Here is a 275372-nt window from a genome sequence, read left to right on the forward strand (position 1 = left end):
TGTTCCCATTAGGCTGTGTGTTTGTGCACATTACCAGCCTCTGCCCATCCTACTTATGAGTGGGCTCTGCTGGGCCCTGTTGACCACCTACTTTTGGCCTCCATGAGATCTGCTCTCAGCTCCTGCTTATGAGTGAGAACATGCGCCGTTTCCTTGCTTGACTCGTTTGCTTAACGTAATGTCCTCCAACTCCATCCATGCTGCCGCGGATGACAGGGCTCTCCGCTGTGTGGTGGAGTATTGCTCCTGTGTGTGTTCGGGCCACGTTCCCTTCATCCCCTGTTGACGGGCACTCAGGTGATTCCAGACCTTGGCTACTGTGGATGGAAGCTGAGAGCAGTCACTGGCTTTATACTCGGGGGACGTGAGCCACTTTGATGTTCTCAAGCAGCCTATCCCCAAAGCCCTCCGTAGAATGCCGCATTCGTTTGTACTCATGGCTTCTTCCACTAGGATGAACAGCTGGGAAGGGGCTTTGAGTGAATGCTAGGGTTTCTGTCTTTAATTGGTACCCAGCTACACTGGCCAAGTAGGGGTCCCAGTGACCCTGGACACTACGTCACATAAGGTCCAAAGATGCAGTTAGGTTCTTTTTTTAACGCGCGGTGGCTCACGCCTGTAATCCCAGCACTTTGGGAGGCCGAGGCGGGCGGATCACAAGGTCAGGAGATCGAGACCACGGTGAAACCCTGTCTCTACTAAAAATACAAAAAATTAGCCGGGCGCGGTTGTGGGCGCCTGTAGTCCCTGCTACTCGGGAGGCTGAGGCAGTAGAATGGCGTGAACCCGGGAGGCGGAGCTTGCAGTGAGCCGAGATCGCGCCACTGCACTCCAGCCTGAGCTGGGCGACAGAGCGAGACTCCGTCTCAAAAAAAAAAAAAAAAATGCTTTTGACCTGGGTAAGCTATGGCATCATCAGTTAGAGTTTTTCATATTGGAAAGGTGTATATTTTATTTTCTAAGAAGGAAAGAAATCCTGTTAAATACTCTAACCACAGATTAAATCATGTCAAGGAAAGAGGTACTATTTTGGGGGAAAATGACCCCTTCATGTCAAAGATCAAGGAGATGACTTACATTGTTTAATTGAGTTAATTATGAAATCTTAAGTGGTTTTAAGAAGATGAGCTGTGGATCCTACAAGACATGAGACTGATACTGATTTAATGTTAGTCAGCCCTGACAGAATGTGGCTAATATTTAAAGCTTGCTCCAGTATTGCTTGATAGATTGTAAGTTAATGTAAAGATCTGTTTGACGCTTTTATTTTACAAAATATTATTGAGAAAAAGTTTGACAGCCAAGGAACGGCCTTCAACCAATTTCTTCCTAATTTCTATCACCAGAAAATTTTGTCCTGTTAATTCCAGAATTTACTTTTGGAAAGTTCCCGTAAGGAGAGCAGAGGTATTGGTGGTTGAATGGTGACTTGAATTTAGGTGAAGATCGTTAAATATTTCATAGTCATGTTTGTCTTGGTGGTTTTAGCAATTTTATATTAAACTTAGAACTGTGAGTCAAACCAAATCTGTTCTTTTGCTTTTGTGATACTCCTTTGTATGACTATACTGGTAAAGAATGATAAAATGTGTATTGGGTATTTTTTCTGTGTAGATATTAGGATTTTTAGGGGAACAAATTAATCATTCTTCTAATATACACTGTGCTGTGTGTTGGGTCCTTTGTATATTAGTTGAATCACTCTAATGAGGACCACTTGAAAGTCTGTTTCTATAGCAGATGTTTTATATGTTGACTTGTGTTATGCAAAATCCTTCATCCTCTAAGAAGACTAAGCAATGGGTTGGAGGAGAGATTTAATCACCCATTAGGTCTATTCCGAATGCCCAGAATTGAATGCAAGTACTAATTATGTTTTTGAAGTGGTGTGTGTGTGTATGGGTGTGTGTGGTGGACTCCTTTTTAGGTCATGGGAGGGAGGTAAAGCGAAGATGAGATTTGCTGATGAACATTTGTGCATATGCTAGTGGAGAAGTCATATGACTTGACTGCACCTGCGTACTCTGATTTTGGTTTCGTTAGTGTCCGTAGCCACAAGCCTCAACTGCCTCTGGGACCCACCCTGAGGGGCTGTGGTGAGGGTTATTACAGAGTCGTGCGTCTTAGTGAAGGGCACAAACGGCCTTGTGGGCCTACTTTGGCTTTGTTTGAACGTCTAGATTGTTAAACTAAGTTTAACATTTTGAGGATTATAAATTGTGATTCTTGTCTAAGAAGAGGTTTCTGTTGTCTCTGAAGACAGGAGCCCCAATACAGATGGTCCCTGGCTCCCAATTGTTACATATCTGATTTTTTTTTTCAACCTTGTGATGGTGTGAACTAGTCACACTCAGTGCATTGTTTGGCCCAAGATGGGCTGCCTCTGGATGAACCCGTTGTAAGTTGAAACTATGATGTCAAATGCACTTTCTATTTAGGATATTTTCAGCTTACGCTGGGTTTATTGGAACAGTTTCATCCCATGGTAAGTCAGGGAGCATATGTGCTCATAAAAGTGGAGACGATCTCATAGATACCGTGAGATATAATGTCTCTGATGTTATAGAGATACGATGAAAACAATCAAGTGGGACTTGGAAGCCTTGGAGGGACTCACATGGGCGGCTCCTGGAATGCAATCTTGAGCGCCACTGGCTTCTGGATGTGACATCTGTACCTTCTGCTTAGCCCAGTGTGTTATCGGCTGCTCTCGAGGGCAGAGAGGTCCAGCGTTCCTGTGTTTAGGTATTTGAGCTGCCTTAAGAGGCTAGGTCAATTCTCACTGGTGTCTTCAGGGCTTTAGGCCTTCTGAACAAGCAGGAGGAAGCACGACTTTGTAGAGCTTTGGAAATCTCAATGGACTTCAGGGCCATCCCCTTTGGCAGGAGAGAGCCCCACTGGAGGCGAGCAGGGTGCCGTGCGGGCCTCTGCTGGGCCCAGGCATGTACGGACGTTGTGAGGGCCACAGGACACAGATCGGTCTTGGTTCACAACTGGTGTCGATGGCCACGCAGCATTTCTGCCAGGTACATGAGTGCGGGGACTTGGGTTTTGGGGTGTGCGTCCTGGTTGCCTAGTTGCTTGGAAGACCCCCATTCAGACCCCAGCCTGAGTCACCGTGACAGGCCTCCTGCTTCACACGCCACACGGAAGCCGTGGCGTCGGTCACTGACGTCCACCAGCTGTCAGATGTGCGTGTGTATCTTCCTTGGTCTCGGGATGTGTCTTGTTTTGAGGTTATAGTAAACGTTCTTTACAAGGGGTTTTGGATTTTTTATGTTGTTTGCAAGGAGGCAGCAGGGAGTGCTTGAGCAATGAGATCCCCTTTCCAACCAATACAATTTCAGATCCCAGCAGGTAATTAAGGCAGCGGAGCTGTGGGATCACCTTTCCAACCAATGAGAATTCAGATCCCAGGAGGTAATGACGGCAGCGGGGCGGGTGGCAGAACCCTGAACTGTGGCTGTTTCTGGTGTCTTGCCCCGCGGACAGAGCGTGCTGGGGCCTCTGTGGGGTGAGTGGAGCGCATGAGCTGGGTGCTGCTGGGCCCTGGCTGGCTCCCCAGCCCGGGGTTTATGCAGGACTCGTTAGACAACTTGGAACCCAGAAAGCAGCACGAGGAGAACGGGATTGTGCCTTTCTGGATCCTTGGTGCTTCCCAGTCTCAGACACTGAGTAGGCTCTGAGGGGTCTCGCCGGGAAGACTTGCACAGTCGGCCCCCAGGATGGAGTGGGGCTGCAGCGGGTCTTGCAGGAGCTGGAAGTGGGGGTGAGTGTCTCGCAAGCGGGACCTTCAAGTGGGCCCAGCAGGATGCATCTGTGGAAATGGTGCCACCTAACGCAGGGCTGCGGCCAGCAGGACCTGAAAGGCTACAGCGGGCTGTGTTTCTGCTCTCTCTCTCGAGTCTCTGCACGGTTTTCCTTGGTTTTTGTCTGTTTGGAGGACGCTTCCCCCTTTCTTGCGCTTACCTAGCCTTCTGAGCTTCTTTGTTGAGTATGACAAAGCCCTGAGAAGGCATTTTTATCGCATAATTGTGTTATCCTGGTGGCTGGATAAATGACCTGCAAATGTGGGTGACTCAGTAGCTCTGAGGGTGTTCAATATCCAAGACAGAGGTGGGAAGGAAATGTTCAGGCAGGCATCAGAGGATCTGTTCTCTGCTTTACACTGGGGCCCTGGTTTGCTGACAGTCTTCACACTCGATCCAAAATGGGGGATAATGAAGTCTCACGGATTCGGCTTCAGCTGAGAGTTGCCTCCAGCACAGTCTTGTGTGAGTAACAGTTTCTGTGTTTGGTGCGAAGGGCGGGCGTCAGTCAGTTGATCTTATTTGTGGTGGTGCTTATGGTGGGTTTTCCGTAAGGAATGTAGACTTTATTAGCTTTGGCAAGGGAATCCTGAGTGATAAACTGGAAGAATGTCTCAGGAAATTCTGGAACCTGCAGTGAATCTGGAATCTGTATGAAATTGAGATTTGGATTCTCACGATTTCCTAATGCTACCCCGAAACCCAGTAGTTGAGACAGTCGTAGAGCTTCAGTTGTGCTGCCCCGGTTCCCCATTTTCAAAGGAACACGTTGCTTTCCTCTAGAATGTTCTGAGCTCTGAGTGCTGCCGGCAGAGTGACCAGCTCTCTGCATCAGAGGGGAAGCCAGGGCTGCGTTCACGGCGTCGCGGCAGCCGGGAGCTGACCCTGGACCTCAGGCACGTGTGATGCTGACCATTTTCTGTAAACTCCAAGGGTGTAGTGGTCTCCTTGGCCGCTTACAGTCTTCTGAAGCTTTTGATGTGTCTGCACTTTGTAGATTTTTCAGAAGTAGACAGCCTTTTCCCACACCCTTGGGCTGAGTTTCCTCAGAGGCTGGTGTGTGGGAAGCACCACACCCACATTCTGACAGGGAAGACTCTGGTGCCCAACTGAGGTCAGAGTGGAAATTTGTTCTTCCTTCCCTCCAGTCTGGTCCAGCTGCTCCCTGCTTGGCCAGAAGAAAATCATGCTTATTCAAGTCGTAGGCAAACCCCCGAAGTCAAACATTTGTCTTTTTTCTTTAATATGCCCATTTAGTTTATATGGAATGATAGCTAGAGAAATGCCTTTTAGGGGAAAATTAATTTCCTTAATTACAGAGAACTTTTTGGATAAAAATCAGGAGGCTATTTTGTCATAAGATCTAGTTAAATACTACAGTGGAAAGCTCCTTATATTTGATCTTACACTTGGGCCCTGTGTGCGTGTCCGCATGCTCGTGCTCATGACGCCAGGCGCAGATGTGAACTACAGGCACAGTACATACTTTCTGGTTGCTTCTTTGAACGTCTTATTGCTTGACCTCTCCGACTCAAATGTTGAGTTATGTTGATTCTGTTCAGAATGTTTATCCCTCTGTCTAGGGTCGAGTCGTCTTTCAGGGAGGAACCGTCTTCCTCATCTCTGTCTCCTACAGTATTGTATATTTAATAGTCAAATATTTATAGGTTACAAGGGTGACTGATCTGTTCATTAGGAGGAAAACAATGCCAATTTTCACATCATTAGAATGGACTTGTTAAATGATTGTTAGTATAATGAAGTTTCCATGGCAAAAGAGGCTTTGCAGATGTGAGTGTAACGGACAGTGAGATGGGGGAGGACCCTGGGTTGTCCAGGTGGGTCCAGTGTCTTCACATGTGCCTTTTGAGAAGGCAGTACGAGGGTCTGCCTCAGAGGAGGAGACCTGAGGACGAGATAGAGGCCAGAGGGCTGTGGGGGTGAGGGCGAGTGTGGGGCAGGGGCAGGGTCCGGAGGGGTGCAGGGCTGAGGCCGGGGCAGTGGTAGGAGGGGTGTGGGGCTGTGAGCCAAGCTGCATGGTGGCTTCTATGAATTGGGAGACTCCAGGCAGGAATACAAGCTACTGACCCCTTGACTTCAGGCCTGGGACTCCTGACTTCCAGGGCTGAGAGGAGGTTTGCATTTGTGGTAGTTTGTTGCAGCAGCAATAGGAAGCTAATGCATTGTATCTGTTCTTCACCTCCAAACCTTTGAAAAGTAACCCTGTTGTATTGGCCTTTTGTGTGCCCTAAATTCTAATGAGATGGTTTGTAGGAAATAATGGACACAAACGATGGCAGAACACAAAGTTGGACAGAAGCAGCGTCTTCTGTGGTTCTGTAGTTTGGGTCTGGGAAGTTAGATTTCGGTCAGAGTGTGTGGTCTTGTTCAGCGTATACCTGGAGTACTTGTTCAGAGCTCCTGGGGGAGTGGTCTTTAACACTGTTAGGATTAAAACTCCAAGCACATCAGGGCCAGAGTTCCTGAGTCAGTGTTAGGCGACCTTTGAATAAGAGTTGGCATGTAGAGTCTGCCCACTTTACTAGTATGAAGCAGCAAAATCTTTTTTTTTTTTATTTTTTGAGATGGAGTCTCGTTCTGTCACCTAGACTGGAGTACAGTGGCGAGGCCTCGGCTCACTGCAACCTCCGCCGCCTGTGCTCAAGTGAGTCTCCTGCTTCAGCCTCCAAATTGCATGATTTATTTTCCTGTTTTATATACTTAGTATGTGAAAACTCTGCAAACTTTATTAATACAAATGACATGCCAGAACTTAGGAGAATCTGGCATTTTCCCATGCAAATTAGTAGTGATGTGGAATTCCTGGGCTGATTTGGTTTTATAAGACATGGGGCAGATTCTTTGCCTTATTTCTGTGGAACTAACAATTGTTAACCACCCAGCACTCTTACCTCCCCCAACAGCTCAGGTGAGGGGGTGTTACCCCCACTGTCGTGATGAGAGGCAGGAGACTGAGGCTTAGATGAGCAGGTGACACATTACTGTCCAGCCCCACCCACCCTGTAGTTTCCTGCCATGGCTCAGCTGTCTTCCTGCAAGAAAGGACAGACACCCTGGTGCTGGGTAGAATTCCTTGTGAACCCCTTTCCATCCTCCAGGGAGTTCTTGCTTTACAGTGGTGGCTCATGGGGAGTCCTCTGGCCCACTGAGAAAGTGACTCATGTTGTGACATTACTGTCTCTGTCCGGCTGCTGTCGATTGGGTGATTTGTAAAGAGACATTTATTGCTCACAGCTCTGGAAGCTGGAAAGTCCAAGGTCAAGGCAGTCCAAGGTCAAGGCACCTGCACATCTGGTGCCCCAGGGCCTGTGGCTCACAGACGGCAGCATCTCAACAGGTGTTGCGTGGCAGCGGTCGTCTCGTCAGAACTCACGTGGTGGAGGAGCAGGAGGGCTCCTCTAGGCCTCCCAACAAGGACACCAACCCCAGTCCTGAGAGCAGGACTTCCCAAAGGCCCCACCTCTTAATGTATCCCGTCGGAGATGGTTTCAGCATGAGGTTTTGGGGACATTCAGGCCAGAGCCATTGCTCTGCTGTGGTGTTAGGGCTGCATGGCATCATTACTGCAGCAGAGCCACAGCTTCTTATCTGCATTTGCTGCAGGAGGAAGACGCAGGTGCCTGTGCAAGTTGGGGTTCGGTGCAAGAAGTGGAGACTCTGGGAATCTTTGCAGGAGGAACTTAAGGGCTTTGAGAACTGACACCTTAGGACTGTAGTTTTCTTCAGACTGTAAAAACCTTGGTGTGTGACAATACTGAACATTGCCTGAGCCCTGTGATCCTGTAAAACAGTGATTGTTAAGACATTCCCCCTCCCCACAACTGCGCCCCCACTTTTACTGCAAGAAGCCCCTTCCCATGTGGCTTAGGCTGACTGGCGGATGACCATTTACCGAGGACAAGACCAGATACAGGCCTTCAAACCCCACTTCTCAGCCTTATAAGTGATTAGCTAAACTGCCTGTTCCCACTGATCAATCACTTCCCACCTTGAAATGGTTCTTCGTGGTGCAGTTGCGACTAGGGGGGTGGACTTGTCTTTGACTGTCGCCTTCCACGGAGGACAGTTAGGGTGGGCAGGAAAGAATTCTCTGCTACAGGTCTGCATTCCTGGCTGTTTCCAGAAGTGGGATTTCTGGTGCCCTGGAGTGTGGGAATGGATTTCTAGTGTCCCAGCTTCAGGTGGAGTTGAAATTGAGTGAGGCAACCCACCACACCCATCTGGAGCCAGGAACTAGAGCCATTTTTAAAGTGGCAGTTTCTCCATAAGATTACCCAAAAAATGCGCTCAGCACGTTTCTTTCTTTCTCATATGCATTTGGCCATCTAAAATGGGAATGGTGGTTTTTTGAAGCATGGATGTAGTTTTAAATATTGAGTATTGTAAACCTTAATGTAGCTTCTTAAAATGTTTGCCTGATTATCTGGAGATTTACTAAACCTTTGGAGTGGTAATAATGAGTTGATCTATATGACTTTGCTTTCTATGATGCAATGAAAGTACTCTAATTAAAACCTCTGCAGTTGGGTCAGCAGGCGATTGGCCAAAACAAATTCTGCTTTTTGGGTTTCTTTAACCAAGCAAGGGAGTAGAGTGTAGGCTGAAGTGGCAAATTCATTTCAGAGCACGCCAGAGCCCTCAATGATTCAGCAGCCTTCTCAGGTGAACATGTAACGTGCCGTGAGTCTTGGCAAGCCTGGCTACTGAAGTGTGCACGTGACACCACAGAGCCACACCTAGGAAGATGTGGTTTCTGTAACAAGCTTTGGAAAATCAAAGTTCAACTAAATTATCCAACTTTGTTACAGAAAAAGCTTAGACCAGATGGCCAAAGACCTGATTGTTTCATGGTTGAGACATGGTTATAAAATCGCCCTTACTTGGTGCCAATCAGTGTTGGTCCACAGTGATACTCCTCCAACCTCACTGAATAGTTTGGAGACTGATATGAGACTATGAAAATCTCCTTAAGGTGAAAAGGGCTCTGGGGCACCCGGGAATATCCGCACACCCGTGGCCATTCCCCTATAAGGTGGAGAGGACGGCTGGGTCACGCGGGAGCATCAGCACACCCGTGGCCATCCTCTTTAAGACGGAAAGGGCTGCTGGGGTGCCCCGCAATATCTGCACACCGGCGGCCATTGTGGCTGTCCCCCTTTCTGCTCAGTCACCTCTGTGTTCCCGCATTCAGGCTTTGGGACACTCATGAACAGCTCATCCCCTGGGCTGGTGAGGAAGGAGTGGGAGGTTGTTCTGAGGCTCTGTCACTGTCTGCCCTGTCATGAGCTGGGCAAGGCAGTGGCAGTGACCCTGGAGGAGTCTGGTCAGTGAGGGCTCCGGCAGGAAGTGCTGAGGCTTGAGGTGGCTCTGCCAGTCGTAACCAAATGTCTTCCCTCTTATTTCCATGATTCCTTCTAGTTCTGCACCTTGCACTGCAGAGTCTCTGTGTGTCTATAAATACACATGAGTTACGATACAGGTGTCTCTTTCCCCTCTGTCTGCGGCTGGGCCCAGGGAGTGAAGTGCAAGACCCCCTTACTGCTGGATGCCCACCAGCACGAGGCACTGCCTGCCCTGCTGACGAATGCCTACAGCGAGTCCTGGAAGCCGCCTCCTGAGCACCTGGCCTGTTGACGGTGTATACGGGAGACAACGGAGCTCCCCTTGCCCCACCCTGAGCAGAGACTGGGGAGGCGGCGGCAGCACTGCCCCCATGGTGCATCCTTGGTGCATGCAGGAAAGTCTGTTCATGCTTAAAACACAGCCCATCCTCTCAAAAGCAGGATGACAACCACATTTACTTCTGGAATCTTAAAAAAGGGCCCGTCTCTTTGAGAGAAGAACATGGCATGTATGTGTGTACCTCCTTTTTTTTTTTTTTTTTTTGAGACAGTTTCCCTCTGTCACCCAGGCTGGAGTGCGGTGGTGAGATCTCAGCTCACTGCAAGCTCTGCCTCCCGGGTTCATGCAATTCTCCAGCCTCAGCCTCCCAAGTAGCTGGAACTACAGGCACCCGCCACCACGCCTGGCTAATTGTTTGTATTTTTAATAGAGAGGGGGTTTCACCGTGTTAGCCAGGATGGTCTCGGTTTCCTGACCTCGTGATCTGCCCACCTCGGCCTCCCAAAGTGCTGGGATTATAGGTGTGAGCCACCACGCCGGGCCGTATGTGTGTACCTCTTTACAAGTCTTGCCTGACCTTCGCATTTAAAAATTAGTGAAAAACTTAAGGATGTAACTGACAAGAACTTTATAGGTTTCTCCAAGTAAAAATTTGGAAAAGTGAAGTGAACCCATAATGTGTTTTATTTCTATGAGTCCCACACTTGGATTTTTAAATGTGGGCAAAACATCTGTATGTTCTTCAGCCTGATTTCCGTGGAATCGTGAATGAAACGTGCTGAAGTTGCCGTGCGGATTTTGTTATGTGGCGGTGACAAGTGGGGCTGGTCATTAAACAACTGGAGGAACCCTGTCCTTTCTGTGCTCCTGTTGGACACTAGGCACGTGCTTGGGTGTTTTCTGTGTGTGTGGACAAGATGACGACAGAATTTCCAGATTCACACGGTGGTATCTTCTCCCTTTTCTGTTAAAACGTGTCTTCTGCTGCTTCTACATAGACCAAGTGTTTCTTTCTCTCGCCTGTCTACATAAACGCTGTTTAACAAAAACCGTATTGTAGACTTGTGAAGCTGAATTCCACATGATCAAGCAGATAGAGATGACTGAGTATACTGTTTTGTGGAAGGAAGGTTTAAAATGATTTTTAGCTTTTTCCCTGAAATAGGGAATACTTTTAACTTTTTCCCTGAGATAGGGAATAATGAAATGGGAAAATAATTAAATTTTCCCATGTAATTGTTAGATTATATTTAATTATTAGATTATTCATGTATTGCAAGGGAAAAAGGAACTAGATCACCCCATGTACCCAAATGAAAATTTAAAGGGTATGAGCGAGTTCATTTGAACTCCTTTAATTTGTTTTTGTTTGTTTGTTTTTGACAGTCTCACTCTGTTTCTCAGGCTGGGTGCAGTAGTGCAATGACAGCTCACTGCAACCCCAACTTTCTAGGCTCAAGTGATTCTCCTGCCTCAGCCTCCCCAACTGCTGGGATTTACAGGCGTTAACCACCACACACAGCTTATCACCTCTTGGAGACTAGCTTTGAGTTTGGGCATTCACTGAACTATATTTTAGTTAATTCTCAAAGTTTGTCACTGTTTATCTTTAATTTGGTAAAAATCTACATGTATTGTAAAATGCGTTACATTTCCTTAGCATTCACGGATTCCCTGTTAGTGGGGCAGAGACACAGAAGGGCAGAAGGCGTTCGGACATCATCAGGGTTGCAGTTGAGTCCTTGCCCCGAACACACTGGAGCTCTGGGCTCTGTGGTCCCACGGGGGTCCTCTGTCCACTGAGGGGGACGGGTTACCTGGAAGGTCCCTCCAGCCTCTGCAATTTTGCCCTTTTCAGGTTAACATCTCATCATTGTCCTGGACAGCACTGCCTTTCGTTCACTGATCCACGAGTGAACAGCTGGTCAGTGGCCAGTGCTGCTTCCTTCAGCTGGGAGGTGGTGATGTGATAACACTTCCGTGGAAATTGGTTCTTGGTGTATTAAGGGTTCAGTTGTATGTTTATTTTTAATCTGCACCTCTGAATTGGTCTTTTGATTGCAAAGAGATTGCTTACTGGATTTGTTTCTGAATATTTGGTGGATAACAGGAGAACCTTGCTTATCTGTGTGTTCATTTAGTGTGTTTTTGCCAGGCATTTATATGATAGTGTTAGCCCTCAGCCCACTTTCTGTGTGTGGTGGAGTCATTGAAATCATTTATGTGAAGTCTCTCCTCTTTTAAGGCCAGAGGACGTGGGGTGGTGTCTCCCTAAACTAGGGGGAAATGGCATTGTTCTGCCCTCCTCCCTGGGAATGCTGGTGTTTCCAGGTCTCTGAACTTGGCTCCCACACTGGGAGAGTAGCTGTGGCTTCTGGAGCCCGTTTTGTGCGGGACTGACTCCTTCACTTGCTTTATTCCCCACTGCCTTTGCTGCTTTATGACGCAGGGATGAGGGAGTTGGGCCCGGGGGCCTTGCCTGTGCCTGAAGGGCCCGATGCAGAAAACTCCTCATGGGAAGGATGTTCCTTGAGGGCAGCTTTTGGAGTCTTTTCCTACTTTTAACTGAGAAGCAGCTATTCACATGGTTCTATTCTGCTGGTGTGTTTCAAAATAACTGGTGTAGAGTTGTGAAGATGTCCGAGACACCCATGATCCACTCCGGGCCAGTGCAGGACATTGAGCTCAGAATCCTTCAGACCATTCAGATGCCAAAGATTCTTGCTTGGTTATTCTCAAACTTATGAGAATCTAAAACGCGAGCCACGGTATGGATTTTCTCTTGAGCCCCCATGACTTTGCCTTGTATTTTGGGCATGAATGACTTCATCAAGGGGAAAGAATTTGAGGAAGGAGCCTCTGAGGCTAGAAGGGGGGTGGGAAGGGGCGGGGGGAAGAGGAGGGAAAAGGAGCTATAGAGGGAGGAGCCAGGCTGGGGCTGGGGCGTCTCCCCATGATGCTCCCCCACCCCTGGCGCGAGGCCCCAGAGACTGACTGATTTTCCCACAGGAAATGTGTATGATTGCATGTCTGTTTTGTGGGCTGGCCATTTGGATTGAGGGAATGTCTGTGTTGTGATTCCTTATTGATTCGAAGGTTGGAAAGGTTTGTGCTCAATACAGGGGTCTCTTGGTGCGATGGGAAAATGTGATCGCAGCCGCATTCGGGGTGGGGAGAGCCCTCGAGGCCCTCAGTGGTGGCCGGCGTCAGCCTTCGCTTCCCTGGGTGAGCTGCCCTCAGGGTGGGAAGGGAGGTCCTCGGTGGTGGCCGCTGTTGGCCTTCGCCTCCCTGGGTGAGGGCTGCTCCATCCCCGGCTCTCCGACTCCTTGCCTGGCACCTTCCTCGTTGGAGGCCGTGATCCATCAACTTTGTCCACGCGTGTCCTGCAGACTAATGCTGACTGGAGGTTCAGGAGTGGTCAGAAGAGGCCAGAGGAGGCCCTCGTGATGCGAAGCTAAACGTTTAATGATGGCGCTGTTGAGTGCATGAGCCGCGTCAGCCCAAGAGTCTGGGTAAGAGGGAACCCCGCGGGGTGGAGGGAAGACTGGACAGATGGGTGCTTTCCTCGGCCCCTGGGAGCCCGGCCAGGTCCACGCTCAGACCTCCTGGTTTCTCCCATATTTCCATCAATAGCAAGGGAAGGACTCGGGGCAGAAGTAGTTCAAGGGCCTCTAAAGACTTATGTAATTGTTAATAGGCCTACTTTTATGCTTTCTTATGTATTAAGAGCAAATCATGATACAAACTCATTTCTGTTTGAAGAAATCTTTACTGCTCTCATTTTTGTGGCAAGCAACATTGATTCTTTGCTTAGTGAGCGTTAGTGCCCTCCTGCCCAGTGCTGCTGCCTGGCGTGTCCTCGCACACACCTCTGTCCATTGGTCTCCATTCACCTTTCCGCCTAGAATTGTAGGAGGGGCGCTGGGATCTTAGGGCTAGAAAAAAATTCTGAAGACCACTTTTAGGGGCGGCTTTTAGTCAGGGCTTCCAGAGAGACAGCCAGCCGGGTGTGCGTGTGTCTCCAGGGCGAGGCTTGCTGCAGGGGCTACAGAGTCCAAGAAGCCCCAGGACCCACAGGCTGCAAGCTAGAGTCCTGGGAGGGTGTGGCTTGAAGACTTGAGAAGCGGAGGGTGCAGATCCCACCGGGGTCTGAGGAGCTGAGACCCAGAAGCACGGGCTGCAGAAGACGGATGTCACTGGCCCATCAGCCAGACAGGTGGAGTGAACCCAGTTTTCCCCGCCTTGCTGTTTTACTCGGGCCCTGGGGGGATAGGGTGGTGCCCCCCACACCGGCGAGGATGGGTCTCCACTCAGTCCAGAGGCAAACATGCATCTCACACAGAAATAATGCAGAACCAGCCATCTGGGCACCCCGGGCACGCTCAGGTTGATGCACAAAACCAACGCCGCGCGTGGCCCTGACATCTGCGTGTTCGCATCACTCCACACACATTGCTCAGTCATCGCCTCGGTGAGTTTGTAAGCTCGTTGTGTGGTTCTGGGGCTTTTTGTCCTTGGTGATGACAGGCTCCCCACTGCCCCAGCTCAAGTATGGAAGGTGATGGCACCAACGGCTCCTTGTTTCTCAGACACTTGAGTGGGTGCTCTGTGCAGCCAGTTTCACCTGCAGCAGCATCTGTTCCCTATGCCGATTCCATTCGGAGTATGTGCCTCCCTTCTGTTGAGGGTGCAGCCTTCTTTCAGGGAAGAACTGTGTCCTGTTCGCCTATATCGCCTGTGGTGTATCTCATGGCTGAATAAGTAGCTATAGGATACCTCGGTGGCTGAATGATAGGTTCATTGGAAGGAAAACTTTATATTTTTTTTTCTTTTTGGGATGGAGTTTCACACTCAACGCCCAGGCTGACGTGCAATGGCATGATCTTGGCTCATTGCAAACTCTCCCTCCCGGGTTCAAGTGATTCTCCTCCCTCAGCCTCCCAAGTAACTGGGGCTACAGGCTTCCGCCACCATGCCTGGCTAATTTTCGTATTTTCGTTAGAGAAGGGGTTTCACCATGTTGGCCAGGCTGGTCTTAAACTCTTGACCTCAGGTGATGCACCCACCTCGGCCACCCAAAGTGCTGGGATTACGGCCATGAGCCCCTGCACCCAGGAACTTAATACCGTTTTTTTTTTTTTTCCTTTAAATCGTAATGGGCTTGTTAAATGCTTACGTGTTGTTTTTTTTTAAATTTATTATTATTATACTTTAAGTTCTAGGGTACATGTGCATAACGTGCAGGTTTGTTACATATGTATACTTGTGCCTTGTTGGTGTGCTGCACCCATCAACTCGTCAGCACCCATCAACTCGTCATTTACATCAGGTATAACTCCCAATGCAATCCCTCCCCCCTCCCCCCTCCCCATGATAGGCCCCGGTGTGTGATGTTCCCCTTCCCGAGTCCAAGTGATCTCATTGTTCAGTTCCCACCTATGAGTGAGAACATGCGGTGTTTGGTTTTCTCTTCTTGTGATAGTTTGCTAAGAAGGATGGTTTCCAGCTGCATCCATGTCCCCACAAAGGACACAAACTCATCCTTTTTGATGGCTGCATAGTATTCCATGGTGTATATGTACCACATTTTCTTAATCCAGTCTGTCACTGATGGACATTTGGGTTGATTCCAAGTCTTTGCTATTGTGAATAGTGCCGCAATAAACATACGTGTGCATGTGTCTTTATAGCAGCATGATTTATAATCCTTTGGGTATATACCCAGTAATGGGATGGCTGGGTCATATGGTACATCTAGTTCTAGATCCTTGAGGAATCGCCATACTGTTTTCCATAATGGTTGAACTAGTTTACAATCCCACCAACAGTGTAAAAGTGTTCCTATTTCTCCACATCCTCTCCAGCACCTGTTGTTTCCTGACTTTTTAATGATCGCCATTCTAACTGGTGTGAGATGGTATCTCATTGTGGTTTTGATTTGCATTTCTCTGATGGCCAGTGATGATGAGCATTTTTTCATGTGTCTGTTGGCTGTATGAATGTCTTCTTTTGAGAAATGTCTGTTCATATCCTTTGCCCACTTTTTGATGGGGTTGTTTGTTTTTTTCTTGTAAATTTGTTTGAGTTCTTTGTAGGTTCTGGATATTAGCCCTTTGTCAGATGAGTAGATTGCAAAAATTTTCTCCCACTCTGTAGGTTGCCTGTTCACTCTGATGGTAGTTTCTTTTGCTGTGCAGAAGCTCTTTAGTTTAATGAGATCCCATTTGTCAATTTTGGCTTTTGCTGCTGTTGCTTTTGGTGTTTTAGACATGAAATCTTTGCCCATGCCTATGTCCTGAATGGTACTACCTAGGTTTTCCTCTAGGATTTTTATGGTATTAGGTCTAACATTTAAGTCTCTAATCCATCTTGAATTAATTTTCGTATGAAAAAACTGCTTTAAAGTTCATATGGAACCAAAAAAGAGCCCGCATCTCCAAGACAATCCTAAGTCAAAAGAACAAAGCTGGAGGCATCACGCTACCTGACTTCAAACTCTACTACAAGGCTACAGTAACCAAAACACCAGGGTACTGGTACCAAAACAGAGATATAGACCAATGGAACAGAACAGAGTCCTCAGAAATAATACCACACATCTACAGCCATCTGATCTTTGACAAACCTGAGAGAAACAAGAAATGGGGAAAGGATTCCCTATTTAATAAATGGTGCTGGGAAAATTGGCTAGCCATAAGTAGAAAGCTGAAACTGGATCCTTTCCTTACTCCTTATACGAAAATTAAATGCTTACGTTAATATTTATTTTTAAAAATGTTATCTGTGACCTTTCAGCTTTTCATAGCACTTCTCATGTGAATATTTTAAAAAGGCCCTTTAGTCGTGGGGGAGAAGGAGGTTATCCCTTTCAGCAGAGGGAGATGGAAGAACAGGCCCTGGTGGGTCTGAGCACAGGCAGTCACCCCAGCCTTGGTGCTGGCTTAGGTCTGTTCTCCGTTCACCGTAGCCGCATCCACTCTCATTGTCAGCTTAAAAATAAGCTTTTTCCTCTTTCTAATCGGAACAGTTAGTTTGTTAACCATCACATTAAGGTATCGAGAATGATGGCTTTCAGGCCTCAGATATGACACAAGTAATAAATGCAGTTGACCCTGAACAACATGGGTTTTGAGCTTCGAAGGATCACTTATGTTAATTTTTTTTCCAACCAAACCCTTATTGAAAAAACCTGGCTTTGTGGAGGGCCGACGTTTCCTACATGTGGTTCCATAGGGTGGCCGTGGGGTCCTGTGGATACGTAGATTTGGGTAAACTCGGGGCATGTTCTGGAATCCATGTCCCTGTGTATACAGAGGGACAATTGCAGCTTTTTAGAAGTTTGTGTCCTGCCTTGTCCTAAAAAGGTTCCAAGGTGGATGCAAAATTATTTCATTCCTTTTGTTTTCTTGGTGGGATATTGATGTTTATTCTTCAGTGTCTAATATCCTGAGTGAACAGAGTTACCGCTTCAGGAACAAAGCCAGTCTGGAAACACATATTGAGATATCCACCTTTTCTTCATGGTTTCACAAAAGGCCATGATCATATTTTATTCAGTTGAACTGTAGGAAACTGCCAATATTTGCTGTTTTTGGCCTACAAAATGGCAAGTTCGTACGATATTAAAAACAAAGGCTTCCTGGATGGGGAAAATAGGAATCGGTAAGAACCTGAAGTTCTCTGTCATGGCCTCTGAGTCACAGGTAAATAAACCTGCGTGAGGGGGAGTTGACTGTACAGTATTTTCCTTCTGTTTTGATACTGTCAGAAAAAGGTCAGTTCCAATGTGTTGGGTCCCTTTGCCTCAGCTTTGCTGCAGAAGGGACTTGCCATTATACCTCTTGTTCCCAGTGCCCAGGAGGCTGATGCCACATAGAAGACCTGCAGGTCGGTGGATGTGAAACAGGCATCGGACATGCTGTGCACCTTGGGACGCATCTGAGAAGTGTGTGCTTGCAGCAGATCTGAGGTGAGGGCGTATTCCATCTCCTCTCCCTTCTCTGGCTTTACAGGCCTTTGAAGTCGGTCCTGGAAAGTGAAATTAGTTAATGCTGATTTAAGCTCCAGGTCAAAGCCGGGGGGCCAAAGAGACCCGCCCTTCACTAGTGGTGTGAAGCATTGGGCCCTCCCATCAGGAGGCAGCAGGGACTCGAGAAAGCCCCACATGCCCTCCAGTTCCCTTATGTTGAAATTTTTTGTACTCGGCCATGGCGGGTCATTTTGGGAGGTGAGTAGGGGATTCACATGGGGGTGTGCAGTATTCTTAGGTGTCAGGTGCGAGAGTTGAATTTGTAGAAGCTGTGCAGATAGGAAAGGGCCTGGCAGGGAGTGCTGTTTACACGGAGCCGATTTAACGCGAGGTCTGTGCTCTGCCTGGGTCCGTGTCTGACTGCTGTCTCCCAGTCTGCAACAGGACGTTGACGTGACTTGGCGCCATCGTCCCACTCTGTGTAGATGTCTGAGGATCTGTGCGCAGCTGCTCTGTGAGAATGCGTTGTGATAATGAACTGAGAAACAGTGAACAAACCCTGAATTGGTTAGCACTGGTTCCACGGCCACTTCTGCCGTGGTTGGAGTCATTCATAATAAAGTGTGCTGGACTCCTTTGCAGAGCTCTGAATTTCAGAGGCCCTTCAACTTGGCAGCTAACCAGCTGCTTCCTTCAGAAGACATTTGAGTCCCCTTTACCTGCCAGGGTGACCCTGGGAGTTTGAAGATGAGTGAGACAAGCCCTCCGTGTCTTGTGGATTTTACTGTCCAGAGGGGAGACAGATGTGGATGGTGAAGGAGGCCCTATCAGAGGTCATCGCATGTCAGTTTTATTTCTTCAGCACTTGCTGTGTTCAGGCGGTGCCCCGGGCCATGTGCAGAGCATCTGGGGACCCTGCCCATGGCATCCCAGGCACAGCTAGCATCTGCGCCATCTTCATACTTGGCCTGAGTTTTGAGGAAGTTACCGAGGACGGCTTCTGCCTTTGCTGGAGAGAGTTGGAAGTCAGGGCAGCCCTCCACAAGGAGATGATCGCCAGCTGATTCCTCAAGAAAGAGAGGTGGTCCCCACATGGGTAGAGCAGGGCAGCATGTACAGACCTGGATGTGGGTCTGGGGCATGTGCATCTGAGTGGGTTCTGCTGGGAGACAGCAGGGGTGAGGTGTGAAGGCAGTTGGAATTTACAGGATAAATTATCACTAAGGCGATGCCTGGAAAACATAAAATTGGGACTCTCTGGGGTAAACGTGGACTTAGGGTGACCCTGGGCGTGGGTGTTTTCAGGCTCTGAAGGCAGAGATTTAGGAAATTGGGGCAGAGCTAAGCCCCAGACGAGGATGAAGACCACCCTTGGGATGTTGAATGAGACAGGGGTGGAAACCCAGTGAATGTCCTGGGGGGTCAGTCCAGCAGGCAGGCAGCAGAGGAGACTGGTGTCCTCAAAGGCCCCTTGGGCCTGCCTCTCAAAGTGCTGGGATGACAGGCATGAGCCACTGCTCCCTGCTGATACTTTTAAAATTTCTAAGCTACTCTCTCTCATACCCACTCCCGTATTTTTTTTTTTTTAGACCAGGTTTATGGGTATATTTTTTCCAAGGGAATCAAAAAGTTACCTGTTTGAAGTACAAATAACACCGTGTTTAAAAACCGAAAATGCCACTTTGCATAGAAGTTTCCAAATACCCAGTTGGTTTGAGCCTTGCATTGCAGTGTCACTACCTGCTCTTAAATTTCTACCCGATGTATAGATAGCGAGACAGGGACGGCTCGTACATCTTCAGGTTTCAGTTCTACTACCTTGGGCTATATTTTCATTTATTTTGGCACAACTGTGGGTGTGGCAAGCAATGCCAGGGTATTTATTTTGAAGCGTGTCCAATAACAGTTGGGAAGATTTTCACATTTTTAGAATTTTCATAGTAATAGTTATAATTTACAAAGAATTTAAAATTGTGTAGTCATTATTTTGCTTTTTTCTAGATGTGCCCCGAAACAGGGTTGCTAACTATCATTCTACATCACAGGATTAATAACAGTACCCTTTTGGAGCAGATGCCTGTAATCAAGGAATTCGGCCTAGTCAGTTCACTTTAAGCGTGTTTAAAAGGTTGTCTTTATCCTAGTTGGCACCTGTGGCTATAGTTTGTTTTCACTGCTGAAGAATATTCCACGATGGAAGCCGTAATTCATCTGTTTTTCATATCGGTGGACATTTGGATTATTTTGGGAGGGTGTGTATGTCTATTCAGCCTTCATTTTTTTCAGGATTTTTTGTAGAAGATAATGTAACAGTGTAACATCCTCTGCTAGGGAACCAACACGAACCCTGATTACAGCCACACTGACTCTCACACAGACTCTCAGGCCTTGTTACCAACACACAGAACCATTTTCTTAAGTTGAAACACAGTAGCAGAACCTGAAGCCATGTGAACGGTTCCTCCGATCTTACACTTGGAATTCACTTTTTATTACTATGTCTGCTAATTAGGAAGCATATCAATTATACAGAAATCTGAGAATGTAAAATTATACGTTTATAACAGAAAAAACCTTATTTAATAGCCCAGAACACATGGCTATGTTTTTCCCTCATGCCCCGTCACTGTTTTCTTTGCTTGAAATGGGAAATGACACTTGAATGCGGTTTTCTAGCGACTGTTAGCCTGGCATAGTTCTTCAGAGACAGAGGATGTAAAGCACATGGAGAATTTCTGTTTGTGGATTGTGATTTCCCGGTCGCCTCATTCAGGCTGCCGCCGCCTTCCCCTCTGGCCGCCTGCATCGTGGGACGTCTGAGAAAGGTCCCTGTTTCATCCTCTGGAAATTCTGAAGAGGAAGGAGAGGAGGGTGTGCAGGGTGTGGTGCATTTGTGTTGGTCTTCCAGCTTTTATTTGGAGTCTCCGCTACCTTGGTTCCTGCCTTTATGTCCCTAGCTCGTGGCTTCATCCTTGTGTCTAACTCACAGGCAGACAGATGGAAAGGGAAGTTGTATTCAGCCAACAGCTTGATCTTATTCTCAAGGCTTAAATCGACTGGGTATTTGGAGACTTCTGTGCAAATGGGCATTTTTGGTTTTTAAACACCGTGTCTTATTTGTACTTGAAATGGGGTAACTGGTTCTCTTGGAAAAAATATAGGCATAAAGCTGGTTCTTAAAAAAAAAAAAAAAAAAAAAAAGGGAGTGGGTGTGAGAGAGTGGCTTAGAAATTACACCAGTAATGGTCGGGAGTGGTGGCTTATGCCTGTAATTCCAGCACTTTGAGAGAAGGAGGCAGGTGGATCCCCTGAGGTTAGGAGTTCGAGACCAGACTGGTGAACATGGTGAAACCCCGTCTGTACTGAAAAGATGAAAATTAGCCGGGCATGGTGGCAGGCACCTGTAATCCCAGCTACTTGGGAGGCTGAGGCAGGAGAATCACTTGTACCCGGGAGGCAGAGGTTGCAGGGAGCCAAGATCGCACCACTGCACTCCACCCTGGGCGACAGAGCAGAAACTCCATCTCAAAATAGAAAAAAACCAAAAAACTAAACAAAACAAAAACCCGGTAATGAAAACCTGATTGCATCATCTGTGATGGAGATGGCGGATTATTTCATTTTTAGTGACAGGATGAATTGGATATGTTTGCAGTATTGATTTGACAAGGGAAATGGTGAGAACCAAATGTGCCGCCCAGCTTGGGCCTCGTCGTTGGCAGAAGACCATGGCGGGCAACAGACTGGAGATTCGGAGACCGAGGGGAGAATTCTCACGCCTTGACACTGGTGCAGTGTGTGCTTCTGGACTCCTGCTGGAGGGAGCTGCCCCTTTGCCTTGCAGGCTTTGGTGCAGTGGAGACCTTAGGACCTGCCCCTCCTGGCACACCTGTGGGTGTGGCGAGCAGTGCCAGGGCTGAGGCACAGGTGCTGAGCCCGGAACGTGGGACGGGAGAGGCTGCACACGCCGGCAGGCGTCTGCTCCAGCAGCCGGGGGTTTCCGCAAGGGGGCGGGGCGTTGGTTTTCCTCCTTGAATTTGGGTGGAGAGGGTGTCCTGGGGTGCTGTGTCTGCACTTGTGTTGCTCTGAGGTCAAGTTGTGGCCCCGAGTCCCTGTCCCTCTGCAAAGAGAGGGTTTGCCCATTTTCAGGTCAGATTTCCCTTGGGTCCGGGTCTCTAGGAGTGGGGCGCATTCCAAGGGGGCATGAGCTTTTTCAGTTTGTGTCAGGACATTTTAGGCAGAAGGAAAAGCTTGCTAAGATAATCTTACAGAAATGTTTGGTGCAGTGCCATTAACTCGTGGAATAAATGTGTAACTTTGCGTGGTGGCCCTCTGGAAAGAGATGCACTTTGAGTGCACCCTGGTCTGCTCGCTACAAGAATCGGCCGTGTCACCCCGCTTTCCGTGGGTCTGCAGGTGTGCGTGGTCCATTGCCCTGCACTGTGGCCATGGAAGGGAAGATGATCTGGAATGCTGGCGACAGTTATCGGTGCGTGTTGGTGTGTGCTGCTTTCTACAGGGGAGAACATTTCTGTTTAATAAACATCTCATCTCGATGATGACTGCAAGATATTTGAGTCTCATTCAGTAGTGTTTCTGGGTTCCTTCTGTTTTTATCTGCTTTCTAGCACTAGGCAAGTGAAGACATGGAAAGTAAAAACCCATGGAACTTGTAGAGACATGGTGTTGTGTAGGAGCAGACTGTAGCCTCTGGCTCTGTTTAAAGATTGTAGTAAACCTCTTACCTGGCACGGTCAGGGTGTAAATTATCTTGTTTAATCGAAATGTGTATGAGTCAAAGCTGGCGCCTGCATTGTTGATGAAATACCAGATTTTAAGGGAACATGTCAATGTGCTGTAAGATACCAACAAAGTTCCTCACTGAGGTTCGGCGCGGGTTCGGAGCAGCTGGGCCTTAGGTCACCAGGGTCGTCTCTGGGAGCAGATGCTCAGTGTGGGCATTAGTCACTTAGCCTTTCCAGAGCCGAGGAGCAGCTCTCTGTGGTGGTTTTTGAAACCTGTATTTTGAGTCAGTTTGTCCCACTTGACTCGAAGTTGCCGCGCGATTTCAGACCTTTGCCTCCACCATGCGCTCGTTTTCTTGTCCCCTGATAACTGCCTCGGTTGCCCCGGCCTGACATTTGAGCCTCGTCGTTTATGGACACAGGTTCCGTGGTGGGGCAAAGGCCGCGACTCCGGCTTGCACAGTTCTGTGCCTCTCACCATGGCTTATCACATCACTCCCGGGATCTCCCGTTTAGAGGAAGAGTGTCCCTTTCCTGCAGGCCCTGTGTGGTGTGGAAACCACCCCTACCTACCTTTCTCCTGTTTGAACTGTACCGTGAAGCTATTTCTGTTCTAGTCAACCGTCAGAATTTAAGGAACAGTGATTTATGTAACTTATCACACGCTTCTGAGCAATTCTTTATGAATTTCATTCTGTTGTGAAATTATTGCAGTTTTCATGGCTATGCTGGTCTCACGTTGTGGCCCTTGAAATGAATTCCCTTCCCCATTGTTTGTTAAGGTTGTGCCTGGGAGCTGTTGAGGCCTCACCTCTGCTCAGGGCAGTGGCTTTGCTCTCCTGACAACAGGAAGAATCTTATTTAGAGCACTTCTAATGTAGTTTTTGCTTCCAGACAGAGTTACTTTTTTTCACAGAGACAGCCACTAAAGTCATAAATTATGCTCAGGATGCACACACACGGGTCAGCTGACAGAGTGGAGTCAAGAACAGATCCAAAGACGCAAAAGCAGTTCAGTGGAATTTGAGTCTTTTCAACAAATGGTGCTGGAATTATGGGACAGCCGTATGCAAAAGAGTGAAAACAGGGAGTAATTTCTGTATGAAAATTAAGGTGGGTCATAGCCCTGAATGTAAAATACCAAACTACAAAACCTGCAGAAGAAAGGGAAATTGTGGAGACCTAGGGTGAGAGCTCTTAGCCATACCATGATCCATAATCAAGGAAGAAAACAAGTAGGTAAGACTCATCAAAATTAAACTTCTAATATAAAAGACACCCCTAGGGAATTGAAGAGACACATTTTCGATAGATGGGGAGAAGATGTCCACGAACCATGCAGCCGGCAAAGGACTCGTATCCAGAATGCACAGGACTCCCACGGCTCATGACAGAGAACAAACCACCTGACTTAAAAGCGGAAGAGACCTGAACAGATGCTTCGCTGAGAAGGACGGGAGGATGGCCCGAAAGCATCTGAAATGACCTTCAGCATGACTGGTTGCACCGAGATGTGCACCGAAGCCGCAGTGAATTTGTTCACACCCCTGCTGGAGCGCCTGACTAAGGTCTTCCGACAGCCCCAGGTGCTGGTGAGGACCGGCAGTCGGGACTCCTGTGCGATGCTGGGGTTCAGCACGGTGCAGACAGCTTGGCGGTTTCTTACAAAACTGAACTCACACAAACGTGGGGCCCGGTGACCCCAATCCTGGGTATTTACCCTAGAGAAACTGAATCTGATGTTTAAGAAAAACTGTGCCCAGATGTTAATAGCGCTGTCTATAGTTGTCCAAAACAAGTTACAATGTGCCACAGCCATATGTGGAATAATAAATACCCAGCAGCCCCGAGGCCTGGCTGTTGATCACAGGACACCCTGGGTGCACCTCCAAGCACGATGCCCAGGAAATTGTGATTTTGCGAGTGTTTTGCCACAACGCTCGCAAAAGATAGACCGGAGTCATGGGAGGACACGGAGAGGGTGGTTGCTGAGAATGGGAGGGTATGCTTATGAGGCCCCGTGAGTGGGTTTGGGGCTGTTGGACTGTTCTGCTTGTGTGATGATGATTATGGGAATATTTGTGCCGAAATTCACAGAACTGAACACTGTCCACTTTACAGTAATTTTTAAAAAGTGGTAATATGCTCATTTTCGGTACTGTTTTTAATGGAAGATGGAGTTTGCAGATGATTTGTCAGGGCAAGCCTGTCTCAAGAGTTTGTAGACAATTCGTTAGGGGCCTGTCTCAGGGCCCTTGGGTTGGGTTGGGTTGGGTTGGGTTGGGTTGGGTTGGGTTGGGTTGAGTTGGAAAAGCCTTCTCTGTTGTGGGCAGTAGTACGAGGCGTGGAAAGGATATTGCCAAGGAAACATGTAGAATCCTTTGAGGAAACGTGTATTTCTAACTTGCTATAAGATAGAATTGGAAATTGTAATGGTTTTGTTTTCTAGAGTCTTGGTAGAATAGGGAAGACAGTGTAATAAAAGCTAATTTTGAAATGAAGAATTTTAAAGATTTTCAACAGCAATTGCTCTAGGAAGTCACCCTGGAAATGTTTTTAAAGATGTTCAATAGCAATAGCTCTAGGAAGAGTCACCCTGGAGTTGCTTCTTGAGCATTGGTTTCCTGGCTGTATCTTCCGACTTTCATTTTTAAGTTTTGCTGTGAGTTGGGGATGTGTGGGAATAGCCATCCCAGCCCTGCAGGGGGGTGCATGTGCCCCGAGGCCTGAGGCACTGTTTCAACCTAGCTTGCAACATGGGGACTCTTGTCAGTGGCTGGAGTAAGAGTACCAGCCTGGCAGGCTGGGGGGAGCCCCAGGGTGGTCTGGGCACTGTCCTCCCTGCCTGCAGGATGGCAGCTGGAGGAGCTCGAAGGCTGCCTGCCTCGTGGCTGTCAGCGCAGCAGCCCCTCCTGGCCCTGGAGCAATCTTTGGGTCCATGAGTCTCTGCACCGGGACTTGCCTCCTGGGACCTCCGCCACAGTCCTGAGGGCCCTGGTGCCACTTTCCCGGTGGGACCCAAGCCTCAGGCAGCTGCGACCCCAGATTCGGTTGCTTTCCCTGCCGTCTCATTGCAGCACGAGTGCTCATCTCACTCAATGTAGAACCTCAGGTTCCTTCAAGATCCCCAGAGATGGAATCTCCCAATTTAACAAGATAGTTGGTGACAAGATTTGAGCGGCACTGATTTAACTCAGCTTCCAGAGTTTAAGTTCCCAAGACACAGTCCTGCTCCTTCCCTGGCCTCATCCTGTGTGGCTGGTGTGGATGCGGGGTTTCCGGAGGGTGGGGCTGTGGCAGGTCAGCAGCCAGGGGGATGGCTCATTATTGATCGCTCAATGCCTTGAGGATAACTAGGATTAATGACCTTTATAGGGCTGTAGGTTTGGAGTATATATATATATATGTGTGTGTGTATATATATACATATTTAAACGAGGTGGACACGGTTATCACTGCATTTTTCTGACATGAAACTTGGAGAGCAGAGGGTTTAGGAAACTCCTGAAGCCACACTGTCAGCGGGACTCGGGCGGTCTGGCCTTAGACCCTGCACTGTTTGCCCCTCACCACGCTGTCAGCAGACCCGGGTGGTCTGGCCTTAGAACTCACGCTGGTCGCCCCTCCCTGCCACGTTGTGGGGATTTTCCTGCTTCTGGGCAGCATTTGATAGCTTGTGAAACAAGACCAAGACTTACTATGAGTGGATTTGCCATTATCTGAGATCCAGAACGTTTCCTGGACCTGGCGTTGCCGATGTCATGTAAGGGAAGGTAAAAACATTTTCATTGTGGTCACTGGGGCTCCGGAAATGGTATTTTTCCCAGTGAAAGTTTACTCATAAAAGTCTTTTAACTCAATACTATGTGAACAGGAAGAAATGTGTTGGGCTCTAGTTAAATGTCTCAGAGCCACAGAAGTAAATGAGGGCACCTTCCGAGCACAGCCTCCCGGAAGAGGCCAAGGACCTCTGGAGGGTTTGTCTGGAGGGTTTGCCATGAAGCAGGACTTGGGCAGGGCTGGTCTGCCTAGGGAGGCGTCTGCCATGATGTAGGTTAGTTGAAGTAGTTGACGGGTGGTGGCTTGAGGTCGGTGGTCCCCGAGGAAGCCCCTACCAAGGCCGGTTTCCGTGGGATGGAAAACTGCCGTTCAGTGGCTGTAATCTTGGCTTCACGGGTCTGACATACAATCCTGCCCTCGGATACTTGGATCCCAGCCAGGTCAGATGGCCCTGAAAGGACATTCGGACTGTGATGGCTGCACCCATTCTCAGCATCTGTAGGGTCTCCTATGTATGTGTGTGTTTCCATTTTCTTTCAGCACAATTTCTCCCAGTGAAGTCGTGAGAAATAGAAGGAAAGGTGGAATGAAGATGTGATTGAGGAAAGTGTGGTGTGGTCTTCGACCTTATTTTGCCTTGGTTGGTGCTCAAGAACTCCACCTGACCTCAGAGCTGAGCGTTTCTGCCAGGAAGTCCTGCCTTTTATCCTACCTCGAGGCCTGTTGAGACACTCCAAGAAGCTTCGTTAACAAATTGCCTTTTCCTTTTACAGCAGTTGGATATATTTGCAGCAAAACAAAGGAATAACCCCCCAATATGGTGATGAAATGCATTTAAGTATAGATAGCATTCAGTCTTGAAGGGCCTGGGATTTTAATCATCTTTGGGTCATGTAACAAGTGGTGTTGGTGATTAAAATCTCCTGACAGCTTTGTTCTGCCACGTTCCTCAGTTTTGAATGATGATCTTCCTGGTGTTGTACCTTGGGAGGGGCGTTTGTGTCAGTAGAGAGCAGAGTGGTGGTTCCCAGAGGCTGCGAAAGGACAGAGGTGAGGCCCCTGAAGGACACTGGTCTTCCTGGTTTAGGGGTTTGGGGCTCAGCCACCTTCCTGTGTCCGTGTAAATTATACCCAGGATCATTTTCACTCGCGCCACTTTAGTTGAGTATTGGAGCTTCAGGATATGTGTGCCCACGTCACCTGGGCCGTGATCCTGGAGTTGGGTGAGACTGATTCCCGGGTTTATAGAATTACTCTGGGATTATTGAAAACAGAAGCACTTGAGGCATTCATAATGCTATTTCCTGAACGTAATTTATGTTCAGTTCTTCAGAAACATTTATCTGAGGAAGCATCTATAATTTTTGTTTTCTGCCACTCAGTGCTAGAAAGAATTGTGCAACACTCAAGTGAGTGGCGTTATTCCTCTCCCTCCACCATGCAAGCAAGATTAAAGGTACCTCTGGCTCCCCTCAATCTTCTCATCTGCAGGGTGCCTGGCATGGCAGTGTGCTGCCTTCCGTCTTCTTTTTGGGGAGAATTAGTTGTGTTTGTGTGTACTGCTCAGCTCAGCCTCGTGCAGTTGTGTGGCTGAGGAGCTTGGATGCTAGGTGACCCTCCCAGGCCTGCCTCCCACCTCCCTAGGCCTTGTTCTAAACTGACAGATAAACAGTGTGTTTTGGAAGAGGACAGCAGCAGGGCAGGAGAGAGTTTGTTCAGACTTTCTCCTTGCACTGACGTTTGAGCCTTCATCCAGCCTGGGCACTTTTACAGAGCTGCGTTTGTGTGTTGCAAACCATTCCCTCCCAGTAACCGTGCTTTCAGAGGTTTGGAAATGTGACTTAACTCATCTTCAATTTAAAGCATACTATTAAATTTTAGTGTTGAAACTGATGTATTTTATGGCCTTTATTTGATTTCTCTTGATTTTTTTTCCCATATGAGACAGGGCATCTGAAGGGACACAGCCTGGTGTTGGCCGCCTTTCCTAAGGATGGAAGTGAATTCTGAAAGCCCTTTATGTAGGCAGCGAAGGCCTCTTTTATTTTGGCCTAGTCAGGTATAAAATTCTTTTTCTCTTTGGTTTTTTTGAGACAGGCAAAAAAACCTTTTTGTTGCCCAGGCAGTGGTGTGAGCACAGCTTACTACAGCCTCAACCTCCCAGGCTCAAGTGATCTTCCTGCCTCAGTCTCCTGAGTAGCCAGGACCCACAGGCACATGTTCCATGTGTCCCCATGCCTGACTTAGTTTTGTATTTTTTGTAGAGATGGAGTTTTGCAATGTTGCCCAGGCTGGACTTGAACTCCTGGACTTAAGCAGTCCAGCTGTCTCAGCCACCCAAAGTACTGAGATCACAGGCATGAGCCACCGTGCCTGGCCAAGTGTGTTTCTAATTTCAAAATTAAGAGGACACCCATCCAGTTAATTACATCTCTATTGGAACATGCTGCTTATAGTGCATTAGGAAAAATCATCCAGAACTTGGAAAAGGAGCTGGACAGACACAGCCCTTCGAGGTTGTCCGATGAACCCCTGGGGTCTTTAACTATCTGGAGGGATGTACCATGTCAGACTCACTGTTGACCGGCTGAAGCCTAGGTTTCATGAGGTTATGTGTCAGCTTGTAGTACTTTCTCTGGCAGAGATGCGAGTGACTTCTGCTCAGTGAGAGGCTCATCTCAGGGACTTCATGGCCTGAGGGACGGCAGCCTGTTTGAGCTGATCGAGCAATCTCGCACTACCCTTATTTTCTGAAACGCCTATGAGTGACTTCTCACACGGTCTTTGAAGCGGCTTCATGCCCGCGCTCCTTGGTAATGATCGAATGCTTTTTTTGACCCCTCATCCCTTTCTTTGGGGTGTTCCAGTCTCAGTTCTCATGATGTGTTCTGCTTCTGCAGGAATTTCTGAAGCTGCTGAGTGTAGAAAGCACTGAGGAGGCTGTGCTCCCACCCCTGTGAGCCTTCCAGGCGTCATCCTCTCCCCTTGGTGAGGCAGCGTCCATGACACACCGAGGAGGCTGTGCTCCTGTCCCCCGTGAGCTTTCCAGGCATCCTTGTCTCCCCTCCAGGAGGACAGGAGGAACCTTTCAAACCCTTCTTAAACTTGTTTTCATGTCTTTGTTTTAACAGTTTTCTTTGCATCATCTCCCTTATCCAGAAGTGAGGGTGAACGCTGAGTTATTCACGGGAGTCAAGAAACCACACGCAGCCCAAAGTGACGTTTGTTTCCCTGAAATGATTTGTGTGTGTTCACCTTAAAATGCAACTCAGTAAAACAGGTGTGTTTTGAGGAATGACTTTAAATTACCTAGGTAAAAATGTGACAGTTAAATTTCATCATCTGTGTGGGTGTCCACAACCCCCTTCTGTGATTGCATGTGAGTTTGTGACTTGTGGTTATTTTTGAAGAAAGAAAATCTGTTGCTGAGGACTTCAGATGGTGTGCTGGGATTGTGTAGGGTGGACATCGGGGGCTTCAGTGTGTGGCTTCCTTGAAGAGGTTCAAATTAAGGCTGAGAGTCCCTACTCCAAAATGCTCCAAAACCTGAAACATTCTGAGCTTCCTCATGACACTCGAAGGAAATGCTCTTTAGAGCACTTTGGATTTCAGGCTGGGGATGGTCAACTGGAAAGTGAAATATTGCAAGACCCTTCTGGCCCCAGGAGCTTGGATAAGGACATGGAGGGGGCCTGTGCCGGGTGTCCCTGGAGTGTGAGGCAGCCTGGGCTCTCTGAACTGGTTTTTTGTAGGAGCCACAGAAGGGAAAAGAGGGTCAAAGTGGCCACGCCTGGCTCCTGAGAAGGCTGGACCAGAAGGAGGTGGATGCGGAGGACAGCAGTTGAGTCCCCAGCGTCCGGGACTCCTGTCCCTGGTGGAGTTGAGAGCCTCCTCTAGTTGTGGCCTCTCCACTGTCAGCAGCCACTGAGGCCTGAAGGGAGAGGGGGCTGAGGAGAGGAGGGAAGGATAGGCCAGCTTCTGGAGAGGGCCAGCATCGGCCTGTGCTAGCCTCGTTTGTTACTCCTGCGTCCAGTGTGCACGGCCGTGCCTCGTGGTGTAGCGGTTCCCGGGATGCACAGCGCTCTTGTCTGCAGTAACGTCTTTGTCTCCGACCCTTGGAGGCAAGTTACCTTTATCCCCAGTGAAAAGAGGTAGAAAATCTTACAGAAATGCATTTGCTCTAATGTCTGTTTTCCGATAAGGCATGGTCGCTTAGGCTAAATCTTTGGGAGGTCAAGACAGGAGGATCACTTGAGGCCAAGGGGTTGAAGACCAGCCTGGACATCATAGCAAGACCCCATCTGTATAACAGAAGTTAGCTGAGTGTGGTGGTGCGTGCCTGTGGTCCCTGGTACTCTGGAGGCTGAGGTGGGAAGATCACTTAAGGCTACAGTGAGCTGCTATTGCTCCACTGTACTCCAATCTTGGCGACAGAGCCAAGACCCTGTCTCAGAAAGAAAAGTTAAAAAAAATCCAGAAATGTCATTTTCTTTTAAAATCATCCCAAAAGAAAAATCGTTTTTTTCTAAGAATGTAAAGGGTAACTGATACGATTCTTTCCTTGCATTGTTTCTCCTTTTCGAATATCTACAGTAGTCCGTCCACATCGTCTCTCATCTCATTACAAAGCAGCAGGTGTCTTTGAGGTTAGTGGTGTTTCTCTGTGTCGCACCTTGGAGAACAGCCAGCATGAAACCTCTTACCACGATCGTGCACATCGTTTGTAGTCCCAATTAAAATCCTCTCCAGAGACGCCTGTGCTGCTTATTATAGCAGAACTTTGGTTGTGCTGAAATGTGCATTCAGCTAATGGTTTTAAGTTCATATCTGAGATGATGCTGTATAATTCCTGAAGCGTATGGGATCAGTAATGATTGAAGATAATTCTGGCTGATGTCATTTGGAGGATATTTTTCACTTCAAGTTAAAACTTCCTTCGCGATAGTCATTGTGGGATTCATTTAACTATGTGCTTTATTTCATAGCTCAAATTTTCATTAGTCATTTCATACCATAGGATTTTGAAAGCAGATTTGGCAAAACCTTTCTAACAAAATGTTTGCTTATGATGTCCCAAGGAACAGCACTCAGAATTGCTGGTAACTGTGGTACATTTTAAGGCTGATGATAGAAGTCACTTGAATGGTAAGGGCTGCTTTGTGAGGCAGATGGGGTTTGAATCCCGACCCTCCTGATATGCAAGCCCTGACCGTGGCCTTCTCTCCTCTCCCCTGGGAGATGGGAAGGTGCCAGCATCCACCTCACAGGCCGTCCTGAGAACCTGGGACTAAGGGCTTGTGTTCCTCTTGCAGGTGGCACAGACGTGGGGGCTTGACGATACACACACTGCAGGCTGCCAGTGTCAGGGTAATCCAGTTTTAGTCATAAAGGTGGGATTTGCTTTGCTCCCCTGCAGACCAGGTGCGGTGCTGCTGTTGTAGCAGGTGTGTGGATCCTCTTGGGTGGTCCTCAGGTGAACAAGGAGTCACCGATTCGGATTCCCAGTGTTAGATGTGAGGGGACCATGGACCTCATGTGTTCAGAGGGGAGGAGTAAAAAGCTTCCCTTGTATTTCCAGAACTGTCTATCCCAGGAATGCCAAACCACTGGCTTTCACCTGACGCTGTCGTAGGTGACACTGTCTGGAAATGAGGACTCATGTTCCGCATACTTGAGCCAGTACCCGTCTCCCTCCAGGGCCGTGGCCCAGCCCTCCTCATTTCGCTGGGTTGCCAGCCTGGGGATCTGTGAGCCCAGTGACGTCTCCGGTCTCGGCCCCCGCTCCCCGTGGGGACAGGAGGTGGCTTCAGGAGGCTGGTGATGAGTGCCTGAATGAAGCCGACTTGTGACTGCAGTTCTGTCTAAGGGCCTCCCCGGGTGTTAGATGTCAGTAAATGACACCTGTGTGTGGATCTCATGTGATGAGAGAAACAGTGGGGGAAACCAAAGCTTGTGGAGTCTACAGGTTCTGAACTTGGAGGTGTGTGCACCTGTGTACTTGGTGAGGGGTGTGACGTCCGGAATGAGTGTGCACGTGTGTCACGTTTGTGCATGTGTGGTTGAGTGTATTTAGCAGGTGTGGGTGGAGTGAGCATGTTCATGTGTGTCGTATGTATTTGAGGGTGTGTGTGGAGTGTGTACACGAATCATATTTGGTGAGTGTATTTGAGGGTGTGTATGGAGTACATACATGCGTTTGCGTGTATACTATTGGGTGAAGCGGTGGCATGTGTGGAGTAAGCATGCACACGTGTATGCTGTGTGTGGGGTTTCTAAGTGGTCCTCCCCTGAGCCTGCTCCTGGGCCCTGCTGTCCTGGCAGCTTTACAGTTTGGTGCGTCTTTGATTCTGGAAGATTCTGGAACCAAATTCTGAAGCTGTGATCACAAACTTGCAGCCCTGGAGGACGCTGGCCTGTGGAGCCGGCACGAGGGTCTCTGTGCTGGCCTCTCCCTGGGCTCTGTCCACAGAAGAGCATGTCCGATGATTGAGCTGTGCGGGTCTGTGGCTCCCCAGCCTCGAGTCAGCCCTCGGTTCTGTCCCACCTCTGTTTTTCTTGCTGAGGGGCTCCGGGAAGTGGTGCCTGGGATGGCGTTTTCACCCTGGGGTTGCTTCGCCAGCTGCCCAGGTGCTGGCTGCCTGAGCCCTGCTGCCGTCCTGGGTGGACGGGGCTGTCGCGGGGACATCCCTGAGCACCCGCGGGAAGGCAGGTTTAGGAAGTGCCAGAGGTGAGTGGCTTCCTCTCACACTTGATTTTCTGGAAAGTTCTGGGTCTCCTATTTTTTCCTAAGGGAAGTTAGAAACTGAGTTTCTCTTGAGGGGAACGTCTTTGCAGCGTCTGTTGTTTGAATGTTCTCCAGGTGTGGAATACTCGGGGCCATATGTGTTTGGGAGCATCCGTGTCCTGAGCGAATTCAGTAGGGAATGGAGAGAGGCCTCCTGTCAGCTTGGCCTCTGTTTCCAGCTTGTTGAGGGTTGACGGCTGCTGGTATCCCAGGGAGAGTTAAACACTGGGCGGTGTGGGATGGGAATGTTTGCTCTGACAAGGACAGTGGGAAAGCATCTAAACAAACGTCGCTGTTCTCCGGGCTCCTCGGGGTCGAGCTTGTTTTGTGGTGTTGAGGGAAAGCTACCCTTGTTCCTGTTCCTCACCATTTGAAAGGTGTCCAGGACACGTTTCTCTGGAGAGGTGATGTGCGTGAGTGGGGGTCAGGTCGCAGGCTCCGAGGTTATTTGGGACCTGTCAACTGATTTCCTGAACACGCAAGTGCTTGGTAAAGATGTTCCTGATTAGCTAAAACATTTCAAGAGGACGTGATAGCTGGTGGTTGTTTAAAGACTATCACAATTTTCCTGTTACTTTTTAAATGCCTGTTGAATAAGGGAGGATTCACGTATTTTTCTTTTCCTGTCTGCATACTTGATATTGTGTTTTTTGTTTTTCATGTGGGTGTGCAGTTAACAGGATTTAGAAGCAGTCTCAGCCCTGGGGAGACTTCATGGCCGCCTCAGTCAGTGCTGAAGGGAGGCAGGGATTTGGGGGCTACCTCCTCCACAGGAAGGACACCAAGGGCCAGAGGTCAGCAATCTCAGTGAGGTCACAAAGACGGGCACACCCAGCACCCTGGCCCATGTGCCTCTCCTTCACCTTTGTCTCTGCTCAAAGCTGCTCTCCTGGGTCATCACTGGTGATCTCTAGGTGCGTGCTTGCTTCTTGCAGAAGTGGTGTCTGGCTGTGGTCAGTGTGGGCCCTCAGGACTTCCCTGTTTTTGGCTCACATCAATATTGGGCAGTGGTGTATGTTTGCTTTGGAGTGGTAGATCCGGTGGATTTTGGCTTTGCCAACTCATTTAATACCTGTTCTCCTAGGTGCTGGGACCCTCTCCTAAGCCGCCTGTTCTCCTAGGTGCTGGAGCCCTATCATAAGCCGCATGTTCTCCTAGGTGTTGTGACCCTATCATTAGCTGTGTGTTCTGCTAGGCGCTGGGACCCTATCGTAAACTGCTTGTGAGAGATCTCGGAGGTGCTCCTTATGAGGATCCGCTGCCTGACCTGAGGTGGAACAGTTGCAATTCAAAACCACCCCCCAGAAAAACTGTCTTCCATGAAACCCATCCCTGGTGCCAAAAAGGCTGGGGGACAGCTGGCCTAACGCGGGCTAAGATGTCAGTAGATTTTTGGACTCGGGCCTCAGTTGAAGAGGATTAGATTTTGAAAGGTGGGGTTTGAAGGCTTCTAAAGGGCAGGTTTTCATCTCCAGTGGGGCCTGGCCAGAACTGGGTAGAACTGACCCAGAAGCTGACAACTAGTCAGGCTGGCTCACTGCCTGTGTCCTGTGTGTGCAGCCTTGCTGTTCATTCAATTGTCTGGTGGTGGTGTGGATTCCATCCACAGCCTCAGAGTAGTGGAACCCATTACTTCAAGGCTGACCTTATTTAACTTTATCAAAAAGACATGAAAATCATTTAGTATAAATCTTCCAGATACCTGTATCCTTTCTTTTCCCAGAGGCTTTTAAGTATTGCAACTTAAAAATCTTCAAAAATATCTTTTTTTTTTTTTTTTTTTTTTTTTGAGACGGAGTCTCGCTCTGTCGCCCAGGCTGGAGTGCAGTGGCGCGATCTCGGCTCACTGCAAGCTCCGCCTCCCGGGTTCCCGCCATTCTCCTGCCTCAGCCTCCCGAGTAGCTGGGACTACAGGCGCCCACAACCGCGCCCGGCTAATTTTTTGTATTTTTAGTAGAGACGGGGTTTCACCGTGGTCTCGATCTCCTGACCTTGTGATCCGCCCGCCTCGGCCTCCCAAAGTGCAGGGATTACAGGCGTGAGCCACCGCGCCCGGCCCAAAAATATCTTTAAGGGAAAACCTCTAAATATATTTTTGATGAGCACCCTTGAGAGCTTTAATATGTGAAGTAAATTCCCTTGACTTTTGTATTCCTAGAAACTCGTTCATGTTTGCAGATGACTTTGTATTTTGTCAACAGTGGCCACCGGTTGGTGACCATCACACCTGCCGTGTATCATTTAGAAAGTTGGATGTGGATGTATTCACTTTTCAGACACACAAACACATGGGCTGTTTGTTTTTGGTTTTGATTTTTTTGGTTTTTTTTCTCCCCCCAGCTGAATTCAAGAAAGGGAAACAAGCAGACAGTGTAAGTACCAGAAAGCGTCTAAGTGGCTGGGTGGGGGGATCCTCCTATGGTGTTGGATTGTGTTCTGCCAGATATCGCTCCTCGAAAAGCTGACCCTGAAACGGCTGGCATTGTCCTCACCCTGGGACATTCGTCTGTCTCACCAGAAAATGAAGAATCTGCCAGAGTACTGTGAGTCAAATTCAGTCAGAAATCGATTAAATAAGAGGCTTTGTCTCAAAGGCCAAAATATGAGGACACATTTTTAATTTTTAAGGAGTGCTTCATTGTGAGTCAGTTCTGACGTGTACTGCATTAGGAAACCTCTGAACTTCCACGGTCAGGCCCAGAACTCTGAGGGAAAAGTGGTTGTGCCCTTCCCACTGTTTTTGTCACTAGCTGTATTGATTTCCTTAAAACCCTTTTTATATGAGTTCTATTATAGTTTGAAAAAAATTCACTTAGGTAGAACTGGAAGCGTTTGCGCCGTGTTAATACTCATGACCCGTTCTGGGTCTCGGTATATGTGTACTGTATAAATGTACATGTGTGTATGTGGTGTACACATACTACGTGTATTTCCACTGTGCATGTATTTACAATGTATAGGTATGTACACTACATTTGTGTCCTACACACGTGCATGCTGTAGGCATGCATGTACATGTGTATATGTGTGTATGGGGATTATATGCACACTAGTTGGACACCTATCTGTTCTACATGTGTACATACATGCATGTATTTAATGCCACATACATACCTGTGTACGTGCACCATGTGGGTATGTGCACATTATTTCTGCAGATGTATATATACATATGTGCACACAAGCATGCATGTACACTATGCACACTGAATAAACTTCTGGATATGTACACAATAATACGTATACATGCTGCATATGTATGTACACTATTGCATATGTGTATACGTTTTATATGTTAGTGTACTGATGTACATTGTATACATGTGCATATGTGTACACTGCGCATGTGTATGCATGCTGTAGTGCACTTACGTACATTGGATAAGAATGTTATATGCATGTGTATACATATAGCAAATAGCATACCTGTGTACATACGGATGTGCTTGTGTATGCCATATGCATGTACATACAGGTTATAGTATACCTGTGTACACTGTATGCATATAGACGTGTGTACATGCTCTGCATGTACATACATGTTAGCATACCTATGTACATTTGCTATATGGATGTGTGTATGCTCTATGCTTGTACACACGTAGTGAACTTGTTTGTACACTATATATATTTGGATGTGTGTACACTCTATGCATGTACCCTACATGGATCTGGATGTGTGTGCACTCTGTACGCACGTAGTGCACTTATGTACACTCTACGTATTCGGATGTGTGTACACTCTATGCAGGTACACGTGTTACAGTGTGCCATATATGTACACTATGTGGATGTAAATGTGTGTGTGCTCTGTGGCACCAGGAATAGGGCTCCCGCAGGGATCCAAGAACGCACCATCTCGCTGGCACCGGAGCGTGTAGGATGAAAACAGTTGTTTGTTACAACCTAGTTGAAATTTGGCAGGTTACTCTACCCTTTGCAACGATTTAGGAACAGTCACTTCATTGATGTGTGTGTTCCTGAAATCATAAACAGCTCTGTGAGGTGTGTCTCATCCCCAGACGAGAGAGGGAACCGAAACAACAATGACTCGGTCACTTAAGTGAGGTAGAACTAACAGAGCAGCTGTCTAGCTTTCTGTATTATAACTTTGTCAGCAGCTCAATGAGAAATCGGCACTCATCAGGAAATGTGTCCACTTTCTACTGTTCTTTATTCGTGGCGTATTAACTGCCTCGTGTTATTCCTCACGATGTAGCAAAATCCCTCCTAGAGTTGTGAATATAAACAGTCCATGACAAATGTAGTATCTTCTTTGTAACATTGAAAACGATATGTAAGTTCATCTTCAGATATTGTTTGGAAGGATGAGAAGGAAGATGTTTAGGAGGGAAAATAAGGACTTTGTGCAAAATATTTCCAAATTTGGAATTTGAGAATACTAAATCTCACATCTAAGATCATAGGTAGTTTTTTTTTGGGGGGGGGGGGTTAAAATTAGTACTTGGTGTTCCATGCCTTTGGGAATTTCAGTCCTGATGGAGGATTGCAAGAATAATCTGATTTTTCAGAATAGAAGGACAGTCTGTCTCAAAGGTAAATTCCAGGTTCTACCATAGAGAAATAGAAATTGCTGTCAACTTTCTGTAAGGTTCTTCAGTTCTTTCCTCTTCTGTGGTTAAAAAACCATCTCTGGGTTTAGTCTCAGCCAAGTTCCTCTTATGAGGTTGCCTAACTTTTCACACAGCTGTTCAGAGTCTTCATCATTCGTAGTTAACTTGTTAAAAGCAAAACCTTGTACTAGTTAGATCTGGGCACCTTGAAGGCAGGGGTTTGTTTTATATTTTTAATAAGCAGCAGGGTGATGGCAGGGCTAGGGCCCTTCATCCCATCATGCGTTCCTCTGAGCTTTCAGAGCTCTCACTGCATGCTGAGTGGTGTTGGCTGTTTAGGGTTTAAATAGGAAGACGAGGCTCTGCGACTTGGGACGCTCTTACCACCTTCATAGAGAGCTTGGTGACACTTTAGCATGACAGTTTGTGCCCCTGCTGTGTATACTTTGTTATGGCCTCACAGAAAGGGTATTGATTTAAACGTGACTAATTTCTTCATGTTTACTTTTGCCTTTATTCCTAGTTACAGTCCTGATAATTTTTCTTCCTTTAAAATCTTGCTAATGGCTAGTGAATTAGTGATAAACTATATTTACGTGTTCTCTAAATCTAGCGATTTAATTGGAGGTCATTCTTCTTGTACCATGTGTCAGTGCTATGTCAGGATGGCTCAGTTTTACATTGTCAAAGGATTAACTAGAACAGGATGCAGCCTTACTGGAAATTGCTCGTTTGTGAAATACAGGCACTTTATTTTTTGTTATACTCGAGGTGTGTTCAAATGTAAACATTTTGAGCCGTGTTAGAAGGATATACAAGATTGTAATGAAGAAAGCAGCAACTTGATCAAGTACTAGCTAATGAATTTTATGTTTTAAGTATATGGACTGTGGACCTTGGCAATCAGTTCTCATCTTGACCTTTTATTGTTTTATTAGAATCTTGCTCTGTCACCCAGGCTGGAAGGGTGGAGCCCAGGAGTACGATCTCCATTCACTGCAACCTCTACATCACAGGTTCAAGCGATTCTTATGCCTCAGCCTCCCTAGTAGCTGGGGTTACAGGGTGTGTGCCACCATGTCTGGATAAATTATTGTTAGTAGAGATGGGATTTTGCCATGTTGGCCAGGCTGGTCTGCAACTCCTGACCTCAAGTGATCCACCCACCTCAGCTTCCCAAAGTGCTGGGATTACAGGTCTGAGCCACCATCGCTGGCCTGACCTTCTGTTCTAATATTGGTTATTCAGTCTCGATGATAGCACCTGGTTGTATTAACTTGGGGTAGAAAGCACAATTGCAATGAATCTGGTTGTGTATATACGTGCTGACTTAGCGTTCATGGCAGCACTGTGAGGTGGGCATTGTTCCTGAAGGAAGGCCGATGGGCAAGTCGGGGCTTAGATACGGGACTTGTGGGCAATCACTGCTGTCCCATGGCTGAGATCAGGCCTGTCTGTCGCCTGTACCCTGAACTCTGAACACACAAACGAGCAACTGTCAAGAGTCGGTGCTCGAGTGTGATGTGGCCTGTGGTGTTTGCCTCGCAGCTCTGCTTTGGCTCGGGGTAACAGGGCAACAGCTCCCTCCCTCGTTCGGCTGCCTGGGAGTCCCAGGAGAACCCACTGATACCGTTTATAAATGCCGGACATCGAGCGTTCTCCTTGGTACCAGCACATCTGGAATTGGACAGCTCGGTTAGATTCTCGGCCAGCAAACCTGTACAAGAGTGTGTGAACTCTGCGTTTGCTTCGCCCGGACAAAGGTGAATTCGTGGTCACTACTGGATGGCAACAGGTGTGGCCTCAGGAGCAGCACGGAGACAGGCACCCGGGTGCAGGAAGAACATCTGCAAGAGGGGGTGGGGAAGGTGACAGACGCACGTGCGAGTTTAGCTGTTACCGTGGGTGGGGGGTGGTTGGGTAAGACCAGATTTTCTCATTGTTGCCCCTTTCTGAAAAGGACCCTGAATTGACTTCTCTGTGGCTCCTCGCGCCTCCTTGTCAGGTTGGAGGAGACTGCTCTCCTGGCTCAGGCCCTGCTTGCGGCATCACGGAAGCTGCTGTTGCTTGCCCTGCCCTCCCTGTGACGTCCTCTGTGCTGTTGTCCGGGAACAGTTCTGCCGAGCAAGCTTGGACTCTGCTCCCTTCTGCTCTTGGATTTCGTGTCTGGAAGGCTTGTGTTCTTTCCTGATTTTTGATGATGCTGAGCTATGTTTTTGCAAGGATCATGCGTGCTTATAGCAGGGAGAATCCCCTTTGCAATTTTAACATCTTGACGCTTTCAAGCAGAGCTTGCTATCGAAGTTGACAGCCTCCTGTGTTTTTGTTTTGGCAGAAACTGAATTTCAGTCCTAGGACAGCTTCAGCACACTTGATCCTAGCTCTTCTCTCTCACTGCTCCCCTCGTGTGTGGCAGAAATCATATGCCCTGAAGTTTACCAGTCCCTTCATTTGAAAATCAGTTAGTGTATGTGATCCTCATGAGAATTTTACTTTTTATAAAAGCAATCACAAAGACTGGGTTTTGCGAAACCAGCGTTTTATGTGTATATTAATTGCACTCACAATAAGCTTTGTCTTCTAAATATTTCATGTTTCAGATTAGCCCTGGAATCATGCCCTGGAGTAGTTTTGCTTTTCCGCTTTTATTTTTCGCTAAGGTAAAGTTGAGAACATTGTGATATTAGATGTAGTGAGTCCTTTTAGTTTCTTCTATGTCTGTTTTCCTTTAAGCCAGATCCAGCAGACTGATACCAGTTTGTGAGCACCTGGCATCTCCCAGGCCTTTCCTGGGTCTTCCCTCCGCTGTCTTGTGGACAGAACAGTCATTGGTGGAAGATGAACTTGAGAATCTGTGTGTGGAATTAAGTAAATGTCATAGCTCTCTTCTGTGACAAACTGAATGACATTAAGCCCAGTAAATTGTAACAGCAGACTTTGCACATACAAAGCATTGAACACCAGGAAGGTAACCAGGCTGCGATGTTTCTGGTCCTGCACAAGACCTCCGGTATCACAGCGCATTTAACATACTGGCAGCATTGAGTGTTTGAAAATGTTGTGTACGTACCATGTCCGTGATTTTCGAGGGCCTGGATAAACACCTCTGTGGTTATCGCAATCTTTATCAATGGGAGCTTAAGGTTAGTACTGGGGCAGACTGTGTTTTAAAGAATTAAGGTGTCTCGAGTATGTTTCAGTTTTCCCATGAAGAAGAAACATGTCAGCTGTTCTTTCCTGGACTGTGGCTATCACAGTGCCCCACCACGGTCGGTCACATGTTTACTTCCCCTCCATTTAACCGGGCTGGGCTTGGGCCAGAGTACTTCGGTTGTCAAATGTCATATGAGGCTGAGGAACTGTCTTCTGCTTCATCATTAGCTTATGGAAACACTGTTTTCCAAAGCATACTCTCCTTTATCATTTGTGTTTATATAAAATAATGGAATGGTTATTTTAACTGTGCAGTTTCCTATGTTTGGTTATTTAATTGCAGAAAGATAATGGTTTTATTTTGCTAAAATCTGTGCTAGGAATTGTGCAAAATCTTTGTGAAATGCCCAGTTTACTAGCTTAAGTTATAGATCTTTGTATAGAAAAGAAAAAGCCTATTGCTACAAGGAGCATTGTCTTTATCGATGCAAAAAGCTTTAAACTTATTGGCCGTGTAGTAGGTAAAAATGTATCAGAATGTGACGAACATTGAGAAAAGCATTGAAGTTTTAAAATCTGCTCTGCAGTTTTCTTCAACTCCCTTGCAAGATACTTAATTTGAATAAAAGACAGAATAAAGTGTTCCCACTGAGGAAAGTGGCAGGAGGACTGTTTAGAATGTGTTCTGAATCTGAGCAGTCCTGCCACACTCGTCTGTGATGTGGTGGTGTCCATGGTATCACTTTTACAGAACTTTAAGAATGCCTCTGTGAATAAAATACATTTTATTCTTAGTATTTCTGTTTTGAGTTTTGAGGTGTGTAAAACATGTTAATGGTTTCTTTCCCTTACAGAATTTGCTTGTTCTTTTTTTTTTTTTTTTTTTTTAAATGCCTACAAGACTCTGAAGCACATTAATCGCTTAAAAAGGAAAGAAAAAAAAAAGGGCCAGGCGTGATGGCTCACGCCTGTAATCCCAGCGCTTTGGGAGGCCGAGGCGGGCGGATTGCTTGAGGCTCGGAACTCGAGACCCAGGGAACCAGCCTGGGCAACCTGGTGAAATCCCATCTCTACGGAAAACACACAAATTAGCTGGGCATGATGGCTGCACACCTGTAGTCCCGGCTACTCCAGAGGCTGAAGAGAATCGCTTGAGCCTGGGAGGTGGACCTTGCAGTGAGTGGAGATCACGCCCCTGCTGTCAAGCCTTGACAGAGTTGGGACCCTGTCTGAAAAACAGCAACGTTCATAACGTATGGGTGAGCTGCCCGGCTGCTCTGTCTAGAGTAGAATAAATCTAATTATGTTTTTGCCTTTTATTAGCATTGAAATTTTCTTAATTATCCCTTTGTTTTCAGTACATTGTAGCAATATATTGCTGCTTAGAGTCTGGAACAAGTAGGCTTCTCTGGATCAGGTTCTTACTGGATGGCTAAAACTTAGAATGATTTTTCCCTTCCTTGGATGTGACTTATAGAACTTTGCCTTTTGAGGTGATGTGTTGCATTTGATAGCGGACACAGGAATGCCCGAAGAATTCACTTACAGGGCTAAAATATACGTGCTTTGTAGTGTTTCCCTCCTAGAATGAAAACGGTACCTCTCATTTGTGGGTCGATGATGCTATTTGCTGAAAACTTTTAAAATTTTATTTATTTTATTTTATTTTTTTCAGACGGAGTCTTGCTCTGTCGCCGAGGCTGGAGTGCAGTGGTGTGATCTTAGCTCTCTGCAAACTCCGCCTCCTGGCTTCACGCCATTCTCCTGCCTCAGCCTCCCGAGTACGTGGGACTACAGGTGCCCGCCAGCACGCCTGGCTAATTTTTTGTATTTTTGGTAGAGACGGGGGTTTCATCGTGTTAGCCAGGATGGTCTCGATCGCCTGACCTTGTGATCTGCCTGCCTCCTTCTTCCAAAGTTCTGGGATTACAAGCATAAACCGCCGCCCCCGGCCAAATACATGTTTGTTTACTGCCTCAGTCCTCCGTTGGGTAGCCCTGTTCTTCGTCGGATATTCAGGGAGCGGGGGCATCTTGAGTCTTGAAAGGTGTGCTCTGCGAGATGGGAATCTTCCGGCTGCTTATTTAGGGAATCCTGCCGGCTGTCATTTACTGGAGAGCGCAGTTTCCTGGCTGCCCTGGTCTTTGAGGGGAGGGAGACTGAGGGGTCATTTTCCCACCTGGACCAATGTGTTTATTAAACCTGGTTTGTGTATCATTTGGATCTTTTTATGAAGGAAAAGCTACATCTGTGACTTTCAGATGAGTGGAAGTCATGTTAAAAAATATATATATATATAAATATATATATATATATATATATAGGCTACTATGGAGAAGTTTTGTCCTTGTGACCTGTGAATACAGTCACAGGAGAGCAGAATGTTCATGGTGTGGGTGCTTACAGTGTACATGCAGAGTCACATTCTTCACTAGTATTACGTTAAAAAGTGACAAATAAGAGAGAAATATTTTGCTCATTACAACGTCGGTAAGAAGCTGGCAGCACTCTTGTTTTTGGAGGGGTGTGAAGGGAATATTGAGAAAGTGTCATCAACATTAGACTCGCCCACTCTGCAAATCCTGTGCCAGCTGGAGTGAGGACCCCGTGATGGAAAGATGCACCCCTCTTCCCGGAAGGAGTTGAATCTTTGTAGCGCTCAGGACGCATGGTTCATCTCTATATAAAGGCAGAGTGTGAAACGCCGTGGAGGCTGAGAGAAGCGATGTGGTTAGCAAGTATGAGTGAGACGTTTGGGGCTTGTTAGCACCTGGCGTGTGTGCAGCAAGCTTTGCTATCTGCACATGTGTGATCCTTAGAACACTGGCGTCTGGAGCCATGGGGGCTGTCGAGGGCCCCAGCTCCTGGCGGGCTGAGGAGTTCCCTGTTACCACCAGGATAACCGTGATTTTTGAAGGCTGTCACTCAATCCCAAGTCCTGGAAGGGGGCTCCTTTCAGAGAGGAAAACACCCCTAGAGCCTCAGGCAGAATTCAGTGATTTTTCTTATAATGTTGCTTAGATTTCGCAAACATGAAACCAAGAACATATTTCAGAATGCTTATGGTTCTTTTGTAACCATGGAAACAAAGTAAGTTGCAGTCGATGGACAGTTTGCGGAAGCTGAACTGCCTACATCGTGAGCACGGCGCTCTCCCTACCGCCCTGGGCCTTGCTCCGGTTTGCTGGGGAGGCTTTGCAGGGCCTCTTGGCTGGGATACCTCTCTCATGTCCCATGTTGCTACCCCTGGTCACAGCCATACTGCTGGGCACCTGCGCCGTGAGGTCACTGAGTGGACACGGAGCCGCGGGGCAGCAGTTGGTCAGGAGGTGGCATCCACATGGTCCGAAACAGGTTTCTGTTCATTAAGAATGATCATTGCAATAAAAACAGAGTGAAAGAAAACTCTACTGACCTGAGAATGCGTCCGCTGAGTTGCATAGGGAAGTGCAGTGAGGAAGGTGAGGGCTGAAAGGAAATGAGGGAGGGAGAGGAAAGGAGAGAAGGGAAGCGAAAGGGGGAGGGCGGATGGGAGTGAAGAGGGAGATGGAGGAGGAAGAAGAGAGAGGGCGGTGGGCAGGAGCCTGGGAAATGTGTCCCAGAGCCGGTTCCTGACCGTCGTGGGTGCGTCAGAGCTGATCTTCCAGGAGAGGTGGCCTGGGAGGGCTGACCCTTAGGAAGTGAGGGCCAGGGGGAGCTGATTTTTTGGCCCTCAGCGGGGCTGTTGTTGACCTGAGATACAGTCGATAGTTTTCCTGAAGAGATCGTCTGCACAGCCACCGTTTGCTGCCAGGTTGGAGACAGAAGTGCTCCTCCCCATGGATTCTTTCTAGTTTGTGGATTTTTCCCAGTTTACCTGAGCAGCCTGTCAGTGGAAATGTCGGGGATTACTAACATGTCTCCATTCTACAGAGCAGTCGACCAGCTTCCGATCCTGTAGTTGTTGGGGGCACCATTCCGGTCCTGTCAGTGCCGGCCCAGCGTGGAAGCCGCAGCCCGAGGTGCTGGGAAACCTGCGGGGCTCTCACTGCCAGGGTTCTGATGGGAATCGAGCGCTGGAAGAAAGATGTCCTTAGGGCAGAGCCTGGCGAGGAGGGGGTGCTGCTGTTGCAGCAGTACATGGAATTTCAAATGACAAATGAAACAAGCTTTTAATTATGACCAGAGCCCTATGCTCTGCGTTTCTTCAAATGGAAATGTTGTGCTGAAATAAAATTGCTGTTAATCGGTTGCCTCATGCAAGACGCAAGACGGAGGGCTGGGAGCAAAGTAGAACGTGGACTTATCTACAAAGCTTCCTCCTCCCAGACTATCATCAGTTGGATGGTGCTACACAGGAATATGTGAGAATTCGTGGGAGAAAGGTGATGGGTGCAGACCTGTGTGACCGGCAGGTGTGGGGGAGGTTTGAGAGAAGCTTTTGGCTGAAGTGTGATGTCAGATGCAGGAGCTGAAGTGTGATGTCTGTCTGGATGGAAGAGCACACACGCCTCTGGGCTGCGGGAAACAGATAAAGGAGGAGGTGGACAGACGTGAGTCGTGTCTTAGGAATGGTAGCAATTCAGGCAGACCCAGGATCAGGCTCCCACGGGGGAGGAGTGGATATCAGGACCCAGGGAGCGTGGGGCGGGGGTCATGCCCAGGCCTCTGCGGGTCTTGCTCTTGTGTCAGCAGGGCCCTGTGCTTGCCCTCCTTAAAACTTTCCTGATCCATAAAACGGGCACGACAAAATCCACCTTGTGACACTGAAGCTTAAATGAGATGATGTACATGGTGTCTTCCTTCCCTTCCTGACACATCCTAGACTCACAGCTATGGTAGCAGCGACAGACTGGATGGAATGCTGGAGCCCCTTTGCGCCTGGTGAAGCCACATGGATTTGTGCAGTGCTGGCGACTGTCTTTGAAAGCCTTTGGTCATGGCAGTGGCAGCCTGGAGTGGCTCCTGGCATACTTGAGTCTGTGGAGTGCAAGGTTGACTGGAGCTCCGGGGCCATTGATACTATCCAGGGGTGAGCTGATGAGGCCCTAAAACATGGGGGGAAGGCCGAGAGGACTTGGCTGCCAGAAGCATTGTAGATTTCTGGCTTCGAGAACTTGCTGACTTATGGACATAGGAAGGTAAACCCAGATGGCTCCAAAATTGTAAGTCCAGAAGAAAGGTGGGAGGGTACAATTGCTGACTAGGTCATGGTTGCCCTGTCCCTTTGTTTCTGGCCATCGTTTCTCCTCCCTCCCCCTGCCTTTGTGGGCTGGAGGGCCTGAGCCTGCACAGCGGTCTATTTCATGATGACAATGGCCGATTATTACCCTGCAGTAAGAAGTCTCTCCATTTTATTTGGCAGCAGTAGTTAAATAAATTTAAGGAGTGATGGTGTAGTAGTATTTGTTTTGTTTGTGCTTTTTTTTTTTTTTTTTTTTTTTTTTTTTTTAGTGTCATTTAACTGAATGTTATTTCCAATTTCACTGATTGAGAGGCCAAAACATGCTTTGATTTGTTATTTTGTGTTTGAGCTAGTTTATTGCCTCACAGGAATGCCAAGTATTCTGTTGTCACACATCATTAAGTATCTCAAATTGTGTTACTATAATACTTAGCTGAATTACCTCCCTTATTTTGGCTTTTAAAAATCTAAAATCTGTGTGAAACACAGGATGGTGCATCTCCATTGAGGATTGTTGAGAAGTGTGACTTTTCCTGGCATGCTTGAGAATCAGTGACATTATTTTATAGAAACACTTTGTAACTGACAGCAAAGCTAGAAGCTCCTGTAAAGGGCAGAGTAGGCAACGTGTGATGCTTTGAGGGCCACAGAAGTCTCTGCATATATTTCTTTTGTGAAAACTTCAACGTGTAAAAATCCCTGGCCAAGGCTCGGTCGGGGATCATGGTTTGCAGACCCTTAACAGCAGTTTAGCTGAAAGCTGGTCTCCCATGCGGTGAGCAGGAGCCCACCTCATTGCTTCAGCCAGGAAGATGCTGCCCTCATGCTGGAATTTACTTCAAACAAACTTGAAAGCTCTGGCACCGCTGCTCATTTCCATACTGTTGCAGGCTATCTAAAATACGGAGGATGCCTTGGCGTTTTGATTTTGTTACTCCTCTTGAACGGCTCTGAGATGGCTCATCGCGAGTTAGACATTTGCAGAAATGATCAAGCAGAGCTGCAGTCATCTTGCAGATCAAGTGAAGTTTTTTCTGAAAACTCGTTACAGGCTTAAATTTCTGATCCCGTTCCATCCACTGATCTTGTATGATTGGTTTCTTTTTGTACCCATTTGGGTCTATGAAGCGTCTCCCCACCGTGGTAGAAATTTAGCTCTGATATTGTGCGTGAGTCGGTATCCTCACTCCTCATCTGCGAGGAGAAAGTGCTGCAGGTCCTGTGTGGTTTCCATCCCCTCCCTGCACGCGGATGGATTGGGAGGTATTTGTGGTGTGTGAACTTGCTACCCCCAGAGCCTTCTGCTTCATTCCCTGGACCGCTTTCCTCCCACCTCCCTCCTGACTCACTCCCCTGGACCACACTTCTCCCTCCTGGTTCACTCCTTGGGCCGAACTCCACCCTCCTCCGTCCTGGTTCACTGCCCTGGGCCCCCACGCCTCCCTCCTGGTTCACTCCCCTGAGCCCCCACGCCTCCCTCATAGTTCACTCCCCTGGGCCCCCACTCCTCCCTACTCTCCTGGGCCACATTCCTCCCTCCTGGTTCACTCCCCTGGGTCCCCAATCCTCCCTCTTGGGGGCTTGGTAGTCTCTGATGTGCTTGTGCCAGCACGATAAGGCTGAGTGGCAGCTCCAGGGCTGCGGCTGCTCACGCAGCTGTGGCATGAGTGCAGAGAACTGCGGGGATGCAGCTGCCCTTGCTGTGAGGCTTCGAGTGTCATAGTCGATATGGGAAACTGGGTGGGATGTGGATGTCCCAGGAAGGGACAGGAGCCTCCCCTCAGCCTCTGTCAAACAGTTCTCAGCCAGGCGTGGTGGCTCACGCCTGTAATCCCAGCACTTTGGGAGGCCGGAGCGGGCAGATGACCTGAGGTCAGGAGTTGGAGACCAGCTTGGCCAATGTGGTAATTTTTGACGCATTAAGGATTAAGGAAAATGACTCTCACTAGTTTGCCTTGCTTTTTAATTGATAATTGGTATACCCCAGTAGTCTGAACTTGTTAAGCAACCATTCTTACCGAAAGACTAATCTTTAAAAGTCTCTTCCTCTTGACACGTCTTTGGCTGCTGTAATCAAATGCAATGTAATCAGCACTGGTTAATGGCTTTCCTTGCTTGGCTAACAAATGCTCCTCAAAAACTTTGATTTCTTGTTATTTTCATTTATAATTATGTTTTAAGCCTTCAAATTTTTCTAGCTTTCCTGCGAGTTGGGAATAACTGTGATGGGTGCTTAGTTTGGGATGTTGACGTACACTCTATGCCCAGCTACTATGCCATTGTGTGAACACTGATTTCTCACTTTCTCATGAAGACTGATTTCACCTAGTTTGGTAAATTCTATTAATTTTAAGGAAGGGGGTGGAATGCAACTGCTGTTAGGAGGCTTTTCTAAGGATCGAGGAAATGTTGCCATGATTATTACCATTACAGAAGGCACATAAAAATACGTGCTGCCTTCAGTCATGATGAATCTGTAAATCCGCATCTGTGACTGCAGAAAACGGCAGCCCCAAATCTTAAAATCGTGTGGATGCACCAAGCCCATCTGCAGGGCACTGTGGAGCAGCCTGCATTAACCGAAGTTGGCCCACAAGCCCTGAGGGATGGTGTCTGAGTTATGATAAGGCTCTGACTTGGGATTAAACAGGCCTCCAAATAGTGTGATATTCTAAACAAAGACATGATACTGCCCAGGGAGCCCAGTGGGCACCTGTAGGCAGTGTAGGTGAGAAAAGGTTCCAAAGAAGATTCCTGCAGCTCAGCTAGGAGGATTCTGTAAGGCAGTAGACACATCAATGTTCACATAGGAGTGTTGAGCTATATTCATTCCTTTTAAGCAGCCAGGCTTGTGTGTGTTTTTAGGGGCACTCACATGGCGCGCTTTCCACCCTCACTGCCGGTTGTGCCTGTTTGATGTTGCGGACTTCTGTGTTAAGTGTGTCCACTCTCCAAATGTATCTCTGTCTCTAGAATATTTTAGAGTAGACCATTTATTGTTTAAACGCTTGTTTTTAGTGAGGAAGAAATCTTTAAAATGGGCCATACAGACCCTGCTATAAATGTTGAACAATGGCACGTGTAATGTTTAACACGTAGTGTTTAAAGTAGAAGACAGTTTAATTTAGAAATCCTGTTGCAATGCCAACTTAAATTACGACCATCTGTACACATATGGAAAAGAATGAGAGTGAAGGTACAGAATTGGAATTTTGTCTATTTTGTAGAGATTCTGTAATGTATCAGGTACAAGTCTCACTTCATGATTTAAATGCATGAAGCTGAAATTAGAAAACTTGACAAAAACATGCCTTTGAATAGTGAGCCTTTATCCTCCTTGAAATAGTGATTCATTCACTAAAACGTCCACCTGCAACTTTGTCAAATACATTTGTTGCATTAGTCCTCAAGTGAGCTCAGTTTTCCAGACAGACAGATTATTACTGTTTAAAGTTTGTCCTGATGATGTTGGTGAACAGGGAAAATCCTTTGACGTGGATCCTCTGTGTGTGTTACACATCAGACGCGGCCTGCCCAACCCTCTGCCTGTAACTGGGAACCTTGACTGTCAGGATCATTGTAGAGAACCTTGAGGAAAGCAAAACAAGCCTCTGGAGTAGCAAAAGATGTAGCTGATTTCATGCAATAAAACTTACACATTTTTCTTTAAAATGCTTCCTTCGGAACGTCAGCTTGCTGACTATCTTAGAATCGCTGTAGTCCGCTGACAGCAGTCGTGGGAACAGGTGCATGGCCTGGCTGATGCAGGAGGGTCTCAGAGCGGAGCCACACTCCTGACACTGAAGGAGGGGCTGGAGCCATCACGCTCGTGACTCGTGCAGATGGCCTTGGCTGACCTCCAGAAGAGAAAACGTCAGTATCCAAGGAGGAAAAAGTCTATTAATTTCATGAGTGTTTGCCTTCGCAATGGCTAATACCCTGAGTTTGTGGCACCTGCTGTCTCTGGAATGAGGAGTCTTCCCTTCCTGGCAGACAAGCTCTAGATGGGAACAGGAGCTGTGGTTGCTGGATTGAAGAGGTTTCCTTCTTGGGGAGGTGGTCTTCGAGCCTGACATGAAGGAAGTTGTGACTGGCGGGAAAGGGCCTTGGAGACAGTGTATTTACCAGGAGGGTTGGTGACTGAGAACCATCCTGTTCCGAGTGTTGCCATTCTGGTTCTAGAGTAAACTTGGGGAGAAACAACAGCCAAAAGCCCCGAGGAATATTCTGTGATGTTGATGACATTTGGTAGATTTGTTGCTGAGACTCTGAAATGAGAAGCCCTGGAGGTGCAGGTCTATCAGGCCATGCGACGTGAGACAGCTGCTGCTTCAGGGGTTCGAGTCCCCGTGCCAGAGGCTCAGTCCTGCAGAGACTTCTGCACAGTGGGCAACTGATGCCTCCGGTTGATTGTGAGTCCCCCAGATGAATACCCATGAAAGGTACCGTGTCAGCAAAGAGTCAAACTCTGTGAAGCATTCGGAGATTTATTCTGAGCCAAATGAGTTACCATGGCCCTTGATACTGCCCTCAGGAGATCCTAAGAACGTATTCCCAAGGTGGTCAGAGCCCAGCCTGGTTTTATAGCTTTTAGGGAGGCATAAGACAATCAATCAAATAAATGTAAGATGTACATGGGTTTGGTCTGGAAAGGTGGGACAACTGGAAGCAGGGGTGTCCAGGTCATAGGTAGATTCGAAAATTTCCTGATTGACAGTTGGTTAAGAGAGTTGTCAGATAAGGGGTTGTGGAGACCAAGGCTTTGTCATGTGGAGGAAATCCTCCAGGTAGCTTTGGAGAGAATAGATTGTAAATGTTTCCCATCAGACTAAGCGTCTAAGTTCTGTCTAATTCCAGAAGGGAGGTAGGGTGATGAGGCAAGTCCGACGCCCCAGCGATCATGGCCTGGACTAGTTTTTCAGATTAGCTTTGGAATGCCCTTGTCAAAAGCAGGGGCTGTTCAGATGGGCAAAGCGGCTTCGAATTCTAATGTTTTTAAAACCAGAAAGTGATTGTGTTTTTTTCTGTGGATGACAGCCAGTGTGGTAATTATTTTATTAGCAGATTAATTTGGAAGTCAATGTGTTTTCAAGTATGTTAATTATTAAATCATCAACAAACAGAGAAGGGCTTACTTTGAAACCAGCCTGAGACTCAAGAGGCTCATCAAAGAAAACGATGGACTTGGGAGAACTGATTCACGTGTTTACTGTGCCAAGTTTCAGACATTACGAGAAGTCTGTGCTGATACATTGTGACTTGAGAACTTAAATCTTGATGGACTCTTAAGAGTGAGGCTTTTTTTTTTCTTTTCTTTTTAAATGGTCAGTGTTTCTGTCTCCTGTGTTTTGTCTTCCAGCCGCTGAGCACTTTAGCTTTGTGTTAACGTGGCCTTGTTCTCCGAACCACCTGCTTTGTGGCTCCTCTGTCCTGCCCACCTTGATCGCGTCTTCCCTGCCCCGTGGGTTTTATCCCGAGGACTGTTCTCCGCTGTTGGGAGGGGAGGGTCAGTGGACACTGGCTTTACCGACTCATTTTCTGTGTAGCTCCCAGTTTCTCAAATTCTTAATTGTCTTGGATTCCCTGTGAAACTGGGAGTCAGGCCTTGGGCGCAGTGCTGGGTGGCCTTGGGCACAGTACTGGGGCAGGAGGGAGAGATAAGAACAGGAAGGATGGGTTTGTCAGGGGAAGGAACCCCTTGCCAAATTCCTGTGTCTGTTTTAGGTTAAAGATGAATGGCCGGATGGTGGATGTCTCACCTGCTGTGGCTGGACCTCGCTGTGTTGAACCCTGAGCAGGGGCCCCAGCAGCTGCCTCCTGCCAGGCCGGGGCCACAGGGCTGGGCTTCTGCCTCTGGGAGGGCTCGTGCCAAGGTGCAAGGGTCTGCACCGCTCGTGTGTGACCTGAGGGGCATGTGGGAAGCTTTTCTGTGCTCCTCACCTGGGAGAAGTTGAGCTCATCTGGGCTAGAGCCTCTGGGGAGGTAGGAAGGCAGAGGCCTGGAATTCCTGCTTTCCCCAGACAGCAAGAAAGCTCAGCGTTGCACCTGCTCTGAGATGCCCTCAGCAGCCATATATAGTTGATTTTAACATGACGGAAGGTGCCAATTAACCCGGCTCTGTGGAGAGCTTTGAGGAGTCCAGGCCCTGGGCCCCGGGCTTTTTAATATGTTCCTTCCTGAACAAAAAACAACAAAAGATCCCTGTGGCTGATGTCGACTGCGTGGGGTAGGACATGCCGAGCTTGCGTGGGGCTTGCCCCTGAGTTTTCCTGGTGCTCCTCCCAGCTCCCACGGACACCAGCCTCTCCAGGCCGAGGCTTGTCCTGTTTAGACCCTCGTTGGTGGGGTCTGTGGTCCTGGATCGAGGGCCCAAGCACTTCTTTCATGATTATAAATGATTCACCAGAGACGCACGGCTGCCCCCAAACATCTCACGAGCATAAGACACAGCCAGTGTCGCCGCCGCAAGCTCATAATTCTAGTGGAAAGAGGAAATTTTACTTTTAATGTGCTCGTGTGACTCAGATGCAAATATTTAATTCCCGTTCAACTTTCAAGACCTTGAGAACCTCTGAGATTCCTTGAAAGCTGTTCCTTTGCCCCACGACTAACTCTCCTGTGGAAGGAGGCTGGGGTGGTCCGCGGCGTCTGGGGTCCTGCTGCGTTCTCCAGGATTCCTTAGGTTTCATCATTAGTCCCAGCTCTTCAGCAGGTGGAGCTGATTGACTCTGACATTTCCATTATATTGTTCTTGTGTTGCCTCAGTTAACTTAGAATAATCAGTATTTACCAGAAATAATTGATGGCGAGATGGGAATTATTGGTGATTCCCTGACATAGGCAGCCTGTATAGATAAGCGTGTTACACGGTGTCTGATTTCTGAGATGTTGGTCCAAACCTTCTCAGCAACACACTTTGAAGGGTAGATTCCTGTGCAGGAGAAGCTGCTTTTCCCCGAGACGCGGTGGCGGCCCCTGCACTGGCATGGCAGGGTGGGCGTGTGACTGGGCAGGGCTGGACCTGCTCCTGTCCGCCCCTGTGCTGGGCGCGTACCTCCGCACCACATGTGTGTCGAGGGTGCCTGCCTTTGTTCCCCCAGGTCGAACTCATAGAATTGTATACCTTCCTGACACATTCCTGCATAGAGATGATTAGATCTGGGGGCTGAATCTCAATCTCACATGCATGTAGGTAAATTATTCACGTAAATGACTTGGGTCCTCCACGTTCAGGGTCAGGAGGCGCGGGGTGGGTTTGGAGACAACTGCCTGGCCTCAGGAAGTTTCTCTCAGAGCCTGTTTCTTTCTCTAGCAAAGTAAATGATGCCTTCCTCACGGGGCTTGACACACGCTCAGTACTCAGATGCTGTCTGGTCTTTATTATAGTTAGTATTTGGGGAACAGCATGGCTGGTAATAAAATGCGTTATCTTTACAATTTATAGAATGTCACACAAGGCAAGCGTGAAACCGGGACTCTACCCTAATCTGAAGGTGCTGGTGCTTAGTCTTCTGAAGCATTTTATTGTAATTCTGGCGTGTGTCAGCCAAGTCATATGATGGCACCGCATGCGTGATGCCAGCTCAGTTACCTTGGAACGGGGGGAGCCTGAGGCTGCCAGGGAGCAACCCTCCTACCTCCAGCCTTCGGCGGTTTCTCTCTCTCCTTCCCTCTGTCCCTCCCTATCCCCCACTCCTCCTTTCCGCTTCTGCTCCCCTCCCTACCCCCCTCACTTACTCTACAACAGAGGTCCAGACTTTGACAAATCCCAGCTGGGCCTATTTATCACTGGGCTGGGAAACCAGAGGGAAAGGGGCCCAGTTACTACAAAAATAGAGAATTGAAATAGAATGTGAACTACTTTTGCGTATTTTTTATTTTAATCTGAATATGAAAGGCAAGTATCAGCATAAAAAGGGTGCTAACTGCGCCACACAGCTCCAAGTCTGCCTTGTCGGGGCTCCGTGGGTTCCCACGCCCTGGCCTTCTCTATGAGTGTCTGGACACGCCGTGGCTGCGAAAGGAGCATTCAGTTATGGTCCTTTGAATGTTGCAGAGTCATGTTTAATAAAAAATCTTCACGTTTACCCACAGCCAAGTCTTGATTTAATAACAGGTACTGCAGGTCTCTGGGTGGGCCTGAGCCTCTGTTTTAGAAGCAGCCGCACCATCCGAGGGGCAGGTCCGTGTGGGCTGGCAGGCGGCCTGGTCCTTGGAGCACAGGGTGGACCTGACCCAGTCCTGGCAGTGGGGGGCCTTGCAGTTCTAGAATGTAGTGATGCAACCTGTGGCATAAATAAAAAGCCTCATGTGCCCCCATGAGAAGCTGGGGCTTCCCCTCAGTACTGTGGTGTGCTGTGTTTGTGATCGTGCAGATGTAAAAGGGTGAGGGAGATGTCTAAAAACTAGGCTCCCAAAGACAGCCCTTCATGTCTGGTGCTTTCATGTGTGTATGTACACCTGTTTGACGAGTGTACACCTTCACGCGTGCACCTGTTTCACGCATGTACACCTGTTTGTGCATGTGCCTGTTTCACACTTGTGCCTGTTTCGCGTGTGTGTGTGCCTGGGCATTCCCCTTGTATTGCGTCATACGTTGTATTTTACAGATTGTTTTTTTTCAGTTTGTATCGTGAGCTTGTAACGACGTCGTGAAGAAAAGAGGGGATCCTGGCAGCCTTTGGCTCTGAGAAACGTGATGTCAAGGGGACCAATGAGACAGCCCGGGTGAGGCCGGCAGAGGCCATCGTGGCCTGGGAGTCCGTGCACATCCACTGTCTGTCGCTGTGTGACAAGTGACCACAAAACCAGGGGCTTAAGGCAAAGTACACGTACGACTGTACAGCTTCTTCAGGTTGCAAATTCAGGGCAGCCTTGCTGAGCGGCTCTGGCCCAGTCCCCCGGGTCACCGTGAAGATGCTGTCCAGGGCTACAGCCATCTGTAGGCTCAGCTGGGCTGGAGGTTCTGCTCCAGGATGCCGTGCTGACGTGTCTGCGGGCAGAGGCCTGGTCCTCCACACCTGGTCCCTCCCTGGGGCTGCCAAGTGCATTCCTGCCCAGGGCCGCTCCTTTCCCCAGAGACGTAGCAGTGCTGGTCTTATGCCCAGCGTCAAGGTGGCCGGGTCAGGAGCAAAGACTTGTTTCCCCTACTCGGCGGCTACTCCTGCAGGGCTGGGAGACAGTGGAGGTCGCGCAGGAAGGTGTTCGCTGAAGACTGTGCTCTGTGACTTGACGGGTGTTCCTCCCAGGAGGGTGAAATGGAGACTGGACGCTGGGAGCGGCATCCTGCGTGACCCCACGTGTAGTGGGCTCACAGCAGAGCTAAGTCCTTCCTTTACAGATACTTTTCAGAGTTTGCCCGTCTTTAGATTCTCTGATTAACATGTCTGAGGAGGGTCCCAGGAGTCTGCCACCTGCCAGGCCAAGGAGGTTCCCTACATGTAACTGGTACCCTGACACCCTGAGAAATGTGACTCGAGAGGATCACCTGAGTTTCCTAAATGAGTCACCTGCCTTCTCTTCCCTTTGCTTTTATGCCTCCCCCAGGGTGGGTCAGTCCTGTCAGCCGCAGCGATACCTGCATGCTGGGGTTCCAAGGAGATTGGGGGTGTGTCGGGTCCCCCAGGGAGATTCGGTGACTGAGGATGCTGTCATAGCAGCCAACATGTCCCTATCGTTTTCACTTTTAATGAAGTTCAGTTACTAGGTTTTCTGAGGCACAATGATGTCCTTGTGAAAAATTGGTGATCAGGGAAGCAAGCAAGTGTGGGAAAATGATCCTGCCCTTAAATCTAAAAAATGATGAAACAGCAAAGAGCCCTGAAGAGCCCATGAACCTCCTCATGGGGCAGTGAGGAGACACCTCAGTAATGGCTTAAAAAAAAATGAGATCATACTGAAGAAAAAGTACACTAAATTTTGGGTCTCCTATGGGTAAAGAGATTGTGGTTTACATTTTGGAGGCATGCATTTATATACTTATTTTTCTTTGCTGGATTTAGAATTAGTTGAAATAATTGTGTTTTTTAAATTTAAAAAAATGGGGTATACGAAGTCTAATCTCTTTGTGACATTTCTGTACTGTGAGACTCCACATACAAAAGTGAAGCCCAGACTGTCTGTCTCTAATGAACCAGAGAGAGGTGGTCATCTCCTGCAGGCCGGTCTGGTCTCCAGGCATCTGGCCATCCTCCCAATCTTGGGCACACCTGCATCACTGGTGCTTCCTGCCAGACTGTGACTCTGCCCAGGTTTCAGGAGCACCCGGAACAGTTTTCCTAGGGGCTCCTGCTTTGTCCTGGCTCCTGGAAGCACAGGCTTTTGATGAAGGACTCTCCCCACTGCTAGGTAAATTGGTGATTGCCCCACAGTCTGTGTTTCTTGCATGGGGCGCAGAGAGTCTGGGCGTGGTGTCGTGGCCCTGGAGCCAGCTCTAGGACTGCCCGGCGGCCTTGCCTCCGCCCCTCATCTGGGAACAGGGCGGTGGGGAGGAGAAGGGAAGCAGGGTCTTGCCCCTTCTGCGTCTCGAGAACACGGGAACACATCGTCCCATTGCCTCGCACCATTCACAGCCCAGGCTTGTGTGAAGTATTATTTTATAACCTCCCCTGACAATGATGTATTTTATATAAGCAGCACATAAAGTGGTAATTTAATACCCTATCGAGGAGGATTAAACAATAAGGAGCAGATATCACTGTAGAAAAGTTACTTTATCCGGGAAACATTTATCTACTGCAGGTGGATGCGAATCATGGCTTCCTCCTCGGTGGCTCCTGACGAGCCTATGAGATTCTGTCCTGTTCGCCACTGTTAGTTATAAGCTACACCTTTCCTTCTATGACGTTAGTTACAAGCTCTACCTTTCCTTCTATGATGTTTATTTCTTGCCTGTTCACCACTGTTACAGTTATAAGCTATACTTTTCCTTCTGCGATGTGTATTTCTTGCCTATTCACCACTGTTAGTTACAAGCTATACCTTTTCTTCTGTGCTGTATATTTCTTGAAGGCATGGACTGAATCCTAATTCCACAGTATTTGATGAACACGCTCAAGAGATACTTGTTTGAATGAATGGATTAATGGAAAATAGAAGTGGCGACTTCACTTTTAATTCATTATGTCAAACTTTGTTTACATGGAAAATTTTATGGTCCTTTGGATAAACAGGGCCTCTGTGCAGGGTTGTTAGAGATTGTGAGAGTGCCTCAAATGGCTCTGTGGCTCTAGGCCCACAAAGGTCTTCAGGGACTTGGTGGCGGCACCTGTGTTGAAAACTGAGTTCTGCAAATCCTTTCCAGTGACCTGCCAGCACACACAATCCTACTTCCCAATTGATTTCTGCACAGAGGCTTCTCCTGAATGCCCCAGGTGAACGTGGGTTTAGCCAGCACTGCTGGGCTTCCACAGCAAGCCAGGGTGTTGCAGGGATGAGAGAGAAGAGGGGTAGGACCAGGATCTTCCTGGGACCCAGTCCCCGTGTGGGGACGCTGCCTGGCCTGGCTCTTCTGGGGGAGGTCAGGGAAATGATGGCATGGAGGGACTGTTGGCATGAGCTGCTTGCTCAAACATAGATCCCAGTTCTGTGTGAGAGGCAAAATAGAAATTTATGTGGATATCATCAGTAACATAGCAAATATGGGCTTCTTCCCTAGGGTGGCTGACCCTCTTGCTCATCTGCTGAGCAAAGGCCAGGCCCGGCCTTCTGGGCCTCCACAGTGAGCTTTTCCCAAGCTCTGTCCACTCCGTGGAGATGGCCGCAGCCAGGGCAGACAATGGGGTGTTTGCCACTTTTTGTTTTCTTTTTCGAGACGGAGTCTTGCTCTGTTGCCCAGGCTGGAGTACAGTGGTGTGATCTCGGCTCAGTGCAAGCTCCGCCTCCCAGGTCACGCCATTCTCCTGCCTCACCCTCTCGAGTAGCTGGGACCACAGGTGTCTGCCACCACACCAGGCTAGGCTTTTGCGTTTTTAGTAGAGACGAGGCTTCACCGTTTTAGCCAGGATAGTCTCGATCTCCTGACCTCGTGATCCACCCGCCTCGGCCTGCCAAAGTGCTGGGATTACAGGCATGAGCCACCACACCCGGCCAGGTATTTGTCGGTTTTTGAAAGCTTCATTTAAAGAATGAAATAGACCGAACAGAATTACTTCCTTTTGAATGTTTAATACTTAATCTACCAGAACACTTAAATACAGTTAATGTATTCAAATAATAAGAAAGAACTTTCCCTCCGTTTCCAAAGCAAAAGTATAAACAATCTTTTACTTGGCAGGGATTTCACTATGTTTCTTAAAAGCCAGCAAGCACTTTTCCTGAAATAGACCCGTCTCTTCCTCTGCATAGATCCTATGAACATTTTAGCTACATTTCTGCTATATCTTGATGTGTGATAGATTATAGAAAATTCCTTGCTACTGGAACTTCACGATGCTTTCCTTTTAAACATCAAATAGAAAGTATGGATAGTAAATCTCAGATTAGTTGCCATTCTTGGTCTTGGTAGAGCTGCCACCAAAAGCCTCTGTCAATTACAACAGAGTGTGTCTCCCCAGCAACTAGGTTTAGATTGCAGACCAAGCCACGATCACCCAGGATTCAGTGCAACGTCTTCCAAAGCTGTAGCCACTGCTCCTGGAAAAGATTTGAGAAGCCCTCCCTTTGATGCCTGTGCATGGCTGTTCTCAGATCACAGCAGCTGCAGCAGCATCTCGGAGGATGCCGGCAGGGGTGTCCTGGGTACTGACTCCACGGCAGGGGCCTGCAGTATCTGAATGAAATGGCCGTGACACTGTGCACCCTAGAGGAGTCCACAGTCACGTTTCAAAGGTGCAGTGGCCCGAGGTGAACCCCAGAGCACTGAGGAGCCTGGAGTTGACCTGTCACAACTCCATTGAGAGAACTGACTGAATTCCGTACCTATGTGGGCAAAAGATGGCTATTTGCGCTTGGCTCCTCCCCAGGACAGGGCAAGGGAGGTTGTCTGTACAGCTAGTGGGAGCTTGACTCTGTTCACACTCGGGGCTGAGTCACTCTTCTTTCTGTGAGCCCAGGGAAGATAGACATGCCTAGCTTTCATGGAAGAGAGACCTGATGAGTCGAAGCTGAGCTTCAAGATGGTCGGTGTTGTGGTGTGCGTGGCGGGTTCGGAGTCGGTGTGTGCTGAGTGGGGACCCGGCTGCTGCTGTCGCTATTGGGCTCAGCAGACGCTGCGGGGGACGTGGCTCCTGTGGTACTTGGTTTTCTCCTCACAGAGGTGGGTTTCCCTGCGGTGAAGGTGTTGGAGCTGTGACAGGCAGCCTGGCAGGAGGAAAGGTGTCGTGGGGTTGTGCCCCGAGGCCCCCTTCCTCTTGAGGAGCAGGAAGTGGGTTTGGGACCCAGCTTCCCGCTGCGCTCCCTTGCTAGGTTCTTGGCCTCGGGGGCCAGGAGAAGCTGAGTGCAGGGCTGAAACCTGGACCCCTTCCACAGCCTCCGCGGCACTTGTGGTGGTATGCGGGACATGGCCCTTGGAACTCCAAGCCCTACCCTGGCATGCCCGCCCGTTGGGGCGTCTCGGGCACCTGCTGTGTGCTAGGCTCCCTGGTGGGGTGGGCGGTAGCAAGGGCTGTGGGGTAGAGGGGACACGGTACGCAGATGATGATGAGAAGCATCAGGGAGGCAGTCAAAGCACAGCTGAGACTTGCAAGGAGGGGACTGGCTGTGGGTGTTAGGGCTCAGGGAGCTGCCTCTACTCAGAGCCACAGTGGCCAGTGAGGGCAGAGCAGGGGACCGAGGCCCAGGGAAGTCGTGTGTATGGTTCGCATCAGGTGTGCGGGTCTGCCGGGCTGTGCGGCCCTTCTCAGTCCTGGCTGGGCCTGGGGTCCCAGAGGGAACGGAGGGTCTTTGCATCTCCCTCCTCTTGCTTCCCTGCTGCTTCCTGGTCAAGGGATGCTTCTTTATTGCAACTCTGGCAGTTATTCTGCATATTAAGAGGAGTTTCACAAAATCATAGGGGGAGAGGCGGACTAGGGATTCATTTTTTTTTCTCCCCCTGATTTTATACGGAGGCTTCTACTATCCCTTACTGTGGAGGCAGAGTGCAGATGCTCTACAGTTCTCTGTCCAGGAATAGAAGAGCTGCTGGGAAGCCACAGAGCTGATCATTGCAATAGCTCTGACATTTTAAAGTGGGAAAATGCTGATGTCTATAATAATCAGAGTAAAACTTCAGTAGCTTCAACATAAAGATGTCGAGATGATCTTAGAGCCATTTCGTCCCTAGATCCTTCTGCAGTGTGGAGTGTGACATCTCTACCAGCCGCTGGTCAGTGGCCGCCTGGGGGTAACTGAATGCTTGAAGTGTAAATGAGAACTTCTAATTTTATTTAATTTTAGTCAAATTTAAATAGCTCTATGGGCCGGGCACCGTGGCTCATGCGTGTGTTCCCAGCAGTTTGGGAGGTCGAGGAGGGTGGATCATGTGAAGTCAGGTGTTCAAGACCAGCCTGACCAACAAGGTGAAATCCCATCTGTACTTAAATATATAAAAAATTAGTTGGGCGTGGTGACAGGCGCCTGTAATCCCAGCTACTCGGGAGGCCGAGGCAGCTGAATCACTTGAACTCGAGAGGCAGAGGTTACAGCAAGCCGAGATCGAGCCACTGCACTCCAGCCTGGGTGACAGAGGGAGACTGTGTCTTAAGAAAAAAAAAAGATTTTAAAAAACCCTACATGCCCCTAGTTGCTTCTATAGGAGACGGCATGGTTCCAGAAGGTAGACTTTGTGTTGAGGACTCTGCAGCGTCAGGCTGGAGACAGTCTCCCTTCCTAGCAGCGTGGGCCGCTGGGCTGCTCTTCTACCAGAAGGGATGGTGGCGTCTCTGGGAGGTATTTGTAGACTCAGATCTGTGTGGATTAGTGACTTGTGTTACTCACAGATACTTAATTTTATGGGTAAATGAATACCTGGACTGGCTGCAACTTCAGGGCGAGATTCGGGAGTAGGGAGTGAAAAGTGACGACGGAACCCTGGGCTTGTCCTGCCATCCCCAGGAACCGGTCGGGGCGCCTTCTCGTCTGAAGTCCCAGCACGTGGTCAGGGTACCCCTCCCCTCTGAACCCCCCCGGAAGTGATCGGGGCACCAATCCCCTCTGAAGCCCCAGTACCTGGTCGGGGCACCCCTCCCTTCTGAATCCCCCAGCACATGGTCGGGGAGCCCCTCCCTTCTGAATCCCCCAGTACCTGGTCGGGGCGCCCCTCCCTTCTAAAGCCCCCAGACCTTGCTGGACTGCGGTGCTGCTTCTCCAAATTCTGCCCTTGGCTGTTTTCTAGGAATCACCTGTACCCGAACAGGCTGCGTGTGTCACTTCTTGTCGGATCTGGGGTGACGGTGAAGCTCATTTATCTTGTCTTCCTCCTCACGTGCCATATCTCACCTGTTGTCTGTCTGAGTTTGTGTGAGTGCGTGTTGTGCGTTCTCAGGCTGTGCTTGGTGCTTAGGTGACAAGAACGTCTTAGAGCAAGGGACTGCCTGCTCCAAAGGACGCTGTGAATGAATCGAGACACGGTTTACTTGTGGGGTTTAAATTTCCTTGGTGTTGGAGGCAATTAGGGGGAAACAAGGTCTAAAAAATCCCCTGGGGATGAGGAAGGCAATAATGAAAGAAATTACTCTATACACACTTAGCAGTTGGTTTAATTTGTAGGTGAATTTTGCATTTTGGGAACTACTAAAGCTATTGTTTGTAGGGATTCCTTGATGAGCTTCTTGTTTTCTGTCAAGTAGAAAGTAAAGTGGATCCGTTTTGCCTTTAATTCTGACTGACTAGAATCTACTTCCTTTTTCCCCCCATTCACGTTAGGGTGGGGATTGGACTAGAAGAGCTGTAGGATCTCTTTATTTCTGATCTTAAATGAATTTTTTCTTTAATTAGTTTTTTTGTTTGTTTTGTTTTGTTTTGTTTTGTTTTTGGTGAGCTATTACTTTTTCCTTCAATGCACTGTTCTTTGGTTTGGAAAACGGGCTCTATTTGTACCGTGCTTTAAATGTACACAATGGTTCTAAATTGCTACTTTTCGTTAAAGTTAGATACAACATCTTAATTGAAATGTCATCCATAATTGAGGCACAGTCTGAGGCCTGGAGACCCCTCTTGTCACTTCCTTCCAGCCGTGTCTCCTTCTCTGGCCACGTTGCCCCTGGCCACATCTCCTCCCCCCACCACGCCGTGTCATCCCCCCACCACGTCACCTCTGGTCACATCAACTCCCTCCCGGCCACATCACCTCTGGCCTCACTGCCTGCCTCCCTCTCTCCCTGGTAGCCTCTGTGACTCCTGCTGTCTACCCTCCCGTGGGTCTGTTCAAGGCTCCTTCCCCGTTTTCCACTCCTGAGTGGGTCTCAGGGCCTGGATGTTTCACAGGATGCAAGTTTCTTCCCTTCCAGCCGCGGGTCTCTGAGCGACAAGTCCAGAGAGGGCACTAAGCTCTCCTTACCCACCTCGAGGTCCCGAGCCCTGACCGCCGACCACCAGGGCTTTTCTGCAGGGTGTGGGGCAGACTCATGCGTGAATTGGACTAAAAAGATGCTTCCAGGAATCCTTGTTTTAAGTGCACTGGAGCAGAGATGGGGAGAGGGGACCACTGGGTTTGCTCAGAATTTGGCCCTGCTCACAGCCAATGAGGCAACATAAGCACCTCTTAAACGAAGCATTCCACACACTGATTTTACACATGACGGTTGTGATGGCTGGAAAAGGCTTCACACAACGAGTGAGTTTGAGCTGCATTTGAAGGAAGAACAGGTCCCTGTAGGTGGAGATGAAAGATAAGGGTGACCCAAGCCATCAGCAGCAGCGGGGGTGGGGTGGCGCCGACTCCCCATGGATGGTGGGCATGGCTGAAATGCAGGAGAGGGCAGGGGTGCGAGGGAACAGCAGGGCGGCAGTAAAATTCCCCGGAAGAGAGGGGACGTGACTGAGATATTATCACATGTATACAACTGAGAGATGATCTGAGGATGATTTCTGGGAGCCTATGGGAAGAGCACGTGGTCATCATCAGTTCTCGGGATCTCTTTTTATGAAGTGAAAACAGTCATGCCTCTGCCTATCTTGTGAGCTGTTAAGATCAAATCGGATAATCTTCAGCGAGCCTTGTAAATGCTAAAGGTTATGACAGACTGTTCCAGTCCCCTTGTCTCTATCCTCCTTTCCTCCTCGGTAACGTGAACCCTGCTGGGTACCTCACTATCTGCCTGGCTTCCTCCTCCATAACGTGAGCCTTGAGTACTTGCTGGGTATCTCGCTGTCCACCTTCCTTCCTCAGTAACGTGAGCCCTGAGTATTTGCTGGGTACCTCGCTGCCTGCCGTACAGCTGGCTGTAGAATTGTCAAACGCACTTGGCTGGCACATAAACAAAAGTGCTCGCCAGGCCTTGGGAGGGCTTTCTGACATGTGGGTGCCTTCTGTTCCCTGTTAGGCTGGAGCTGCAGGAGCCCTCCTAGACCAGACAGAGGACCAAGGCTGTGGCCTCGGGGTGGGGACTGGGGGAGCTCCCTGGGTTTATTGTGTGGGTGAGAGCAAACTTCAGTACCGCTGTGGCATTGGGATTCAGGGTTCCTTCTGGAATGTTCTGAGTGAGAAACAGGAAGTGTGCACAGGTGCGTCTTCTGCGGATTTTATGGTTATCTCTTGGGAGAGCACTGGTGCCTCTGAGCTATGAACCTGCAGAACCACTTCTTCCACTAACGGCCGCCTTTATATAAAGAATGACTTACAAAAGATGCCACTTCAGATGGAGGTATTTGCAGGTGTGGCCTGAAAAATGAACAAAATGACTTTCATCTCAAGGAAAGTACCTTACCTTATTCCCAATGATAGACATTTGAGCTTTCCAGAGAATATTAAAATACAAAAATCTTGTGTCTACCACTTTCTCATGTGATTAATGATGATATTGTTGCGGTTTTTGTTTTGTTTTGTTTTGTTTTTTTACCTATAACGAAATGTGGAAGCTGCTCATAACTCTGAATCAGTGTTATCTAACCAATGTGTGATTACAAAATCGTGTGCTGGTAAAAACCATTCAAGTGCAAGATGGACCAGTCGACTTAGAAGGAATTGGGACAGAAAGGTCCAACGACCAGAGCACAGACTGTGTTGCCGATAGTCTGTACGGAAGTGCCACTTGTTATATTTGGCAGCAGAGAATACCTAAAGTGATCTGAAAACACAGTGAAAATACTGCTTCCTAATTGTATATCAGCACGGGGTCGGACTTTCTTCATAAACTTCAGTCACGGTTCTGCAGCCCACTGAACGCAGATGCAGGCATGAAAATCCTGCTGTCTGAGGTGTAGAGATGTTAGGTGTTTTCACAGCAGCACAAACTGTTGCCACGCTGCTGCTTATTTTGGAAAATGGTTTCTTCTTTAAGACTGTGTTAAGATGTAATGACTTTATCCTTGTAAAAGAAACTAAATTGTTACTTTTTTTTTTTTTTTTTTTTTTTTTTTTTTTTTGAGATGGAGTCTTGCTCTGCCACCCGGGCTGGAGTGCAGTGGTGTGACCTCAGCTCACTTCAACCTCTGCCTCCTGAGTTCAAGCGATTCTCCTGCTTCAGCCTCCCTAGTAGCTGGTACTACAGGTGTTCGGCACCATGCCAGGCTAATTTTTGTATTTTAGTAGAGACGGGGTTTTACCATGTTGGCCAGGCCGGTCTCGAACTCCTGACCTCAAGTGATCCACCTGCCTCTGCCTCCCAAAGTGCTGGGATTACAGGCATGAGCAGCCACCACTCCCGGCCTGATGAGAAAGCTTTTTTGTGCTCTTTAATAAAGTGCATAAGGGTTCCTGAGACCAAAAAGTTTGAAAACCACTGGCTTAAACCGACAAAATTGTTCACGATTCTTCAGTGTATCTTCTAATCTGTTGATGGAGAAAGGACGGTAAGGGTTGCTTTACTTTTTGCCTTTCACAACTCAATGGTGCCGGGACAACTGGGGTATCCACATGGAAAAGGATGGGCTGGACCCTTCCTCACCGTACAAGAAAAGCTCAACATGGATCCAACGTAAGGAGCTGACTGTGAGACCCATTCTGTCAGTCTGCTGGGTACCATAACGGACACCACAGACCGTGCGACTTAGACAATAGCATCTTGTTTCCTTTTTCCTGGAGACTGGAAGCCTGGGATCAAGGTGCGGGCAGGGTTGGATTCTCTGGGGCCTCACCCCATGCTGTGTAGATGGCGTCTTCTCTGTGTCTTCACAGGTTTCTCTTATGTGCATGGAGCACTAAGGACTGTGTCTAAATTATCTTAAAAGAACACCAGTAATACTGGATCAGGGCCTACTCTTAAGATCTTATGGGACCTAAATTGCCAAGCTAAGGCCCTGTATCTAAATACAGTGACATTTTAAGTTTCTGGGGTTGTGACTTTAACATGGGAATCTTGGCGGGGGGTGGGGGATGGGACAGTTCAGCCCATGACACCTTTAGGGGAGAATCCTCGAGAAACTGTTAGCTTGGATTAGGCAATGTTTCCTTGGCTGAGACGTCTAAAGCTATAACAAGCAACTGAAGGGGAAAAGATGGTATCAAAATTAAAAATGTTCATTTCAGAGGATACTATTAAAGTGAAAAGACAACCCACAGAACAGGATACATTATCAGGATAAGGACCTGATATCAAGAATATATTTTAAAACTCTTAATAAAAATCCAATTTAAAAATGGACAAAGGATTTGAATAGACATTCTCCAAAGAAAGACATGTAAATGCCTTAAAAAGCACAGGAGATGTTTAGCTGAATTCGTCATCTTAGAAATGGAAATCAAAACCACTGTGAGATACCACTTCACAACCACTGGGATGGGTAAAATCCCAGTATTGGACAGTGACTTGGTGGTGAATTTGGGAAAACTGAAATCTTGATATATTGCTAGTGGGAAGGGAAGTAAAATGGTACAGTTGATTTAGAAAAGTCTGGCAGTTCCTCAGAAAAGTTAAGCATGAAATCACCATACGACCCAGGAATTTCACTCCTAGGCATATGCCCAAGAAAATTGAAAACATTTTTACAAAAAAAAAATCTTATGCAAGAATCTTCATAGCAGCATTATTTGTAGTAGTAGAAACAGTCCAGGTGTCTGTCAAGAGGTCACTCACTGTGAGATTCCACTCACCTTGGACGTGAAAGATGTCAGCACCGAAGGTCATGCCAAAGGTCATGCACTGTACGATTCTCCTCACAGCAGATGTCCAGAATGGGCAAATCCAGAAAAACGGAAGTCGGCTGGCGATTGCCAGGTGCTGGCGCAAGGAAGGAGCAGGTGCTGACTCTTAATGGGTTCAAAGTTTCTTTGGCCCGTGGTGAAAAAGTCCCAGAATTACATACTAGTGGTTGATGTGCAGCTTTGAGAATGTGCTTAAAAAGACTGAATTGTATCCTTTAATATTGGGGCTTTTATGGTTTTTAAATTCCCTTCAATTTAAAAAGGAACTCAAGAACTTCTTTGGTGTTGATATTTAGATGGTGAAAGAGACAGTATCCAAAACAAGTTACTATGTAACTCATGTCGCCAGAGTTAAACTTCATTTTCTGAGGATCTTAAAGGAAGTGTGTGAGCCTAGGAGACACAACGATCCTACACTAGATGTTACACCCCATCTTACTGATTTCTATCTCACATAACCATATTCAGGGAAAACCGACATGTAAACGTGAGCTGAATGCTATGCAGAGGCACACTCCTCTTACCCGGATGATCTTTAGCGGCACAGTAAGAGATGAGGTCATAGCAACGTTAGTTTAGTTAAATTTCTATGGCAACAGAAATTTGGCACATCTGATGAGTTAGATCTCTCTGCACAGCTCCTAATGGGGTTGCCCATTTCTGTCTGGTGTCTGTGTATATTCTCGCTGTGGAAATAAGTGATAGCACCTGCACAAACACTTGCCCGGAAACGTGCACGAAGCTGGTGAAGGCAGAGGACAGGCGAGAGGGAAGCATGGCTCAGCCCTGGCAAAGAAGACCGTTATTCCGATCGCAGAAGATTCAGGAACACAATCGTTGGGAAGACTGGTGATGTCCGTGGATCTCACCGCTGTTGTGTTGTATCTGTGCAGCCAGTTATCGGAGCTGTCAGAACCGCACGTGTTGGTATTGGTGTCATCACTCAACGCTTCTGACTTTTCCTGGTGCTGAGGATGACTGCATGTGGCGGAAGCAAAGTACTGACCTAACACAGATCATCAGATCCCAGTTCTTTTTTTTTGAAGGGGGGCAGGATTAGAACCACCCCCCCACACTCCCCAATCCTATAAGAACTGGGATCTGATAATCTGTGCTGTCGAGAGAGGCAGGGTTAGAACGCCCCACTCCCCAATCCCATTGTTGAAAATAATAGTTGGCTTGGGAGGGTTTTTACTCCTAAGGTTGAAGCTGTGCATTTCTGGAGCCTGGGCTGTCAGTCATGGTGGCTGGGGAATGCTGGGGCTGTGGTCGTCCGGCCGCTGGCAGCCATGCTGGTGGGTCCTGCCTCTTTGACATCGTTCATTTCTGAAGCTTGCTTTCCCCGGTGTTGGAAGTAGCAGCACTGGAGGAATGGCCGCCTTCCTACAGCGAAGCTCTGCCAGGAGAGGAGAAGACACGGAGCGTCTGTTCAAGGACGTGACGTTCTGGGCACCGCACCATGCGTTCTGCTTCTCAGCGGTGCCTCTTGGTTGATGTTACCATCACCTGGCATTTCCCAGGAGGTAACTCGCAGATGTCACACTGATGGAAAGCCGCAGCAGCGCAGTTCGAGTCCAGGGCCAGCTGGAGCACATCAGCAAGGTCAGGCTGGACACATGTGCTTGCTGACAGGAAAATGACAGGAAATATGTCATTTCAGGGAAATGACAGGAAATGTGCTTGCTGGCAGGAAAATGACAGGAAGACGACAGGAAAGAGGCCCATGAGGACAGGAACCAGTGGATTCAAGGCAGGGAACCGAAGGAGTGAGTCATCACAGGGTGGGAGGCTCAGGAGCCAGCAGGCAAGTAGGATGTGGCCTCAGGGTGCTGCTGGGTTGGTGAGGGGCCTTCTGTGACTTTTCCAAGAGTGCAGTCAATTATAGGGGTGGGTGCTGGCTCCCGCAGATAAGAGCCAAGCGTCTTGCAGGAGACCAACGTGTGCACTGGGAGTTCCTAGTTGCGTGTCCCAGCATGCGGCCCAGAGGCCCCTGACAAGGCTCAGTGCACCAGGGACACAGTGGACTTTTGGTTCCTGACCCAACGAGGAAGTGAGGGAGTGAGTGAGGGCCGAGACACAGATGCAAGGATGCACAGGATGGGGTGCAGTCAGGTGGAGAGTCATGCTGTGGGGTCCGGGAGAGATGGGTTCGAGAATAAATGGGACCGGGTTGCAGTCAGGTGGAGAGTCATGCTGCTGGGGTCTGGGAAATGTGTTGTGTTTGCTTCTATGTGAACAGCGGGACCTGAGCATGTCTGTGCTTTGACATTTAATCTGTACACTATCCTTGGCAGGGTGTGTATCTCTGTGGCAGAGGACACCGCGGCCACAGTGGATGTCAGTGGCGGTGGCTGGACTCACGGTCCGTGAATGTTACATGATCGAACGTGTTTGGTACATTCTCAGCTCCTGCCCAGGTGCCTCCCGAGTATCCGGTGCTGTGGCTCCCCACACCCTTCCCATCTGTGTGTAGCATGACCACCATCTTCCTACCATGTGTTTGTGCTACCACAGCTGCCATGTCTAACGGGCACTTTGCTTTCCAGCTACTTTCCCATAACCAAACCCTTGAACGACTTTGCCTGCGTTTCAGAGATGATTAGGGTATTAGTCTTTCAAGATTGCTCTGAGGATTTCCAAAAGCAAATGCAACTTACAGGGTGCAAGATATTGGAAATGACAGTAATTATAGATGAGTTTTCTCAGTGTGTTGATTGCGGTAAAATTACATAGCACTCTATTTTTAAGTGTATGGTTTGGAGGCATTAAGTGTGTTCACACTGTGGTGCCACGATCACCGCCATCCATCTCCAGAACTTCCTGGTCTCCCCACGCTTGAAACTCGGTCTACCCAACACCAGCTCTCCTTCCGCCCCAGCTCTGGGAAGCACTACAGGTTGCTTACAAAACAGGCTTTTTCAGTAAGAGAAGGGGCAAGGAAAAGAGCTCTAAAGACTGTCTTGAGATTTGAGGAAGTGTTTTAGGTTTTGCTGTCTGGTTCCCGGTGTAAAGGAACTATTGCGGATGTGGGAAGGTGAAGGTCTGTGATCTCAGGAAGTGCTGGGCTGGGCAGCTTTTCCACTGTGACGGGGGAACTTGCCCTCAAACCCGCCTGAGATAATCGCGTGAGGATGGTGCTGCATTGTGACAGCTCTGAACTTGATCTCCTTGAACGTTGCCAAGTACATAAGCTTTGGCGGTTACCGTCTAATGTCTGCGGGAGACCTAGAATTCGTACATTGTTGACTTTAGAACACTCTCATTTTTATAACACTCTACCTGTTCTCAACAATAGGAAATATGCTGTGTCCTTTTTTTTAATGCCTTAATATTCTGTCTTGTGGTGGCAGTAGTTGCAGCGGACGCTACTTCTGGTTCATGGTCATCGCCAAACACAAGCTTCTGGAAACCGTGTGAAAAATGAAGGGGAAAGTGCTTTTCTGCAAAGGGCTTTTTTGAACATCCTGTTTTTTTCTGGAATATCTGTTGTGGTGTAAAACGTTTTCATATCTAGGGGTTTGTAACGTGTTTTATACTGGTTAGCTTTGAAACCCCATGTTTTTGCATGTCATGGGGCTGCTTTATCCTATTCTATGATATAGCTGGTTTGCAACACTATTGGTTATTTCACTTTAAAAACCAAAGCAGCTTACAGATTGAGTGTGATTCCTGTAAGAATTTAATTGTAAAATTGATTTGTGTTCAATAAGCTTACTGGAATGGCTAGATCCGTGGACAAAAAGATAAGAACATGTCAAGTCTCTGGGCCAGGAAAGACTTCCAAATAATACAAGTGATACACGGTAATTTCTTAACAAACAATTAGATTTAGTATATAACTGGTTAAAACCTCTATATTTTCTATTATAGCCATTCCACAGTGCCCATGGGGGTGGGCTGCAGGACTGCCTATGGAATCCAAGGTCTGTGGGCACTCAAGTCCCTGCAATAAAATGGCATCGTGTTTGCATATGACAGATGCACATCCTCCTGCAGACAGTCATGTCAGGGTTGCTCGTAACAGCTATACCATGCACGGTCAGCAGTGACGGGTGTGGGATCACACTGAATCTCATGTGTTTTGCTGTCTGTGTCACTGTGTCCCGTGTAAACGGGAATCATTTGTAGCTTAAGGTAAAATAGGTAACAGGAAACACTACAGAATGGGCACGAAGGCGCGCCCCTCATTACCCCGTGTTACAGCCAAGCATCTGCCTCCTGGGGAAGAATCTGTTCTGTGGGGAGACTAGATGTTGATGATTTCCGGATGTGTGAAGGGAAACTCCCTCCGAGAAGCGTGGCTTTGGCCGGAGCACATCAGACGAGAGTTAGCGTGGCATGGAGTTTCCACAGTGCCCCTCAGGCCTGCTGCTGCTCTCCTCTCCCCACCCCTGGCCCTGACTCTTACCAAGGGAGGCAAGTTCAGCTCCAGCTGAGCCCCGCACAGGGCTGTGGGTCTCTAGGGCTGGTGCCCACCTTCGCCTGAACAGGCTGTGTCAGAGGAGGGTCTGGCTGTACTTGAGCTGTGAGAGATGCTCTCAGAGATCCAGCATCCTGAAAACCCAGGTGCTGAAGGTTCCTCCTCTTCCACCATCCTGCGGGGAAGGGGGTCTTATCCTGCTTCCCCTCAACCCGAGCTGACTTCTTGTCTGTTCTGTATACCTAGGTTTTCAGAGCAGTTATTGTTAATCATCTAGCAGACAAACAACCATAAGGTGACAGCCTGGGAGGGTAGACGGCGCTGGAAGGTAGTTTCCTGAATAACAGCGTTCAGTTTCCTGTTTTGCCATCATTTGACCCAAGGCCCCAAGATAATTGAAATACCGTCAGCCAAACACCGATTTTTTACCTGAGGTTTTTATTTTTTCTTTTTAAGTTATGGGTGCAAACTTATAACCAGGGACCTGACAAAAGAGAAGGATTTATTTGCAAAGTGAATGTCGGGGATGGTTGGCATTGGCCAACTCTGACTAGCAGGGACCCAGGCTGCTTCCGTTCTGCCGCCCGACTCCTGACCCTCCAGCTCCTGCCCCTGTTCCCACCAGCAGGAAGAGGAGCGGGGAAGGTGCCTTTTCCCCTTTAAGGGGATGAGGTGAGAGTTGCACCTGCCAGTTTGCTAGTCCCTGGGGTGATTCTCCAGCATGGGTGGGAGTTGGGTTTGGAGGCCTGAGCCCCGTGAAGCTGGGGTTGCTGTTCCCTGAGCAGCAGGAAACTGGACTCTGGGAAGTGGGGTCAGAGGGTAGCATCCGCAGGAGGGGCCTCTCGTCCCGTTTGACATCTTCACTGCAAAAGGGGGTGTGGGCTTCATGGTCCATTGACAAATAGAACGTTATTTTTGTGTTGTTTTTTAAGCACATCGAATCCTAATTCCTTTGGCCTTTACTAAAGTGGCATTTTGTAATTCCACATGATTTCATTGATATACTCGCAGGAGAGAATGCTTCCTGTAAACCAGAAGGATCTCTGAGACGGTTCTCGGCCCATAGAGAGTTCATTTTCCCAAGGTTAAAGACACAGCCTCAGGCGGGGTTGAGGACACACTGCAACAGCCTCAGGAAGTCCTGGACATGTGTCCAAGGTGTTTGGGACACAACTTGGTCTTACACATTTTAGGGAGACGTGAGACATCAATATATATGAGATGTACGTTGGTTCGGTCCAGGAAGGGAGGCTCGGCTCCAAGCGGGGATGGGTTTCCAGGTCACAGGTAGATCAGACAAATGTGTTTCTGGTGTACCTTTCTAGAGGAAGCAGCCAGATCCGCATTTATCTCCGTGTGCAGATGGGGACTTTGAATTCTCTCCTCTGTCCATGAGGAATTTCCTTGTGGATCGGTTGTGAGGGAGGTACGTGGCTTTTTTTCCTCCTCCCCCCAGTAGCTGTCTCTCTTCGGAAGAGCATGGGAGGCAGGTTTGCTCTAAGCTCTTCCTCACCTTGACGTCCCTTTATCGTAGTGATTTTGGGGTCCTGAGATGTAGTTTCAACTTCATGTTTCTGAACACACTGGCACTGGAAACAGTATTGTAGGAGGCATCTAACTTACTTAGAAGAAGAATCTATTTGGAAGGACTTGAGCACATTCCTCCTTGAGAGAACCAAGCCTTTGTTTAGTTTGCTTTGCCCCGAGGCTGTTACGCTGCCCCAGGCTGTGCGGCCTTAGAAAGCTGTGCCCCTCTGAGCTACTGCCTGTGGAATCTGGTGACTTTGAAGTTAATCCAGCAGCTACATGTTTTGGAAAGCAGATTGCCTCTTAAAGTGTTGGTGATTATGATTCTAGCACTAGAATTTCAGTGTGTATTTTCCACCTTCTTACTTTGTCTCCTCATACACTGAGATGCTGCTGCATTTGCCCTTAGGCTTCACGGAGGGAGGGTCAGTTCTGACCCTTTCTTAGATATTGACCTTGAACGGACAGAATCGAGATTCAGAAAAACTCTCGAGCTGTGAGAGTGTGCTGATATCTATGTAAGTGGGGTTCATGTGTCAAACTCAGGTTTAAGAAAAACCAATTCTAGGCTGGGCATAGTGACTCACACCTGTCATCCCAGCACCTTGGGAGACTGAGGTGGGCAGTTCACTTTTGAGCCCAGGAATTCGAGACCAGCCTGGGGAACATAGCAAGACCCTGACTCTACAAAAAATTAAATAGGAGTGGTGATGTACACCTGTGGGCCCAGCTACTCGGAAGCTGAGGCTGGAGGTTCACCCAAGCCTGGCAGGTTGAGGCTGCAGTGAACCATGATAGCACCACTGTACTTATGGTGCACTGTGCCTGAGTGACAGAAGAACAACCACCCCCCACACACACAAAGTATCAATTCATGCAGTGGCCAGTTCTGCTGGGACCACCTGTTAAGGCTACTCTGGGCCTCACGGTGTGAGAAGGGTCTGTCCAGCGGTGAGAAGGCGTGGCTTGAAGGCCTAAAAGCCAGTTGCTGTGGTTCAGCATGACTGCGGGTGTGGAGTTGGGGGAACGGCTCTCCATGGCATGAGTGGGTAAACGGATGGGCTTCCAGAACGAGCCCCTGTGACTTTGCCTGGTTTGCATCCGTCCAATACAAATCCACAGGCTCTTACTCTAGCAGCTTCTGCCGGGGCTGATGGACTGGCCTGGGGACAGAGGGTGCCCTCAGAGCCTCAGGGTGCTGTCTGGTTTAGGAAGAGCACTTAGTCACCTAGATCTAGGATTTATGGCACTACAAGGGGACTCGTCACACTCGGAGCAGCATCCATCTGCATTCTAGACTTGGTTCTAGGTGAAGTATTTTGGAGCCTGTTGGTACCCTGTGTTCTGTTTATGTGTAAAACAAGTTAGAGTTATAACTAGTTAAAACCTATTTTTAAAATTTTGCCACAGAATATGGCAATTGTGGTGGAGCCTGGCCAGAGACCCCCACACTTGGACGCTGCCGAGTGCTGGGGCTGCAGGCGTTGACTGCATCTGCTGTCCCTCCCGGCGTGTCTGTGTTCTTGACACGGGCGCCCATCGAGGCTCGGCCTGTGAGAATCGTGCCACCGTTTGTCTCCGTGTTCCTCTGAGGTTCCGCAGACTTCACGGTCCCATGGCAGAGCGTACGGTATCTGTTTGCATCCTGATTTCCCCAAACCCCAGGACAGGCCAAGAGTTCGTTACACACAACTGCAGAGGGCCCCGTGGTGTGGATTTGCGGTGACACAGCCTTTCCCCAGCTCGGCCTTCGTCTCCAGAGTTGGCTTTAGGGCGATAGAAGCTTCCTTCAGACTGGGGGGCCCTGAAGCTTTGGTGCTAGGAATTCGGTGACCAGCACGGATGATACCCCATTTCTCTGCATTTGTAGCAATAGTTGTTAACATGACCACGAGATGTACAGAGGAAGGAAAAAGGGGGTTTTATTTTCAGAGTAACACTCTGTGCTTTGGGAAATGTGGTCTTGGGGGAGCTGTAAGCACACGCCCCTCAGGAGGAGAGGAGGCCGCGGCGTTACACGTTCCGGGGTTTGTTGGCTGTGTGTGTTCATCGGGCTCAAGGAATGTCTGAACGTTTACAGGGAAAGTGGGGTTTGTTCATCCGGTTCGTGCAATGTCTGAACACTTACAGGGAAAGTCTAGCACACATGCAGTGAGTTAACCTGTAACATCCATGTTCGCCTTGGGGCGAGCGTAACATTTGAAATGAGGTGGACTGGGCGTGTCATATACAAAGGTGAGCTGTTGGGTGCAGATGTTTATGCGCAGCCTCAGTCACAGACAGGACTGGCTCAAGGTCTGCAGCTTGTGGCGGGAAAGGACACTCACGAGGTCATTCTGTCCAGTTGGGGCTGCCGGCAGGGTCCCGGGGGGGGTTGTCTGGTCAGCCAGCGTCTGGAGTCCACCCAGGTCCCGTGGACAGCGTTCCTCTAAACCAGGCTTCTGATTGTGGAGGAGACTTCATGCTGGTTAACACACTTTACAGGAGTACTGCCGTGGGGCTTTGGGGTTGACCTTCCCTATGATGCCAGTTACATTTCTCTCCAGATCTCATCATAGCCACAGAGATTGTACCTCCTCTGACAGCTGGGGGTGCCATGTTGATATAGTAATTTATTGTATTAAACTTTTTATTACTATTTTAATAACCTTTTTTTTTTTCTTTTTAAAGAGATAGGGTATTGCTGTGTTACTCAAGCCAGTCTTGAACTCCTGGCCTCAAGCAATCCTCCCACCTCGGCCTCCCAAAGTGCTGGGCTTATAGACGTGAGCCAGTGCGCCCAGCCTACAGCCATGTTTTTAAAACTCAGCTGTTTAAAAATCCTACTCCTTTCACCCCCTCAAGCAGGCTGGTTGGCCTTGTGCAAACTGGGGTGTCACGATCTTAGCCTCCCCCTTTTATTTTTCTCTTTGGCCTCAAGTTCTGATGAGAACAGCAGTTACAAAATGGGCATTAGGTGATTCTTCCGTTACTAAAGCCAGAATTCTCACCAGTTGGAGATGTTTGTTCCCAGGATCCCAGAAAGCTGTTTTGAATCAAGCCCGTAGTAAATAAGTAAGGAACTAAACTCTTGGTCCTCTACTTAGTACCAGGGGAATGGGTTAGTTGCTGATGCCCTTTGATCTGTGCTCACGTGCTGCATCTCATCACGGGAAGCAGAGTTGCCCTGTGGAATAAAGCCCGGCTCATGGTGGCAGGTCGAGACGCTCGGGGCTGTCAGTCCCTTATACAGCGGCAGACTTGGAGACTCAGCATCGCGTGCAGAGCCCGGGCAACCGGAGTGCATCCACTTTAGAGACCACACGGACGGTCGGTAAGGTGGACGTCCGGGCATATGGCCTTGATAGGCCCACTGCGAGATGAATTAGGAATTCGTTAGCAAAGAAATCAAACTCGCCTATGGGTCCCAGCTGCTTGGAAGGCTGAGGCGGGAGGATTGCTTGAGCCAGAAAGTCAAGGCCGCGATGAGCCATGATTGTAATACTGTACTCCGGCCTGGGTGACATAGCGAGACTCCAAGTCAAAAAAAAAAAAAAACACAAAAAAACCCCTCAAACCTTACTCTTCATAGCAGGAGGGAGAATTTGTCAAAGTAACTGCAACAAAATCTTAGATGATATAATTTCAGTGGCTAAGTGAGCTGTCCATCCCACGTGGCTGGCTCACAACGCAACAGAGCCAGGTGCTGCTGCAACTGCCCCCCTCCCCACCCGATTGCTTGTGGACATTTTCTGTTTCCCCATATCTCCCTTTTGGATACATAGCTCGCTACTTTATAGCTAAGCATCAGTAAAACAGGTTGTCTATTTTGAAAAGTAACTATTATGTCTTTTAAGGACAGAAAATGAAGCAGGTGACAATAGCATGGCGATCTGGTGAATAGATTTAGAGGAATATTTAATACTTGGCACCACTCTGAACCCTTCTTCTCTCATGCTAAGTTACAGCTACCGCCTTCTAGGACAAAACACTTTGAGCTCTGTGAGTAGGAATTAAACATGTTCTAAATCAGAAGTTTTAGTTAAGCAGTATTTTACGTGAATGCCCAGATCCTAAGTGTTTACTGTACTGGGGTGTGGTGTTGAAGAAGGAACGAGGGCTTGGGGCTGTGTTTATGGTGCAGCGTCCGGGTTCCCATATGTGAGATGAGGGCCATGAGACACGGCCTGGAAGGTTCAGACTGTGGGATTGAATGGATCTACCCACTCCTGGAAAGCCTCAAGTCTAACTTGACTTGGGCTGGTTTTAGGGAGATGCTGGCAGCGCTGCCCTCACAGGTTACCGGGAGGGGCTCTGGCACCGTCCCCGTCAGGTGTCTCATGATCAGTCCAGCTTGCTCTTCTCAGAAGCTGCTGGTCGTGTTCTCGTTCCTGTTGTTTGTTGCGTGTTATTTAGGGTTCTGTTCATGTGGGGACCTAGGAATTTTTCACAGTGAGAGGAGAGCCGCTGAGCCGCCTTCCTGCCTGGACGCCAGCCCCACGGAGGACCGTAACTGCTTGAGGTTGGCTTCTGCCCCCGGCCTCACCTGTGGAGGCATTGATGCAGTGGTACTTTCTAAGCTCCTGGGGCACACAGTGCTGTTGTGTGGATCCACAGGCCACTGTGGCGTCCAAGCACGTGCTCCCGGAGGAGAGGACTCTGCGGGCACTGATAGTGGGAGCTGGCTGAGAGTCCAGCAAGTGAGACTCCCTGTGACGTGCACAGCTGCCATCTGCACAGCCCCTCCTGACGCCAAGATGGTCGTGCGATAAATGTACAAAGCGCGTCTCCAGCAAAAAGCCGCCAAGTGTCCACATCCAGGATATCCACCACGGTGGCCTTTTGGTGTTAATCCGATGAATGTGAGCGGCAGGTGGTCTGCATTGAGTGTGACTGTGCCACTGCAGTTTTGTTCTCATGTCTTGATGAGCATGAACGGTTCCTGACGAGGGTAGGTAAGGATGCTGTGACCTGAGACTCTGCAGTATTGTAGCTTGAGGAACCAAGGAGTTCTTCTCTCTTGCAAAGCCGTCAGGGAGGATGTTCCAGGCTGGTGACTGCTCCATGAGGTATTCAGAGATCCAGGTTTCTTCCCGACCCCTGCTCTGCATTCCCAGGGACATGGCTGTCCTTGCTGTGGTTGGGACTGGGTGATTGCCATGCTGGCAGGGGAGGCTTAAGGTGAGAGTGGCCGTGATTTACCTAAGTTACATAATGGCAGGGAGCCTGGGAGTAAAGTGTAGCCGTAGCCTGGAGGATGGATGATGGATGTTGGTGAACGACTGGCTGCACTCACCGCACCTGTCCCAGGAATGGGGAAGGATGGCTGAGTATGCCATTCAATGGTACCTGGTTCTTTCAGATTTGACTTCCTTATGGATTTTCTGCTGTAAAGAGGAGAGAGCCTGTGGTTCTAGGCCAAGCATCTCACTCATCTCATAACATCTTGTATCCCTCAGCCAACATTTATGTCAAGTTTTAGAAGTCCTATCAAACTGGCAAGCATTTCTCAATTTGGTTTAACCATTGGATTTTATATCTGTGTCTGCATGTCTATTTTACATCTATGTGGTTATTTGACACTCTGTAGTACCTTTGTAATAGGTTCTCTTTGGTGGAAGTTACTTTCAACAAACCCTTGCTGCTACTTGAATTTTCAAGGTTGCAAGTAGAAAGGAGAGAATAAAAACCACATCTTCTCTAATTTTAAAATTTGTTGTTTCTCAAATCACACCAGAAGTACAGATATTACAAATTACAAAAGCAACCAGAATCAAGGTTAAGAGATTTCTGGGCGATTCTGGCTAATCAGCAGTATTTGCTGAGGTGTGTGCAGCAGACCAACATGCCAAAAAGCCCGGGACGGGGGAGAGATGGGAGGCCAGGCTGTGACTTCGGAGGTGCTGTTGCCTCAGGGAGAGGAGCTAGATGTAGAGAGGATAAATGGACACAGGTGTGACCACCGCCATCCTTGCCGTGGCACGGAGGTCTTTGTACAGGGACCTTTGTGAGCTGAGTTAAAAATTGAAACAGAGAGTGCAATGCATTCTTAGTTTTTAAAATAAAATGCTAATAGAGAACATTTTGTTTGTAAGAATGTAAAATGTTACATCTTTGTTAAAGAATAATAATTTGCTTCTGAGATCTTTGTGACTGAGATTTGAAATCTTAAGTATGGTTTTTTCTTCCATGTTTTATACATATGCACGTATACACATACATGTAAGGTATATAAAAGGAAAATAAGCATATCTGTATTCACATTTATATACACTTCCATAATGTGTATACTTCTAGTCACACATAAGTCTAAGAGACTATGACTTGACTTGATAACCATGAGAGGGTAATTAAATAATTTATCTGCTCTTAGCCTTGCTTTTGTATGTGAGCAGGGACCCTGCGAAACGCGCCTCCCGCGTTCCAGGCCTCACACAGCCCGTGCCAGGTTTTGGAAGCAGGAGTTTGTCTGCAGCCACTTCGGGAAACATGTGGTTGCCAGGATTGCCTAGAGCTCCAGGCTGTCTCCAGTCCCAGCCTCCCTGGGGTAGAAGCTGCCCTACCAGGGGCCTGGACATGGACGTTAGGGCCTGGAGCCAGGGAGCGCTCCTGAAGCGGGGGGCTCCCCTCACGGTTGGGCATGAGAACCGAGGATAGGAGGCGGAACCAGCCTCGGGCCAGTGCACGGCCTCCCTGAAGTGCTTGCGGGAAGCCCCAGCTGTACTTTGCTGACCCCATAGACAGCACCACACTCTGTGAGATCCCCCTGGCCCACCCCTCAGGTTCCTAAAATGATGAAGGTTTCCTGAGCTCTGAATTTTTAGGTCTAGGCTAAAAAGTCCTGGGACAGGCTCACAGGGTTCTTTATGTAGAAATGATGAGTGTGCTGGTGACTCAGAGCAGGCACTGTACCCTCACTCCAGGGTCCTTTGTGCCAGGTGGAAACGAGCGTGTGGGTCACCCAGAGTCCCTGCATCCTCACTCCAGTCACTGCTCTTTGGTTTCTTAATTAAAAGCCTAAAAGCCTTGATAATGAAAATGCATTCTCCCCAGAGAGTCGAGTTTCCGGTTATGGAGGCTCACCTGTAAATGCCGTGCCAGGTCAAATATGCTGAGATCTGGGCCAGGTCCTGCTTCCTGCTCACGGCCAAAGCAGGTACTTCATTTGGGAGGTGACCCAGGGGGATATCTAAGAGGCCTGCCGGTCCCCGAGGGATGAATCCGCTGGCATTCACATTCTGCTCCGGCCTCCATCAGCTCCTTCCTACCTGCAAACTGCCAGCTTTGACGTTGCCATCATTGGAGATATGTTAGGGACTTGGTATGGGTTGATGCCCATAGGACCAGCAGATGGTGGAAAGGTGGGAACCAGGGCTGGGAGGGTGGTGACCACGGCCAAACTGAGAACCGTGGTGGGCTGGGAGGTCCATCTTCTGTCTGAAGTGTTTTTTAAAATAAAAAACATTGTCTCAGGAGCATGAGAGGGCAGGCCACAGACGGGGAGAACGCATCTGTAAAAGACTCATCTGAGAAAGGCTGTTATCCAAACCGTGCAAGGAACTCTCAAAACTCAACAAGAAAATGAACAACCTGATTAAAAATGGACCAAAGACCTGGACAGATACCCTAACAAAGAAGATACACAGATGGCAAATCTACACGTGGAAAGATGGCCCGCGTCTTATGTCATAGGGCGAGGCGTCACTGTGCACCCATCGGCCTGGCCAAAACCTGAACTCCGACACCACCACGTGCTGGTGGGTGTGTGGGCATCAGGACCCTCACTCATCGCTGGAGGAAGTGGGGCAGCTCCTGTGGGAGGCAGCATGGCGGTTTTCCGTGGAACTAAGCTCTCTGACCACAGAAGCAATCACAGTCCTGGCCGTTTACTCGGAGGAGCTGAAAGTTTACTTCCATGCGGAAATGTGCACACAGACATTGACAGCAGCTTTATAATTGCCAAAACTAGAAAGCAACCAAGATGCCCTTCAGCAGGTGAATGGACAAACTGTGGTATGTCAGATACTGGGATATTATTCAGCACTAAAAAGAACTGGACCCCTAAGCCATGAAAATACACAGAAGGATCATAAACGCATGTTGCTAAGTGAGACTCCAATCTGGAAAGGCTGCCTGCTGTCTGAGTCCAACCACAGCACAGTCTGGAAAAGGCAAAGCTGTGGAAACAGTAAAACAATCAGCGGCTGTCAGGGATTGGGGAGGGGAGAGATGAATGGGAGGAGCATAGGGGGTGTGTAGGGTGGGGCAGCAACTCCAGGTGGGGCTTTCATGGGGGATCCATGCCGTTCCACGTCTGTGAAACCCACAGAGTGAGCAGCAGCAGGCCGAGTCCTCGTGTGAGCTGTGGACTGTGGGTGGTGGTGCCGTGTTGATGCGGGTCTGTCGGTCGTAGAGACATGCTGGTCTGGTGAGGGCAGGAGAATGATGGAGGCTGTGCCTGTGCTGGGAAAGGATATGTGAGGACTCTCTGTACTTTCCTCTTGATTTTGCTATGAACCGAAAACTGCTTTTAAAAACGTCATTGAAAAGGCAAACAAAAAAGTGCTGGCCAGACAACATCAGTGTGAGGGTGTGGCCTGTGTTCTACGTTCAGAATTTCCCTTTTAGAATACACGTATCTAAATTTTTCAAAGTTAAACCTTTGCATTAAGTAACTCACTACCAAGTTACAGTATCAGCTTGAGCACTGCCAGGATGGCCAGGATCCTGTATCCTGACAGGCTTCTCCCCTTACAGGTGCAGTTGACGTCCATGGCCACATCCCAGTAAGCGGCAGGGCTGGAATCAGGAGTCAGGCTTTGCGGGACAGAGAGGAAGTGAGATCTTGTAAGCACGTGGCTGAGGGCGGGCAGGGAGGAGCCCGTGGCGCAGGGAGCCGGCAGGGATGACTTTTTGACCAGTTTTCCTTATCGCTGAGGCCTTCTTAGACTTGGGGAGTTGGGAGTCCCCACTCTCGGGTGCCTCAGAAACCAAAGGCTGCTTGTAATGCTCAAGTTCCAGATGCCTCAGGGGGAGGTACCTGGGTTGTTGGGTACAGTTCCGTTATTTGCTGCTCGGTGGGATTTGCCCGCAACATTTCTGATTGTTTTTAAGAGCTGATGTTTGAGCTGCTTAAAATCACATATGGATGTCGATTTATCTATAAAAGTTAAGAATGGAATTTGAGTGCAAAGAGTTGTGAAAATGCTCAAGGTTATGTACTAATGTATACATTACATTTGTGGAAATATTTGAAAGTGCAGGATTTACATTAAACACTTCTCTTGATTTTTGTAATATCTACCTGTCATTTTCCCATTTGATTAATAGATGTCAGAGGGCTTAAATTTTGAGTGCCTGAATTCACTGAAATTAAAACTTCTTACATCAAATGTAATTAAACTGAATGTAGCAACAGTGCGTGCTTTTATAAGTACTGATTAAAAAATATATAAAAACACATATCCATGAACATGCAGATGGGGGCAACATATTAAACCATGGAAGTAGAATTAGTATTGTTTTCTGAGAAGACAAATTTTTAAAAAGCTAAGGGGTCTTATAACTTTCTAGTTTCCAACTTATTTGCCCTAAAGTGGAAGATTGACAGCAGCAGAAGAGGAGATCCTGGGCCAGTGCAGGCTCTGGGAGCAGCGGGGTGAGTGCTGGAAGGAGCTGGCTGGAGGCAGAGCCAGGGAGGTGCTCAGACAGGCCAGGACGGCCTCAGGGCACGCGGCTCAGTGAGTGAGAAAAGGTTCACATTTCTTGGAGAGCCCTTGACTCTGCCCACGGAAAACCCAAACTCCTTCCAACGGGGATGTGCATCTCATGTAAAAGTTGTTACTCCCAGAAAGAAAGCCAGTGGATGTAGAAATTTTATGTATGCAGAAATAATTTCAAATTTGTTTCTAACCTTATCCTTTTCTTCCCCCATCTTAATGTGTGGTGACTTTCTGCAGGTGACGCACACATCTTAGGAGAGCGCTGTATTTCAGTTGCTGTTGGCTCTGATGTGACTTTGTGGTGTCCGATGTTCTTGTTCTGAGGTTCTGCCCAGAACGTGGCTCCTCCCTGCTGAGCGTTGCTTGTTGAAGGCCCGTGTGGAAACTTTCCCTGTAAGCTCGTTGACCGCAGCAGTCTTGGTTAAGAAACCTTTGGACCTCCTGAGACTTCACACAGCCTTCTAACCTTTCTAGTGTGTCCTTTTCATTTTACTGTTCCCCATTAACCCAGATGTTTTCTAGAATGTAAGTAATTGCTGAATGCACGGTGGGGGGTGCCCTCCGTTGGCTCTGGGGAGAAGCATCGCTGTTTCTCCGGGTGGAGCTTCCCGCCCACCATGGTGTGCTCCAAGACGCAGCAGGGTTCTTTGGCAGAAATAATCGTCGAAGGCCTGCGTCTCCGTGGCAGGGTGGCTGTGGGTATGGGACCTCGCGGCCATACCGGCCCCTCCCCATCAATGGCACCACGGAGAGGAGCAGGGGGAGGCCTGGGATCTGTCTCCAGAGTCACAGATGTGCTTCCGAGACTGCGTCGTCCGTTTGTAACTAGACATGCAGAGAAAGTGTTGGAGATCAGCAGGAGACGGTGTCTGTCCCTAATGAGCTCAGGCGTGCCCTTGAGAGGGTCAGGTTTCTGTGCGGCTGATCTGGACTCAGCCTGGCTGTGGCAGTGCAGGTGACTGCTGGGCTTTGGCAAGGCTGCACCCACTATCCATCTGAAATGTCCCCCTTCCCTGGCTCGCGGTGCCAACTGGGCCCCCAGGCCTGATTTCCCGCCAGGACGGAGGCCCTGTGTATGTGTCGGGGATGGGGGAGGTGGGGGTCCTACTTTATTGCCGTATCCAATGGCACGCGGGGTCAGCACTCAGGAAACATGTGCTGTGTGGGTCAGCGATTGAGTTCAGAAACCTGGAAAATTCAGCAGTGTAGGCTTTGGGCATGACCCGTCCAGCCTTGGGGCTCTTTCTTTCTCTGAATTTCCTTCCATGGCATCCTCCTCATCCCAGGGGCCCCTGTTCCCATATGGCTGTTGGCAACTTCACAGGTTCCTCTGCCTCCCCTCCCGGGCCCTGGTGTGGCTGGGGCAGCTAGTAGCTGTGCAGACCCCACAGCCGGTAGATCGTTGGTGCCAACGCCTTGGGCCTGGTTTACTTGAGTCAAGGACGGCAGTACATGGCTGAGCCCACCCCGAATGCCTGGATCGGAAGGCCTTGGGTTGCAGAGGGGTGGGGGTTGGATATTGAAGGACAACCTGCAAAGCAGAAGGGGAAATGGCTGTGCTGATGGGCAGCTAGAGGAGTCTGTGCAGAGCCTGGGACCCAGTGCAGACACAGAGCTGACATGGGCAATGCAGTGACACGGCCACCGTGGAAGTGGGCAAAGTTACAGGCTTCAGACCGATATGGAGGGGCTGGTCTAAAACGATCCTCATTTTCCTTTAATCCTAACAATTGCTGGCTTACAGGGTGGGGGAGTGAGATCTGTGGTGGTCGCGAGGAGAGACAGGGATTTTAATTAAACCCCTCTTTCTGGGAGAGGGGAGTAGCCGTTTCTGTAGGGCGGTGAGCATCGTCATCTCAGGCAGCTCAGGCTGCTGTAACGAAACACCATTGACTGAGCGGCTTATGAACAACAGGAATTTGTTTCTCACAGTTCTAGCGGCTGGAAGGCAGGATCAGGGTGCCGCACGAGTGAATTCTGGTGTGGGCTCTTTCCTGGTTGGCTCACACCTCTCTGGCCCTGACACAATGGGAGGGTGAGGGATTTGCTGGGCCCCTTTCTGAGGCACAAATCCCATTCAAGGGTCTCCAGCCTCGGGAACTCATTACCTCCCAAAGGCCTCCTGACAGCATCACATTGAGGCTGAGGATTTCAACCTGTGTTTTGAGGGGCAGGCAGGCAGTTTGTAACCGTCACCCTCTTTGTGTATTTCTGACTCAACATTGAGTCTGCCTTTGGCTCTCCAGTGGACAGAGCCTGTGTGGACACTGAGCAAGGTCAGAGCTGCAAGCATGTACACATCGGGGGCAAGGGAGCTGCCAGGGGTGTGAGAACGGGGTTTCAGCATCAATCGGAGCTGCTTTCCTGGCAAATGTACTCATAAGCTATCCTGGCAACATTTGCTTTTCACGAAGAGTCGATGAGGCAGTGGGGGCAGCAGGCGGTGTTGCCAGAAGCTTGGAACTGATGAGCAGCAGAGAAGGGGCAGAGGCCACGACCTTGGGGTAGTCAGCAGTGCCAGGTGTCTGCCCTCCAGGCCTCACGTCTGTGACTGTGTAGAGACCGAGCCGACCGGGGCTTGCCGGCCAGTGTGGCTCTCATACAGGTGATTATCGCGTTGTGCTTTCTATGTAATGTTCCCTCAACCCCATGCCCACCCCACCAATTTCTGTGCCTAGCAGAAATGATGCTGCGTTTCCTTGATGAAGCCTTGAGTTTCCTGTGGAGATGTAGGAATAGCACGATTTGGCTCACGTCAAAATACTTTGCAGTGAAGCTGCACGGAAGAGGTTTCTAGGCTTCCATTTGACGTTTTCAACAATGCCTGAGTGTTACAGGACCGTCTTGCTTGTTAAAAAGCACCAGATGAAAAAGGCTACTGGTTAATAAAGGAGACTTTTTACATTAGCACAGAGAGGGTGGCTTGAGATAAATTCAGCGTAACGTAGGTGTGTTGGTAAGCCATCAAAAGGACCATCTCTCTGCTGGTGACACATGTTTTCCGGTATTGGTTTTGTTCTGTAAAAGGATGACTGGCATTCGGCAGAGTCATTCCAGAATTCACCTGGAAGGCGTCCACATGGTGCCTTGTTTTCTCCTGACATTCTGGGCACCACGAGGGATTATTCCTGTCTTCAGCACTAGCAGGAGACTTTTCCTGAACACCTGCTCCTCTTTGGCGTTGTGGGTGTGAAGGGGTCAGAGTGAGCCTGTCTTCATGGAGTTTTCAGACACCATGGGGATAGTGTGGCTCGAGTGTCGGGCTCGGGTGGGAGGGAGACTTTCCCCAGAAAACAGCTGCCGTTTCCAGGACGGCCCTCGAGCCCTCCTCCCTCTGTTCCTCTGCGTCATGTCTGAATTAAGGCTGTTCTATCGTAGCGGGGGTGTCATGTTAACTGGAAGTGTGCTTTTTTACTGGGCAGTAAGTAAATTAATGGTACATTTGCCAAGGACAGCGAGGTTTGATTTGATGAATCCAGTGGGGGAAAGGAGAAGGGGCTTGGCTGTGTGGGGATGTATGTGATGGGAGCAGAATGGAGTAGCCATGCAGGCTGTTGGGATGGAGGGGCCACGCCCACTTTTCCATGGGATCCGTCGCTGTTTGTGCCACTAGACCTGAACCTCTGTCTCTACTTCTAACACCCATATAGTGAGGAAGCCCCTGATGCGCCTGAGTTGTTACTTCCCATGGCCATCGCTGAGAAATGCCCCAGACGCCTCTCCAGGCTGGTGACGGCCCTGGGGCTGGACACTGGCTTTGTCCTGAGTTGTTTCTTCTTGTGGCCATCGCTGGGAAGTGCCCCGGACACCTCTCCTGGCTGGTGACGGCCCCAGGCCTGGACACTGGGTTCGTCCTGAGCTCTGCGAGGGGCTTTGGCTCCACGTGCAGCAGGCATCTGTGCATCCCTTTGGATGTGAGATGTTGGCGCTCGGCTTGGAGGCCAGCGCAATCTGGGTGTGGTCAGGATCCAGTTCATCCTTTGGAGAGAGAGCACCTGCCCAGGGACCCCTCTGAGGTACATAGTCATGCAGTGCCCTCACAGGATGCCCGGTCCCCCGAGAACTTCCCGCCATTCCCCTGGACCCTCAGGTATGGGAGTCAAGTGTGGTGTGTGTGTCACAGGCGGGGGTACTGAGGACACCACGTGCCTGCTCGTGCGAAGACCTGAAGTGCTGCTTGAGCTCGTTCCCAAGGGGCCGTTGGCATCTGGGGGCCTGTGGGTGTCTTTCCACTGGCAGGAAATAATGGGTGGCCCATGTTACCTTTTGTGTCTTTTTTTTTCTTTGCCGAAAAGCCCTAATGCCAACGTCGCTGTCCTGCTATTGGAACCGCCCACCTCAGGCTCACTGGCCCTCCTGTTTCTGGGCTGCTGCAGTGTTGTGTTGGGGTAACTGTATTAACTTCGTTTGAATTTTCTTCCTGTTCTTTTGGAATAAGTGTTGATAGTTTGTGCTGCTTGTTCACCCCAGAGGCGAGGATGTCCTTTAGGCCTGGAGGAGCACAGCCCCTAGAGGGAGGTGCCGGGCCTCTACCTCTCATGTCATCAGCAGCCCTCTCCACACGTCTCCTCTTCACTCCTCATGCCCACGGCTGGGGTCACGGGCCGCTCGCTCTGCTGTTTGAGATCCTCGGAAAAGATGTTTGCCCTGAAGAGAGATTGGGGGTGTGTGGCTGATTTTAAATAGGAGGAAATGATTGTAACAGAATGAGCAATGCCTAGCACTTAGTCTCAGGCTTGAGAAATTGTGTTTTAGAAGCAAGGTATCCCCAACTCCGGTTTCCTTCAAATTAAATCTTTTAAAGAGTCCACAAATATAAATAGTTAAAGCCTAAAACTATGCAACAGAGGGCCTAGAGCCCAAGCCACTGCCACCTCTGACTCCAAGACACCTCAAAAACTTGGCCCTCCTCCTCAGAGAACCCCCCTTCTGCTCCTCCTTCCACACTGCTCCCTCCACACTCCTCCCTCCACACCCCTCCCTCCACACTCCTCTTCCGCCCCCTCCCCTTCTTCCTTCCCTTTCCCTTCTTCCTTCCTTCCTCTCCCCTTCTTCCTTCCTTCCTCCCCTTCTTCCTTCCTTCCTCTCCCCTTCTTCCTTCCTTCCTCCCCTTCTTCCTTCCTTCCTCCCTTTCCCCCTCCCTCCTCTACCTCCTCCCTCCTCCCTCCTCTTCCTCCTCTTCCCCCTCTTCCCCCTCTTCCCCCTCTTCCCCCTCCCTGTCCTTGGGCAACCTCCATGGAACTCTGGTTCAAAGTCACTGGTCTGTGGGGCCGCCCATTTGATAGACGACCACGCTGGGGATCAGACACAAGTGACTGACTCAGACCAGCTCGCATGTCGTCTCCTGCCTCCCGTAACACCGGGTTGTCCCTAATGGAAGAGAATCAATGATGCTGCTTCACTGATCTCCAGGGAAAACAGGTTGATAACAGGTTATAAACATGGGAATGTTTTGGAAAAAGCGTCGTCCACTTGTCAGCTCCATCTCTCCTGCCCGGAAGATGTAGGGGAAACCTGCCTTCAGCCCACCCTCATCCCATAACAGGACAGAGGACAAAGGGGCAGAGACCCAGGTCCTGTCGGTGCCCTCAGGAAACCCCCCATTTCCTCCTCATGGTGGAAGTGGAAACCATCCCACTGGACTAGATTTTCCCGGGAAGCCCCTTCACCCCGAAAGCAAGGAATCTGGTTTGAGCACACACCATTCTCGGTGCCATGACTTTCTGCTGCTGAACCCTGCATACGTGGCCCATTGATCTTGCTAGTCCAGTGTTACTGGGTCCTGGGAGTTTCTGTGGGCTGATGGCAGGTGTTTACCATTGTGTTCAGAGGGGAGAACAGAACTTTATTTGTCGAAATCAGATGATAACCATTGCCATGTGATTCCTTGGGTTGGTTTGGGTGGGGGGTGCTCAATGCTTTTCCTGAGGGCTAAGTTCTAGTTTGAGACCGTCTCTCTTTGTCGCCCAAGCTGGAGTGCAGTGGTGCGATCTTGGCTCACTGCAACCTCTGCCTCCTGGTTTCAAGCAGTTCTCCCTGCCTCAGCCTCCCAAGTAGCTGGGATTATAGGTGTGTGCCACCACGCTTGGCTAATTACAAAAATATTTAATATAGGCTGGGTTTTGCCATATTGGTCAGGCTGGTCTCGAACTCCTTGCCTCAAATGATCGGCCCACCTTGCCCTCCTAAAATACTGGGATTACAGGCTTCAGCCACTGTGCCCGGCCTGATCCTGACATCTTTTAAAGCTGCCTTCATGTACCAAAAGCCAGTCTATGTTTGAAAATCAGTCTTGAAGAGCCTAGGAGGAGAGGGATAAGCTTCAACTAGGTGAATAACTATGCATATGTTAAAAATATGGGCCAAAATCCTACCCCAAATGTTAACTCTTCTGCTTTGCGTATTATATCCATTTATAGTTATTTCAGCACTAAGATTTTTAAAGACTCTTTTGATAATTATGGAGAAATTACTATTAAAACTCAGCTGCATTTGTAACACTTCAAAGAACTAATTGGATGACATCATTTTTCCCAGAGGCATTTTGGATTGTTATATAATTAATGTTTATCTCTTTGCCAGAAATCTTTTTTTTTTTCTTTTCCAGAACAGATACCTGAAAAGAAAATTTCCTTTGCATTAAGTGTTATTTCACTGTGTGACAATCAATTTTTGAACGTGAGAACAAGATCATCATGTATTTTTGGGATAAATCTTGCTTAATAGTGATAATGCTAAGTGTTAAAATTATGCAACAATTTGTTTCTTTGAAAATTACTATTTGCCTGCTCACCAGGTGGGAGCCGATGAGAACGTGGATGTAAAAATTAAATTGTATTTAGCTTGTATAAAAGAAGTTTTAAAAAAAAAAAAGCTTTTTTTTTTTGTTTTGTTTTGTGCTACTACTGAAGTTGCTTCGTTGTGGAAATGAGGTTATTGCAGGCACCTAGAATTTTATCTCCTTGTACAATGGGAAGAAATTCTCCAACAAGCACAGGAATCTGACTTTCTGATATTGAGACTCCTAGGCATCAAGCCCCGTGGAAAGGTTGGTGATTTACGTGAGGGTTGGCGTTGATGTGGGCACCCTCCAAGCCGGACGCAGGGAGCAGGGAAGGGCAGAACAGGCCCCTCAGGAGCCATGAGAAAATCAAGTGTTGGCAGCAGTGGTGAGGGTTGATGTCAGGGGCCAGGAGGAGGTGGTGAAGGGAGTATGTGCCTCAAGGCAGCCCTGGAACCCGTGGTCCCTGCAGTGAGGTCTGATCTGCAGGGGACGTGGACGGCCACGTGGCAAGGCCCACGGACAGCCTGGACTTGGCTGCCTCAGAACTCTGGTGGACGTTGCAAACGGCCCCACAGGGTTGCAGTGCACATTCCTCGGACAGAGAGAAGACGCTTGGAACTGTTCTCGGCACAAAGCCAGCGCCCTGTGAACAGTGGCCACTGCTGTCGTGACTGAGTGCCGTGCAACTGGAGGCATTTGCTCTGCTCAGTTCACTTAATTGGGCCAGGAATGGGGTTGCCCTGCCTTCAACAAGCTTGACGCATTGAACGAGGACTCAGCAAAGTACTCTGTAAATATGCTCTCCTGGCTAGAGTGAGCAAAGCCCAGGGAGAGAGTGGTTCCTCAGTATTAGACAGGTGTTTGGCGGGGCCAGCTGTGTGGCTGCCAGAGCGAATGTGACCAGGAAGCCTCTGTTCCCCCGGAGGTGGCCAGCGTAACTGTTACACATGCCGTAGGTAGAAAGTGGGCACTGCTGGGAAACGCTCATGCTGCTGTTTCCTGATTGGAAATTCAAGGTTTCTGAGCATCCTACATCGAATTTGTACATTGCTGAGACTGTACACCTTTCAACACTTGTTTTTTCCTGCTTTTCGGATCTATACAACCTGATATTTGGCCGTGGCTTCCAGAACAGGCTGGATGCAGAGTGAAGTCCTCTCCTCACTGTCAATCTTTGCAGATGTCTTTCTTGAGAGTCTCAATTAGGTTTTTACTTAACTAGACTTTTTAAATTGCCATGCACATAACTCTGCCAGTTACAATCGTGAGCTAACATGGGATTTTGGTTTTACTTTGATGAATGTTTAACATTTGCATGCTGGATGTAGGGGTGGAGGTCATTTATCTGCTTTTCATTTCCTTCTTGGTTATACTTAGTGACTTTCAGGTACGGTGTGGAAAGCCTGGTACAGGGTGAATTGCAGGCTGCAGTGTGGTGCGGTGGACGAGAGGCGTGGGCTGCAGTGTGCACAGTGGATGAGAGTGAAGCTATTTCCATCCTGGAGGGAAACACACAGGAAACAATTTAAAAAACTGATCATCTAGCTTGAATGAGGTCCAACAAATTCAGTTTGCAAAGTTTAACTTCCAAGTTAACTTAGTAACTTTTCCCCTAAGTCATTAATTTAGTAGCTTATGTTTATTGCCTAAAGCATAATAGTCATAAATTCTAAAATGAAGGACTAAACACGTAATAATTTAGGCATACAGCACCTGAAGGGAAAACTGCCAGTATGCTAAAATATTGGATACAGATGCTCAAAAAATATAATGTAGCATTCTTACAATGCATGTGCTTTTAGCATGTAACTTGGTGAGTAGTTTTGAGCTATATTTGTAGGAATGTGTATCTTGAATACTTTAGGACACCACTGGAGATGTGTGCTTGAGAGGTATAAATACTGAATGTTCTTCTCCCTTCCTTTAAATGAAAAACATTAGCTCCCTTGATTTTTATTTTTATTTTTTGAAGTGGACTCTCACTCTTGTTGCCCAGGCTGGAGTGCAGTGACGCAGTCTCGGCCCACTGCAACTTCCGCCTCCAGGGTTGAAGTGATTCTCCTGCCTCAGCCTCCCCAGTAGTTGGGATTACAGGTACCCACCACCATGCCCCGCTAATTTTTGTATTTTTATTAGAGATGGGGTTTTGCCATAGTGTCCAGGCTGGTCTCGAACTCCTGACCTCAGGTGATCTGCCCACCTCGACCTCCCAAATTGCTGGGATTACAGGCGTGAGCCACTGCGCCTGGCCAGCTCCCTTCTATAATGATTTATACAGTAGTTTTTGCTTTTCGTTTTTTCGAGACGGTGTCTCACTCTGTCGCCCAAGCTGGAGTGCAGTGATGCAAATCTGGGCTGACTGCAGCCTTCACCTCCTGGGCTCAGGTGATCGTCCCACCTCAGCTTCCTGAGTTGCTGTGACTAGACACACGTCACCACGCCCAGCTTTATTATTATTATTATTGGTATTTTTAGTAGAGACAGGGTTTTGCCATGTTTTCCAGGCTGGTCTCGAGCTCCTGGGCTCAAGCAATCTCCTGGCCTCAACCTCCGAAACTGCTGGGATTACAGGCGTGAGCACCACATTTGGCCCATTTTTTTTTTTCTTCCAGGATTAGGAGTCGACTTTCAGAAAATCCTTCAACCTTGCAAGCTTAATTTTCCATAAAAGTATTCCTCTAGGATAAAAACAAGACACAAAGAAGTACGTGTGGACTGCAGTTAAAAATTTTCAACACAACTTAGCTTAGGAAAGTTGACATTTACAAAGAGCAGGAGGCCCGTTCAGTGCCTTCTAGGCACTGGGAATGGCGGTCTGTGGGCGACCCTAACATGTGCGGCGTCCTGAGACGTGATCGTGGTGTTCACGCTTTTACCGAGGGCTTCCCGGGAGTACCAGAGGCTGTTCTTCTGCGGTCGGCCAGCCAGGCAGCAGCTGCTGGAGAAGGAACAAATAGCAAAAGACAGATGTACACGGTGTTATTGTGGCAGAGAGGTTAAAACCAGGGTCACTTTGTTCTTACAGTTTTAAAAAGCTAATAATGAAGTCCTTAAATATGTTTAGGATTTCAAAGTAGTTGTGGGTGTGTCTGTGTCTCTAGCTCCCGTTCGGGTGCTTCCTGCGAAGAGAGCTCAGAGACGCCACCTTTCCTTGATGAGGTGACAGGGCCTGGAGAGGTGTGAACCCCGTGGTGGGGGGATGACTGACCTGGGGTGAGTCTGGGTCAGTGTGGGGATCCAACCCCACTCCACATTCCTGTAGGGAATCCATAGTTCTAAGTCTTTATGATAGGGGTAAAAATAACCTGGAAGAGGTGTTATTTTTTAAGAAGTAAGTGCCATGCTCTTTTTTCCTCATACTTTTCCGTGTTTAAGCAGCATTGAAGGATAAGGCACTAGTAGCATGTTGTTTTGAAAACAATGTTGTTGGTTATTTTACGTTGAATATGGTACTAAGGTTGCCTGGTAACAGAAGTTTTCCTTAAACAACATAGAACTCTGTTGAATCTGTTGCCCCATTGGCTGAGCCGTCTGAAATCAGTGCAGTAGCAGCTGAAGAGGCCTCTTCCCCTTGGAGGAAGCCGCTGGATTGGCAGGAGGCACCGCGCTTGACTGAGGGAGTGAGGCGCCTTTGCAGGGACCCCACGTGGCCCCTGCAGCTCTCTCCTGCCCCCTGCTGGTTGGCCAAGCAGCCTTGCGACAGTGTGCTCAGTGTGAATGTTCACTGGGGCAGGCCAAGGCTTTTGTTCCAGAAACACTGACTTCAGAAATGGCCGGCTGTGTGTGTTGAGCATGGCAAGAAAGACTTACGTGTGTCTTAAACCTCTTGAACAAAGCAAGTTGATGTTTCAAATGCATCTCGAAGGCTAATGACTTTGCTATGGTCAATATTCAGGAGAAAAGAGGGTTTGATGAAACAGAAAGACAGGAGTGGCAAGGGACGTGCTTGTGCCCCGTATGACTAAGCGATGTCCTGGCCGTTCCACACCACAGCCTCTGAGCAGCCAGCCTGCAGATACTGGGTCAATTTAGATATCCCTGATCTCTGCAGAGGTTTGATCGGGTAGCCCAAGAGCAGATAAACACAAACGCTGACTGGAAACCCTGGCACACGGAGACACTGGAAACAGCAAGCTGCTATTAACATCATAGTAAGAGACAGTCGCCTGCTCTCAGGGGTGTCAGTTTCTTTTGCTTCTAGACGTTCATCTGCGTTACAATACAGTTTTGCTCAGTTTATCCCCATTACTCCACTGTCTTCGCTGTTAAAGTCTCAGCCAGCACTTAGCTCTGACACTGCAGGAGTTTCACTGTGCGGCTGACCAGGCCTACCTGGCTTGGCTGTAAAGCAGGTGAGATTTTCCGGAAGGCAGTAACGAGAACCCGAGGCAGGAAAGAGCATTGCTGGTCTACATAGGGCAGTGCACGTTCAGGCTAAACAGGTGTAGGAGAGAAGAAAATCACCTACAATTAGTCACTTAAAATGCCACACACCCAACCCTTGAGACCCTAGCACATAGAGCAGTAGTGGTCTTGGAGATGGCAGGTGTGCTGAAGTCTGATTTTCTCACTTAGCTTTTCCAGCAGCGTTTTCCTCATCTCTAAGCTGGGGCTAACAACTGCCACGCGTAGATTTGTGCATGGAACCGTGCGTGTAAAGTGGGGTAGCCCCCAGGACCTAGGAAGGACTCGTGGTCAGTGTCGGTGGTCATGCGTGCTGTACGGGTCCCCCAGGAAGATGATTGCTACAGATAACTCCCTCCGTTCAATGTCACTGAATGTAAAAGGTGGGACATTGGCTTCTGATGTGTCTGGTTTGCTGTAGGCCACGCTGCACCCCGTGGTTCCTGAGCCCTGAGCTGAAGTACATCCTGCTGCATCGCCTGTGTCACTTTTGCTGTGTCACTTAGAGCTCCTGCCCTGGGAAACTTCCTCGCGCCTGACGAGCACCACAGTTTGCAGCAAGACCTGTCCAAAGCGTGGACTGCGAGAGCCCCGCTGTGGTCCTCTCCTCTCCATGTTGGGAGCGACTTTGTGGGGTTTGTCGGCCCTTCTCTCAGGTGTCCTGTGTCTCATGGATCAGCCGACGAGCCCCGTCTGGAGGAGCACTCTGCAAAACGCTGCCGGCCACCCAGATCTCCTAGCGCAGAGTGAGGCCACATCTGCAGACTTGACCGCACAGAGTCCCGAGGCATTCGGCAAGAAGGGGAGTGGGATGTGTGTGAGATCCCACTGCGGAAGCCGGTTCTGCTCCGTACTCTGCGTGCGGGGTGCCTGATGTTCAGACCTGCTGTGTCTATCGGGGGCCATGGCGGGGTGGTGGGAGTGGGGGCAGGGAGCAGCGTGGATGGATCCAGGAAAGGACTTAGTTGAATCCCAGCTGCCCACATACCTGTTGCTGGTCTTGGACAAGGTCCCTAGTTTCTCTGGGCTTTCGGTTTGATTGTAAGACTAGGACGCCGCCCTAGTCTGAAGATGTCGGTGTGTGCGGGAATGCCTGGCGCAGTCACCATGGGTTTTCCTTCAGCCTCCTCCGTGCCCCTCCCTGGGTCAATCAGTATCCATGCGTGCCACAAGTAAATTACAGTCCCTCCGATAACCAGTTGACCCGAGTTTTATGGTCGAGCATGGTGAGTGTCCTTGCCAGGAAATGCCACTAGATGTCTTGGGCCTGCTCCTCTACCTCCACAGCAATCCCCGGAACAGGCTGGTTCAGGACGTGGGAGGTGGGAGTCGGTGTTGTACCTAGGACAGGCTGAAGTCCAAGGCTCATTTGCTCTGTGAGGGGTGATCAGGATGACACATCAAGTGGAGCCCCATGGCTGACCCTGGAGGTGGACGGTTGGGTCGGATTGGCTGCCCTCCAGCACGTGTTTCGAGTGATGCCTTCCCTGGGTTACGCAGCCCTGATCTGTAGGGCACAACTTCCCAGCTCCAGCCAATCTGGTCTTGCCGTCTCCTTCCAAGAAGGTAGGTGCGGCGCAGTTGCCTTTAAGCGGCTCCTTCTGGACACCGCAGGGCAGCAGCAAGCAAGCATGGGCGACTTTTTTCTTACGTTGACCACAATACGCGGGGCCAGCTTTGCACGATCCCATTCAGCATCACACGTGTGCATCGGCCACTCACCTGTCCATCTGCCACAGACAGGCTTGGACAGGACCATTGAGTGGCCTTTACGGCAAAGAGCCTAAAGGGCTCACAGGAAACCTGGACCCAGCGCAATGGTAACAGCGCAGCAATACCTGTCATTGATCAAGGGGTATTCTGGGCCCGACATGGTGTTAAGTGATCCAGTTCGGTTAGCACTCTTAGAATTAACCCCCTTTTGCCTATCAGGAAATCGAAGACGGAGGGCATTAACGCCAGGGAGCAGGGAGTAAGGGGACACACAGAGGGGCTGAGGGGCTGGGCATTCTGAGCCCACGGATCTGCCCACAGGCCCCGGCTGCACGGGCACCAGGGCTGCTGCTCTGGAGGGGATGAGGAGCTCTGGGGAAAAGATGGAGCCTGACGTGGGTAAGATTTGGATATTTTCAGAAGAGATTTTCAGCCTGGAATGAGGGTGTAAGTGACTGAATCGGAGTGATGAGCCAGATAGCCCGGCTGCGGGAGCTCCCCTGTGGGGTGAGGGAGGAAGGCCTTGGGGGCGTGTGGCTGAGCAGAGGCGCTGGGTCGCCAGGAGCCGCCGCGGGTTTGGAAAGGGGGAGAAACGCAGCGCCCTGCACTGCAAGGGCACCGAGACGTGGTTGTGGTTCTTCCTGACCGTGACAGGCACAAATGGTGCTGATGGTGGAATGCACGGAGTTTGCCTTCAGAGAACTCCTGCTGTCTTTTAAAACCTGGGCCTCTCATTTAAACTTGGTGGCCTCAGGTGAATGGTCAGAAACAGTTTCTGATGAGGTTGCAGAGACTGTGCATGGCCTCTGATTGTGCACATCCTGTGATTGTGTATAGTCTCTGATTGTGGCCTCTGGCCTCTTTGTGGCCTCTGATTGTGTGGGTCTCTGTGTGTGGTCTCTGTGCAGCCTCTGATTGTGTGTGGTCTCTGATTGTGCTCAGTCTCGGATTGTGCGCGGCCTCTGATTGTGGGTTGTGTGAGTTTCCCAGGATTAAGTAGATGAGCCTCGTGCTGGAGCAGGTGTGCCTTGTGTTGGGCATGTGGATAAAGAAGTTTAACCCATCCCCTCTTTGAGAATGGCAGGGCAGTAACAAAGGCGGTTGATTTATACATGGCCATCCTCGTGAGGTGAGGACCTGAAAGGTTTACTGCTTTCCCGGAAAGCTGCTCTGGGCGTCACCATCACTGATCATGGACAGCAGCTCAGAAGCCCCCTTAAGGTGCAGGGAGGGACCGGCGCTGGTCCTGTCTGTGCCCAGGCTGCTGGTCACCCTGACGGCCAGGCGATGGCTGCCTGTGCACGAAGCTCGGGTCAGAGTGAATTTGGGCAGTGTCGGCTTTGATTTAGGTCAAGACTGATCAGTCTTCCTAAAATACTAGCCATGAAAGCTTTCATAGATTGTAGTTCTTTGGGAGATTTATATGTGGTTTTTAAAGCACAGGGCCCATGGCCAGTGTTGAATTACATTTTGTTCAGTGTAACTGACAGGACACTGGACCTGAGTCTCAGGCCTGCCACAGGGTTCAGGGAGCTTCAGAGAGGGAGATGTTTGTGCTCAAGTTTTCGCAGATGGGATGGGACATGGGCATGGGGCTGGAATGATCTAACCTTCAATCTTCAGTCATCAGTATCACCTGTGCACACGCATATCGTTTTCAAAGATGGACAAGCTTTTGGGAAATATCTGAAGACTTTTCCAGTTTTGAAAGAAGCCGGGATGACACTGGAAACGTCAGGTGTCTTGGCTGCTGATCAGGTCCATCACCACGCACATGGTCCCTAACCTGGCCCACCTCTGATCATGCACAGCGGGTGACGAGGTCCATAACCTCACACTTCTGTGCACAGCAGGTGACCAGGTCCCTAACCTCAAAAGCTTCTGATTGGGTGCAGCTGGTGACCAGGTCTGTAACTTGGCATGGCTCTGATTGTGCAGAGCTGGTGACCAGGTCACTAACCACCCACACCTCTATTCATACCCAGCGGGTGACCGGGTCCATCACCTCACACCTCTGATTGTGCATAGCAGGTGACCAGGTCTGGAACCTTGCACACCTCTGATCGTGCACAACGGGCGACTAATTCCATGACCTCATGCCTCTCTGCATAGTTGGTGACCAGGTCCGTAACCTCACACCTCTGATCGTGCACAGCTGGTGGGCGCAGGACCCACTTCAGTGAGGGGCTGACTTCCCAGGTGTGAAGAGGGAATGCTGTGTGGCTCGCTAAGCCCCTCCATGCTTTGGGGGCTCCAGGCTGTGGCCGGCAAGTAGGAGGTGGTCCCAGGAGGCTGCTGTGTGTTGGGGATGGGAGGCAGCTGCAGGGTGGAAGTAGGATGATGATGTAGGGGGCCACTGTGGGGGGGTGGGACGGGAGGCAACTGCAAGTTGGAAGTAGGATGTTGTCCCAGGAGGCTGCTGTGTGTGGGGGAGGGAGGAGGCAACTGCAGGGTGGTGTGGTGGTCCCCGTGCCACTGATTTCAGGTTAAAATAGAATGTGGACCTCTTTTTACCATAGTTTTTAATTACTCCGCTAGTTTGTGTTGCTGTCTCTTGCTATGAAGTCCATAGTCTGATGTCTCTGTGGTCCCCATGTTTCCCTTCTGCTTGTGTTACCCGATCCTGTGGGTCAGCTGTGAGGAAACCACTCTCCACTCCTCATCTGGAGTGGTCTCAAGCTGGGTGTGCTGGTCTCCTTGTGGGCTAAAGTGTTCTTCTGTTACTGTTTTCTCTGTGTTTTGACCAAATTTAGCAGACTTGTGTATGATGCAAACACTTTAAAAAATGTCTTTTGCCTTTATGAAAAAAACGCCTGCATTGCTTTAAAATGAACCTTTCCTGTGTCTCCATCCTTCCCCATAGATTGCTCTGTGTTAGAAACTCAGTGGTGTGTGTGCTTCATGGCCTCATTCCATCAAGCACTGTAACCTCTGATCGCAAAAGTGACTACACTCAAGGCAAAAAACTTTGCAAATGTTGGAAATAATGAACAAAAACAATATATTGTTCTCTTGTGACCCTGAAATGGCTACTCTTAATATTTTGATGTAATTCTTTCAATTCTTTTTAAGTAAAGTTGCTTCTAACACAAGCACTTTGATTATATTGATCAAATTATATTCAGGAAATAAGGAGAAAGTAAAAAGAATATCCAGTTTGGGGCAAAAAGGAAGACGACATAGAAAGAGGCTGTAAAACTCCCTGCAACTTGAAAAGCTGGGTTGTGGTGGCTGTGGTTTTGTTTTTACTGTGAGAGACCACAGGATTCTTCTTGGCACTGAAGGGCAATAAGATAATACCCTGTGTGTGTTCTGGTGGCTGTATAAACCGAGCCGCATGTCCTCTTTCGAAGCAGAGAAAGCATGAGGTTTGAGGTAGTGGTTTGGTAACTCTTTGAAAGTCTGTTTGTAGGACTGCACTGCAGAGATTAGGTCAGTCTGAATTAGAATCGAATGATCTGTTCAGGCCTTGGGAGCTTTCTACACCGGGTGTACGCCTGTTCTGGATGTGGTGTAGAAGGAACAGGACTGGGAGGGTTTCTTGCTTCCCAGTCATAGAAATGCCTGCAATTATCACTGTTTGTTGTCTCTCGGGAAGCTATTTCGGGAAGGAAGTGTACGTTCCAAGGCTGTAGGTTGGCCTGTCGTCACCCTGGGGGTCTTGGTGTGGGTCACGGGAGCTGTGACTGCTCACGCGTGGAGCTCTGTCTGTCTCGCTGCCGTGCCGGTAGATAGCTGGTCACCAACACAGTGTGTGTCCCAGTGGCCTTTGAGAAGAATTCTCTGCATCATTTTTATACAAGGTCCTTTTTCCTTTCAATGTCAACATCGTGTCTTCTAGCTAAGCGATATGTTCTTGCAGAAACAGGAAGTGTGGCTTAAGTGAGAAATGAGGGAATTGATCCATAACTGCTATCAGTTTTTATACAGTTGAGCCATTGTAATTTATACATAAACATGTTAAATCTATGGAAGTGAGTCATGGTGCCAGACCCTCACAAATGCCGAATGTCTACGTGGGACCTCTCTTCTGTCGGGTCCACATCACAAGAAGAAAAGTCGCTCAAATGCAGCACGGAGTGGACGTGAATCTCCGAAAACTCCATGAATCAGAGCGACTGCTTTCCCAATTGCCGGTCTCCCCATTTGAGGTTGTGAGATTCCCGTTCTGAAGCTCCTTCAGTTTCCCAGCACCCATTTCACTCCTTCGTGGAGATAACAGACTCACACTGATACCTTGTTCTCAGATTTTCTTATTAGAAAAAGCACATATTTCACAAGAATTGTCCGGCTAACTCACTCCTTAGCCTGGGTAACCCACATACCACTTTTCTCTTTAAAATACTCACCTTTCAGAACTCTTGGTAAATTATTTAAGAATAGGAAGGTACCATGACTTTGGCCACAAGCAGTATTATGTATAATGTGCAAGTCAGTGCCTTGACAGCCATGGGTGCTAAAGACAAATTTTCTCAGAAGAGAAAAATGTAAGCGGTTCTTTACATGATCATTAATTTTGTTTTGCCTAAATAACATCTTGTCTTTGTACAGGGATACAGGACGTTGCTGAGTATTGACGGGGGCGAGTGGGTCCCACTGCCCCACAGTGTGATCCTGAATATTGACAGGGGTGAGTGGGTCCTGCTGCCCCACTGTGTGTGACAAGCCCTTTGTTTCTGGCCCGGAAATGTGCCGGCTCCGTCAGTGCATTGGGCTGGTGCTGGCTCCCTTTGTTAGTTTGCATGCGAGGCAAAATCTCACGCCTTTCACTCTTGTTGACATACAGATGCCAAAGCTTTGAACAAATTCTTACTAAATCAAACCCAGAAATATGTAAAAGGGATAAGAATACCATGAACACTTAGAGTTTGTTCTCATGATCTGTAGTTTTGCATTGCACATTTGGCTCATCATTCAAAAATCAATGTAATTCACCACATTAACAAAAAATAAAGCAGAAAACCCATTTATTTTATCCTCTCAGTGGACACTGAAAAACATCTGTTGAAATTTAATAGTCCTTATACGAATTTCCTACCACATCAGGAACAGTAGGGAACTTTCTCCATTTGATAAAGGCCACTCCTGAAAAACAAGAGCTGACCCCCCTCCTCGGTGGTGGCAGCCGGGAAGCTCTGCCCATAGTCGGGGTGTCGGGAGCATGGCCATTCTCCGTGGTTCAGGTTTGCATGGTGCGCACTGGGGCCCTCGTCCATGAAGTGAGTCAGGAGAACTAAAAGGCATAAAGACTTGGAAGCAGGGAGATGCTTGATGTACAGAAGACACAGGGCCTTATTTAGAATATTTTAGGAAATGTACAAACAACCAGAAACGGTGTGAATTTTGCAAGCATGCAAGATGGACACTTCGCAACAGATGTATACAGATGCCCAGTGGCCCGTGAAAGGTGCTCACCAGGGAGTCATTGGGTAAGTACAACTTAAACCCACAAGGTTCCCCTTCACAAGACTGGAGAAGGGAGGACAGTAGCAGGTGCTGGTGAAGATATGACAGACTGGATCTCAGACTGATGGAGACTTAAAATGGCACAGCCACTTCAGCAAACTGTGGCAGTTTCTTTAAAATGTGTACACTTACCATATGGCCCAGCAGGTACGCCGTAGACGTTCACCAAGGAGAGCTGAAAATGTGTGTCCTTGTAAAAGAATGCACATTATCTCCAGAGTAAATTGTCATAGCCAAGAACTGGAAACAACATAAATCTCTCTCATCTGGAGAAACATGAGCAAATTCTGATATATTCATACATTGTCCTAGTTCCCATCAGGAAAAACGTACAAAATACTGAAACCAAAACAGACAACGGGGATGAGTTCCAGGAGCCTTGAATTGAGCAAAAAGTGAACACCACGCCGTGGAGTCCATGTGACGATGGAGAATCTATGCGAGTCTCGGGTGACGGAAGAGCGCCAAGAACACTCCTCGAGAATGAACGGTGGCTGTCTCTTGAGGGCTGGGAGGGGACTTGTGGGAACTTTGACGCAAAAGATTTGATTAGGGTAATAAATTTCCATTTATCATAATGCGCCAAGTGAACTCAAGATCTGAACATTTCACTGTGTATACTTTGTACTCTCTCCCTTCCAAAAAAACAATGAAAAAATAATTACAAATGAGCACTGAACTCGATAGATTTTTCACAGTGGTATTAGATAGCAATTCTGAAAGCATTTCTGTATCTCCAGGCTTAAGCAAATAAGCTTAATAAATCAGTGAATATGTTGAGTGTTACAGGAGCCAGGTTTCTTTCTTGGTAAGAGAGGTAGAAATAAGAAAAGGCCAAAGCCTGGAATGGATCACGTGGGATTCGGTTGCAGCAGGAGGTACCAGTATAAGCTGCCGGCTCCCGACAGATGTAGACAGGGATAGAAGTGCCTGTGGATGGGTGTGCGTGCACATGCGTGTACATGCGTGTTGTGTGTTCTACTTGCTGGCAATGCCCAGCAGCACCCGGTGCCCACTCTTAGCTTCCAAACACGGTTCTTCACTAGAAGGAGCCCTGGTCTAAGGGCTGGGGAATCCGGTGTCAAATCTGGGACCAGTTGAGCAACAGAACAAACAATTGTAACTATGAATCATAACCCAAAAAGCCAGACTCCATGAGTACATATGGACATAGGTAAATGAATGCTGAAAGATAGAGTAATTATTTTTCAGTGAATATGGAAGATCTAATGATTTAGAAGGAATGACAGGAAATCAGTGGATGCTAAAACTAGTAGTGAAGAATTGATGGAAAACAGAATATGTACATAGTATCAGGGTGTCTCCTCCCAAATCTTAATTTCAACGCGAGAAGTAGCATCTTTGCTTTGGAGGCACGTAAGCACCACCTTCACTGAGTTGCCGATGTTAACATTGTCACACAGGACAGACTTCTGCGGTGTCCCTGCTAAAATGCATACTCTTGAGTCTAGTCCGGAAGATACCAAAATAAAGGACAAGCTGTGAAATAACTGACCTGTATTCTTTAACATTTCCAATTTCAAGAAACACAAAAGCTGAGAAACTTGGATTCTGGACGGGTAAAAATCACACGACAAATCAATTCATGATCCTGGATTGGATCGTAAAAGAGGAAGACAAAGTAAAAAAATTATGGAGACAGTTGACACCATTTGAAAGTGAACTTTGTATATGACAGTTAAATTTCCCGATCTTGAGGAAAATGAATGTGAGAGCATATCCTTGTGTTGAGGAAATACATTGAAACATTTAGGTATGGAAGGACATAGTATCTGAAATTTATTTCCATTTGACTTAGAAAATTCATGGGGGAGGGTGGAAAGCAGTGATGTAAGATAGGAGCAGTTGGGCCTAAGTTGAGCCTGGTAAGTTATGTGGGAATTCGCTACGCTGGTCTTGCAGATTTTCTGTGTGTTTGAAATTACATCCAAAAAGTTTAAAACGGAGAATATGCAAAACAAAAAGCGATTTGTGGAAGTGAGTGGACTGTCACCTCATTGATCCCTTCAGTTTTTGGCCATGAGCCAAGTCAGTCACATAGTGGTTTTTGACCTGGGAATTAGAAGTAGTGGCCAGATGACCAGGCTCTTTAGTTAGGGAGAGAAGTGTGCACAAAGGCTGACCAAGACCAAGCAGTGTGATGAGCTGCTTGTGGGCGTGATGCTGAGGGTCTTGGTCCTGTCTCAGGTGGCAGCTTGGGGGGTTTAAGCCAGAAAGCCACGTCCTGCAGGGGCCTTTGAAAACAGTATGCTGAGAATAGATAGGGCTCAAGGACAGTATCTCCAATTGAATTTTTAATGAACTCCCGTAGACGCCAAGAAGGCAGGCAGATAAGGAAGAGCATAGAAACAAGGAACTGAGTAGAAGGTTACATGTGGGAAAAGAAAGTTTGTTTTGCATTGCATTCTTTCTGCTGACGTGGGGTTTATGGAGTATAAATAAAGTGAGGCGGAGGCTCTGAGTGCGGCTGCCATGTTCTCTGTGTGTCTCTGTCTTTTGTGTGTTCTTTCATTCTCCACCACCCCCGGCACGGACCCCAACAACGTCCGATTCCCTTTCATGGGATTATTCTCGCAGCTTCAGAGAAAACTGCCCCAACCTGTCTTCACTCACGCTGGCCATTTTTGGTGGTGTTTTTATTCTGCTAACACCGTTCTCACTGACAGTTTAGGGCCTTTGAACGGATTTTTGCCTGTGTCTCGAAGATTCTCGTCTTGACAGCTGGTATGTTTCATTTCTGTTGTTCTGATTCTGTGTTAAGAGGGTTCTTCCCTGGCTTCACAGTTTGGAGTTGCTGCTGCATCTGTCTCTGCTTTAATTCTCTAGCCCATCTATCACTTGTCTCATCCCTTAAGAAGTGGCCTGCGTGAGATGCCATGAGACTGTCTGCCTTATCACCACTGCGACCCCAACCCGTAGGGACTTACAGAGAAGGCATTCAGTGAATGTGTGGAATTAATGTAATGGGTTAATAGCCACAAAATGTGTTAATGGTTGTTTTAGTCTCTTTTCACGCTGCTGATAAAGACATGCCCGGGACAGGGAAGAAAAAGATTTAGTTGGCCTTGCAGTTCCACATGGTGGGGAGGCCTCAGAATCATGGTGGGAAGCGAAAGGCACTTCTTACATGTCAGCAGCAAGAGAAAACGAGGTAGAAGCAAAAGCGGAAACCCCTGATAAACCATGAGATCTCATGAGATTTATTCACTATCACAAGAATAGCACAGGAAAGATGGGCCTCAGTGATTCAATTACCTCTCCCTAGGTCGCTCCCACAACACATGGGAATTCTGGGAGGTACAATTCAAGTTGAAATTTGGGTGGGGACACAGCCATACCTTATCCATAGCCAACACAGTCCTGGCCCATGGCTGGTATTGAGCTGAGCTGTGACTGTGGCTGTGTGAGTTGGGGTGCGAGGCGTGTGCACGCCTCTCCGTGGTACAGTGAAAGGGATTTGGAGGCTCAAACGTGTGACCTACAAAGAATCTCCAAAGATCAAGGTCCATTCACCCTAAAAAGAAAAATCTCAGCGCAGTTTACAGCCAGTGTTTGCTTGTGGACATGGATTCTGCAGTAATAAAATGAATAATTAAAATCTGTGAATAAATTTTAATGTCTTTACTGGAATTGTAAACACTGATTTTCTTTCCTCACCTACCCATCTGTTGGTGAGTTTGAGAAGGTGGATGAACCGTGCTGCGGGGACAGAGAGGAGGGTACAGCTTGGCCTCTGGGACCTCAGCTGAGCCCTGAGTGACTGAGCTCTCTCCGTTTCAGACGTCCACACGGAAGCTGTCCAGGCAGCTCTGGCCAAACACAAAGAGTGGAAGATGGCGGTGCCTATGCCTTCCAAACGCAGGTCCCTGGTTGTGCAGACCTCCATGGATGCCTACACCCCTCCAGGTAAGGGACACGCTACCTGACACTGCCTCCTGAACATGCTGGGCGCCTCAGAATTGACCACTGGCTCAGCATTCGGGTTTTTGCCTTCAAAATCATGGTGCAGAAATGCAGATTTTGTGAACCAGAATTCCAAAAACAGTGTATGAGTTAAACGTGGAAGGAAAAGTAACATTATGTATCTGTATAAATACACGTTTTTAACTTTTCATCAAGACTCGTGCATATGATACATACCAGTAAAATCTCACACAGTTTTATTCATTTAATTCCTTGTATGGAAAAGGGAAGAGTTTGTTGTAGCCCTCTGGGTGGAATTGGACTTTTCTTCTGATTAGGCTGGTGCATGCGTGTTCTCAAATCTTCAGATACGTGTGCTGTATTGTTGGATTGTTTTAGAACAAGCGAATTGGACAGTTTAGGCAGCTACCCGAATCAGGTCATAAACTTTGCCTGCAAGGTGCCAGCTGGTATTTTAGTTCCTGCAGGCCATAAGGTCTCTCACAACCACTGAACTCTGCCCTCAGCCATGGGTGATAGCAAGTGCCTATGGCTGAGTACCAATAAAACTATATTTACAAGCACAGTGAACCAGATTTGATGCACAGACCTGCCAACCCCTTATCTAAATTACTGAAGGTAATAGCCAATTTATATTTCTGCTATATAATACCGCTTTTCTTTAATCTTGAATTTTACATAACTACCCAAATTCTCTATTTTCTCTACCCAAATAATTATAAACTACATTTCATGATCTTCACACCCAAGGAAAGCAGAAAGTTTAGTTATCCGGATACTTGTTAGAGACACAGATTGAACCTACGTTATTTGGTGTTTAGTTTCTGTGATTTTGATTCCAACATTATTCATGTCATTGTTACAAGCTTGTCTTCTCAAAGGACTTGAATCACCTTACATCCCACGTTGAAGCTACATATCACTTTAAATGACACCGTGTTTTTCCTCCAATACAAGAGAAACTTAAGGTACAATATGAATAGTTGAAAATGTACAACATTTTGGGGAGTATTTTTACTTTTGAAGTTTAGCTTAGACTTGGGAAGCAGTGAGACAGAAGGATGTGCTTCAGATCAGAGCTGAGATCAAGCGTATGTCCACATTACAACAAGCAGCTCCTGAGTTTCACCTTTATGTACCTTTACAAATGAAGGTAGTGGAATTTATAGGACAGAACTTAGAGTGCATCATTTTGGGTTTTCGTTGCTTTTTGTTTTGAGACAAGGTCTTGCTCTGTCACCAAGGTTGGAATTCAGCATCATGATGGCAGCTCTTGGCTCACTGCAGCTGTGACCACCTGGGCTCAAGCGGTCCTCCGACTTCAGCCTCAAGCAGCTGGGACCACAGGTGCTCACCACCACACCCAGCTAAGTTTTAAGTTTTTGTAGAGACAGGGTGTTCCTATGTTGTTCTTGTTTTTCATTTACACATAAAGTGTTCTTCATCTAAAGAGCGCAATGCCAGCAGGCAAGGGAGTGAATGCCATGCTAGCAAGGTTGTTGGCAAAGGAGCCCTTTCTGCCTACGTGCTCCCTTGGACTCCTCCCTTTCTTTATTTTAATATTAAGTCACAGCACATGATTAAGGGCTGGGCACGGTAGCTCATGCCTATAACTCCAGCACTGTGGGAGTCCAGTGCAGGTGTATGGCTTGAGCCCAAGGGTTCAAGGCCAGCCTGAAAAACATGGCAAAATGTACAGAAATGCCTTTTGTACATCTTGTCTCCACCAAAAGCACAAAAAATTAGCTGAGCCTGGTGGTGTACACCTGTAGTCCCAGCTACTTGGGAGGCTGAGGTGGGAGAATCACTTGAGCCCGGGAGGCAGAGGTTGCTGTCAGCTGAGATGCCACCACTGCACTCCAGCCGGGGCAACAGAGCAAGACTCCCATCTCAATTAGAAAAATATAACAATAAGGTCGGGCGCAGTGGCTCAAGCCTGTAATCCTAGCACTTTGGGAGGCTGAGACGGGTGGATCACGAGGTCAGGAGATCGAGACCATCCTGGCTAACACGGTAAAACCCCGTCTCTACTAAAAAATACAAAAAACTAGCTGGACGAGGTGGCGGGCGCCTGTAGTCTCAGCTACACAGGAGGCTGAGGCAGGAGAATGGCGTAAACCCGGGAGGCGGAGCTTGCAGTGAGCTGAGATCCGGCCACTGCACTCCAACCTGAGCAACAGAGAAAGACTCCGTCTCAAAAAAAAAAAAAAGAAAAGAAAAATAAATAGAGAGTCTTTAGAAAGGATTAGGCCAGGCGTGGTGGCTCATGCCTGTAACCTCAGCACTTTGGGAAGCCAAGGCAGGCAGATTGCTTGAGTCCTGGCGTTTGAGACTAGCCTGGGCAACATTCCAAAGCTCTTCCCTACAAAAAATACAGAAATCAGCCGGGCATGGTGGTGTGTGCCTGTGGTCCCAGCTGCTCAGGAGGCTGGGGTGGGAGAATCACCTGGGCCAGGGGAGGTTGAGGCTGCGGTGAGCCGTGATCATGCCACTGCACTCCAGCCTGGGCAACAGAGCTAGACCCTATCTCAAAAAATAATATGCTTAATCCTGTTTCTTTAGTTTATGGTTATAATTTGCAAAAACTTATGGTAAAAAAATTGCATTTGTATGTGTTCTTTGTGTAACTAACAACATGGACGTAAAAGGATAAACCACTTGAAATATTTTAAACCAAATTTTTGGCACTAACCAGTATGTAAGGCAACGGGCATTTTTCTTCACCACTTTTTATAAGATAAATTACTTTGAAATGGAAGAAGCAGTGCGGTTATTTGCTTATTTCTCGTATTGAATCCAACCGCTAAGAAATGTTACTGGGTCATGCGTGATGAATAACCTCACTGTACAGATGTCTACAAAATATAAAAGAATACTATTTGAAATGTTATTTTTGTGAAATATTTGGATTTGACTAACATTTTTATATAAACCATAAAGCATCCTTTGTAAATTTCCATCAGGAGTCCTCTTGTTATCACATGGGGCAGTTTTGTAAAATCATAAATGTCAATATCATAAAAATTTTTTACTCCCACCCTATATTGTGCTTAGCGATAGTTTGCATGTTTATTGCCGTACTTACTCGATCAAAATCTTAGCTGCATTTCCTACCTACTTTTCTTAGTTGTTGGTAACAGTGGTAAGATCTTACTGAGTTTCATTGCCCTTCAGAGAATGTTCTTGAAGTTTATCTTCTATGAAATGACGGACTGCTGACCTGGATTATAGTTTCTGGAGAAACACTCATTAGGATTGTCGCAACACTAATATTCTTTGGGTGAAACTTGCCTTTAGTTTTCAAATGTAAAGATATAAGAATCATTTGCCAAAATTTCTAGCCATGATCAGAGAACAGGGACCCAAATCACACATCTGCCGTAAACAACTGTAAAACTGCACAAACCGAATGAGGTGGCTGTTTTTAGTCTGTGACAAGAGCTGTGCCAGCCAGAACCTGAGGGCGAGGGCAGGAGAATGAATGAGACGCACCCACAGTACACTTGCCCTCTGGAGAACACCTGCAGACTGTGGCGCCGAGAGCTCAGGTGTGGGTGGAGCAGGGCCATCCTATCAAGTCCAGAATGCAGAGCTCGGAAGGAGCTCAGGTGTGAGCGGATCATGGCCACCCTACCACATCCAGGAGGGGGAGATCGGAGTGGGTGCAGGATTGGAGCTCTCCACAGATCCACACCAGCAGCGAATCAATCCAAGCCTGCCCATGTCACAATGACCCAGCAGTGCCTGTGCTACCTACTAAAACAAGAGCTGGAAACCTTCAGAGGAAGGTTAGGGATCCTGAGTGTGCTCAACATGTTACCTACAATGTGTAATACTCAGCAAATAATCACTGCATACACAGAGAAACAGGAGGTAGAATCTGTGGTCAAGAAAGAGGCAGTAAAAAGTGCACACCCATGCAGGATGGTCTCTGTCACTCACCACATGCGGCGGCTGAGCACATGAAGTGCGCCCGGTCTGAAGTGGATTTGCTGCGTGAAAGACATGCCAGTTAATATAAAAAATAGAAAATATTGTATTTGTATTTTTTTTTTTTTGAGATGGAGTCTCGCTCTGTTGCCCAGGCTAGAGTGCAGTGGCGCGATCTCGGCTCACTGCAATCTCTGCCTCCCGGGTTCATGCCATTCTCCTGCCTCAGCCTCCCAAGTAGCTGCCCGCTGCCACGTCTGGCTAATTTTTTGTATTTTTAGTAGAGACGGGGTTTCACCGTGTTAGCCAGAATGGTCTCGATCTCCTGATCTCGTGATCCACCCGCCTCAGCCTCCCAAAGTGCTGGGATTACAGATGTGAGCCACCTCACCCGGCCTATTTGTATTTCTTATTGAAAGTATAGTATGAGCATTTTGAGTTAAAAATATACTAGTAAAATTAATTGTACCTGTTTATATATTTATATGAGGCTACAAGGAAGGTTTCAAGTTCTATAACAGGACTCTCATAATTCTGTTGGAAAGTGCCTGTCTAGATGTCTGATCCAGCAGAAGACCGAGTTTTTAAATCTACAATTATAAATATTTAGGGAATCAAATTACAATGTGTCAAAGAACGAAAATATTTTAATTCTTGGGCCAGAGGAAGGGAAGACACTTTTTACTATAATGGAGTTGGGGAATTTCAGGTTCCGTACACGATAATCTTGAGAATTGTCACTCCCTCCTCACAGGTAAAAAGCTGAGCAAACTGAAAAATCAGCAGTTCTTCTTAAACGTGCAAGAGACGTGAGGTCACAGGCAAGCCACTGTCCCCAGATTGGCTGGACAGGTAAAGCGGAGAATTACCATACACTGGAGCACAATGCTCCAAGGAACCCACGCTGGGATTGGAAAACCTGAACTGGAATTGACAAATTGCTACAGTGAGGTGTGGCCACATCTGAGAGTTAAAACCTCCGGGAGGCCTGTGCATATGGGTCTCATGCTTTTGTGAGTTGTATCATCAGAAGCTCAACCAGGTTCTTGAAGTAAACATCAGAGAAAAATCACCTCATACTTACTACAGGGGAAAGAGAATAGGAATCATTTTTCAATATGTAGGTGCACTCTTCACTAGGTCTACCTTCCAGAGAAGCTTGTTAACTAGAGACTAACCAGGTGGGATTTTATCAGAGCCTTCTGACCTGGTGGAAAGGGAAATACCCAACTCCAACCTCCAGAACTGAAAAGCAAAAAAGAACAGAGTATCCAAGCACTATGGGACTTCCACAGAGGCATAAAATATGCATAACGGTAATACAAGGGGGAAGAAAGAGGAACAGAAGAACTATTTGTAACAGTAATAGCTGAATTTCCTCAGATTAATGCCAGACACCAAACCATAGATCCAGGAAGCTCAAGAAACACCAAGAAGGATAAATGTAAAAACGACGACGACAAAAACAAAACAAAAATAAACTCTACTTGGGCATAAAATATTCAAACTATGGTGAATCAAAGATTAAAAAGCAAACCGGAGTAATCTCCTTCCCTATGGAAGATCAAAGATAAGAATTATATTCAACTTCCCCTCAAACACCATGAAAGCAAGAAGTGGAGTGAAGTATTTAAACTATTGAGAGGAAAAAAATTCCATTAACCTAGAAGTCTATACTCTGTGAAATTATCTTTCAAAAGTGAAGAAAAAGTAAAGACCTTCTCCGACAAAAATTGCAAAATTTGTTGCCAGTAGACCTGCCTTGCAAAAAATGTTCAAAGTTCTTTAGAGAAAATAGTAGAGGTCAGTAACTCAGCTGTGCACAAAGAAAGGAAGAGCACAGTCTGTTTACAGGGCTCACACCTGTCATCCTAACACTCTGGGAGGCAAAGATGGGAGTACAGCTGGAGGCCGCTTAGTTGAGACCAGCCTGGGCAACGTAGTGAGACTCTGTCTCATTAAAAAAAAGCCAAACGTGGTGGCCAACACCTATAGTGCCAGCTACTTTGAGAGGCTGAGATGGGTCACTTCTTGAGCCCAGGATCCCGTTCAAGGCTGTGGTGAGCTATAATGATGCTGCTCCACTCCAGCCTGGGCAACAGAGAAAGACCTTGTCTGTTTAAAAAAATAAATAGAAAAACAAAAAGCATTAAAGAAGAAATAGTGAAGGTAGAAGAAAATCTTTCATTTTTCTTAATAGATCTAACATAACAGTTCATTCATAATAGTGACAGTAAATATGTCATATACACACACTTAAATATAAGTGAAATGAATGAGAGCAGTGATACCCAAGGGATGGGACAGAGCAATTAGGAATTAGGATTATTTTGTTATTATAGTGTGCTTGCATTATCAAGAAACCAGTGTAGTGTCGTTTGAAAGTGGACTTGGGTTACTTGTAAATTTATATTGCAAATTCCAAGGCAGCCATTTAAAAAAAAAAAAAAAAGAACTGATATGCTAAGAAAATAAATAATAGAAAATGCTCTCAATTAAGACCACAAGGAAAAAAAAGTGAAAGACAAAAACAAAGAACAAGGGCAACAAATAGAAAATAGTAACAAATATGGTAGATGTTAATTCAACTGTATATCATTACTTTCAATGTCAGTCCAAATGCGCCGAACTATATATTGTCTATAAGAAATCCACTTTAGATATAAAGACCTACATATAGATCAACAGTAAAGGGATGGAAAAAGATATAAATGTTAACACTAATTTTTTGGTGTGCAATGGCCTGATCTCATCTCACTGCAACCTCTGCCTCCCAGGTTCAAGTGATTCTCCCTCAGCCTCCCGAGTAGCTGGGATTACAGGCATTTGTCGTCATGCCCGGGTAATTTTTTTTTTTTTTTTTCTATTTTGGTACAGACGGGATTTCACCATGTTGGCCAGGCCGGTCTTGAACTCCTGACCTCAGGTGATCATCCCGCCTTGGCCTCCTAAAGTGCTGGGATTACAGGCATGAGCCACCGTACCCGGCCAACACTCATTTTGAAAAATGGAAGTGGTGATATTAATTTCAGACAGAGTTGGCTTTACATCAAGGAAAGTTACCAGAGATGATTATTACGTAATAAAGGGGTCAATTCTCCAAGAAGATGTAACAATCCTGAAATGTATTTTTGCTAACAAAGCATCAGAATGCCAAAGCAAAAACCGATACACTTCAAGGAGAAGTAATTAACCCACTAGTATAGTTGCAGAGGTTAACACCCCTTTATCAGAAATGGACCAATTCAGTAGCCAGAAAATCAGGACAAAATTGAAATCGGCATCCTCAGTCAACTGTATATAACTGACGTTTATAGACTATTTCCTCCAACAACAACAGAATACAGAACATTCACCAAGACATACCATGTTGTGGTCCATAAAAAACACCTTAACAAATTTAAAAGAATAGGAATCAAACAAGTGTGTTCTCAACCACAGTAAAGTAGAAATCAATAATAGATGACTGGAAAATATATTAGGATATTAAACAATACACTTATACATAACACATTGTTCAAGGAAAAAATCTGAAGATTTCTTCGAATTTTTGAAGTAAATGAAAATGAAAACTTCTTAAAATTTGTGAGCTGCAATGACAGTAATGTTTATAGGGAAATTTATAGATTTAAATGCATACGTTAAAAAAAACAAGATCTAAAATTAATCAGCTTCCACCTTCGAAAACGAGAAAAACAACATCAAATTAAATTCTAAGCAGGAGACAAATAATGAAAGAGCAGAAATCAATACGTTGAAAACAGAATATCAGTAGAGAAAAATCAATGAAACCAAAACCTGGTTCTTTGAGAGAAAATCTGTCAGCCTCTAACAAGAAAAAGAAATACAGCAGATAAATTACCAATATCAGAAATGAAATAAGGAACATAACTACAGATCCCATGGACATTAAAAGGATAATAAATATTATGAACAACTCTATGGCCACAAATTTGATAACGTGGATGAAATGAACCAATTTCTTTAAAGACAGAATCTGCCAAAATTTGAACAAGAAGAAACGATCTGTATGGACCTGTATCTGTTAAATTGAATCAGTGGTTAATAACTTTTCAAAACAGGAAGTGCCAGGCCCAGGTGGGTTCACTGGTGAATTCTACCAAACATCTAAGAAGAAATTATACCAATTATCTACAATCTCTTTCAGAACATAGAGGCTGAGGAATACTTCTTAACTCATTCTATAGAGCCAGCATCATTTTAATACCAAATACCATTTTAATAACAAAATATTACAAGAAAACTACAGAACATCTCTCATGAACATAGATGCAGTAATCTTCAATAAAATATTAGCAAATTAAATCTAACAAAAATTGTGCACTAAAACCACATGGAATTTCACATATCCAAAGCTGGTTTAACATTGAAAAGCCAATTAACGTAATTCATCACATTAATGGGTCAAAGACTAACAGATGCCTCATCTAAGAAGATATAGAGATGGCATCGATGTATGAAATCATGCTTCACATCATGTGTCATAGAGAAATGCAGATGAAAGCAACAGTAAGATATCACTACACCAGAATCCAGAACACTATCAACACCAAAGCCTGTGAAGATGTGGAGCTGTGGGAATTCTCTCTCATTCATTGCGGGTCTTAATGCAAAATAGAACAGCCTTTAGGAAGACAGATTGGTGGTTTCTTACAAAACTAAATATACTCTTACCATATGATAAAGCAATTACACTCCTTGGCATTTGCTCAAAGGAGTTGAAAACTTATGTCTACACAAAAAGCCTGCAAGTAGATATTTAGAGCAGCCTTATTCATAGTTGTCAAAACTTGGAAGCAACCAAAATGCCCCTCAGTAGGTGAATGTATAAGTGAGCTGTGGTACATCCAGACAATGGGATATTATATGAGGCTGAAAATGAAAGAGCTATCCATAAAAAGACACGGAGGAAACTTAAAGGGCATATTGCTAAGTGAAAGAAGCAATCTGAAAAGGTTGTTGTATGATTCCAGCTTTACAACATCCTAGAAAAGGCAAGACTATGGAGACTGTAAAGAAGATCAGTGGTTGCCAGGGGCCGGGGGGAGGCAGGGATGAATAGGCAGAGCAGGAGAATTTTTAGTATCATGTGATCTCTGTATGATACTGTAATGGTGGATACATGTTATACATTTGTCCAGAGCCATATATTGTACAACACCAAGAATGAACCCTGATGTGAATGATGGAGTTGGAGTGGTAATGATGTTTTGCTGTAGAAGTATCAGTTGTGACAAATGTACCAGTCTGGTAGGCAATATCGATGACAGGAGATGCTGTGCATATATAGGGAATACATGAGACATCACTATAAAGCTGGAAAATATGACACTGAGATGAAGTTGCGCTGATAGGCTTAACAGGTTGGAGAAGGAAGAGGAAGTCTGTGGGCTCGAAGGCAGATGAAAAGGAATTAACCAAAGTAAAGCCCAGAGAAACAAAATGAAAGGAAAGCCAACAGAACCTCAAGATCCTGTGATATGTCAATATACTTGTAATACAAGAAGGAAAAGAGAGAGAAGAGCAGGGACCTTTGAAAAAAGGAGTCAGAGTTTTCTCAGATTGATGTCCAACACCTGTGTCCGGCCCCGAGAAGTTCAGTGAATTCCAAGCAGAACAAGTATGACAAGAATCACATCCAAGTTCATGATAGCCAAAGTACTGAAATCCCAAGATTAAGAGGAGATCCTGAAAGGACTCAGAAGAAAAAGAGAAGTTACACACCAGAGAAGCATTTGAACAACGCGTGACTTCTGTGAAGATACAGTGGAGACCAGAAGACCATGGAAAGACATTTTTTAAAGCACTAAAAGCAGGAGAAAGGCCTGTCAACTCATATCCAGGGAAAATCTCCTTTATAAACAGGGGTGAAACAACACATTCCCAAATATGAAAGCTGAGAGAATGTGTTATCAGCAGAAATACACTATAAACGTGCTAAAGAATGTACTTGGCTGATTGCAAAGGATATCAGATGAAAGGTTAGCTCTACGAAAAAGAACCCTAGAAATCATAACAGTGCACTCTAAATTTTCTAGAAAATAATATCATAGAATATTTTAGTCTATGATTTTATGGTTTTTGGTTTTTTTATGATCTTATAATTTTATGATATAAAATCATACAATGTACACAATTCTCTATGCCTCCTTTACCTGTTTTGAAGTCCTTGCTGTACCATGTACCAGTAGTTTATTCCTTATTATTTATTTATATTCTATTTGATAGATATGACACATTCTGTTTATTCATTTACCAGTTGGTTGTTTCCAGTATTAAGCTGTCGTCGACATTTATGTATATATCTTTGTGTATGCATATAATTTCCTTTATCTTAAGTGGATGCCAAGTAGCATGATTGACTCTTATTGTAAGTTTAGGTTTAGCTTTTTAAAAACTGCCAAATTATTTACAAAATAACTGCACCATTTCACACTTCCACCAGCAGCATATGTGCATTCCAGTTTCTCCACATCATCACCAGCAATAGTTACTGTTATTTTTATTTCTGCCATTCTAATTGATGTGAAATGGTATATCATTGTGTATTTACTTTGCAACAATGAATGATGCTAAGCATTTTTAACGTGCTTATTAGCTTTTAATGTGCTAATTCCTATTCATAGCCATTTGTATATGTTGGCAAAATGTTCAGATTTTTTGCTCAGGTTTTAAATGTGTTGGTTGTCGTCTTATGGGTTACAGGTGCCTTATGTAATCTGAATATAAGAGTTTTACAGATGTAACGTTTCTCAGTGAAAGAACAATCTATTATGTAGCAGACAGAACAAAGCCCTTCCCCCAAGATACCCAGGTCCTATTCCTCAGAACTTATGAACCTGTTGTCTGAAGTGGTTAAAAGGGATTTTGCAGCTGATTAATTCGATTAATTTAAGATCTTGAGATGGGACCTTTATCCTGGTTTAAGTAGGTAGACCCACTGTAATCAAGAAGGTCCTTACAAGAGAAAAGAACTGGAGACTGGAGTGATGCACTTTAAAGATGAAGAGGGGCCAGGAGTCAGGGACACATGTGGCCTCTAGAAGTTGGGAAAGGTAAAGAAATGGATTCTCATTTGAAGCCTCCAGAAGGAATGTAGTTCTGCTGACACTTAGATTTTACACTTCTGACTTCTCCATCAATAGGATAATAGATTCGTGTCTTGTTATAAGCCACTAAGATCAAAGTAATTTGTTACATTAGCTATAGGGAGATAATCATCTTTTAAAACTTACTAGTTTTCTATTTTAATGAAGTCTATTTCACTAATTTCTATGGATTGTGTTTTTGGAAGTTTTAGTAGTCTCATGGTCTTACTGTTCTTTCATTTTGGTCTGTGACTCATTTGGAGTTAATTTTTGTGTGTGCAGTAGCGATCTAAGTGGGATTTTTGTTTGTTTTGGTTTGGTTTGGGGGACTTTTTCCCCCACGGTTTTTCTTTTTGGTGTGTGGGTACTCAGTTGCCGCAGCAACATTTGTTGAAAAAACAAACTACCTTTCTCTTACTGAATTGTCTTGAGACCTTTGTCAAAAATAAATTAACCATAAATACAAGGCTTTATTTCTCAATTTAATTCTGTTCCTTTGATGTATGTGTCTATTTTTGTGCTAATACCACTGCCTTAAAAACTATGACTTTATGTAAAGTTTTGAAATCAGATAGTGAAGTCTTCCAACATTGTTTCCCGTTTTTAAATTTATTTTGGCTATTGTAGGTCCTTTGTATTTCCAGATAAAATTGAGAATAAGCTTTCCATTTCACACACAGCCTTCTGGGATTTTATTAGGCAGTGCCTTGAATTAATGGAACAGTTTGGGAAGAATTGTCTTGATAATGCTGAGTTTTCCAATTCACGATCTTGAATCTATCTCCATTTATTTAGTTTCCATTTATTTGGATCCTTAATGTCTCTCAGTAATGTTTTATAGTTGCCATTGTACACATTCTGCACCTTTTTGTTAGAAGTTCAGCTGAGTGTCTTCTGCTTTTGAGGCTATTGTGAATGGAACGATTTTCTTTATTTTCAGGTTATTTCTAGTATATGTATATCTTTATCTTGTGTCCTATGATCCCATCAAACTTTGTTTTAGTAATGCAAAACATGTTTGGTGTACTTCTTGCCATTTTCTACATCCCAAGGTGATGTCATCTATGAATAAAGACACTTTTATTCCTTCCTTTCTAATCTGGATGTCTTCATTACTAAACTTGTTAATTTATTTCACCAGCTAGAACCTGCCAGATAACGTTGAATAAAAGTGGCAAGAGGGGACATCTTTGTCTTGTTCTCCATCTTAGGGAAAACGCATTCTAGTGTTTACCATTAAATACAATGTTAGCTGTGGCTTTTCACGAATGTACTTTAGCAGGTTGAGGAAATTGCCTTCTATTCCTGGTTTGTTCAGTTTCATTCTCTTGAATTTGTCAGTACTTCTCTATGTCTCCTAAGGTTAACATGCGGTTCTACTCCGTAATTCTATATGGTGTATGACATTAATTCAGTTTTGAATGTTAAATCAACCTGACTTCCTGTCCCCATGGTGTGTAATTCTAGTCACCACTGGTCATGCTGTATCATCCATTTCATATGCTGCTTGCTTGGTTTGCTGCTATTCTGTCGAGTGTCTATATCACATTATTCTGCAGGTTTCTTGGAAAAGGTAGGTGGGAGTGAGGAATGAAAGATTGGAAAGGGTTGTGAGAAGACGTTCTGGGGAGATGGTTGTGCTGCATATGGACACCTGGTTGTGTACCTTTCTCAAAAGTCTCAAGGCTGTGTCAGTTTTACTTTTTCTTTTATATAAATTGTGTAAGTTTTCTTAAAAGGCAGGGTGGGCCAGGCGCAGTGGCTCACGCCTGTAATCCCAGCACTTTGGGAGGGCGAGGCAGGCCGATCATGAGGTCACAAGGTCAGGAGATCGAGACCAGCCTGGCCAACATGCTGAAACCCCATTTCTCCTAAAAACACAAAAATGAGCCAGGCATGGTGGCACGTGCCTGTAATCTCAGCTATTTGGGAGGCTGAGGCAGGAGAATCGCTTGAGCTTGGGAGTGAGAGGTTACTGTGAGCTGAGATCATGCCACTGCACCCCACCCTGGGCAACAGAGCAAGACTCTGTCTCAAAAGAAAAAAGAAGCAAGATGATAGAGAATTTTCAGGCTCCTAATATTGTTGCTTGTCTAACAAGTAAACTTTTAAAAAAATTCCCAGACAGCATAAGTCGTGTGACAGTGGTAATAAGTGTGAATATTGTTTGCTATTATTGTCTTTTAAGAAGCAATCCTGTGTCTTAAGATTATTTGCTGTGACTCCTCCTCTCACCCAATGATCTGGAGCTGCTCACCTGAGCCGGCGCCTCCCATCACTCACCTGTAGGTAGGATTCTGAGTGTCATTCTTACGTTGAAGTTTAACAAATACACCAGCAATGTATTCTCAAAAACCTTGGTACTGCATGAAAAGTTATTAAATGAAAAATGTTCTCCTGAATTATAGTGAAAAAATGGATGCATTTTATCATAATCCAAGATATCCAATTTGTACAGATAGAAAAATCAATAATGAGAATGTATAAGAAACGAATACTGTAAAGGTGATTAGATTTGTGTGCAAAATGTGACATGAGGGTTTGTCGTGTGTCCCGGAGGAAAACGGGGAGGTGGAGAGGCCGCTCCATGTGAGGCACATTCTGCTTTCTCTCCTGTTACCATCACCAGCGTCTTGATCCTTAGAGAGCTGCATGGGTATCGAACACACCGAGGTAGAAATCCATCACCCTCATGGGTATCGAACACACCGACACAGAAATCACCTGCATGGGTATCTGACACACTGATGTAGAAATAAATCAGCTGCATGGGTATCTAACACACCAACGTAGAAATAAATCAGCTGTATGGGTATCTAACACACTGACATAGAAAGAAATCAGTTGTATGGGTAACTAACACACAGACGCAGAAATCACCTGCATGGGTATCTAATACACCGATGTAGAAATAAATCAGCGGTATGGGTAACTAACACACAGATGCAAAAATCACCTGCAAGGGTATATAACACAAACACCAACGTAGAAATAAATCAGAGCCCAGAAGAGCATCTCAGGACTAACCAGGGCTAAACATAGTCACACTGAGACTCCTGAGAGCCGCACAGGCCCTCCGCCTCCCCTTGCCCTCTCTCTTTCTGACTGACACAAGAAAACACTTGGTTTCTTCCCAAACTGCTGTGTAGAGGAAATGTGTCAGTGCATCTTTGAGATGACAGTATCAAACATCTTATAGCATGTTTGTATAAGGTGCTTTAGAAGAAAAATTCATTATGCTAAAATAAATGGCTCATTATCTGAAAAGTGGTTTAAATTCTCAAGAGTGTCTACGGCAAAAAGTCATTAAACAACTGTTCAGACTTGGGTGAAGTAGATCTGTGTTGGAGGGACTGAGATTGTGGTGCATGTTTTTGCTGCAATATGCAGCAAATCGCCTTTCTTCTTACACAGATACCTCTTCTGGCTCCGAAGATGAAGGCTCATTGCAGGGGGACTCCCAGGGCACCCCGACCTCCAGCCAGGGCAGCATCAACATGGAGCACTGGATCAGTCAGGCCATCCACGGCTCCACCACGTCCACCACCTCCTCGTCCTCTACGCAGAGCGGGGACAGCAGAGCTGCCAACAGGGTGGCGGATGTCATGGCCCAGACCCACATGGGTGAGCACGCTTCACAGTGTCTTTCTGTGCCTGTTGTCTAAATGCCTTTGCGTGTGCACGTTTTTCTCTGTTTGCATCGTGGCTGTGGAATCCCTTAGTGGAAAGAGCGCAGAGCCCCTCTGGCCCCTGGGGTGCTTTGGTTGGATTGTTTCCGGAAGATGCTTTACTGCTTCTCATGCCCAGGTCCCTCCCACAGCTGGAATTCCAGGGGCCTTATTACTGGGGAATCCCGCAGCCATATCCGAATTCCAGGGGCCTTCTGCTTATAAGTCCTTTTGTGTTCCTGGGGAATCCTGCAGCCATATCCGCTTCCAACTTTTCTTCTCACTTATGCTTCTGCGTGAAACCTTAACAGTCCCAGTCAACAGGACAGGGTTTTAAAGTGTGCTTCTCCTGACCACGGGAGTCATTTAAGGAAATGAGGGCTTTAAGCACGGCCGCTTTACGCTGCTGTCTGCCACAGGTGTTCAGATTTCTTGGGCGTGGCGCACTGTTTTGTGTAGGTTCTATGACAAGGGAGATCCTCTGTATTAGAAAAAGAACGAAGTTAGGATCACTGCCCCACAACGTTTGAAGATGTCGTGGAAAAGGAGTGAAGTGAGAATTAATAGAGGTAGAGTCGACGCGTGGGGGAGCCACGATGAGCCTCGCGTCGCTCTGCCTTTGAATGGTTCAGGAGTAAATGTTTTCCATCAAGTATGGGACTTGGGTTGAATAGGATTTGGTGTGTGTCTCTATTAAAGCAGTAACCGGAGACGACTGTGTACCACGTCGCCGATAACGGAGCACGAGCCACAGGCTCAGACCCTCCCGGCACCAGCTACCACAGGAAAGCCTGATCTCTGCAAAACCCTCAGTGGGAAGCAGGTGGACGTCATGTGTGATCAGATAGCCCACAGACACCCCAGAACCCCAGAATGTTCACTTCTAGATCACTGACTCCTTGACACCCAGAGGCGTTTAGGATTGACTTGGGTCCCAGCCCCTTCGGTGCTCACTGACACTGAAAGCGTCAGCTGTTTTCTGTCTGGAACAGGAGTTTGCTGTCAGGAGAGCTGGGTCTGTCTCACTTTTCCCAATAACTGCTGCTGGGATCTTGAAGTCCCTTCTCCTGCTTTAGGCTTTGAGTGAGGGGAAAAAAATTGAAAAAAATAATTTTTCTCTCTCAACTGTTGTGAGTATAAAGGAGAAAACAGAAATACTCTTTAAAAGTTTGCGAAGTAGTACTCAAATGAAAAGCAGTATTAAACTTCAGTTTGACACAGTTTCAGGAACATGTACACTCGTTTATGTGAATTAATAGCCCTACTTGAAATCACAGTAGGCTAAACATTGAACAGAAATGTGTGACTGTTACATATTTTTCCATAATAAAATTCCATGTGTATATTGGATCGCAGGATAGTGGCCGAGGCTCTGCCAGACGAGAACGGGGAGGCCAGACACCACCTCTGCCACTTGGTGGAAGCATTTGTATCCTCAGATCTTATTCAATTTTAAGAAAATGCACAGAATCTTACCAAGGAAAACACATATTTTTGAATAAATGAATCACTGCACTTGGGCCTCCCTTTGTGGGTTTACCCTTTCAATACTGGAGGAAGTTTTAGTACAAAGAATTAATGTATCCAAACTATGAGGGGCTCCTAACTCACGTACATCAGGGCTCAGTGTGACCCAAATGTAACTCTAGGGTGATCGCGTTCCGGTAATTTCTAATTGGGCACAAAGATAATCCTCCTAGACTATCTGGAAATTTTCTATAAGTTTGGGAATTTTTTGGAAAAGCCGGCCGGGGGTGGCGGCTGGAAAAGCCGTGACAAAATAATGAAACTTGAAGAGGAGAAATATTTTGTGTGGCAAAAGAAGAGAAGTAAAAAGTCAGATGTGCATTTGACCTTCTGAGATAATCAGAAGCCTGTGAATGAGAACTTAGCATCTGTGACCACGTGTGCGTGTGAGTGTTCTAAGGAGTCCAGTCACAACATAGTCACACTGGCCAACCCCCCCCCCAGACCCTACATGGTCATAGCCATTACTATTCCCATTTGATGAAGAAACTGAGGCATGGAGAGCTTAAGGGACATCCCCAAATCCCCAGAAGTTTCCAGAGCTGGGTTTCCATTTCCAGGCCCTGGGCTCCAAAGCGCGAGTAAAGCCCTGGGCTGTGTGGACGGTGGCCGACAGGAAACGGGACCCTTCCATGAACACACACACGCTTCCTGGCACCCTGCCATTGCCGGTCTAACGTTATTCTAGTTAAAACGCCGCTGACGTGGCTCCTATTAGGAAATTGAGGTTTCACTAAACTCTGCTCCATTTTCGGCAACATGAGTTATGCTGGGGTCCCCCTTTGTGCCGGATGTGTGTGGCAGACGTGGCTGAGATCGGCTTTGGCTTCTCACGGCACCCCCAGACCGCGCTCCGGTCTCTTCCTGAGCTATGGCTTGCTCAACCTGCAGAACAAACGCCACAACCACCAGAAACACTCATGATGTGCTTCTTTACAGATAATCATTCTGCACCTCCTGATGTAACCACGTACACCTCAGAGCACTCCATACAGATGGAGCGACCACAGGGTTCCACGGGGTCCCGGACAGCGCCCAAGTACTGCAACGCCGAGCTCATGGAGACCGGGAATGGTACGTCCCAAAGCAGAGATGTGTTTTTTTTCTGGGAAACGGTTTGTGCTGATGTCCCGTTCTGTGCCCGTGACTGGGTGTGTTTCTTCCTGGGGTACAATCTGCTGCCATTTTATCTGCTGAATAACTAACAGTGGTTCAGCAACTGAGAAATTCTTGCACAGGTGTTAAGACCGTGAACAGTCACTTAGAAAAGCAAGAAGAAGTTAAATGTACAACAGAATTACTGTCAGATGGGCCGGTATGTTGCTTTAGACTTCGGAGGAAAGAGGGTCTTTTTATCCATGTTGGACAGAGATGTCAGCGACTTGGTAACAGGCTGTGGCCGAGGGCTGCTTCTTCCTTCCTGTGGCCTGGTCTTGTTATGTTCTGATTACAGCGGCGGTTTGTATCACCTAGCCGCTGTTCTATTTAAGTCTTAGTCCTTCCCCGGAGTCATAAAAGTCAGTGTAGAACCTAGCAGTGAATGAAATACAATGCCCCCGTGTGAAGCCTCATCGAGCAGCCTTGGAATGGCATACTCTTGCAGTGCACGGGACTCGCAGGCGGACAAGGAGGCCTCTCCGAACCCCAACAGGTAGACAGGGAGGACTATCGGAGCCGCGACAAGCACAGTGGACAGGGAGGCCTGTGTGGACACAGTGGACAGGCACAGTGGCCAGGGAGGACAGCGTGGTTGTGTGGATCCACAGGACACTGTGGCGTCCAAGCACGCGCTCCCAGAGGAGAGGACCCTGTGGGAGCTGATGCTGGGAGCAGGCTGAGATTCCAGCGAGTAAGACTCCCTGTGACGTGCACAGCTGCCATCTGCGCAGCAGCTCCTGATGCCAAGATGGTCGTGCGATAAATGCACAAAGCACATCTCCAGCAAAAAGCCGCCGAGTGTCCACATCCAGGATATCCACCGAGGTGGCTTTTTAGTGTTAATACGATGAATGTGAGCAGCAGGTGGTCTGCTTTCTGGGTATGTGTGACTGTGCCACTGCAGTTTTGTTCTCATGTCTTGATGAGCATGAACGGTTCCTGACGAGGGTAGGTAAGGATGCTGTGACCTGAGACTCTGCAGTATTGTAGCTTGAGGAACCAAGGAGTTTTTCTGTCTTGCAAACCTGTCAGGGAGGATGTTCCAGGCTGGTGACTGCTCCATGAGGTATTCAGAGATCCAGGTTCCTTTCAGACTCCTGCTCTGTGTTCCCACGGACACGGCTGTCCTTGCTGTGGTTGGGACTGGGTGATTGCCATGCTGGCGGGGGAGGGTTAAGGCGAGAGTGGCCATGATTTACCTAATCTACATAATGACAGGGAGCCTGGGAGTAAAGTGTAGCCATGGCCTGGAGGATGGATGATGGATGTTGGTGAACGACTGGCTGCACTCACCGCAGATGGCCCCAGGGATGGGAAGGACGACTGATTATGCCATTCAATGGTACCTGGTTCTTTCAGATTTGGCTTCCTTATGGATTTTCTGCTGTAAAGAGGAGAGAGCCTGTGGTTCTAGGCCAAACATTTCACTCATCTCGTAGCATCTTGTATCCCTTAGCCAACATTTTTGTCAAGTTTCAGAAGTCCTATCAAACTGGCAAGCATTTCTCAGTTTGGTTTAATCATTGGATTTTATATCTGTGTCTGCATGTCTATTTTACATCTATGTGGTTATTTGACACTCTGTAGTACCTTTGTAATAGGTTCTATTTGGTGGAAGTTACTCTCAACAAACCTTGCTGCTACTTGAATTTTCAAGGTTGCAAGTAGAAAGGAGGGAATAAAAACCACATCTTCTCTAATATTAAAATTTGTTGTTCCTCAAATCACACCAGAAGTACAGATACTACAAATTATAAAAGCAGTCAGAATCAAGGTTAAGAGATTTCTGGGTGATTCTGGCTGATCAGCAGTATTTGCTGAGGTGTGTGCAGCAGAGCAACATGCCAAGAAGCCCGGCACGGGGGAGAGTTGGAAGGCCAGGCTGTGACTTCGGAGGTGCTGTTGCCTCAGGAAGAGGAGCTAGATGTAGAGAGGATAAATGGCCACAGGTGTGACCACCGCCGTCCTTGCCGCGGTCCGGGGGCCTTTGTATGGGGCCCTTTGTGAGCTGAGTTATGAACCAGATGAAGGCTGTGCAGGCGTGTGAGAATCCAGGCCAGACTCGATGGGTGGAGGCTTGGCAGAGGTGAGGGGCCAGACAGCCTCGCTAAATGTGCAGTGGGTCACTGCAGACAGTGCCCATCAGTCACCAGACAGACCGGCTTGATCTTCAGCCCCCATGGCAGCTGCCTCTACCTGTCTGCCTCCACCTTCTGAGTCCTATAGGCGTCGCAAATGTGTGGTTTTTAAACAGATTTGGATGAGTTGTTTTCTGCACAACACACTTTGACAGACGGAGGCTGGTTCTCCACAGTGGCACCAGGGACTTGGCAGGGACTGGTGGGACAGAGCCTCAGAGCACAGCACCAGCTCCCTGGGCGAAGACGGTGCCTGTGGGACGGAAGAAAGAAGAGGCACACAGTGCTGAGGCGTGAACTCTAGTTTGCTCTTAGACATGACACACATGCCTTCTGGAAGTTTGCATGAAGCACTGCTAAAGCCACCAGTGCGGACAGGTCCTTAGATCAGGAGACTCAGAACACAGTTGTATTTGAAATCCTTCACATGCTGCAGTCTCTTCAAAGAGGACTACAAGTCATCTCTAATAATGTTGTAAAATTAATTTTTTATTAAGTGCCATGGCTTTTTTTTTTTTTGGTGGGGTAGGGCCGGTGTGTGACAGTAAAACAATAGATGCAGTGACACAGCTGGTGGGTGTTGGTTCTGGGCCCCAGTTGGGCAGTTGTATGAAAAGAAACCGAAAAGTCTCTACAGTGGTATGAACTGAAACACCTGGATTATGTGTTTTCATGTATTTGACATAAATGCACACATTCGTACACTAAACACATATTTTTCTATATGTAATAAAATTCACACCTTTAAATAGTTAACATATATTTTATTTTAGGACCTCCCCCATGATGTGAAGACTAATAGCCACTCCCTCTCCCCCCCCGGATATTAAGAGCCACATCGCAGGGCAGTGAGGCACCCCCCGCGAGGTGGGGACTAATCGCCACCCCCTCTCCCCCTCTGGCTATTAGAAGTCACCTCGCAGGGGGGTGAGGCACCCCCCACAAGGTGGGGACTAATAGCCACCCCTTCTCCTCCCGCTGGCTATTAGGGGCCATGGTGGACTCACAGCCTGTTTGATATTGTGAGTAATATCATCTCCCCCTCTGGAAATTATGAACTCTTTCACAGATGGGTGTATACTCTGTGTGTACACCGTCAGAGGGTGTACACCCGTCTGTATTGGGAGTAATATCATCCTCTTCCTCCCTGAATGTTAAGAAGAATATCCCAGGATTGTTTCTACTCCCTGCATTATTGGGTGTCATATCCTCCTCTCCCACGTGGAAATGAGAAACAATATCACTGGGGGCGTGTACACCTTCTGTAACATTTAAAGTAATATCATCCCCTTCCCTCCAGGATCATGGGAACAATATCCTGGGGGGTGTACACTTTCTGCCATATAGGTCATAATATCATCCCTCCCACCTTGAAACATTATGAAGGACCATCTCACACGGGGTGTACAACCCTTGGTGCGATATTGGGAATGCAATTATCCTTTTCCCGGCATATTTGGAAAAATATCAGAGTGAGTGTACCCCTCCTGCCATATAAGGATTACTATCCTCTTCTTCCTTTCTGGATATTAGAAAGAAGATCACACGTGGGTTTGCACTTTCTTCGATATCTGGAGTCATGTCATCCTCTCTTGTCTTGAATGGCAAGAACAATGCCTTGGGGGGGATGTACACACCCTGTCATATTGGGAGTAATATTACACTCTCCCCTCCTTGATAATTAGGAACAACATCCCATGCTCTCTGTCCCTGGATATTAGGAACAACATCACAGGTAGGTGTACACCCCCTGTGGTATTAGGAGTAATAATATGATTATTGAACATCCATGATTGATATTAACAATTATCAATGATACTATTAATAGGATACCGTTATTATGGATAATTATTTTAAATATATGATTATGCATGCTTAAAATAATTGTTAATATTGTTTTATTACCATCACTTAGTATTAAGTAACATTAATTGCTGATATCATTATTTTATTAATGGTGATATTACTATTGATTATTAATGCTAATCATTAACATTTTTAACTAGTATATTACTATCTTTATTGTGATTATTAATATTGATGATTACTCTTAATTTTTCTTATACTTATTAATAATTAATAGACTTGTTCGTGATATCCGGCGGGGAGAGGATGATATCACTCCCAATATCGAAGAAAGTGTACACCCCACTATGATGTTATTCCTAACAGCCAGGGGGTAGAGGATGACATTATTGAAACTATGGCAGTGGGTGTACATCCCTTCGGTCGTCTTGTTCCTTATATCCTGGGTGGGAGAGGATGATACGACTCCCAATATGGCAGGGGGCATAGACCTCCCCCGTGATATTGTCCCTAACATCCAAAGGTGGAGAGGATGATATTTCTTCTGATTTCACAGGGGGTGTACACCACCCCTATGATATGGTTCCTAATATCCAGGGGGTGAGAGGATGATATTAGTCTCCATATTGCAGGAGGTGTACACTCCCTAGTGATATTGTTCCTAATATCCAGGGAGGGAGAGGATGATATCACTCCCAATATCGCAGGTTCCCTCTATCCTGGGAGGGAGACGATGATACTAGTGGCAATATCGCAGAGGGTGTACACACCCACTGTGATACTGTTTCGAATATCCAGAGGGAGAGAAAATGATATGACTCCCAATATCACAGGGGGTGTACATCCTCCTGTGATATTGTTTCTTACATTCAGGGAGAGAGGATGATATTACTCCCAATATCACAGGGGTTGTACACACCTCCTGCGATATTGTTCCTAATATCCTGAAGGGGAGAGCATATTACTCTCAATATGGCAAGGGGCGTATACTTCTTTTGTAATATTGTTCTTAATATCCGTGATGGGAGAGGATGATATGACTCCCAATATCGCAAGAAATGTACAGCTGCCTGTGATAGAGTTCCTAACATCTAGGTGGGGAGAGGATGATATTACTGCCCATATCTCACGAGTTGTAAAACCCCTTCGATATTTTGCCTACAATCCTGAGGGGAGAGGATATTATTCCCGATAACGAAGAAGGTATACACTCCCCTGTGACACTATGCCCAATATCCACATTGGGAGACGATGACATTACGCCCAATATCACAGGGGATGTACACCCACCCTGGGATATTGTTCCTTGTATTGAGAGAGGGAGAAGATGCTATTGCTCCCAGTAACGCAGGGGCTGTGGCTGTACACCCCTCCTGTGACATTGTTCTTAATATCCTAGGGAAGAGACGATGATACTACACCCAATATTTCATGGGCTGTACAGTGTCCGCTCAGAGATGTGTGGGGCTCTCTTACACAGGTAACTCCTTCTCTAACTTTAGCCACATGCTGGTCATCCAGGGGCCTCCTAAAATCCAGGAGCATAAAACCAAGTGGAATTTCTGAGAACCAAAGATGGTACATGGCTCTGGTTGGGCTGCCACAGGCAGTTTTGTGAAAAGACAGATGTATTTCTCATAGTCCTGGAGTCTGGAGGTCCAAGGTCAAGGTGAGTTCAGGACTGGCTCCTCCTAAGGCATCTCTCCTTGACTGTCAGATGGCATCTTCTCTTGTGTTCTCGTGCGGTTGTCCCTCTATAGATGTCTGTGTCCTGATCTCTTCTTACAAGGGCATCAGTTCTAATGACTTCGTTACCTTAATCACCTCTTTAAAAGGCCTATCTCCACATACAGACACATTCTGAGGTCCTTGATTAGGACTACAACCTGGGAATCTTGGTGTATGCAATTAAACCTGAAGCAGATGGGGTCTTATAACCTGTGTCACCCAAGCTCATGCCAGAGCCCCATGAGGTAGCCCCAGGTCCCCCCTTTGATATGGTTTAGCTGTGTCCCCAACAAAATCCTGTCTTAAATTCTCGTGTGTTGTGGGAGGATGGAAGTGACAATTTGACAGCAGAGAAGACAATTGCTCCCAGGGAGGAGAGAGGGGACCCCAGACCTCCGAAGTTTGGAGGGTCCCAGGCCCTGGGCAGAGCAGGCAGCCCCACCCCTGTGACACCCCTGACGATGGCTCAGGAGTCGGAAAAGGTGGAATCATATGTAGAGGCTGGTTGGGGAGATAGGAAGTTGTCGAATGAGTTTTTAAATATTTCCATCAAAATTCTTACTGCACCCTTGGTGTTGGTGGGGACCAGTGGCTTCTCCATGTGCCTGGCTTCTTCCTGGCTCTGACTCTGGGAGCCTGGCCTGGCCTAGGGCTGCTGGTTGGATTCATTGCTGGCAGCAAGTGGAAGGTGGAGGAGGGAGAGGAGCTGTCCTCACTCCTCTCTTACTCATGCCTGTCCACGTTAGCAGCCCCTCCCCAGGCGTCCCTTGCCCATGATCTGGGGAGTGCTATTCTCACTTCCCTTGGGCCCTGCCCACCGATCTCCAAAGAATCCCGTCAGTGACTCCTTTTAATCACCTCTTTGCCTGTGACAAAGTCTTCTGGGACCTCCTGACTGATACAAGGGGAAGCCTGGCTATCTGTGCAACTTGTAAAAGTGAAGTGAGTCATTCACACTGACATGTATCTACAAGTCACACAGCTTTGCAACTGGAGTGACTTTAAGCTCATCTAACCAAACCTTCCATGACAGATGAGTACACCCAGAATCATAGGATAGAAGTGACTTGCTCCCATCTGCGTCGGCCACGCTGAGACTCAATCGCGGAGTCTAGCAAAGCACACTTCGTCCTCCCTTAGAAGGAAGATCCTGCCCGCACGGCTCACCTCCACCTACCCTAGGTCTCCCCCACCCTCCCTTAGAGGGAAGCTCCTGCCAGCGTGGCTCACCTCCACCTACTCTAGGTCTCCCCCACCCTCCCTTAGAAGGAAGGTCCTGCCAGTATGGCTCACCTCCACCTACCCTAGGTCTCCCCCACCTTTCCTTAGCAGGAAGGTCTTGCTGGCATGGCTCACCTCCACGTACCCTAGGTCTCCCCACCCTCCCTTAGAAGGAAGGTCCTGCCAGCATGGCTCACCTCCACCTACTCTGGGTTTCCCCCACCCTCCCTTAGAAGGAAGGTCTTAGAAGGCAGCACGGTTCACCTTCCCCTAACCTAGGTCTCCCCCACCCTCAGAGGGGAGTCTTTGGGTCAGTCAGAAGACTACTCCGGACATCTGTAAGAACAAATGGTTTCCAGCACAGTCCTTTCCTGGGGTCTGCATTTTCCCTCTGGGATGCTTGGAAGTTGAAGGGGTCAGGCAATTCAAGTTCTCCCCAGTATCTCAGGGGCCACTGACACACAGGAAAATGTGCTGCTCTGCTCGCTGTTTGGCTTTGATGGATGCAAATTTGTTCTAAATGAGCCTGACATTCATTAGCATGTAAACATATGTTACTGGTGGCGGCTCGCAGGGCCACATGCTGATGGATCTTGTGGGCTGTCCCCGTCGGACATCACCAGGCTGCCTGCGTCTGTGCTGCTTCTGGCTAAGGCTCCAGATGTTTTCGTGCACTGTGAAGTAGACATTTTAGCTACAGGGTTATGTTTTTTTCCACAAAAGAAACACAGACAAATCTGTGAAAAGAACTTGAGTTTATGTGCCGATCTACTGGAAGGAGACTCTTAGAATGTCAACTGCTCAGTGTCTGCTTTGACTCCCGGGCAGTTCTCTGTCCTGTGGCTCAGAGACTCTGTGGGGCTGAATTATACATTTGATTCCAGTTCTGCTCAATATTTCCCCACAAGTAGTGCTGTTGGTGCGACTGATGCCTTTAGAGATAGCTGCAGCAGGAACAGTCCAGAGAATAAAACACGCTATGCTAAAATATTTTGAGCTGAAGGCAATTAAGAAGCGCTCTGGCCTTCCCTCCATTTTCTGAAAAGCACACAACATAATCATATTATACAAAGACAAAAGTGCCCTTTCTCCCCTCTCTGCCAGAAAGGACGCAGGTCAATCTCTGTAGACAACTTCAGACCCTTATTCAGGAAACAGCACCAGAGGAATTTACACAAAAAATCTATCATTTATTGGCCTTCCCACAATTTGTTGCCCCCAATGACCCAAAGTCCTTTTACTTTGTCTTGGCACTTCTAGAAACATTTATTATCCTTGTTGAAGATGTTATATAAAAGAAAGGTCTGAGCTGTCTCTTTGAGATTCCCTCATTCCCTGTGTATCTCCCATGTGTATATGAAATATACATGCTAATAAGCCTCCGTTTGCTTTTTTGGGGGTTCATCTGTCTTTTGTTATAGGAACCCCAACCAATGAAGCTAAGATGGGTGGAAGAAAAGATTACATTTTTCTCCGCTGTAGTAGCATTATTCTAGCAATAGCATTCTTTTTTTTTTTTTTTTGTAGATTTCTGTTGAATACACACACACACACACACACACACACACACACACACAGAGCAATGTAAAAAGAAAGAAGTGTGGGGAGTCCTGATGAAATTTTAAGTCCCAGAGATACCTAAATATGTTGAGAAGTTGTCTTTAAACATTGATTTTTTTCCCACATTTATTCTCATATTTTTGATATTTTTTTCTTCTGAGATACCATTTCTAGATTGTTTTCTCTACATTTCCTTGCAAGTCCGAGAGAGTATGCTGGTTAGTAGTGTGCCCAATGCACCACCTCTGTCCTTGTCAGTAAAGAAATGTAGTAATAGAGAGGGATGTGACAGTCACGCTACACAGAGATGGAAACACAGATATGAGGTAAATAAAAACACGTGAAAACCCAGCATTTCTGGAACTCTCACCTACTCCTGTGCCGATATTCATCCTTCAGCTCTGCCTCCATTCTTCCCTTCTTTTCTCATGCTATGGGGTCTGCTTTGGAAATGTTATCTACTTTCATTCTTCCAAAGTCAAGCTTCTAGCTTTGGTTGGAACTGCAGACCCATTTACTCATTCAGCAAATACTTTCTAAACACATGGATAGTCACTGAGAATACCGTGGTTCACCAACATGGCCGTGGCCCCTGCTCTCACGAACCTGCGGCCTGATGGGGAGAATGGGCACTAATATGACAATCACTCTAATGGGTTTCTGATGAAGAATTGAGGAAAGCGCACCAAAGAAAGGGAAGCGGGATTCTCTAAATTTATGCTGTAAAAGAATCTGGCGTATCTTGGGATGAGAGGTAGAAAACCGATGCATTCTGGAAAGTATGATCCCCTTGCAGTCTGGAGAGAAGTAGAGGTTGATTGTTGAGGGGGGTGGAGTGTAGGGACACCACGGTCTGAACAGAGATGGGGGTGCGTGCAGAATGCCTCTTGCAGCAGGAATCAGGCACGTTCAAGGAAGTAAACACGGGAGAAAGTGGCACAAGACAAGAATGAAGGCAGGCAGGCAGGGGCTGGGAGATGATGGTAGATGCTTTATTCTTTTAATAACAGCAATAGGATGCTGTTGAAAGCACTTGAGGGAGGTGGGGAAGTGGGTATGACATGTTTTGTGTTTGTAAAATTATCACATTGTCTTACCAAACTATACTCCCTATTTTTTATTTTTAAATTTTACTTTAAGTTCTTGGATACATGTGCAGGTCTGTTACATAGGTATACATGTGCCATGGTGGTTTGCTGCACCTGTCAACCCATCTAAGTTTTAAGCCCTGCATGCATGAAGTATTTGTCCTAATGCTCTCCCTCCTCTTGCCCCCACCCCCCAAGAGGCCCCCGTGTGTGTCGTTCCCCTCCCTGTGTCCATGTGATCTCATTGTACAACTCCCACTTATGAGAACATGTATGTGGTGGTTGGTTTTCTGTTCCTCTTTTAGTTTGCTGAGAATGATGGCTTCCAGCTTCATCCATGTCCCTGTAAAGGACAGGAACCCATTCTTTTTTATGGTTGCATAGTATTCCGTGGTATATACGTGCCACATTTTGTATATCCAGTGTATCATTGATGGGCACGAGATATCCTCTTAACATGTGATCCAGCAATTGCACTCTTCGGTATTTATCCAAAGGAGTTGAAAACTTGTGTTCACAGAAAAACCTGCACGTGGACATTTATAGAAGCTTTAATCATAATTGCTAATTTTATTCCAGCTTTATTCATAATTGCTCAAACTTGGAGGCAACGAAGAAACCAAAATGTTCTTCACTAGGTGAGTGGATAAATAACCTGTGATATATCCAAACAATGGAATATTCTTTAGCACTGAAAGGAAGTGAGCTGTCAAGCCATGAAAAGACACGTAGGAACTTTAAACATGCACGGCTACACAAAAGAGGCCCATCGGAAAAGACTAAATACCGTAAGCTTCCAACTAAAGGACATTCTGAAATACTGTAAGCTTCCAACTAAAGGACATTCCGAAAAAGGCCAGACTATGGAGTGAAAATATTCGTGGTTCTCAGGTGTTGGGAAGAGGGAGAGATGATAAGGTGAACACGGAGATTTTTAGGATTTTAGTGCAACTGCTCTGTACGATGCTATCACGGTGGACACATGTCATGACATATTTGTTCAAACCCATAGAACCAGCACCAAGACAGAGCCCTCATGTAACCTGTGGACTCTGGGTGACAATATGTCAATGTAGGTCCTTCCATTATTACAAATGCTCCTTCTGGGCAGGAGTGTTGTTAGTGGGGGAGGCTGTGCACGTGGGGGAAGGGAAGGCATATAGAAGGACTCTCTGCACCTTTCCCTCAATTTTTCTGTGAACGTGAAACTGCCTAAAAGATAAAGTGTGTTTTTAAAAAATAAAGGAAAAAAAGGAAACAAAAAGTCCTCAGAAAAATCAAAGGAGAAAATGATCACACTGGGTGCTTCAGGTCAAAATGGAAGAACAAGGGCTGTATTTACCATCCCACCTGATGACTTTTTTCTCACTGCTTTTCAGCATTATTTTTGGAGTCTAGTCAGTGCAATAAGGCAAGTTGAAATATATAAAATGCACCCTTATTAGAAAATAAGATTTAAAACTATCTGTATCTGCAGGTGACATGATCACCTGTGTGGAAAATCTGCTGAAATCACAAAAAGCCACTAAAACTAATAATAATAAATTACTTACTAATAAGTGAGTTTGGAAAGTTTGCAAGATACAAGCTAAACACATAAGCAATATTTATTTCTTCATACACTGGCAAAGAAATAATTGGAAATGGAAATTTACAAAGCAATCTTATTTATAGCACATCAAAACATGAAATCCTTCAGACTAAATCTGACAAAAGATGTGTAAGATCTATACACTGAAAAGCAGGCAGTGATGCTGAGATAAATTAAAGAACTAAATAAATGAAGTGATATACTCTGTTCATGGATCAGCAGGCTCAATATTGTTAAGATGTCAGTTCTGCGCTTGTGGATCAGAGGTTTAATGCAATTCCAATCAAAATCCCAGCATGATTTTATTTTTATTTTTATTTTCAGTAGAAATGAACTAGCGGATTCCAAAATATGTCCGGAAATTTAAAGAACCCAAAAGAGCTAAGGCAACTTGGAAAAAAACGGTGGAGGACTTACCTGAACTATAAAGATAGTGTGGTATTGCTATAATAAGAGAAAACTGGGTTAATGAAACCTCCTAGAGGGTCTAGTAATAATCTCACAAACACGTTACATATACATAGTGGATTTTTGAATAAAGGTTCAGAGACATTAAATTAGAGAAAGGACGATAATGATGATAGAAGGATTAAATACCGTAGGCCAAAAAGAGAAAAAAGAGCTCCTGTTAAATATCTTCACATTGTTGTCACTCATGCAATTCAATTCACATTTTGTGGGTCTAAAAGTTGAACAGACTTCTTCATTCTCTTTCCCCAATTCACTCCACAGAGATGCTGGTGTCTTTCAGTGGAACTTGGAAGTTTGCTATTCTTCTTAAAATGACTCTCTTAGATCCTGTTTATGCAAGAAGTTGTGGGACTGTAACTTACAAATACTGTTCTAAACCTTGGAATCACACGTTCCCCTTTTTCTCTACTTATCGTTTCTAATCAGTTTCCCATTTCCTCTTTCTTCTTCATATTTACACTGCATTCCTTTTAGTTCAGGCTCTTGTTACCCCACTTGATCTCTTGATGTGGTCACCTGAATGTCCTTCGTGTTCCAGCCTCCTGGAATCCTTCCTTCATGACCCTGCAGAACTGCCCTCCAGACCCGCAGGTGTGACCCGGAATCAAGGATCTCAAAGCCGAGTGGGATCTGAAAGGCTATCTAGACCAATCCTCCATTACAGACGTAAACCTTTTGATGACTTCACTTCAGAGCCCAAAATATTTGCACTGCAGGCAGAATCACCGAAATCACTTAATGTGATGTTCAGCTTTCCCGTGGTATTTTCCTCTCTGCATCTCCCTACTTTCGGTCAGCCATTTCTCACTCATGACACCGAACCCTTCGTTCACATCACATTATTGTTCTTCTCCACACACACTTATTTGTTTTCTGCCTGGGTTTTTTGTTACATTATTCCCTCTACTGGAAATACCATTTTGAAAGATCTGACTACAGAATTTTAACGTATTCCTCAGAATGACTCACATATCACATATTCGACCAAATGGCTGCAGATTCTGTCACCTCCTATCTTATCCTACGGCAACCTGGAGAACGTTCTTCTCTTAGCCAATAGGATTTATCATGGTCCTTCTTTATCTCAACAATAGTTTAGCAGGACTGAGAACTGGGAAGTAGATTTTTCTCCCAGGGGTGAGAACTGTCTTAGTTTAGCAGCTCTCCCTGGGTCTCCATTCTGGTTGTAGAAAAGCAGCCCATAGGGCACGGTGGGGAGGAGAAGGGGAATTAAGCTGTGTTACATGAAGATGGACAGTTGTGACCCGTACTCCGGGGTTGGGAGTTGAGGCCCCTAGGAAGGAGAAGCTGTAAGGATGAAGACGAGGCATAAAAAGTGATGGAGGCCGGGTGCGGTGACTCACGCCTGTAATCCCAGCACATTGGGAAGCCAACGTGGATGAATCACGAGGTCAAGAGTTCAAGACCAGTCTGACCAATATTGTGAACCCCTGTCTCTACCAAAAATACAAAAATTAGCTGGGTGTGGTGGCACATACCTGTAGTCCAGCTACTCGGGAGGCTGAGGCAGAAGAATCACTTGAACCTGGGAGATGGAGTTTGCAGTGAGCCAAGATCATGACACTGCACTCCAGCCTGAGTGACAGAGCGAGACTTCATCTCAAAAAAAAAAAAAAAAAAAAAAAAAAAAAAAAGATGCATAGTAACAAGACTGCCTGAGGAGAAGAGACAATCAGCAACCTTTTCCAGGGTGGGATGGCTGAAGACCCTTTAAGAACAAAGGTGTCTACTTTCCTTCTTTAGGATGCTCTATCGTGATTTAATGAACCCTCCCAATCTACTGTATTCAGTATTTGGCATGAGTCCATTTAGGGGAATTCTAGAAAACATAGCTGGCTGTTACCATCAGGTTAATGTAGATTGGGAGGTAGGGAAAAACCCCAGGAGACACGTAGGAAGGACAATACGTGAAAACAGAAGAAACTTGGAGTCAGCTCACCCTTCAAACAAAATCCAGTTTCCAGAAGACATTGTGAGGGCTGCTGGGTCTTCCTCGCCTGCAGATGGGGGATTCCAGATAATTATTATACTTGAATCTCACAGGATGGGGTGATCACCACCTGCTCTCAAATGGGATGAGTTACAATATCTTCTATCGGGAGGCGGTAAATAAGAGGTTAGGTACACGTCTGTAGTCATCACAATTTTGTCAAGATTGCTATTTTTACTTCCATGTCAGGAAAGATTCCAACATGTTTTAAAAGCTGCAAACTGAGCTGACTCCCATCCATGCTGTCATACCGACTTTGAGATTTCAATCCTCCTGAAGGCAGGAAACTTATTCCATTTGCTTTTATACCCTCCATAACACTAGTGAGCAAGTTTTGCTCAAAGGAACATGGAATATTTTGCTGACTCAAGGGGAAAAAGAAGAGACTTAAATGACACCATCACAAGTCAACTTTCAAGGAACAGAGACATATGTAGCATTAGCTGTCTCAGTCAAATCAACATAAACATGCACGTTTATCCTTTACATGGGGGTAAGACAGCAAACACAATTGAAAAAATGAGCCAAGTGTAAAAAATGTGTCACAAAGGGATGGATTTAGACAGGAGAGCAGTGAAGTAGGTTATAAAATGGTCAGCATAATCCATTTTAATGAATTATTAGCTGAAACATGCAAAGCATTTAGGATTTCTGGCAGAAGTGTACAAACACACCAAATGTTTGTCCGACATTTTCTTCACTGCCGCTGTCTTTCCACAGGGCTGGAGATGTTGTTGACCAACAGCCTTGGGAGGAGAGGTTGCAGCTGAGCCCACACCCTCTCAAACTCCTTCAGACTGTTTGTTTTTGTAGACTACTTTACCATTAACAAATCCTAAGATTTACTCAAGCAGTACAGCAGTCGTTGGCCAGAGTTCAAATTTCTGATTCGAAGGAATCTGCACTCTGCCTGCCAGGATCGACTATTAATGGCTTCGTCCGTAGAGGAGCTGTGTCTTTGCTCACTACGGAACAGTATTGAGGCTTCGAAAGGGGTATTTTGCTGGTCACCTCCTGGTCATCCTTCTGCTCACCAAGAACAGATACTGTTCTCAGCCCCTTACATTTACAAGGTCGTTTAATTCTCACAAAGCCCTTTCAGATAGATGCGACTATTACCCCCCTTTTACAGAGGAGGAAACCGAGAGGCAGAGGACATAGGTGAATTGTCCCAGATCACAGAGCTGGCCATGGAGCTGGGACTTGCACCCGGCCAGCCTGGCTCCAGAGTTCACTGCCCTCCTCCTGTACAGCACGTGTGACCTGCAGTAATCACCGCCCAAACAGGCAGGCACTGCGGATAGCCAAGCACACCTCTTCCGCCTTCAGCACGGAGGACGGTTCGTTTTCATTCTGGTGTTCAGCTCAGTTAGGACTGTGTTTATCACCACAAGGACACACAACCCAGAAAGCTCAGTTCACGTGCCATTGCCTTCTACGGTCATGGTTTTCTACTTGTTGGCCTCATTTTCCTGCGCACTTGGCCTGCTGGGACGTGAATGATGCGTTACTACTTCTACAGAATGCAGGTGAGCAGGTAGCATGGCAAGGTGGGTGATTAGATAAGATTTCCCGACAGCTGGAAGCTTGAGGGAGACCCACGGTGGCCCCTTGTTATTCGTGGACGAGCCGCCTCTGGGGTCGAGCGTGAGTCCCTCATCGCTGGTGCCAGGCGGTGTCACAGTTTTCAGCACCCAACAGCCAGGGCAGCTTCTCTCTGTCCAGCTCGCCCCGCCCCGCCCCGCCCCGCCCCGCCCCGCCCCCCCTGCCCTGCCCCGCCCCGCCCCCCCTGCCCTGCCCCGCCCCGCCCCCCCTGCCCTGCCCCTTTCCTTTAGTGAGAGAAGTTCTCTGACTCTTGGGATTTTGCAGTCAGAAGAGTGATCATTACAATTTTCATTCTGAATATTGTGGCCCTGCTGGACTGCGGTGCAACAGGCTCTTTCATGAAGATTGGCAGAGATGCTGACGGCTAGGGCATCGGGACCGAGGGGAGCGAGCAGGACTCATGGGATACAGCTCATAGAGAGAGGGAGCCTTAGAAACGTGAGGCTGCTCTTCACATGGCCGCACTCTCTCCTGTGTCCTCCGTGGAACCTGTGGAGGGGGCGTTAGGCGCTGGCGCTCTCCGGGGCGTGAGCTCAGTCAGCAAGAGAACATCTGCCTTCCCACCCCCATCTCTGCAGCTGGTTCCTTTGCAGTTTTGATTTTTAGAATGAACGCAGCAACCTGCCCCATTCTGCTGATGCTGCAAAAAGGAGCTGGAAAAGAACGTGCACAGCTTCTCCAGTCTTAGCATTTGTTACCTTGTAGTTTGGGAAACTTTGCTGCCCCAGTACAAGAGTGTGCTGAGGATTCTATTATCCTGCTAGATTCTCCCAGGAGGTGAAGTTGAAAACGAGCTAGATGCGCTCTCTGTCTCTGTTTCTCTTGTCTGTCTCGTCTGCCTGTTTCTCTGTTCCCCTTTTCCTCTCTTTCTTTCTTCTCTCTCCCTCCCTTCCTCCCTGGCTATTGCTGCAAAGAATATTCTTGAATTTGTTTCTCCATATCTTCTGCCTTTCCTTAGAATACATTCCTAAGAGTCTAGTCATTGTGAAAAGCAAACGGCCTTTAGATGTTTTCCAAATCTAACAGATGGGGGTCCTTTCAGACAGAGCTTCATTTTACACTTTTATCAAGAAGCCCGGGGCTCCCTGCTCGCCATGCTGCAGTCGCCCTCAGGAGCTTCATGGAGAGCAGAGGACTTGGGGCTACATCAAGGGCTGTCTTTTTTCCAGTGTCCGGAAGGTATACTTTGGGGGGGGCAGTTGAAGTACGAAAGTGACATCAGCACTTCATGTATGGGATGGGTCGATCAAGTACAGTGTGCACCAGACCCCCAGACTGGCGCTGGGTGGGGACAAAGGACTCCAGTTATTACAGGGTGGGTTGGGCAGGCGGCTGCCCAGCTCTGGGGACAGATGCGTCGGCTCTCAAAGCCCAGGTATCACCTGTCTGAGACTGCACAGCCCTCCTCACCCCTTCAGTTCCTGAAGGGAAAGGCCCCAGGAGACTCTGAGGTGAAGAATGCTCTTCCATTTTCAACTCACCCACCGTTAGGGTTCTGCCCCCTCTACCCTCCAGCCCCCCAACTGTGAAGTTCCCGGGGTCCCTGGCCAGTGACTTGCTGAAGCCTCACTCTCCAGGACCTCTGGAGAGAGGCACCCTACTCGAATGCATGCTTCTCCAGGTATATTTGCTCTGGTAACAGCTGAGAAGAAAAGCCCATCTCTAACAGTTTGATTGCAGGTGGGTGGCCCCGGGGCCAGTGATTTTGGGAAGGTGGGGCTGGCTGGCGCCCTGTGTCCTGACTTTTCTTCTGAGCCTTTGCAAAACCACTTTTGAGAAAAGTAATCGGGGTGGGTACTCCTGGGTGGCATTTTCTTCTAAGTGAAAATCTGTAGAATTCCTGCAGTTGCGGGAGCTGTGGTTTTCTGTCAAGACCCCGTGGGGACCGAGGCTGCCCTTCTGTGTCCTGGCAGTGTGGGGCCTGTTTCTTATCCAGAAGAGTCAGGTGCCTGGCCAGTGAACTGGCCAACTCCAATGTGTGTGTCATCGTATCGACCTAAAATGAAATACAAATAAAACGTCTCATTTCTGGCATGAAAGAGACCTAGGAAGGGCAGGCTTAGGGCCGGCTTCTTCACAATCCAACTGGAAGTAGGGTAGCCGGATCCCGGCATCCATGTCTCCTGCTGGGTGAGGGCCACAGGATCTCAGCACCCAGGGGAGGCAACGATGTTGAAAGAGGCTTCAGAAGAACTGGGCCGGAACAGTGGAATCAAACGGAAAAGACTGTCAATTCAGCCAGCTTGGGGAATGACCAGAAAGCGTCTGTTGCCCCAGCAAGGATTGAAAACAAAGATTCCCAGCAACAGGGCCACAGCAAAGCTCTCTCAGCACACCTGTCCCGGACCGTCAGCTGATGAGAGCTTGTGATTGTACCATCCAAGGAGACGTAGCTATTTGGTCTTCAGCTGGTTCTGGGCACAGAGGGTCTAAGACCCTTGGAATCTTCAGAGTGTCAGAGTGCCTTTGTTTACTCAGGACAGGCCTGCGAGCGGGGGACCCTTAGGCAGCCTCAGGGTGGGTCTGGGGTTCAGACTAGAGGGCTGGATCTGTCAGTCTCCAACCCAATCTCTCACCTGGAGGGAGAGGGCTGGAGCTGAGTCAATCCCCAATAGCCAAAGATGTCATCAACCATGTCTATAGTGACCCCTCTAGAAAACCCTAAATGGTGGGGGTTGGAGAGCTTGCAGGTTGGGGAAAACCTTGACATTCTGGGAGGGCAGTATTCCCACTCCCCAGGGACAGAAGCACTTGCACTTGCAACCCGCCCCCGCCCCCCAGGCCTGGAGCAATGCACCTCTTCATCTGGCTGTTCACAGGTCCTTCATAGTGAACTGGTGACAGTAGGTAAAGGTGTTGCCCTGGGTGCCATGAGCCAGTCTGGCAAGTTATTGACCTTAAGTAGGAGGACATGGCAAGCCTGATTTTTAGGTGGTCGGTCAGAAACAAGGGAGACCTGAAACTTGCCATTGGTGAAGTGGGGGCTGTCTCATGGGTCTGAGACCTTGACCTGTGCGGTCTGCCCTAATTTCAGACCTGAATTCAGTTGTAGAATACACAGTTGGTGTCCAGAGAGGGTGAGAGAAACCGCACACTTGGTGTTAGAAGAGGTGGAATAGGTCATAGGGCCTTCCGTGTCACAGAGGGCGGCCTCATTTGTATTTGTTTCGCCTGTCGTTTATTAATGTGAGAGTACTTTATTCTTTGAAAGGCTTAGAATTAAGAATAGAATAAAAGAAATCAGCTTTATAGAATCCACACTTCTTGGTTTTTAGAAACAATTTGTTTCTAGTTTGCATTTTAAGTAATTGTAATATTTAATATCACAAATGTATTATTACATTGTAATTATAACTATTTTAAATATTACATATTACAATATTTAAGAGAATCTAGGTGTTTGAGCTTCCTGGATCTCTGGTTTGGTGTCTGGCATTAATCTGAGGAAATTCAGCTATTACTGTTACAAATAGTTCTTCTGTTCCTCTTTCTTCCCCCTTGTATTACCGTTATGCATATTTTATGCCTCTGTGGAAGTCCCATAGTGCTTGGATACTCTGTTCTTTTTTGCTTTTCAGTTCTGGAGGTTGGAGTTGGGTATTTCCCTTTCCCCCAGGTCAGAAGGCTCTGATAAAATCCCACCAGGTGAGTCTCCACTTAACTAGCTTCTCTGGAAGGTAGACCTAGTGAAGAGTGCACCCACATATTGAAAAATGATTCTTATTCTCTTTCCCCTGTAGTATGTATGAGGGGATTTTTCTCTCATATTTACACTTCGAGAACCTGGTTGAGCTTCTGATGATACAATTCACAAAAAGCATGAGACCCATAGGCACAGGCCTCCTGGAGGTTTTAACTCTCAGACGTGGCCACAGCTCACTGCAGCAATTTGTCAATTCCAGTTCAGGCTTTCCAATCCCAGCTTTGGTTCCTTGGAGCATTGTGCTCCAGTGTATGGTGATTCATCTGCTTTACCTGTCCAGCCAATCTACAGACAGTGGCTTGCCGGTAACCTCACTTCTCTTGCAGGTTTAAGAACTGCTGATTTTTCAGGTTGCTCAGATTTTTACCTGTGAGGAAGGAGTGACAATTCTCAAGATTATCATGTACGGAACCTGAAATTCCCCAACTCCATTATAGTGAAAAGTGTTTGCCCTTCCTCTGGCTCAAGAATTAAAACGTTTTCATTCTCTGACACGTTGTACTTTGATTCCCTAAATATTTATAATTATAGATTTAAAAACTCAGTTTTCTGCTGTATCAGACATCTAGACTGGCACTTTCCAACAGAATTGAGAGTCCTGTTATAGAACTTGAAACCTTCCTTGTAGCCTCATATAAATATATAAACTAGTATATTTTTAACTCAAAATGCTCATACTATACTTTCAATAAGAAATACAAATAGGCCAGATGCGGTGGCTCAAGTCTGTAATCCCAGCACTTTGGGAGGCCGAGGCGGGTGGATCACGAGATCAGGAGATCGAGACCATCCTGGGTAACACGGTGAAACCCCATCTCTACTAAAAATACAAAAAGTTAGCCAGGCGTTGTGGCGGGTGCATGTAATCCCAGCTACTTGGGAAGCTGAGGCAGGAGAATAACATGAACGCGGGAGGCGGAGTTTGCAGTGAGCCAAGATCACGCCACTGCACTCCAGCCTGGGCGACAGAGCAAGACTCCGTCTCAAAAAAAAACAAAAACAAAAACAAAAAAATATATATATATATATATAAAATATACATATATACACAAATACAGTATTTTCTATTTTTTATAGTAACTAGCATGTCTTTCACACAGCAAATCCACTTCAGACCGGGCGCACTTCATGTGCTCAGCTGCCGCATGTGGTGAGTGACAGAGACCACCCTGCATGTGTGTGCGCTATTTTACTGCCTTTTTCTTGACCACAGACTCTACCTCCTGTTTCTCTGTGTATGCAGTGATGATTTGCTGAATATTACACATTGTGGGTAACTTGTTGAGCACACTCAGGATCCCTAACCTTCCTCTGAAGCTTTGCAGCTCCTGTTTTAGCAGCTAGCACAGGCACTGCTGGGTCATCGTGACATGGGCAGGCTTGGTTGGATTCGCTGTTGGTGTGAATCTGTGGAGAGCTCCAATCCTGCACCCACTCCAATCTCCCCCTCCTGGACCTGGTAGGAGGGCCATGCTCCGCCCACACCTGAGCTCTCTCTGATCTCCCCCTCCCGGACATGGTAGGACGGCCATGCTCCGCCACACCTGAGCTCTCTCTGATCTCCCCCTCCCGGACATGGTAGGATGGCCATGCTCCGCCACACCTGAGCTCTCTCTGATCTCCCCCTCCTGGACGTGGTAGGGTGGCCATGCTCCGCCACACCTGAGCTCTCTCCGAGCTCCGCCTTCTGGATGTGGTAGGATGGCCATACTCCGCCCACACCTGAACTCTCGGCACCACGGTCTGCAGGTGTTCTCCAGAGGGCAAGTGTACTGTGGGTGCATCTCATTCATTCTCCTGCCCTCGCCCTCAGGTTCTGGCTGGTACAGCTGTGGTCACAGACTAAAAACAGCCACCTCATTCGTTTTGTGCAGTTTTACAGTTGTTTAGGGCAGATGGGTGATTTGGGTCCCTGTTCTCTCATCATGGCTAGAAGTAGTTTTGGCAAATTATTCTTTTATCTTTACATTCGGAAACTAAAGGAAAGTTTCACCCATAGAATACTAGCGTTGCGACAATCCTAATGAGAGTTTCTCCAGAAACTAGGATCCAGGTCAGCAGCCAGTCATTTCATAGAAGATAAACTTCAAGAACATTCTCTGAAGGGCAATGAAACTGAGTAAGATCTAACCACTGTTACCAACAACCAAGAAAAATAGGTAAGAAAATGCAGCTAAGATTTGGATCAAGTAAGTACGGTAATAAACATGCAAACTATCGCTAAGCACAAATAGGCTGGGAGTAAAAAATTTTTATGATATTGACATTTACGATTTTACAAAACTGCCCCATATGATGTATCAAGAGGACTCCTGATGAAAATTTACAAAGGATGCTTTATGGCTTATATAAAACTGTTGGTCAAATCCAAATATTTCACAAAAATAACATTTCAAATAATATTCTTTTATATTTTGCAGACATCTGTACAAGGAGGTTATTCATCACACATGACCCAGTAACGTTTGTCAGCGGTTGGATTCAATACGAGAAATAAGCAAATAACCGTAACCGCACTGTTTCTTCCATTTCAAAGTCTTTTCTCTTATACAAAGTGGTCAAGAAAAATGCCCGTTGCCTTACATACTGGTTAGTGCCAAAAATTTGGTTTAAAATATTTCAACCCTTGAAATATTTTACGTCCATGTTGTTAGTTACACAAAGAACACATACAAATACAATTATTTTGCCATAAGTTTTGGCAAATTGTAACCATTAACTAAACAAACAGGAGTAAGCATGTTATTTTTGAGATAGGGTCTTGCTCTGTTGCCCAGGCTGGAGTGCAGTGGCACGATCATGGCTCACTGCACCCTGATCCTCCCACTCCAGCCTCCCGAGCAGCTGGGACCACAGGCACACACCACCATTCCTGGCTGATTTCTGTATGTTTTGCAGGGATGGGCTTTGGAATGTTGCCCAGGCTAGTCTCAAATGCTGGGAACTCAAGCAATCTGCCTGCCTTGGCTTCCCAAACTGCTGAGGTTAGAGGCATGAGCCACCATGCCTGGCCTAATCATTTTTAAAGAGTCTGCATTTATTATCGTTATTTTTTTCTAATTGAGATGGGGGTCTTGCTCTGTTGCCCCGGCTGGAGTGCAGTGGTGCCATCTCAGCTGACAGCAACCTCTGCCTCCCGGGCTCAAGTGATTCTCCCACCTCAGCCTCCCAAGTAGCTGGGACTACAGGTGCACACCACCGGGCTCAGCTAATTTTTTGTACTTTTGGTGAAGACAAGATGTACAAAAGGCATTTCTGTACATTTTGCCATGTTGTCCAGGCTGACCTTGAACCCTTGGGCTCAAGCCATACACCTGCCCTGGGTTCCCAAATTACTGGAGTTATAGGCATGAGCTATCGTGCCCAGTCCTTCATTATGTGCTGTGGCTTAATATTAAAATAAGGAAAGGGAGGAGCCCAAGGGAGCACGTTGGCAGAAAGGGCTCCCTTGTCAACAACTTGCTAGCATGGCATTCACTCCCTTGCCTGGCTGGCACTGCGTTCTTTAGATGAAGAACACGTTATGTGTCAATGAGAAACAGAAACAACATAGGAACACCCTGTCTCTACAAACACTTAAAAATTAGCTGGGTGTGGTGTCGAGCATCTGTGGTCCCAGCTGCTTGAGGTTGAAGTGGGAGGACCGCGTGAGCCCAGGTGGTCACAGCTGCAGTGAGCCAAGAGCTGCCATCATGATGCTGAATTCCAACCTTGGTGACAGAGCAAGACCTTGTCTCAAAACAAAAACCCAAAGTGATGCACTCTAAGTTCTGTCCTTTAAATTCCAGTACCTTCGTTTGTAAAGGTATGTAAAGGTGAAACTCAGGAGCTGCTTGCAGTCATGTGGACATACACTTGACCTCAGCTCTGATCTGAGGCACGTTCTTCTGTCTCACTGCTTGCCAAGACTAAGCTAAACGTCAGAAGTAAAAATACTCCCCCAAATGTTGTATATGTAGCTTCAACGTGGAATGTAAGGCGATTCAGGTCCTTTGAAAGACAAGCTTGCAACAACGGCATGAATAATGTTGGAATCAAAATCACAGAAACTAAACACCAAATAGCATAGGTTCAATCCGTGTCTCTAACAAGTATCTGGATAACTAAACTTTCTGCTTTACTTGGGTGTGAAGATCATGTAATGTAGTTTATAATTATTTGGGCAGAGAAAATGGAGAATTAGCGTAGCTATGTAAAATTCAAGATTAAAGAAAAGCAGTATTATATAGCAGAAATATAAATTGGCTATTACCTTCAGTAATTTAGATCAGGGGTTGGCAGGTCCGTGCACCAAATCTGGTCCGTTGTTCTTGTAAATAAAGTTTTCTGGGTACACAGCCATACGCATTTGCTATCGCCCATGGCAGAGGGCAGAGTTGAGTGGTTGTGAGAGACCTTATGGCCTGCAGGAACTAAAATACTAGCTGGCACCTTGCAGGCAAAGTTTATGACCTGATTCGGGTAGCTGCCTAAACTGTCCAATTCGCTTGTTCTAAAACAATCCAACAATACAGCACACTTATCTGAAGATTTGAGAACACGCATGCACCAGCCTAATCAGAAGAAAAGTCCAATTCCACCCGGAGGGTTACGAACTCTTCCCTTTTCCCTACAAGGAATTAAATGAATAAAACTGTGTGAGATTTTACTGGTATGTATCGTATGTATGAATCTTGATGAAAACTTAAAAATGTGTATTTATACAGATACATAATGTTACTTTTCATACACTGTTTTCGGACTTCTGGTTCACAAAATCTGCATTTCTGCACCATGACTTTGAAGGCAGAAACCCGACTACTGGGCTAGTGGTCAATTCTGAGGCACCCAGCGTGTTCAGGAGGCAGCGTCGGGGAGCGTGTCCCTTACCTGGAGGGGTGTAGGCGTCCATGGAGGTCTGCACGACCAGGGACCTGCGTTTGGAAGGCATAGGCACCGCCATCTTCTGCTCTTTGTGTCTGGCCAGAGCCGCCTGGACAGCTTCCGTGTGGACGTCTGAAACGCAGAGAGCTCAGTCAGTGCTCAGCTGAGGTCCCAGAGGCCAAGCTGCACCCTCCTCTCTGTCCCCGCAGCACGGTTCATCCACCTTCTGAAACTCACCAACAGATGGGTGGGTGAGGAAAGAAAATCAGTGTTTACAGTTCCAGTAAAGACATTAAAATTTATTCACAGACTTTTTTCATTTTAATACTTTAGAATCCATATCCGCAAGCAAACACTGGGTGTAAACTGCACTGAGATTTTTCTTTTTAGGGTGAATGAACCTTGATCTTTGGAGATTCTTTGTAGGTCACACGTTTGAGCCTCCAAATCCTTTCACTGTACCGTTGAGAGGCGTGTGCACGCCTCGCACCCCAACTCACACAGCCACGGTCGCAGCTCAGCTCAACACCGGCCATGGGCCAGGACTGTGTTGGCTATGGATATGGTTTGGCTGTGTCCCCACCCAAATCTCAACTTGAATTCTACATCCCAGAATCCCCACATGTGTCGTGGGAGGGACTTAGGGAGAGGTAACTGAATCACTGGGTCCCGTCTTTCCTGTGCTATTCTCGTGATAGTGAATAAGTCTCATGAGATCTGATGGCTTATCGGGGTTTCCGCTTTTGCTTCTACCTCGTTTTCTCTTGCTGCTGACATGTAAGAAGTGCCTTTCGCCTCCCACCATGATTCTCAGGCCTCCCCAGCCATGCGGAACTGCAACGCCAACTAAATCTTTTTCTTCCCAGTTTCGGGTATGTCTTTATCAGCAGCATGGAAATGGACTAAAACAACCATTAAGACATTTTTGTGGCTATTAACCCATTACATTAATTCCACACATTCACTGAATGCCTTCTCTGTAAGTCCCTATGGGCTGGGGTCGCAGTGGTGATAAGGCAGACAGTCTCATGGCATCTCACGCAGGCCACTTGTTAAGGGATGAGACAAGTGATAGATGGACTAGAGAATTAAAGCAGAGACAGATGCAGCAGCAACTCCAAACTGTGAAGCCAGGGAAGAACCCTCTTAACACAGAATCAGAACAACAGGAATGAAACATACCAGCTGTCAAGACGAGAATCTTCGAGACACAGGCAAAAATCCGTTCAAAGGCCCTAAACTGTCAGTGAGAACGGTGTTAGCAGAATAAAACCACCACCACCAAAAATGGCCAGCGTGAGTGAAGACGGGTTGGGGCAGTTTTCTCTGAAGCTGCGAGAATGATCCCACTGAAAGGGAATCGGACATGGCTTTCTGGCTTAAACCCCCCAAGCTGCCACCTAAGACAGGACCCAGACCCTCAGCATCATGCCCACGAGCAACTCATCACACTGCTTGGTCTTGGTCAGCCTTTGTGCACACTTCTCTCCCTAACTAGATAAAGAGCCTGGTCATCTGGCCACTATTTCTAATTCCCAGGTCAAAAACCACTATGTGACTGACTTGGCTCATGGCCGAAAACTGAAGGGATCAGTGAGGTGACAGTCCACTCACTTGCACAAATCGCTTTTTGTTTTGCATATTCTCCGTTTTAAACTTTTTGGATGTAATTTCAAAGACACAGAAAATCTGCAAGACCAGCGTAGTGAATTCCCACATAACTTACCAGGCTCAACTTAGGCCCAACTGCTCCTATCTTACATCACTGCTTTCCCCCCTCGCCCATGAATTTTCTAAGTCAAATGAAAATAAATTTCAGATACTATGTCCCTCCATACCTAAATGTTTCAATGTATTTCCTAAACACAAGGATATGCTCTCACATTCACTTTCCTCAAGATCCGGAAATTTAACTGTCATATACAAAGTTCACTTTCAAATGCTGTCAACTGTCTCCATAATTTTCTTACTTTGTCTTCCTCTTTTACGATCCAATCCAGGATGATGAATTGATTTGTCATGTGATTTTTACCCGTCCAGCATCCAAGTTTCTCAGGTTTTGTGTTTCTTGAAATTGGAAATGTGAAAGAATACAGGTCAGTTATTTTACAGCTTGTCCTTTATTTTGGTATCTTCCGGACTAGACTCAGGAGTATGCATTTTAGCCGGGACACCGCAGAAGTCTGTCCTGTGTGACAATGTTAACATCGGCAACTCAGTGAAGGTGGTGCCTAAGTGCCTCCAAAGCAAAGATGCTACTTCTCGCGTTGAAATTAAGATTTGGGAGGAGACACCCTGACACTATGTGCATATTCTGTTTTCCATGAATTCTCCACTACTAGTTTTAGCAGCCACAGATTTCCTGTCATTCCTTCTAAATCATTAGATCTTCCATATTCACTGAAAAATAATTATTTTATCTTTCAGCATTCATTTACATATGTCCATATGTACTCATGGAGTCTGGCTTCGTGGGTTATGATTCATAGTTACAATGGTTTGTTCTGTTGCTCAACTGGTCCCAGATTTGACACCGGATTCCCCAGCCCTTAGGCCAGGGCTCCTTCTAGTGAAGAACGGTGTTTAGAAGCTAAGAGTGGGCACCGGGTGCTGCTGGGCATTGCCGGCAAGTAGAACACACACACGCATGTACACGCATGTGCACCCACACCCATCCACAGGCACTTCTGTCCCTGTCTACATCTGTCGGGAGCCACCAGCTTATACTTGCACCCCCTGCTGCAACCTAATCCCACGTGATCCATTCCAGGCTTTGGCCTTTTCTTATTTCTACCTCTTACCAAGAAAGAAACCTGGCACCTGCAGCACTCAATATATTCACTGATTTATTAAGCTTATTTGCTTAAGCCTGGAGATAAAGAAATGCTTTCAGAATTGCTATCTAATACCACGGTGAAAAATCTATCGAGTTCAGTGCTCATTTGTAATTATTTTTTCATTGTTTTTTTGGAAGGTAGGGAGTACAAAGTATACACAGTGAAATGTTCAGATCTTGAGTACACTTGGCGCATTTCGATAAATGGAAATCTATTACCCTAATCAAATCTTTTGCATCAAAGTTCCCACAAGTCCCCTCCCAGTCAATCCCAGCCCTCAAGAGACAGCCACTGTTCATTCTCGAGGAGTGTTCTTGGCGCTCTTCCGTCACCCGAGACTCGCATAGATTCTCCATTGTCACATGGACTCCACGGCGTGGTGTTCACTCTCTGCTCAGTTCAAGGCTCCTGGAACTCATCCCCGTTGTCTGTTTTGGTTTCAGCATTTTGTACGTTTTTCCTGATGGGAACTAGGACAATGTATGAATATATCAGAATTTGCTCATGTTTCTCCAGATGAGAGAGATTTATGTTGTTTCCCGTTCTTGGCTATGACAATTTACTCTGGAGATAATGTGCATTCTTTTACAAGGACACACATTTTCTGCTCTCCTTGGTGAACGTCTACAGCATACCTGCTGGGCCATATGGTAAGTGTACACATTTTAAAGAAACTGCCACAGTTTGCAGAAGTGGCTGTGCCGTTTTAAGTATCCTTCCGTCTGAGATCCAGTCTGTCATATCTTCACCAACACCTGCTACTGTCCTCCCTTCTCCACTCTTGTGAAGGGGAACCTCGTGGGTTTAAGTTGTACTTACCCAATGACTCCCTGGGTGAGCACCTCTCATGGGCCACTGGGCATCTGTATACATCTGTTGCGAAGAGTCCATCTTGCATGCTTGCAAAATTCACATCATTTCTGGTTGGTTGTACATTTCCTAAAATGTTCTAAATAAGGCCCTGTATCTTCTGTACATCAAGCATCTCCCTGCTTCCAAGTCTTTATGCCTCTTAGTTCTCCTGACTCACTTCACAGACGAGGGACCCCGTGCGCACCATGCGAACCTGAAGCACGGAGAATGGCCATGCTCCCGACACCCCTGACTGTGGGCAGAGCTTCCCGGCTGCCACCACCGAGGAGGGGGTACAGCTCTTGTTTCTCAAGAGTGGCCTTTATCAAACGGAGAAAGTTCCCTTCTGTTCCTGATGTGATAGGAAATTCGTATAAGGACTATTAAATTTCAACAGATGTTTTCCAGTGTCTACCGAGAGGATAAAATAAATGGGTTTTCTGCTTTATTTTTTGTTAATGTGGTGAATTACATTGATTTTTGAATGATGAGCCAAATGTGCAATGCAAAACTACAGATCATGAGAACAAACTCTAAGTGTTCATGGTATTCTTATCCCTTTTACATATTTCTGGGTTTGATTTAGTAAGAATTTGTTCAAAGCTTTGGCATCTGTATGTCAATAAGAGTGAAAGGTGTGAGATTTTGCCTCGCATGCCAACTAACAAAGGGAGCCAACACCAGCCCAATGCACTGACGGAGCCGGCACATTTCCGGGCCAGAAACAAAGGGCTTGTCACACACAGTGGGGCAGCAGGACCCACTAACCCCTGTCGATATTCAGGATCACACAATGGGGCAGCGGGACCCACTCGCCCCCGTCAACACTCAGCAACGTCCTGTATCCCTGTACAACGACAAGATGTTATTTAGGCAAAACAAAATTAACGATCATGTAAAGAACTGCTTACATTTTTCTCTTCTGAGAAAATTTGTTTTTAGCAACCATGGCTCTCAAGGCACTCACTTGCACATTATACATAACACTGCTTGTGGCCAAAGTCATGGTACCTTCCTATTCTTAAATAATTTACCAAGAGTTCTGAAACGTGAGTATTTTAAAGAGAAAAGAGGTATGTGGCTTACCCCAGGCTAAGGAGTGAGTTAGTTGGACAATTCTTGTGAAATATGTGCTTTTTCTAATTAGAAAATCTGAGAACAAGGTATCAGTGTGAGTCTGTTATCTCCATGAAGGAGTGAAATGGATGCTGGGAAATTGAAGGAGCTTCAGAACGGGAATCTCACAACCTCAAATGGGGAGACCAGCAATTGGGAAAGCAGTCACTCTGATTCATGGAGTTTTCAGAGATTCACGTCCACTCCGTCCTGCATTTGAGCGACTTTTCTTCTTGTGATGTGGACCCGATAGAAGAGAGGTCCCACGTAGACATTCGGCATTTGTGAGGGTCTGGCACCGTGACTCACTTCTACAGATTTAACATGTTTGTGTATAAATTACAATGGCTCAACTCTATAAAAACTGATAGCAGTTATGGATCAATTCCCTCATTTCTCACTTGGGCCACACTTCCTGTTTCTGCAAGAACATATCGCTTGGCTAGAAGACACGATGTTGACATTGAAAGGAAAAAGGACCTTGTATAAAAATGATGTAGAGAATTCTTCTCAAAGGCCACTGGGACACACACTGTGTTGGTGACTAGCTGTCTACCAGCGCGGCAGCGAGAGAGACAGAGCTCCACTCATGAGCAGTCACGGCTCCAGTGACCCACACCAAGACCCCCAGGGTGATGAAAGGCCAACCAGCAGCCTTGGAACGGACACTTCCCTCCTGAAATAGCTTCCCGAAACACAACAAACAGTGATAATTGCAGGCATTTCTATGACTGGGAAGCAAGAAACCCTCCCAGTCCTGTTCCTTCTACACCACATCCAGAACAGGCGTACACCCGGTGTAGAAAGCTCCCAAGGCCTGAACAGATCATTCGATTCTAATTCAGACTGACCTAATCTCTGCAGTGCAGTCCTACAAACAGACTTTCAAAGAGTTACCAAACCACTACCTCAAACCTCATGCTTTCTCTGCTTCGAAAGAGGACATGCGGCTCGGTTTATACAGCCACCAGAACACACACAGGGTATTATCTTATTGCCCTTCAGTGCCAAGAAGAATCCTGTGGTCTCTCACGGTAAAAACAAAACCACAACCACCACAACCCAGCTTTTCAAGTTGCAGGGAGTTTTACAGCCTCTTTCTATGTCGTCTTCCTTTTTGCCCCAAACTGGATATTCTTTTTACTTTCTCCTTATTTCCTGAATATAATTTGATCAATATAATCAAAGTGCTTGTGTTAGAAGCAACTTTACTTAAAAAGAATGGAAAGAACTACATCAAAATATTAAGAGTAGCCATTTCAGGATGACAAGAGAACAATATATTGTTTTTGCTCATTCTTTTCAACATTTGCAAAGTTTTTTGCCTTGAGTGCAGTCACTTTTGCCATCAGAGGTTACAGTGCTTGATGGAATGAGGCCATGAAGCACACACACCACCGAGTTTCTAACACAGAGCAATCTGAGGAAGGATAGAGACACAGGAAAGGTTCATTTTAAAGCAACGCAGGCGTTTTTTCCATAAAGGCAAAAGACATTCTTAAAAATGTTTGCACCATACACAAGTCTGCTAAATTTAGTCAAAAAACAGAGAAAACAGTAACAGAAGAACACTTTAGCCCACAAGGAGACCAGCACACCCAGCTCGAGACCACTCCAGATGAGGAGTGGAGAGTGGTTTCCTCACATCTGACCCACAGGATTGGGTAACACGAGCAGGAGGGAAACATGGGGACCACAGAGTTGTCAGACTGTGGACTGCACAGCAAGAGACAGCAACACAAACTAGCGGAGTAATTAACTATTGTAAAAAGAGGTCCACATTCTATTTTAACCTGAAATCAGTGGCACGGGGACCACCACACCACCCTGCAGTTGCCTCCTCCCTCCCCCACACACAGCAGCCTCCTGGGACAACATCCTACTTCCAACTTGCAGTTGCCTCCCGTGCCACCCCCCCACAGTGGCCCCCTACAACATCATCCTACTTCCACCCTGCAGCTGCCTCCCATCCCCAACACACAGCAGCCTCCTGGGACAACCTCCTACTTGCTGCCCACAGCCTGGAGACCCCAAAGCATGGAGGAGCTTAGCGAGCCACACAGCATTCCCCCTTCACACCTGGGAAGTCAGCCCCTCACTGAAGTGGGTCCTGTGCCCACCAGCTGTGCACGATCAGAGGTGTGAGGTTACGGACCTGGTCACCAACTGTGCAGAGAGGCGTCAGGTCATGGACCTGGTCATCCGTTGTGCACGATCAGAGGTATGCAAGGTTCCAGACCTGGTCACCCACTATGCACAATCAGAGGTGTGAGGTGATGGACCCGGTCACCCGCTGTGTACGAATAGAGGTGTGTGTGGTTAGTGACCTGGTCACCAGCTCTGCACAATCAGAGCCACGCGAGGTTACAGACCTAGTCACCAGCTGCACCCAATCAGAAGCTTTTGAGATTAGGGACCTGGTCACCTGCTGTGCACAGAAGTGTGAGGTTATGGACCTCGTCACCCGCTGTGCATGATCAGAGGTGTGCGAGGGTTAGGGACCTGGTTACCTGCTGTGTCCAATCAGAGCCAGGCAAGGTTACAGACCTAGTCACCACCTGCGCCCAATCAGAAGCTTTTGAGGTTACGGACCTGGTCACCCACTGTGTGGGATCAGAGGTGTGCCAGGTTAGGGACCATGTGCGTAGTGATAGACCTGATCGGCAGCCAAGACACCTGACGTTTCCAGTGTCATCCCGGCTTCTTTCAAAACTGGAAAAGTCTTCAGATATTTCCCAAAAGCTTGTCCATCTTTGAAAACGATATGCGTGTGCACAGGTGATACCGATGACTGAAGATTGAAGGTTAGAGCATTCCAGCCCCATGCCCATGTCCCATCCCATCGGTGAAAACTTGAGCACAAACATCTCCCTCTCTGAAGCTCCCTGAACCCGGTGGCAGGCCTGGGACTCAAGGTCCAGTGTCCTGTCAGTTACACTGAACAAAATGTAATTCAACACTGGCCATGGGCCCTATGCTTTAAAAACCGCATAGAAACCTCCCAAAGAACTACAATCTATGAAAGCTTTCATGGCTAGTATTTTAGGACGACTGACCAATCTTGACCTAAATCAAAGCCGACACTGCCCAAATTAACTCTGACCCCAACTTCGTGCAAAGGCAGCCATCCCCTGGCCGTCGGTGTGACCAGCAGCCTGGGCACAGACAGGACCAGCGCCAGTCCCTCCCTGCACCTTAAACGGGCTTCTGAGCTGCTGTCCATGATCAGTGATGGTGATGCCCAGAGCAGTTTTCCAGGAAAGCAGTAAACCTTTCAGGTCCTCACCTCACGAGGATGGCCATGTATAAATCAACCACCTTTGTTACTGCCCTGCCATTCTCAAAGAGGGGATGGGTTAAACTTCTTCCTCCTCCACATGCCCAACACAAGGTACATCTGCCCCAGCACGAGGCTCATCTACTTAATCCCGGGAAACACACAACCCACAATCAGAGGCCGTTCACAATCAGAGGTCGCGCACAATCAGAGACCACACACAATCAGAGGCTGCACTGAGACCACACACAGAGACCACACACAGAGACCCACACAATCAGAGGCCACAAAGAGGCCAGAGGCCACAATCAGAGACTATACACAGTCAGAGGCTGTGCACAAGCAGACGCCACGCACAATCTCTGCAACCTCAACAGAAACTGTTTCTGATCATTCACCTGAGGCCACCAAGTTTAAATGAGAGGCCCAGGTTTTAAAAGACACAAGGAGTTCTCTGAAGGCAGACTCCGTGCATTCCACCATCAGCACCATTTGTGCCTGTCACAGTCAGGAAGAACCACAACCACGTCTCGGTGCCCTTGCAGTGCAGGGCGCTGCGTTTCTCCCCCTTTCCAAACCCGCGGCGGCTCCTGGCGACCCAGCGCCTCTGCTCAGCCAGGCGCCCCCAAGACCTTCCTCCCTCACCTCACAGGGGAGCTCCCGCAGCCGGGCTATCTGGCTCATCACTCCGATTCAGTCACTTACACCCTCATTCCAGGCTGAAAATCTCTTCTGAAAATATCCAAATCTTACCCACGTCAGGCTCCATCTTTTCCCCAGAGCTCCTCACCCCCTCCAGAGCAGCAGCCCTGGTGCCCGTGCAGCCGGGGCCTGGGGGCGGATCCGTGGGCTCAGAGCACCCAGCCCCTCAGCCCCTCTGTGTGTCCCCTTACTCCCTGCTCCCTGGCGTTAATGCCCTCCATCCTCTATTTCCTGATAGGCAAAAGAGGGTTAATTCTAAGAGTGCTAACCGAACTCGATCACTTAACACCATGTCGGGCCCAGAATACCCCTTGATCAATGACAGGTATTGCTGCGCTGTTACCATTGCGCTGGGTCCAGGTTTCCTGTGAGCCCTTTAGGCTCTTTGCCGTAAAGGCCACTCAATGGTCCTGTCCAAGCCTGTCTGTGGCAGATGGACAGGTGAGTGGCCGATGCACACGTGTGATGCTGAATGGGATCGTGCAAAGCTGGCCCCGCGTATTTTGGTCAACCTAATAAAAAAGGAGCCCATGCTTGCTTGCTGCCGCCCTGCGGCGTCCAGAAGGAGCCGCTTAAAGGCAACTGCGCCACACCTACCTTCTTGGAAGGAGACGGCAAGACCAGATTGGCTGGAGCTGGGAAGTTGTGCCCTACAGATCAGGGCTGCGTGACCCAGGGAAGGCATCACTCGAAATACCTGCTGGAAGGCGGCCAATCCGACCCGACCGTCCACCTCCAGGGTCAGCCATGGGGCTCCTCTTGATGTGTCATCCTGATCACCCCTCACAGAGGAAATGAGCCTTTGACTTCAGCCTGTCCTAGGTGCAACACCAACTCCCACCTCCCACGTCCTGAACCAGCCTGTTCCGGGGATTGCTGTGGACATAGAGGAGCAGGCCCGAGACATCTAGTGGCATTTCCTGGCAAGGACACTCACCATGCTTGACCATAAAACTCGGGTCAACTGGTTTTTCGGAGGGACTGTAATTTACTTCTGGCACGCATGGATACTGATTGACCCAGGGAGGGGCACGGAGGAGGCTGAAGGAAAACCCATGGTGACTGCGCCAGGCATTCCCGCACACACCGACATCTTCAGACTCGGGCGGCGTCCTAGTCTCACAATCAAACGGAAGCCCAGAGAAACTATGGAGCTTGCCCAAGACCAGCAACAAATATGTGGACAGCTGGCATTCAACTAAGTCCTTTCCTGGATCCATCCGCGCTTCTCCCCGCCCCCACTCCCACCACCCTGCCATGGCGCCCGATAGACACAGCAGGTCTGAACATCTGGCACCCCAAAAGCAGAGTAGGGAGCAGAACCGGTTTCTCCAGTGAGAACTCACATGCAGCCCACTCCCCTTCTTGCCGAATGCCTTCGGACTCTGTGCGGTAAGGTCTGCAGATGTGGCCTCACTCTGCGCCAGGAGATCCGGGTGGCAGGCAGCGTTTTAGAGAGTGCGCCACCAGACAGGAGAGAGGCATCTGACAGGGCTCGCCAGCTAATCCATGAGATACAGGACACCTGAGAGAAGGGCCGACAAACCCCACAAAGTCGCTCCTAGCCTGGAGAGGACAGGGCCACGGCGGGCTCCTCCCAGCCCACGCTTCCGACAGGTCTTGCTGCAGCCTGTGGTGCTCGTCAGGCGCGAGGAAGTTTCCCGGGGCAGGAGCTCTCGTTGCACAGCAAAAGCGGCACAGGCGATGCAGCAGGGCGTACTTCAGCCCAGGGCTCAGAAACCACGGGGTGCAGCGCGGCCTGCAGCAAACCAGACACATCAGAAGCCAAGCTCCCACCTTTTACATTCAGTGACATTGAACGGAGGGAGTTATCTGTAGCAATGGTCCTCCTGGGGGACCCGTACAGCACGCATGACCACCGACACTGACCACGAGTCCTTCCTAGGTCCTGGGGGCTACTCCAATTTACACGCACGGTTCCATGCACAAATCTATGCAGGGCAGTTGTTAGCCCCAGCTTAGAGATGAGGAAAACGCTGCTGGAAAAGTTAAGTGAGAAAATCAGACTTCAGCACACCTGAAGTCTCCAATACCACTACTGCTCTATGTGCTAGGGTCTCAAGGGTTGGGTGTGTGGCATTTTAAGTGACTAATCATAGGTGGTTTTCTTCTCTCCTACACCGGTTTAGCCTGAACGTGCACGTACATGCTCTGCTGCAGGTGCACTGCCGTATGTGGACCAGCAATGCTCTTTCCTGCCTCGGGTTCTCGTCACTGCCTTCCGGAAAGCTCTCGCCTGCTTTACAGCCATGCCAGGTAGCCCTGGTCAGCCGCACAGTCAAATTCCTGGAGTGTCAGAGCTAAGTGCTGGCTGAGACTTTAACAGCGAAGACAGCGGAGTAATGGGGATAAACTGAGCAAAACTGTATTGTAACGCAGATGAACGTCTAGAAGCAAAAGAAGCTGAACGTCTAAGAGATCAGGCGATTGCCTCTCACTATGATGTTAATAGCAGCTTGCTGTTTCCAGTGCCTCCGTGTGCCAGGGTTTCCAGTCAGCGTTTGTGTCTATCTGCTCCTGGGCTACCTGATCAAAGCTCTGCAGAGATCAGGGATATCTAAATTGAGCCACTATCTGCAGGCTGGCTGCTCAGAGGCCGTGGTGTGGAACGGCCAGGACATCGCTTAGCCATACGGGGCACAAGCACGTCCCTTGCCACTCCTGTCTTTCTATTTCATCAAACCCTCTTTTCTCCTGAATATTGACCATAGCAAAGTCATTAGCCTTCGAGATGCATTTGAAACATCAACTTGCTTTGTTCAAGAGGTTTAAGCCACACTTAAGTCTTTCTTGCCATACTCAACACACACGGCCGGCCATTTCTGAAGTCAGTGTTTCTGGAACAAAAGCCTTGGCCTGCCCCAGTGAACATTCACACTGAGCACACTGTCGCGAAGCTGCTTGGCCAACCAGCAGGGGGCAGGAGAGAGCCGCAGGGGCCACGTGGGGTCCGTGCAAACCAGCCTCACTCCCTCAATCAAGGGCGGTGCCTCCTGCCAATCCAGCGGCTTCCTCCAAGGGGAAGAGGCCTCTTCAGCTGCTACTGCACTGATTTCAGACGGCTCAGCCAATGGGGCAACAGATTCAACAGAGTCCCATGTTGTTAAAGAAAAACTTCTGTTACCAGGCAACCTTAGTACCATATTCAATGTAAAATAACCAACAACATTGTTTCCAAAACAACATGCTACTAGTGCCTTATCCTTCAATGCTGCTTAAACACGGAAAAGTATGAGGAAAAAAGAGCATGGCACTTACTTCTTAAAAAATAACACCTCTTCCAGGTTCATTTTACCCCTATCATAAAGACTTAGAACTGTGGATTCCCTACAGGAACGTGGAGTGGAGGTGGATCCCCACGCTGACCCAGCCTCCCCCCAGGTCACTCACCCCCCCTACCACAGGGTTCACACCTCTCCAGACACTGTCACCTCATCAAGGAAAGGTGGCGTCTCTGAGCTCTCTTCTCAGGAAGCACCCGAACGGGAGCTAGAGACACAGACACACCCACAACTGCTTTGAAATCCTGAACATATTTAAGGACTTCATTATTAGTTTTTTAAAACTGTAAGAACAAAGTGACCTTGGTTTTAACCTCTCTGCCACAATAACACCGTGTACATCTGTCTTTTGCTATTTGTTCCTTCTCCAGCAGCTGCTGCCTGGCTGGCCGACCGCAGAAGAACAGCCTCTGGTACTCCCGGGAAGCCCTCGGTAAAAGCGTGAACACCACGATCACGTCTCAGGACGCCGCACATGTTAGGGTCGCCCACAGACCGCCATTCCCAGTGCCCAGAAGGCACTGAACGGGCCTCCTGCTCTTTGTAAATGTCAACTTTCCTAAGCTAAGTTGTGTTGAAAATTTTTAACTGCAGTCCACACGTACTTCTTTGTGTCTTGTTTTTATCCTAGAGGAATACTTTTATGGAAAATTAAGCTTGCAAGGTTGAAGGATTTTCTGAAAGTCGACTCCTAATCCTGGAAGAAAAAAAAAAATGGGCCAAATGTGGTGCTCACGCCTGTAATCCCAGCAGTTTCGGAGGTTGAGGCCAGGAGATTGCTTGAGCCCAGGAGCTCGAGACCAGCCTGGAAAACATGGCAAAACCCTGTCTCTACTAAAAATACCAAAAATAAAAATAATAATAATAATAATAATAATAAAGCTGGGCGTGGTGACGTGTGTCTAGTCACAGCAACTCAGGAAGCTGAGGTGGGAGGATCACCTGAGCCCAGGAGGTGAAGGCTGCAGTCAGCCAAGATTTGCATCACTGCACTCCAGCTTGGGCGACAGAGTGAGACACCGTCTCAAAAATACAAAAAGCAAAAACAACTGTATAAATCATTATAGAAGGGAGCTGGCCAGGCGCAGTGGCTCACGCCTGTAATCCCAGCAATTTGGGAGGTCGAGGTGGGCAGATCACCTGAGGTCAGGAGTTTGAGACCAGCCTGGACACTATGGCAAAACCCCATCTCTAATAAAAATACAAAAATTAGCGGGGCATGGTGGTGGGTACCTGTAATCCCAACTACTGGGGAGGCTGAGGCAGGAGAATCATTTCAACCCCGGAGGCGGAAGTTGCAGCGGGCCGAGATTGCGTCACTGCACTCCAGCCTGGGCAACAAGAGCGAGAGTCCACTTCAAAAAATAAAAATAAAAATGAAGGGAGCTAATGTTTTTTATTTAAGGGAAGGGAGAAGAACATTGAGTATTTATACCTCTCAAGCACACATCTCCAGTGGTGTCCTAAGGTATTCAAGATACACATTCCTACAAATATAGCTCAAAACTACTCACCAAGTTACATGCTAAAAGCACATGCATTGTAAGAATGTTACATTATATTTTTTGAGCATCTGTATCCAATATTTTAGCATACTGGCAGTTTTCCCTTCAGGTGCTGTATGCCTAAATTATTACATGTTTAGTCATTCATTTTAGAATTTATGACTTGCTTTAGGCAATAAACATAAGCTACTAAATTAATGACTTAGGGGAAAAGTTACTAAGTTAACTTGGAAGTTAAACTTTGCAAACTGAATTTGTTGGACCTCATTCAAGCTAGATGATCAGTTTTTTAAATTGTTTCTTGTGTGTTTCCCTCGATGATGGAAATAGCTTCACTCTCATCCACTGTGCACACTGCAGCCCGCGCCTCTCGTCCACCGCGCCACACTGCAGCCTGCAATTCACCCTGTACCAGGCTTTCCACACCGTACCTGAAAAGTCACTAAGTATAACCAAGAAGGAAATGAAAAGCAGATAAATGACCTCCACCCCCACATCCAGCATGCAAATGTTAAACATTCATCAAAGTAAAACCAAAAACCCACGTTAGCTCACGATTGTAACTGGTAGAGTTATGTGCATGGCAACTTTAAAAGTCTAGTTAAGTAAAAACCTAACTGAGACTCTCAAGAAAGACATCTGCAAAGATTGACAGTGAGGAGAGGACTTCACTCTGCATCCAGCCTGTCCTGGAAGCCACGGCCAAATGCCAGGTTGTATGGATCCGAAAAGCAGGAAAAAACAAGTGTTGAAAGGTGTACAGTCTCAGCAATGTACAAATTCGATGTAGGATGCTCAGAAACCTTGAATTTCCAATCAGAAAACAGCAACATGAGCAAGTTTCCCAGCAGTGCCCACTTTCTACCTACGGCACGTGTAACAGTTACGCTGGCCACCTCCGGGGGGACAGAGGCTTCCTAGTCACATTCGCTCTGGCAGCCGCACAGCTGGCCCCACCACAAACACCTGTCTAATACTGAGGAACCACTCTCTCCCTGGGCTTTGCTCACTCTAGCCAGGAGAACATATTTACAGAGTACTTTACTGACTGAGTCCTCGTTCAATGCATCAAGCTTGTTAAAGGCAGGGCAACCCCATTAAGTTCACTTAAGCCCAATTAAGTGAACTGAGCAGAGCAAATGCCTCCAGTTGGACGGCACTCAGTCACGACAGCAGTGGCCACTGTTCACAGGGCGCTGGCTTCGTGCCGAAAACAGTTCCAAGCGTCTTCTCTCTGTCCGAGGAATGTGCACTGCAACCCTGTGGGGCCGTTTGCAACGTCCACCAGAGTTCTGAGGCAGCCAAGTCCAGGCTGTCCGTGGGCCTCGCCACGTGGCCGTCCACGTCCCCTGCAGATCAGACCTCACTGCAGGGACCGCGGGTTCCAGGGCTGCCTTGAGGCACATGCTCCCTTCACCACCTCCTCCTGGCCCCTGACATCAACCCTCACCGCTGCTGCCAACACTTGATTTTCTCATGGCTTCTGAGGGGCCTGTTCTGCCCTTCCCTGCTCCCTGCACCCAACTTGGAGGGTGCCCACATCAACGCCAACGCTCACGTAACCACCAACCTTTCCACGGGGCTTGACGCCTAGGAGTCTCAATATCAGAAAGTCAGATTCCTGTGCTTGTTGGAGAATTTCTTCCCATTGTACAAGTGAAGGAGATAAAATTCTAGGTGCCTGCAATAACCTCATTTCCACAACGAAGCAACTTCAGTAGTAGCACAAAACAAAACAAAACAAAAAGCTTTTTTTAAAACTTCTTTTATACAAGCTAAATACAATTTAATTTTTACATCCATGTTCTCATCAGCTCCCACCTGGGGAGAAGGCAAATAGTAATTTTCAAAGAAACAAATTGTTGCATAATTTTAACACTTAGCATTATCACTATTAAGCAAGATTTATCCCAAAAATACATGATGATCTTGTTCTCACGTTCAAAAATTGATTGTCACACAGTGAAATAACACTTAATGCAAAGGTAAGTTTCTTTTCAGGTATCTGTTCTGGAAAAGAAAAAAAAGATTTCTGGCAAAGAGATAAACATTAATTATGTAACAATCCAAAATGCCTCTGGGAAAAATGATGTCATCCAATTAGTTCTTTGAAGTGTTACAAATGCAGCTGAGTTTTAATAGTAATTTCTCCATAATTATCAAAAGAGTCTTTAAAAATCTTAGTACTGAAATAACTATAAATGGATATAATACGCAAAGCAGAAGAGTTAACATTTGGGGTAGATTTTGGCCCATATTTTTAACATATGCACAGTTATTTACCTAGTTGAAGCTTATCCCTCTCCTCCTAGGCTCTTCAAGACTGATTTTCAAACATAGACTGGCTTTTGGTACATGAAGGCAGCTTTAAAAGATGTCAGGATCAGGCCGGGCACAGTGGCTGAAGCCTGTAATCCCAGTATTTTAGGAGGGCAAGGTGGGCCGATCATTTAAGGCAAGGAGTTCGAGACCAGCCTGACCAATATGGCAAAACCCAGGCCATATTAAACATTTTTGTAATTAGCCAAGCGTGGTGGCACACACCTATAATCCCAGCTACTTGGGAGGCTGAGGCAGGGAGAACTGCTTGAAGCCAGGAGGCAGAGGTTGCAGTGAGCCAAGATCGCACCACTGCACTCCAGCTTGGGCGACAAAGAGAGACGGTCTCAAACTAGAACTTAGCCCTCAGGAAAAGCATTGAGCACCCCCCACCCAAACCAACCCAAGGAATCACATGGCAATGGTTATCATCTGATTTCGACAAATAAAGTTCTGTTCTCCCCTCTGAACACAATGGTAAACACCTGCCATCAGCCCACAGAAACTCCCAGGACCCAGTAACACTGGACTAGCAAGATCAATGGGCCACGTATGCAGGGTTCAGCAGCAGAAAGTCATGGCACCGAGAATGGTGTGTGCTCAAACCAGATTCCTTGCTTTCGGGGTGAAGGGGCTTCCCGGGAAAATCTAGTCCAGTGGGATGGTTTCCACTTCCACCATGAGGAGGAAATGGGGGGTTTCCTGAGGGCACCGACAGGACCTGGGTCTCTGCCCCTTTGTCCTCTGTCCTGTTATGGGATGAGGGTGGGCTGAAGGCAGGTTTCCCCTACATCTTCCGGGCAGGAGAGATGGAGCTGACAAGTGAACGACGCTTTTTCCAAAACGTTCCCATGTTTATAACCTGTTATCAACCTGTTTTCCCTGGAGACCAGTGAAGCAGCATCATTGACTCTCTTCCATTAGGGACAACCCGGTGTTACAGGAGGCAGGAGACGACATGCGAGCTGGTCTGAGTCAGTCACTTGTGTCTGGTCCCCAGCGTACTCGTCTATCAAATGGGCGGCCCCACAGACCAGTGACTTTGAACCAGAGTTCCATGGAGGTTGCCCAAGGACAGGGAGGGGGAGGAGGTGGAGGAGGGGGAAGAGGGGGAAGAGGGGGAAGATGAGGAAGAGGGGGAAGATGAGGAAGAGGAGGGAGGAGGAAGAGGAGGGAGGAGGAAAGGGAGGAAGGAAGGAAGAAGGGGAGGAAGGAAGGAAGAAGGGGAGGAAGGAAGGAAGAAGGGGAGGGGCGGAAGAGGAATGTGGAGGGAGGAGTGTGGAGGGAGGAGTGTGGAGGGAGGAGTGTGGAGTGAGCAGTGTGGAGGGAGCAGTGTGGAGGGAGCAGTGTGGAGGGAGCAGTGTGGAGGGAGCAGTGTGGAAGGAGCAGTGTGGAAGGAGGAGCAGAAGGGGGGGTTCTCTGAGGAGGAGGAGGACCAAGTTTCTGAGGTGTCTTGGAGTCAGAGTTGGCAGTGGCTTCGGCTCTAGGCCCTCTGTTGCATAGTTTTAGGCTTTAACTATTTATATTTGTGGACTCTTTAAAAGATTTAATTTGAAGGAAACCGGAGTTGGGGATACCTTGCTTCTAAAACACAATTTCTCAAGCCTGAGACTAAGTGCTAGGCATTGCTCATTCTGTTACGATCATTTCCTCCTACTTAAAATCAGCCGCACACCCCCAATCTCCCTTCAGGGCAAACACCTTTTCCGAGGATCTCAAACAGCAGAGCGAGCGGCCCGTGACCCCAGCCATGGGCACGAAGAGGGAAGAGCAGACATGTGGAGAGGGCTGCGGATGACATGAGAGGTAGAGGCCCGGCACCTCCCTCTAGGGGCTGTGCTCCTCCAGGCCTAAAGGACATCCTCGCCTCTGGGGTGAACAAGCAGCACAAACTATCAACACTTATTCCAAAAGAACAGGAAGAAAATTCAAACGAAGTTAACACAGTTACCCCAACACAACACTGCAGCAGCCCAGAAACAGGAGGGCCACTGAGCCTGAGGTGGGCGGTTCCAATAGCAGGACAGCGACGTTGGCATTAGGGCTTTTCGGCAAAGAAAAAAAAAAAGACACAAAAGGTAACATGGGCCACCCATTATTTCCTGCCAGTGGAAAGACACCCACAGGCCCCCAGATGCCAACGGCCCCTTGGGAACGAGCTCACGCAGCACTTCAGGTCTTCGCACGAGCAGGCACGTGGTGTCCTCAGTACCCCCGCCTGTGACACACACACCAAACTTGACTCCCATACCTGAGAGTCCAGGGGAATGGCGGGAAGTTCTCGGAGGACCGGGCATCCTGTGAGGGCACTGCATGACTATGTACCTCGGAGGGGTCCCCGGGCAGGTGCTCTCTCTCCAAAGGATGAACTGGATCCTGACCACACCCAGATTGCGCTGGCCTCCAAGCCGAGCGCCAACATCTCACATCCAAAGGGATGCACAGATGCCTGCTGCACGTGGAGCCAAAGCCCCTCGCAGAGCTCCGGACGAACCCAGTGTCCAGGCCTGGGGCCATCACCAGCCAGGAGAGGTGTCCGGAGCACTTCCCAGCGATAGCCACAAGAAGAAACAACTCAGGACAAAGCCAGTGTCCAGGCCCAGGGCCGTCACCAGCCAGGAGAGGCGTCCGGGGCATTTCCCAGCAATGGCCATGGGAAGTAACAACCCAGGCCCATCAGGGGCTTCCTCACTATGCGGGTGTTAGAAGTAGAGACAGAGGTTCAGGTCTAGTGGCACAAACAGCGACGGATCCCATGGAAATGCGGGCGTGGCCCCTCCATCCCAACAGCCTGCATGGCTACTCCATTCTGCTCCCATCACATACATCCCCACACAGCCAAGCCCCTTCTCCTTTCCCCCACTGGATTCATCAAATCAAACCTCGCTGTCCTTGGCAAATGTACCATTAATTTACTTACTGCCCAGTAAAAAAGCACACTTCCAGTTAACATGAAACCCCCGCTACGATAGAACAGCCTTAATTCAGACATGACGCAGAGGAACAGAGGGAGGAGGGCTCGAGGGCCGTCCTGGAAACGGCAGCTGTTTTCTGGGGAAAGTCTCCCTCCCACCCGAGCCCGACACTCGAGCCACACTATCCCCATGGTGTCTGAAAACTCCATGAAGACAGGGTCACTCTGACCCCTTCACACCCACAACGCCAAAGAGGAGCAGGTGTTCAGGAAAAGTCTCCTGCTAGTGCTGAAGACAGGAATAATCCCTCGTGGTGCCCAGAATGTCAGGAGAAAACAAGGCACCACGTGGACGCCTTCCAGGTGACTTCTGGAATGACTCTACCGAATGCCAGTCATCCTTTTACAGAACAAAACCAATACCGGAAAACGTGTCGCCAGCAGAGAGATGGTCCTTTTGATGGCTTACCAACACACCTACGTTACGCTGAATTTATCTCAAGCCACCCTCTCTGTGCTAATGTAAAAAGTCTCCTTTATTAACCAGTAGCCTTTTTCATCTGGTGCTTTTTAACAAGCAAGACGGTCCTGTAACACTCAGGCATTGTTGAAAACGTCAAATGGAAGCCTAGAATCCTCTTCCGTGCAGCTTCACTGCAAAGTATTTTGACGTGAGCCAAATCATGCTATTCCTACATCTCCACAGGAAACTCAAGGCTTCATCAAGGAAACGCAGCATGATTTCTGCTAGGCACAGAAATTGGTGGGGTGGGCATAGGGTTGAGGAAACATTACATAGAAAGAACACCGCGATAATCACCTGCATGAGAGCCACACCGGCCGGCAAGCCCCGGTCGGCTCGGTCTCTGCACAGTCACAGACGTGAGGCCTGGAGGGCAGACACCTGGCACTGCTGACCACCCCAAGGTCATGGCCTCTGCCCCTTCTCTGCTGCTCATCAGTTCCAAGCTTCTGGCAACACCGCCTGCTGCCCCCACTACGTCATCGACTCTTCATGAAAAGCAAATGTTGCCAGGATAGCTTATGAGTACATTTGCCAGGAAAGCAGCTCCGATTGACGCTGAAACCCCGTTCTCACACCCCTGGCAGCTCCCTTGCCCCCGATGTGTACATGCTTGCAGCTCTGACCTTGCTCAGTGTCCACACAGGCTCTGTCCCCTGGAGAGCCGAATGCAGACTCAATGTTGAGTCAGAAATACACAAAGTAGGTGAAGGTTACGAACTGCCTGCCTGCCCCTCAAAACACAGGTTGAAATCCTCAGCCTCAATGTGATGCTGTCAGGTGGTCTTTGGGAGGTGATGAGTTCCCGAGGCTGGAGACCCTTGAATGGGATATGTGCCTCAGAAAGGGGCCCAGCAAATCCCTCACCCTCCCATTGTGTCAGGGCCAGAGAGAAGGTGTGTGCCAACCAGGAAGGAGCCCACACCAGAATCCACCCGTGCGGCACCCTGATCCTGCCTTCCAGCCGCTAGAACTGTGAGAAACAAATTCCTGTTTTTCATAAGCCACTCAGTCAATGGTGTTTCGTTACAGCAGCCTGAGCTGCCTGAGATGACGATGCTCACCGCCCTACAGAAACAGCTACTCCCCTCTCCCAGAAAGAGGGGTTTAATTAAAATCCCTGTCTCTCCTCGCGGCCACCACAGATCTCACTCCCCCACCCTGTAAGCCAGCAATTGCTAGGATTAAAGGAAAATAAGGATCGTTTTAGACCAGCCCCTCCATATCGGTCTGAAGCCTGTAACTTTGCCCACTTCCACGGTGGCCGTGTCACTGCATTGCCCATGTCAGCTCTGTGTCTGCAATGGGTCCCAGGCTCTGCACAGACTCCTCTAGCTGCCCATCCAGCACAGCCATTTCCCCTTCTGCTTTGCAGGTTGTCCTTCAATATCCAACCCCCACCCCTCTGCAACACAAGGCCTTCCGATCCAGGCATTTAGGGTGGGCTCAGCCATGTACCGCAGTCCTTGACTCAAGTAAACCAGGCCCAAGGCGTTGGCACCAACGGTCTACTGGCTGTGGGGTCTGCACAGCTACTAGCTGCCCCAGCCACACCAGGGCCCGGGAGGGGAGGCAGAGGAACCTGTGAAGCTGCCAACAGCCATATGGGAACAGGGGCCCCTGGGATGAGGAGGATGCCATGGAAGGAAATTCAGAGAAAGAAAGAGCCCCAAGGCTGGACGGGTCATGCCCAAAGCCTACACTGCTGAATTTTCCAGGTTTCTGAACTCAATCGCTGACCCACACAGCACGTGTTTCCTGAGTGCTGACCCCGCGTGGCATTGGATACGGCAATAAAGTAGGACCCCCACCTCTCCCCTCCCCCGACACATACACAGGGCCTCCGTCCTAGCGGGAAATCAGACCTGGGGGCCCAGTTGGCACCGCGAGCCAGGGAAGGGGGCCATTTCAGACGGACAGTGGGTGCAGCCTTGCCAAAGCCTAGCAGTCACCTGCACTGCCACAGCCAGGCTGAGTCCAGATCAGCCGCACAGAAATCTGACCCTCTCAAGGGCACGCCTGAGCTCATTAGGGACAGACACCGTCTCCTGCTTATCTCCAACATTTTCTCTGCATGTTTAGTTACACACCGACGACGCAGTCTCGGAAGCACAGCTGTGACTCTGGAGACAGATCCCAGGCCTCCCCCTGCGCCTCTCCGTGGTGCCATTGATGGGGAGGGGCCGGTATGGCCGCCAGGCCGCATACCCACAGCCACCCTGCCACGGAGACACGGGCCTTCGACGGTTACTTCTGCCAAAGAACCCTGCTGCGTCTTGGAGCACACCATGGTGGGCGGGAAGCTCCACCCGGAGAAACAGCCATGCTTCTCCCCAGAGCCAACGGAGGGCACTTCCCACCCTGCATTCAGCAGATTACTTACATTCTGGAAAACATCTGAGTTAATGGGGAACAGTAAAATGAAAAGGTCACGCTAGAAAGTTTAGAAGGTTGTGTGGAGTCTCAGGAGGTCCAAAGATTTCTGAACCAAGACTGCTGCGAGCAACGAGCTTACAGGGAAAGTTTCCACACGGGCCTTCAACAAGCAACGCTCAGCAGGGAGGAGCCCCGTTCTGGGCAGAACCTCAGAACCAGAACATCGGACACCACAAAGTCACAACAGAGCCAACAACAACTGAAATACAGCGCTCTCCTAAGATGTGTGCGTCACCTGCAGAAAGTCACCACACATTAAGATGGGGGAAGAGAAGGATAAGGTTAGAAACAAATTTGAAATAATTTCTGCATACGTAAAATTTCTACATCCACTGGCTTTCTTTCTGGGAGTAACAACTTTTACAGGAGATGCACATCCCCGTTGGAAGGAGTTTGGGTTTTCCGTGGGCAGAGTCAAGGGCTCTCCAAGAAATGTGAACCTTTTCTCACTCACTGAGCCGCGTGCCCTGAGGCCGTCCTGGCCTGTCTGAGCACCTCCCTGGCTCTGCCTCCAGCCAACTCCTTCCAGCACTCACCCCGCTGCTCCCAGAGCCTGCACTGGCCCAGGATCTCCTCTTCTGCTGCTGTCAATCTTCCACTTTAGGGCAAATAAGTTGGAAACTAGAAAGTTATAAGACCCCTTGGCTTTTTAAAAATTTGTCTTCTCAGAAAACAAAGAATACTAATTCTACTTCCATGGTTTAATATGTTGCCCACACCTGCATGTTCATGGATATGTGTTTTTATATATATTTTAATCAGTACTTATAAAAGCATGCACTGTTGGCTACATTCAGTTCAATTACATTTGATGTAAGAAGTTTTAATTTCAGTGAATTCAGGCACTCAAAATTTAAGCCCTCTGACATCTATTAATCAAATGGAAAAATGACAGGTAGATATTACAAAAATCAAGAGAATTGTTTAATATAAATCCTGGACTTTTAGATATTTCCACAAATGTAATGTATACATTAGTACATGACCTTGAGCATTTTCACAACTCTTTGAACTAAAATTCTATTCTTAACTTTTATAGGTAAATCGACATCCATATGTGATTTTAAGCAGCTCAAACATCAGCTCTTAAAAACAACCAGAAATCCTGCGGGCAAATCCCACCAAGCAGCAAATAACGGAACTGTACCCAACAACCCAGGTACCTCCCCTGAGGCATCTGGAACTTGAGGATTACGAGCAGCCTTTGGTTTCTGAGGCACCCGAGAGTGGGGACTCCAACTCCCCAAGTCTAGGAAGGCCTCAGCGATAAGGAAAACTGATCAAAAAGTCATCCCTGCCGGCCCCCTGCCATGGGCTACCCCCTGCCGGCCCTCAGCCACGTGCTTGCAGATCTCACTTCCTCTCTGTCCCGCAAAGCCTGACTCCTGATTCCAGCCCTGCCGCTTACTGGGATGTGGCCATGGACGTCAACTGCACCTGTAAGGAGAGAAGCCTGTCAGGATACAGGATCCTGGCCATCCTGGCAGCTCTCAAGCTGATACTGTAACTTTGTAGTGAGTTACTTAATGCAAAGGTTTAACTTTGAAAAATTTAGATGTGTGTATTCTAACGGAAATTCTGAATGTAGAACACAGGCCACACCCTCACACAGATGTTGTCTGGCCAGCACTCTTTTGTCTTTTCAATAGACGTTTTTAAAAGCAGTTTTTGGTTCATAGCAAAATCAAGAGGAAAGTACAGAGAGTCCTCACCTATCTCCTTTCCCAGCACAGGCACAGCCTCCATCATTCTCCTGCCCTCATGAGACCAGCATGTCTGTATGACGACAGACCCGCATCAACACGGAACCACCACCCACAGTCCACAGCTCACACGAGGACTCGGCCTGCTGCTGCTCACTCTGTGGGTTTCACAGACGTGGAACGGCATGGATCCCCCATGAAAGCCCCACCTGGAGTTGTTTCCCACCTTCCATATCCCCTATGCTCCTACCATTCATTTCTCCCTTCCCCAACCCCTGGCAGCCACTGATTGTTTGACTGTCTCCACAGCTTTGCCTTTTCCAGACTGTGCTGTGGTTGGACTCAGACAGCAGGCAGCCTTTCCAGATTGGAGTCTCACTTAGCAACATGCGCTTAAGATCCTTCCTTGTCTTCATGGCTTAGGGGTCCAGTTCTTTTTAGCGCTGAATAATATCCCAGTATCTGACATACCACAGTTTATCCATTCACCTGCTGAAGGGCATCTTGGTTGCTTTCTAGTTTTGGCAATTATAAAGCTGCTGTCAACGTCTGTGTGCACATTTCCGCATGGAAGTAACTTTCAGCTCCTCCGAGTAAACGTCCAGGACTGTGATTGCTCCTGTGGTCGGAGAGCTTAGTTCCACGGAAAACCGCCACGCTGCCTCCTACAGCAGCTGCCCCACTTCCTCCAGTGATGAGTGAGGGTCCTGATGCCTACACACCCACCAGCACGCGGCGGTGTCGGAGTTCGGGTTTTGGCCAGGCCGATGGGTGCACAGTAACGCCTCGCCCTATGACATAAGACGCGGGCCATGTTTCCACGTGTAGATTTGCCATCTGTGTATCTTCTTTGTTGGGGTATCTGTCCAGGTCTTTGGTCCATTTTTAATCAGGTTGTTCATTTTCTTGTTGAGTTTTGAGAGTTCCTTGCACGGTTTGGATAACAGCCTTTCTCAGATGAGTCTTTTACAGATGCGTTCTCCCCGTCTGTGGCCTGCCCTCTCATGCTCCTGAGACACTATGTTTTTTAGTTTGAAAAACACTTTAGACAGAAGATGGACCTCCCAGCCCACCACTGTTCTCAGTTTGGCCGTGGTCACCACCCTCCCAGCCCTGGTTCCCACCTTTCCACCATCTGCTGGTCCTATGGGTGTCAACCCATACTGAGTCCCTAACATATCTCCAATGATGGCAACGTCAAAGCAGGCCGTTTGCAGGTAGAAAGGAGCTGATGGAGGCCGGAGCAGAGTGTGAAGGCCAGCGGATTCATCCCTCGGGGACCGGCAGGCCTCTCAGATATCCCCCTGGGTCACATCCCAAATGAAGTACCTGCTTTGGCCGTGGGCAGGAAGCAGGACCTGGCCCAGATCTCAGCATATTTGACCTGGCACGGCATTTACAGGTGAGCCTCCATAACCGGAAACTCGACTCTCTGGGGAGAATACATTTTCATTATCAAGGCTTTTAGGCTTTTAATTAAGAAACCAAAGAGCAGTGACTGGAGTGAGGATGCAGGGACTCTGGGTGACCCACACGCTCGTTTCCACCTGGCACGAAGGACCCTGGAGTGAGGGTACAGTGCCTGCTCTGAGTCACCAGCACACTCATCATTTCTACATAAAGAACCCTGTGAGTCTGTCCCAGGACTTTTTAGCCTAGACCTAAAAATTCACAGCTTTGGAAACCTTCATCATTTTAGGAACCTGACAGGTGGGCCAGGGGGATCTCACAGAGTGAGGTGCTGTCTATGGGGTCAGCAAAATGCAGCTGGGGCTTCCCGCAAGCACTTCAGGGAAGCCGTGCACTGGCCCTAGGCTGGTTCCGCCTCCTATCCTCGGTTCTCATGCCCAGCCGTGAGGGGAGCCCCCCGCTTCAGGAGCGGTCCCTGGCTCCAGGCCCTAACGTCCATGTCCAGGCCCCTGGTAGGGCAGCTTCTACCCCAGGGAGGCTGGAACTGGAGACAGCCTGGAGCTCTAGGCAATCCTGGCAACCACATGCTTCCCGAAGTGGCTGCAGACAAACTCCTGCTTCCAAAACCTGGCACGGTCTGTGTGAGGCCTGGAACGCGGGAGGCGCGATTACCCTCTCATGGTTATCAAGTCAAGTCATAGTCTCTTAGACCTATGTGTGACTGGAAGTATACACATTATGGAAGTGTATATAAATGTGAATACAGACACGCTTATTTTCCTTTTATATACCTTACATATATGTGTATACGTGCATATGTATAAAACATGGAAGAAAAAACCATACTTAAGATTTCAAATCTCAGTCACAAAGATCTCAGAAGCAAATTATTATTCTTAAATTCTAAACAAAGATGTAACATTTTACATTCTTACAAACAAAACGTTCTCTATTAGCATTTTATTTTAAAAACTAAGAATGCATTGCACTCTCTCAATTTCGATTTTTAACTCAGCTCACAAAGGCCCCTGTACAAAGGCCTCTGTACCTCGGCAAGAATGGCGGTGGTCACACCTGTGGCCATTTATCCTCTCGACATCTAGCTCCTCTTCCTGAGGCAACAGCACCTCTGAAGTCACAGCCTGGCCTCCCAACTCTCCCCCGTCCCGGGCTTCTTGGCATTTTGCTCTGCTGCACACACCTCAGCAAATACTGCTGATTAGCCAGAATCACCCAGAAATCTCTTAACCTTGATTCTGGCTGCTTTTGTAATTTGTAATATCTGTACTTCTGGTGTGATTTGAGAAACAACAAATTTTAAAATTAGAGAAGATGTGGTTTTTATTCTCTCCTTTCTGCTTGCAACCTTGAAAATTCAAGTAGCAGCAAGGGTTTGTTGAAAGTAACTTCCACCAAATAGAACCTATTACAAAGGTACTACAGAGTGTCAAATAACCACATAGATGTAAAATAGAGATGCAGACACAGATATAAAATCCAATGGTTAAACCAAATTGAGAAATGCTTGCCAGTTTGATAGGACTTCTAAAACTTGACATAAATGTTGGCTGAGGGATACAAGATGTTATGAGATGAGTGAGATGCTTGGCCTAGAACCACAGGCTCTCTCCTCTTTACAGCAGAAAATCCATAAGGAAGTCAAATCTGAAAGAACCAGGTACCGTTGAATGGCATACTCAGCCATCCTTCCCCATTCCTGGGCCAGCTGCGGTGAGTGCAGCCAGTCGTTCACCAACATCCATCATCCATCCTCCAGGCCATGGCTACAATTTACTTCCAGGCTCCCTGTCATTATGTAGATTAGGTAAATCACTGCCACTCTCACCTTAAGCCTCCCCGCCAGCATGGTAATCATCCATTCCCAACCACGGCAAGGACAGCCGTGACCCTGGGAACGCAGAGCAGGGGTCGGGAAGAAACCTGGATCCCTGAATACCTCATGGAGCAGTCACCAGCCTGGAACATCCTCCTTGATGGGTTTGCAAGAGAGAACTCCTTGGTTCCTCAAGCTACAATACTGCAGTCTCAGGTCACAGCATCGTTACCTACCCTCGTCAGGAACCGTTCATGCTCATCAAGACATGAGAACAAAACTGCATTGGCACAGTCACACTCGACGCAGACCACCTGCTGCTCACATTCATCGTATTAACACCTAAAAGCCACCGTGGTGGATATGCTGGATGTGGACACTCGGCGGCTTTTTGCTGGAGACACGCTTTGTGCATTTATCGCACGACCATCTTGGCGTCAGGAGGGGCTGTGCAGGTGGCAGCTGTGCACGTCACAGGGAGTCTCACTCGCTGGACTCTCAGCCAGCTCCCACTATCAGTGCCCGCAGAGTCCTCTCCTCCAGGAGCACGTGCTTGGACGCCACAGTGGCCTGTGGATCCACACAACAGCACTGTGTGCCCCAGGAGCTTAGAAAGTACCACTGCATCAATGCCTCCACAGGTGAGGCCGGGGGCAGAAGCCAACCTCAAGCAGTTACGGTCCTCCGTGGGGCTGGCGTCCAGGCAGGAAGGTGGCTCAGCGGCTCTCCTCTCACTGTGAAACTTCCTAGGTCCCCACATGAACAGAACCCTAAATAACACGCAACAAACAACAGGAACGAGAATACGACCAGCAGCTTCCGAGATGAGCAAGCTGGACTGATCATGAGACACCTGACGGTGATGGTGCCAGAGCCCCTCCCAGTAACCTGTGAGGACAGCGCTGCCAGCATCTCCCTAAAACCAGCCCAAGTCAAGTTAGACTTGAGGCTTTCCAGGAGTGGGTAGATCCATTCAATCCCACAGTCTGAACCTTCCAGGCCGTGTCTCATGGCCCTCATCTCACATATGGGAACCCGGACGCTGCACCATAAACGCAGCCCCAAGCCCTCGTTCCTTCTTCAACACCACACACCAGCACAGTGAACACTTAGGATCTGGGCATTCACATAAAATACTGCTTAACTAAAACTTCTGATTTAGAACATGTTTAATTCCTACTCACAGAGCTCAAAGTGTTCTGTCCTAGGAGGCGGTAGCTGTAACTAAGCATGAGAGAAGAAGGGATCAGAGTGGTGCCAAGTATTAAATATTCCTCTAAATCTATTCACCAGGTTGCCATGCTATTGTCACCTGCTTCATTTTCTGTCCTTAAAAGACAAAATAGTTACTTTTCAAAATAGACAACCTGTTTTACTGATGCTTAGCTATAAAGTAGCGAGCTACGTATCCAAAAGGGAGATATGGGAAAACAGAAAATGTTCACAAGCGATCGGGGTTGGGGGGCAGTTGCAGCAGCACCTGGCTCTGTTGCGCTGTGAGCCAGCCACGTGGGCTGGACAGCTCACTTAGCCACTGAAATTACATCATCTAAGATTTTGTTTCAGTTACTTGGATAAATTCTCCCTCCTGCTATGAAGAGTAAGGTTTGAGGGGTTTTTTTGTGTTTTTTTTTTTTTTTGACTTGGAGTCTCGCTATGTCACCCAGGCCGGAGTGCAGTATTACAATCATGGCTCATCGCGGCCTTGACCTTCTGCCTCAAGCAATCCTCCCGCCTCAGCCTTCCAAGCAGCTGGGACCCAAAGGCGAGTTTGATTTCTTTGCTAACGAATTCCTAATTCACCTCGCAGTGGGCCCTGTCAAGGCCATATGCCCGGACATCCACCTTGCCGACCGTCCATGTGGTCTCTAAGGTGGATGCCCTCCGGTTGCCTGGGCTCTGCACGCGATACTGAGTCTCCAAGTCTGCCGCTGTATAAGGGACTGACAGCCCCAAGCGTCTCGACGCGCCACCTTGAGCCGGGCTTTATTCCACAGGGCGACTCTGCTTCCCGTGATGAGATGCAGCACGTGAGCACAGATCAAAGGGTATCAGCAACTAACCCATTCCCCTGGTACTAAGCAGAGGACCAAGAGTTTAGTTCCTTACTTATTTGCTACGGGCTTGATTCAAAACAGCTTTCTGGAATCCTGGGGACAGACACCTCTAACTGGTGAGAATTCTGGCTTTAGTAACGGAAGGATCACCTAAAGCCCATTTTGTAACTGCTGTTCTCATCAGAATTTGAGGCCAAAGGGAAAAATAAAAGGGGGGCTAAGATCGTGACACCCCAGTTTGCACAAGGCCAACCAGCCTGCTTGAGGGGGTAAAAGGAATAGGATTTTTAAACTGCTGAGTTTTAAAAACGTGGCTGTAGGCTGGGCGCACTGGCTCACGTCTATAAGCCCAGCACTTTGGGAGGCCGAGGTGGGAGGATTGCTTGAGGCCAGGAGTTCAAGACTGGCTTGAGTAACACAGCAATACCCTATCTCTTTAAAAAGAAAAAAAAAAGTTATTAAAATAGTAATAAAAAGGTTAATACAATAAATTACTATGTCAACATGGCACCCCCTGCTGTCAGACGAGGTGCAATCTCTGTGGCTGTGAGGTCCGGAGAGAAATGTAACCGGCATCATAGGGAAGGTGGACCCCAAAGCCCCACAACATTACTCCTGTACAGTGTGTTAACCAGCATGATGTCTCCTCCACAATCAGAAGCCTGGTTTAGAGGAACGCTGCCCACTGGACCTGGGTGGACTCCAGATGCCGGTCGACCAGACAGCCCCACCCTGGGACCCTGCCGGCAGCCCCGACTGGACAGAATGGCCTCATGAGTGTCCTTTCCTGCCACAGGCTGCAGACCCTGAGCCAGTCCTGGCTGTGACTGATGCTGCGCATAAACGTCTGCGCCCAACAGCTCACCTTTGTACATGACACGCCCAGTCCACCTCATTTCAAATGTTACACTTGCCCCAAGGCGAACATGGATGTTACAGGTTAACTCACTGCATGTGTGCTAGACTTTCCCTGTAAGTGTTCAGACATTGTACGAACCGGATGAACAAACCCCACTTTCCCTGTAAACGTTCAGACATTCCTTGAGCCCGATGAACACACACAGCCAACAAACCCCGGAACGTGTAATGCCGCGGCCTCCTCCCCTCCTGAGGGGCGTGTGCTTACAGCTCCCCCAAGACCACATTTCCCAAAGCACAGTGTTACTCTGAAAATAAAACCTCCTTTTTCCTTCCTCTGTACATCTCGTGGTCGTGTTAACAACTATTGCTACAAATGCAGAGAAACGGGGTATTATCCGTGCTGGTCACCGAATTCCTAGCACCAAAGCTTCAAGGCCCCCCAGTCTGAAGGAAGCTTCTATCACCCTAAAGCCAACTCTGGAGACGAAGGCCAAGCTGGGGAAAGGCTGTGTCTCTGCAAATCCACGCCACGGGGCCCTCTGCAGTTGTGTGTAAGGAACTCTTGGTCTGTCCTGGGGTTTGGGGAAATCAGGATGCAAGCAGATACCGTACGCTCTTCCACGGGACCGTGAAGTCTGCGGAACCTCAGAGGAACACGGAGACAAACGGTGGCACGATTCTCACAGGCCGAGCCTCGATGGGCGCCCGTGTCAAGAACACAGACACGCCGGGAGGGGCAGCCGATGCAGGCAACGCCTGCAACTCCAGCAAGCAACAGCGTCTGAGTGTGGGGGTCTCTGGCCAGGCTCCACCACAACTGCCATATTCTGTGACAAAATTTTAAAAATAGGTTTTAACTAGTTATAACTCTAACTTGTTTTACACATAAACAGAACACAGGGTACCAACAGGCTCCAAAATACTTTGCCTAGAACCAAGTCTAGAATGCAGATGGATGCTGCTCCGAGTGTGAGGAGTCCCCTTGTAGTGCCATAAATCCTAGATCTAGGTGACTAAGCGCTCTTCCTAAACCAGACGGCACCATGAGGCTCTGAGGGCACCCTCTGTCCCCAGGCCAGTCCATCAGGCCCTGCAGAAGCTTCTAGAGTAAGAGCCTGTGGATTTGTATTGGACGGATGTAAACCAGGCAAAGTCACAGGGGCTCGTCCTGGAAGCCTATCCATTTACCCACTCATGCCGTGGAGAGCCCTGCCCCCAACTCCACACCCGCAATCACGCTCAACCACAAGAACTGGCTTCTAGGCCCTCAAGCTACTCCCTCTCGACCCCGGACAGACGCTTCTCAAACCATGAGACCCAGAGTAGTCTTAACAGGTGGTCCCAGCAGAACTGGCCACTGCATTAATTGATATTTTGTGTGTGGGGGGGTGGTTGTTCTTCTGTCACTCAGGCACAGTGCACCATAAGTACAGTGGTGCTATCATGGTTCACTGCAGCCTCAACCTGCCAGGCTTGGGTCATCCTCCAGCCTTAGCTTCCCGAGTAGCTGGGACCACAGGTGTACATCACCTGTCCTATTTAATTTTTTGTAGAGTCAGGGTCTTGCTATGTTGCCCAGGCTGGTCTTGAATTCCTGGGCTCAAAAGTGAACTGCCCAACTCAGCCTCCCAAGGTGCTGGGATGACAGGTGTGAGCCACTATGCCCAGCCTAGAATTGGTTTTTCTTAAACCTGAGTTTGACACATGAACCCCACTTACATAGATATCAGCACACTCTCACAGCTCGAGAGTTTTCCTGAATCTCGATTCTGTCCGTTCAAGGTCAATATCTAAGAAAGGGTCAGAACTGACCCTCCCTCCGTGAAGCCTAAGGGCAAATGCAGCAGCATCTCAGTGTATGAGGAGACAAAGTAAGAAGGTGGAAAATACACACTGAAATTCTAGTGCTAGAATCATAATCACCAACACTTTAAGAGGGAATCTGCTTTCCAAAATATGTAGCTGCTGGATTAACTTCAAAGTCACCAGATTCCACAGGCAGTAGCTCACAGGGGCACAGCTTTCTAAGGCCGCACAGCCCGGGACAGCGTAACAGCCTCAGGGCAAAGCAAACTAAACAAAGGCTTGGTTCTCTCAAGGACGAAGGTGCTCAAGTGTTTCCAAATATTCTTCTTCTTCTAAGTAAGTTAGATGCCTCCTACAACACTGTTTAGAGTGCCAGTGTGTTCAGAAACATGAAGTTGAAAATACATCTCAGGACCCCAAAATCACTACGATAAAGGGACATCAAGGTGAGGAAGAGCTTAGAGCAAACCTGCCTCCCATGCTCTTCCTAACAGAGACAGCTACTGGGGGTGGAGGGAAAAGCCACGTACCTCCCTCACAACCGATCCACAAGGAAATTCCTCATGGACAGAGGACAGAACTCAAAGTCACCATCTGCACACGGAGATAAATGCGGATCTGACTGCTTCCTCTGGAAAGATGCACCAGAAATGCATTTGTCTGATCTACCTGTGACCTGGAAATCCCTCCCCGCTTCGAGCCGTCCATCCTTTCTAGACTGAACCAACGTACGTCTCACATGTATTGATGTCTCACGTCTCCCTAAAATGTGTAAGACCAAGTTGTGCCCCAAACACCTTGGACACATGTTCAGGACCTCCTGAAGCTGCCGCAGTGTGTCCTCAACCCCTCCTAAGGCTGTGTCTATAACCTTGGGAAAATGAACTCTCTATGGATCAAGGACTGTCGCAGAGATCCTTCTGGTTTACAGGAAGCATTCTCTCCTGCGAGTATATCAATGAAATCATGTGGAATTACAAAATGCCACTTTAGTAAAAGCCAAAGGAATTAGGGTTCTATGTGCTTCAAAAAAAAAAAAAAAGTAACGTTCTATTTGTCAATGGACCATGAAGCCCACACCCCCTTTTGCAGTGAAGATGTCAAATGGGACGAGAGGCCCCTCCTGCGGATGCTACCCTCTGACCCCACTTCCCAGAGTCCAGTTTCCTGCTGCTCAGGGAACAGCAACCCCAGCTTCACGGGGCTCAGGCCTCCAAACCCAACTCCCACCCATGCTGGAGAATCACCCCAGGGACTAGCTAAGTGGCAGGTGCAACTCTCACCTCACCCCCTTAAAGGGGAAAAGGCACCTTCCCGCTCCTCTTCCTGCTGGTGGGAACAGGGGCAGGAGCTGGAGGGTCAGGAGTCGGGCGGCAGAACCGAAGCAGCCTGGGTCCCTGCTAGTCAGAGTTGGCAAATGCCAACCATCCCCGACATTCACTTTGCAAATAAATCCTTCTCTTTTGTCAGGTCCCTGGTTATAAGTTTGCACCCATAACTTAAAAAGAAAAAAAAAAAAACTCAGATAAAAAATCGGTGTTTGGCTGACAATATTTCAATTATCTTGGGGCCTTGGGTCAAATGATGGCAAAACAGGAAACTGAACGCTGTTATTCAGGAAACTACCTTCCAGCGCCGTCTACCCTCCCAGGCTGTCACCTTATGGTTGTTTGTCTGCTAGATGATTAACAAAACTGTTCTGAAAACCTAGGTGTACAGAACAGACAAGAAGTCAGCTCGGGTTGAGGGGAAGCAGGATAAGACCCCCTTCCCCGCAGGATGGTGGAAGAGGAGGAACCTTCAGCACCTGGGTTTTCAGGATGCTGGATCTCTGAGAGCATCTCTCACAGCTCAAGTACAGCCAGACCCTCCTCTGACACAGCCTGTTCAGGCGAAGGTGGGCACCTGCCCTAGAGACCCACAGCCCTGTGCGGGGCTCAGCTGGAGCTGAACTTGCCTCCCTTGGTAAGAGTCAGGGCCAGGGGTGGGGAGAGGAGAGAAGCAGCAGGCCTGAGGGCCACTGTGGAAACTCCATGCCACGCTAACTCTCGTCTGATGTGCTCCGGCCAAAGCCACGCTTCTCGGAGGGAGTTTCCCTTCACACATCCGGAAATCATCAACATCTAGTCTCCCCACAGAACAGATCCTTCCCCAGGAGGCAGACGCTTGGCTGTAACACGGGGTAATGAGGGGCGCGCCTTCGTGCCCACTCTGTAGTGTTTCCTGTTACCTATTTTACCTTAAGCTACAAATGATTCCCGTTTACACGGGACACAGTGACACAGACAGCAAAACACATGAGATTCAGTGTGATCCCACACCCGTCACTGCTGACCTCAAGTGCTTTGTTCGTTTCGCTTCTAGAGTTTGTATTCTCTCCCCGGGTTCCAGGCCTGTGGATTCAACCAACCATAGATCAACATATTTTTTAATGTGTTTGTACTAAGCATTCAGACTTTATTATTCATTAAACAACTACTCGCATGGTATGTCCATGGTATAGCTGTTACGAGCAACCCTGACATGACTGTCTGCAGGAGGATGTGCATATGTCATATGCAAACACGATGCCATTTTATTGCAGGGACCTCAACGCCCAAAGACCTTGGATTCCATAGGCAGTCCTGCAGCCCACCCCCATGGGCACTGTGGAATGGCTATAATAGAAAATATGGAGGTTTTAAACAGTTATGTACTAAATCTAATCTTTTGTTAAGAAATTAATGTGTATCACTTGTATTATTTGGAAGTCCTTCCTGGCCCAGAGACTTGACATGTTCTTATCTTTTTGTCCACGGATCTAGCCATTCCAGTAAGCTTGTTGAACACAAATCAATTTTACAATTAAATTCTTACAAGAATCACACTCAATCTGTAAGCTGCTTTGGTTTTTAAAGTGAAATAACCAATAGTTTTGCCAACCTGCTATATCATAGAATAACAGGATAAAGCAGCCCCATGGCATGCAAAAACATGGGGTTTCAAAGCTAACCAGTATAAAACACGTTACAAATCCCTAAATATGAAAACGTTTTACACCAAAACAGATATTCCAGAAAAAAACAGGATGTTCAAAAAAGCCCTTTGCAGAAAAGCACTTTCCCCTTCATTTTTCACACGGTTTCCTGAAGCTTGTGTTTGGTGATGACCATGAACCAGAAGTAGCGTCCGCTGCAACTACTGTTACAGCAACACAGAATATTAAGGCAAAAAAAAAAAAAAAAAAAGGCCGCGCGCGGTGGCTCAAGCCTGTAATCCCAGCACTTTGGGGGGCCACGACGGGCGGATCACGAGGTCAGGAGATCGAGACCATCCTGGCTAACACGGTGAAACCCCATCTCTACTAAAAAAAAAAAAAAAAAAAAAAAAAAAAAAAACCTAACCGGGCGAGGTGGCGGGCGCCTGTAGTCCCAGCTACTCGGGAGGCTGAGGCAGGAGAATGGCGTAAACCCAGGAGGCGGAGCTTGCAGTGAGCTGAGATCCGGCCACTGCACCCCAGCATGGGCGACAGAGCGAGACTCCCTCTCAAAAAAAAAAAAAAAAAAAAAAGGACACAGCATATTTCCTACTGATGAGAACAGGTAGAGTGTTATAAAATGAGTGTGTCCTAAAGTCAACAATGTTCAAATTCTAGGTCTCCCACAGACACTAGACGGTAACCGCCAAAGCTTATGTACCTGGCAACGTTCAAGGAGACCAAGTTCAGAGCTGTCACAATGCAGCACCATCCTCACGCGATTATCTCAGGCAGGTTTGAGGGCAAGTGCCCCCGTCACAGTGGGAAAGCTGCCCAGCCCAGCACTTCCTGAGATCACAGACCTTCGCCTTCCCACGTCTTCAATAGTTCCTTTACACCGGGAACCACACAACAAAACCTAAAACACTTCCTCAAATCTCAAGACAGTCTTTAGAGCTCTTTTCCTTGCCCCTTCTCTTACTGAAAAAGCTTATTTTGTAAGCAACCTGTAGTGCTTACCAGAGCTGGGGCGGGAGGAGAGCTAGTGTTTGGTAGACCGAGTTTCAAGCGTGGGGAGACCAGAAAGTTCTGGAGATGGATGGCGGTGATCGCAGCACGACAGTGTGAACACACTTAATGCCACAAAACCATACAGTTAAAAATAGAGTGCTGTGTAACTTTACCACAATCAAAAAACTGAGAAAAGTCATCTATAATTACTGTCTCCAATATCTTCCATCCTGTAAGTTACATTTGCTTTCGGAAATCCTCAGAGCAATCATGAAAAACTAATACCCTGTCGTCTCTGAAACGCAAAGTCGTTCAAGGGCTTTGGTTATAGGAAAGTAGCTGGAAAGCAAAGCATCCGTTAGGCACAGCAGCCGTGATAGGACAAACACACGGTAGGAAGGTGGTGGTCATGCTACACACAGATGGGAAGGGTGTGGGGAGCCACAACACCCGATGCTTGGGAGGCACCTGGGCAGGAGCTGAGAATGTACCAAACACGTTCGATCATGCAACATTCACGGACCCCGAGTCCAGCCACCACCGCTGACATCCACTGTGGCTGGGGTGTCCTCCCAGCCTGTGATGGCTCGCTCCTTCGGTTAACTGCCTTGAATCTACTGGTTCCTCTCCTCATGGGCCTCTTTCCTGTCGTCTTCCTGTCATTTTTCTGTCAGCAAACACATTTCCTGTCATTTTCCTGAACTGACATGACATTTCCTGTCATTTTCCTGAACTGACATGACATTTCCTGTCATTTTCCTGAACTGACATGACATTTCCTGTCATTTTCCTGTCAGCAAGCACATGCGTCCAGCCTGACCTTGCTGATGTGCTCCAGCGGCCCTGGACTCGAGCCGCACTGTTCCATCAGTGTGGCATTCGCGAGTTACCTCCTGGGAAATGCCAGGTGATGGTAACATCAACCAGGAGGCACAGCTGAGAAGCAGAACGCATGGTGCGGTGCCCAGAACGTCACGTCCTTGAACAGACGCTCCGTATCTTCTCCTCTCCTGCCAGAGCTTCACTGTAGGAAGGCGGCCATTCTTCCAGTGCTGCTACTTCCAACACCGGGGAAAGCAAGCTTCAGAAATGAACGGTGTCAAAGAGGGAGGACCCACCAGCAGGGCTACCGGCAGCCAGACAACCGCAGCCCCAGCATTCCCCAGCCACCATGACTGACAGCCCAGGCTCCAGAAATGCACGGCTTCAACCTTAGGAGTAAAAACCCTCCCAATCCAACTATTATTTTCAACAATGGGATTGAGGAATGAGGTGTTCTAACCCTGCCTCTCTCGACAGCACAGATCATCAGATCCCAGTTCTTATAGGATTGGGGAGTGGGGTGGGGTGGGGTGGTTCCTAACCCTGCCCGCCTTCATAGAAAAGAACTTGGATATGATGACCTGTGCTAGATTAGCACTTTGCTTCTGCCATATGCAGTCATCCTCAGCACCAGGAAAAGTCAGAATCGTTGAGTGATGACACCAATACCAACACACGCCGTTCTGCGGCTCTGGTAACTGGCTGCACAGATACAACCCGATAGTGGTGAGGTCTAAAGACATCACCAGTCTTCCCAAGGATTGTGTTCCTGAATATTTTGCGTTTGGAATAACGGTCTTCTTTGCCAGGGCTGAGCCATGCTTCCCTCTCGCCTGTCCTCTGCCTTCACCAGCTTCGTGTGCGCTTCTGGACAAGTGTTTGTGCAGGTGCTATCACTTATTTCCACAGCGAGAATATACACAGACACCACACAGAAATGGGCAACCCCGTTAGGAGCTGTGCAGGGAGATCTAACTCATCCCATGTGCCAAATTCCTGTTGCCATGGAAATTAAACTAACTAAACTAACGTTGCTATGATCTCATCTCTTACTGTACCACTAAAGATCATCCGGGTAAGAGGAATGTGCCTCTGCATAGCATTCAGCTCACATTTACATGTCGGTTTTTCCTGAATATGGTTATGTGAGATAGAAATCAGTAAGATGGGGTGTAACATACAGTATAGGATCGTTGTGTCTCCTAGCCTCAAACACTTCAAGATCCTCAGAAAATGAAGTTTAACGCTGGGGACGTGAGTTACATAGTAACTTGTTTTGGATACTATCATATCAACACCAAATAACTTCTTGAATTCCTTTTTAAATTGAAAAGCAATTTACAAAGCACAAAAGCCCCAATATTAAAGAATACAATTCAGTCTTTTTAGCGTATTCTAAAAGCTGCACATCAACCACTAGTATGTAATTCCGGGACTTTTTCACCACAGGCCAAAGAAACCTTGAACCCATTAAGAGTCAGCACCTGGCTCCTTCCTTCTACCAGCGCCTGGCAATCACCAGCCAACTTCCTTTTCTCTGGATTTGCACATTCTGGACACCTGTTGTGAGGAGAATCGTACAGTGCATGACCTTTGGTGTGACCTTCGGTGCTGACATCTTTCACGTCTAAGGTGAGTGGAATCTCAGTGAGTGACCGGTTGACAGACACCTGGACTGTTTCTACTACTATGAATAATGCTGCTGTGAAGATTCAGGCATGACATACTTTTTGGAAAAATGTTTTCAGTTTTCTTGAGCATATGGCTAGGAGTGAAATTGCTGGGTCGTACGGTGATTTCATGCTTTTCTGAGGAACTGTCGGACTTTTCCAAATCAACTGCACCATTTTACTTCCCCTCCCACTAGCAATATATCAAGATTTCAGTTTTCCCCAATTCACCAACATGTCACTGTCCAATACTGGGGTTTTACCCACCCATCACGGTGGTTGTGAAGTGTTATTTCACGGTGGTTTTGATTTCCATTTCTAAGATGACGAATTCTGCTAAACATCTCATGTGCTTTTTAAGGCATTTATATGTCTTTCTTTGGAGAGTGTCTATTCAAATCCTTTGTCCATTTTTAAATTGGATTTTTATTAAGAGTTTTTGAATATATTCTTGATATCAGGTCCTTATCGTGATAATGTATCCTGTTCTGTGGGTTGTCATTTTACTTTAATAGTATCCTCTGAATTGAACGTTTTTAATTTTGATACCGTCTTTTTCCCTTCAGTTGCTTGTTATAGCTTTAGACGTCTCAGCCAAGGAAACATTGCCTAATCCAACCTAACAGTTTCTCCAGGATTCTCCCCTAAAGGTGTTATGAGCTGAACTGTCCCCCTCCCCCAAGATTCCATGTTAAAGTCACAACCCCGGAAACCCAAAATGTCACTGTATTTACATACAGGGCCTTTAACTTGACAATTTAGGTCCCATAAGATCTTAAAAGTAGGGCCTGATCCAGTATGACTGGTGTTCTTTTAAGAGAATTTAGACACAGTCCTCAGTGCTGCATACACGTAAGAGAAACCTGTGAGGACACAGAGAAGAAGCTGTCTACACAGCATGGGGTGAGGCCCCAGAGAATCCAACCCTGCCCGCACCTTGATCCCAGGCTTCCAGTCTCCAGAAAAAAGGAAATAAGATGCTATTGTCTAAGTCGCACGGTCTGTGGTGTCCGTTATGGTACCCAGCAGACTGACAGAATGGGTCTCAGTCAGCTCCTTACATTGGAACCATGTTGAGCTTTGCGTGTAGGGTGAGGAAGGGTCCAGTCCATCCTTTTCTATGTGGATACCCCAGTTGTCCCAGCACCATTGAGTTGTGAAAGGAAAAAAGTAAAGCAACCCTTGCTGTCCTCTCTCCATCAACAGATTAGAAGATACACTGAAGAATCATGGACAATTTTGTCGGTTTAAGCCAGTGGTTTTCAAACTTTTGGGTCTCAGGAACCCTTTGCACTTTATTAAAGAGCACAAAAAAGCTTTCTCATCAGGCCGGGAGTGGTGGCTGCTCATGCCTGTAATCCCAGCACTTTGGGAGGCAGAGACAGGTGGATCACTTGAGGTCAGGAGTTCGAGACCGGCCTGGCCAACATGGTGAAACACCGTCTCTACTAAAATACAAAAATTAGCCTGGCATGGTGCTGAACACCTGTAGTACCAGCTACTAGGGAGGCTGAGGCAGGAGAATCGCTTGAACTCAGGAGGCAGAGGTTGAAGTGAGCTGAGGTCACACCACCGCACTCCGGCCTGCGTGGCAGAGCAAGACTCCGTCTCAAAAAAAAAAAAAAAAAAAAAAAAAAAAAAAAAGAACATAATTTAGTTTCTTTTATAAGGATAAAGTCATTACATCTTAACACAGTCTTAAAGAAGAAACCATTTTCCAAAATAAGCAGCAGCGTGGCAACAGTTTGTGCTACTGTGAAAACACCTAACATCTCTGCACCTCAGACAGCAGGATTCTCATGCCTGCATCTGCGTTCAGTGGGCTGCAGAGCCATGGCTGAAGTTTATGAAGAAAGTCCGACCCCATACTGATATACAATTAGGAAGCAGTATTTTCATTGTGTTTTCAGATCATTTTAGGTATTCTCTGCTGCCAAATGTAACAAGTGGCACTTCCGTACAGGCTGTCTGCAACACAGAGTCTGTGCTCTGGTCGACGGGCCTTTCTGCCCCAATTCCTTCTAAGTCGACTGGTCCGTCTTGCACTTGAATGGCTTTTACCAGCACACGATTTTGTAATCACACATTGGTTAGAAAATACTGGTTCAGAGTTATGAGCGGCTTCCACATTTCATTATATGTCCAAAAAACAAAACAAAACAAAACAAAACAAAACAAAAAAAACAAAAAAAAAACCCCACATCAGTATCACCATTGGTCACATGAGAAAGTGGTGGACACAAGATTTTTATGTTTTAATATTCACTGGAAAGCTCAAATGTCTATCATTGGGAAAAATGTAAGGTACTTTCCTTGAGATGAAAGTCATTTTGTTCATTTTTCAGGCCACACCTGCAAATACCTCCATCTGAAGTGGCATCTTTTGTAAGTCATTCTTTATATAAAGGCGGCCGTTAGTGGAAGAAGTGGTTCTGCAGGTTCATAGTTCAGAGGCACCAGTGCTCTCCCAAGAGATAACCATAAAATCCACAGAAGACGCACCTGTGCACACTTCCTGTTTCTCACTCAGAACATTCCAGAAGGAACCCTGAATCCCAATGCCACAGCGGGACTGAAGTTTGCTCTCACCCACACAATAAACCCAGGGAGCTCCCCCAGCCCCCACCCCGAGGCCACAGCCTTGGTCCTCTATCTGGTCTAGGGGGGCTCCTGCAGCTCCAGCCTAACAGGGAACAGAAGGCACCCACATGTCAGAAAGCCCTCCCAAGGCCCAGCGAGCACTTCTGCTTATGTGCCAGCCAAGTGCGTTTGACAATTCTACAGCCAGCTGTACGGCAGGTAGCGAGGTACCCAGCAAATACTCAGGGCTCACGTTACTAAGGAAGGTGCACAGCGAGGTACCCAGCAAGTACTCAAGGCTCACGTTATGGAGGAGGAAACCAGGCAGATAGTGAGGTACCCAGCAGGGTTCACGTTACTCAGGAGGAAAGGAGGATAGAGACAAGGGGGCTGGAACAGTCTGTCATAAGCTTTAGCATTTACAAGGCTCGCTGAAGATTATCTGATTTGATCGTCACAACAGCTCACAAGATAGGCAGAGGCAAGACTATTTTCACTTCATAAAAAGAGATCCCGAGAACTGATGATGACCACGTGCTCTTCCCACAGGCTCCCAGAAATCCTCCTCAAATCATCTCTCAGTTGTATACATGTGATAATATCTCAGTCACGTCCCCTCTCTGCAGGGGGATTTAACTGCCGCCCTGCCGTTCCTTCGCACCCCTGCCCTCTCCTGCATTTCAGCCATGCCCACCATCCATGGGGAGTCTGCACCACCCCACCCCCGCTGCTGCTGATGGCTTGGGTCACGCTTACCTTTCATTTCCACCTACAGGGACCTGTTCTTCCTTCAAATGCAGCTCAAACTCACTCATTGTGTGAAGCCTTTCCAGCCATCTCAACCGTCATGTGTAAAATCAGTGTGTGGAATGCTTCATTTAGGAGGTGCTTATGTTGGCTGTGATCAGGACCAAATTCTGAGCAAACCAGGTGGTCCCCTCTCCCCATCTCTGCTCCAGTGCACTCAAAACAAGGATTCCTGGAAGCATCTTTTTAGTCCAATTCATGCATGAGTCTGCCCCACACACTGCAGAAAAGCCCTGGTGGTCGGTGGTCAGGGCTCAGGGCCCCCCAGGTAGGTAAGGAGAGCTTAGTGCCCTCTCTGGAGTTGTCGCTCAGAGACCCACGGCTGGAAGGGAAGAAAGTTGCATCCTGTGAAACATCTAGGCCCCGAGACCCACTCAGGAGTGGAAAACGGGGAAGGAGCCTTGAACAGACCCTCGGGAGGGCAGACAGTGGGAGCCACGGAGGCCACCAGGAAGGAGGGAGGCAGGCAGTGAGGCCACAGGTGATGTGGCCGGGAGGGAGGTGTTGTGACCAGAGGTGAGGTGGTGGGCGGATGACACGGCGTGGTTTGGGGAGGAGATGTGGCCAGGGGCAATGTGGCCAGGGAAGAAGACACAGCTGGAAGGAAGTGACAAGAGGGGTCTCCAGGCCCCAGACTGTGCCTGATTTATAGATGACATTTTACTTAAGATGTTATATCTAACTTTAAAGAAAAGTAGCAATTTCGACCATTGTGTACATTTAAAGCACGGTACAAATTGAGCACATTTCCCAAACCAAAGAACCGGGCATTGAAGAAAAAATTCATTTAAGATCAGAAATAAAGAGATCCTACAGCTCTTCCAGTCCAATCCCCACCCTAACGTGAATGGGGGGAAAAGGAAGTAGATTCTAGTCAGTCAGCATTAAAGGCAAAACCGATCCACTTTACTTTCTAGACAGAAAACAAGAAGCTCATCAAGGAATCCCTACAAACAGTAGCTTTAGTAGTTCCCGAAATGCAAAATTCACCTACAAAGTCAATCATCTGCTAAGTGTGTATAGAGTAATTTTTTTCATTATTGCCTTCCTCATCTGCAGGGGCTTTTTTAGACCTTGTTTCCCCTTAATTGCCTCCAACACCCAGGAAATTTAAACCCCACAAGTAAACTGTGTCTCGATTCATGCCCAGCGTCCTTTGGAGCAGACAGTCCGTTGCTCTAAGACGTTCTTGTCACCTAAGCACCGAGTACAGCCTGAGAACGCACAACACGCACTCACACAAACTCAGACAGTCAACAGGTGAGATACGGCACGTGAGGAGGAAGACAAGATAAATGAGCTTCACCGTCACCCCAGATCCGACAAGAAATGACACACGCAGCCTGCTCTGGTGCAGGTGACTCCTGGAAAACAGCCAAGGACAGCATTTGGAGAAGCAGCACCGCAGGCCAGGAGGGTCTGGGGGCTTAAGAAGGGAGGGGCGCCCCGACCAGGTACTGGGGGATTCAGAAGGGAGGGGCTCCCCGACCAGGTGGCTGGGGGATTCAGAAGGGAGGGGTGCCCCGACCAGGTGCTGGGGCTTCAGAGGGGATTGGTGCCCCGATCACTTCCTGGGGGCTTGAGGCAAGGGGTACCCTGACCACGTGCTGGGACTTCAGACGAGAAGGCACCCCGACCGGGTCCTGGGGGCAGCAGGACAAGCCCAGGGTTCCGTCGTCACTTTTCACTCCCTACTCCCGAATCTCGCCCTGAAGTTGCAGCCAGTCCAGGTATTTATTTACCCATAAAATTAAGTATCTGTGAGTAACACAAGTCACTAATCCACACAGATCTGAGTCTACAGATACCTCCCAGAGACGCCACCATCCCTTCTGGTAGAAGAACAGCCCAGGGGCCCACGCTGCTAGGAAGGGAGACTGTCTCCAGCCTGACGCTGCAGAGTCCTCAACACAAAGTCTACCTTCTGGAACCATGCCGTCTCCTACAGAGGCAACTAGGGGCATGTAGGGTTTTTTAAAATCTTTTTTTTTTCTTAAGACAGAGTCTCCCTCTGTCACCCAGGCTGGAGTGCAGTGGCTCGATCTCGGCTTGCTGCAACCTCTGCCTCTCGAGTTCAAGTGATTCTTCTGCCTCGGCCTCCCGAGTAGCTGGAATTACAGGCGCCTGTCACCGCGCCTGACTATTTTATTTATATTTTTAAGTACAGATGGGATTTCACCTTGTTGGCCAGGCTGGTCTTGAACACCTGACCTCACATGATCCACCCGCCTCGACCTCCCAAACTGCTGGGAATACACGCATGAGCCACGGTGCCCGGGCCATATAGCTATTTAAATTTGACTAAAATTAAATAAAATTAGAAGTTCTCATTTACACTTCAAGCATTCAGTTACCCCCAGGCGGCCACTGACCAGAGGCTGGTAGAGATGTCACACTCCACACTGCAGAAGGATCTAGGGACGAAATGGCTCTAAGATCATCTCAGAATCTTTATGTTGAAGCTACTGAAGTTTTACTCTGATTATTATAGACATCAGCATTCTCCCACTTAAAAATGTCAGTGCTATTGCAATGATCAGATCTGTGACTTCCCATCAGCTCTTCTCTTCCTGGACAGAGAACTGTAGAGCATCTGCACTCTGCCTCCACACTAAGGGGTAGTAGAAGGCTCCGTGTAAAATCAGGGGGAGAAAAAAAAATGAATCCCTAGTCCGCCTCTCCCCCTATGATTTTGTGAAACTCCTCTTAATATGCAGAATAACTGCCAGAGTTGCAATAAAGAAGCCGAGACGGGCGGATCATGAGGTCAGGAGATCGAGACCATCCTGGCTAACACGGTGAAACCCTGTCTCTACTAAAAAATACAAAAAAAAAAACTAGCCGGGCGAAGTGGCGGGTGCCTGTAGTCCCAGCTACTTGGGAGGCTGAGGCAGGAGAATGGCGTGTACCCGGGAGGCGGAGCTTGCAGTGAGCTGAGATCCGGCCACTGCACTCCAGCCTGGGCGACAGAGCATGACTCCGTCTCAAAAAAAAAAAAAACAAAAAAAAAAAAACAAAAAAAAAAAAAAAAAGAAGCATCCGTTGACCAGGAAGCAGCAGGGAAGCAAGAGAAGGGAGATGCAAAGACCCTCCGTTCCCTCTGGGACCCCAGGCCCAGCCAGGACTGAGAAGGGCCGCACAGCCCAGCAGACCTGCACACCTGATGCGAACCATACACACGGCTTCCCTGGGCCTCGGTCCCCTGCTCTGCCCTCACTGGCCACTGTGGCTCTGGGTAGAGGCAGCTCCCTGAGCCCCAACACCCACAGCCAGTCCCCTCCTTGCAGGTCTCAGCTGTGCTCTCACTGCCTCCCTGACGCTTCTCATCATCCGCGTACCGTGTCCACTCTACCCCACAGCCCTTGCTACCGCCCACCCCACCAGGGAGCCTAGCACACAGCAGGTGCCCAAGACGCCCCAGTGGGCGGGCATGCCAGGGTAGGGCTTGGAGTTCCAAGGGCCTCGTCCTGCATAACACCACAAACGCCACGGAGGCTGTGGAAGGGGTCCAGGTTTCAGGCCTGTACTCAGCTTCTCCTGGCCCCCGAGGCCAAGAACCTAGCAAGGGAGCGCAGCCGGAAGCAGGGTCCCAAACCCCCTTCATGCTCCTCAAGAGGAAGGGGGCTTCGGGGCACAACCCCACGAGCGTCTTCCTCCTGCCAGGCTGCCTGTCACAGCCCCGACACCTTCACAGCAGGGAAACCCACTCCTGTGAGGAGAAAACCACCAAGTACAACAGGAGCCACGTCCCCCGCAGCGTCTGCTGAGCCCAATAGCGACAGCAGCAGCCGGGCCCCCACTCAGCACACACCGACTCCGAACCCGCCACGCACACCACAAGGCCGACCATCTTGAAGCTCAGCTTCCGCTCGTCAGGGCCCTCTTCCAGGAGAGCTCGGCATGTCTATCTTCCCTGGGCTCACAGAAAGGAGTGGGACCCAACCCCGAGTGTGCACAAAGTTAAGCTCCCACTAGCTGTGCAGACAACCTCCCTAGCCCTGGACTGAGAAGGGGCCAAGCGCAAACAGCCATATTTTGCCCGCACAGGTACGGAATTCAGTCAGCTCTCTCAATGAAGTCGTGACAGGTCAACTCCAGGCTCCTCAGTGCTCTGGGGTTCACCTCGGGCCACTGCACCTTTGAAACGTGGCTGTGGACTCCTCTAGGGTGCTCACTTTCACGGCCCATTTCATTCAGACACTGCAGGCCCCTACCGTGGTGTCACTACCCAGGACACCCCTGCTGGCATCCTCTGAGATGCTGCTGCAGCTGCTGTGATCTGAGAACAGCCATGCACAGGCATCAAAGGGAGGAATTCTCAAGTCTCCTCCAGGGGCAGTGACTACAGCTTTGAAAGACGTTGCACTGAATCCTGGGTGAGCCTGGCTTGGTCCGCAATCTAATCCGGGTTGCTGGGGAGACACACTCTGTTGTAATTGACAGAGGCTGTGGGTTGCAGCTCTACCAAGACTGATAATTGCAACTAGTCTGAGATTTACTATCCATACTTTCTATTTGATGTTTCAAAGGAAAGCATCGTGAAGTTCCAGTAGCAAGGAATTTTCTACAATCTATCACATTAAGATACAGCAGAAATGTAGCTAAAATGTTCATAGGGTCTATGCAGAGGAAGAGATGGGTCTATTTCAGGAAAAGTGCTTGCTGGCTTTTTAGAAACATAGTGAAATCCCTGACAAGTAAAAGGTTGTTTATACTTTTTCTTTGGAACAGAGGGAAAGTTCTTTCTTATTATTTGAATACATTAACTATATTTAAGTGTTCTGGTAGACTGAGTATTAAATATTCAAAAGGAAGTAATTCTGTTCGGTCTATTTCATTCTTTAAATGTAGCTTTCAAAAACTGACAAATACCTGGCCGGGTGCAGTGGCTCACGCCTGTAATCCCAGCACTTTGGGAGGCCGAGGCTGGTGGATCACGAGGTCAGGAGATTGAGACCATCCTGGCTAACACGGTGAAGCCCTGACTCTACTAAAAACGCAAAAAATTAGCCTGGTGTGTTGGCGGACACCTGTGGCCCCAGCTACTCGAGAGACTGAGGCAGGAGAATGGCGTGAACCTGGGAGGTGGAGCTTGCACTGAGCCGAGATCACACCACTGCACTCCAGCCTGGGCGACAGAGCAAGACTCCATCTCAAAAAAGAAAAAATAAATAAAAAGTGGAAAACACCCCATATCTGCCCTGGCTCCGGCCATCTCCATGGAGTGGACAGAGCTTGAGAAAAGCTCACTGTGGAGGCGTAGAAGGCCAGGCCGGGCCGGGCCGGGCCGGGCCGGGCCTTTGCTCAGCAGATGAGCAAGAGGGTCAGCCACCCTAGTGAAGAAGCCCATGTTTGCTATGTTACTGATGATACCCACATAAATTTCTATTTGCCTCCCACACAGACCTGGGATCTATGTTTGAGCAAGCGACTCATACCAACAGTCCCTCCATGCCATCATTTCCCTGACCTCCCCCAGAAAAGCCAGGCCAGGCAGCGTCCCCACACGGGCACTGGGGCCCAGGAAGATCCTGGTCCTGCCCCTCTTCTCTCTCGTCCCTGCAGCACCCTGGCTTGCTGTGGAAGCCCAGCAGTGCTGGCTGAACCCACGTTCACCTGGGGCATTCAGAAGAAGCCTCTGTGCAGAAATCAACTGGGAAGGAGGGCTGTGTGTGCTGGTGCTGGCAGGTCACTCCAATGGATTTGCAGAACTCAGTTTTCAACACAGGTGCGCCACCAAGTCCCTCAAGCCCTTTGTGAGCCTAGAGCCACAGAGCCATTTGCGGCATTCTCACAATCTCTAACAACCCTGCACAGAGGCCCTGTTTTTCCAAAGGACCATAAAATTTTCCGTGTAGACAAAGTTTGACATAATGAAATAAAGTGAAGTCACCACTTCTATTTTCTATTAATCCATTCATTCAAACAAGTATCTCTTGAGTATGTGCATCGAATACTGTGGAATTAGGATTTAGTCCATGCCTTCAAGAAATATACATCACAGAAGAAAAGGTATAGCTTGTAACTAACAGTGCTGAACAGGCAAGAAATAAACATCATAGAAGGAAAGGTAGAGCTTGTAAGTAACGTCATAGAAGGAAAGGTGTAGCTTATAACTAACAGTGGTGAACAGGACAGAATTTCACAGGCTCATCAGGAGCCACCGAGGAGGAAGCCATGATTCACATCCACCTGCAGTAGATAAATGTTTCCCGGATAAAGTAACTTTTCTACAGTGATATCTGCTCCTTATTGTTTAATCCTGCTCGATAGGGTATTAAATTACCACTTTATGTGCTGCTTATATAAAATACATCATTGTCAGGGGAGGTTATAAAATAATACTTCACACAAGCTTGGGCTGTGAATGGTGTGAGGCAATGGGACGATGTGTTCCCGTGTTCTCGAGACGCAGAAGGGTCAAGACCCTGCTTCCCTTCTCCTCCCCACCGCCCTGTTCCCAGGTGAGAGGTGGAGGCAATGCCGCCGGGCAGTCCTAGAGCTGGCTCCAGGGCCAGGACAGCACGCCCAGACTCTCTGTGCCCCATGTGACAAATACAGACTGTGGGGCAATCACCAATTTACCTGGCAGTGGGGAGAGTCCTTCGTCAAAAGCCTGTGCTTCCAGGAGCCAGGACAAAGCAGGAGCCCCTAGGAAAACAGTTCCGGGTGCTCCTGAAACCTGGGCAGAGTCACAGTCTGGCAGGAAGCACCAGTGATGCAGGTGTGCCCAAGACTGGGAGGATGGCCAGATGCCTGGAGACCAGACCGGCCTGTAGGAGATGACCACCTCTCTCTGGCTCATTAGAAACAGACAGTCTGGGCTTCACTTTTGTATGTGGAGTCTCACAGTACAGAAATATCACAAAGGGATTAGACTTCGTATACCCCAATTTTTTAAATTAAAAAAACACAATTATTTCAACTAATTCTAAATCCAACAAAGAAAAATAAATAAGTATATAAACGCATACATCCAAAATGTAAACCACAATCTCTTTACCCATAGGAGACCCAAAATTTAGTTTACCTTTTCTTCAGTATTATCACTTTTTTTTTTAAGCCATTACTGAGGTGTCTCCTCACCGCCCCATGAGGAGGTTCATGGGCTCTTCAGGGCTGTTTGCTGTTTCATCGTTTTTTAGATTTAAGGGCAGGATCATTTTCCCACACTTGCTTGCTTCCCTGATCACCAATTTTTCACAAGGACATCATTGTGCCTCAGAAAACCTAGTAACTGAACTTCATTAAAAGTGAAAACAATAAGGACATGTTGGCTGCTATGACAGCATCCTCAGTCACCGAATCTCCCTGGGGGACCCGACACACCCCCAATCTCCTTGGAACTCCAGCATGCAGGTATCGCTGTGGCGGACAGGACTGACCTACCCTGGGGGGGCATGAAAGCAAAGAGAAGAGAAAGCAGGTGACTCATTTAGGAAACTTCGGTGATTCTCTCGAGTCACGTTTCTCAAGGTGTCAGGGGAGAGCCACATGCAGGGAACCTCCTTGGCCTGGCAGGTGGCAGACTCCTGGGACCCTCCTCAGACACGTTAATCAGAGAATCTAAAGGCGGGTAGACTCTGAAAAGTATCTGTAAAGGAAGGACTTAGCTCTGCTGTGACCCCACTACACATGGGGTCACGCAGGATGCTGCTTCCGGCGTCCAGTCTCCATTTCACTCTCCTGGGAGGAACACCCGTCAAGTCACAGAGCACGGTCTTCAGCGAACACCTTCCTGCGCGACCTCCACTGTCTCCCAGCCCTGCAGGAGTAGCCGCCGAGTAGGGGAAACAAGTCTTTGCTCCTGACCTGGCCACCTTGACGCTGGGCATAAGACCAGCACTGCTACGTCTCTGGGGAAAGGAGCGGCCCTGGGCAGGAATGCACTTGGCAGCCCCGGGGAGTGGCCAGGTGTGGACGACCAGGCCTCTGCCCGCAGACACGTCAGCACGGCATCCTGGAGCAGAACTTCCAGCCCAGCTGAGCCTACAGATGGCTGCAGCCCTGGACAGCATCTTCACAGTGACCCGGGGGACTGGGCCAGAGCCGCTCAGCAGGGCTGCCCTGAATTTCCAACCTGAAAAAGCTGTACAGTCGTACGTGTATGTTGCCTTAAGCCCCTAGGTTTTGGGGTCACTTGTCACACAGCGACAGACAGTGGATGTGCACGGACTCCCAAGGCCACGATGGCCTCTGCCGGCCTCACCCGGGCTGTCTCATCTGTTCCCGTGACATCACGTTTCTCAGAGCCAAAGGCTGCCAGGGCCCCCTCTTTTCTTCACGACGTCGTTACAAGCTCACGATACAAACTGAAAATACCCAATATGTAAAATACAACGTATGACGCAATACAGGGTGAACGCGCAGGCACATACACAGGCGAAACAGGCGCGTGCGCGAAACAGGTGTATGAACACAGGAACAGGTGTACATGCATGAAAGAGGTGAACGTGTGAAGGTGTACACGCGTCAAACACGTGTGCATATACACATGAAAGCACCAGACATGAAGGGCTGTCTTTGGGAGCCTGGTTTTTAGACATCTCCCTCACCCTTTTACATCTGCACGATCACAAACACAGCACACCACACTACTGAGGGGAAGCCCCAGCTTCTCATGGGGGCACATGAGGCTTTTTATTTATGCCACAGGTTGCATCACTACATCCTAGAACTGCAAGGCCCCCCACTGCCAGGACTGAGTCAGGTACACCCTGTGCTCCAAGGACCAGGCCGCCTGCCAGCCCATACGGACCTGCCCCTCAGATGGTGCAGCTGCTTCTAAAACAGAGGCTCAGCCCTACCCAGAGACCTGCAGTACCTATTATTAAATCAAGACTTGGCTGTGGGTAAACGTGAAGATTTTTATTAAACATGACTCTGGAACATTCAAAGGACCATAACTGAATGCTCCTTTCACAGCCACGGCGTGTCCAGACGCTCATGGAGAAGGCCAGGGCGTGGGAACCCATGGAGCCCCGACAAAGCAGACTCGGAGCTGAGTGGCGCAGTTAGCACCGATTTTGTTTGACACTTGCCTTTTATATTCAGAATAAAATAAAAAACAAGATGCAAAAATAGCTCACATTCTATTTCAATTCTCTATTTTTGTAGTAACTGGGCCCCTTTCCCTCTGCTTTCCCAGCCAAGCGATAAATAGGCCCAGCTGGGATTTGTCAAAGTCTGGACCTCTGTTGTAGAGTAAGTGAGGAGGGTAGGGAGGGGAGCAGGAGTGGTGAGGAGGATTGGGGGATAGGGAGGGACAGAGGAAAGGAGAGAGAGAGAGAAACCCCCGAGGACTGGAGGCAGGAGGGATGCTCCCTGGCAGCCTCAGGTTCCCCATTCCAAGGTAACTGAGCTGGCATCACGCACGCGGTACCGTCATATGACTTGGCTGACACACACCAGAATGACAACAAAATGCTTGAGGAGAAGACTAAGCACCAGCATCTTCAGATTAAGGTAGTGTCCCGGTTTCACGCTTGCCTTGTATGACATTGTATAAATTGTAAAGATAACACATTTTCTTACCAGCCACGCTGTTCCCCAAATACTAACTATAACAAAGATCAGACAGCATCTGAGTACTGAGCGTGTGTTAAGCCCGGTGAGGTAGGCATCATTTACTTTGCTAGAGAAAGAAACAGGCTCTGAGAGAAACTTCCTGAAGCCAGGCAGCTGTCTCCAAACCCACCTCGTGCCTCCTGACCCTGAAGGTGGAGGACCCAAGTCATTCACGTCAATAATTTACCTACATGCGTGTCAGATTGAGATTCAGCCCCCAGATCTAATCATCTCTATGCAGGAATGTGTCAGGAAGGTATACAATTCTATGAGTTCGACCTGGGGGAACAAAGGCAGGCACCCTCGACACAGATGTAGGGCGGAGGTGGGCGCCCAGCGCAGGAGCATGTCCAGCCCTGCCCAGTCATACAGCCACCCTGCCATGCCAGTGCAGGAGCCGCCACCGCGTCTCGGGGAAAAGCAGCTTCTCCTGCACAGGAATCTACCCCTGAAAGTGTGCTCCTGAGAAGGTGTGGACCAACATCTCAGAAATTAGACACCGTGTAACACGCTTATCTATACAGGCTGCCTATGTCAGGGAATCACCAATAATTCCCATCTCGCCATCAATTATTTCTGGTAAATACTGGTTATTCTAAGTTAACTGAGGCAACACAAGAACAATATAATGGAAATGTCAGAGTCAATCAGCTCCATCTGCTGAAGAGCTGGGACTAATGATGAAACCTAAGGAATCCTGGAGAACGCAGCAGGATCCCAGACCCCGAGGACCACCCCAGCCTCCTTCCACAGGAGAGTTAGTCGTGGGGCCAAGGAACGGCTTTCCAAGGAATCTCAGAGGATCTCAAGGTCGTGAAAGTTTAATGGGAATTGAATATTTGCATCTGAGTCACACGAGCACATTAAAAGTAAAATTTCCTCTTTCCACTAGAATTATGAGCTTGCGGCGGCGACACTGGCTGTATCTCATGCTCGTGAGATGTTTGGGCACAGCCGTGCATCTCTGGTGAATCATTTATAATAATATGAAAGAAGTGCTTGGGCCCTCGATCCAGGACCACAGACCCCACCAACGAGGGTCTAAACAGGACAAGCCTCGGCCTGGAGAGGCTGGTGTCTGTGGGGGCTGGGAGGAGCACCAAGGAAACTCAGGGGCAAGCCCCACCCAAGCTCGGCATGTCCTACCCCACGCAGTCGACATCAGCCAGAGGGATCTTTTGTTGTTTTTTGTTCAGGAAGGAACATATTAAAAAGCCCGGGGCCCAGGGCCTGGACTCCTCAAAGCTCTCCACAGAGCCGGGTTAATTGGCACCTTCCGTCATGTTAAAATCAACTATATATGGCTGCTGAGGGCATCTCAGAGCAGGTGCAACGCTGAGCTTTCTTGCTGTCTGGGGAAAGCAGGAATTCCAGGCCTCTGCCTTCCTACCTCCCCAGAGGCTCTAGCCCAGATGAGCTCAACTTCTCCCAGGTGAGGAGCACAGAAAAGCTTCCCACATGCCCCTCAGGTCACACACGAGCGGTGCAGACCCTTGCACCTTGGCACGAGCCCTCCCAGAGGCAGAAGCCCAGCCCTGTGGCCCCGGCCTGGCAGGAGGCAGCTGCTGGGGCCCCTGCTCAGGGTTCGGCACAGCGAGGTCCAGCCACAGCAGGTGAGACATCCACCATCCGGCCATTCATCTTTAACCTAAAACAGACACAGGAATTTGGCAAGGGGTTCCTTCCCCTGACAAACCCATCCTTCCTGTTCTCATCTCTCCCTCCTGCCCCAGTACTGCGCCCAAGGCCTGACTCCCAGTTTCACAGGGAATCCAAGACAATTAAGATTTTGAGAAACTGGGAGCTACACAGAAAATGAGTCGGTAAAGCCAGTGTCCACTGATCCTCCCCTCCCCACAGCGGAGAACAGTCCTCGGGATAAAACCCACGGGGCAGGGAAGACGCGATCAAGGTGGGCAGGACAGAGGAGCCACAAAGCAGGTGGTTCGGAGAACAAGGCCACGTGAACACAAAGCTAAAGTGCTCAGCGGCTGGAAGACAAAACACAGGAGACAGAAACACTGACCATTTAAAAAGAAAAGAAAAAAAAAGCCTCACTCTTAAGAGTCCATCAAGATTTAAGTTCTCAAGTCACAGTGTATCAGCACAGACTTCTCATAATGTCTGAAACTTGGCACAGTAAACACGTGAATCAGTTCTCCCAAGTCCATCGTTTTCTTTGATGAGCCTCTTGAGTCTCAGGCTGGTTTCAAAGTAAGCCCTTCTCTGTTTGTTGATGATTTAATAATTAACATACTTGAAAACACATTGACTTCCAAATTAATCTGCTAATAAAATATTAATTACTACACTGGCTGTCATCCACAGAAAAAAACACAATCACTTTCTGGTTTTAAAAACATTAGAATTCGAAGCCGCTTTGCCCATCTGAACAGCCCCTGCTTTTGACAAGGGCATTCCAAAGCTAATCTGAAAAACTAGTCCAGGCCATGATCGCTGGGGGGTCGGACTTGCCTCATCACCCTACCTCCCTTCTGGAATTAGACAGAACTTAGACGCTTAGTCTGATGGGAAACATTTACAATCTATTCTCTCCAAAGCTACCTGGAGGATTTCCTCCACATGACAAAGCCTTGGTCTCCACAACCCCTTATCTGACAACTCTCTTAACCAACTGTCAATCAGGAAATTTTCGAATCTACCTATGACCTGGACACCCCTGCTTCCAGTTGTCCCACCTTTCCAGACCAAACCCATGTACATCTTACATTTATTTGATTGATTGTCTTATGCCTCCCTAAAAGCTATAAAACCAGGCTGGGCTCTGACCACCTTGGGAATACGTTCTTAGGATCTCCTGAGGGCAGTATCAAGGGCCATGGTAACTCATTTGGCTCAGAATAAATCTCCGAATGCTTCACAGAGTTTGACTCTTTGCTGACATGGTACCTTTCATGGGTATTCATCTGGGGGACTCACAATCAACCGGAGGCATCAGTTGCCCACTGTGCAGAAGTCTCTGCAGGACTGAGCCTCTGGCACGGGGACTCCAACCCCTGAAGCAGCAGCTCTCCCACGTCCCACGGCCTGATAGACCTGCACCTCCAGGGCTTCTCATTTCAGAGTCTCAGCAACAAATCTACCAAATGTCATCAACATCACAGAATATTCCTCGAGGCTTTTGGCTGTTGTTTCTCCCCAAGTTTACTCTAGAATCAGAATGGCAACACTCGGAACAGGATGGTTCTCAGTCACCAACCCTCCTGGTAAATACACTGTCTCCAAGGCCCTTTCCCGCCAGTCACAGCTTCCTTCATGTCAGGCTCGAAGACCACCTCCCCAAGAAGGAAACCTCTTCAATCCAGCAACCACAGCTCCTGTTCCCATCTAGAGCTTGTCTGCCAGGAAGGGAAGACTCCTCATTCCAGAGACAGCAGGTGCCACAAACTCAGGGTATTAGCCATTGCGAAGGCAAACACTCATGAAATTAATAGACTTTTTCCTCCTTGGATACTGACGTTTTCTCTTCTGGAGGTCAGCCAAGGCCATCTGCACGAGTCACGAGCGTGATGGCTCCAGCCCCTCCTTCAGTGTCAGGAGTGTGGCTCCACTCTGAGACCCTCCTGCATCAGCCAGGCCATGCACCTGTTCCCACGACTGCTGTCAGCGGACTACAGCGATTCTAAGATAGTCAGCAAGCTGACGTTCCGAAGGAAGCATTTTAAAGAAAAATGTGTAAGTTTTATTGCATGAAATCAGCTACATCTTTTGCTACTCCAGAGGCTTGTTTTGCTTTCCTCAAGGTTCTCTACAATGATCCTGACAGTCAAGGTTCCCAGTTACAGGCAGAGGGTTGGGCAGGCCGCGTCTGATGTGTAACACACACAGAGGATCCACGTCAAAGGATTTTCCCTGTTCACCAACATCATCAGGACAAACTTTAAACAGTAATAATCTGTCTGTCTGGAAAACTGAGCTCACTTGAGGACTAATGCAACAAATGTATTTGACAAAGTTGCAGGTGGACGTTTTAGTGAATGAATCACTATTTCAAGGAGGATAAAGGCTCACTATTCAAAGGCATGTTTTTGTCAAGTTTTCTAATTTCAGCTTCATGCATTTAAATCATGAAGTGAGACTTGTACCTGATACATTACAGAATCTCTACAAAATAGACAAAATTCCAATTCTGTACCTTCACTCTCATTCTTTTCCATATGTGTACAGATGGTCGTAATTTAAGTTGGCATTGCAACAGGATTTCTAAATTAAACTGTCTTCTACTTTAAACACTACGTGTTAAACATTACACGTGCCATTGTTCAACATTTATAGCAGGGTCTGTATGGCCCATTTTAAAGATTTCTTCCTCACTAAAAACAAGCGTTTAAACAATAAATGGTCTACTCTAAAATATTCTAGAGACAGAGATACATTTGGAGAGTGGACACACTTAACACAGAAGTCCGCAACATCAAACAGGCACAACCGGCAGTGAGGGTGGAAAGGGCGCCATGTGAGTGCCCCTAAAAACACACACAAGCCTGGCTGCTTAAAAGGAATGAATATAGCTCAACACTCCTATGTGAACATTGATGTGTCTACTGCCTTACAGAATCCTCCTAGCTGAGCTGCAGGAATCTTCTTTGGAACCTTTTCTCACCTACACTGCCTACAGGTGCCCACTGGGCTCCCTGGGCAGTATCATGTCTTTGTTTAGAATATCACACTATTTGGAGGCCTGTTTAATCCCAAGTCAGAGCCTTATCATAACTCAGACACCATCCCTCAGGGCTTGTGGGCCAACTTCGGCTAATGCAGGCTGCTCCACAGTGCCCTGCAGATGGGCTTGGTGCATCCACACGATTTTAAGATTTGGGGCTGCCGTTTTCTGCAGTCACAGATGCGGACTTACAGATTCATCATGACTGAAGGCAGCACGTATTTTTATGTGCCTTCTGTAATGGTAATAATCATGGCAACATTTCCCCGATCCTTAGAAAAGCCTCCTAACAGCAGTTGCATTCCACCCCCTTCCTTAAAATTAATAGAATTTACCAAACTAGGTGAAATCAGTCTTCATGAGAAAGTGAGAAATCAGTGTTCACACAATGGCATAGTAGCTGGGCATAGAGTGTACGTCAACATCCCAAACTAAGCACCCATCACAGTTATTCCCAACTTGCAGGAAAGCTAGAAAAATTAGAAGGCTTAAAACATAATTATAAATGAAAATAACAAGAAATCAAAGTTTTTGAGGAGCATTTGTTAGCCAAGCAAGGAAAGCCATTAACCAGTGCTGATTACATTGCATTTGATTACAGCAGCCAAAGACGTGTCAAGAGGAAGAGACTTTTAAAGATTAGTCTTTCGGTAAGAATGGTTGCTTAACAAGTTCAGACTACTGGGGTATACCAATTATCAATTAAAAAGCAAGGCAAACTAGTGTGAGTCATTTTCCTTAATGCGTCAAAAATTACCACATTGGCCAAGCTGGTCTCCAACTCCTGACCTCAGGTGATCTGCCCGCCCCGGCCTCCCAAAGTGCTGGGATTACAGGCGTGAGCCACCACGCCTGGCTGAGAACTGTTTGACAGAGGCTGAGGGGAGGCTCCTGTCCCTTCCTGGGACATCCACATCCCACCCAGTTTCCCATATCGACTATGACACTCGAAGCCTCACAGCAAGGGCAGCTGCATCCCCGCAGTTCTCTGCACTCATGCCACAGCTGCGTGAGCAGCCGCAGCCCTGGAGCTGCCACTCAGCCTTATCGTGCTGGCACAAGCATATCAGAAACTACCAAGCCCCCAAGAGGGAGGATTGGGGACCCAGGGGAGTGAACCAGGAGGGAGGAATGTGGCCCAGGAGAGTAGGGAGGCGTGGGGGCCCTGGGGAGTGAACTATGAGGGAGGCGTGGGGGCTCAGGGGAGTGAACCAGGAGGGAGGCGTGGGGGCCCAGGGCAGTGAACCAGGAGGGAGGAGGGTGGAGTTCGGCCCAAGGAGTGAACCAGGAGGGAGAAGTGTGGTCCAGGGGAATGAGTCAGGAGGGAGGAGGGAGGAAAGCGGTCCAGGGAATGAAGCAGAAGGCTCTGGGGGTAGCAAGTTCACACACCACAAATACCTCCCAATCCATCCGCGTGCAGGGAGGGGATGGAAACCACACAGGACCTGCAGCACTTTCTCCTCGCAGATGAGGAGTGAGGATACCGACTCACGCACAATATCAGAGCTAAATTTCTACCACGGTGGGGAGACGCTTCATAGACCCAAATGGGTACAAAAAGAAACCAATCATACAAGATCAGTGGATGGAACGGGATCAGAAATTTAAGCCTGTAACGAGTTTTCAGAAAAAACTTCACTTGATCTGCAAGATGACTGCAGCTCTGCTTGATCATTTCTGCAAATGTCTAACTCGCGATGAGCCATCTCAGAGCCGTTCAAGAGGAGTAACAAAATCAAAACGCCAAGGCATCCTCCGTATTTTAGATAGCCTGCAACAGTATGGAAATGAGCAGCAGTGCCAGAGCTTTCAAGTTTGTTTGAAGTAAATTCCAGCATGAGGGCAGCATCTTCCTGGCTGAAGCAATGAGGTGGGCTCCTGCTCACCGCATGGGAGACCAGCTTTCAGCTAAACTGCTGTTAAGGGTCTGCAAACCATGATCCCCGACCGAGCCTTGGCCAGGGATTTTTACACGTTGAAGTTTTCACAAAAGAAATATATGCAGAGACTTCTGTGGCCCTCAAAGCATCACACGTTGCCTACTCTGCCCTTTACAGGAGCTTCTAGCTTTGCTGTCAGTTACAAAGTGTTTCTATAAAATAATGTCACTGATTCTCAAGCATGCCAGGAAAAGTCACACTTCTCAACAACCCTCAATGGAGATGCACCATCCTGTGTTTCACACAGATTTTAGATTTTTAAAAGCCAAAACAAGGGAGGTAATTCAGCTAAGTATTATAGTAACACAATTTGAGATACTTAATGATGTGTGACAACAGAATACTTGGCATTCCTGTGAGGCAATAAACTAGCTCAAACACAAAATAACAAATCAAAGCATGTTTTGGCCTCTCAAAGTGATCAGTGAAATTGGAAATAACATTCAGTTAAATGACACTTAAAAAAAAAAAAGCACAAATAAAACAAATACTACTACACCATCACTCCTTAAATTTATTTAACTACTGCTGCCAAATAAAATGGAGAGACTTCTTACTGCAGGGTAATAATCGGCCATTGTCATCATGAAATAGACCGCTGTGCAGGCTCAGGCCCTCCAGCCCACAAAGGCAGGGGGAGGGAGGAGAAACGATGGCCAGAAACAAAGGGACAGGGCAACCATGACCTAGTCAGCAATTGTACCCTCCCACCTTTCTTCTGGACTTACAATTTTGGAGCCATCTGGGTTTACCTTCCTATGTCCATAAGTCAGCCAGTTCTCGAAGCCAGAAATCTACAATGCTTCTGGCAGCCAAGTCCTCTCGGCCTTCCCCCATGTTTTAGGGCCTCATCAGCTCACCCCTGGATAGTATCAATGGCCTCGGAGCTCCAGTCAACCTTGCACTCCACAGACTCAAGTATGCCAAGAGCCACTCCAGGCTGCCACTGCCATGACCAAAGGCTTTCAGAGACAGTCGCCAGCACTGCACAAATCCATGTGGCTTCACCAGGCGCAAAGCGGCTCCAGCATTCCATCCAGTCTGTCGCTGCTACCATAGCTGTGAGTCTAGGATGTGTCAGGAAGGGAAGGAAGACACCATGTACCTCATCTCATTTAAGCTTCAGTGTCACAAGGTGGATTTTGTCGTGCCCGTTTTATGGATCAGGAAAGTTTTAAGGAGGGCAAGCACAGGGCCCTGCTGACACAAGAGCAAGACCCGCAGAGGCCTGGGCATGACCCCCGCCCCACGCTCCCTGGGTCCTGATATCCACTCCTCCCCCGTGGGAGCCTGATCCTGGGTCTGCCTGAATTGCTACCATTCCTAAGACACGACTCACGTCTGCCCACCTCCTCCTTTATCTGTTTCCCGCAGCCCAGAGGCGTGTGTGCTCTTCCATCCAGACAGACATCACACTTCAGCACCTGCATCTGACATCACTTCAGCCAAAAGCTTCTCTCAAACCTCCCCACACACCTGCCGGTCACACAGGTCTGCACCCATCACCTTTCTCACACGAATTCTCACATATTCCTGTGTAGCACCATCCAACTGATGATAGTCTGAGAGGAGGAAGCGTTGTAGATAAGTCCACGTTCTACTTTGCTCCCAGCCCTCCGTCTTGCGTCTTGCATGAGGCAACCGATTAACAGCAATTTCATTTCAGCACAACATTTCCATTTGAAGAAACGCAGAGCATAGGGCTCTGGTCATAATTAAAAGCTTGTTTCATTTGTCATTTGAAATTCCATGTACTGCTGCAACAGCAGCACCCCCTCCTCGCCAGGCTCTGCCCTAAGGACATCTTTCTTCCGGCGCTCGATTCCCATCAGAACCCTGGCAGTGAGAGCCCCGCAGGTTTCCCAGCACCTCGGGCTGCGGCTTCCACGCTGGGCCGGCACTGACAGGACCGGAATGGTGCCCCCAACAACTACAGGATTGGAAGCTGGTCGACTGCTCTGTAGAATGGAGACATGTTAGTAATCCCCGACATTTCCACTGACAGGCTGCTCAGGTAAACTGGGAAAAATCCACAAACTAGAAAGAATCCATGGGGAGGAGCACTTCTGTCTCCAACCTGGCAGCAAACGGTGGCTGTGCAGACGATCTCTTCAGGAAAACTATCGACTGTATCTCAGGTCAACAACAGCCCCGCTGAGGGCCAAAAAATCAGCTCCCCCTGGCCCTCACTTCCTAAGGGTCAGCCCTCCCAGGCCACCTCTCCTGGAAGATCAGCTCTGACGCACCCACGACGGTCAGGAACCGGCTCTGGGACACATTTCCCAGGCTCCTGCCCACCGCCCTCTCTCTTCTTCCTCCTCCATCTCCCTCTTCACTCCCATCCGCCCTCCCCCTTTCGCTTCCCTTCTCTCCTTTCCTCTCCCTCCCTCATTTCCTTTCAGCCCTCACCTTCCTCACTGCACTTCCCTATGCAACTCAGCGGACGCATTCTCAGGTCAGTAGAGTTTTCTTTCACTCTGTTTTTATTGCAATGATCATTCTTAATGAACAGAAACCTGTTTCGGACCATGTGGATGCCACCTCCTGACCAACTGCTGCCCCGCGGCTCCGTGTCCACTCAGTGACCTCACGTCGCAGGTGCCCAGCAGTATGGCTGTGACCAGGGGTAGCAACATGGGACATGAGAGAGGTATCCCAGACAAGAGGCCCTGCAAAGCCTCCCCAGCAAACCGGAGCAAGGCCCAGGGCGGTAGGGAGAGCGCCGTGCTCACGATGTAGGCAGTTCAGCTTCCGCAAACTGTCCATCGACTGCAACTTACTTTGTTTCCATGGTTACAAAAGAACCATAAGCATTCTGAAATATGTTCTTGGTTTCATGTGTTGCGAAATCTAAGCAACATTATAAGAAAAATCACTGAATTCTGCCTGAGGCTCTAGGGGTGTTTTCCTCTCTGAAAGGAGCCCCCTTCCAGGACTTGGGATTGAGTGACAGCCTTCAAAAATCACGGTTATCCTGGTGGTAACAGGGAACTCCTCAGCCCGCCAGGAGCTGGGGCCCTCGACAGCCCCCACGGTTCCAGACGCCAGTGTTCTAAGAATCACACATGTGCAGATAGCAAAGCTTGCTGCACACACGCCAGGTGCTAACAAGCCCCAAACGTCTCACTCATACTTGCTAACCACATCGCTTCTCTCAGCCTCCACGGCGTTTCACACTCTGCCTTTATATAGAGATGAACCATGCGTCCTGAGCGCTACAAAGATTCAACTCCTTCCGGGAAGAGGGGTGCATCTTTCCATCACGGGGTCCTCACTCCAGCTGGCACAGGATTTGCAGAGTGGGCGAGTCTAATGTTGATGACACTTTCTCAATATTCCCTTCACACCCCTCCAAAAACAAGAGTGCTGCCAGCTTCTTACCGACGTTGTAATGAGCAAAATATTTTTCTCTTATTTGTCACTTTTTAACGTTATACTAGTGAAGAATGTGACTCTGCATGTACACTGTAAGCACCCACACCGTGAACATTCTGCTCTCCTGTGACTGTATTCACAGGTCACAAGGACAAAACTTCTCCATAGTAGCCTATATATATATATATATTTGTATATATATATTTTTTAACATGACTTCCACTCATCTGAAAGTCACAGATGTAGCTTTTCCTTCATAAAAAGATCCAAATGATACACAAACCAGGTTTAATAAACACATTGGTCCAGGTGGGAAAATGACCCCTCAGTCTCCCTCCCCTCAAAGACCAGGGCAGCCAGGAAACTGCACTCTCCAGTAAATGACAGCCGGCAGGATTCCCTAAATAAGCAGCCGGAAGATTCCCATCTCGCAGAGCACACCTTTCAAGACTCAAGATGCCCCCGCTCCCTGAATATCCGACGAAGAACAGGGCTACCCAACGGAGGACTGAGGCAGTAAACAAACATGTATTTGGCCGGGGGCGGCGGTTTATGCTTGTAATCCCAGAACTTTGGGAGAAGGAGGCAGGCAGATCATAAGGTCAGGCGATCGAGACCATCCTGGCTAACACGATGAAACCCCCGTCTCTACCAAAAATACAAAAAATTAGCCAGGCGTGCTGGCGGGCACCTGTAGTCCCACGTACTCGGGAGGCTGAGGCAGGAGAATGGCGTGAAACTGGGAGGCGGAGTTTGCAGAGAGCTAAGATCACACCACTGCACTCCAGCCTCAGCGACAGAGCAAGACTCCGTCTGAAAAAAATAAAATAAATAAAATTTTAAAAGTTTTCAGCAAATAGCATCATCGACCCACAAATGAGAGGTACCGTTTTCATTCTAGGAGGGAAACACTACAAAGCACGTATATTTTAGCCCTGTAAGTGAATTCTTCGGGCATTCCTGTGTCCGCTATCAAATGCAGCACATCACCTCAAAAGGCAAAGTTCTATAAGTCGCATCCAAGGAAGGGAAAAATCATTCTAAGTTTTAGCCATCCAGTAAGAACCTGATCCAGAGAAGCCTACTTGTTCCAGACTCTAAGCGGCAATATATTGCTACAATGTAATGAAAACAAAGGGATAATTAAGAAAATTTCAATGCTAATAAAAGGCAAAAACATAATTAGATTTATTCTACTCTAGACAGAGCAGCCGGGCAGTTCACCCATACGTTATGAACGTTGCTGTTTTTCAGACAGGGTCCCAACTCTGTCAAGGCTTGACAGCAGGGGCGTGATCTCCACTGACTGCAAGGTCCACCTCCCAGGCTCAAGCGATTCTCTTCAGCCTCTGGAGTAGCCGGGACTACAGGTGTGCAGCCATCATGCCCAGCTAATTTGTGTGTTTTCCGTAGAGATGGGATTTCACCAGGTTGCCCAGGCTGGTTCCCTGGGTCTCGAGTTCCGAGGCTCAAGCAATCCGCCCGCCTCGGCCTCCCAAAGCCCTGGGATTACAGGCGTGAGCCATCACGCCTGGCCCTTTTTTTTTTTTCTTTCCTTTTTAAGCGATTAATGTGCTTCAGAGTCTTGTAGGCATTTAAAAAAAAAAAAAAAAAAAGAACAAGCAAATTCTGTAAGGGAAAGAAACCATTAACACGTTTTACACACCTCAAAACTCAAAACAGAAATACTAAGAATAAAATGTATTTTATTCACAGAGGCATTCTTAAAGTTCTGTAAAAGTGACACCATGGACACCACCACATCACAGACGAGTGTGGCAGGACTGCTCAGATTCAGAACACATTCTAAACAGTCCTCCTGCCACTTTCCTCAGTGGGAACACTTTATTCTGTCTTTTATTCAAATTAAGTATCTTGCAAGGGAGTTGAAGAAAACTGCAGAGCAGATTTTAAAACTTCAATGCTTTTCTCAATTTTCGTCACATTCTGATGCATTTTTACCTACTACACGGCCAATAAGTTTAAAGCTTTTTGCATCGATAAAGACAATGCTCCTTGTAGCAATAGGCTTTTTCTTTTCTATACAAAGATCTATAACTTAAGCTAGTAAACTGGGCATTTCACAAAGATTTTGCACAATTCCTAGCACAGATTTTAGCAAAATAAAACCATTATCTTTCTGCAATTAAATAACCAAACATAGGAAACTGCACAGTTAAAATAACCATTCCATTATTTTATATAAACACAAATGATAAAGGAGAGTATGCTTTGGAAAACAGTGTTTCCATAAGCTAATGATGAAGCAGAAGACAGTTCCTCAGCCTCATATGACATTTGACAACCGAAGTACTCTGGCCCAAGCCCAGCCCGGTTAAATGGAGGGGAAGTAAACATGTGACCAACCGTGGTGGGGCACTGTGATAGCCACAGTCCAGGAAAGAACAGCTGACATGTTTCTTCTTCATGGGAAAACTGAAACATACTCGAGACACCTTAATTCTTTAAAACACAGTCTGCCCCAGTACTAACCTTAAGCTCCCATTGATAAAGATTGCGATAACCAGAGGTGTTTATCCAGGCCCTCGAAAATCACGGACATGGTACATACACAACATTTTCAAACGCTCAATGCTGCCAGTATGTTAAATGCGCTGTGATACCGGAGGTCTTGTGCAGGACCAGAAGCATCGCAGCCTGGTTACCTTCCTGGTGTTCAATGCTTTGTATGTGCAAAGTCTGCTGTTACAATTTACTGGGCTTAATGTCATTCAGTTTGTCACAGAAGAGAGCTACGACGTTTACTTAATTCCACACACAGATTCTCAAGTTCATCTTCCACCAATGACTGCTCTGTCCACAAGACAGCGGAGGGAAGACCCAGGAAAGGCCTGGGAGATGCCAGGTGCTCACAAACTTGTATCAGTCTGCTGGTTCTGGCTTAAAGGAAAACAGACATAGAAGAAACTAAAAGGACTCACTACATCTAATATCACAATGTTCTCAACTTTACCTTAGCCAAAAATAAAAGCGGAATAGCAAAACTACTCCAGGGCATGATTCCAGGGCTAATCTGAAACATGAAATATTTAGAAGACAAAGCTTATTGTGAGTGCAATTAATATACACATAAAACACTGGTTTCGCAAAACCCAGTCTTTGCGATTGCTTTTATAAAAAGTAAAATTCTCATGAGGATCACATACACTAACTGATTTTCAAATGAAGGGACTGGTAAACTTCAGGGCATATGATTTCTGCCACACACGAGGGGAGCAGTGAGAGAGAAGAGCTAGGATCAAGTGTGCTGAAGCTGTCCTAGGACTGAAATTCAGTTTCTGCCAAAACAAAAACACAGGAGGCTGTCAACTTCGATAGCAAGCTCTGCTTGAGAGCGTCAAGATGTTAAAATTGCAAAGGGGCTTCTCCCTGCTATAGGCACGCGTGATCCTTGCAAAAACATAGCTCAGCATCATCAAAAATCAGGAAAGAACACAAGCTTTCCAGACACGAAATCCAAGAGCAGAAGGGAGCAGAGTCCAAGCTTGCTCGGCAGAACTGTTCCCGGACAACAGCACAGAGGACGTCACAGGGAGGGCAGGGCAAGCAACAGCAGCTTCCGTGATGCCGCAAGCAGGGCCTGAGCCAGGAGAGCAGTCTCCTCCAACCTGACAAGGAGGCACGAGGAGCCACAGAGAAGTCAATTCAGGGTCTTTTTCAGAAAGGGGCAACAATGAGAAAATCTGGTCTTACCCAACCACCCCCCATCCACGGTAACAGCTAAACTCGCACCTGCGTCTGTCACCTTCCCCACCCCCTCTTGCAGATGCTCTTCCTGCACCCGGGTGCCTGTCTCCATGCTGCTCCTGAGGCCACACCTGTTGCCATCCAGTAGTGACCACGAATTCACCTTTGTCCGGGCGAAGCAAACGCAGAGTTCACACACTCTTGTACAGGTTTGCTGGCCGAGAATCTAACCGAGCTGTCCAATTCCAGATGTGCTGGTACCAAGGAGAACGCTCGATGTCCGGCATTTATAAACGGTATCAGTGGGTTCTCCTGGGACTCCCAGGCAGCCGAACGAGGGAGGGAGCTGTTGCCCTGTTGCCCCGAGCCAAAGCAGCGCTGCGAGGCAAACACCACAGGCCACATCACACTCGAGCACCGACTCTTGACAGTTGCTCGTTTGTGTGTTCAGAGTTCAGGGTACAGGCGACAGACAGGCCTGATCTCAGCCATGGGACAGCAGTGATTACCCACAAGTCCCGTATCTAAGCCCCGACTTGCCCATCGGCCTTCCTTCAGGAACAATGCCCACCTCACAGTGCTGCCATGAACACTAAGTCAGCACGTATATACACAACCAGATTCATTGCAATTGTGCTTTCTACCCCAAGTTAATACAACCAGGTATTAAAAAGTGCTATCATCGAGACTGAATAACCAATATTAGAACAGAAGGTCAGGCCAGCGCTGGTGGCTCAGACCTGTAATCCCAGCACTTTGGGAAGCTGAGGTGGGTGGATCACTTGAGGTCAGGAGTTGCAGACCAGCTTGGCCAACATGGCAAAACCCCATCTCTACTAAAAATAATTTATCCAGACATGGTGGCACACACCCTGTAACCCCAGCTACTAGGGAGGCTGAGGCATAAGAATCGCTTGAACCTGTGACGTAGAGGTTGCAGTGAATGGAGATTGTACTCCTGGGCTCTACCCTTCCAGCCTGGATGACAGAGCAAGATTCTAATAAAACAATAAAAGGTCAAGATGAGAACTGATTGCCAAGGTCCACAGTCCATATACTTAAAACATAAAATTCATTAGCTAGTACTTGATCAAGTTGCTGCTTTCTTCATTACAATCTTGTATATCCTTCTAACACGGCTCAAAATGTTTACATTTGAACACACCTCGAGTATAACAAAAAATAAAGTGCCTGTATTTCACAAACGAGCAATTTCCAGTAAGGCTGCATCCTGCTCTAGTTAATCCTTTGACAATGTAAAACTGAGCCATCCTGACATAGCACTGACACATGGTGCAAGAAGAATGACCTCCAATTAAATCGCTAGATTTAGAGAACACGTAAATATAGTTTATCACTAATTCACTAGCCATTAGCAAGATTTTAAAGGAAGAAAAATTATCAGGACTGTAACTAGGAATAAAGGCAAAAACAAACATGAAGAAATTAGTCACGTTTAAATCAATACCCTTTCTGTGAGGCCGTAACAAAGTATACACAGCAGGGTCACAAACTGTCATGCTGAACTGTCACCAAGCTCTCTATGAAGGTAGTAAGAGCGTCCCAAGTCGCAGAGCCTCGTCTTCCTATTTAAACCCTAAACAGCCAACACCACTCAGCATGCAGTGAGAGCTCTGAAAGCTCAGAGGAACGCATGATGGGATGAAGGGCCCTAGCCCTGCCATCACCCTGCTGCTTATTAAAAATATAAAACAAACCCCTGCCTTCAAGGAGCCCAGATCTAACTAGTACAAGGTTTTGCTTTTAACAAGTTAACTACGAATGATGAAGACTCTCAACAGCTGTGCGAAATGTGAGGCAACCTCATAAGAGGAACTTGGCTGAGACTAAACCCAGATATGGTTTTTTAACCACAGAAGAGGAAAGAACTGAAGAACCTTACAGAAAGTTGACAGCAATTTCTATTTCTCTATGGTACAACCTGGAATTTACCTTTGAGACAGACTGCCCTTCTGTTCTGAAAAATCAGATTATTCTTGCAATCCTCCATCAGGACTGAAATTCCCAAAGGCATGGAAAACCAAGTACTAATTTTAACCCCCCCCCCCAAAAAAAAAACTACCTATGATCTTAGATGTGAGATTTAATATTCTCAAATTCCAAATTTGGAAATATTTTGCACAAAGTCCTTATTTTCCCTGTTTACTTGAAAGCTCTCTATTCTTTTGTCCTAAACATCTTCCTTCTCATCCTTCCAAACAATATCTGAAGATGAACTTACATATCGTTTTCAATGTTACAAAGAAGATACTACATTTGTCATGAACTGTTTATATTCACAGCTCTAGGAGGGATTTTGCTACATCGTGAGGAATAACACGAGGCAGTTAATACGCCACGAATAAAGAACAGTAGAAAGTGGACACATTTCCTGATGAGTGCCGATTTCTCATTGAGCTGCTGACAAAGTTATAATACAGAAAGCTAGACAGCTGCTCTGTTAGTTCTACCTCACTTAAGTGACCGAGTCATTGTTGTTTCGGTTCCCTCTCTCGTCTGGGGATGAGACACACCTCACAGAGCTGTTTATGATTTCAGGAACACACACATCAATGAAGTGACTGTTCCTAAATCGTTGCAAAGGGTAGAGTAACCTGCCAAATTTCAACTAGGTTGTAACAAACAACTGTTTTCATCCTACACGCTCCGGTGCCAGCGAGATGGTGCGTTCTTGGATCCCTGCGGGAGCCCTATTCCTGGTGCCATAGAGCGCACACACACATTTACATCCACATAATGTACGTATATGGCACACTGTAACACGTGTACCTGCATAGAGCGTACACACATCCGAATACGTGGAGTGTACATAAGTGCACTACGTGCGTACAGAGTGCACACACATCCAGAGCCATGCAGGGTACATGCATAGAGTGTACACACATCCAAATATATATAGTGTACAAACAAGTTCACTACGTGTGTACAAGCATAGAGCATACACACATCCATATAGCAAATGTACATAGGTATGCTAACATGTATGTACATGCAGAGCATGCACACTCGTCTATATGCATACAGTGTACACAGGTATACTATAACCTGTATGTACATGCATATGGCATACACATGCACATCCGTATGTACACAGGTATGCTATTTGCTATATGTATACACATGCATATAACATACATTCTTATCCAATGTACGTAGGTGCACTACAGCATGCATACACATGTGCAGTGTACACATATGCACATGTATACAATGTACATCAGTACACTAACGTATAAAACGTATACACATATGCAATAGTGTACGTACATATGCAGCATGTATACGTATTATTGTGTACATATCCAGAAGTTCATTCAGTGTGCATAGTGTACATGCATGCTTGTGTGCACATATGTATATATACATCTGCAGAAATAATGTGCACATACCCACATGGTGCACGTACACAGGTATGTATGTGGCATTAAATACATGCATGTATGTGCACATGTAGAACAGATAGGTGTCCAACTAGTGTGCATATAATCATCCCCGTAGATACACACATATACACATGTACATGCATGCCTACAGCATGCACGTGTGTAGGACACAAATGTAGTGTACATAACTATACACTGTAAATACATGCAGTGGAAATACACGTAGTATGTGTACACCACATACACACATGTACATTTATACAGTACACATACACCGAGACCCAGAACGGGTCATGAGTATTAACACGGCGCAAACGCTTCCAGTTCTACCTAAGTGAATTTTTTTCAAACTATAATAGAACTCATATAAAAAGGGTTTTAAGGAAATCAATACAGCTAGTGACAAAAACAGTGGGAAGGGCACAACCACTTTCCCTCAGAGTTCTGGGCCTGACCGTGGAAGTTCAGAGGTTTCCTAATGCAGTACACATCAGAACTGACTCACAATGAAGCACTCCTTAAAAATTAAAAATGTGTCCTCATGTTTTGGCCTTTGAGACAAAGCCTCTTAGTTAATCGAGTTCTGACTGAATTTGACTCACAGTACTCTGGCAGATTCTTCATTTTCTGGTGAGACAGACGAATGTCCCAGGGTGAGGGCAATGCCAGCCGTTTCAGGGTCAGCTTTTCGAGGAGCGATGTCTGGCAGAACACAATCCAACACCATGGTAGGATACCCCACCCAGCCACTTAGACGCTTTCTGGTACTTACTCTGTCTGCTTGTTTCTCTTTCTTGAATTCAGCTGGGGGGAGAAAAAAAACCAAAAAAATCAAAACCAAAAACAAACAGCCCATGTGTTTGTGTGTCTGAAAAGTGAATACATCCACATCCAACTTTCTAAATGATACAGGGCAGGTGTTGATGGTCACCAACCAGTGGCCACTGTTGACAAAATACAAAGTCATCTGCAAACATGAACGAGTGTCTAGGAATACAAAAGTCAAGGGAATTTACTTCACATATTAAAGCTCTCAAGGGTGCTCATCAAAAATATATTTAGAGGTTTTCCTTTCAAGTTATTTTTGAAGATTTTTAAGTTGCAATACTTAAAAGCCTCTGGGAAAAGAAAGGATACAGGTATCTGGAAGATTTATACTAAATGATTTTCATGTCTTTTTGATAAAGTTAAATAAGGTCAGCCTTGAAGTAATGGGTTCCACTACTCTGAGGCTGTGGATGGAATCCACACCACCACCAGACAATTGAATGAACAGCAAGGCTGCACACACAGGACACAGGCAGTGAGCCAGCCTGACTAGTTGTCAGCTTCTGGGTCAGTTCTACCCAGTTCTGGCCAGGCCCCACTGGAGATGAAAACCTGCCCTTTAGAAGCCTTCAAACCCCACCTTTCAAAATCTAATCCTCTTCAACTGAGGCCCGAGTCCAAAAATCTACTGACATCTTAGCCCGCGTTAGGCCAGCTGTCCCCCAGCCTTTTTGGCACCAGGGATGGGTTTCATGGAAGACAGTTTTTCTGGGGGGTGGTTTTGAATTGCAACTGTTCCACCTCAGGTCAGGCAGCGGATCCTCATAAGGAGCACCTCCGAGATCTCTCACAAGCAGTTTACGATAGGGTCCCAGCGCCTAGCAGAACACACAGCTAATGATAGGGTCACAACACCTAGGAGAACATGCGGCTTATGATAGGGCTCCAGCACCTAGGAGAACAGGCGGCTTAGGAGAGGGTCCCAGCACCTAGGAGAACAGGCGGCTTAGGAGAGGGTCCCAGCACCTAGGAGAACAGGTATTAAAATGAGTTGTCAAAGCCAAAATCCACCGGATCTACCACTCCAAAGCAAACATACACCACTGCCCAATATTGATGTGAGCCAAAAACAGGGAAGTCCTGAGGGCCCACACTGACCACAGCCAGACACCACTTCTGCAAGAAGCAAGCACGCACCTAGAGATCACCAGTGATGACCCAGGAGAGCAGCTTTGAGCAGAGACAAAGGTGAAGGAGAGGCACATGGGCCAGGGTGCTGGGTGTGCCCGTCTTTGTGACCTCACTGAGATTGCTGACCTCTGGCCCTTGGTGTCCTTCCTGTGGAGGAGGTAGCCCCCAAATCCCTGCCTCCCTTCAGCACTGACTGAGGCGGCCATGAAGTCTCCCCAGGGCTGAGACTGCTTCTAAATCCTGTTAACTGCACACCCACATGAAAAACAAAAAACACAATATCAACTATGCAGACAGGAAAAGAAAAATACGTGAATCCTCCCTTATTCAACAGGCATTTAAAAAGTAACAGGAAAATTGTGATAGTCTTTAAACAACCACCAGCTATCACGTCCTCTTGAAATGTTTTAGCTAATCAGGAACATCTTTACCAAGCACTTGCGTGTTCAGGAAATCAGTTGACAGGTCCCAAATAACCTCGGAGCCTGCGACCTGACCCCCACTCACGCACATCACCTCTCCAGAGAAACGTGTCCTGGACACCTTTCAAATGGTGAGGAACAGGAACAAGGGTAGCTTTCCCTCAACACCACAAAACAAGCTCGACCCCGAGGAGCCCGGAGAACAGCGACGTTTGTTTAGATGCTTTCCCACTGTCCTTGTCAGAGCAAACATTCCCATCCCACACCGCCCAGTGTTTAACTCTCCCTGGGATACCAGCAGCCGTCAACCCTCAACAAGCTGGAAACAGAGGCCAAGCTGACAGGAGGCCTCTCTCCATTCCCTACTGAATTCGCTCAGGACACGGATGCTCCCAAACACATATGGCCCCGAGTATTCCACACCTGGAGAACATTCAAACAACAGACGCTGCAAAGACGTTCCCCTCAAGAGAAACTCAGTTTCTAACTTCCCTTAGGAAAAAATAGGAGACCCAGAACTTTCCAGAAAATCAAGTGTGAGAGGAAGCCACTCACCTCTGGCACTTCCTAAACCTGCCTTCCCGCGGGTGCTCAGGGATGTCCCCGCGACAGCCCCGTCCACCCAGGACGGCAGCAGGGCTCAGGCAGCCAGCACCTGGGCAGCTGGCGAAGCAACCCCAGGGTGAAAACGCCATCCCAGGCACCACTTCCCGGAGCCCCTCAGCAAGAAAAACAGAGGTGGGACAGAACCGAGGGCTGACTCGAGGCTGGGGAGCCACAGACCCGCACAGCTCAATCATCGGACATGCTCTTCTGTGGACAGAGCCCAGGGAGAGGCCAGCACAGAGACCCTCGTGCCGGCTCCACAGGCCAGCGTCCTCCAGGGCTGCAAGTTTGTGATCACAGCTTCAGAATTTGGTTCCAGAATCTTCCAGAATCAAAGACGCACCAAACTGTAAAGCTGCCAGGACAGCAGGGCCCAGGAGCAGGCTCAGGGGAGGACCACTTAGAAACCCCACACACAGCATACACGTGTGCATGCTTACTCCACACATGCCACCGCTTCACCCAATAGTATACACGCAAACGCATGTATGTACTCCATACACACCCTCAAATACACTCACCAAATATGATTCGTGTACACACTCCACACACACCCTCAAATACATACGACACACATGAACATGCTCACTCCACCCACACCTGCTAAATACACTCAACCACACATGCACAAACGTGACACACGTGCACACTCATTCCGGACGTCACACCCCTCACCAAGTACACAGGTGCACACACCTCCAAGTTCAGAACCTGTAGACTCCACAAGCTTTGGTTTCCCCCACTGTTTCTCTCATCACATGAGATCCACACACAGGTGTCATTTACTGACATCTAACACCCGGGGAGGCCCTTAGACAGAACTGCAGTCACAAGTCGGCTTCATTCAGGCACTCATCACCAGCCTCCTGAAGCCACCTCCTGTCCCCACGGGGAGCGGGGGCCGAGACCGGAGACGTCACTGGGCTCACAGATCCCCAGGCTGGCAACCCAGCGAAATGAGGAGGGCTGGGCCACGGCCCTGGAGGGAGACGGGTACTGGCTCAAGTATGCGGAACATGAGTCCTCATTTCCAGACAGTGTCACCTACGACAGCGTCAGGTGAAAGCCAGTGGTTTGGCATTCCTGGGATAGACAGTTCTGGAAATACAAGGGAAGCTTTTTACTCCTCCCCTCTGAACACATGAGGTCCATGGTCCCCTCACATCTAACACTGGGAATCCGAATCGGTGACTCCTTGTTCACCTGAGGACCACCCAAGAGGATCCACACACCTGCTACAACAGCAGCACCGCACCTGGTCTGCAGGGGAACAAAGCAAATCCCACCTTTATGACTAAAACTGGATTACCCTGACACTGGCAGCCTGCAGTGTGTGTATCGTCAAGCCCCCACGTCTGTGCCACCTGCAAGAGGAACACAAGCCCTTAGTCCCAGGTTCTCAGGACGGCCTGTGAGGTGGATGCTGGCACCTTCCCATCTCCCAGGGGAGAGGAGAGAAGGCCACGGTCAGGGCTTGCATATCAGGAGGGTCGGGATTCAAACCCCATCTGCCTCACAAAGCAGCCCTTACCATTCAAGTGACTTCTATCATCAGCCTTAAAATGTACCACAGTTACCAGCAATTCTGAGTGCTGTTCCTTGGGACATCATAAGCAAACATTTTGTTAGAAAGGTTTTGCCAAATCTGCTTTCAAAATCCTATGGTATGAAATGACTAATGAAAATTTGAGCTATGAAATAAAGCACATAGTTAAATGAATCCCAAAATGACTATCGCGAAGGAAGTTTTAACTTGAAGTGAAAAATATCCTCCAAATGACATCAGCCAGAATTATCTTCAATCATTACTGATCCCATACGCTTCAGGAATTATACAGCATCATCTCAGATATGAACTTAAAACCATTAGCTGAATGCACATTTCAGCACAACCAAAGTTCTGCTATAATAAGCAGCACAGGCGTCTCTGGAGAGGATTTTAATTGGGACTACAAACGATGTGCACGATCGTGGTAAGAGGTTTCATGCTGGCTGTTCTCCAAGGTGCGACACAGAGAAACACCACTAACCTCAAAGACACCTGCTGCTTTGTAATGAGATGAGAGACGATGTGGACGGACTACTGTAGATATTCGAAAAGGAGAAACAATGCAAGGAAAGAATCGTATCAGTTACCCTTTACATTCTTAGAAAAAAACGATTTTTCTTTTGGGATGATTTTAAAAGAAAATGACATTTCTGGATTTTTTTTAACTTTTCTTTCTGAGACAGGGTCTTGGCTCTGTCGCCAAGATTGGAGTACAGTGGAGCAATAGCAGCTCACTGTAGCCTTAAGTGATCTTCCCACCTCAGCCTCCAGAGTACCAGGGACCACAGGCACGCACCACCACACTCAGCTAACTTCTGTTATACAGATGGGGTCTTGCTATGATGTCCAGGCTGGTCTTCAACCCCTTGGCCTCAAGTGATCCTCCTGTCTTGACCTCCCAAAGATTTAGCCTAAGCGACCATGCCTTATCGGAAAACAGACATTAGAGCAAATGCATTTCTGTAAGATTTTCTACCTCTTTTCACTGGGGATAAAGGTAACTTGCCTCCAAGGGTCGGAGACAAAGACGTTACTGCAGACAAGAGCGCTGTGCATCCCGGGAACCGCTACACCACGAGGCACGGCCGTGCACACTGGACGCAGGAGTAACAAACGAGGCTAGCACAGGCCGATGCTGGCCCTCTCCAGAAGCTGGCCTATCCTTCCCTCCTCTCCTCAGCCCCCTCTCCCTTCAGGCCTCAGTGGCTGCTGACAGTGGAGAGGCCACAACTAGAGGAGGCTCTCAACTCCACCAGGGACAGGAGTCCCGGACGCTGGGGACTCAACTGCTGTCCTCCGCATCCACCTCCTTCTGGTCCAGCCTTCTCAGGAGCCAGGCGTGGCCACTTTGACCCTCTTTTCCCTTCTGTGGCTCCTACAAAAAACCAGTTCAGAGAGCCCAGGCTGCCTCACACTCCAGGGACACCCGGCACAGGCCCCCTCCATGTCCTTATCCAAGCTCCTGGGGCCAGAAGGGTCTTGCAATATTTCACTTTCCAGTTGACCATCCCCAGCCTGAAATCCAAAGTGCTCTAAAGAGCATTTCCTTCGAGTGTCATGAGGAAGCTCAGAATGTTTCAGGTTTTGGAGCATTTTGGAGTAGGGACTCTCAGCCTTAATTTGAACCTCTTCAAGGAAGCCACACACTGAAGCCCCCGATGTCCACCCTACACAATCCCAGCACACCATCTGAAGTCCTCAGCAACAGATTTTCTTTCTTCAAAAATAACCACAAGTCACAAACTCACATGCAATCACAGAAGGGGGTTGTGGACACCCACACAGATGATGAAATTTAACTGTCACATTTTTACCTAGGTAATTTAAAGTCATTCCTCAAAACACACCTGTTTTACTGAGTTGCATTTTAAGGTGAACACACACAAATCATTTCAGGGAAACAAACGTCACTTTGGGCTGCGTGTGGTTTCTTGACTCCCGTGAATAACTCAGCGTTCACCCTCACTTCTGGATAAGGGACATGATGCAAAGAAAACTGTTAAAACAAAGACATGAAAACAAGTTTAAGAAGGGTTTGAAAGGTTCCTCCTGTCCTCCTGGAGGGGAGACAAGGATGCCTGGAAAGCTCACGGGGGACAGGAGCACAGCCTCCTCGGTGTGTCATGGACGCTGCCTCACCAAGGGGAGAGGATGACGCCTGGAAGGCTCACAGGGGTGGGAGCACAGCCTCCTCAGTGCTTTCTACACTCAGCAGCTTCAGAAATTCCTGCAGAAGCAGAACACATCATGAGAACTGAGACTGGAACACCCCAAAGAAAGGGATGAGGGGTCAAAAAAAGCATTCGATCATTACCAAGGAGCGCGGGCATGAAGCCGCTTCAAAGACCGTGTGAGAAGTCACTCATAGGCGTTTCAGAAAATAAGGGTAGTGCGAGATTGCTCGATCAGCTCAAACAGGCTGCCGTCCCTCAGGCCATGAAGTCCCTGAGATGAGCCTCTCACTGAGCAGAAGTCACTCGCATCTCTGCCAGAGAAAGTACTACAAGCTGACACATAACCTCATGAAACCTAGGCTTCAGCCGGTCAACAGTGAGTCTGACATGGTACATCCCTCCAGATAGTTAAAGACCCCAGGGGTTCATCGGACAACCTCGAAGGGCTGTGTCTGTCCAGCTCCTTTTCCAAGTTCTGGATGATTTTTCCTAATGCACTATAAGCAGCATGTTCCAATAGAGATGTAATTAACTGGATGGGTGTCCTCTTAATTTTGAAATTAGAAACACACTTGGCCAGGCACGGTGGCTCATGCCTGTGATCTCAGTACTTTGGGTGGCTGAGACAGCTGGACTGCTTAAGTCCAGGAGTTCAAGTCCAGCCTGGGCAACATTGCAAAACTCCATCTCTACAAAAAATACAAAACTAAGTCAGGCATGGGGACACATGGAACATGTGCCTGTGGGTCCTGGCTACTCAGGAGACTGAGGCAGGAAGATCACTTGAGCCTGGGAGGTTGAGGCTGTAGTAAGCTGTGCTCACACCACTGCCTGGGCAACAAAAAGGTTTTTTTGCCTGTCTCAAAAAAACCAAAGAGAAAAAGAATTTTATACCTGACTAGGCCAAAATAAAAGAGGCCTTCGCTGCCTACATAAAGGGCTTTCAGAATTCACTTCCATCCTTAGGAAAGGCGGCCAACACCAGGCTGTGTCCCTTCAGATGCCCTGTCTCATATGGGAAAAAAAATCAAGAGAAATCAAATAAAGGCCATAAAATACATCAGTTTCAACACTAAAATTTAATAGTATGCTTTAAATTGAAGATGAGTTAAGTCACATTTCCAAACCTCTGAAAGCACGGTTACTGGGAGGGAATGGTTTGCAACACACAAACGCAGCTCTGTAAAAGTGCCCAGGCTGGATGAAGGCTCAAACGTCAGTGCAAGGAGAAAGTCTGAACAAACTCTCTCCTGCCCTGCTGCTGTCCTCTTCCAAAACACACTGTTTATCTGTCAGTTTAGAACAAGGCCTAGGGAGGTGGGAGGCAGGCCTGGGAGGGTCACCTAGCATCCAAGCTCCTCAGCCACACAACTGCACGAGGCTGAGCTGAGCAGTACACACAAACACAACTAATTCTCCCCAAAAAGAAGACGGAAGGCAGCACACTGCCATGCCAGGCACCCTGCAGATGAGAAGATTGAGGGGAGCCAGAGGTACCTTTAATCTTGCTTGCATGGTGGAGGGAGAGGAATAACGCCACTCACTTGAGTGTTGCACAATTCTTTCTAGCACTGAGTGGCAGAAAACAAAAATTATAGATGCTTCCTCAGATAAATGTTTCTGAAGAACTGAACATAAATTACGTTCAGGAAATAGCATTATGAATGCCTCAAGTGCTTCTGTTTTCAATAATCCCAGAGTAATTCTATAAACCCGGGAATCAGTCTCACCCAACTCCAGGATCACGGCCCAGGTGACGTGGGCACACATATCCTGAAGCTCCAATACTCAACTAAAGTGGCGCGAGTGAAAATGATCCTGGGTATAATTTACACGGACACAGGAAGGTGGCTGAGCCCCAAACCCCTAAACCAGGAAGACCAGTGTCCTTCAGGGGCCTCACCTCTGTCCTTTCGCAGCCTCTGGGAACCACCACTCTGCTCTCTACTGACACAAACGCCCCTCCCAAGGTACAACACCAGGAAGATCATCATTCAAAACTGAGGAACGTGGCAGAACAAAGCTGTCAGGAGATTTTAATCACCAACACCACTTGTTACATGACCCAAAGATGATTAAAATCCCAGGCCCTTCAAGACTGAATGCTATCTATACTTAAATGCATTTCATCACCATATTGGGGGGTTATTCCTTTGTTTTGCTGCAAATATATCCAACTGCTGTAAAAGGAAAAGGCAATTTGTTAACGAAGCTTCTTGGAGTGTCTCAACAGGCCTCGAGGTAGGATAAAAGGCAGGACTTCCTGGCAGAAACGCTCAGCTCTGAGGTCAGGTGGAGTTCTTGAGCACCAACCAAGGCAAAATAAGGTCGAAGACCACACCACACTTTCCTCAATCACATCTTCATTCCACCTTTCCTTCTATTTCTCACGACTTCACTGGGAGAAATTGTGCTGAAAGAAAATGGAAACACACACATACATAGGAGACCCTACAGATGCTGAGAATGGGTGCAGCCATCACAGTCCGAATGTCCTTTCAGGGCCATCTGACCTGGCTGGGATCCAAGTATCCGAGGGCAGGATTGTATGTCAGACCCGTGAAGCCAAGATTACAGCCACTGAACGGCAGTTTTCCATCCCACGGAAACCGGCCTTGGTAGGGGCTTCCTCGGGGACCACCGACCTCAAGCCACCACCCGTCAACTACTTCAACTAACCTACATCATGGCAGACGCCTCCCTAGGCAGACCAGCCCTGCCCAAGTCCTGCTTCATGGCAAACCCTCCAGACAAACCCTCCAGAGGTCCTTGGCCTCTTCCGGGAGGCTGTGCTCGGAAGGTGCCCTCATTTACTTCTGTGGCTCTGAGACATTTAACTAGAGCCCAACACATTTCTTCCTGTTCACATAGTATTGAGTTAAAAGACTTTTATGAGTAAACTTTCACTGGGAAAAATACCATTTCCGGAGCCCCAGTGACCACAATGAAAATGTTTTTACCTTCCCTTACATGACATCGGCAACGCCAGGTCCAGGAAACGTTCTGGATCTCAGATAATGGCAAATCCACTCATAGTAAGTCTTGGTCTTGTTTCACAAGCTATCAAATGCTGCCCAGAAGCAGGAAAATCCCCACAACGTGGCAGGGAGGGGCGACCAGCGTGAGTTCTAAGGCCAGACCACCCGGGTCTGCTGACAGCGTGGTGAGGGGCAAACAGTGCAGGGTCTAAGGCCAGACCGCCCGAGTCCCGCTGACAGTGTGGCTTCAGGAGTTTCCTAAACCCTCTGCTCTCCAAGTTTCATGTCAGAAAAATGCAGTGATAACCGTGTCCACCTCGTTTAAATATGTATATATATACACACACACATATATATATATATACTCCAAACCTACAGCCCTATAAAGGTCATTAATCCTAGTTATCCTCAAGGCATTGAGCGATCAATAATGAGCCATCCCCCTGGCTGCTGACCTGCCACAGCCCCACCCTCCGGAAACCCCGCATCCACACCAGCCACACAGGATGAGGCCAGGGAAGGAGCAGGACTGTGTCTTGGGAACTTAAACTCTGGAAGCTGAGTTAAATCAGTGCCGCTCAAATCTTGTCACCAACTATCTTGTTAAATTGGGAGATTCCATCTCTGGGGATCTTGAAGGAACCTGAGGTTCTACATTGAGTGAGATGAGCACTCGTGCTGCAATGAGACGGCAGGGAAAGCAACCGAATCTGGGGTCGCAGCTGCCTGAGGCTTGGGTCCCACCGGGAAAGTGGCACCAGGGCCCTCAGGACTGTGGCGGAGGTCCCAGGAGGCAAGTCCCGGTGCAGAGACTCATGGACCCAAAGATTGCTCCAGGGCCAGGAGGGGCTGCTGCGCTGACAGCCACGAGGCAGGCAGCCTTCGAGCTCCTCCAGCTGCCATCCTGCAGGCAGGGAGGACAGTGCCCAGACCACCCTGGGGCTCCCCCCAGCCTGCCAGGCTGGTACTCTTACTCCAGCCACTGACAAGAGTCCCCATGTTGCAAGCTAGGTTGAAACAGTGCCTCAGGCCTCGGGGCACATGCACCCCCCTGCAGGGCTGGGATGGCTATTCCCACACATCCCCAACTCACAGCAAAACTTAAAAATGAAAGTCGGAAGATACAGCCAGGAAACCAATGCTCAAGAAGCAACTCCAGGGTGACTCTTCCTAGAGCTATTGCTATTGAACATCTTTAAAAACATTTCCAGGGTGACTTCCTAGAGCAATTGCTGTTGAAAATCTTTAAAATTCTTCATTTCAAAATTAGCTTTTATTACACTGTCTTCCCTATTCTACCAAGACTCTAGAAAACAAAACCATTACAATTTCCAATTCTATCTTATAGCAAGTTAGAAATACACGTTTCCTCAAAGGATTCTACATGTTTCCTTGGCAATATCCTTTCCACGCCTCGTACTACTGCCCACAACAGAGAAGGCTTTTCCAACTCAACCCAACCCAACCCAACCCAACCCAACCCAACCCAACCCAACCCAACCCAAGGGCCCTGAGACAGGCCCCTAACGAATTGTCTACAAACTCTTGAGACAGGCTTGCCCTGACAAATCATCTGCAAACTCCATCTTCCATTAAAAACAGTACCGAAAATGAGCATATTACCACTTTTTAAAAATTACTGTAAAGTGGACAGTGTTCAGTTCTGTGAATTTCGGCACAAATATTCCCATAATCATCATCACACAAGCAGAACAGTCCAACAGCCCCAAACCCACTCACGGGGCCTCATAAGCATACCCTCCCATTCTCAGCAACCACCCTCTCCGTGTCCTCCCATGACTCCGGTCTATCTTTTGCGAGCGTTGTGGCAAAACACTCGCAAAATCACAATTTCCTGGGCATCGTGCTTGGAGGTGCACCCAGGGTGTCCTGTGATCAACAGCCAGGCCTCGGGGCTGCTGGGTATTTATTATTCCACATATGGCTGTGGCACATTGTAACTTGTTTTGGACAACTATAGACAGCGCTATTAACATCTGGGCACAGTTTTTCTTAAACATCAGATTCAGTTTCTCTAGGGTAAATACCCAGGATTGGGGTCACCGGGCCCCACGTTTGTGTGAGTTCAGTTTTGTAAGAAACCGCCAAGCTGTCTGCACCGTGCTGAACCCCAGCATCGCACAGGAGTCCCGACTGCCGGTCCTCACCAGCACCTGGGGCTGTCGGAAGACCTTAGTCAGGCGCTCCAGCAGGGGTGTGAACAAATTCACTGCGGCTTCGGTGCACATCTCGGTGCAACCAGTCATGCTGAAGGTCATTTCAGATGCTTTCGGGCCATCCTCCCGTCCTTCTCAGCGAAGCATCTGTTCAGGTCTCTTCCGCTTTTAAGTCAGGTGGTTTGTTCTCTGTCATGAGCCGTGGGAGTCCTGTGCATTCTGGATACGAGTCCTTTGCCGGCTGCATGGTTCGTGGACATCTTCTCCCCATCTATCGAAAATGTGTCTCTTCAATTCCCTAGGGGTGTCTTTTATATTAGAAGTTTAATTTTGATGAGTCTTACCTACTTGTTTTCTTCCTTGATTATGGATCATGGTATGGCTAAGAGCTCTCACCCTAGGTCTCCACAATTTCCCTTTCTTCTGCAGGTTTTGTAGTTTGGTATTTTACATTCAGGGCTATGACCCACCTTAATTTTCATACAGAAATTACTCCCTGTTTTCACTCTTTTGCATACGGCTGTCCCATAATTCCAGCACCATTTGTTGAAAAGACTCAAATTCCACTGAACTGCTTTTGCGTCTTTGGATCTGTTCTTGACTCCACTCTGTCAGCTGACCCGTGTGTGTGCATCCTGAGCATAATTTATGACTTTAGTGGCTGTCTCTGTGAAAAAAAGTAACTCTGTCTGGAAGCAAAAACTACATTAGAAGTGCTCTAAATAAGATTCTTCCTGTTGTCAGGAGAGCAAAGCCACTGCCCTAAGCAGAGGTGAGGCCTCAACAGCTCCCAGGCACAACCTTAACAAACAATGGGGAAGGGAATTCATTTCAAGGGCCACAACGTGAGACCAGCATAGCCATGAAAACTGCAATAATTTCACAACAGAATGAAATTCATAAAGAATTGCTCAGAAGCGTGTGATAAGTTACATAAATCACTGTTCCTTAAATTCTGACGGTTGACTAGAACAGAAATAGCTTCACGGTACAGTTCAAACAGGAGAAAGGTAGGTAGGGGTGGTTTCCACACCACACAGGGCCTGCAGGAAAGGGACACTCTTCCTCTAAACGGGAGATCCCGGGAGTGATGTGATAAGCCATGGTGAGAGGCACAGAACTGTGCAAGCCGGAGTCGCGGCCTTTGCCCCACCACGGAACCTGTGTCCATAAACGACGAGGCTCAAATGTCAGGCCGGGGCAACCGAGGCAGTTATCAGGGGACAAGAAAACGAGCGCATGGTGGAGGCAAAGGTCTGAAATCGCGCGGCAACTTCGAGTCAAGTGGGACAAACTGACTCAAAATACAGGTTTCAAAAACCACCACAGAGAGCTGCTCCTCGGCTCTGGAAAGGCTAAGTGACTAATGCCCACACTGAGCATCTGCTCCCAGAGACGACCCTGGTGACCTAAGGCCCAGCTGCTCCGAACCCGCGCCGAACCTCAGTGAGGAACTTTGTTGGTATCTTACAGCACATTGACATGTTCCCTTAAAATCTGGTATTTCATCAACAATGCAGGCGCCAGCTTTGACTCATACACATTTCGATTAAACAAGATAATTTACACCCTGACCGTGCCAGGTAAGAGGTTTACTACAATCTTTAAACAGAGCCAGAGGCTACAGTCTGCTCCTACACAACACCATGTCTCTACAAGTTCCATGGGTTTTTACTTTCCATGTCTTCACTTGCCTAGTGCTAGAAAGCAGATAAAAACAGAAGGAACCCAGAAACACTACTGAATGAGACTCAAATATCTTGCAGTCATCATCGAGATGAGATGTTTATTAAACAGAAATGTTCTCCCCTGTAGAAAGCAGCACACACCAACACGCACCGATAACTGTCGCCAGCATTCCAGATCATCTTCCCTTCCATGGCCACAGTGCAGGGCAATGGACCACGCACACCTGCAGACCCACGGAAAGCGGGGTGACACGGCCGATTCTTGTAGCGAGCAGACCAGGGTGCACTCAAAGTGCATCTCTTTCCAGAGGGCCACCACGCAAAGTTACACATTTATTCCACGAGTTAATGGCACTGCACCAAACATTTCTGTAAGATTATCTTAGCAAGCTTTTCCTTCTGCCTAAAATGTCCTGACACAAACTGAAAAAGCTCATGCCCCCTTGGAATGCGCCCCACTCCTAGAGACCCGGACCCAAGGGAAATCTGACCTGAAAATGGGCAAACCCTCTCTTTGCAGAGGGACAGGGACTCGGGGCCACAACTTGACCTCAGGGCAACACAAGTGCAGACACAGCACCCCAGGACACCCTCTCCACCCAAATTCAAGGAGGAAAACCAACGCCCCGCCCCCTTGCGGAAACCCCCGGCTGCTGGAGCAGACGCCTGCCGGCGTGTGCAGCCTCTCCCGTCCCACGTTCCGGGCTCAGCACCTGTGCCTCAGCCCTGGCACTGCTCGCCACACCCACAGGTGTGCCAGGAGGGGCAGGTCCTAAGGTCTCCACTGCACCAAAGCCTGCAAGGCAAAGGGGCAGCTCCCTCCAGCAGGAGTCCAGAAGCACACACTGCACCAGTGTCAAGGCGTGAGAATTCTCCCCTCGGTCTCCGAATCTCCAGTCTGTTGCCCGCCATGGTCTTCTGCCAACGACGAGGCCCAAGCTGGGCGGCACATTTGGTTCTCACCATTTCCCTTGTCAAATCAATACTGCAAACATATCCAATTCATCCTGTCACTAAAAATGAAATAATCCGCCATCTCCATCACAGATGATGCAATCAGGTTTTCATTACCGGGTTTTTGTTTTGTTTAGTTTTTTGGTTTTTTTCTATTTTGAGATGGAGTTTCTGCTCTGTCGCCCAGGGTGGAGTGCAGTGGTGCGATCTTGGCTCCCTGCAACCTCTGCCTCCCGGGTACAAGTGATTCTCCTGCCTCAGCCTCCCAAGTAGCTGGGATTACAGGTGCCTGCCACCATGCCCGGCTAATTTTCATCTTTTCAGTACAGACGGGGTTTCACCATGTTCACCAGTCTGGTCTCGAACTCCTAACCTCAGGGGATCCACCTGCCTCCTTCTCTCAAAGTGCTGGAATTACAGGCATAAGCCACCACTCCCGACCATTACTGGTGTAATTTCTAAGCCACTCTCTCACACCCACTCCCTTTTTTTTTTTTTTTTTTTTTTTAAGAACCAGCTTTATGCCTATATTTTTTCCAAGAGAACCAGTTACCCCATTTCAAGTACAAATAAGACACGGTGTTTAAAAACCAAAAATGCCCATTTGCACAGAAGTCTCCAAATACCCAGTCGATTTAAGCCTTGAGAATAAGATCAAGCTGTTGGCTGAATACAACTTCCCTTTCCATCTGTCTGCCTGTGAGTTAGACACAAGGATGAAGCCACGAGCTAGGGACATAAAGGCAGGAACCAAGGTAGCGGAGACTCCAAATAAAAGCTGGAAGACCAACACAAATGCACCACACCCTGCACACCCTCCTCTCCTTCCTCTTCAGAATTTCCAGAGGATGAAACAGGGACCTTTCTCAGACGTCCCACGATGCAGGCGGCCAGAGGGGAAGGCGGCGGCAGCCTGAATGAGGCGACCGGGAAATCACAATCCACAAACAGAAATTCTCCATGTGCTTTACATCCTCTGTCTCTGAAGAACTATGCCAGGCTAACAGTCGCTAGAAAACCGCATTCAAGTGTCATTTCCCATTTCAAGCAAAGAAAACAGTGACGGGGCATGAGGGAAAAACATAGCCATGTGTTCTGGGCTATTAAATAAGGTTTTTTCTGTTATAAACGTATAATTTTACATTCTCAGATTTCTGTATAATTGATATGCTTCCTAATTAGCAGACATAGTAATAAAAAGTGAATTCCAAGTGTAAGATCGGAGGAACCGTTCACATGGCTTCAGGTTCTGCTACTGTGTTTCAACTTAAGAAAATGGTTCTGTGTGTTGGTAACAAGGCCTGAGAGTCTGTGTGAGAGTCAGTGTGGCTGTAATCAGGGTTCGTGTTGGTTCCCTAGCAGAGGATGTTACACTGTTACATTATCTTCTACAAAAAATCCTGAAAAAAATGAAGGCTGAATAGACATACACACCCTCCCAAAATAATCCAAATGTCCACCGATATGAAAAACAGATGAATTACGGCTTCCATCGTGGAATATTCTTCAGCAGTGAAAACAAACTATAGCCACAGGTGCCAACTAGGATAAAGACAACCTTTTAAACACGCTTAAAGTGAACTGACTAGGCCGAATTCCTTGATTACAGGCATCTGCTCCAAAAGGGTACTGTTATTAATCCTGTGATGTAGAATGATAGTTAGCAACCCTGTTTCGGGGCACATCTAGAAAAAAGCAAAATAATGACTACACAATTTTAAATTCTTTGTAAATTATAACTATTACTATGAAAATTCTAAAAATGTGAAAATCTTCCCAACTGTTATTGGACACGCTTCAAAATAAATACCCTGGCATTGCTTGCCACACCCACAGTTGTGCCAAAATAAATGAAAATATAGCCCAAGGTAGTAGAACTGAAACCTGAAGATGTACGAGCCGTCCCTGTCTCGCTATCTATACATCGGGTAGAAATTTAAGAGCAGGTAGTGACACTGCAATGCAAGGCTCAAACCAACTGGGTATTTGGAAACTTCTATGCAAAGTGGCATTTTCGGTTTTTAAACACGGTGTTATTTGTACTTCAAACAGGTAACTTTTTGATTCCCTTGGAAAAAATATACCCATAAACCTGGTCTAAAAAAAAAAAAATACGGGAGTGGGTATGAGAGAGAGTAGCTTAGAAATTTTAAAAGTATCAGCAGGGAGCAGTGGCTCATGCCTGTCATCCCAGCACTTTGAGAGGCAGGCCCAAGGGGCCTTTGAGGACACCGGTCTCCTCTGCTGCCTGCCTGCTGGACTGACCCCCCAGGACATTCACTGGGTTTCCACCCCTGTCTCATTCAACATCCCAAGGGTGGTCTTCATCCTCGTCTGGGGCTTAGCTCTGCCCCAATTTCCTAAATCTCTGCCTTCAGAGCCTGAAAACACCCACGCCCAGGGTCACCCTAAGTCCACGTTTACCCCAGAGAGTCCCAATTTTATGTTTTCCAGGCATCGCCTTAGTGATAATTTATCCTGTAAATTCCAACTGCCTTCACACCTCACCCCTGCTGTCTCCCAGCAGAACCCACTCAGATGCACATGCCCCAGACCCACATCCAGGTCTGTACATGCTGCCCTGCTCTACCCATGTGGGGACCACCTCTCTTTCTTGAGGAATCAGCTGGCGATCATCTCCTTGTGGAGGGCTGCCCTGACTTCCAACTCTCTCCAGCAAAGGCAGAAGCCGTCCTCGGTAACTTCCTCAAAACTCAGGCCAAGTATGAAGATGGCGCAGATGCTAGCTGTGCCTGGGATGCCATGGGCAGGGTCCCCAGATGCTCTGCACATGGCCCGGGGCACCGCCTGAACACAGCAAGTGCTGAAGAAATAAAACTGACATGCGATGACCTCTGATAGGGCCTCCTTCACCATCCACATCTGTCTCCCCTCTGGACAGTAAAATCCACAAGACACGGAGGGCTTGTCTCACTCATCTTCAAACTCCCAGGGTCACCCTGGCAGGTAAAGGGGACTCAAATGTCTTCTGAAGGAAGCAGCTGGTTAGCTGCCAAGTTGAAGGGCCTCTGAAATTCAGAGCTCTGCAAAGGAGTCCAGCACACTTTATTATGAATGACTCCAACCACGGCAGAAGTGGCCGTGGAACCAGTGCTAACCAATTCAGGGTTTGTTCACTGTTTCTCAGTTCATTATCACAACGCATTCTCACAGAGCAGCTGCGCACAGATCCTCAGACATCTACACAGAGTGGGACGATGGCGCCAAGTCACGTCAACGTCCTGTTGCAGACTGGGAGACAGCAGTCAGACACGGACCCAGGCAGAGCACAGACCTCGCGTTAAATCGGCTCCGTGTAAACAGCACTCCCTGCCAGGCCCTTTCCTATCTGCACAGCTTCTACAAATTCAACTCTCGCACCTGACACCTAAGAATACTGCACACCCCCATGTGAATCCCCTACTCACCTCCCAAAATGACCCGCCATGGCCGAGTACAAAAAATTTCAACATAAGGGAACTGGAGGGCATGTGGGGCTTTCTCGAGTCCCTGCTGCCTCCTGATGGGAGGGCCCAATGCTTCACACCACTAGTGAAGGGCGGGTCTCTTTGGCCCCCCGGCTTTGACCTGGAGCTTAAATCAGCATTAACTAATTTCACTTTCCAGGACCGACTTCAAAGGCCTGTAAAGCCAGAGAAGGGAGAGGAGATGGAATACGCCCTCACCTCAGATCTGCTGCAAGCACACACTTCTCAGATGCGTCCCAAGGTGCACAGCATGTCCGATGCCTGTTTCACATCCACCGACCTGCAGGTCTTCTATGTGGCATCAGCCTCCTGGGCACTGGGAACAAGAGGTATAATGGCAAGTCCCTTCTGCAGCAAAGCTGAGGCAAAGGGACCCAACACATTGGAACTGACCTTTTTCTGACAGTATCAAAACAGAAGGAAAATACTGTACAGTCAACTCCCCCTCACGCAGGTTTATTTACCTGTGACTCAGAGGCCATGACAGAGAACTTCAGGTTCTTACCGATTCCTATTTTCCCCATCCAGGAAGCCTTTGTTTTTAATATCGTACGAACTTGCCATTTTGTAGGCCAAAAACAGCAAATATTGGCAGTTTCCTACAGTTCAACTGAATAAAATATGATCATGGCCTTTTGTGAAACCATGAAGAAAAGGTGGATATCTCAATATGTGTTTCCAGACTGGCTTTGTTCCTGAAGCGGTAACTCTGTTCACTCAGGATATTAGACACTGAAGAATAAACATCAATATCCCACCAAGAAAACAAAAGGAATGAAATAATTTTGCATCCACCTTGGAACCTTTTTAGGACAAGGCAGGACACAAACTTCTAAAAAGCTGCAATTGTCCCTCTGTATACACAGGGACATGGATTCCAGAACATGCCCCGAGTTTACCCAAATCTACGTATCCACAGGACCCCACGGCCACCCTATGGAACCACATGTAGGAAACGTCGGCCCTCCACAAAGCCAGGTTTTTTCAATAAGGGTTTGGTTGGAAAAAAAATTAACATAAGTGATCCTTCGAAGCTCAAAACCCATGTTGTTCAGGGTCAACTGCATTTATTACTTGTGTCATATCTGAGGCCTGAAAGCCATCATTCTCGATACCTTAATGTGATGGTTAACAAACTAACTGTTCCGATTAGAAAGAGGAAAAAGCTTATTTTTAAGCTGACAATGAGAGTGGATGCGGCTACGGTGAACGGAGAACAGACCTAAGCCAGCACCAAGGCTGGGGTGACTGCCTGTGCTCAGACCCACCAGGGCCTGTTCTTCCATCTCCCTCTGCTGAAAGGGATAACCTCCTTCTCCCCCACGACTAAAGGGCCTTTTTAAAATATTCACATGAGAAGTGCTATGAAAAGCTGAAAGGTCACAGATAACATTTTTAAAAATAAATATTAACGTAAGCATTTAATTTTCGTATAAGGAGTAAGGAAAGGATCCAGTTTCAGCTTTCTACTTATGGCTAGCCAATTTTCCCAGCACCATTTATTAAATAGGGAATCCTTTCCCCATTTCTTGTTTCTCTCAGGTTTGTCAAAGATCAGATGGCTGTAGATGTGTGGTATTATTTCTGAGGACTCTGTTCTGTTCCATTGGTCTATATCTCTGTTTTGGTACCAGTACCCTGGTGTTTTGGTTACTGTAGCCTTGTAGTAGAGTTTGAAGTCAGGTAGCGTGATGCCTCCAGCTTTGTTCTTTTGACTTAGGATTGTCTTGGAGATGCGGGCTCTTTTTTGGTTCCATATGAACTTTAAAGCAGTTTTTTCATACGAAAATTAATTCAAGATGGATTAGAGACTTAAATGTTAGACCTAATACCATAAAAATCCTAGAGGAAAACCTAGGTAGTACCATTCAGGACATAGGCATGGGCAAAGATTTCATGTCTAAAACACCAAAAGCAACAGCAGCAAAAGCCAAAATTGACAAATGGGATCTCATTAAACTAAAGAGCTTCTGCACAGCAAAAGAAACTACCATCAGAGTGAACAGGCAACCTACAGAGTGGGAGAAAATTTTTGCAATCTACTCATCTGACAAAGGGCTAATATCCAGAACCTACAAAGAACTCAAACAAATTTACAAGAAAAAAACAAACAACCCCATCAAAAAGTGGGCAAAGGATATGAACAGACATTTCTCAAAAGAAGACATTCATACAGCCAACAGACACATGAAAAAATGCTCATCATCACTGGCCATCAGAGAAATGCAAATCAAAACCACAATGAGATACCATCTCACACCAGTTAGAATGGCGATCATTAAAAAGTCAGGAAACAACAGGTGCTGGAGAGGATGTGGAGAAATAGGAACACTTTTACACTGTTGGTGGGATTGTAAACTAGTTCAACCATTATGGAAAACAGTATGGCGATTCCTCAAGGATCTAGAACTAGATGTACCATATGACCCAGCCATCCCATTACTGGGTATATACCCAAAGGATTATAAATCATGCTGCTATAAAGACACATGCACACGTATGTTTATTGCGGCACTATTCACAATAGCAAAGACTTGGAATCAACCCAAATGTCCATCAGTGACAGACTGGATTAAGAAAATGTGGTACATATACACCATGGAATACTATGCAGCCATCAAAAAGGATGAGTTTGTGTCCTTTGTGGGGACATGGATGCAGCTGGAAACCATCCTTCTTAGCAAACTATCACAAGAAGAGAAAACCAAACACCGCATGTTCTCACTCATAGGTGGGAACTGAACAATGAGATCACTTGGACTCGGGAAGGGGAACATCACACACCGGGGCCTATCATGGGGAGGGGGGAGGGGGGAGGGATTGCATTGGGAGTTATACCTGATGTAAATGACGAGTTGATGGGTGCTGACGAGTTGATGGGTGCAGCACACCAACAAGGCACAAGTATACATATGTAACAAACCTGCACGTTATGCACATGTACCCTAGAACTTAAAGTATAATAATAATAAATTTAAAAAAAAAAACACGTAAGCATTTAACAAGCCCATTACGATTTAAAGGAAAAAAAAAAAAAACGGTATTAAGTTCCTGGGTGCAGGGGCTCATGGCCGTAATCCCAGCACTTTGGGTGGCCGAGGTGGGTGCATCACCTGAGGTCAAGAGTTTAAGACCAGCCTGGCCAACATGGTGAAACCCCTTCTCTAACGAAAATACGAAAATTAGCCAGGCATGGTGGCGGAAGCCTGTAGCCCCAGTTACTTGGGAGGCTGAGGGAGGAGAATCACTTGAACCCGGGAGGGAGAGTTTGCAATGAGCCAAGATCATGCCATTGCACGTCAGCCTGGGCGTTGAGTGTGAAACTCCATCCCAAAAAGAAAAAAAAATATAAAGTTTTCCTTCCAATGAACCTATCATTCAGCCACCGAGGTATCCTATAGCTACTTATTCAGCCATGAGATACACCACAGGCGATATAGGCGAACAGGACACAGTTCTTCCCTGAAAGAAGGCTGCACCCTCAACAGAAGGGAGGCACATACTCCGAATGGAATCGGCATAGGGAACAGATGCTGCTGCAGGTGAAACTGGCTGCACAGAGCACCCACTCAAGTGTCTGAGAAACAAGGAGCCGTTGGTGCCATCACCTTCCATACTTGAGCTGGGGCAGTGGGGAGCCTGTCATCACCAAGGACAAAAAGCCCCAGAACCACACAACGAGCTTACAAACTCACCGAGGCGATGACTGAGCAATGTGTGTGGAGTGATGCGAACACGCAGATGTCAGGGCCACGCGCGGCGTTGGTTTTGTGCATCAACCTGAGCGTGCCCGGGGTGCCCAGATGGCTGGTTCTGCATTATTTCTGTGTGAGATGCATGTTTGCCTCTGGACTGAGTGGAGACCCATCCTCGCCGGTGTGGGGGGCACCACCCTATCCCCCCAGGGCCCGAGTAAAACAGCAAGGCGGGGAAAACTGGGTTCACTCCACCTGTCTGGCTGATGGGCCAGTGACATCCGTCTTCTGCAGCCCGTGCTTCTGGGTCTCAGCTCCTCAGACCCCGGTGGGATCTGCACCCTCCGCTTCTCAAGTCTTCAAGCCACACCCTCCCAGGACTCTAGCTTGCAGCCTGTGGGTCCTGGGGCTTCTTGGACTCTGTAGCCCCTGCAGCAAGCCTCGCCCTGGAGACACACGCACACCCGGCTGGCTGTCTCTCTGGAAGCCCTGACTAAAAGCCGCCCCTAAAAGTGGTCTTCAGAATTTTTTTCTAGCCCTAAGATCCCAGCGCCCCTCCTACAATTCTAGGCGGAAAGGTGAATGGAGACCAATGGACAGAGGTGTGTGCGAGGACACGCCAGGCAGCAGCACTGGGCAGGAGGGCACTAACGCTCACTAAGCAAAGAATCAATGTTGCTTGCCACAAAAATGAGAGCAGTAAAGATTTCTTCAAACAGAAATGAGTTTGTATCATGATTTGCTCTTAATACATAAGAAAGCATAAAAGTAGGCCTATTAACAATTACATAAGTCTTTAGAGGCCCTTGAACTACTTCTGCCCCGAGTCCTTCCCTTGCTATTGATGGAAATATGGGAGAAACCAGGAGGTCTGAGCGTGGACCTGGCCGGGCTCCCAGGGGCCGAGGAAAGCACCCATCTGTCCAGTCTTCCCTCCACCCCGCGGGGTTCCCTCTTACCCAGACTCTTGGGCTGACGCGGCTCATGCACTCAACAGCGCCATCATTAAACGTTTAGCTTCGCATCACGAGGGCCTCCTCTGGCCTCTTCTGACCACTCCTGAACCTCCAGTCAGCATTAGTCTGCAGGACACGCGTGGACAAAGTTGATGGATCACGGCCTCCAACGAGGAAGGTGCCAGGCAAGGAGTCGGAGAGCCGGGGATGGAGCAGCCCTCACCCAGGGAGGCGAAGGCCAACAGCGGCCACCACCGAGGACCTCCCTTCCCACCCTGAGGGCAGCTCACCCAGGGAAGCGAAGGCTGACGCCGGCCACCACTGAGGGCCTCGAGGGCTCTCCCCACCCCGAAGGCGGCTGCGATCACATTTTCCCATCGCACCAAGAGACCCCTGTATTGAGCACAAACCTTTCCAACCTTCGAATCAATAAGGAATCACAACACAGACATTCCCTCAATCCAAATGGCCAGCCCACAAAACAGACATGCAATCATACACATTTCCTGTGGGAAAATCAGTCAGTCTCTGGGGCCTCGCGCCAGGGGTGGGGGAGCATCATGGGGAGACGCCCCAGCCCCAGCCTGGCTCCTCCCTCTATAGCTCCTTTTCCCTCCTCTTCCCCCCGCCCCTTCCCACCCCCCTTCTAGCCTCAGAGGCTCCTTCCTCAAATTCTTTCCCCTTGATGAAGTCATTCATGCCCAAAATACAAGGCAAAGTCATGGGGGCTCAAGAGAAAATCCATACCGTGGCTCGCGTTTTAGATTCTCATAAGTTTGAGAATAACCAAGCAAGAATCTTTGGCATCTGAATGGTCTGAAGGATTCTGAGCTCAATGTCCTGCACTGGCCCGGAGTGGATCATGGGTGTCTCGGACATCTTCACAACTCTACACCAGTTATTTTGAAACACACCAGCAGAATAGAACCATGTGAATAGCTGCTTCTCAGTTAAAAGTAGGAAAAGACTCCAAAAGCTGCCCTCAAGGAACATCCTTCCCATGAGGAGTTTTCTGCATCGGGCCCTTCAGGCACAGGCAAGGCCCCCGGGCCCAACTCCCTCATCCCTGCGTCATAAAGCAGCAAAGGCAGTGGGGAATAAAGCAAGTGAAGGAGTCAGTCCCGCACAAAACGGGCTCCAGAAGCCACAGCTACTCTCCCAGTGTGGGAGCCAAGTTCAGAGACCTGGAAACACCAGCATTCCCAGGGAGGAGGGCAGAACAATGCCATTTCCCCCTAGTTTAGGGAGACACCACCCCACGTCCTCTGGCCTTAAAAGAGGAGAGACTTCACATAAATGATTTCAATGACTCCACCACACACAGAAAGTGGGCTGAGGGCTAACACTATCATATAAATGCCTGGCAAAAACACACTAAATGAACACACAGATAAGCAAGGTTCTCCTGTTATCCACCAAATATTCAGAAACAAATCCAGTAAGCAATCTCTTTGCAATCAAAAGACCAATTCAGAGGTGCAGATTAAAAATAAACATACAACTGAACCCTTAATACACCAAGAACCAATTTCCACGGAAGTGTTATCACATCACCACCTCCCAGCTGAAGGAAGCAGCACTGGCCACTGACCAGCTGTTCACTCGTGGATCAGTGAACGAAAGGCAGTGCTGTCCAGGACAATGATGAGATGTTAACCTGAAAAGGGCAAAATTGCAGAGGCTGGAGGGACCTTCCAGGTAACCCGTCCCCCTCAGTGGACAGAGGACCCCCGTGGGACCACAGAGCCCAGAGCTCCAGTGTGTTCGGGGCAAGGACTCAACTGCAACCCTGATGATGTCCGAACGCCTTCTGCCCTTCTGTGTCTCTGCCCCACTAACAGGGAATCCGTGAATGCTAAGGAAATGTAACGCATTTTACAATACATGTAGATTTTTACCAAATTAAAGATAAACAGTGACAAACTTTGAGAATTAACTAAAATATAGTTCAGTGAATGCCCAAACTCAAAGCTAGTCTCCAAGAGGTGATAAGCTGTGTGTGGTGGTTAACGCCTGTAAATCCCAGCAGTTGGGGAGGCTGAGGCAGGAGAATCACTTGAGCCTAGAAAGTTGGGGTTGCAGTGAGCTGTCATTGCACTACTGCACCCAGCCTGAGAAACAGAGTGAGACTGTCAAAAACAAACAAACAAAAACAAATTAAAGGAGTTCAAATGAACTCGCTCATACCCTTTAAATTTTCATTTGGGTACATGGGGTGATCTAGTTCCTTTTTCCCTTGCAATACATGAATAATCTAATAATTAAATATAATCTAACAATTACATGGGAAAATTTAATTATTTTCCCATTTCATTATTCCCTATCTCAGGGAAAAAGTTAAAAGTATTCCCTATTTCAGGGAAAAAGCTAAAAATCATTTTAAACCTTCCTTCCACAAAACAGTATACTCAGTCATCTCTATCTGCTTGATCATGTGGAATTCAGCTTCACAAGTCTACAATACGGTTTTTGTTAAACAGCGTTTATGTAGACAGGCGAGAGAAAGAAACACTTGGTCTATGTAGAAGCAGCAGAAGACACGTTTTAACAGAAAAGGGAGAAGATACCACCGTGTGAATCTGGAAATTCTGTCGTCATCTTGTCCACACACACAGAAAACACCCAAGCACGTGCCTAGTGTCCAACAGGAGCACAGAAAGGACAGGGTTCCTCCAGTTGTTTAATGACCAGCCCCACTTGTCACCGCCACATAACAAAATCCGCACGGCAACTTCAGCACGTTTCATTCACGATTCCACGGAAATCAGGCTGAAGAACATACAGATGTTTTGCCCACATTTAAAAATCCAAGTGTGGGACTCATAGAAATAAAACACATTATGGGTTCACTTCACTTTTCCAAATTTTTACTTGGAGAAACCTATAAAGTTCTTGTCAGTTACATCCTTAAGTTTTTCACTAATTTTTAAATGCGAAGGTCAGGCAAGACTTGTAAAGAGGTACACACATACGGCCCGGCGTGGTGGCTCACACCTATAATCCCAGCACTTTGGGAGGCCGAGGTGGGCAGATCACGAGGTCAGGAAACCGAGACCATCCTGGCTAACACGGTGAAACCCCCTCTCTATTAAAAATACAAACAATTAGCCAGGCGTGGTGGCGGGTGCCTGTAGTTCCAGCTACTTGGGAGGCTGAGGCTGGAGAATTGCATGAACCCGGGAGGCAGAGCTTGCAGTGAGCTGAGATCTCACCACCGCACTCCAGCCTGGGTGACAGAGGGAAACTGTCTCAAAAAAAAAAAAAAAAAAAAAGGAGGTACACACATACATGCCATGTTCTTCTCTCAAAGAGACGGGCCCTTTTTTAAGATTCCAGAAGTAAATGTGGTTGTCATCCTGCTTTTGAGAGGATGGGCTGTGTTTTAAGCATGAACAGACTTTCCTGCATGCACCAAGGATGCACCATGGGGGCAGTGCTGCCGCCGCCTCCCCAGTCTCTGCTCAGGGTGGGGCAAGGGGAGCTCCGTTGTCTCCCGTATACACCGTCAACAGGCCAGGTGCTCAGGAGGCGGCTTCCAGGACTCGCTGTAGGCATTCGTCAGCAGGGCAGGCAGTGCCTCGTGCTGGTGGGCATCCAGCAGTAAGGGGGTCTTGCACTTCACTCCCTGGGCCCAGCCGCAGACAGAGGGGAAAGAGACACCTGTATCGTAACTCATGTGTATTTATAGACACACAGAGACTCTGCAGTGCAAGGTGCAGAACTAGAAGGAATCATGGAAATAAGAGGGAAGACATTTGGTTACGACTGGCAGAGCCACCTCAAGCCTCAGCACTTCCTGCCGGAGCCCTCACTGACCAGACTCCTCCAGGGTCACTGCCACTGCCTTGCCCAGCTCATGACAGGGCAGACAGTGACAGAGCCTCAGAACAACCTCCCACTCCTTCCTCACCAGCCCAGGGGATGAGCTGTTCATGAGTGTCCCAAAGCCTGAATGCGGGAACACAGAGGTGACTGAGCAGAAAGGGGGACAGCCACAATGGCCGCCGGTGTGCAGATATTGCGGGGCACCCCAGCAGCCCTTTCCGTCTTAAAGAGGATGGCCACGGGTGTGCTGATGCTCCCGCGTGACCCAGCCGTCCTCTCCACCTTATAGGGGAATGGCCACGGGTGTGCGGATATTCCCGGGTGCCCCAGAGCCCTTTTCACCTTAAGGAGATTTTCATAGTCTCATATCAGTCTCCAAACTATTCAGTGAGGTTGGAGGAGTATCACTGTGGACCAACACTGATTGGCACCAAGTAAGGGCGATTTTATAACCATGTCTCAACCATGAAACAATCAGGTCTTTGGCCATCTGGTCTAAGCTTTTTCTGTAACAAAGTTGGATAATTTAGTTGAACTTTGATTTTCCAAAGCTTGTTACAGAAACCACATCTTCCTAGGTGTGGCTCTGTGGTGTCACGTGCACACTTCAGTAGCCAGGCTTGCCAAGACTCACGGCACGTTACATGTTCACCTGAGAAGGCTGCTGAATCATTGAGGGCTCTGGCGTGCTCTGAAATGAATTTGCCACTTCAGCCTACACTCTACTCCCTTGCTTGGTTAAAGAAACCCAAAAAGCAGAATTTGTTTTGGCCAATCGCCTGCTGACCCAACTGCAGAGGTTTTAATTAGAGTACTTTCATTGCATCATAGAAAGCAAAGTCATATAGATCAACTCATTATTACCACTCCAAAGGTTTAGTAAATCTCCAGATAATCAGGCAAACATTTTAAGAAGCTACATTAAGGTTTACAATACTCAATATTTAAAACTACATCCATGCTTCAAAAAACCACCATTCCCATTTTAGATGGCCAAATGCATATGAGAAAGAAAGAAACGTGCTGAGCGCATTTTTTGGGTAATCTTATGGAGAAACTGCCACTTTAAAAATGGCTCTAGTTCCTGGCTCCAGATGGGTGTGGTGGGTTGCCTCACTCAATTTCAACTCCACCTGAAGCTGGGACACTAGAAATCCATTCCCACACTCCAGGGCACCAGAAATCCCACTTCTGGAAACAGCCAGGAATGCAGACCTGTAGCAGAGAATTCTTTCCTGCCCACCCTAACTGTCCTCCGTGGAAGGCGACAGTCAAAGACAAGTCCACCCCCCTAGTCGCAACTGCACCACGAAGAACCATTTCAAGGTGGGAAGTGATTGATCAGTGGGAACAGGCAGTTTAGCTAATCACTTATAAGGCTGAGAAGTGGGGTTTGAAGGCCTGTATCTGGTCTTGTCCTCGGTAAATGGTCATCCGCCAGTCAGCCTAAGCCACATGGGAAGGGGCTTCTTGTAGTAAAAGTGGGGGCGCAGTTGTGGGGAGGGGGAATGTCTTAACAATCACTGTTTTACAGGATCACAGGGCTCAGGCAATGTTCAGTATTGTCACACACCAAGGTTTTTACAGTCTGAAGAAAACTACAGTCCTAAGGTGTCAGTTCTCAAAGCCCTTAAGTTCCTCCTGCAAAGATTCCCAGAGTCTCCACTTCTTGCACCGAACCCCAACTTGCACAGGCACCTGCGTCTTCCTCCTGCAGCAAATGCAGATAAGAAGCTGTGGCTCTGCTGCAGTAATGATGCCATGCAGCCCTAACACCACAGCAGAGCAATGGCTCTGGCCTGAATGTCCCCAAAACCTCATGCTGAAACCATCTCCGACGGGATACATTAAGAGGTGGGGCCTTTGGGAAGTCCTGCTCTCAGGACTGGGGTTGGTGTCCTTGTTGGGAGGCCTAGAGGAGCCCTCCTGCTCCTCCACCACGTGAGTTCTGACGAGACGACCGCTGCCACGCAACACCTGTTGAGATGCTGCCGTCTGTGAGCCACAGGCCCTGGGGCACCAGATGTGCAGGTGCCTTGACCTTGGACTGCCTTGACCTTGGACTTTCCAGCTTCCAGAGCTGTGAGCAATAAATGTCTCTTTACAAATCACCCAATCGACAGCAGCCGGACAGAGACAGTAATGTCACAACATGAGTCACTTTCTCAGTGGGCCAGAGGACTCCCCATGAGCCACCACTGTAAAGCAAGAACTCCCTGGAGGATGGAAAGGGGTTCACAAGGAATTCTACCCAGCACCAGGGTGTCTGTCCTTTCTTGCAGGAAGACAGCTGAGCCATGGCAGGAAACTACAGGGTGGGTGGGGCTGGACAGTAATGTGTCACCTGCTCATCTAAGCCTCAGTCTCCTGCCTCTCATCACGACAGTGGGGGTAACACCCCCTCACCTGAGCTGTTGGGGGAGGTAAGAGTGCTGGGTGGTTAACAATTGTTAGTTCCACAGAAATAAGGCAAAGAATCTGCCCCATGTCTTATAAAACCAAATCAGCCCAGGAATTCCACATCACTACTAATTTGCATGGGAAAATGCCAGATTCTCCTAAGTTCTGGCATGTCATTTGTATTAATAAAGTTTGCAGAGTTTTCACATACTAAGTATATAAAACAGGAAAATAAATCATGCAATTTGGAGGCTGAAGCAGGAGACTCACTTGAGCACAGGCGGCGGAGGTTGCAGTGAGCCGAGGCCTCGCCACTGTACTCCAGTCTAGGTGACAGAACGAGACTCCATCTCAAAAAATAAAAAAAAAAAAGATTTTGCTGCTTCATACTAGTAAAGTGGGCAGACTCTACATGCCAACTCTTATTCAAAGGTCGCCTAACACTGACTCAGGAACTCTGGCCCTGATGTGCTTGGAGTTTTAATCCTAACAGTGTTAAAGACCACTCCCCCAGGAGCTCTGAACAAGTACTCCAGGTATACGCTGAACAAGACCACACACTCTGACCGAAATCTAACTTCCCAGACCCAAACTACAGAACCACAGAAGACGCTGCTTCTGTCCAACTTTGTGTTCTGCCATCGTTTGTGTCCATTATTTCCTACAAACCATCTCATTAGAATTTAGGGCACACAAAAGGCCAATACAACAGGGTTACTTTTCAAAGGTTTGGAGGTGAAGAACAGATACAATGCATTAGCTTCCTATTGCTGCTGCAACAAACTACCACAAATGCAAACCTCCTCTCAGCCCTGGAAGTCAGGAGTCCCAGGCCTGAAGTCAAGGGGTCAGTAGCTTGTATTCCTGCCTGGAGTCTCCCAATTCATAGAAGCCACCATGCAGCTTGGCTCACAGCCCCACACCCCTCCTACCACTGCCCCGGCCTCAGCCCTGCACCCCTCCGGACCCTGCCCCTGCCCCACACTCGCCCTCACCCCCACAGCCCTCTGGCCTCTATCTCGTCCTCAGGTCTCCTCCTCTGAGGCAGACCCTCGTACTGCCTTCTCAAAAGGCACATGTGAAGACACTGGACCCACCTGGACAACCCAGGGTCCTCCCCCATCTCACTGTCCGTTACACTCACATCTGCAAAGCCTCTTTTGCCATGGAAACTTCATTATACTAACAATCATTTAACAAGTCCATTCTAATGATGTGAAAATTGGCATTGTTTTCCTCCTAATGAACAGATCAGTCACCCTTGTAACCTATAAATATTTGACTATTAAATATACAATACTGTAGGAGACAGAGATGAGGAAGACGGTTCCTCCCTGAAAGACGACTCGACCCTAGACAGAGGGATAAACATTCTGAACAGAATCAACATAACTCAACATTTGAGTCGGAGAGGTCAAGCAATAAGACGTTCAAAGAAGCAACCAGAAAGTATGTACTGTGCCTGTAGTTCACATCTGCGCCTGGCGTCATGAGCACGAGCATGCGGACACGCACACAGGGCCCAAGTGTAAGATCAAATATAAGGAGCTTTCCACTGTAGTATTTAACTAGATCTTATGACAAAATAGCCTCCTGATTTTTATCCAAAAAGTTCTCTGTAATTAAGGAAATTAATTTTCCCCTAAAAGGCATTTCTCTAGCTATCATTCCATATAAACTAAATGGGCATATTAAAGAAAAAAGACAAATGTTTGACTTCGGGGGTTTGCCTACGACTTGAATAAGCATGATTTTCTTCTGGCCAAGCAGGGAGCAGCTGGACCAGACTGGAGGGAAGGAAGAACAAATTTCCACTCTGACCTCAGTTGGGCACCAGAGTCTTCCCTGTCAGAATGTGGGTGTGGTGCTTCCCACACACCAGCCTCTGAGGAAACTCAGCCCAAGGGTGTGGGAAAAGGCTGTCTACTTCTGAAAAATCTACAAAGTGCAGACACATCAAAAGCTTCAGAAGACTGTAAGCGGCCAAGGAGACCACTACACCCTTGGAGTTTACAGAAAATGGTCAGCATCACACGTGCCTGAGGTCCAGGGTCAGCTCCCGGCTGCCGCGACGCCGTGAACGCAGCCCTGGCTTCCCCTCTGATGCAGAGAGCTGGTCACTCTGCCGGCAGCACTCAGAGCTCAGAACATTCTAGAGGAAAGCAACGTGTTCCTTTGAAAATGGGGAACCGGGGCAGCACAACTGAAGCTCTACGACTGTCTCAACTACTGGGTTTCGGGGTAGCATTAGGAAATCGTGAGAATCCAAATCTCAATTTCATACAGATTCCAGATTCACTGCAGGTTCCAGAATTTCCTGAGACATTCTTCCAGTTTATCACTCAGGATTCCCTTGCCAAAGCTAATAAAGTCTACATTCCTTACGGAAAACCCACCATAAGCACCACCACAAATAAGATCAACTGACTGACGCCCGCCCTTCGCACCAAACACAGAAACTGTTACTCACACAAGACTGTGCTGGAGGCAACTCTCAGCTGAAGCCGAATCCGTGAGACTTCATTATCCCCCATTTTGGATCGAGTGTGAAGACTGTCAGCAAACCAGGGCCCCAGTGTAAAGCAGAGAACAGATCCTCTGATGCCTGCCTGAACATTTCCTTCCCACCTCTGTCTTGGATATTGAACACCCTCAGAGCTACTGAGTCACCCACATTTGCAGGTCATTTATCCAGCCACCAGGATAACACAATTATGCGATAAAAATGCCTTCTCAGGGCTTTGTCATACTCAACAAAGAAGCTCAGAAGGCTAGGTAAGCGCAAGAAAGGGGGAAGCGTCCTCCAAACAGACAAAAACCAAGGAAAACCGTGCAGAGACTCGAGAGAGAGAGCAGAAACACAGCCCGCTGTAGCCTTTCAGGTCCTGCTGGCCGCAGCCCTGCGTTAGGTGGCACCATTTCCACAGATGCATCCTGCTGGGCCCACTTGAAGGTCCCGCTTGCGAGACACTCACCCCCACTTCCAGCTCCTGCAAGACCCGCTGCAGCCCCACTCCATCCTGGGGGCCGACTGTGCAAGTCTTCCCGGCGAGACCCCTCAGAGCCTACTCAGTGTCTGAGACTGGGAAGCACCAAGGATCCAGAAAGGCACAATCCCGTTCTCCTCGTGCTGCTTTCTGGGTTCCAAGTTGTCTAACGAGTCCTGCATAAACCCCGGGCTGGGGAGCCAGCCAGGGCCCAGCAGCACCCAGCTCATGCGCTCCACTCACCCCACAGAGGCCCCAGCACGCTCTGTCCGCGGGGCAAGACACCAGAAACAGCCACAGTTCAGGGTTCTGCCACCCGCCCCGCTGCCGTCATTACCTCCTGGGATCTGAATTCTCATTGGTTGGAAAGGTGATCCCACAGCTCCGCTGCCTTAATTACCTGCTGGGATCTGAAATTGTATTGGTTGGAAAGGGGATCTCATTGCTCAAGCACTCCCTGCTGCCTCCTTGCAAACAACATAAAAAATCCAAAACCCCTTGTAAAGAACGTTTACTATAACCTCAAAACAAGACACATCCCGAGACCAAGGAAGATACACACGCACATCTGACAGCTGGTGGACGTCAGTGACCGACGCCACGGCTTCCGTGTGGCGTGTGAAGCAGGAGGCCTGTCACGGTGACTCAGGCTGGGGTCTGAATGGGGGTCTTCCAAGCAACTAGGCAACCAGGACGCACACCCCAAAACCCAAGTCCCCGCACTCATGTACCTGGCAGAAATGCTGCGTGGCCATCGACACCAGTTGTGAACCAAGACCGATCTGTGTCCTGTGGCCCTCACAACGTCCGTACATGCCTGGGCCCAGCAGAGGCCCGCACGGCACCCTGCTCGCCTCCAGTGGGGCTCTCTCCTGCCAAAGGGGATGGCCCTGAAGTCCATTGAGATTTCCAAAGCTCTACAAAGTCGTGCTTCCTCCTGCTTGTTCAGAAGGCCTAAAGCCCTGAAGACACCAGTGAGAATTGACCTAGCCTCTTAAGGCAGCTCAAATACCTAAACACAGGAACGCTGGACCTCTCTGCCCTCGAGAGCAGCCGATAACACACTGGGCTAAGCAGAAGGTACAGATGTCACATCCAGAAGCCAGTGGCGCTCAAGATTGCATTCCAGGAGCCGCCCATGTGAGTCCCTCCAAGGCTTCCAAGTCCCACTTGATTGTTTTCATCGTATCTCTATAACATCAGAGACATTATATCTCACGGTATCTATGAGATCGTCTCCACTTTTATGAGCACATATGCTCCCTGACTTACCATGGGATGAAACTGTTCCAATAAACCCAGCGTAAGCTGAAAATATCCTAAATAGAAAGTGCATTTGACATCATAGTTTCAACTTACAACGGGTTCATCCAGAGGCAGCCCATCTTGGGCCAAACAATGCACTGAGTGTGACTAGTTCACACCATCACAAGGTTGAAAAAAAAAATCAGATATGTAACAATTGGGAGCCAGGGACCATCTGTATTGGGGCTCCTGTCTTCAGAGACAACAGAAACCTCTTCTTAGACAAGAATCACAATTTATAATCCTCAAAATGTTAAACTTAGTTTAACAATCTAGACGTTCAAACAAAGCCAAAGTAGGCCCACAAGGCCGTTTGTGCCCTTCACTAAGACGCACGACTCTGTAATAACCCTCACCACAGCCCCTCAGGGTGGGTCCCAGAGGCAGTTGAGGCTTGTGGCTACGGACACTAACGAAACCAAAATCAGAGTACGCAGGTGCAGTCAAGTCATATGACTTCTCCACTAGCATATGCACAAATGTTCATCAGCAAATCTCATCTTCGCTTTACCTCCCTCCCATGACCTAAAAAGGAGTCCACCACACACACCCATACACACACACACCACTTCAAAAACATAATTAGTACTTGCATTCAATTCTGGGCATTCGGAATAGACCTAATGGGTGATTAAATCTCTCCTCCAACCCATTGCTTAGTCTTCTTAGAGGATGAAGGATTTTGCATAACACAAGTCAACATATAAAACATCTGCTATAGAAACAGACTTTCAAGTGGTCCTCATTAGAGTGATTCAACTAATATACAAAGGACCCAACACACAGCACAGTGTATATTAGAAGAATGATTAATTTGTTCCCCTAAAAATCCTAATATCTACACAGAAAAAATACCCAATACACATTTTATCATTCTTTACCAGTATAGTCATACAAAGGAGTATCACAAAAGCAAAAGAACAGATTTGGTTTGACTCACAGTTCTAAGTTTAATATAAAATTGCTAAAACCACCAAGACAAACATGACTATGAAATATTTAACGATCTTCACCTAAATTCAAGTCACCATTCAACCACCAATACCTCTGCTCTCCTTACGGGAACTTTCCAAAAGTAAATTCTGGAATTAACAGGACAAAATTTTCTGGTGATAGAAATTAGGAAGAAATTGGTTGAAGGCCGTTCCTTGGCTGTCAAACTTTTTCTCAATAATATTTTGTAAAATAAAAGCGTCAAACAGATCTTTACATTAACTTACAATCTATCAAGCAATACTGGAGCAAGCTTTAAATATTAGCCACATTCTGTCAGGGCTGACTAACATTAAATCAGTATCAGTCTCATGTCTTGTAGGATCCACAGCTCATCTTCTTAAAACCACTTAAGATTTCATAATTAACTCAATTAAACAATGTAAGTCATCTCCTTGATCTTTGACATGAAGGGGTCATTTTCCCCCAAAATAGTACCTCTTTCCTTGACATGATTTAATCTGTGGTTAGAGTATTTAACAGGATTTCTTTCCTTCTTAGAAAATAAAATATACACCTTTCCAATATGAAAAACTCTAACTGATGATGCCATAGCTTACCCAGGTCAAAAGCATTTTTTTTTTTTTTTTTGAGACGGAGTCTCGCTCTGTCGCCCAGCTCAGGCTGGAGTGCAGTGGCGCGATCTCGGCTCACTGCAAGCTCCGCCTCCCGGGTTCACGCCATTCTACTGCCTCAGCCTCCCGAGTAGCAGGGACTACAGGCGCCCACAACCGCGCCCGGCTAATTTTTTGTATTTTTAGTAGAGACAGGGTTTCACCGTGGTCTCGATCTCCTGACCTTGTGATCCGCCCGCCTCGGCCTCCCAAAGTGCTGGGATTACAGGCGTGAGCCACCGCGCGTTAAAAAAAGAACCTAACTGCATCTTTGGACCTTATGTGACGTAGTGTCCAGGGTCACTGGGACCCCTACTTGGCCAGTGTAGCTGGGTACCAATTAAAGACAGAAACCCTAGCATTCACTCAAAGCCCCTTCCCAGCTGTTCATCCTAGTGGAAGAAGCCATGAGTACAAACGAATGCGGCATTCTACGGAGGGCTTTGGGGATAGGCTGCTTGAGAACATCAAAGTGGCTCACGTCCCCCGAGTATAAAGCCAGTGACTGCTCTCAGCTTCCATCCACAGTAGCCAAGGTCTGGAATCACCTGAGTGCCCGTCAACAGGGGATGAAGGGAACGTGGCCCGAACACACACAGGAGCAATACTCCACCACACAGCGGAGAGCCCTGTCATCCGCGGCAGCATGGATGGAGTTGGAGGACATTACGTTAAGCAAACGAGTCAAGCAAGGAAACGGCGCATGTTCTCACTCATAAGCAGGAGCTGAGAGCAGATCTCATGGAGGCCAAAAGTAGGTGGTCAACAGGGCCCAGCAGAGCCCACTCATAAGTAGGATGGGCAGAGGCTGGTAATGTGCACAAACACACAGCCTAATGGGAACACGAGACCTACTATTGATAAATCAGCAGGGGGATGGCAGTGGGTCATCTACTGTGTATTTCAAAAGAGCTAGGAGAGAATAACTTAACATAACCAGCACAAGGAAAAGAAACTAAAGTGAAAGACATCCCAAGTACACAGATTTCGTCAATATAGGGGTGAATCAAGGTATCACATGCACTCTGAAAATATGTACGTATATTATGTATCAACAGAAACAAAAACCAATGACAGAACCATTTGCGAAGCACGTGCAGAAGAAGAATGGGAAGCCTGACATGGTGTGGCTGTGTGTCCCCACCCAAATCTCATGCTGAACTCTAACCCTATGTTGGAGGTGAGCCCTGGTGGGAGGTGATTGACTCAAGGGGGTGGTTTCTAATGGTTTAGCATAATCCCCCAAGTGCTGTCCTCATGATCGTTCTCCTGAGATCTGGTTGTTTGGAGGTGCATGGCACCTTCCCCTTCACTCTCTCTCCCCTTCCAGCCATGTGAAGACATGCCGGCCTCCCCTTCACCTTCCACTCTGATTGTAAGTTTCCCCAGATGTAGAAGCCTGTACAACCCACAGAACTGTATGCCGATTAAACATTTTTTTCCTTATCACCCAGCCTCAGATAGTTCTTTATAGCAGTGGAACAACAGTACAGCCCTCAGGACCAGCAATGTTTTCCTTCTACCCAGCGGCCAACAAGGTCCTACACCGTAGCTGGTTTTCCAAAGCTTTGCCAGAATGCTGAAGCTGTTTTGGGGATACTAACTTTCCCCATCTCTGGCAAACCAGATGGGGCATCCTATTTGCCTCTTACCACCTTTCTCAGAGAAACCCCACCTCTGAAACAGCCTCCACCAGGGGCCTCCTTCAGCAGCAACAAAGCTGAGTGTTCCTTGCACTTCCCTTCTTCTGAACAAGTAAACATCTTAAGCTTGTTTTTCCATCTTCCCAGCTCATTGAAAAAAAATCTTATGCTTTCTATTTTCCTGACACACACACATGGAAGAGAAGTGCCGTGAGGGCAGGGGCTCTTGTTTTCCCGGATCTGAGCCTGGCCCTCAAACACTAGCCGAATACTAACACGATATCCAGAGGCAGAAATGCAAATATCCATATGACTTCAAATACCCTAAGGACCTAACAGGCCGAGTGGCCCATGTAACTATGGTGTGCTGGGCCATTCAACTGGTGTCCAAATCCCTGTCCAATTGAGCTCTTTAATTTCGAGACTTTTCAGACAGCTGTTTTGTTGTTGTTGTTGTTCTGTTTTGTTTTTATTAAAGGGATATGTTACAATTATAATCAAGAATATCCCAGGCCGAGTGTGGTGGCTCTTGCCTGTAATCCCAGCACTTTGGGAGGCCAAGGTGAGCGAATCACCTGAGGTCAGGAGTTCAAGACCAGCCTGGCCAACATGTTGAAACCCCGTCTCTACTAATACAAAAATGAACCAGCCATGGTGGCAGGCACTTATAATCCCAGCTACTCAGGAGGCTGAGGCAGGAGAATGGCGTGAACCAAGAGGTGAGGCTGCAGTGAGCCAAGATCGTGCCACTGCATTCCAGCCTGGGCAACGCAGCAAGACTGTCTCAAAAAAATTAAAATAAACCAATACTCCCAGTTAGTTCTTCACCAATGTCAGATACATCAGTTTCAAGAAAAATATGAAAGCATGTTTTTATATTTCAGTGTTGAATTTAACCATATCTTTTAACCATACCTTTTAAGAAGATATGAAGATAGAACTTCCTCAAGGATTGGGGGAGAGAAAAGCAGTTAAGAAAATCTTAAAACCTCAGGAGAAAAACAAGTATGGGTTAAGACCTCAAGGCAAAACTTTTTCTTTGCACTTTGATTTCAAAAGAACAGAGATGCCCAAATTATGAACTCTCCCATCTGCATTTTATATTCGTCTGTGTCCTTTGAAAGGCTGGAGATGGGATCCCAGGTATTTACTTGGGATGCCAGAAGAGATGCAGCTTCACCCCCCCGACCTCCATGGTTTGCTTAGCCCCTTCACCAGTGGATCTCACCAACAGATGACACATCCACGCCTCATCCATGGCAGCACAGAAAACCACTTGGAAGACAGCCACTCCCACCAAGCTTCCTGACTTTGGTGTTTAAAATCTGCATCATTTAAAATCTGCATCTCATACGTGAGATTACACTCCTCCGAACAACGGCATTGCCACTGTCATTTCACCCAAAAGGGCTTTAGGAAGTGACACGCGGTCCAGACGCCAGAGGTCGCCGGCCGCCTTACTCTAGCCTAATTCCTTTGTGCCTGTATGGAGGCTTCACAGATACAGCCCATTAATGACTGTATGAGAAGCTCAGGGCATAGACGAACTCAGTGCTGAATTTTTTCCATTTATCACCCTTTGTTTTGTCCAGAAGACAGCTGAGAAAGGCGGGGGCAGATCATCTCCTCGAGTGTAATGACTCTAGCCACTTCTCTTCACCCCAGGTCACCACTCAGTCAACACCCTTTTGAGAAACCAAAGCAATTCTGTTCCCTTCACTCTGGGTTCCAAGCACTAAATTCCTCCGTTTTATCAATTAGATTATCAAGCAGCCGTTTGTAATCTGGACTGCAATCTGATACGAAATTTAAAGCTAATTTAAGTTGCGGTAATAGCTCCTATTCACATTATAGATAAGGCATGAATGAAAACTTTAATCTGTTCATAGGACCAACTTTGTAAACAAACCAATTATTCAAGCAATGATTGTCTTCAGTTAGATGCAAATTACTTTGCTCATAAAAGATTTTCCAGTAGGAATTTTTAAATCCATGGTCTGTCTTTTCTGAGCCTGTCTCTGCACCTTCCCCTGAGTGCACAGCAGGACTTCTCAGGGCATCCCATCAGCAGACCCACTGAAGAGAATAAGCCCGCAGCCCGCAGCCCGCAGCCCCCAGCCCAGGAATCAAGTCCGAGCCCCAGCAGTCCCTCGTCCAGCCGGGGCTTCCTCACCAGCACAGCACCCAGAGGTCTTCCAGGTTTAATGCCACGTGTGCGTGGAAAGTAGAGTGCTGGAAGGAACACAATAGACATTCAACAATGCAAATTCCCCCCTGGAACAGCCCAGCAATCCTCTACCTTCCCCAAAGTACCCATGCTAGGCAGGCGTAGAGTCCAATGGGGGTGCCTAGGAATCGGCATTTAACACTATTCTGATGAATAAAAGTTTGAGAGGTCGGCCAGCGAGAGGCTGTCGTGGCCTCCACTCATTTGCAGGCTCTGAAGAGACACAGATTGAGGTAACAGGCCAGACAGGACAGGACAAGGATGAGGAGGTGGAGGGCAAACTCCATGGACCACCATCTGCCCCGCCATCCCCACTGAGACTCCGTGATTTAAAGAGAGGCAAAGCCAGGGAGAAAAGATGCCCGCACCACACGAGCGACTGAGATTTCACCTAAAGCACGCAGCATGTGGCTGAGGGCCAAGGTTGGGCAAGCCAGGAGCACAGAACGGGGTTCACTGGCCCAGAGGTGTCTCCCACACCCACACCCCGTGCAGACCTCCCAAGCACTGCCTGTGTCTCCTGCCTGGTTTAGTTCCTCCCCGCCTTCTACTGTGTTGGTTTCTCAGCCGCCACCCACCACCACACAACCCTCTCTACAAGCGTGGTGGACTGAAAAGAGCGGGGGCGGGTAAGATCTGGGCTCTGGGGCCAACGTCCTGCCTGAGACATTAGTTCCAACCCACCTAGCTGTGATGTGAGCCCCCGAGATTTCTCAAATGTGAGATGGGAAGGTAACTGAACCCACTCACCAGGACGGCTGTGCAGACTGAGATTACATATAGCCACACCTCGGCAACCACCACACGTGGGACCCCAGTCGTGTTGCCCCTGATGGGAATCCCTCTATCTATGCCCCTTCTGCTACCAGAGCCAACTCCCAGCAGTAGCTGTGGAGGGTGCATCCTCTATTCCCACTCCACTCCCCTCCCATCGCTCCACGCCGTGACCTGCCACGCAGCGGCCACCAGCAAATCCGGCCCCACTGGATAACCGACCACCAGCCCCCCCCTCACTTTGGGGCGTCTTCCACTTGCAGTTCCGAAGCAGGCCGAGAAACCGCCCTCAAGGGCAGTCACCTGTTCCTTATTGCATGTAATGACCTGCCACGCAGGACCACCAGCAAACCCAGCTCCACCATCCAGGCTCCTGTGGATTAACCGAACCCCCACCCCCCACCTTGGAGCGTCTTCCACTTGCGGTTCTGAAGGGGGCCGAGAAACCGCTCTCAAGGGCACTCACCTGTTTCTTATTGCATGTAATGACCTGCCAAGCAGGGCCACCAGCAAACCCAGCTTCACCGTCCAGGTTCTGGTGGGTAACTGCCCCCGTCCCCCGCTTCCTCCTGGGGTGTCTGGGAGGCTCAGAAACTGCCCTCCACGGGCACTCACCTGTTCCTTATTGCACTAATACCTCAGTTACAGAAATCCACTTTGACTTTCCAGCACTGCAGTTGTGACAATTTAGCAATCCTGCTTGCAAGCTACAAGAGCTTGAGGTCACGTCCACCTCACCAGTATCCCAGAGACCCAGCACTATCCCACTGTGTTTAAAATTCCAAAATACTCCTTCAAAATGCTACTGGCATTTGCTTTGCACATAAAATGCTAACGACCTTCAAGTGAAACAAATATCTTCAACAGTTTGGTACAACGACATGTGAGTTACACATCTGCCAAGTTGTAAAGCCTCATGCATTTATAACATTTTAGGTACGGTCAAATGGTTCATTAATATAAATTATGAGAATCTCTAAGAAACAGGTTTTTTCTGGCATTAGATGACCAAAGGAAAACTGGGTTCTGGCTGGTTTGCGGGCCTGTAGAGGCAGACATATCTGCTGACACAACCAAGCTCCTTCCCACTGATGTGGCCTCATCCCAGGCCCCTCACCCGGATGCCTGCAGGCCCCTGGAGGAGCAAGCTGACCTGTCCACATTTCTCAAATGCACAGCTGTTGCTCACACTGCAGATAGAGTTCAAGGCACGAGCAGGCCACCATGCTAAAAATACCACGCAGCGTCCACGCCAGGTGACGGTGGTTTTCACTCCATCCCAAAGCCCCAGGTATGAGTTTACAGCCATGATTACCACATGGATTTTTAGACCCTCAAGACATACTTTGTTTCCTTTTATGCAACAAAGTTAAAAGACTATCACTCAGATATAGGCTCTGAAACTGTGGAATAATTATTTGGGAACAGAGCCTCTGCCAGATCAGGATTAGCACTTGGGACAACACCCCGTGACCTCGGTCCACACAAACCCATCCAGACCAGAAGCCTCCCGCACTGTAATTTCTGTGGATTTCTGTAAACGAGGTATTACTGCAATAAGGAATAGATGAGTGCCCTTGGAGGGCAGTTTCTGAGCCTCCCAACCACACGGCCACGTTCAGGCTGAAGCCGCACCACCTCCAGAAACACTGTCCCTCGCCGAGGTGTGCCTGGCTTCTCCCTTTTTCCAAAACAACAAAACCTGAAAAGGACAGGTCTGTGTAGAAAAACACAAACTACTTGCGATTCCTCTTCCCAGTTCAGGCTGTAGGAAGCTCGTCTCGGCCCTCACCGTGTTCTGACTGTGGCTTGGTTCCCATAAGAAATAAAGTCAGAATTCTAGTCCCTGTCTCGTGGGCAGTGTGGCAGGCATACATACCTTCAGTTATATGAGGAAAGGCGTGGCGAGCCCCCTTCCTTCAGTAAAACTGCACAGTTCCCAGAACCCTGATGCCATCTCCCTCACACCACTGTGAACACCTGGACAGAGCACATTTCAATGCGTGCACATTTGTGGGCTAGTTTTCTATTTCTCCACTAAATCACCCCAAATTTAGCGCCCTGAACTCTGACTTATTTTCTCACATTTCTGGAAGCTGGAGTCCAAAACATGTCCCACCATCTAACGTCGAAGTGGCAGCAGGGCTGGCTCTGGGGAAGCCACCGTCTCCTTGCCTTCCGCAGCCTCTAGAGGCTTCTGCATCCCCTGGTCCATATGGCACCCACTGTCTTCAGGACCCACAGCGGCTCTGACGGCCCCTCAACTGGAAGACGCAGAAACGTCAGGAGCCCGGGAATCTAGTGCTAAGGCCAAGCCTCCCCACCCTCCCAGCTCCTCACACACTCCCGTGTGAGCTAATATAGATTCCACTTTAACTAGTGTCACCTGTGTAAGGGGTAAGTGCCCAGCTGTGAACTGGTTAACCTCGCCCACACAAACCCCGAGAATAAACTCACAGGCCATGGACCACTCCACAAGCAATAAGTGACCACCTGCTCAGGGACCTCCATGCCCCAGCAGAGCCCTCCGGTACCTCCTTGTGAGCTCAGACTGGCAGCAGGGTTCTGCAGCGCCAGAGGGCCCTGGATAAAAAAGACAGCTCCCATATCGGGAGGCACCGCCCGCGGTTGGGTTCCCAGTACTTTAATAGCCCAGGTGGACAAGCCGTGGCGCATGCAACCCCATCACCAGAATAACGGCTGCACGTGGCGAGTGCACGGGTGGCCACCACTCAGCCCAGCTGGCCGCGCTAAGCACATCACCACCGTGACGCCCAATCAGATTGAACTGCTGGAACAGTCCCAGCATCGGCCCCCAAGAACATTCTGGATCACAATTCAGAGTAGTGATTGCGATCAGGGCCACATGTGGCTGAATGTTTTTACAGGACGACACGACAGCTGGACTGACGCCACAGCTGGATCTGGCTGGACTGAGAGCATTTCCCACTGGACATTCTTACAACACCATTTTATTTGCGCTTTATTAAACTTCTATGGCTTTTTTCTGCTTATCTACTTTATGGGAGTGTTTCTTGTTCTTCTGACTGCGGTGATACTTCAAGCTACAACTATCAATGTGTAAATTAGTTTGGAAGTCGCCTTATCATTAAACATTTCACAAGCAAGCAGTCAGAGGCACCTAACCCGGAGGCCTCTTTTCTTCTCTGAGCCAAAGCTACCTTGGACTCAAACAAAATGGCACATGGAGGGGGGCTGGATCTCCAGCGCCCATTCCTAGGGAGCCTCCTGGGGAGCAGATATGGAGGGAGAAGCCCTGGGTTATGGCACTGTCGTACTAAAGAAAAGTCTATTTGGGTAATGTAAGCACCAGACTTAAGAGATTAAGCAAACCATGAAAAGAAACTACTAACCACAGCTTCTCCAAAACAGAGCTAAACTCCCTTTAGTTTGAATTGGAAAAGCAGAAGTGATGATCAGGATACAAAAAAAAGAAAAAAAAAAAAAAGAAAAAAAAAAAGAAATGACACAGTATCTGAACACAGGAGAATAATCAAGGGCCACTGTCTCTTCCTGTGTCAGTGGGAGCCTCGCATCTAAGCTGGATTTAGAAGGTTGCTACTTTGGACTGAAAGGTATCCCCAACTCTAGTTTGTAAGCAAGTGGAGCAGAATGCTTCAATTATTTCAAGGTTTAGCGGTAAAGCTCTGCAACTCTTACAACCATTTTAATTGGTGTGAATTTTAAAGTGACTCAATCTGTTGGCTGGAGTATCTAACGGCTTAACCACGGGGTCACGTTGGAAAATTTTTCCAATTGCTTTTGTTTTTCCTACTGAAGATGCATTTGAACGTTCTTGTAGTTTGCAGTTGGCTGGTTCTGATGTTTGGTCCTGAGGAAGCCCAAGTATCCGTAGAGGAAGAATCTGAAACCTCAAGCCACTCGAGTGCTGTCTGGGCAGATGGAGACCCCAACCCGAGGGCCACTGACGGGCTCAGCATGGGCGCAGGGCCGCCCGATGCAACAGGCCACGTATTTGCCGGTTACAAAACATCATAAGCACACACCCCCAGGTGTGCACACACGCTCTGTACACATCTGTCCCTATCAACACCAGCACACACCACCAGGTGTGCACACACGCTCTGTACACGCTCACGTCTGTCCATGCCAACGACAGCATACACCCCGAGGTGTGCACACACGCTCTGTACACATCTGTCCCTGCCAATGCCAGCACACATCCCCAAGGTGTGCACACACATTCCATACGCGCTCACATCTGTCCCTGCCAATGCCGGCATACACCGCCAAGGTGTGCACACACGCTCTGTACACACTCACATCCCTCCCTGCCAATATGAGCACACATTCCCAGGGGTGCACACAGGCTCTGCACATACTCATGTCTGTCCCTGCAGCCTGAGTCAAACAGTCACAGAGAGGCAGAGGAGGAGGAAGAAGGATGCGATGGGCACTAAGGTCCTGGGCCAGTTCCCCTCCCTACCTCGGGAGAGACCCCTCATGTGATCCTGCCATCACTCACCCTTCCGCCTCCATCCTCCATCCTCCCACAGGGATCAGGAGGATGCCCACTGCACAGAGCTGTGATGAGCATGAACAGAAGATGGCAGGAGCTCACGCCAAGGTGCTAAGCACGGGGCCTACGGAGTGCTTCTTTCTGCTGTGGCTGACATCATCAAACAGAGACTGACACAGCTTCTGCAGAGAATGCCACTTGCTAAGAAACTGAAACGTGTGACCTAGGAGCCTGTGAAGGTCTAAGAACAAACCAACAAACCAAACGGTTTTGTTTGTTTTTCAAACACCATAGCCTGTTTTTTCTTTTTTTTCATGCTCTACCTTGGGTATCATTTAGTTTAATTTCAAAGTAAGTCCAATAATTACACAAAATCACAGGACTGAGCATGGAGCATTGTTTCACTTCATGTCCTCCAGCCTTTAGGACACATTAAGGAAAGACATGATTCCAGGATTCCCATTAGAAAGGCTGCCCTGAGGCACCTGCTGGGGCAGCCAAATTGCAGCTGTTGATGCTGCCCCCAAGCTGCTTGGATGAAGCAGAAGATTCCGGAGGTCTCCTTTCTTCTGCCCCTTGTCCAGGAGAGAAGGTGGGGGGAGAAAGGTGAGAGAAGATAGGAAGAAGGAGAGGGGAAGGAGGGAGAGAGGAGGGGAGAGGGAGGGAGAGAGGAGGGGGGAGGGAGGGATAGGGAGAGGGAGGGAGGAGGGGCATGTTCCATCCACCAAGGCAGCTACACTGCAGAGAGAATGGAGGGTGTGTTGCCTCTCAGGACAGCAAGTTCAAGCTGTTTATAATTGTTAGCATAAACAGTGACCAGCTGAGGACAGGGCTGTCATTGGAGTTGACGTTTTATTTTCATAGTTGATATTGGGGACCTGGACCTAAAGCAGCGTGCCTTGCCCTTTTGCCAGATGGGCCTATGCTTCTCTATACTTGAGTCTATTTGACTAAATACCCGATATTGACTAGGAATTATGACGTGTAGGATACCCCTTACCACAGTAACATCAAACTCATATTCTAAATGCAATTTATTCAGGGACTGGCTTCTAACTCTGGGTGGGAATGTTAAGCTCAGTCCAGTTCAATTCAGTAAGCATTTATCAAGAAACTCCTAGACCAAGAGCTGTGTTAGACACTGGGTATGGGGTGATGGGGATACGAAGATGTGGAATTAGAACTCGAGAAGCTCAAATGTTTCCATTTAATTCCCTAATGCAATTACTAAGCTTCAACCTGATGGCTGTAATGTCTAAATTCACTTTTTCTTTATTCCAGTTCTACATAACAAAGCACAAATAATCACAGAGGAATGATTCTGTGTTGGACTATTCAGTGGACAGAGAAGAGCATTCTGACCGGCGTGAGACACTGTCTTCCTTCCCAGGGAGCCCGTGAGGTGGCTGCACAGAGCACAGGCGTGAAGATTCAGGAACACGAGCATCAGGTGATGGGAGGGGCACGGAGGCAGCACCAGAAAGATGCCTGCCGAGGGGCCGCTGCAGCCAGGCCGGCCGGGAAGGTCACGGGAGTGGGCGCAGGCATCTCCCTCCAGCCGCACTTGGTTTTCATGAGGACGCGTGCACGGAAGGGGATGACACCGAAATGCTGTGGCGCTGAGGGGAGGAAGGGAGGGACACAGGGCCGACGGCTGGCCCCCACCCCTTCCGTCCCTGCCCCTATGAGCGCTGCCAAAATCAGCCCCAACGGGGAGAAATGAGGTGGGTGAAAGGTGGACAGACTTGGCTTCCATGGAATTCACAGATTCCAGTCATTAAAAATCCCTTCTGAGTTTTCACCTGGAAAAGTTTGCCAATGTACTTAGGGACAAGAGGCGGAAGATGAAGCCAACACAATTGGGCTCAAACTGCCACCCTTCTCCTTCTCTCTTCATCCACCACCCTCCCTGGGCCCCTGAGTGTGAGAACCAGGAGCTGCACAGCCCAAGGGTGCAGCCCTTGACCAGAGGAGGGAGCCGCACGGCGGGGCCCCCAGCACGTGGATGGCAGGATCTGTGCTATGTCAGTCCCAGGGCCCCAAGCAGAGAAGGCCTGGGGCTCCCAGCTGAAGTTTTGCTGTCTACTCTCTCACCAAAGTCGAGAAGGACTGAGTGGGACCAACGCTGCACCTGGCGGCTCCTCAGTGGCTGCCGATGTGGTCCTCACGCTGCAGGTGAGACCCTCTAGGGAAGCCCAGACAGTGGCGAGAATGACAGCCACGAGTGCTCCAGTTGCCCCAAAACTCCAGCATAGCCTGAGGAAGGCAGCGCCCGCTCAGATCCCCGTGCAGGCTTGTGTGGCACACTGGTGAGGCACACAGCACCAGAACATGGCACTTTAAGTGGCTTTGTGGGGTGTAGGAACACAAAGTGTGGTCTGGAGTGGCTCAGAAGTCACTCCCACCAGCCTGTGGGACCCGGACGGCCCCTTTGGACGTGGCTGGAGTCTCTCCAGGGCGGGCTCCAAAGTCCCAAGGATGAGGTGAGCGTCGGTCTTGCTCTGAGGAAGGCCCCTGACAAGTATCCTGAACATGCAGGTACACAGCTGGCTGACTCATCTGAAGGGACCTGCTGAGCTACGAGCTAGGGACAGCTAGAGAAAACTGCGTGAACCTTTGTGACTACTCACAGGTAGGTAGTACTGCCTGAGACACAAAGGTAAAGAATTAACCTGAAACTGCATATTATAAAACTTATTTTTAAATGATGGCGCTTAATTGAAAAGACTCCCAAAGAATACTGCATTAGAAAGTGACAGAGTGAAACCGTGAGGCTGACCACAGGAGTCCCTGGAAATTTCACCAAATGTTGTGTCAAAACTGGGAAACAGAAGAACTGCACCTGATGAAACATTCCATTAATCACTCGAGTCCTCCCCACATACGAAGCTATGTAAAAAGTGTTCCCAGAAGGTAAAGTGAGCAGGAGGGCTGTGAACACACAAAGAGAGAGCCACTTCGTCCACGGACCACAACAAAAGAAACGCTAATGAGTGCCGACGACACGCTGGAGTCCAGGGCTCTGGGCGCAGCTGGGACGGGGACACTCAGGGTCCCACTGTCCAGATGGGAAACCAGGGTGGAAACACCAGGGAGCCTGTCCCAGGGTGCAGAGCTAGTGAACAGTGGTTCATACTGCGACAATCCCAGCTGCCAGGCTCTGGGGCTCCTCGGGACAGAATCCTGTTGACTTCACTCTGGGGTGCGAGAGGCGGCAGCATCCCCCAAAGGCACCTGGAGAAGTGGTGTTACCTTCCATCCCCTGTCCCCGGCGTTACCCTCCATGCCCCTGTCCCCGGCCTTACCCTCCGTCCCCCTGTCCCTGGTGTTACCCTACTTCCTCTGTCCCCAGTGTTGCTCACCATCCTCCTCACCTCCAGGCCCCTCTCCCTGTCCTCCCTCGTTTTCCTGTTCAGCCAGAGCACATCACATGTCTCTTCCCTTTTCAAGAGGCTCAGCTGCACCCAGAGGCATTCCAGCCTATTCGGGATGGGGCATACACCCTGGGATGGGGCACAGCACAGGGCCGGAAGGGCCTGAGACCCTCTCACTGTCGCCCAGGAAGAATGGGACAGCCCACGGTCATGCTCATTGTCAGGCAGGATGGAAACTTCTGTGTCCGAAATGTTATTTTCACTGGAACTGTTCGGACCATTCGTGAACGAATCAGTTAAATACCAGCAAGTGCCACTCCCACTTATTCTCTGGCTAGTTTTCCACCCACCAGCAACCACACTCCTAGGAATTATCCCTAACGCAGAATCAGCGCCTTGTGCCTTTAGGAAAACCTCTTTCTCTCCAGCTTTGTCCTCCTTCCACAAAAGGTGCCTCTGACTGCCTCACTCGCTGTACCAGGATTTCACTCGGCTATGGAGGAAAATCTGCGTGGGGCTCAGAGGTGGGTGGTCCCTGCATGGGCAGCAGGTCTGTGACATCCTCCGAGGAGCCTGGCCCAGGCCTGCCTGACACGCCAGGACTCTGCCTTCTGGCCCTCGGGCCCCCGAAGCTGCTTTCCCTCCAGGTGTCATGCCCCGGGCAAGAAGGCCGGACAAGGGCCCAGGGCTGCTGTGGGTCAGGAAAGCCTCCTGACACCTCCCACTCCAGGACCCCCCATCAGCATCCCAGCATCTGGACCTGTGTCACCAGCCGCTCCACCGTACAAGAGAATTGGATTTTCAGCTGGGTGTGCTGCTTCCCTAAACAAAGTAGGGTGTTGTTACTCAGGAAAAAGAAAAAATTGGCATCTTCTTGGCAACCCCGCGACATCCAGCCACCGGTTCTCACCATCCCAGAGATGTCCATCCAGGGCAGATAGTGTCTTCAACCAAGCGCCACTGACCCAGAAGTGCAGTAATTAGTACACTTTCACCAGAATCACCCACTCCTTCACCTTTACACCCAAGAAAAACATGTTTGCCAGGCAAATTAGATGTCCAGGAGGTGTAAGGAAACCCCAAGCCTGCTTTAAGCCTCAGACTTTTGAGACCGTTGAGGGCTGTGCGCACAAGAGCAAGGCTGCACCCGAAAGCTCTGCTCCTGCCGGACGTCATGGACAGACCACACGGCTCAGCCACATGGACCCTTCCAGGACTTCACGAGAGGGACTTCCGTGGTACATGCAATGATGTGCACTTCGTTCAGCCTCGAACAGACCACGCCCTCGTTACAGGGTCGGTGGTCCACCTCCTGCCATCAGCCCCCCACCTCACCGAGGGTCTGTGTCTGCATCTGAAAGAACTTTGCTGTTTTACCTGGGTACCAAAATGCGGCATCGCAATGTTTAAAGGTCTTTAAATATCAACACTCCGGGTGCAGTCCTTGTCACTTTAATGCGGTCACTCGATGCAGGCCTCACTCACAACTCTGAGGTAGCTCATACCTTCCCTACCTAACCAAGGAAGAAACGAAGGCATGGAAGGTGCAGCTCCTAAGGAGCAGATTAGGATTCAAACCAGTGAACTTCGTCACATGCTGACCTACCTCTCAGTCTGAGATAACGTTGAAAATTAACCAGGTAGAACAGCGTTCCATAAATCAGCTGAAAATGGTCCTTGTGGATGGGCCTGTGGTTACTCCCTGAAGAACAAGACCATTAGCCCAAAAATCCACCTGTGTCACACTCAAATGTTTACATATACAACTATTTTTAAAATAACCCAATCAAGCATGTTCACAGCCATTTAGAGCCATATAGATTGTCTGCTTCACTGACAATCAACCCAAAGCAGACACAAGCAGGAACCTTTCCATCCCTGGGAGCCTCGCTCTGATCGGTCCGTGAGGACACGGTACAGACCGTGGGGCACAGGCAGACGGCAGGCCAGGAGAAGGGGCTGCATTGCCGGGAGGCAGTGCTTTGAGCTCTAATGGATGGAACACTGCTAACCAGTGAAGGTGGAGAGAGGGCACACGTCTGAGAGCATGTAGAGGCAGCAAAGCACAGCCAGCCTCGGGGAACCAGAAGCCACAGGGACATCAGGTTGGGTGCTGCTGTCTGCCGGCCACTGGCTGGGGGACTGTACTGGGCCTGGAGGGACATCCCTGACACTCCCCACCAGATGCCAGGGGCACCCCCAGCCCCAGGTGAGAACCACAGATCCCATGGTGAATGAGGCCAGCCTGTGGGAAGTGGGGCTGGGACAGCTCTGTACAGCTTAATAGGAAAGTTGGGTTCTATTTTGTGGGGTTTTGGTCACGCCGATGGCTACTCATGGCTGTCCGTCAGGAAGTGATTTGAGGATAGACTAGAGAAGGGGCTGCCAAGACCAGTGGAGCATTCGCTGTCTGGGTCCAAGGAAAAGGAAATAAAGGCTGGCGATGTGACAGTGGGGGGGAGCACAGAGCAAAGGAACTGGTGGAGACACAGGCCTGGCCCCACACAGGGCTTTGAGCAGCTACCCGGGGGTCGTCCTATTAATTCTCCTCATGGCCCCAAGAGGCGGCTGTGAGGATCCATCTCCTGAGGACAGAACTGCTCCAGAGCCACACAGCGAGGATCCACAGAACCAAGATCCGGGCCAGCTCCAAAGCGGGTGAACTAGACCCCTCAGCCATGGTCCTAAGACAGGGATCGGAGCCCCCTGGACACACAGACACAGGAACTGCAGGAAGGGGAAACGGATGCCCCGGACCAGTGGCGGGACCCAGGGTTTCAGCCCTCCAGGGCCACTGGGACCAGCCACTGCACAGGTGGACACATGATGCTTTAACTCGCGCTGGGGGAAGGAGCCCTCACTCTCAGGGTGGAGACCGCAGCTCGATCGGGCCGGCCTCCCTGCTGGGCACAGCCTGAGCCACACAGGATGCTGAGGTGCCCCAACGTTGGGGTGCTCAGAGCCACTCAGCTGAGATCGTGGTGCTTTCTGTAACCACCCTCGTTTCTTCACGGTATAGATCTGGACTCCATCCTTTGCAATGTGTGAGGTTCTAGGAAGAGGCTGGCCAGCTGGGGAAGTGTCCTGGGCTCTGTCCCAGTGATGACGAACTTGGCTCCCCACAAGGGCGGCCTGTTCACCACAGTGACCCCCAGGGACCACGCCTGCACCCACCTTGCTGAAGATAATTCACTTCTCATCCGTGAAAGAATAAAGCTAGACTAACTCAATTTCACACTCACTTCCAACTTTAACAACTTGTGTTAGGAAATCAAAGACAAGGACTCTGACCACGTCACAAACCCAGGAAGCAAAATCCGAGACTAACGGAATGATGCCACCTTCGCAGTTCCGAGCTTTACTAGTTGTTTTTCTTTTCTGGTCTGTTTTTCTCTTTTGGTTTAAATAATTAAAGACCCTCGTTGACAAGAAAAAAAATTCTCTATGAAACTAAAAAAAGTGGTTCTAATTAAACATTTAAACATTCTTCCATATGCTTTATAAACAGTTGAAATTACAGCTCTACTTAGTGTTAAGTACTTTAACCAAATGAAAGGTTAATTATACAGACTGGCAATTATAAAAAATAAGGCTACATATTCGTGGCATCATGAATAATTAATAAGAACCGTTTGATTTCATTCAGACCAGGGATTCTGTGCTAATAGGCTCTTAGCTGTCTTGAAATAATGGTGAAATTTTAAAATTACTTTTGTACTTAAACACGTCCCCAAAGTGAAGCACAGCGGTTAACATCCATCATGGTGCCCAGCAGAGCGACCCGCCCTACTATGGCCGACACCCTGATTCCTGAGGGCTGCATCCCGGGGCTGTACTCGTGCAGAGAACGTTCAGGAAACAGACCAGGTGGCAGGAGGGGGTCTTGTCCTCAAGGAACCTCATGAGTCTTGCTAGGGGGACAAACAGCGAGAGAATGAAACCGGCAGCCACGGAATCTGGACAGCGATGCCCAGGCCCCGCCATGCATAACCCCTGGCTGGCACCTCCCTGAGACCCGTCTGGCACAGGCAGCGGCAGGGTCCGGCCCTTGGAGCGCAGGGATGGCAGAGCAGGGCCATCAAAGCGGGTGGCATGCCGACAGCGGCTTCTCCGCAAGAGCTCCTGGCTCTCAGGGAGCTGAGGGCTCCTCAATGGGAAATTCTGGCTGAGCTCCAGGGGAAAGCGGGTGGGAGGCCTGTCTCCTCTGCCCCCATCTCCTCTGCCCCAACCCTGGAAGAGGGTCAGATATCAATGCTAACTCTTGTGCTGACTCAATTAAATCAAACAATTCAGAAAACAAACTTGCTTTAAGTATTAATTTCCTAAAAAGAACTAACATGAATTCAAATAATTCACATAATTAAAATGATTTTAATTGTTAATTTAATTAAAACATCTCCGTTTTCACAGCATCATGTACCTTGGTACTTTCTCCTTATTGCATTTCCCATCTTCCAGGGCAGGTTTCCTTCCACCCAGGGCAGCAGCGACTCTGGTGTCTCGGGTATTCCCAGGCTTCCGTCAGCCCCTGGGGGGCTTACAGTTCTGCAGCGGTCTCCATCCTCATTAATCTGCATAAGAACATCCGTCCGCAGGGATGTCCTGTGGCCCCGTGGCCACATCTGACGTGCAGCTAAACGCTGGGCGTGTCGCCTGGTGACAGCAGATGACACAACTGTGGGCAAGGTAGCACCTCTGGGCGCCGACACTCTCGATGAGTTTTTTACAAGACCATTCTTTAATGGGTGAACCCTGACAGGAAACACTAAAGATTGTTTTTAACTATTTTTATATCGAGACAAATCTTTGTCAAACGTTCACTCAATGCTAAATGTCACTTCTCCAGCCAACCCCTTTAAGAATACCTAAAACTTAAGACTGGAATGACGCTTCCAAACACATACTCTACTCATGCATTCCCGGGAGCAGAGAGCAGCTTAATGTTTTCACGCTACACAGGCATGAAGTTTGGCGAAGGCATTGTAATATTTTTACCTGAATATTTTAATAAAATCAAAAGATCATTTTCACTCTAATACTCTACTTAGAATCTAATTTTCCATTAAATAAACAGTCAATGTTCAGTAACCCACATGCTGATAAACTTTTGAAAACTTTAGAAAGTATTAAGTATAATCAAAGATTACTTTTAATTTTCGAGCTGGTAAGAGCCTGTGTCAGGGAACAGAGTTGACATTGAAGAGATAAAAGCACGATGATTTTCTTAAAGAAAAGCGAAATTCGTAAAAGAGACCAGGTGATTATATAAAGAAACACAGAATCCGTTTTCAGAAATGGCAAACATTGACCACAGAACACCAGTGTTGCCCGTGATGAGAGAAACAGTTAAAAGGAAGAATTCACGGTGGCCCAGCATAGATCAGGTGTGGGAGGACAGAGACGTGATGAAATGATCCTCCTTCTAACTTCCCAGAAAGGCACAAATGGCCAGCACTCTAACTGAAGACCACGCAGGCACCAGTGTGAACTCAGACTCCATGGCCAGCACCGTAACTGGAGACCACATGGGCAATGGTGTGAACTCAGACCCCACGGCCCGCACCATAACTGGAGACCACACGGACACCAGTGTGAACTTAGACCGGACGGCACGTGCCTGGGCTGCTCCAGCCACCACCAGAACCTGTTCTGCAGCTGAACTGGAAGCTGATTCTGGAAGGAACCGAGGAGCATGAGGACGAGATCCTTCTACCTCAACAGGGATCAATTTTTTAATGATTTCTTTCTTTTAGAAAACTGTTAATAAAATACTTTGTTCTAAAATGACCAGGATTTCAGCAGCCTCTACATTCCTTCATGTCAATCAAAGCTTAGGCACGTGGGTTACTTCACTGTTCGTGACACCCTTTTGAAATAAAACCCGGGGCCGCCTGTGTACCCAAGAGCCTGGGCACTGAACATTCAGACAAAACGTCCAGGGCGAGAATGTTCACGTCCCAGCGGTGCGGTAGAGTGGATGGGGGGAGTTCGAGCCACAGGTGGCCACGCCTCCCCTGCCTCCGGCCAGTGCCCACTGCTCACGCACTCCTTCCTCGGCCCATCCTGAGCCACGGGGCCCTCGCGTAACCAAGGCCGCTGCGGTACCTCCAGGAACAAACTGGTTACAGGTGGACTGCTCTCTACGCAACGTACAAAGATTGTTTTTAAAACTGCTCGTCTCTGGAACTTATCCCAGTAACAGGCTAGATTAAGAAAACTGACTAAAAACAGTAGGAAGAAAAACTCACTCTACCCGTTGAGGCAAGAGAAATGCACACAGCCTCTGAAATAACTACAAAGGAGTTTTCCTGGGTTAGGTACGAGGTGGGGTGACCCTACCCCATAGCGGGGCGATGGCACATGGTGGGAACCAAGGAACATCTCCGAGTAAATGTAGGAAAATGCACTCAACTCCCAAACAGAGAGAGAAACTGCTTTTTTCCTTAAAAGCTTCTCTCTTTTATTCTCAGAAAGACTCTCTTTGGTGTCTTGACTGCTGAAGGGACAAGCCTGTCATCCCCAGAAAGCAGCCCTGGACAGTCTCCAGATCCTATGGCCCTCAGGCCCACCTTGCCTACTGATGATCCCACATTACGAAACCTAATCATCAGAAGAAGCCTCCCAGTCCGCAGCTCACCAGTGACATTTTATTCAGGGAAATGCTCATAAAAACCTGGGGCTCTGTGTAAACGCTGTCCCCTAGGTACTGAGGCTCCACACAGATGGCACACAGGGAGACAGGCCTCACCCCTTCCTGGTGCCCCATGTCTCTCCTCACATTTTATTAGCTGAGTTTTGTGGCGGTTTGTTACTTTTAACCTGACTGTCCAAGGCAGCTGCACTAAACTAATTGTCCAGGACAGATCCACTCATAATGACCATCAGCTCAGAGTTGGAAGTAGCACTGGAGAATGAGGTGGTGTCAGGGCACTATGCTTCCCTGCCCTCTTTTCCAGGGATGCCAAGTAAGTTTCTGCCATGGCTGATGATGTCAGCACTACACTAACATTAGTTCAACGGCAGGCCACCAATTAATACTTAATGAACAATGCCCTTAAGAGCAAAACCCCATCTCTGCCAAAAATACAAAAAATTAGCTGGACGTGGTGGTGAGCGCCATAATCTCAGCTACTGGGGGACTGAGGCAGGAGAATTGTTTGAACCCAGGAGGCAGAGTTTGCAGTGAGCCGAGATTGCACCATTGCACTCCAGCCTGGGCAACAAGAGTGAGACTCCATCTCAAAAAAAAAAAAAAAAAAAGAAAAGAAAAGAAAGAAAGAAAGAAAGAAACGATTCTCATGACCCTGTCAACATCTTCAGTTTTTCCCAAGGATAGTGTAAAATTATCACACACAACGTAAACCCAATTAGATCAACGTTCTCTCCTCACCAATCCATACCTAAATCCATATTTCAAAATGGTCCCCAATTTTTCACAATTTAAGAAGACTGAGAGGAATAACCATGAACAAGCAAGGTTTACACAGACGTCAGTCTTCCCAACTCTCGCTCAGGAGCTCACCCCAAACTCCTCCTGTGGAATCAGCCCGGATAACAGTTCCTGGTGGCCGCACAAGAACAGAGGGTCCCACGAACCCACGACAGACCCCACCATTCAGCCCCAGGCAGAGGAGGGAGGTGGACGGTCACGAAAGACAGAAAAGCAGGGAACTGTGACTCTTCTGAGTTAATGCAGGTGATTGGGCCAAAAAACAAGGCACATCCACCTGTGAATGGGGTGAGCTCCCAGCTGGCTGTGCAGAGGCTGTAGATATGAAGGAACTCACTTCCCTGCACACTGAAGTGCATGAGCATCTCCACATCGACCGCACCTGGGCTCTGCTCGCCCCTCACAAACTAAGATGACAGTGGCTGCTTCTGGACAGAATGTCAAGGACAGATGGACAGACATCCTGGACAGACACTGTACAGAGACCAGGGGCTGGGAAGGGGGAAGCGGCACAGCCTTGGGGCCAGCAGGGGCGAGGCCAGGAAGCCTCGGTGAAGGCCTGCATCTCCTCATCCAACAGAAGCAGGAGGGGCCACCCAGTGAGGGCTGCAGCTGCGGTGAAGTGGTCAGTGGGACATAGCAGGAGGCCGTGACCAGCCTTACCCCCAGCCCAGGAGGAGGGGCCCAGCTGCGGGCACTGCCCCGGGAGCCAGAATCCTGAGCCCCCAGGGAAGGTGGGAAATTGCCCCTGGGCTCTGGGTGCTCAGGCTGGAGGTGGTGAGACCTCGAGGCCCTGCAGTCGGGGAGGTGAGGGCAGAGATGGCCAAACTGCAGCTCAGTGAAGGGCTTTGTCAGGAAAGGCCCTCAGAGGCTGCCTCACCAGCCCGGGGGAGGTTACTTCCAGCCCAGAGGCTCCACAGGGCCCTCGGTGGTGATGCTTAACCTTGTCCTCTGACAGAGGACCATCGAGACAGAGTCACTCAAACCTCTGCCAAGCTCTGCACCCAAATGAAGCTGTTGCCACAGACGCTGAGGCAGGTAGTGCTCATCTCAACTCTGTACAAGTGGTTTATTTAGCCAGTTCTCCAAATTCTTAATGACAAACCACACTAAACGTGTGTTTTCAGTATCACCTATGCTCATAGCTATGTATAAAATAACTATCACAAGGAAAACTAGGTGGTGAACCCAGGAGGAGGAAATCCCCACGACGAGTCGAGAGAACACCAACGGACCGTTGGCTCTTCCCGGCTGAACCCAAGAGCACTTGGCTGGGCTCACTTCCGTTCTAATTTCCAGATTTATTTTTACTTTCCCACATTTTCATTATGAAAATGTTCAAACATATTTAAAAAGTGGAAGAACAGTACAACGAGTGGTCAAGTTTTCTCCACGTGGAGCTCCAACAACTGCTAACATTTCGTTAGATTTGCTTTCTCACTCTCTCTGTAGATCAGACAGAGAGACAGATTTGTTTCTTCTCTGGAGCCACTTGAAGGTGAGAGGCTCCTGCTGCCTCACCGAGTCCTCAGGCACACGTTCCCTAGGAATAAAGGCCCCTCTGCAGCCGCAGTACCATCATCGGCAGACAAGAATGATTTCAGAGCATCGTTGTCCAGGTTATGTTCAGGTAGCACAATCGTTCCGAAAACGTCTTTTCTATCCGGGGCACACACTGTGCTGAGTGACTCTCCTTCCCCGTCTTAGTCAGGGACAGCCTCGCACCCCTTTTATCTGTGATCTTCACTTTTCGAGAAGATCATTGCATTGTCCTGCAGAATATCCCCTACCCCAGAGGCATCTGTTTCTAGGGCCATCATTAAAATTCCCTACTATGCACCTCTATTCCCTGTAAACAGGAAGTTTCAGTCTCGAGGCGCGATCACCTTCTGTCAAATGCTTCTCGGCAGCTTCCGGGTGAGGCTGCTGCTTCACGAGGGGCGCGAGCTCCTACTCCTGGTCACTGACGGCACGGCCGCGACCAGCACCACACCCCGAATCAGAAACGTCTGGAGGGGCCGCGGGCAGCCGAGACACCTGGAGGTGTGAATGGCACAGGCGTGGGGCAAGAACAAGGTCAAATCATAACGGAACGTCTGATTCCAGACACTTCCACCTGGGTAAGATGGTGACATCTCCCTAGCAAGTATCTGAAGCCAGAAAGCATGACAGAAAATTCACGACCTGCCTTCGTTCACCCAGGCTGCTCTAACAACACACCACAGGCTGGGCAGGGGCTGGCAAATGACACAAGTTCATTTCTCACAGCTCTCAGTCTCAGTCTCAGGCTGGGAAGTCCATAGTCAAGGCCTGACAGGTTTGCCTGGTGAGGGCTTCCTGGTTCATAGACGGCGCTTCTCACTGGGTCCGCACACCATGGAAGGAGCGAGGGAGCTCTCTGTAGTCCCTTTTTTGAGGGCACAAATCCCATTTATGAGACCCTCACGACCTCCTCACCGCCCAAAGCTCCCCCTCCTAGCACTATCTCCTCGCGGGTGAGGATTCCAACTTGTGAATCTTGGGGAGACACAAACATTACAAAAGCCCATCATTTAATTTTTTTTAAAGGCATTTTTGCTTCTGCAAAGTCTCAAGATAAAATCAAAAGAAAGAGGTCTGAGTCAATCCACACAGTTCTCCCAAAAAGGGAAGTGATCAATTGCCACCACTTTTTATCCGAGACCTGCTGGGTGCCCCGGTCTGCATGACTGATTCTAAAACGCCATCCTCTCCTCTGCCATTCAGAGGTCAGAGTCAGTCCAGAGCTTAACACCAAGGCAGAGCTGACTGAATGACACCAGCTAATCCAGTAAGACAAGCCAAGACTCCTGCCCAAGGCCTAATCCTTCCCCCAGGGAAACATGGAAGGGCCAGACACCTGGCAGCCCTTCCTTCCTGCTCTAAAGCCCCAGAGACACAGCGCCGGCCAGGTGTGTGCCTGGGGCAATGCACAGTAACGTCAGCTGGGCACCGAGTCTGAGAACATGTTATCAAGTAAAAATGAAAACAAGACTGCTGAGAAAAGTTCATGCTTAATCACCTCTGGGCTAAATTCTAAATACAATGTTATTTCAGAGCTAGGTGGAAGTAATTCCTTAAAAATGTATATGAACAGTGACTAGCAACCAGGGTGATAAGTACTCAATATGTGTTTGACGAATAGATGAATTTTTAAAATTTATGAAAAGAGCACGCTCTATTTAGGAGAATTCTATTTAATTGGATGTCCTAACTATACAGTGGTTCCTTCGTGCTGACAGCAGAGTTTGTTTCAGTTAACTCAAAAAATGGTAAGTCACTCTAACAGAAAACCAAAAGGCTTTACAGAGAGTCAAATTATGGTGCCAATTCAACCGTGCATGGCAATTTCACCTTAATATTTAAATTCTCGAAGCACCATACTCAGAAAACGAGACATAACATACATAAATGCATCGACTAAAGCACCATCATCTAGAATTTGACAAAGTTTGACTGTGAGTTTCAAGAAAAGGGCTGATGAGGCCAAGAAGTTCCTTCCCCTCTCCCCTTACCTCCCATTTTGGTGACCAACTTAATGCAGAGAAATTCCTATTTCAGGTTTGCACACATTGGAACAATCCTGGTATCTATTCCCCCAAGACACCAACAGGCTGAAGTCTGCAGGGTGCACATATTGAAAAATCACAGGAGCACTAGAGTGGCGGAAAGAGGTGCCCGTGAAGACGTCATCCTTTCTAAGACAGGGTCTGATTCCGCCTCCGGGCCCTTTTGCAAAAAGCCATTGGTACAAATTCATAGCCACCAGGAGGAAACACGCAAAAGACCCCACTGCCCTCCTGGCTTCCCAGAAGGCCTCAGAAGGATGAGACATGCAGCCTGCGTGCAATCCTGGACCCTCTTCCCTGCATTCAGTTTGACATGTGTCACTTGTTTGACTGACGGAGGTCCCACAATGGGCACAAGGAGACCCGTCAGGTCAAGAGGGTGCTGCCCGGCTCATGGTCCACACATGCGGACCTGTCAGGTCAGGATGCCCGGCTCATGGCCCACACGTGGGGATGCGTCAGGTCGGGAGGGTGCTGCGCAGCTCTCAGTATCAGCCACATATGCACATTCTCCACTGAAGCCACTGCATGAAACCACTGCATGAAGCCACGCTGGAAGCACTTTCTGGCAGGTTGAGGAGGCTCGTGTCCAAGGTCATTAAACACATGGCAAGCTCGCCTTGGAGGCATTTTACTTTGCTTATGACAATGAAGCATTCTCATTGCACTGAATAGAGCACGCTTTCTTGTTCAGTGCCTCGTTGAAATAGGCATTTTGTACCTGTCTTACAGATTACATCAAGGCCCTAATACATTTAGACCCTTGTCTCAGGTACACACAAAGCAGCGGCATCTCTAGAACATGTTTTGGACCACGGGAGGAAACCAAATCGCAGCATTATCCATTGATGTTGCTTAAAGTGTATTTCCAAATGTGTCTCCCGAGCCCGGCCTGTGTTCACGGCTTCCGCTGACCACACGCCATCTGCTGGGCACTCTGTGCACTTTCTCTCACACCCGCCACGCCTGTGGTCCTGTGCCTATCCCGCCACACGTCCCCACGTGGCTAAATCTCCCACACTCACCACGCCTGTGGGCCTGTGCCTATCCCTCCAGGCGTCCGCACCTACCACGTGGCTAACGCACACTTCCTACAGGCGGCAAGTGCCTGAACATCCCCACGGCTGGAGGGGCTTTGGGTAGGTTCTACAGAACCCACAGACAGGCATGGCCACCCCGCCCACGGCCACCAGAGGCTTTGCTTTGTCTCTAGAGGTGCCGTTCGATGAGGCGACATGGCAGATGACCCAGTGTTAGGTAATTAAGACTCAGGAAATCACGGCCGTCTTACCTTTAGAACTCACCTCTCTCCCCAGCACTATATCGCGAAGGGTGGGTCGCCAGAGTTGGGGAAGAGATGCCCAAGGCTCCCTCCTGCCCTGACAAGCTGGGACACTGCTCCCCTCTGTTGGTTTCTCACCGCACCTCAATAAACTGAGCTCACAGCAAGAGGCAGGCATGGGCTGAGTAGAAACACACAGCAGACCCCGGGTGGGCAGGACGGAGGACGAGGGTGCTCGCGGAGACGAGGGTGTGCCCCAGGAAGAAGGTGCACGCGGGGTAGAGGGTGCGCGCGGGGAAGAGGGTGCACAGGCCCCGAGAACCTGGTGGCAGCAAGGCTGGTCAAGGCTGAACTCCAACAGAGGCAGCAGCAAAGGTGTTGGGAAGTCACAGAGAAAGCACCACCCAGAGGGGCTGCATGAACCAGCAGCGACCCCAACCCAACCTGCTCATCGGACTGGGCACACGCACACGCTGTGGACACGTGTGAATATGTTCCACTTAACGTGATGTTACATAATAATCAACAATGTTAACCCCACGACTTCATTACATGGCATCTGGCACATTGAGACTTTTTATTCTGTCTCTCTTCCTATACAAAGAAGTGGAAAATAGGTCCAAGATCATTCACAACAAATTATTGCTAATTGAAAAAAAAAAAAAATTCCTACCCTCACCTTGGAGGATCTCAAGGCAACACCTCGTTCTTTGAGGTCATGGTTGGGACCCTCTCCGGACCCCTAGATGGGTCTGAAACTGCAAGGAATCCCCAAATGGGCAGTTTTGGGGCCAGCACAGATGCCAGCCACACATCCAGGCAGGTCTTGGCAGGTTGCTCCGTGACTTCGGCTGGGTCACTAACCTTTTCTTGCACTCAGAACCTGCCAGGAACGAGGGCACTGGCCCGCACGTCTCTGCTCCCAAGGCTACATCCCCTATGTTCCGCTGCACTCTGGGTTCCATGCCTTAGATCCCAGGCACCTTAAAGTTGACGTTTCCCCACCAGCCCTCATGAAGTTGATACTCAGATAACGTCCTTCCTCTCCCACCTGGTCAGTACCCGGGGAGAAAGGAACCCGGGTCTCAGTTTGATTTTCTGCCAGTCCATCGAAAAAACAGCTGGCCAGCAGCACTGGTGCACAGCACTGCCAGGTTACCTGTGACGAAAACAAAGCAAAACGAGATATACTCAAGTCAGCTGCGGCAAGTGCTTCTACATCCCTGCTCCAACAAGGAAAGACAGGAGGCCAGGAGTGTGGCTCACGCCTCTTGTCCTTCCTTGTTGGGTCAGGGGTACAGAAGCATTTTGGGAGACTGAGGCAGGACAAATGCTTGAATTTGAGACCACCCTGGGCAACATAGCAAGACTCGTCTCTACAAAAAAAAAAAAAAAAAAAATAGCCAGGTATGGTATCGTGCCTGTGGTCCCAGATACTCAGGGGGCTGAGGTGAGACGATCACCTGAGTCCAGGAGGCAGAGGTTGCAGGGAGCCAAGATTGCACCACTGCACTCCAGCCTGGGCATCAGGATGAGACCCTGTATCAAAATAAAGAAAAAAGAAAAAACAAAAAAAAGGATAAGAAATACAGGAGACCACTAATAATTCCAAATAGTGCCTGCTAATTTGAAATCTTTTCCAGATATGGTGAAGGAAATCATTTTTCTTCCTACGCCCATTCTAAGGAAACGTTTCTATTTTTCTGCTATACAATTTGGTAACCTGCCATTTCAGATCCTGGCCTCTTTAAGCAGGACTTGCTGGAGTGCCAACAAAGCAGCGCTCTGAAACCTCAGCATCCTCAGCATCACCCTGGAGGGCAGGTGAAGGATGCTGGGCCTCCACCTCCAAAAGTCACACTGGGGTGGGGCAGATCTGGGGTGAGGCAGGGTTTGCATTTCTAGTCTAGGGCCACACCACCCTAAACACGCCCATCTCATCTAACGCATACCAGAGGGAGAAGCCACGTAGGGCAAGTCACAGAGCAAGCGTCCAGGCACCAGGTCACCAGTTGTCTATTTAAATGCAAACCCGTCAAACAGCTTAAGTCAAACAGGTTCACCCTCCTAACACATTGGCCAACACAGCTAGTGATAAATATCACTGCTGTTAGACCTTCTGCTCACTGATGACCAGAGCAATGGCCTGAAACATCAAAGCTGAAGGGTGTGTGCCACGGTCAGGGCTCTGAACACCCCCATCCCAGGCCATCTCACACGGGTGCCTTCACTGGCACCGGGGTCTCACAGACCAGCTCCACGCTCACACTTACTGGGACGCAACCACCCTTTCAGCCCTTCATGCATCTGTACCCTATAGCAGTGTTCAAGGGAGGCTAATTTAAGTAAGAAATGTAATACGGACATCTGTGAACTCTTCCTCCATATCCACTGAGTGGCCGTCCAGAAACAGAAATATTAAAAAGAAAAAGAAGATTTAAGAGTCAAACACAGGGCCGGGTGCAGTGGCCCATGCCTGTAATCTCAGCACTTTGGGAGGCCAAGGCGGGTGGATCACATGGGGCCAACAGTTTAAGACCAGCCGACCAACATGGCAAAATCCTGTCTCTACTAAAAATACAAAAATCAGCCAGGCATGGTGGCACATGCCTGTAATCCCAGCTACTAGGGGGGCTGAGGCAAGAGAATTGCTCGAACTGAAAGGCAGAGGTTGCAGTGAGTGGAGGTTGCGGTGAGCCTAGATCATGACACTGCACTTCAATCTGGATGACAGAGCAAGACTCCGTCTCAAAAAAACAAAAACAGGCCAGGCACGGTGGCTCACGCCTGCAATCCCAGCACTTCAGGAG

The 275372-nt window shown here is 48.0% G+C and overlaps 1 protein-coding gene and 1 long non-coding RNA gene across 5 annotated transcripts; one reads left to right on the forward strand and one right to left on the reverse strand.

The window, feature by feature from the left end:
• Window positions 1-17194: 17194 nt before the first annotated feature.
• LOC139361654 (disco-interacting protein 2 homolog C-like) lies at window positions 17195-134302 on the forward strand. Of its 3 annotated transcripts, XM_071090384.1 has the most exons (6): window positions 17195-17421; window positions 103656-103781; window positions 118253-118462; window positions 120973-121107; window positions 131312-131370; window positions 132648-132664. In XM_071090384.1, the coding sequence occupies exons 2-5, from the start codon at window positions 103709-103711 to the stop codon at window positions 131368-131370; spliced, it is 477 nt and encodes a 158-aa protein (XP_070946485.1). In that variant the 5' UTR covers window positions 17195-17421; window positions 103656-103708; the 3' UTR covers window positions 132648-132664. The 3 variants fall into 3 exon arrangements, with proteins under 3 accessions (XP_070946485.1, XP_070946486.1, XP_070946484.1); XM_071090385.1 differs by lacking the exons at window positions 131312-131370; window positions 132648-132664 and adding an exon at window positions 122410-122814; XM_071090383.1 differs by lacking the exon at window positions 17195-17421 and adding an exon at window positions 28546-29167 and having other exon boundaries at window positions 131312-134302.
• A 2557-nt stretch (window positions 134303-136859) lies between these two features.
• On the reverse strand, window positions 136860-231364 carry LOC139361653 (uncharacterized). Of its 2 annotated transcripts, XR_011619233.1 has the most exons (4): window positions 231148-231364; window positions 144983-145108; window positions 144366-144722; window positions 136860-140480 (listed from the first exon to the last, which is right to left on the reverse strand). It is a non-coding gene; the product is annotated as an uncharacterized lncRNA (long non-coding RNA). The 2 variants fall into 2 exon arrangements; XR_011619232.1 differs by lacking the exon at window positions 231148-231364 and having other exon boundaries at window positions 144983-145718.
• Window positions 231365-275372: the final 44008 nt, after the last annotated feature.

This window comes from Macaca nemestrina, unplaced genomic scaffold (assembly GCF_043159975.1).
Source record: "Macaca nemestrina isolate mMacNem1 unplaced genomic scaffold, mMacNem.hap1 Scaffold_86, whole genome shotgun sequence".
NCBI classification, from domain to species: domain Eukaryota; kingdom Metazoa; phylum Chordata; class Mammalia; order Primates; family Cercopithecidae; genus Macaca; species Macaca nemestrina.

Bases quoted from the DNA above. Each gene is read 5' to 3' on its own strand.
- LOC139361654 (XM_071090384.1), top strand. From the start codon at position 103,709: ATGGCGGTGCCTATGCCTTCCAAACGCAGGTCCCTGGTTGTGCAGACC. The intron at 103,782-118,252 runs GTAAGGGACACG...CTTCTTACACAG, and splicing joins GGATGCCTACACCCCTCCAG to ATACCTCTTCTGGCTCCGAA. The intron at 121,108-131,311 runs GTACGTCCCAAA...ATTTTATTCCAG, and splicing joins GCTCATGGAGACCGGGAATG to CTTTATTCATAATTGCTCAA.